Here is a 288,358-nt window from a genome sequence, read left to right on the forward strand (position 1 = left end):
GATTAAAGGCGAGTGCCACCACCCCCTGGCTTGTGATAGGCTTTCAATTGGGCTATAAACTGTGTCTTGAGTAGTCTAGTCAGTCATCTCTGGTAGGCCCCCTATAACAATTTATTTTATTTTGGTGCCCTATGCCCTACTGAATAGACCTGATTAACCAAATAGTTCCAAGTACACTCATGTACTTGTAGGCTAACCATAGTTTTGTTCCTGTTTTCACTGTTTTCCTTCATTTCCCAGCCTCCCTTGAGTGCTTTTTGCTGACTGGAAATAACTAATAGAAACCTGTTGGAGAGCTTCTGGGAAAGTCATTTTATAAATGAAAAGATAAATTTCCTGGAGACATTTCTTTTTATGCCAAGTGTAGGGATCCTGTGATCAGAAGCTTATGGAGCAGAGGACTCTGAAGCAGTAGAGATACTGAAGCAAATTCCCACTAACCAAGGGTGTCAGACACCTTGGTATCTAAGAAAAGCAAAGCCCTGTGCACTGGCAGGCATACTTTTTAGACATGGGACCCAAATCCCTCCTAACTGATACAATGAGGGATATTTGGATTCTTTAGAATTAAAAAAGCTGACCATGGTTATGCATGGTTGTAACCTCCTTGTTCCAGAGGCAGAGGTAATAGCAGGAAGACCAGTTAAAGATTATCATCAGCTACATAGCAAATTCAAGGCCAGCCTGAGTTTACAAGTCTGTGTCTCAAAAAATTTAATTAAAAAATAAAGTAGTGTTTTCCTACGGCTGGGCTTCACTTATTTTTGGTTTTCTGAAGTCAGAGCCCACAGTGTTACAGGCTAAGACACAATCTGGTATTTGGCTGAGGTCAGCCTAGGACTGGGCAAAGCTATAAATGAGCTGTTACAACTCCATACCAGGGACAGATGGGCTAAAGTTCAGTTCCATGACTCATCCAAACAGGACTGTGAATAGTCTCTTCAATATATTTATTGTTTGTTCTATCTTTAAACATGCTCTCTCGCAAAGATTTTAATGCTGTGACATTAAATCATGACCCACAGTGTCAGATTAATGGAATGCAGTATCCATAAAGAGTCCCTAACTGGCTTTTACACACATTCAGCAGGACAGACTGGCATCTTTTGCCAAATATAAGTCAATTTTGTCTAACTTTTCTGCAGTTAGGTGGAGATTCTAAGGGCTAATTAAAGGTTGGCCTCAATGTCAGGATTCATTCTCTTCTACTTGGATATCTTGGTGGCACACACCTTTAATAATTCTTTTGATAATATTCAGAGGAAATAATTTATTTAGCCTTCATAAATAGCAAAGCAAATTTCAAGTTTATAAGACCAGTATGGTGTTTATATCTGTAATCTTTGGACTTGGGACGCAGAAGAAGTAATCCAAATGCAAGGACAGCCTGGGTCACACAATTAAACTTCATTTCAACCTGGACCACAGAGTGAGAACCATCTCAAATCCCAACCCCAACAAAGCAACCTTACGGTTATAATTTCTATTTTCTTCTAGAATAGTGCCTCTCTCTAGGTTTTGTTTAGTTTGGAATTTGATTCATTTCATCTTCTTTAAAATCTGTAGAAAACCAAGAGCTTGGGTATGGAGATTTCATCTGGGAGAGCCAGACTCAAGAGTTCACATACATTCCTTGTAGCGCTCAGGGAATCCCAAGGCTGCATTGGACAGTGCAGACCTGACCTGAGCCCTTTGTCTTCTGCCTTGCTTTGACCCTAATACAAAAGTGACTCATTTAGCCAGGCAGTGTGTAAAGGCCTTTAATCCCAGCACTTGGGAGGCAGAGGCAGGCAGATTTCTGAGTTCCAGGCCACCCTGGTCTAGAGTGAGTTCCAGGACAGTCAGAGCTACATAGAGAAACCCTGTCTTGAAAAACAAAACAAAACAAAAAAGTGACTCGTTTAAATGTCACTGGTTTCCCAACATTTCCCTAAGTCCACAGTCATCCTTTCTTTCCCTTCATCTGGCAGCCTAAGTCATTATTCCCATGCTCCCATTGTGCTGTCTGCATTTCTGTATACCATGTATGTGCCTATGGAGGCTACAAGAGGGTGTTATATCCCCTGGAGCTGAAGTAACAGAGTTGTGAGCCCTCTCTCCCAGGTGCTGTGGACTAAACTTCAGTCCTCTGTAAGAGCAGCCAAGAGCTTTTAACCACGGAGCCATTTCTTTGGAACTAGTCCTATAGGCTTTCCACTGAAAGATATCATTTCAACAGGTTCTTTAGAAAAACAAGTTTCTCAGTCAGCCTGGGAGCAGTAGTCACCCAAAGGTGCTGGCTCTTTCTAGCTGTAGCGATCCCTTGGAAGAGAGGTTATTTTGTTACTAATCTGTTGGCCTTATCTGTGTATCATTCCAGCTTAAAGAATGGCTGGGCAAATTTGTACTTCCTCACTCTGAGCTAATTTACTTTCTCAATCCCTTTTGGCCAAAAGTCATGAAATTCATCCCCCAGAACATTATTTTGTGAGAGCAGAACTGTCCTACTGAAATCCAGTCAATGGAAGGCCATGTAGACAGCTGGCCTGAAGTCAAGCTTTTGTGTTCTTTTCCTTGTGGGAGGAACTGTTTACTTCTGTAACAAAGACTGAACAGTAGCATTTAGGAGTTAAGATAACACATTTGAACACTGCAACACAGACAAATGTAACATGTTTGTTACAAAGTAAGCTTTGTAGTGCACTTTGGAAAGGAGGTCAAATGTATCTAAACTAAACTCAAACTGGCTGTCTTCTCTAGTCTATTTTGAGGCGTCCAGAGACAGATACGTTAAGGGAGTAGTAGGTGTTATCAAGTTTTCTAATTTCCTTATTCCCTATAGAGTATTTGGTGTAAGTGCAATCACCCAGGAAGCTACTTGGTAAACTGGCTGATCTATCGCAAAATGTTTATACTAAAGGAAGTTGGATAGACAGTAAATACAAACTCAATAGTTGCTTTTTTTTCCTCTCCCAAGACAGGGTTTCTCTGTGTAACCCTGGCTGTTCTGAAACTCTCTGTATAGATCAGGCTGGCCTCCAACTCAGAGATCCACCTGCCTCTGCTTCTTGAGTGCTGGGATTAAAACTGCATTCCACCTCCACTGGGCTAAATTGCTTTAGTGAGGCATATTGTTAGAACTAAGAAACAATTAAAGCTGCAAAGGGCAATATTAAAGCTATTGCCACACATATTACCGTTATTGTTTTACAGAGTCTCACTGTGCAGCCCTGGCTGGCCTAGAATTCACTAGGTAGACGAGGCTATCTTAGAACTTACAAAGATCTCGTTGCCTCTTCCTCCCCAGTGCTGCACTTAAAGGCAGGGACCATTATGCCTGGCTACAGTTTTGAAGATCTCAGCTTAATCCTTATCTGGAAAAAAGGAAACATTTCTCCTGTTATGAGTAGATGAAATCTGGCCACATCAGGCTGTGACCCAGTCATCCTATGCTTTATGGACATCATATAACCTTTGAGATACCTGGGTCTAAAGAGCAATAACCTGGAATATTAGTCTTTTGCTAGGTAACAGTACCAGGCAATGGCCTTCTCATTATACCTAGCAAGATGTCTTCCTATAATTTTTCCCTCAGAGGACAAAGTATCTGGTTTTCGATTGTGACGAGGTTTCTTGTCCTCAGCACCACTAACCAACATTTCTCTGATGTAGGAGGACTGATCTATGCACTCCAGGAGCTTCCCAGTGTTGTTTGCTTCTACCACTCCCACATCCCCATACCTGACACAGAAAAGTGCTTCCAGAGCTTGCCAGCTGGTCCGCAGAGAACAGAGGAGATGCTGCCAATGCCACTGCTTCAGACGATGTGCTGAAAAGTCTCCTTGGGCCTGTGAATAAGAACAAAAGTGATTTGGACAGTGAAGAGTTGAGTAAAACGCAATTATCTTTTCTTTTCTTTTCTAAAATTGAGATAAGGTCTTACTACATAGGCCTGGAACTGTATTTAGATCAGGTGGCCTCCAACTTGCAGAGATCTACCTGTTCTGGGATTAAAAGTGTGTATGTAACACTGTGCCTTAATTTCTTAAGACAAGGTCCCCCTTTATAGCCCAGTCTAGCCTGAAACATACATGTACTTGAAGATGATCTACAACTTCTTATCCTCTGGTTTCCATTTCCCATGTATTGAGATTACAGGTATGTACTACCATGCCCAATTGATAGGGATTGAAGATGGGGTTTTGTGCATGTTAGGCAAAAACTCTACCAACTGAGCTCCATGCTCAGACTAAGATGTGGTATCTTCAAAACCATTTACGTGCAGTTATAGAGAAATATCACCATTACTGGAAAGATCAACATTTTTCAAGTGGAAAAATATTAGCAACTTTTTTTGCTATTGTTATAGTTGTGTATGTATGTATATATGTATGTATTATTTATTTAGTTTTACTGCTGCTCAGGACAGATATAGAATGGACAGACATATTTATATGTATAGTTGGGGGCAGTTTCTAGTTCATCTTTACAATTTGGATCAATTCATGATAGAGGTGGGAAAGGCAGGCACACACATGAGGTCGAAAGGGCATCTTTCAACTTTCCCTACAAGTGCTGGTTTTACAAACTTGTGAACTTGCTGAGTGTTGTGGCACACACCTTCAGTCTCAGCACTCAGAAGGCTGAGGCAGGAATATCTCTGGAAGCTGAAGGCAGCCTGGTTGCTATAGTGAGTTTTAGGTCTAACGATGAAATAAAATAACAACAAAAAAAGAAAAAGCTAGTCAATTTCTCTGGGCCTTGATGATGGTCAGCACCAGCAGAACAGAAGCAAGTGGGATCCTCTCTTGGGGTAAAACACAATTTATTTACAAGGACAGAAAAAGTGCTGGGGAGTAGGAACATGTCACAACAGTGGGAACACTGGCAAGCTTCCAGGCTTTTTTCCTTTAAAAAAGAAATGTACTTACCTTCACTCCTACGCCTGCCCCCACTTCGCCCGTGCTGAGCCTGTGTTAAGTGGAGTACATTGGATGCCCTGGAACTGAAGTTACAGGCAGCTGTGAGCCACTTGATGCGCTCATGCTGGGAATTGAACTCTTGTCCTTTAGAAAAGCAGCAGGCCCTCTTAACTACTGAGTCATCTTTCTTGCCTCCAGCTCTTCTTGATTTCTATCTTAGAGAATTCTAGCATTGCCTTTCATTGACAAGGTTACTGAAACTTGGAAAGGAAGCAATTTTGTAGACAACTGTGCTAGCAAGGAACACATTTCATTTCACCTGAAGGTCCGAAATCTCTGACAAGTATTCAAGCTATTTAATTTATATACAAAAGACCTAGGAAGACTAAACTTCTTTGATTGGTTAGTCTCTAGTTTCCTCCTAGCCCCTCCCCACAAAACCTCCAGGCATAAAGATTACTTAAAATACTTTGAGTTAAAAGATGAAAAGGCTGAAGCAAATCAAACTAGTATTTCTATTTAACCAATCTAGTATGCTTTCCTATTTGTTTGTTTATTGTGTTTTCTGAGACAGAGTTTCTCTGTGTAGCTCTGGCTGTTCTGGAACTCCATCTGCAGACTAGGCTGGTCTCGAACTCAGAGATCCACCTACCTCAGTCTCTGTAATTCCTGGAGGCTGAGGCGGGGGATCATTATGAGTTCAAGGCCATCTGAGTGGAGGTGCAGGATGTTGGATAAGGGAAGACAGTGGTTGCTGCTGTCTTACTTTGGGTTTTATTGCTGTGAACAGACACCATGACCACTGCAACTCTTATAAAGGCAAACATTGAATTGGGGCTGGCCTACAGTTTCAGAGGTTTAGTCCATTATCATCATGGTAGGAAACATGGCAGCTTGCAGGCAGACATGATGTTGGAGAAGGGGCCAAGAATTCTACATCTTGATTCACAGGCAGCAAAAAGAGACTATGTGGCACACTTGAACACAGGAGACCTCAAAGCCAATTCTCAGTGTCACACTTCCTCAAACAGTGTCACTTCTTATGGCTAAGCATTCAAACACATGAGTCTATGGGGTCATATCTCTTCAAACCACTACACCGGCTTAGGATAAAAAGACTATGTGACCTTGGGGATAGCAATAACCTAGGTACCTAAGTAAGAAAGGGATATTTCAGTTCCTAGCAGGTGTAAGGAGTTAGGGTGTGTGTAAGTGTGTAGCATTTAAAGTTTTCTTTGTTTCCTAGATCCAGCAATCATAGTATCACAAAACAGCTTGTTTACCTGTGTCTGGTAGCACTTGACATTAGCAATGGGACCCTCTCTCATCCTCATACTCTCCCACGAAAGCAGAAAGTTGGCAGTGGCATGGCTGGACCCAAACTACTTTGTGATACTGCGAAAGCAGGCTAGCACAGCCTTTCAACTGGGAAAATCTCTAAGGGACTATGACAAAAGCAGGAGTGTGATCAGGTGCTTTTCACCTGATCTGCTTCCTCATCTGTGCATCAAGACTGCCTCATTTTATTTGATTGGGAAGAATGAAGGCCTGGAATTGCTGGGGATGTTGCTGGTAGTAGGGTGCTCACCTAGCAACTACAAAAGCCCTGGATCTCATCCACAGCATTTCATAAAAAGAAATACTTAGTATGCTGGTGCAGGCCTGGACTGGGAAGTAAAAGAATGATCAAGTGGATGTTGAAGGTCATGACTCGCCAGGCGGTGGTCGCGCACGCCTGTAATCCCAGCACTCGGAGGCAGAGGCAGGTGGATTTCTGAGTTCGAGGCCAGCCTGGTCTACAGAGTGAGTTCCAGGACAGCCAGGACCACACAGAGAAACCCTGTCTCAAAAAACCACAAAAACCAAAAACCAAAACAAAACAAAAAAGGTCATGATTCTAAGCAATTTATGGAGTTTGAGGCTAGCTTGGGCTATAGGAAAACCTATCTCAAAACAACCAAAAGTGAAACTAAAACCACCACAACAAAGGCAACAAAGTATGGAGCCCCTGGCACTGGATCTCTCACCTGAGGCTCAACTCAACTTGCATAGAGTGGCTCTATGGGACTTGGCCCATTCATGAAGCTTGAGGGCACTGGAATTTGGCCTTCAGCTAAGATGCTAATGATGGTTCTGCTGTTTACAGTGCTGAGATTTATATGGACCCTTTTTGGAGAAAGAGCCTGTAATCTTTTGGAGCTTCCCCAGTCTTGTAAATTTCATGAGTTTCCTGTATATCCTTAGCTTTCTGGTTTTTTTTTTTTTTTGTTTTTTGTTTTTTGTTTGTTTGTTTGTTTGAGACAGGGTTTCTCTGTATAGCCCTGGCTGTTCTGTAACTCATTCTGTAGACCAGGCTGGCCTCAAACTCAGAAATCTGCCTGCCTCTGCCTCCCAAGTGCTGGGATTGAAGGCATGTGCCACCACCGCCGGGCTTAGCTTTCTGATTCTGAGGAATCTTTTACTTCTCTCCAGAACAGAATGTTTCAATTCAGAGGAAATAAATTGAAACAAAACCACAGGTGGGCTGCTCGTTAACAAAGAAAAGAGGCAAGGGAAAATTCATCTCCTAAGGAAGAATAATTAGAGTCTGTCCTTTTTTTTTTTTTTTTTTTTTTTTTGAGACAGGGTTTCTTTGTTTAGCCCAGGCTGGCCTCTAATTCAGAGCTCTGCTTGCCTCTGCTTTATGAATACTGGGATTAAAAGCCTGCACCATTATACCTGGCTAATAATTAGATTCTAAATAAGGACTTCCTTTCCTTCAAAAGTGCCTCTCTTTTTCTTCTTTTTTGTTTGCTCATTAGCAACCATTCATTTATAGGATATTTAATTTAGTATAGCTAGAAAAAACTTAATGTTCTAAGCCTAGGAGTTTTTGAGATAAGACCTCACTATGTCTCCCTAACTAGCCTAGAAATCCCTATGTAGACCATGCTGACCCTAAACTCATAGAGCACTGCCTATCTACATGTCTCATCCTGATACTTTTTTTGTTTTTGTTTTTTTCTCCCCCCCCCCCCAGGGTTTCTCTGTGTAGCCGTGGCTGTCCTGGAGCTCACTCTGTAGACCAGGCTGGCTTTGAACTCAGAAATCTGCCTGCCTCTGCCTCCCAGAGTGCTGGGATTACAGGCATGTGCCATCACTGCCCAGTTCATCCTGATACTTTTGCCCACAAATTGGTGGGACTCTTTCTAGGTAGAACCTTACAACCTAATAAAATACAAAAAGGCAAGGTTTATGACTTGTTTATACAAGAAAACACAATTGAGATCCTATTAACATCATACAGAATTATAAAGTATTAGAGAAGACATTCCATAAGTCCTGACTCTAGAGGACCCTAATACAATCTTCTAAAATGTCCATGAGCAAAAAGGATACAAATGAAGATGGTGAGCAAAAAGAACCCTTATATACTGTTGGTGAGAATTCAAAATCCCTACAGCCATTTTGGAAAATAGCATGAAGGACCTAAAATTACTAAAGAGATTACTAAATGAGCCAGTAATTAAATTTTCTGGGTATACATGAAAAGGAAATGAAATTACTATGCCACATAGATATCTGTACAACTATCTTTTTTTTTCTTTTTGAGACAGTGTTCTCTATGTCGCTTTAGCTGTCCTGGAAGTCACTCTGTACACCAGGCTGGCTTTAAACTCAAGAGATCTGCTTGCCTTTGCCTCCAGAGTGCTGGGATTAAAGGTGTGTGCTATCACTACCAAGCTAATACTTTTTATCTTTGAGACAGGGTCTCATATAATCCACATTAGCCTTGAACTCATTAGGGTATTGAGAGCATCTTTAGCTCCTGGTCTTTCTGCCTTTAATTCGAAAGTGTTTGATTTCAGCAATACACTGGACAAATACAGCATCATTCATAATAGCCAAGATACAGAAATAACCTGTGTTTATCAATGGAGAGAAATCAAATGAATAGAAGAGATGTAGCTGAGTGGTAGAGAATGAAAGGCGTAGCTCTATTGAGGTCCTGTGGTTTGTCCCCAGAATACCCACAAAAAATGTGTCTGTCTCATACAGTGTCCTAGCATTCAGGAGTGAGGCAGGGGGGAATTTAGCTTAAGGTCAGTCTGAGTTATACTGTGAGACTGTAGACACGTGTATTATGTATCATACACAATGAAATGTCACCTGCAACAACATGGATGGATCAAGAGGCCATTATATATTGTCAAATAAGACAGGCACACACACACACACACACACAAAACAGTATCTCTTCTCACTTTAAGTGGAATCTTAACAAGTCCAATCCACTAATGCAACAGTAAATAATTATTACCAGAGGCTGAGGGCAGAGAAAAGGGAAATGTTACTCAAAAGATACCTCAAAAGATACAATGTTTCAGTTAGGCAGCAATGTGTTATGAAGCTAGTAAATATCTTTGATACAGAATAACAGCTCCTATAGAAAGAGATTTTAGTTGGACATGGGTTGCATACCTAGAATCGGAGCTACTTGGGAGACTGAGGCAGGGGATCACAAAGTTGTCAGTCTAATTTACATGGTAAGTCTCAGGTGAGCCTATGCCATTTAAGGAGAACCCAACTGAACAAGAATTAGCTGGGGATATAACGGCAGAATGTTTGCCTACAATAGGCAAGGATTTGGTTGGTTCAATCCTTAGTCCTGCCAAAAGGCTGTGGTGGGGCAGGAGGTGGTGGTATTTTAGCTGTCACCACAAAGAATAAAGTATGAAGGTAATCAAAGTTAATGAGTCAGATTTGTTCATTCGGGAGTGTATTCATGCACTGTATCCCATAAACATATGCAATTTAACACTATCCCATAAATTCATGATTTATCAATCTGAAAAATGGATGAGGTAGTGCAGGAGCTTGTGATCCTAACTACTTTGAGCTCAAGAGCTAAAAAAGCCAGCCCCCGACAACAGTGAGACCAAGGATCAAGAGCACTGCAATCGCACAAGTGGAGAACAAAGAGAATTGTCTAACCTTAGGATCAGCATGAGCATCTGTTACACCTGCGAGAGATGAAGCTGCAAAAACGATGTTTAGGTAGGGTCACAAAAATAGACGCTTTTAACAGTGAATTTCTCCGTGAGTTGTGCGTGAAAATCGCTAGGTTACTAAACAAAAAACAAAAAACGCACACAAAAAAACTCTTGAAGCCCAGATATCACGAAAGACCAATTGCTTCCGAATCTATGGAGGTGGATGGAACCCACAGACATTTGTAAAGGCTCGCAGTTGATTTCAAACGGAAGCCAACATTAGAAAATAGGCAAAAACGTGGATTTTTTGGAGAAAGGCATAGGGAAAGATGAAAACCCAGGCAGGATAGGGTGGCTACTGCGAGGGTAGGGACAAAAGCCAAGAGCATCAGCAAAGGATTTAAGGACTACATGTGTTTCAATGATGGGCTTTGGGTGACAGCACAGGCCTGGCACACAGAAGACTGCATTCAAATGACGTTATTGTGCCATTGCTCTTGTCCCACAATTGACGAAAAAAAAAAAAAAAAGACAGTAACGTTTTCTCCCACGCGTCGCGCCAGTCACCTATGGGCGGAGCGTGCGTTGAACAGTTACAGCGCGCGGCTACTACGGCCGCCTTTTGGGGCCCCAAGAGGGGAGACCAGCGGCTTCACCGCCAACCCTCCTCAGTTCACCGTCCCGCTGCAGTCGCCAAGGCGAGGGGAGGGAAAGGAGCACTTAGAGACTGCTGACGTTACTGTGACGCGGCTGCCGAACTGGCGGCGCGGCTTCCGGCCCCGCGCGGCGCCCTCCTCCCCTTTCCGCTTTCCCGCCCACACACCACCCGGCTCCGCCCCGCTCCCACGCACCCCCTCCTCCTGCCCCCCAGAACGGCTCAGCGCGGGGAACGGTTGCAGGTAGCCTCTAGAAAGGGCCTCCCGCGGGTTCCCCTTCCGTTCTGCCTGGCGACTTCCGCTCTCGGCCGAGCAACATGGACGCTGCAACCCGCCGGCCGGGCGGCCGCTGAACAGTCGCGGAAGCTTCCCCCCCCCCCCCTGAGTGGCGGCCGGCCCGCCTCTCTGCCCTCCCAACCCGCGCTCGCCTCCCTGCGGCCGGCCGGCCCGGCCCTTCATGGGGGCGGGCCTCCGCAGCCTGGGCTCGGCTTCCTGTTCAGAGGCGGCCTGGCGCTAGGCGGCGGCCTCTCTGCCCGCGCCCGCCTCGGTGCGGTCACCGAGCCCGGGAGGAGGCTCCAGGGCCGCATCTCAGGCGGTTGCCCCGAGCCGGGCTGTGCGCCGCCATGGCCCCAGTGCAGCTGGAAAACCACCAGCTGATTCCTCCTGGCGGCGGCGGTGGCAGCGGTGGCGGTGGTGGCAGCAGCAGCGGCTCCGCGTCTGTCCCGGCTCCCCCGCCGCCTGGAGCCGCCGTGGCGGCGGCAGCTGCGGCTGCGGCTAGCCCCGGATACCGGCTGAGCACGCTCATCGAATTTCTGCTGCACCGGGCCTACTCGGAGCTTATGGTGCTGACGGACTTGTAAGTGCTGCGAACCCTTGCCTGCTTCCCGGCTCCCCACTTGCCCTTCCCGCCTTCAATAGAGGCTTACGCCTGCCTGCCCTTTACTGAGGCTGCTGAGCGTAGAATTTTGAAATTCATGGGGTTTAGGTTCTGGGGACAGGGAGGAGGTAGATATTGGGGAATCTGGTTGACGATGAAAGCACTGAGACTGGTTAGTTTCGCGTGTTAACCCTTGCGCTGAAGATTGTGGGATTTTTGTCTTGAGTTCCCAACAGAACTGTATTAATTTTTATGTGGAATCTTTTTAAAAAAATCCTAAATCGAAGAGTAAGCATTGAGGACTGCGTAGAATTCGAACTGAACGGGATTTTCAAAGAAGAGAAATGTTTTACAGCTATTTGACAATATGTTTTAAACGAAGGTTGTAGTTGTTTCTCTTTAATTGTGTAAAGTAATTACATTATGAATTCTGAGTCTTTCTGCAACATTTGAAAACGTGCTAAATCCTAATGGATGTAGTGAAAGTACCATACTGTTTTCTAATGAGCCTCCGGATTTCACCGGGCTAGTTACCCAAATGCCTCGGGGCGTGATTAGGGTGTTAATGCGTTTAGAGTACCAGCATTCTGCGCCGATGGTTCAGTGTGTGGATAAAAGGTATTGGGAAATTTTGGAACTCTTTTGCATCTTCTAGCTGGGGTTCATAAAAGTTTCCACCTTTTACCTTTTGTTAGGCTCCGTCAGGTTTCCAGAGAAATACATTAGTATGCAGACGCTAGGATGTATCTTGAGATACTTTGTTACTGGAGAATTAAGTATTTGTTCATGAGTAAAAGAATTAGGGACGGCTTCACTCTTACTCTTGTACATTGTTCTCTTTCAGTTTTGATGTACTATATTTTATTGAATGAGACAAAGGTTAACATTGTCAAAAGAGGTGGCGGTAAACTATTCTTTCTCATTACTATCGAGACAGGGTTCTTCCTGTATAGTCAGGCTGGCCTCTAACCTTCGGTTCTGGCTCGACCGGCCTCTTTCGTGTTGGGATTACAAGTATGAGCCACTACACCTGGCTGAGATTTTGTTTTTAACACACGATTCCCACATTTACTAGGAGCTAGGATTACAGGTGTGTGTCCCGCTCCCCCCACCCATCAACTGCTTTTGGCTGAGAGAAAATATCAGTCAAGTTTAGCTGTTCTTGTATGTATATTGCATGTGTTCATAAGAATTCCAGAGAAAGTTTAATATATGTCCCATGCATAGCTGTGGTAAAAAGACTGATCGTGGCTCATATGATTATTTTTTTGTAAAGAATTTGTAGAAATGTATTGAATTGTGTTTTATTTTTCTTAGGATTTAGTTTATGGAGAGGGATCTGTTTTATTGATGTAGAATAATATGGTTTTAGTCCCCCAACCCTACCATTTGTAGGATTCCTAAACGTATCTCAAGCCCAGATCTCAGCTGAATTCCACATTCTGTGTCTGGGTCCATACAACACAGTATCTAACCCAGGAGCTGTGTTCAGTGAGATACATGAGATTTGTGGCCTCAAGTGTTTGGGAAGCTAAAGCAAGAGCATCACAAGCTTTCGGCCAGAATTAAACTACAAAGTGAGACTCTATTTTCAAAAAAGATTCCACAGCCAAACATGTTGGTGCATGGCTCTAATCCCCACAGAGGCCCCAAGTACATGCCAGTCTTAAGTTTGAGGCTAGCCTGGTCTATATATAGCCAATTCTAGGACATTGAGGGCTATATATAATAAGACCCTGTCTCAGACCAACCCCCCACCTCTGTCCAGAAAACACACACACACAAACTTAAAAACAATAAAATACACAGAAAAAAAGTTTTTAGAATCACTTCTCTTATTAGAGAGACCATGGGGAAAAAAGGTTATAAATATAGTAGTTTATATCTGTAGCCCTAGCACTTTAGAGGTCAAGGCAGGAGCATCAGAAATTTAAGAACAGCCTGTAGGCAACATAGGAAGTTTGATGTCAGCTTGGGCTGCCTGGTATTATGCTTCAATAATAATAATAATAATATACATTGGGTAGGGAATGTAGCCTAGTGGTAGAGCACTTGCTAGGTCCTGACTCCATCTCTGCAGTGCTACACATTAAAAAAAAAAAAAAAAAAAAAAGAACAGCAAGCCTATACTAGAACTGCTGTATCAACCTGGGCATGGCTATTTTGTTTTTACTTGTAAGGCCCTAAGAACTGTTTAACCTACTTTACCTTTTCAATTCATGTGCTAATAAGTATCATTTTGTTCCCTTTACCCACCCTAACCTTCTAGATGTTTCTTGATAGTTCTTCACACAATTTACAATTGGATAATGCCTTTGTTCTTTATCCAGAAATACTTGCTGTTTTCTTTCTCATTTCCTTTAGGTCTTAGCTCACATATAACATAGATCAAAGACTTTTTCTAATTGCCCATTTAATAGTGTTTACACCCATTCTTCTCCTTTGGTGTTTTTTTTCCTACAGTGCTTACTGCTTGAGACGTTATTAATATATTGCGCCTTTCCCATGGAATAGGAAATCCAGGAGAACAAGGATTTTGATTTGTTTTGTTTTTCCGCAAGACAAGACCAATGTCTGGCATGTACTTGGAGGCATTTATTTTGTACATGAATGAATGAATTTTCAGCCATGTGTCTCTAAACCATTGATAATTACGGGAAAAGCAAGTGTTATTCTTGATACTTAAAACAACACAACCCGACTAAGATGACATGGTTTTGTTTTTGAGACAGTCTTGCTCTTTGGTAGTACAGGTTGGCACAGAACTTTGTGTCTTTTTCTGCCAGCATATTTAGGTGATTTGGTTTAGCACCAAATATCTAGATTTTTTTTTTCTTATAACTGTTCACCTCCAACATGCTGAAACTTTCTGCCTTAACGTTTTAGGGGCATATATTCTATTTTTTTTGTTTTGTTTTTTAACCTCTTTTTTGTTTGTTTGTTTTTGAGACAGGGTTTCTTGGTGTAACCCTACCTGGCTGTCCTGGTTTGTTGACCAGGCTGACTTCCCAACTCCGATCCTGTCTGCCTCTAACAAGGGCTGGGATTAAAGGTGTGGACGCCACACCCGGCTGCTTTTTAACCTCTTAAGATCAGAAAATGGACATAAACTTTTACTGAAGTGGCATAAATATGCTTGCTTTGTGCCTTTTTCCTTTCATCATTTGCATGTAAGAGCTTTTTCTCCATGTGGTAGATTTTCATAAAGGAATTTAAAATAGAAGTGCAAGCATTGGGAGAAAAGGGAGGCAGGCAGCAAGTCCTGTCCTTTGGCTTAGAAGTGCAGACTTTTTGGTGGGAGCTGATCCTTTAGGATCTCTGGGGGCAGTTAGGAGCTGGAAGAAAGGTTTCTGGCTTATTCTATCCCTGAGCGATACTGTGCCCCCATTCCCCAATCCTCGGTTTTTTTCTCTCTTGAGAACAAGGCTTCACTGGGAGTACTGTGAGGGTTTTTTTTTTTTTTTTTCCCCAGGGGCTGCTTTTATTGCAGTCTTTGAGATGGTCGTTTTTATTTCCTTTTTTTGAGACAGGGTTTCTCTGCATAGCTCTGGCTGGCCTGGAACACACTCTGTAGACCAGGCTGGCCTCGAACTCAGAAATCCGCCTGCTTCTGCCTCCCAGAGTGCTGGGATTACAGGCGTGCGCTACCACCGCCCAGCCTGAGATGGTCTTACTTGTATCCTTGGCTGGCCTTGTGGCAGTTCGCTTGTCTCGGCCTCCCAAGTGCTTGTGATCTTAGGTGTATGAGGTACCATATCTAGTTCTTTTTTTGTAGCCTTGTAATAGGCCCTTAATTTCCACTTGGTTTTGTGATATACTAGCCTTTCCAGACTCTACTTAGTTTAAACCTTCCCCTGCCCTGGACCTCTGCTTGTTGTTCATCAGTGTCCTAAACCCCCCCCCCCTTTTCCTCTCAGTATTGAACCCTGGAATGTGCTATGCAGGTGCTTTACCACTGACCTATATATACCCCAGCTCCCTGCCCAGGTTCTTTGTCGTTCTGATCATACCTGTAGCTTCCATCCACCTCCATGTCTTCCCTGAGAATAAGACAGCTTTAGTAGTTTGCCCTCCTTTCCTGCTTGCCACATATTGGGTGGCGCTGTGTGTGTGTGGGGGCGGGGAGAACATTAAAAGCAGCTGGGTGCATTTTTCAGGATCTGATTAAACCATGCTGGGCAGGTTTGACAGGTGCTCAGGCAATTGAGTCTTGGACCATGAGCCAGAAGATACTGGAATGCGGGGGTTCAGAAATCTGACTGGAACCTTCCAAGCATTAATAGAGTAATATAATTTATCAAAGAGAAAGTTAACAGATTGCTAGCCATCAGTACTGGAGAACTAGAAAAAATAAATAAACACTAGTGGAGCTCCTAAAAAATAATATAAGTCCATCTAACTACCATGCAAACTCATAACTGCCATAAAACCTTGATTGCACCCTTAACTTCCAGATTCACCTACTATAACACAACATAATGGGATTACTGCTAAGAGTCAAAGTGTTCACAGGTTCAGAGACGCCGACAACTAATCACTAGTTCTACAACTGTAGCCATTTGCTCTTAAAAGATACTTTTTCTGCCTCTGGCATTTATTTATTGGAGACAGGATCTCTTATGTAGTTCTGGTTGTCTTGGAACTCATTATGTAGATCAGGCTGGTCTTAAATTGAAATAGATCGTCCTGCCTCTGACTCCTGAGTGCTGGGGTCAAAAGGTATGCACCACCTTACACCCCAGGACTTGAGCTTTTCAACTGTTGAAGGTTTACACAGTATCTTCTGAAACATTTTGAATGGGAAGAAATGTTGCTTTTTCAGTTTTTACTTTTCAACCATATTGTTGCTAACTTATCAGTGCAGAGAGTTAGCAGCTACTTGAGCCTGTGGTTACTGTTTCTCAATTTTTCTGAAACATGGAAGATACCAAACATAGTCTGAATAAAGACCATCATCACATTTTGAGAAGGCAAGCATATATTTAATCAACTTTTTTTCTTCCTCTTAGATTACCAAGGAAATCTGATGTGGAAAGGTGAGTATGAAAACACTTAAATCTGTCTCCTTATTGACTTTTTTTTTACTTTGCGCATGAGTATGGTGCTATTTATTGATGATGAAGGAACCTAGGTCCTAAGAAACTTAGGACTGTGTATTTTGTTGGGAGCATCAGGGAATGCATTTTTTGTGTTCTTGGTATTTGGATGTAGACCCTTTCTTTTTTAAACCTTTATTGATGGCTGACCAAGGTAAGTCCTTGGGAGGAATAGGAAAATGTATAACTGTATAGACTATAAAGGAAGTTGAGTTGACTGGCTTTGGGCAACTTGGCTGTTAATTTACCAGTTGCTGTAATGATGCTGTTAGATCCTCTTAGCACATTACTTTAGTCTTCTGTTATTGCTATTTTATAGTTGAAAAATTTTGAATCTATTTAAGCTTAGGCTTAAAATTTAACACTTAGGTTTGCATAGGTCAAAGGAACGAGATTTAAGGAGATTGTGTTATTGGGATTTAAATTGATACTATAATATAAGGCTAAGTTGTAATATTTCTGATCCTACCTATGTGTCTTGGTTTTGGTTTTTAAGACCAAGTTATTGGGGGGGGGTTGTTGTATTCATTAGTGGTTACCTCTCCATTACCAACACCAAATGCCTTATTTATAGACTTATACAGGAATAAAAAAAGAGAGCTGGAAGACACAATTAAAACTTAACCCGGTTTGTGACTTCACTGGTGAGTTTTAAAAGAAGGAAACAAGCTAGGTTTGTTCTGCCTGTTGTGGAGTAAGAATGAACACTGGACTTTTGAAGAACTGACACATGCATGCTATCAGTTGAGACAGTGTGGTATCAGAAAACATTAGAGTAGTTTACAGAGAAAGAGCATCTTTCTGAAAGAGGAGAATATTTAGGGGAAAACTATCAGATAAATCCTGCTGCTTGTGGTAAGAGAGGGACAGCGCTGGGATTCCAAGTCCTGAGGTCGGGGGGTGGCCAGGTGGTACTGTATGTTTTTTTTTTTTTTTTTGGTTTTTTTTTTGGCTTTTTGAGACAGGGTTTCTCTTTGTCACCCTGGCTGTCCTGGAACTCAGAAATCCACCTTCCTCTGCCTCCCAAGTACTGGGATTACAGGCGTGCACCACCACTGCCCCGGGCTGCTGCCTTCTATTCTTGAGCTACAGACCTAGCTCTCTCAGCTCTCAATGTACTTTTAACACCCGTGTCTCAGTCTTGCTTGTTTTCTTCAATAATCCTTGACAGACACTGACAAAGAGCCCTAAGTATGCCCTTGGGTTTTTCCTTTCTGTTTCCAGTAATCATGGTGCTGACTGTTCTTAAGGAAGCCTTTTTTTAGGTTGTGTGTGGTCTTATCACACTCTCAATAGCAGCTTGACTTTGACATATTCAGTCAGCAATAGACTTCAGTGAAAACTTAGGTGGGTGCCTTGCATCATGGTGATCTTATTGGTAAGATGGAGAGATGCTGGTTGGATGTGTAGGCCATTGAAAAGTCACATTAAATTAATAAATAGCTTCAATTGCACTTGGAGGTTAGTATTCTTCTGGGTCTTGTTATTAATTAGTCTTGGCATGTTGAAATTTTTTCCAGTGTCTTAAATCATGAGAGGTATGATTGTCAGTTGTAGTGGTCTTGAAGTAAAGAGGTCTAGCTAATATTTAGAGGGTAGAGAATTTTTTTAATGACATTTTTAAAGCTTTATGAGATGAGAAATATTGGTGATTGCTGGGTGAAAAAAGTATAGAAATGAATACAGTATAAAAATAGGTATGGACAGACGTACCATTCACCAGTCAGTATACTGTCTTTAATTTGGGTAAGGTAGTATATTCAACTTTGTCATTGAAATTCATCTGAGTTGTTTTTGTTTGTTAAGCTTCTGTAAGTTGGGAAATAATCCTTGATTTTATAGAAAGGACATAGTTTCAAGTTGTGGTAAAGAATATGTTTCAACTCCTCTAACCAAAATGGTAACTAATTACCAGTAACTCCAGTTATGCAGTTTATACTTTCTAGCTCCTAACTTTGACTAACATATATGGACTGACCACATATCCATAGGTTTAGTATATTTTAGGAATCATTTATTATAATAAAATAGTTTCATGTTGTAATTCATTGTGAAAAAAATCCTATTGGATTTATTGCTCTGTGGTAAAGGTATGAGAAGAACACAAAAATGAGATACAATTAATATTTATGTGAACATTTTAGGTTAATTTTACTGTACCTATAAACATGCTTTTTTTTTTTTTTAAATTCGGATGAAACAAGTTGTGAAAAATAATGTGCTGGTACAGATGAGAATTGTTTTATTTTATAGGAAAATAGAAATTGTACAGTTTGCTAGCCGGACACGTCAACTCTTCGTTCGATTATTAGCTTTAGTAAAATGGGCCAATGATGCTGGCAAAGTAGAAAAATGTGCGGTGAGTTAAACTTTTGATTTTACTTTGTATAGAATAACTTTGAGAGTTGGACATGATAACATATGCCTATGCTTTTAGCAACCAGGAGTGTGTGTAATGATGGTCCATGAGGTCTAGGTTAGAGACTACATGGCAAGATGCTGTCTCAAAACAAATACATTTAAATGTTATATGCATAATTTAGAAATTTAACTTTAACATCTGTTGATTTCAAAGTTATTACTGATGTCAGTAATTACACTCCTTTATGATAGTACATAATGTGTATCTGTGCAAGGTTAGGAATTGTACATGGACACTTGACCAAAAGGAAGAGGAGGAGATACATAGAAGACTTACATGAGGAGACTTTAGATAGAACACTAGAGGAACTAAAAGAGGAGAAAAGGTTAGCTTAAAAATCCTGATTCTTTAGAGCAGTGGTTCTCAACTTGTGTGTCAAAGACCCCTTTGGCAAATGTTTATCTCCAAAACTATTTACAATTCATAACCAAAAATACAGTTATGGGGTCACCACAACATGAGGAATAGTGTTAAAGGGTGGAAGCATTAGGAAGGTTGAGAAGTACTGCTTTGGGGTTAGGAAGATCCCCCTTTCCCCTTTTTTAAAGTTTTTTTTTTTTTTTTTTTTTTTTTATTTTGGTTTTTGGTTTTGGTTTTTTTCGAGACAGGGTTTCCCTGTGTAGCTCTGGCTGTCCTGGAACTCACTCTGTAGACCAGGCTGGCCTCAAACTCAGAAATCCACCTCCCTCTGCCTCCCAGAGTGCTGGGATTGCAGGTGTGCGCTACCACCGCTTGGCTTGCTTTATTTATTTATTTATTTATTTATTTATTTATTTATTTATTTATTTATTAATATATACAAGTACACTGTAGCTCTCTTCAGACACTCAGCAGAGGATGTCAGTTCCTATTACTGATGGCTGTGAGCCACCATGTGGTTCCTGGGACTTGAACTCAGGACCTCTGGAAGATCAACCAGTGCTCTTAACCACTGAGCCATCTCTCCAGCCCCAGGAAGATTCTCTTAAAGTTGGCTTATTGATTTTTGATGTCCTTATGAGAATGGCAGAGTCTGTATTTTCTGTTTTACAGATGAGATGATTAAGTTTCTAAAAAATATGTGGCTTCTTCAAGGTCACAGAACTGATGACAGCATGTATCAGTTCAGTTTTTTGTTCCTGTTCATTTACTCACGCTCCAAAACTACTGAGTGTGGGCTATAAGGGATAGCAGGAAAAGACTTGAATAAAGCGGATTTTTGCTTTCCCAGAGACTTTTGACTGTTGAATTAACTCTTAATTCAAAGAAGTGACTTCATTGAATTAAGAGTAATAAAGATTAAATCTATCCCTAAAAATGTTTTAGGGAGCTGGGGATGTAGTTCAATTGCTACAGTACTTCTACAGAATGTAGAAAACCCTGGATTCCATCAATTTCCAGCACTGCATAAACCAGGCATAGTTATGTTTGCCCTGTAATCTCAGCACTTGGAGGTGGAAGCAGAAGGATCAGAAGTTTAAGATCATCCTCCGCTATAATCAGTTGAAGCCAGCCTTGGCAACAGATGCTTTTTCCACACAATGATAGTAACAAAAACCAACCAAGTTTTAACTTAAGAATGTGAAGATGATAACCTGTGGCTTTGGGTGAGTTCAGTGTGAGAACTTGGGGAATATGATTTGGTGTTCACCACAGCAGTGAGGAATACTAGCTCTTGTTTTACTTCAATCACTCCTAAAGAGTTCATACTGTAAAGGGCGATTAAGTAGTAAATGGAATCCTGAAATGAATGCAACATGTCCCCACTTTGATTGAGGTTCCCTTTTTAGGCTCAGCTCTACAAGATCAACTATATGTCTAGCTGCTGTCAGTTAAATTTGTACATGGAAAGGAAGTACAGAGATAAATAGCTTGACAATGATTCTCATATTCCTTTTTTGGTTTTCATTCTATTATGTAATGACTTTTTTGTTTTGTTTTGTTTTTTCGAGACGGGGTTTCTCTGTGTAGCCCTGGCTGTTTTTTGGAACTCTGTAGACCAGGCTGGCCTTGAACTCAGAAATCCACCTGCCTCTGTCTCCCGAGTGCTGGGATTAAAGGCCTGCACCACCACTGCCTGGCCCTTAATGACATTTTTTAAAAGGTTCCTAGTTTTCATAAATTAAAGCAGATTAACAAATTGGACCTGGATAGATTAAATTTGAGAGCTTCAAAAGTTCTCTGTAGTTTATCAAGCTTCTTACATAAAAAAATCAGCAGGGCAATGGTGGTGCATACCTTTAATCCCAGCACATGGGAAACAAGCTGGTGAGTTCGAGGCCAGCTTGATCTACAGACTGAGTTCCAGGTCAGTCAGATGTACACAGAGAAACCCTGTCTTGAAAAACCAAAAGAAAGAAAATGAACAGCTACCTGGCTTGATGGTACCATAGTATATTTATTTTAGCACTCTGGTAAATTGAAAACGGAGAATTTTCTATTTGTAAGCTGGTGAGGGTTCTTATTTCACAAAAGTCCTAGTCTACAAAGAAATCTACAGCACAGTTGTATTTCTGACATGATTTCTCTTGACATTTTCACCTCAGTTTTAGCCTGCTTTAGTCTTTATTTAGCCTGTTTCACTAGATTGCCTTATTATTATAACAAAAACTTTTGTGAAAGTTGCCAAACTGAAAGGAGGAAAAAGATCATAAAGTTGGGCTCTGGAAAATTCTCGAATATAGATTTGCTTTTTGAAGCATGTCCTGTTAGTTTCTATTGTCCATTTGATACAAACTCACATAACCTGGGAGGAGAAAAACTCACTCCCCCAGTTGAATAATTGCCTTGATCAGATATGCTTCTGGTCGTATGTTTGGAACATTTTCTTGATTGCTAAGTGATATGGGAAGCTCAGCCCACTGAGGGTAATCTTCCCTGTGTAGTATAAGAAAAGTCTAAGTCCTGCTATATAAGAAAGCTAGCTGAACATAAGCTGTGAGTGAGCCAGCAGGCAGCATGCCTTTGTGTCTTCTGCTTGAGTTATCTGGCCCTCTTTTAATGATGAATTAAGATGTGGAAGTGTGAGCTGTACAAATCCTTTCCTCTAAGTTGCTTTTGATCAGAGGGTTTTGTCACAGTTTCAGAAAGCAAACTAGAACACGGGGGGGGGGGGGGGGGGCCGCGGATAATTTTTTATCGACATTAGTGCATACTTTTAGTTTTGGCAGTTTAGCCCATGACAGCAGTAGGCCAATTTTGTCAGACCTGTTTTTCTGTCTCTGAGTAAGCTAATATACCCTTCTATGTAATATTGACCAAAAGCATATTTGGCTTAGGTTGGCCTTAAACTATCAGTCCTCTTGTCTTAGTTTGAGTGCTGAGATTACAGATATGTACTTACTACCACCACACTCAGTTTTTGGGGGTAGAGTGTTTTTTGTATTATATGTTAAATTTTCCTTAAGGTATGAGGTTGAGCTGGATAGATGGCTCAGTGGTTAAGAGCATTAACTGCTCTTCTGGAGGACCCAGTTTGATTCCAAGCACACACCTGGCAGCTCATAGACATCCGAAACTCCAGTCCCAGGGGATCCAATGCACTCTTCTGGGTTTTTTGTGCAAACTAGAACACATGGTACACAGACATACTTGCAGACAAAACACCTATGCACAAATAAATACATTATTAAGAATTTAAAAAGAAAATCCTTAAGGGAGAAAAGTTTCCATTGTCTATGAATGTGATTGGGAAGTTAAAATTTGCAAACTTTTGTACACCAATAATCAGTGTACTGTGGTTAGTGTATTTTGAGTTTGTGTTTCATTACACCAATGGAATAGTGCAGGCTGGATAAACTGATATCTCAGTTTATCTCTCATCCTCCCAGAAGGAGGTCTCTGATTTTCTTTTCCCTTAACTTGGTCTCAAGAACGTTTTCACCTGAGTGACAAGTTTCTTAAAATGCCTAAATCAGAGTTAAAATGGGTTCAGTTGGGACTGTTTTAGTAGTATCATGGCTATAAATAAGAAGTTAGAATTGGTGACATTGATAGAACATTGCATCAGTAAGGTAACATTTCAAGATACATGCTGGGTCTAAAACTAAGAAGAAAACCCATTTTCTGGTTCTAGCTTCTCTATTATTAAGCTATATTTATTTGGAAAAGTCTTTACCTGTGAATCAATTTTCTCATCTCTAAGGTGATACTAACTACCTGGTTCTTTTTCTAAAGTTGTAGAAATAAAACAATAAAACAACTGTGCAATTGTAACTGTAAAAAAGAACATTGTCTATGTATGATGCCCTATTAAATGAATTCTGGGTGACTGGTTTTAAGTTGGTTCACCAGAAACCTGTTTGAAGGACATAAAAGAAAGGAATGTTAGATATTGATGTAAAACAGAACTAAAGGTTTGAAGGAGGCAGTTTTCAGCCCTGTGATGACTCTATTACTGAACTGACTAGAAAACTGATAGAATTTCTGTGTTGGACAGGTAGTTGGCCTAGATCTCATATTGGGCAATCTGTCCTGTTTCCTGTGTTCTAAGCATGGTTCTGAAGGTTTGGTATATAATACCCTCAGAACAACTTCATTCATTAGCTTGGGAATCATCTCTATTTTACATGAGATATCCATGGGCAGTGGTGGCACACACCTTTAATCCCAGCATTTGGGAGGCAGAGGTCAAGGCAGGCAGATCTCTTGAGTTTGAGGCCAGTCTGCTTTACAGAGTTCAGGACAGCCAGGGCTGCACAGAGAAACTCTTGTCTCAAGAAGAAAATCTTAAGCCAGGCTGTGGTGGCGCATGCCTGTAATCCCAGCACTTTGGGAAACAGAGGCAGATGGATTTCTGAGTTCGAGGCTAGCCTGGTCTACAGAGTGAGTTCCAGGACAGCCAGGACTATACAGAGAAACTCTGTCTCAAAAAAAAACCAAATCCAAAAAACAAACAACAAACGAAGAAGAAGAAGAAGAACAAGAAGAAGAAGCAGCAGCAGAAGAATCATCATCATCATCATCTTAGGCATAGAAAGGTCAACTTTTTTGCCCAAGTGGACATGGCTAGTAAATTACCGAGTTAAAATTTAGGTCAAGGCAGTCTGGAAGACCATGATTTTAACTACTTCATTGCTATCCAACACTAGAAGTCTGTTAGAATAATTTTTACTCTTGGTATTTCATCCAATAAATAATAAATCACCAATATTAATTTTTTAAGTTTGCTTTGGAGTGAGTAAATAATGTATTTACCTTTTGCTTTAAAGATGATCTCAAGTTTTTTAGATCAGCAAGCTATCTTATTTGTGGATACTGCTGACCGCTTGGCCTCCTTAGCTAGAGATGCCCTGGTCCATGCACGCCTGCCTAGTTTTGCTATTCCATATGCTATTGATGTACTGACTACTGGCTCTTATCCACGGCTTCCAACCTGCATCAGGGTAAGTGTTTTGCCCCTTTATTCAGAAAAGTTAAAGGCTTTGAGTTTGGAGAGCGCAGTGTAGGAGAAACCAATTAAAAAAAAAAAAAAGTAGTTCATGTAGTTTCATTTTCTCTACAAGTAAAAGTGTGATAGTTTGAAATAAATTGGGGTCAATTGAACTGGGGAATCTCTTTTTTTCTCCTGTTCTCCTTTTTTCTCCATTTCCTTCCCTTTCCCTGTCCTTGTTGGGAGTGAGTAGTTGTGAACATGACTCCATAGCAGTGGTATTTTGGAAGTGCTTAAAAAATGTATTGTGGTACTTGAATGAGTTGTTCCCATTGTATTCTGTACATTTAGGAAACAGAGGAAGTCATCTAGTGACATTAACTTGGTCTCATAAATGGAGCACCATGAAGAACATGGTTTTAGCAAGGTGACTGAGAATTAGTGACACTCAGATGTATAGTCACTATTTTTGGATGCAAACAACAGAAATGAGTGTTGTGATTGTCTTGAGTACAGTAAGAAGTACTCAGGTGTACAGTCAGGTGCAGGTAAACATTAACATCTTTTGTATATTATTTAAAATATATTGTTCATTGTTTTTTTGTAGGACAAAATTATTCCTCCAGACCCAATTACCAAAATTGAGAAACAAGCTACACTTCATCAGCTTAATCAGATTCTTAGACATAGACTTGTAACGACAGATCTTCCTCCACAGCTAGCAAATCTTACAGTGGGTATGTACCTGAGATTGTTTTTGTAAGACCATTTGAATTTTGTTCAAAGAACAAGTAAATAAAGTTTTGACTTTCGTGGTGGTTGAACCTATGATTTGCAGTCCATAATTGTTGTCTTTTTGGTACCTCAAAATAATGTGGTGGTCTTTGCCCTGGGGGGGAAATGAATTCGATTACTTGAGACTGGAAGAGAAAAGAGGTTCCTGCAGGACATGCTCTTGTGTTTATTCTTAATGTAGGAAGAGTTGCCTTTGCTTTCTTAATGACCTGGACATTGGTGCTCTCTATGTTTGAACCACTGACTTGTTTCAACACTAAGATAAAAGTTAGTCTATTTAAACTGTCTTATAAATGAGACTGAAACTTGGAGGTTAGCCAGAAGCCTATTGTTATAAAGCAATATATACTTTTTCCTCTGCTAAAAGCAAATGGCCGTGTGAAGTTTCGAGTTGAAGGAGAATTTGAAGCAACCTTGACAGTGATGGGTGATGACCCTGAAGTCCCATGGCGTCTTCTCAAGCTAGAAATTCTAGTTGAGGATAAGGAAACAGGAGGTAAGTCATCATAGTAATGGTTTTGGCATTCTTGTATTATTGAAGTATTCCTGTGGAAAAAATATGTGTAGCAATTCTGTAATTTGAAGCAAAATTTTGATAAGCATAACTACCTACTGATGGAAGAATTTCCAGTGTTTAATCCATAGTTTTCTCAAAATAATCTGTTACTCCTTTTTTATTTAAATTTATTCTTAGTGTACACTTTCAGTTAATGCTATAATGCTGACTTTTCTAATTAACTCCCTTCTGTCAATGGAAGATGGACGAGCTTTGGTTCATAGCATGCAAATCAACTTTATCCATCAGCTGGTCCAGTCTAGGCTCTTTGCTGATGAGAAACCTCTTCAGGACATGTACAACTGCCTACGTATCCTTCTGATATTTGAGAATGTACTGTAAGGATTTTGTGTCTCCCTCTTCTACATTTTCTGTTTATCCTTTGTGTCTGGCCTCTCCTTCCCACATCCTACCTTTTTCGGGTATAAATATACAGAGAGCCTGTCATTGTGTGAACATTAATGACATATCTATAAGATTTCAAATTTTACCACTGCTTTGTAGGCAAGTCCTAAAGTGATTTTTGTTTTTTTTTGTTTTTTTTTTTTTTTTATGAGACAGGGTTTTTCTGTATAGCCCTGACTGCCCTGGAACTCACTCTGTAAACCAGGCTGGCCTTGAACTCAGACGCCTGCCTCTGCCTACCAAATGCTGGGATTAAATACGTCCGCCACTGTCACCTGGCTAAGTGATTACTTTTAGAAATAGCACTGTTTGCTTGGCAAGGTAGTACATGCCTGTAATCCCAGCCCCTGAGAGGAGAAGACGCAGGATGTTGACTTTGAGTACATCCTGTACTATGTAGCTAGTTCAATGTCAGTCTGTTGTACATAATGAGAACCTGTCTCAACAAAAGGTACCATTTTGATCCGGAAATGTATTTGCTCAATTTGTATTTTCTAAACAATGATCAATTAAGGAGCAAACCTAGACCATAGTTTTGTTTATTTTTTTTAATATATTTATTTTTTATTTAATGTATGTGAGTACACTGTCGCTGCCTTCAGACACACCAGAAGAGTGCATTGGATCCCATTACAGATGGTTGTGAGCCACCATGTGGTTACTGAGATTTGAACTCAGGACCTCTGGAAGAGCAGTCAGTGATCTTAACCTCTGAGCCATCTCTCCAGCCCCCCATAGTTTTGTTTATTTAGGCCAAAATTATTAGCCCTTTTTCTAAAATTATGCCACATATTCTATTACTACTACTTATGATGAGTCATTTGAGAATATAATTCAGAAAACCACAAATTCTGTCATATTTAGGAGGAATCATTAGACAAAGATGATTCTAGAAAATTTCTTCATAGCCAGCTTTTTTGGGATAGATTCCTTGTTAGATGAAGATTACCTGTGCTTATTAGCTGCTTGAGTAACATTGTATTTTTCTTAACAAGATAAATCAGATTGTTTCTGCTTATCACTTCAATTAGAAGTATTACATTCCCAGACGCTAATGTTGATCCGAGAGCGGTGGGGAGACCTTGTACAGGTGGAAAGATACCATGCTGGAAAGTGCCTCTCCCTCTCAGTTTGGAAGTAAGTAGAATTGGTTCTGGTAGGTCATTGTGATAAGTAAATCCTGTCTTTTTGGTTTCTTTCCCTTGCACAACTGATGTATTACATGTGAATAGCTATGTGCCCATAGTAATGTGCTTTAATTTAGTAAAGTCTCAGTATTATGTAGACTACCTGAGACATCCATTACCTTACTGTGTGCTCATGCCAGATTGTTCAAAAAGTATGAGATAAGATTGGGTTTTGGGTGATGATGGTGATCAATCCAGGGCCTTCTGCATGCAAGGTTAGCACTCTGCCTAGTCCCCAAAGGTTAGAGTGTTAAGTATCACTCTTTAAAACATACTTGCTCATCACAGTTTCCTGCTTTAAATTGTAACTTTGAAAACTCATTTGGAGAAAATTGCTATGAGGCTATTTATCATCTTTAATTCCTGTTTGAAATTGACTATGTTCTGATTTTCTGTGGATAAATCAAAGGCAAATACCTATAAGACAGTTTCTGTTTCCAGGTTTTTTTTTCTTTTTTCTTTTTTGTGAGTGCATGTATTTTATTTTTAAATTCAGTATCTATTTCTAAAATGCAGTAGAAAAACTGCTGAATTGGATTATGGAATGTCTTCTCAGTATTAATGTTTTCCCTACACAAACACTGAGGGCCTGCTATGGTCAAGGTCTGACTCAGTAGCATAATGCATGTTTCTATTTGACTGTAAACGATAAAAAGCTGTGTTTATATGTCATTCTCCCCTGCCCCCTTTCAGTCAACAGGTTCTAGGGAGAAAAACAGGCACAGCATCTGTTCACAAAGTTACAATTAAAATCGATGAGAATGATGTCTCCAAGCCTTTACAGATTTTTCATGATCCTCCTTTGCCAGCTTCTGATTCTAAATTAGTAGAAAGAGCCATGAAGGTAAAGGGTTCTCAGTGTATTTTAATATTGATTTGATTAAATAAATATAATTTAACACATATAAAACTTTTAGCAAAAATTCTTCAAGATAGTAATTTCTAAAACCCTGTGTGAATCTTGTTTTAGGTCAGTGTTAAACTTCTGTATTTGGTTTTGGTCTTTTAAATATCTGCTAATATATGACATAAATTTTACTATCTTCTTTCAGTTTTAGTTCATAAGAGAATGCTGCTGGTTACATCTGAGCATACACTTTTATGCTGAATTATGCCCCAACCCTAGTTTAAGTTTCATAGTTTAAATCAGACTATTTTGTTTATAAGGTCTGGCACCTGAGAACTGTGATTACTGATATGTATATAAACTCTAGATTTACATTTATCAAAACTACTTTGTTGTTTTGAGGCAGGGTCTCACAGTTTAGCCATGGCTCTCCTGGAACTTGCTGTGGAGACCAGGATGGCCTCAACTCATGTAGATAGAGCTGCCTGTCTTTGCGTCCTAAGTATAAGGAAGGACCTCTCATTACCCGGATGGCCTCAATCTTGTCATGTACCTGAGAATGACCTTGAATTTCTAATCCTCCTGCATGTACTTCATGAGTGCTGGGATTATAGTCATGGGCCACCACACAGAGTTTGCAATGTACTGGGGAATCAAATCCATAGCTTCCTGCATTCTGAGCATTCAACCAACTGAACTTCCCTGGTCTCCTACACCTAGCAAAAAAAAATTTGGTTTGGAAGCTTCCAATATAATTAAATAATTAAATATAGTTAAATATAATTAAAATAATTAAAAGCTCAATCATTAAGTTATATTTTTACTTTATCTAAATTTGCCTATACTGGATAATCTCCAATACTGAAAAGAAGTATCTTAAGACATAGTTGTGGTCATTCACACATTTATAATCAAAATATTTTAATTGTACATTGGATTTTATTGTTGCTATTTATGCAGATTGACCACTTATCAATAGAAAAGCTCCTGATTGACAGTGTACACGCAAGAGCCCACCAGAAGCTGCAGGAACTGAAGGCCATTCTTAGAAGCTTCAATGCTAACGAAAACTGTAGGTGTTTCAATTGATTCTTTTATTTAAAGGTTTTTCTCATATGGCTTTCTCCTGATTATGGTTTTATTGAGGATGCTGGACATTTTGTTGCATTTAACCTGAAATCTGCCAAATTTGTCCTAATTTCTCTCTCTCTTATTTAGCTTGTCTTAATTTTTTAACTACTTGCATAATCTCACCTAAAAAATGTATACTTACTGAAATAGAAACATTTTAACATGACTCGTAATTTAGTGTTTCTTTTGACAAAGCACTAATGCAAATACTTTTATAATATATTTATAAAATATGGCTGAGTAATGCAGAATATGTCTTCAGATTTAGAAAAACTGTAAATGCGTTATAGCAGTGTTAAGAAATGCAGATGTCTAGTAAATGCAGATGCAGTTAGTCTAGTACGTCATATAAGACATGTAAGTCTTCCAAGTTTAATTACCAGATAGTCTATTATGAATTTTAGAAAGCAAACTTATTATTTCATGTGCTTCTCTATTTACTATCCTTACCTCCATTCCATCCTTTTTTTTCCTGGACACAGGGTATCACTGTATAACCCAGGCTGGCTTCAAACTTGTGGTCCTGCTACTTCAGTTCCTCATCTCCCAAGATAACAGGCAGGGGCCAGTGTATCCAGATCCTTCAATTGGTTTTAACCATAACTGCTTTGCATTCAAAGTTCATAGAGTAATGAAAGTAGAAACTATTAGTAGGGAAAGTATAGAGCCTAGATCACTCCATTACACTTCCAGAAAAGTGACTTCGTATGTATGTACTAGTAATTGTACATTAAGGTCATTTTGATTAAAAAGATAAAGGTCTGCCTATAGCAAAGATAATTTTAAAAAATGTACAGTATATATTGAAGAATGTTGTGTTCTGTTGAATAACTAGTTAGCTATACTAATAATAATGTACTGTGTATTTTAAAGTAGCTACAAATGAAGTTTTTGATTGCTCTCATCACATAAATACTTAAGGTGATGGATATATTAACCACTGACTTGATCATTGCACAATTTATAAGTTATTGTAATATCACATAATCTATAAATTATTTTGTCAGCAAAATATTCATTCAATGAAAATTAAAGAATAGATGTGAAAAGTAGGACTGACAAGCCACAGTATTAATGCATGAACATATATTAAAAATTTTTTTTAAATTAGTATGCAAAACAATAGGTCTCTTTCTTTTCATCATTACTTTTTTTTAAAGATTTATTTATTTTATGTGTATGGGTGTTTTGCTTTAGAGGCCAGAAGAGAATGTTGAATTCCCTAGAACTGGAGTTTCATACTATTGTTAACTGCCATGTAGGTATTAGGTAATAGTCAGTGCTCTTAACAACTGAGCTATCTCTTTAGCTCCCTCTTTCCCTTCCTTCACTAGCTTTGTAGATGAGACTGGCTGTGAACTTGAAGCAGTCCTGGGTCAGTGCCTTCTCTCCTCAAGTGCTATGATATCATACATGCACCCTTTGGATCCATATGATTTCATTGTGACATTTTCAAATGTGTAAGCTGTGCTTTGCTCAGAGTCACTCCCACTATTACTATCTCTTGTCCTCTTTCCCCCTCTCTGATGGCTTCCCTTCTCAAATAGCCCCCTTCTGCTTTCATGTCTTGTATATATTGTTAAATATCTTCTTTTATGTCTTCTGTATAATAAATTTGGGTTCTTCATATTAAAGAAAAGATACTTGTCTTTCTGAGTCTGGCTTATTTTGGTTAACATGATGTTCTCCAGTTTCATCCATTTTTCTGAGAATGCCATAGTTTTGTTGTTCTTTATAGCTGAATGAAATTCTATTGCATATTCTACATATTAAAATACATTCATCTGATAATGGGCATCTAGGTTGATTTTCAGTCTTGGCATAGTGAATAGTGCTGTAGTAAACATGATGTGTATGTGTGTGTGGCAAGGCAACTTAGGCTCCTACCTAGGACTGATGTAGTTGCTCATGTGATACTTTTAGTTGTTTTTGTTCCTTCTTTTTTACTGGATATATTCTTTATTTACATTTCAAATGTTGTCCCCTTTCTCAGTCCCGTCCCCCCCCTCCCAGATAGCCCCTATCTAATCCTCCCTCTTCCTACTTCTATGAGGGTGTTCCTCCACCCACCCACTTCCCACCTCCCTACTTTTAATTTTTTAAGGGAGCTAAATACTGCATACTGAAGCTAAATACAACATACTGATTTCTCCAGTAGATATACTAATTTCCAGTCCCATCATTGCCAGCATGTTTTGTTTGATTGCTTTGTAGAAGACATTCTGATTATATTGAAATGGAATCTCAGTGTATTTGCATTATTATGAGTCAAGGATATTGAACATTTCACATAATTCATTGACCCTTGCTTCTTTTGAAAACTGTCCAGTTCATTCGCTCATTTATCATTTGGATGTTTTTTCTGTATTTAATTTTTTTTTTTTTTTTTAGATTCTTGATAATAATTTCCTTTCCATATATAGCTGGCAATGGTTTTTTTTTTCTTTTTTCTTTTCTTTTTTTTAACAGTCCAGTCAGTATCCCCTCCAGTCCACCCTCTCACAGGTCCTCATCCCATCCCCCCCCCCTAGTCTCCAAGAGGATGCCCTCTCCACTCCCCAGCAGGCTTCCCTACTCCCTAGAGCCTCATGTTTCTCAAGTCTTAGGCATGCTTTCTCTCAGTGAGGCCAGACCAGGCAGTCCTCTGCTCTATATGTGTTGGGAGCCTCAGATCAGCTATTGTATGCTGCCTGGTTGATGGCTCAGTGTCTGAGAGATTTTATTCTATTGTCTTATCTCGTTATGTGGTGATTGTTTATTGTGTATGGAAGCCTTTTAATTCCACACACAATCCTATTTGTCAATTCTTGCTATTTCTTAATCTACTGGAGTCCTTTGTGTAAGAAAGTATTTTTTTCTGTATTTTATTTTTGCAGTTTCAAAGTTTCATGTCTCTTAAGTTTTAGGTTTTAAAACATTTTGGACTGAAGTCTTTTGAGACCTCATATGGAGATCTAGTTTCATTTTATACACAGATGTTAAATTTTTCCAGCACCATTTTGTTGACGTCCCCCCCCCCCAGTCCTTGTATGTATTTTTGGTTTATTTCGGGGGTTTTTATTTTATTCCATTGGTCTACATACAGGTCTGCTTTGTGACAATACCATGCCTTTTTTTTTAAACTACAGAAATACTACAGTTTAATTGTATGGTTTGAATAAGGCCTTAATGATGCCTCCAACCTTAATTGTATGTTGGGGGTGCAGGCCGTGGGACAGTTTGGCCCTTGTTCTTTAGGAATGCTGTTTTACTGTAGGATTTTGTTGTTTTGTTTTTGTTTTTTTCTTTTAGATAGGGTTTCTGTGTACCCTCCTCTGCTGTCCTGGAACTTGCTCTATGGACCAGGTTAACCTCTAATTCAGAGATCTGCTTGTCTCTGCCTCCCAAGTACTTGGTGTACATCACTACCTTACTTTAGTTATTGAGTCAAGATCTCTCACTGACAGATACAGACTACAGTGAGCCCCAGGGATCTTCCTGCACCCACTACAAATGCCATTACCCCCATACTCATCTTTTGGAAGTCAGACTCTGGTCCTTGTATTTCTAAGATAGGTACTTTACCAACTAAGCCGCCCTTTTCTACTCTCCATCTATTGTGTTTTTGTTTTTTTGTTTTTGTTTTTGTTTTGATACACGGCCTCTGTAATCCTAGTTGGTCGTATTGGCTATGTATTTCAGGCTAGCCTTGAACTTGAAGTTCTTTTCTCTTAGCCTTCTGAGTGCTAGGATCCACAAGCATGTCTGCTTCAACATTGATCTTGCAGTTCAGGATTGATTTGGCTGTTTGTTTGCTTCTGAATAGATTTTATGATTATCATAATTCTGTGAAGAATGATGTTCTAATTTTTAGTGGGATCACATTGAAACTAGATCATTTTCAGTAATATAACCACCTTCCAGAATTAGTCCTACTGATGGTGTATGAGCATTTTATTCCACCTTTTAGTGTGTAGGTTGAGTGATGAGTAGATACAGTTTCTTGCTCTGCAGCACAGACTTTGTTGTAATGTACAATGTATGTGTAGTCTAAGCTGGTCTTGATCTTGTAGCAATCCTCCTGCTTCAGCTTTAAAGTCATAAGGTCTGGGATCACACCCAGGGTTTTATGTGCTAGGTGGCAAACACTACCAATTTAAATATACCTCTTTTCCATGGCTTTTCTTTTGAAGGGATATTGAGCTTTGTTGGCCCGTGTATATCTATTGAAAAGATCATATGATTTCTGTTGCTAGTCTGTACTATATTGAATAATTTGCATTTGTTGAACTGTATTTGCACTTCTGAAATGTGAACAATTTGACTAACTTGAACCGGAGTATTATCTTTTTTTTCTTTTCCTTTTCAAAGTTAACAATCTTTTATTATTGAACTTACACAGGGTTAGTTCATTCAACTGTAAAAACAGCATCTCCCCTGAGACCCAGTCTGGAGGTACAATTCTCAGAAAAGATTTAAAACATGTCTGTCTGCTTAAGGACTGACACTCTCCAGTGTTGTAGAAGAAAATATCTCTATAATTTTAGTCCATAACAAGCAGCTTCATGACTTAGATGATTTAGAAAGATGGATGCTTTAGAAAATGTTGACTCTGCTGTGCAGTGGTGGTATCTACCTTATCTACCTTTTCTCCTGTGCTTGGGAGGCAGAGTTCAAGGTCAGGCTGCTTTACAGAGCAAGTTCCAGAACAGCCAGGGCTATGTAGGGAAAAACCCTGTCTTTGAATAACCAAGTAAATAAACAAATCTCTCCTCATTTCAAAATGAAACAAGATAGTATCATTTCTTCCTCTTGGCTAAACTTCTTCCATTTCTTGGAAGAAAGACCCACGAATGGGATGAAAAACAATTGTTTTTCTGCTCTGAAACCAATTTCGCTGGAAACAGATCCTCAAATTTCTGAGCTGGATTTCTAGTGACTTGTAAACTCCCTTCAAGCTTTCAACAGGGGGCCTGAGGGTTCTTTGAAAGAGGTTTTTTGAAGATAAACATTTTAGATAATCTTATAAACCTGTAGGTCTAACTTAAAATCTTTCAGGTAAAATTAAATAGCCACAGACACTATACTGATCTGGCCAAAAAGGTACAGGATCCTTACCTTTTAACTAATCTCATGTGTCTTGCAAGATGTAGCTAGCTATATTGGGTCAGGCCATCTGTGTTGGTTAGAGCTACCCCCTGTATTGCCTAGAGGGCTCAAGTACACAGTAGGTTGCACAGAGCTGTCATCCTGTAGCCTGATTCCTGGCTGTTTTATAGATGCTTTCTCCATATAGACAGGTATTTCAGAACAGAGACTTCATAACTGAGAAAGGCTTCCTAGTAGCTGCTCAAAACCACTGCCTGAAATAGGCTACTCTGTATACCAGGGGGTTAAACTCCTGTGAGGTGATAGGCTTCTTGTCAAACCTCAGCAGCAGCTCATTTGGCTTTAGCAAGAGGAGGTCTGTCTATAGCTAAAGAATTATCTGTATACCAACTTGGAGAGGAATGAACCATCTGTCAAATGTGGTGACATTTCTTCTTGGTGGCATTGGTAAACATCCTTCCCACCTGCCAGCATTAGAGCTCCAGAGCAGCAGATAAGGTTTTGAAAAAGAAAAAACCCAAAAAACTTAAAAGGTTCTGATTTAAACAGGACAGAACTGTTTGAACTGCATGAATTGTTCCAACTCCTTGCTTTATAGGAATTGACTTGATGAGCCCAGGCAACAAGGGCAGTGTCAAAAAGGAACATGTTCTTTGGCCCAGGAAAACAAATCTCCATGGCTAGGATAAACAAAACCATCTCTTTGTTGACAGCTCCCTATAAAGTTTTCCAAATTCTACTGAGGTGGAACTTGCCTCTGGATGCAAAAGCAGAGCCTGTGGTACTTGAGTATGCTCTTGGTTAGGCCATGAGAGGCACCCTGTTCCAGACTGAGCTTCACATTTCATACATCACACATTTGGGACTTGGTATGGGAGTAGATAAACCTATATCCTTTTATCCATAACAAATCCCTTTAGCTTTATACAATAGGTTTTTCCAAATGTTGTTGAGGTATTTCTTACAGCTTTTACCAAAACCCATGGACATGTTACAGGCCATAAGCCTGGGGAAAGCTGTAGTATTGGTGGGCTTTCAAATTCACACTAGCAAGCTGCTTGAGGCTTGAGGATGGATGATGGTAAGGGAGGTGGTGTTCTGGGTCCTGTTGACAGGACTGGTTACTGCACCTCTATGGCCTTCATCAATGATCACCAAGTTGGTCCCCTTGTTGGGACCTTGGGGGTGTAGGCAGGTCAATTTCTGGTTATACTTGGGGTGAAATAGAGAATCTTATCACTGAAGTTCCTGGAATCATATATAATCTTTTGTGTTGCTGAATTTGCCTCTGTAAGTACTTCATTGAGAATTTTTGTACTCAGACTCATCAGAAAAATTGGTGTGTTCATCCTTGTTTGATCTTGGTATCAGGGTAATACTGATTACATGGAATGAGTCTGGTAATATCCCCCCTATCCTTCTACTTTTATGGAATAGTTTGAAGAGTGTTTGTGTTCTTTTAAAGCTCCAGTACAATTTGGCAGTGATTTATCCATTTGTTCCTGATCTTTTTTAGCTAAGAAACTTTATTCTTGGGTCTCATTGCTCTTTATAGATCTGTTTAAATGTTTTCTATTCTCTTGGTTTTAATTTTATAGTCCATATCTGGGAACTTTCTTCTTGATGGGCCATTTTTTCTTGGTTTTTTGAATATAGGTTTTCAAAGTATTTCCTAATTTGCCTCTGGATTTCACTGGTATTTATTATACTTTCTTTTTTTCCCATATCTAATTTTATTGATTTGCTTCTTTTATTAACAGTATTTGTTTTGAAGAACCAACTATTTGTTTCAATGAGTCTTTATTTCTTTTTTCATTTCCATCTTACTATTTTCTGCCCTGATCTTGATTAGGCTGTTGCAAAAGCATTTGTTGTTTTTGTACTTTTGTTCTGTTGAAATTTGCCATTTAGTACTGGACTATATATTTCTTTTTTTCTATTAAGACCGGTTTCTCTGTGTAATCTTGGCTGTCCTGGAACTATCTCTGTAGACCAGGTAGGTGTAGAATACACAAAGATCTGCCTCCTCCTGCTTCCTGAGTGCTGATATTAAAGGGGGTATGCCACTACTGCCTGGTGGGATATTCTTTTTTTTTTAAAGTTAAATTTTTTTTACTTACTTAGTTTACAACCCCATATCAGCCCTTCCTCTCCTCCCAGTAACTTCTCATGCAAATTCTCCACCCCCATGCCTCCATCCCTCCCATCCCCATCCTCCCACTTCAGAATACACACACACACACACACACACACACTTGGTTTTTATTCATGTGCATGGTGTGGGGAGGCATGAATGACAGCATATTTGTGGAGGTCAAGTGACAACTTAAGTCAGTTTTCTTCTACCCTGTGAGTCCTAGGGATGGAACTCAGGCCCTCAGGTTCGTGGGGAGTGCTCACGTGGGGAGTCATCTCACGAGCCTTGTCATAACATTTCAATGTGCACTTCTTATTTCATGTTTTTGATAATATTGGAATTTGGTATTTACATCTGTCTTATGTGATGAGAATGCTAGATAAAACATACTCTAGTGCTTTTCTTGTCAGAGTTGGTTGTAAAGCATTGGAATGACTTGCAACATTAATAATGCATTTGGAGCTATATGGTAGGGGTTTAAGGGTTACAAAGGAAAGCCTTGAAGTGCTTTCTCCTTCATTCCATGCATTCTTTTTTTGGCTTTTTGTCATGCTGATCTATTTTCTTTGATAACTGATAGAATTTCTTTACCCTTGTCTTCCATCTCTGGTATTGTTTTCTGCTTGATTTAGTCTGTTGTTTTATTTAGTTATCTTTGAGTGTTTCCTGTTCATGTTTACCGCTTGCAGGTGTCAGATGAAGGCATTGGATCCTATCGTGCTGGAGTTAAAGACTAGGTGTAAGCCGCATGTGGGTGTTAGCAATTGAATTGGTTCCTCTATAAAAAGCAACAAGTGCCCTTAACCACTGGGTTCTCTCCAGCTTCTTGATTTCAGTGTATTGCATGAAACTTTCCATCGTTTTTTTCATTTGATTTATTTAGTTTTTCATTACTTGTTCTTCTGTCTCCCCTTCCCCACTATCAAAGTCTCTTTCTTTTTTTTTTTTAAAGATTTATTTATTTATTATATGTAAGTACACTGTAGCTGTCTTCAGACACCCCAGAAGAGGGCATCAGATCTCATTATGGATGGTTGTGAGCCACCATGTGTTTGCTGGGATTTGAACTCAGGACCTTTGGAAGAGCAGTCAGTGCTCTTAACCACTGAGCCATCTCTCCAGCCTCAAAGTCTCTTTCTTTGCAGAACTTCTTATCAGTGTTGCTAATTTCATGTCTATATTTCAGGGCTTTGAAATCTGGATCCATAATTGACTTTCCTACTTAATTCATCAGTTTGTTATTTTTCTGAAACTATTTTTACTGGCAGAAATCCTTTCTCCAGTATTGGAACTACCTTTGTATCTTTGGATTTGTTGATTGAGGAATTAGGATCTTTTGTGTATGCTATGTTGCCATGGTTTTTTTTCATGGTTCTTGATGCACATGTCTAGATGAGATGTCTCTTCCTGTTTAATGGTGGATTTTTTTTATTGCAAAATGTTTTCTTGAGGGGTCAACTTTCACTATCAGAGAGGAGAAAAATGATGTGCTATAACAATAAATCAAACCTGATGTGGTAATATACTTAAAAGCAATCAATGCTAACTTGTATAATTCCTATGACCACAGAACAGAAAATAGCTAAAAAAAGAGCCGAATAAGTTTTCACCTTAAATTTTATTTAGGATAAAAGTAAAAGGAGTAAATGAACAAAGGTCAAAAGAAAGAAGAGCCAAAATGAAAAGGAAGAAAAATAAATGTTAGGAAGACAAAAAAGAACAATAGGGTTAAAGTATTACATATTAAAGAAAAATGCATAAATCAAAATTACATTTAGATAAATGTATGAAGAATTTAAAAAAAGCAGAACAAAAGTTTTCCTGGGAGGGAAAAGCTACCATTTTGTGGCCTTTTAAATCTGTACTATGGCTATTATTTTGTGAATTTTTTTTTCTGTAATGAGAGCAACTAAAATTTACCTGTTTATTGTTTGTTTTATTAAAAAGACTCAGTGTGGCAGTTTATGCTTAAAATGCCAGCACTCTAGAGGCTGAGGCTGGCGGATCTGGAGTTGAAGGTCAGCCTGGACTACATAGTGAGCTCAAGTTTGTCTGAGCTACATAGCAAACCCTGTTTAACCCCCACCCCGCACTAAAGTAAAAATAATACTGAAATTTTAATAAAATGAAATAGGTAGTAAAGAGGCTAAGTGTTAGTACTTTTGTGTACTCTAATATAGTCTTCCATGCAGGAAGGGTACCCAATTGAAGTTGTAGTCTCTTCTTTTTTCCTATCGTTTAGGAGGGCGCTGAGCCTGGACCAGTCAAGTGTCAGATGTCCGACAGAGCTGTCTTCATTTTAGGAGCTTCCCTTCTTTGCATACCAGAAACCTCTGCCGGCCCCTCTTAGATTTGCAGCCTGTGGGCTATGCAGGTAGTCCCATACTCCAGAGACTCCCCAGTTGAATGCATTGGGGGGAGTCAAGAAAGCAGAGCACTGACACCTGTATTGGAAGACTATGTGTCTCAGTGCTTTGAGTACAGCATTAACACCCTTCGGGAGGGAGCAGGCTGCAGAAGTTGAGAGAACTCCACTGGACCTGAGCTTCAGAGTCCTCAGTTCCACCAGCAGAAAACCTTGCAGCTGATAGGTGGCTCCAGAGGTTGGGCTGCCTGCTGACCTTGGGCTCATGGGCTGTCAGACTGCATCTATGCTCAGATGAATGGGGTCTATTCTTATCTTGGACCACCAGGCCCGTCAACGCCCAAGCTTCCTGCTGCCTGAACTGCATGTCCACATCTGTTTCTCCTCCTGTTCACAACTGCCCTTCACTGCAGTCTTCTACCTAGGGGCTGTGGCATGTTATCCTCCCAGGTCCCTTAAGTTATGATTGCTCCAGAATAGTTTGTGCTTTATATAGTAGTCCTTTTTCTCAGTGGCACTCAATAAAGACATAAGTTAGAAAATGGACCTCCATCTCCATTACCGACTTATCACACACATGTAGTCATTCACTTACCAAATCCCCAACTAAAAATGTAATCCTCTGCTGTGGGTAAAATATCCAGTCACTCTTTCAGGGCTTCCTGGCCTAACTTTTTTTTTTTTGGATGAGGCTTCTGTGTTTGGTCTTGTCCCCATCTAGTCTCTCCCCACCAGGGAGTCCTAACATTTCTCAGAACTAGGGAAAGGGAAGCTTAGCAAAAAAATGCAAATGTAGCCTTAGGGAAGAAAGACCAGGCAGTCAAGAACTGGGGTGCATGTATTAGTTAAATGGTTTTTTTTCCTGCTTGTATGTGTGTGTGTGTTGTCAGTGTTCACTAATATTAATTATAAGGAGCTAACCACTTTCATCTTTCAAAATAAAAGTAGGGATTAGAAAGGATAATTGAAACTCATGGGAACTAGAAAAGGCAGTAATTCCCCATCCTTTTTCTTAGCAATATTGTTGAAATATTCAAGTACACTTAGGGGACTTTTAGTATATTTAGAACAGTCCAATTTTAGAATATTTTAGTCATCCCCCAAAGAACCATTATACCTACTAGGGGCCATTCTGTATTTACCTCTAACTCTTGACAATCTACTCATTCACTCTATGTTTATCTGTATAAACATTTCATATAAATGAATCATACAATGAGTGTTCTTTTGCATATTGTTTTTGAGGTCTATCCATGTTATAGCATGTTTTTAATTTATTGTTATAAATGCCATATATTATCAGTTCATTGATAAACATTGTAGTTATTTTTAATTTTCAACTATTGTGAATATAGCTGTGAACATTTGTCCCAAGTTTTCATGTGGACATACACTTGTATATATGCCTATGAATATAATGGCTGGGTGATCCGGCTACTCTTGTTTAACCTTTTCACATACTGAACAGTGCTTCACATCCTCACCAACGGTATGTAAAGGTTCTCCCTTCACCATATTCTTACCAATGCTGGTTATTGTTTATGTTTCTAGCTATCCTAGTAAGTGTGACATTTCATTATAGTTTGTACTATATTGAGCATCTTTTCATATATTTTCGGCAAAATTGTTCAGATCCTTTGTCCATTTTATAATTGCATTTATCTTTTTTTCTTATTATTTAGGAGTTTCTTTTTATATTTTGGATATAAGTCCCTTATATACATTATGATTTGCAAGAATTTTTTCCAATGCTTGTTAACTTTTTTATGGTATTTCTACTACTGATTTTCCTCCTTGCCTCCCTCACTTCCAATAGGGTGTCGTGTGGTTTAGGTTGGCCTCAGACTTGATAAGTAGCTGGGAATGGCTCAAACTCTTGGTTCTCCTACTTCCATTTTCCAAAGTTTCCAACAGGTAGGAGGACTAAAGGTATATAGCACCAGGCCCGACCTTTTTTGAGATAGGCTCTCCATGCCTTGGTTGGCCTGTTAATCTGTATCCATCAGGCAGGCTTTGAACTTGAGGCAGTCCTCCTGCCTCTACTCTCCTAGTTCATACCACTATGCTCAGCTTTTTTTAGTTTAAATGGCATTCAGTGTATACATTTTTTTGTTTATGCTTCTCATGTTGTACTTAGGAATCCATGTCTTAAAAACCTGAGATCCTTAACTCATACACCTATATTTTCTTTAAAGGTTAGTATTTAATTCTGAATCATTATGAGTTAATTTTTGTGTATAGTATCAGATAGGTGTGGAAGAAGACATGCAGCTGTACTAGTAACATTTCTTAAGGAAAACCCTTAAGAATTCTACAATCTACAATCTTTTTTATCCCCATGAAGTCAGGGGTTCACAATGTATCTGGCTGTCTTGGAATTCACTTTGTAGACCAGATTGGCCTGGACAGAGATCTGCCTGCCTTGGCCTCCTGAGTGTTGAGATTAAAGGCATGTGCCACTATACCTGGCCAAGCATTTTGCAATCTTTATTTCTTCTTATTTCTAATTTTACAAAGCAGTACAATCTAAAATTTTGTTGTTGGAGCTGCAGAAAATGAAGATTGTGATGTTTTTATAGGCTTTTGTTTACTCTGGCTTATATCATTGGTAAACAAAGCTTAGGAAGTAAAACTGTCAGAATGATTGCCCAGGGATGATTATTTTCAAATGAGGATGCAGCTCAGTTGGTGAAGTGCTTGTCTAGCATTCCTGAGAACTTGAGTTCAACCTCATCACCTCATTCAGTGTGTTGGCTGTAATCTGGAAGGTAGAGGCTTAGAAGTGGAGGTACTGGATTAGGAATTCATGATTGTCTTCAACTACATTGGTTAGCTTATATCAAACCAAATGTGAGCTCTTATTATTATTTTTGAAGACAGGATCCCCTTATGTAGACCTGGCTGGCCTGAAAAAATCACTGTGTAGTAATTTATGTAATTATTTGAGGATAGCCTCAAACACAGAGTTCTGGCCTGTCTCTGCCTCCAGTTTCGAAGTGTGTACCATCACATTTGTGTAAACTCTAAAACATGTGTTCTGGTAGTGGTAGTTTGGTATACTGATTTAAGTTCTCAGAATTTCTCATACATGCATATTGTAGTGGTATCTCTGAGTAGCCAGAAGATCTCGAGTTCAGCTGCATGCTCTCAAACATTATATACGTGCATTGAGCTCCATTCTCCAACTGTAATTGGAAGCTGTTCTTAGCATATCTTTTTTCTAGATCTCTAGTTCAGTCTAAACAAGTGCTATCTCAGTTTCTTCAAGCCCTTGTTCCTGCTGTCCTAGGTGTTTGAGAATATCTGATAGGGACTATGATTTGGAGATGAGGAAAGAGCTTCTTTGTGAGATTGGTCCCTCACATCCTGTCTTAGCAATTTTCTAGAAGGGAACAGGGTCTGTTTATCTACCATTTTAGGGTATAAATTGTTCTTGTTTTGGTTTGAGGTAGTCTCACTAAATAGCTATGACTACCATGGAACTCAGATGATCATGGAGATCATCTTGGTCCTGCCTCCTAGTCAGTGCTGGGATTAAAGGTGTATGTGTCTAGCCTATAGAACTGTGGCCCATTCTTTGAATCTGTTAGTACTGTTGCTCTTGATCGGTTGCAATTTCTCCAAATTGCCTGAAGTGAGTAATTTAGAGAGTAGAGTATTTTAAGAAAGGCCCAGGAGAAGGCACAGCTGCAGGGATTTGAAATAGCACAGATAGAAGCAAATAGTTTCCCCAGGGAGAAGTTGCCTCAAGGGCAACCAGGTGCAGGGATCAAAATAGTGCAAGGCAGGGAGCTATGATATGGCTACTTCTCAATGATGTCCAGTCCTAGGAGTCTCCATCCACTATGTCTGAATTGGCATTGTCAGGTGGAAGCAGTCTACTGTATATAACTGTTTTTAATAGTGCTTAATTTCATATTTCTCTTCAGTTTTCTCAAAAACCAAAACGAACTAACCAAACAAACCCACCAAAAATAGATATTGGTGGCTGTAGGACATATTCAAATATATGTATCAATGTTATTTTCTTTTGTATGTATATCTTCTGATGCATGTATGTATGAGATCATTCAGTTTTGATAATTAGGCTGAAATTATGATTGTTATCTCTATTGGCAGTTGTATTTTATTGTTATAGTTTAAAAATGATTTTGGTTTAAAGAATGCATTGCTTTGTACCCCATCACAAATTGTATAGAAATGTTTTAAAAATTAGTATCGCCTATCAGGTGATGTGACTCAGTAATTGAGTATGGGCTTAGCATTTTTAAGGCTCTGGGTTCTGTTCCCAAAGCCACATCAACACACAGTCAGCAACCCTGCTTCAAAACTGTAAATACTTTTTATTCTACTGCATAATGTACTATGTTCAAGACACTTGGTTTAATCTCATTTGTTGCACTGTTGTTGAATTATAAAATATTTTATCAAAAATTTTTAGTCTCCTTCAATTTTTTAACCTTAAAAATTGACATTACATTTTGTTTGTAAAGACAATATCAATGCAATCTTCACCCATTTTAAATATTGTAAATTTATAAGTGGTGATTACACCAATGCTGGGATTCATGAATGGCCACTTGTAAAAGTATCTTTTATTTGCCTGGCTCAGTCAGTTGTCTTGGAGGCTTACTGTCTCAATCTGCTACCTTAGTTCTAGTCCTGGAAGCTTCCAGCCTCTATACAATTTAATCCAGGCCTAGAATGTTTTCAGCCTCTGAGATGTACTGCTGAATAAGCTTACCCTTTTTAGCTCTTTCTGAGCTCTGGCTGCCTGGTTCAACTCAGCTGTTCTGACTCCAACCTCCTCCAAGCTGACTGACTCAAACTAACTTCTTTCTGCTTCTTATTGAATTGCTTTGTTTAGCCCAAAACTATTTTTTAGCAATTTTTACTAATCTTCTGGCTCCTTCTCATTCTCAGGCTCGTTATGTCTTTACCTGTTTTTCAGTTGTTCTGTCTGGAACCTTTCCTGGAAACTGAGAGTTACTACCTCTGAATTCCACAAACTGACGGAACAGCACTGACTAGAAAGAACTAAGATCTGCATGCCTATGTCTCTAAAGATGTGTACATGTTTGGACCCAAGCTTTTCTTTACTTGAAACTTGACTCTATACCAGGCTGTCCTTGAACTCAGAGATGTTTGACTCTGTCTCCTGAGATTAAAGGCATATCTATATTGCAGCCACATAGGCCTAGAAGGTTTTTGGGTATGATCTCTTGCTAGAGCAGCCATGTTCTGAATTATAATTAAAATTTCTCTTCAGTGGCTCATGCCTCTCACCCCTTTGCTTGGGAGACTGAAACAGGATGATTGCTAAGATGGAGGCCAGCCAGGTTTCCATAGTGAGTGGCTACACAGTTAGACCCTGTCTTAAAACAAATGTGAATGAAATAATGGGCTTTTCTCACCATGCCATAACCAAGCCAGGCCCTGTTCATTTTGCAAGATGAGTAGGGTGGCCACAGATAACATTTTTTTTCTTGTTTGTGGCCAGAGGACTTTCCCTTTTGTAGGCCCCACAATTCTGAGCCCCAGTATGCTTTTTAGTGTTTTGAGTTCCTAGGTTTCATTTTGCCTACTTGAGGGATTAAAGGACAAGCTGATAGGGCCTGGTGGAAATAACACCAAATTCTTAGATTTATTATTAGCTTTAGAGGTTTGACTATAGCAGTTGTCTACATTTTTATCTCATCTAGCAGTTAGAAATGAGAAGAAAAATTCCCATGGACTAATACTGAAGAGCTTTTAAAAAACATGAGCTCTTGATGTCAGAAAAAAAAAACATGATTTTTTTTTTTAAATAAAAGATTACATTGAAAATCTTATTGGGGTATAAATTTGTATTCTAAAATTTTTTTCCTGATATGTTTCAACTAATTAAGAAAATCTCAGGTGGGCAGTGGGGACTCACTCCTTTAATGCTTAGGAGTCAGAGACAGGCAGATCTCTGTGAGTTCAAGGCCAGCCAGGCTACAGAGTAAAACCCTGTCTGAAACAAAAACCAAATTAAAAAAAAGGGGGGGTGGAGGGAGAAAATTTATAAATGTAGACTTAAACCTGACCTGTTGAATGGAAGGAACTCAGTTAACTGATGGGAGTGGACTTTTACTATATAAAGCATCTCTTTTTTAATGGAATTTCAGATTTTCTTCATCTTTTTCTATCCTTTCTCTCTCTACATATATGTCTTTTGTGTATCAACTAGAAAATGCCATTCTTCCTTTTCAGCTGCTAATTGACATTGTTATCCAGTTCCAAACTTTATAAAATTATGTCTTCTATATTCAGACTTCCCTTTGTTTCTACTCATTGAAAAATAATTTTGAGCAAATATTCAGATAGAAAAATAATTTTTAATTCTCAACTGTTCAGCTTCCATAGAGACTGCACTTCCAGCTCTTATTGTACCCATCTTGGAGCCCTGTGGTAATTCGGAGTGCCTACACATTTTTGTAGATTTGCATTCTGGAATGTTCCAATTGATGCTTTATGGACTTGGTAAGTTACTAAATGTAGTCACTCAATGTAAGTATTTGTGTGTGTGTCTGTGTCTCTGTCTGTCTGTCTTGCCTGAATACATGCATGTACACCATATGAGTGTTTAGTACCACTAGCTCTAATAGGTCAGAAGAGGATATCAGATCTCCTGGAACTGGAATTACAGATGGCTGTGAATCACCATGTCAGCCCTGGGAATTGAACCTGGATGACTCTGCAATGGCAACATGTGCTCATAACCCTAGGCCATCTCTCTGGCTCAAGGAAAGTTTTGTAAGAAAAGCAAAGTGAAACTTATCTACTATAATGTGTAGGAAGGGGTGATGTGTACAGCGTTGAAAGTAAGTATGAAAGGAATAATGAACTGTCTGACATCTCCTCCTTGGAACTCTTTTTTTTTTATCTGATTTCAAATTTTTTGGTATCAGAAGTTAAAACTTTTATGTATAAATAACAGTAATGGCTGGTTTTTTAGATAGTCTGTTCTAGAGTTCAGTTTTTAATTCATCATTAATAAATTGACATAGAAATGACTACTAGGAATTGCTCATATCCTTTGTGACTAGAGAACATATTTATGACAGTATGTCTATGTAATGACTTGGAATATGGAGCCCTAGAGGAATTTTCTCTGGTCTCAATTCAGTAGAAATGAAAGTTTGATTTCTAGGTAAATGAACTGAACTATAGTCCCAGTCCTAAAATTTGGTTTCTTTCAAGGTCAACCTGATCTACACAGAGCTAGTTTCAGGCCATAAGGCTACACAGAGAAACCTTGTCTCAAAAAAAAAGTTTGATTTCTAACTTGTTCTTTTATTGTGTGGGTGTTCTCAAATGATATATATTTACTAGTAATAAAAGTGTTTTCGATGACTGCTCAAATAATATTCTTGAATATGGTGTATATACTCTATTTGAAGTTAATATTAAACAAAAGAAATTCATTAAAATAAGGGATTTTTTGATTCTATTATATAGCTATAAAGGTAAGTTAAATATTATTATTCATTTAAAATTGTTTTTGAGACAGGGTATGTAGCTTTGGCTGTCCTGGAACTTGCTATGGAGCTCAGACAGGCCTTGCCTTCAGAGATATCCCTGTCTATGTTCTCTGAGTTGGGATTAAAGGCATATACCTACTACACTTGGCTAAAAAGGTTGAATTTTGAAACATATTAGCAGCTTATGGAAAATAGGACTTTGAATCACATATTTATGATAGGTAAATGGCATATGACAGTAGTTTGTTTTTCAACAACCCCCCTCATTTAAAATGGAAACATCACTTATTTGTTGCTCAACTATAGACAATCATAAGGAAATACTGAAATTATATCATCTGCTTACTGCTCACACTTTCCCTCATTATCTGCTCTTGAGGGTAGCCATGTCTTAATAGGCTTCAGGAAACTTTCCTTTCTCTTCCCTCATATACTAATTGACAAGGGAAGATTTGGCACACATCACGTTAGACATATGGTCACGTCAGTTCAGGCCCCAGCAGTGATTGTGGGGTTTATCAGGTTACCCAGCGCTCACTACATATTGGCTAGGTCCAGCAGCTGCCTTAGCAGGAGGTTATTAAACATGCTAATCGTGGAGCTAGTGAATAACTAAGCCAAAATAGTTGGCTTTGAGGCAGAAATGACAACACTGACATTTTTGGGAAGCATGTCACTGTGATATAACAAGTATTAAACTGTATTTATCATGCCTTGGGTGACAGTCTTGGCTGGATTAGCAAAATGATGGGCATTTGGGCACAGGAAAATCAATATGGGATAGGGTCCCATGAAATGCCTCCTAAGGAAGGCAGTGATCTGAGGCATAGGTGGCCAGTAACTGTAAGTAAGGTTAGTTTAGTATAGCATTCAACATCAAGGTTTTTTTCATTATGAAGGCACAGAGTACTCCAAGTTGGTATGGGTAATAACTGGAGAGCTAGGTAAGACTTCTTGCTGTGAGTAACCTGGACATTCCATCAGGGCAGTGACAGACAGACATACAGCCAGTCAGTTCCATCATCAAAGCTACTGAAAATCCTGAAGTCCTGTTTATTAGTCAACATATTGGGTACAAATTCCTTACTTTTGTGAGCTGCCAGAGTATAAAAGCCAATATTTACCGCCAACACAAAATTCGTAAATAAGCCTGGGTTATTCAAACACAACTCTGGGTTCATGTCTGCCAGTCCACATCCTACTCTGTACCCACTAAAAGAGGATTACCACAGTGATCCTATCTCTTGTACTTGACCACCTATTAAATACCATATTCTATTAGTAGAACAGGCAATTGCAATTAATCTGGAAACTAGCCTAGCCAATGTGGATGGATATGCCCGCATGTGTGCACACATGTATAACATACATGACTTTTAGGTTTCTATTCCATAAGGCAGGAGAGAAGTGGACTACAAGGAACCTCCACTGAGATACTCCCAAAGAGTCTGAGGGAGTAGAATGGAAGGTCAGCTGGTTCTGAGGGTTCAGTGTATTGCACAGCATCCCCAGCTGGGAGGTTGGACTTTGGTCCATCACCAGCTGCTATCAGCTGGCTGCAGCCCTGCACCACTCACTGATGCTCCACCCCCATCTCCCTATATGTCTTTTGTTTCTCTCAAAGACTTTTCTTTAGCTATTTTGTCAATCATTCCTAGTACACACTCAGGTAAACACATAAAAATGAAAAGGGATTGACAGTAGGTTTTTGTGCATAGAAGTCAAGATGCTATAAGAAGATAAAGAAGAAACGTATTTTCTCACTGTTGTGGGGGCTGCAGAATAATAAGCTAATGTCAGTGGAGTTCGTTTTAGTGTGGGCTTTCCTCCTGACTCCTAGCCTTTCCTGACCATGTCCTTACAAGGGTGTGCGCACTCTCTGTTCCATTCCTATAGAGTAGTGCTTCTCAACCTTCTTAATGCTGTGACCCTTTAATGCATTTCCTCATTTTGTGATTATCCCCACTTTAAAATGATTTTCATTGCTACTTCATAACTGTAATTTTGTTACTGTGAGAACTCTAATGTAGAAATGCGATATGTAGGATATCTGATAGTAATCTCTGTGAAGGGATCATGTAACCACTGCTCTGGGGTGCTCTTCTCTTTAAGACCCTTCTGATCTTAGCCCCTCACAAAGTCTGCCTTTGAACCGTATTACAGTGGAGAGAAGGACTTTATAAGTTTCTGGGAGACAGGGACTGCATTGGCTTTTTTTATACATTTTGATCTAGTTGGTTAAAATCATTTTTTGCCTTCCTTTTTTTTCTTAATGTTCTACTTAGTAATATTTCTGCTGCCATTAAAAATTTGGACTGGCATTAGTAAGCCAGTCATTTTTGACAATGTATGCTTGTGATCATTGTGTGCTGTTGAAAGCATCATCTTAATAGGCAGTGATTTTTTTTATGTTAGTTAAGATTCTAAGTCTAGTATTTTTCTGAGTTTTAAGTACTTCATAAGTTGGAAATGCTATTTAATTCTGCCAATATAGGCAAAGAACTATTTATGCATTTGCTACTTGTTCTTGCTAGTGAAATGTGAAGGAGGAAAAGCAAGTTGATTGACAGCTCCTGGTGGATTTATTTTATTCTCTCACTGACATCATGGTTGTCTGCCTACAAAAAGTTTAAAGTTTGGCTACATAGATAAAGCTTTTGTTTGTGTTTAAGCAGTGGGTGAATGAATTCTTTATTCTGTAGACCAGGCCACTCTGGAGGACATGGAAAAATCTTTGAATGATGACATGAAGCGGATTATCCCTTGGATTCAGCAACTTAAGTAAGCTTACTTAATTTAGCTCAAGACTGAAAAGGGAAACCTAATCAGTCACTGTCCTTAAGTTTGTGACATGAAACCTGAGCACTTTTGGTACCTTGAACTCTAAATTGCCTTGGAATGCGTCCAGGATGTCTGTCCTCTTATCAGATTCCCCTGTAGATCCAATGGTTGTCAGAAGGGCATGACACTAAACTTTCATTATTTTCTCCAGAACAATCACTTCACAAATTCTTAGTGAGTATTTGTATTGTGTCCTCTAATAGAATTCTGATCAGTTGTTGTTCAGAAGCTTCGTGGTATTAATCTCTCAGCAAATACTGTCCAAACTGTTGTTCCACTTTCTCTAACGTTGTCATTTACTTTGCTTTAAAACTACTCTGTTAATAGAACCAGAGACAATTATTTGGGCATTCATTCTCATTCTGGCTCCACTGAAGTAGCAACTCCTACCAAACTATTCTTGTTTATTTCTGTTTTTGAGACAGGGTCTCATACAACTGAAGCTTACCTCAGATTACTATGTATCTGAGATAAGTTTTGAACTCCTGCTCCTCCTTCCTCTTTCTCTCATGTACTGGCCTTGTAGACATGTGCCACCCTGCCCAACTTCGAATCTTTCAAATATTTAATGAGATTTATTAATTTGTAGTTAATTTACAGTTTGACAACTGTCTCAACAATCTAGTTGTACAGTGTTTTTTAAGTACCTTTTTTATTGTCCTTGTACAGTTAATCATCATTGCTAGCCCTGGGTAATCACAGATCTATTTCTCTAAATTTGGGCTTTTCTTTTTGACTTTTCATATAAACAGAAACATAAGCTGTTTGATCTGACGTGCTTCGTCCACTTGTATTAGTCTTGTGTTATAGCATATATCGGTATTTTGTCCTCATGCTTTCATCATATTTTACTGAATGGATAAGGCCATATTTTTTATTCTATAATAAATGGAGTTGTTATTTCTTCTTGGCTGTTGTATGAACTTTCATTTTCATCTCCTGTGGCCAAAACTTGGCAGTGGAATTGTTGAGGTAGAGAGTAAAAATGTTAGACTTTTGAAAGAAATTCTCAAACTTCTCTGCAAAGTAGCTGTGCCATTTTGCCTTTCAATCAACATTTGAGGGTTTCTGTTTGCGCACACATACTCGCTATCGTCTTTGGTATGTGGAGGGATCTCACGGCAATCTTAGAATACTTTTTCCTGGTGGCTAATGATACTGAGCATCTGTTTTATGGGATATTTTTGTTTTATGGAACAAAACCAGATCCTATTTAAAGAAACAGCTGGGCATGGTGGCACATGCCTCTAATCCCAGTACTTGGCAGAGGTAGAAAAATTACTGAATTCAGCCTGGTCTCCATGGTGGCTTTTAGGTCAGCCAGAGGTATATACTTGGGGTTCTGATCCCCAAAATACCAAGCCAAACTAAACAAACCCAAATAAGTCACATATAAAATATAAACTTTAGTATTTAAGTCAATAGACATAAATTTGGATGTATTCCAATAAAGAAAATCAGACAAACATTGCATAGTAAAATAATTAAAGAAGCTGCACAATTTTCATTCAAAATGTTTATAGAAAGTTAGTGTAAATGTCACATAGAAATTTATTTTTGTTCTCAGAATCAAAACAAAAAAGTCAAGGGTGAAATACTAAGCTGGACATGTGGATACAAGCCTCTTGTCCTAGCCCTCAAGCGGTTGAGACACGGGATTGCAAATGGGCTCCATGGGAAGGTTTTGTCCCAGGGACAAAAAGACAGGAGAAAAAGAAATAGTATTTCCACATATATTTAAAAGACTACCTTATATTTTATTTATTTTGTTTGCTTTTCCAAGACAGTTTCTCTGCTTAATCCTGGCTGTCTTTTGTAGAGTTAGCCTGGCTGGCCCTCAAACTCACAGATCTGCTTGTCTCTGCCTCCTGAGTGCTAGGATTAAATGTATATGCCATCACACTTGGCAATATTTAGGATTTTTAATGTAACAATGAGTTTGATTTTGTCTTATACCCTATGTAGGTAGCCTTATATAACTAAGGGGGGCTGTGTATGTTAATTGTTCATCTGCTTTTCCTTTAATAACAGTAGATATAATAGTCTCAAAAAGATACTTGGATTGGAATGAATATTCATTTGCAACTCTTGCCACAAATGAAGCAAAGGATACATTTTTAACATTTTCTTTAGATTTTCCAATTCATTCTTTAAAGGTACGTAATGTTAGATGGGTTTTTAATGATTAAAGCAATGAAAAAACATTTCCAGGAATCTGGAGAGATAGCTCGATCTGTGAGTTTGAGGCTGCCTGATCTACATAGTGAGTTGTAGGCCCAACAGGCTACATGGTCAGAGCATGTCTACCAAAAACCAACCAAACACAAAGGTCCCTACTTCCTAGTTCACTTTTGGGGGAGCTGACCAACTGCTTTTAAGATGTAATGTATTCTGGCACAGTTACAATGTGCATGGCTAAGCATAACATACCACATGTAGTTTGTGTAAGAGTACTTCTTTCCACACTGACCTTGCGATAGTTTGGCACTGCTATGTTGCTGTGGAAGTTCTTGTTTTGTGTACCTTAGCTCACTGAGCCAGTGCTTATCTCTTTTTTCACAGAGTTCCTTATATTTTATCCTAGCCACAAGAACGGTTATATATAAATACTAGGAGGAATACTATAGCAAACTCATCAAAGTAAAATCCCGTGTCTGACCTAAATGAGAGGGAAGAAGGCAGTTAATGCCAGACACTTTACATATATAAAAAGTGGGACTTTTTTATAAAAAGTGGGACTGACTTTTATAGTGAAATAAAGAGAAATAAAGTATTTTAAGCTTGCTTCTTTAGTTGTATGAACACTTTCGATTATTTTTTATTTTTGAGTTTATACTGTGTCCCGCCAAACTCTCCCATTTACCCATCCCTGCTCTTCTTCACATCCCTGGCCTCTTTTTTCACTAATTGTTATTGTATGTACATACGTATATGCATATACATGCCTGTTCCTAAATATAGCTAGTTAAGTCTACATATTGTTTCATGTATGCATGTTTTCAGCACTGCACAGTTGCTGTGCTTTTCTCACTTTATAGTTTTTTTCGTTTGGTTTGTTTGTTTATTTATTTATTTATTTATTGGTTTTTTTGGATTTGGTTTTTTCGAGACAGGGTTTCTCTGTATAGCCCTGGCTGTCCTGGAACTCACTCTGTAGACCAGGCTGGCCTCGAACTCAGAAATCTGCCTGCCTCTGCCTCCCAGGTGCTGGGATTACAGGCGTGCGCCACCACTGCCCAGCGTTTGTTTTTAGTTTAGTTTTAGTTCTCTGTGTGGTCAAGGTTGTCCTGGAACCAGCTCTAGACTAGGCTGGCTTCAAACTCACAGAAATCCCTCTGCCTTTGCCTCCCAAGTGCTGGAATTAAAGGTATGAACTACCAATGTCTGGTTTTTTCATTCATTCTCTAGTGTTCTTTAATTTATTTGTAAGTCAGTGGCATATAGTTAACCATAAACATTACAATTTTATCATGAGGATTGTCTTTTAAATTAAGGTTTTGGCTGGGACAACAGCGTTGCAAACAATCTATAAAACATCTGCCTACAATAACCACTGAAACGTTGCAGCTTGCCAACTATTCAACACATCCCATTGGAAGCCTTTCTAAGAATAAGCTGTTTATTAAACTTACTCGCCTTCCACAGTACTACATTGTAAGTATGCCAAGCATGATTTATCAAATTCAGTAATTTTGGATGTATACAGAAAGCTTTCTTGTCTAATTTCTCCCGCAAATGAATTTCACTTGGTGTCTGACTTTCATATAGCGATTTTCAACCCAGGGTGTACAATTGAAGGAAGAAAAGAAGTAAAGTAAATCTCTGCTGGGGAATGCAAGATAGCCTCTCTCACCCTAGAACCTCTGTCCTAGTGAGGCCTAAGACATCTGCCTACAATAACCACTGAAATATTGCAGCTTGCCAACTATTCAACACACCCCATTGGAAGCCTTTCTAAGAATAAGCTCTGGGAAACTAAAGTTTGGGAGGTTCTGTTTATATTAGAGAAGGAAGGCTTAGTTTCTGATTAGAATGAAGCATCTCTTTGGTTAGATACAATAAAAGTGAGTGAAACTAATTATAACTAGTATGAAGATTTGGAGATGTTTGATATATCAAGATAGACTTTTTCAGTTTTAGTTGAACAAGAATTTGGGAAGATAGAGGCGAACTGAAGTAGTTTTATTTTTCTCCTCTATTGAAGGTGTACTCTGTTTTGCAGATGGCCTTCTTTTAGTGCACAATGAGATTTTTCCTTTTATTTCCATTCTTCCTAGATTGTGAGATACTTGACTTTTCATATCTTTATTTTTCATTTTGGTTTTGAGAGCTTTGAATTGGTTAGAATTTACTATAAATATATTTTCACACTTGAAGTTTCTGTGGACAACAAATATTTTCAACAAAAATCTGTGGTGCTTGAATGGTTTAATTCAAGGTTTCTGGTTGAAAGGTATAGGAATGAAGTTTTAAGATTTTCCACTGTACCTTTTAATTATTCTGTCTTAAAGTGATACCAAGTACCAAATGGTCTATTGTGTTAATAGGTTGTCTATCACTGACATGGATTTTATCAAAATTCATAAAACATGAATTTAAAACACCACATATAGATTTGACATGCAGTGGAGAGCTATGCTTTCAGGTCTGGGTTATATGTGAAGTAATGGTGAATAACCAGCCTATGAACATATGTAGAGCTTTGTGCTCAGTCACACTAAAAATAAAATTGAAGTTTAAGTTTCTGGCTTTATTTAGTGTCAATGAATAGTCAGCTTTCAGTGTCAGTGTCCTGGTAATAAAAGAAAAATTTGTTTCAGTGGTTTAGTTCAAACCTGAGTGTAGGTCATTCTCCTTCCCTTAGATTTGTCTCTACATTCATAAGCAGAATCGTAACTACAACCATAGCCATTAAGCGTAGGATAGGAGCCGGGAGGTGGTAGCATATGCCTTTAATTCCAGCACATGTGTGTGGCAGAGGCAGGCAGATCTCTGGGATCTCTGAGGTCAAGGCCAACTTCATCTACATAGCAAATTTTCAGGACTACACTGAGGAATTTTTTTTTTCTGTCTAGAAAAAAATAAAAGGAATACTACGTAATTGATTGCCTCAGAGTTCCCTTTGTCATTCATGTCTGTTTTATAATTAGATACGGTGAAAAATCTATGCTTTTCAGTCTCCGACACTTATTATTTGGGTGGTACTGGAAATTGAATCCATGATATAATACATGCTGGGCAAACAATTTATCACTGTACCTTTTTTATGGTTTAAGACAAGATTTCATTAACTTGCTGAGTTAGCTTTGAGCACAGCTCTGTAGCAATTCAGGCCTTGAACTCACATATTTGTTTTAGTGTTGATTGTTTCTTTCATGTGTGTATAGACAGAAGATCTGATGTCCTGGGACTGGAGCTGCCACGTGGTGCAGTGAATTTAACCCAGGTCACCTGGAAATGCAACCAGTGCTCCTAACCCCTTAGTCCTTTCTCCATTCCCCAGACCTTAAAATGTTTATGCCCTATCCTCTGAAATACCTGGGATTAGAGGCCTGACCCACTAGGCCTACATCAAACTTTTTTTATTTTTGTACAGTATACATTTTGGTAACTGAATACTGTTGTAACCTTTATCTCAGTAAGGATACAGAATTATCATGCTGCTAAGTGTCCTCATACTCTGGTTTTTAGCAAGATTTGCAAGATGGCATAAACTGTGCCATAGGGCAAAACTAAAGACAAGTTGTAGCCTCTTGTGGCACTCTCAGCAGGCACTTAGAGTGGAGCTCCATTCCAGTGCTGCTGCTTGCTTATGTTTTACACACAGTGACCCCAGTTTTGAGTTCAAAACTCAGGGTTCAGCTGGATGTGTTGGCAACAGGTTTATTCCAGTCTGTGGGAGATGGAGGCAGGAGGAATCAGTTCAAGGTCTGCTTGGGCCACTTGAGACTCTGTCTCAAAAACAAAAATGAGAATGTATTTTCCCTCGTTTCCAAGTGAGAGTTGGGTCAGGCTTCTAATCCCACTTATTTTTTCCTTGGCGACAATAATTGAGGTTTTAGGGTATATTCACAGGTAAGGGAGATAAAAAGGCAATTTAAAATTAAAGAGCAATAAAAAATTAAAATATATAATTTCATAGAAGATCTTGCATATTTTTCAACTCGTGAATATCAAGGATAACTAATAGCAATAATTTAATTATGTCATTTCTTATGTTTACTGTCTATAAACTGCACTTGATGTAACATGGGCACTGTACAATGGTTCTTACTCTACTGGGTCTCACCTCTTTCTCATTTGGGTCATTTTAGGTTGTGGAAATGCTTGAGGTTCCTAATAAGCCCACACAGCTATCGTACAAGTATTACTTTATGTCTGTGAGTCCTACAGATCGTGAGGACGGCCCTGTCATGGCACTGCTGCTTCAGCAATTCAAGGACAACATCCAGGACTTGATGTCCTGTACAAAGACTGGGAAACAGACCAGAACTGGTACCAAGCACAAGGTATGCTTACACAGGAGTTAGCACAGAATTGATCAGTGTTAATGTTTTTGCAACCCCCTTCCCATTTTATTTTATTTTTTTAATTTATTATTACTATTTCCATTTTTTGAGACAATTTGTCTATAGACCAGGCTGACCTTAAATTCCTAGATCCTCCTGCCTCTGCCTCCCAAGCGCTGGGTTTATAGGTGTATGTTAACCATGGCTGGTTTTATTATTTTTAAGTGGGAAGGAGTTAGATAAGGTTTTTAAGGTTCACAGTAGCAATGAGACAGTTATGTACATTTTCTGTAAAGGGCTTCTTCCTCTTTGAGAGTAGGCCAGTGGTGATAGAAGTGGAACCCTGGGTTCTGTACACTGTAGGCAAGCACTCTAACACTGAGGTAATGTCCAGCCCTGGTTTCTTTGTTTTCTAGAGATTTCAAGCCGTTGTCATTGTTACCTTTCTTTGTAGCCCTGGCTAGCTTCAAATATAACATACTTCTGGTTTTGCTTCCTGAGCACTAGAATTACAGATGTGTACTTTACATTTGACCAACGGCTTTTGTTTTGATTAAGATCAATATATCATTTACTACAATGGAACTCGTTAAACACCAAGTATTTGCTTCTTAGATCCTCACGTCTGTTATGATTTGAACTGTAAACATATGTTGAGAGGTCATATTTGTTTGGGTTAGCCCCAAGTTTTGTTGTAGTGCTTCCATTGCCTTAGTGAATCACAACCACATGTAACTTTTTACACTCATAAAAATTATTTTCTAGTTGTCCGATGACCCATGTCCGGTAGAATGCAAGAAAGCCAAACGATCAGGAGAAATGTGTGCCTTCAATAAAGTTCTAGCTCACTTTGTCGCTATGTGTGACACCAACATGCCATTTGTAGGTCTTCGATTGGAGGTAAGTTGGGAATTTTTAGATGCTAACTTAAGATTGCATGGCTCCAGCAGGAGTAGTCTCTGGTCCACACAAACTCTTTTGTCTCCCATGCCACCCACCTCCTGTTAGTCTTCTCCTTAGAAGTTCAATGGAAATTAAATTCTTCCCAGTTACAGAAAGTGGGTAAGTTTTATAGACTAATGTCTTCTACCTCATACATTGTTTAGGTCTTATCAGAGATGACTGCTTAATAAAGCATGGCTTTTTGATGTATTAGTGAAGTAATATGTGTTGTTTGAGCATGAGTTATACTGGACTCCTTTCTGAGAAGTAAATCACAAAAAATATTAAACTAGATACTACTTTGAACTTGTGGAAGAACATCAGTAGGCTGATGCAGAGTTCATGTCTTTCAAGAAGATGGTGTTGTATGGGGCTGGTCTTTCAGAGAACTCAGGTTCAGTACCCAGCATCCACATGGTAGTTAAACAGCATTTTTAACTTCAGCTCCAGGGGATCTGACATCTTCATACAGACATGCACGCAAACAAAATGCATATAAAGTAAAATAAGTCATTAAAATACTATGTTGTTAAATCTTCCACGATCTCTAAATATGAATGTAAAGTAATGTAACAACTCTGTTTTTGTTGCAATTTGTTTTTTGAAAAGAGGTCTTATGTAGCCTAGGCTGTTCTTGAACTTGCTACGTAGCTAAGCATAAACTTAAATACCTTACGTTTTTGTTTCTACTTTCCTATCCTAAGATGATAATTCATATACCATCATGCCTGCTGCAACCTTCCATTTTTCCTCATTATTATTAGTACTTTTTATGTGCATTGGTGTTTTGCCTCCATGCATGTCTGTGTGAGGGTGCCTGCTCCACATTCTTTCTCTCTTGGATCTTATTTCAGTTTCTTAGAGGAGTACCTCTGCATTATTGCCTTGGTGGTGGCAAGAGTAGGCACATGATTTTGGGGTGTGCAAATGCATTCCTGTCCACCTCTCTGTGCACTGGGGAGAATTTAAAGAAAATTTTTGGTTTTTGCAGGTGCACATGGTTCTGATACCTGTACACAGATGCCTTTGTCTTTCTCCTCTGTGATCCATAAATGCTATACACATGGGAACTTCATATAATACTTTATTGAATTCATTCAAGCTTTTAAAAACTCCACTACAATCTCTTCTTCAAGTTGATAGATAATATTAAAATACCAGCTCTTTTTCAGCTTATGACAATGCACCCTGAGCTGTAAATAACTACATGTAATCTTCCTGCAGTGTTTTTCTCTTTATTGATTGCAAGTCATTTTTGGGGCTCTTTTAGACTTTACTTTTTGAATGTGAACTTGTACTGTCTATTTGGTCATCAGCTAGCTTTCTAAACGTCTCTTCTTCCTGACCCTTAAAGTTGGGTTAGACAAAATCTTAAATAATTTGTGGAACAGGGTATGTGAGAATCCAGACATAGGAGACGTGTCATTGTTTGTTGAGGGCAAGGCCTTTTTCACTTCATCACAGGCCCTCTGGCATGCCTTCCTAGCATGGAGCTAGTGCCACCAGAGGCTTTCGGCCCACCCCTACACTTGCCTTCCTTCAGTGTCCTTTTGATCAAACAGTAGAATCACAAATAAAACCACTCTTTGATTTTAGTTACTTCATTTGGAACCACTTGAACTGATTCTGGATTAACTATAGCTTGTAGCAAAACATGTGTTCGTTTCCTGAACTTTGAAGATTTCTGTACTGTGGAGATTTCCTTTTAAGTGGAAGTCTGAAGCACCTTTGGCTTGCACTTGTTTTCTATAGTTTCCAAGGAAGTCTAAAAACAGGAAGACTGCTCATAGTGATAAATCATCACTTTGACAAAGACTGCCCGTAGAACAGATGGGATCAAGATAGATAACATGCAGAAAAAAAAAAAAACCTGATTTCTGTTGGGAATTTAACAGTCTAATACCCCTGTGCTTTTTCTCTTTTTTAGTTGTCCAACCTGGAGATAGCACATCAGGGAGTGCAAGTGGAAGGTGATGGCTTCAACCATGCAATTCGTTTATTAAAGTAAGCTTGTGTTCTGTGTCTAACTTGGTGCCACTCAACTGCAGTCACAGTGGAGAATAGTTTCTGTCCTATGAAACAGCGTAAAGCAGTGCTCACAGTTTGTGTATGCCATGGATTTCTGTGTAGACTTGCAGAGGTCCAGGGGAGTTTCTTTTTTGTCTATATGCTGGCAATCCAGCACTATCTGGCATTAGGACATCATTTGTTAGCCAGATAATCTAGTCAGGGTAACCGTTTCAGGCTTGTTTTTTGTAAGACACTTTGGGTTTGCATAGCAGGGACATGTGGGCTAGTTCAAAGTCTAGGTGGGAATTCCCAAGAAAGTGCCAGTTGAAATTAGCCAGACGAAAAGGAGATGGGGTTAGAATAGAAGGTCCTAACCAGAAGAGGTAACTGCTAATACGAAGGGTTGGAGGTAAGAGAATGCTCAGCATGCTGGACCTGAATAAATATTTATTTGAGCAACAGATAAAGGCAGGAGATAGAGAGAGATAACACAAAGGTGTGAGTTTGAAGGGTTCGAACCCATATAGTTTTTCTGTCATTAAGCAATGTAGACTTACTTTATCCTAATGGTACTAGGAAAGCATCAGAAGCTGGAAACTCTAGTGTACCCCTCACCATATCTTCACAATCATTCAAGAGGCTGATGCTAGAGGATTAAGACTAGTTTTGCCATTAGTGAGGTGCCCATTTTAAGAAACAAAAACAACCCAAAAAAGAAGTCAGTAGATGATTTAAAGTACAAACTGATATCACTAGACAAGTTTTTCTGGAAATTGAGCCTTATGGCAACATGCAGAATAAAGGAGAATGAGATTGCAGTAGACCAGTTGCCGAAGTGGTTCATGTTACAATTGCTCTTAGTTTGTTGTACTGTCTGTTCCTGTAAGGACTTAGAGATGAAACAGTCAAGGGTTGGTGATTAGATCCGATCTCAGAGGTACAGGGGAGGCAGCAAAAGACACTTACTGATTTTATCCTAGGCAAAAGATGGGTGTTGGTTTGAAGGACACCACAGTGTGAAAGAACTTTTCTAAGTTTGAGGGGCCTACAGATCCATTGAGCAGACCCAAATGTGTCTCAAACTCCAGGTAACATTTGGGCAGGTGATAAAGTCACCATCCCATCCCAGTGGTAGTAACTGAGCTGGGGTAGCAAATTAGATGACTAGGAATGTGCAGACAAGTGAAGTTGGGTGCTGGGCCTGGTGGTATACATCCATGATTCCAGCACTTAGGATGGAGGCCGCAGGATTGTCGTGAGTTTGCTTTTAGTCTGAGTTAGATACTGAGATCCTGCCTTAACTTCCCACCCTGTACCCATACACAAGAGGGAAAATCAAATCTGGACATAGGGTTTAACTTTTAAATGGACAGAGGATAAAGAACCAAATAATGCTTATAGGAAGTTATAGGTAGTGGGTGGAAAGGTCAATATGAGAATTAGGTAAAGCTAAGGAAATGTCATAATGAACCTTAGTATTTTGCACATTAAAAATTAGTAACACTTGGAAAAGGGGAGCTGTTAATCTAATTCACTTGATAGCATATTTTATTGATATATATGAGGCCCTGTATCGATCTTCAGCAACTCATAAACCAGGTTTGTTTATGATCCCTATAATCTCTGTACTCAGAAGGTGGAAAAAGGAGGGTCAGTTCAAGGTTTGAATAGCTTTGTATAAAATATAGATTACTAAATCAACAACTTCTATTTGGCCACCACAGATAAGTAGATGATAATAACATTTGTGTTTTATTCTTCTTAGTTTTCACAATCTTTAGAAGCATCTTGTCAACATTTTTCTGAGCTCTTTTCACATTTTGTCTCTGATAGAACCCCAGGGCTTAAGACATGTCAGATGAGCTCCATTCCAGTACCCTTCCTACTTGAACTCAAGCGAACTCTGAAGTGTCCTGCCTAGCAAAGATGCATTTTGTTTTGTTTTGTTTAACTTCATTTTATAACATTTAAGGGAAGTCTTTAACTCTTCCTTTCCTCTCTATATTTACAATGTAAAGGGAAAATAAAAAACATGAGAGATTTAAAGATATAGTTTTCCCATGAATGCCATGATGGTAGGGTGTTTAAAAGGGAGAAGGAAAAATAAATAATATCTTTATCATTTCTTAAATTATAACCTTATACTGATTATTATAAGTGAAATCTTACACTAATTGTTCTAATGCATTTGATTTTGAGAAACTCTTCTTTTAAGCATTTAGTCCTAGGTGAATTAATTTCAAAAGAGAATGAATGGACCTTTTCAAGCTCTAATTTGAACACATGTTTTTCTTTCCTGAAAATATGTTCTGTTCTTATTCCAACTTTAACTCTTTAAAAACCTGTTGAGTGAGCATCTGAAATGAAAATATCAGTTATATCACAGTAACATTCTTCAGATGCTCTGGTTCACTGACATGTTACCTTTTGCTGAATCAAAAGAACCTTGCTCCTTCAGCACAGATGAGATAATGGAAAACGAGCTAAGAAAGTATGCTCATTCTGCTTAGGTTTTGAGCCCTTGGGTAAACTTCAATTTTCACCAGAACTCACACTGTCTCAGGCATGGGTGGTTTTCCCCTATACTTTCAGGAGCTTTTTCTTACCTTTGTATCCTTTTCTTACCTCTGTATCCTTGCTTCTTATAGCTGAGACCTGGCAAATAGGCATGACTCTTTTTACAAGTCCTGGGACTTCTTTTCCTACTGCATGTGCATGTATAGCTTTTAGAAAACCTTTCTCCTTTTTATTCTGCCACATTTGAATGCTAATTTTACTCTAAGCTCCTTCAGTAACATTTCTGCTTGTCACTATAAGGCTCTGACATCTAGTTTGTGATGTTTGTAAACTTTGTTCCGACATACATGTGCCCTAGAGGAGTTTTGTGTAATTTCTCAGGTTGTTCAATACTGGAGAAACATCACCCAGGAGTAGCTGCTTAAATTAAACTTTTAAAAAGGTTTTTTGGAAGTTTTCAAATAAGGTTAATGCTCTTTGTTCTTTTTTTTTGTATTAAGATTTTTTTGCATATGGTTATTTCATGTGCACAAATGTCTGTACTGTGTGTGTGTGTGTGCACAGTGCCCTTAAAGGTCAGAGAAAGCAGTCGGCTGGAATTATAGGCAATTGTGAATTGCCATGTGGGTACTGGGACTTGAAGTGAAGATCTCTGGAAGAGGAGCCAGTGCTCTGGACTACTGAGCCATCTCTCTTGAGGCCCTCCATTCTTCATTCTAGGATATTTACAGTAATATTTTTATCACATTCCTTTAGAGGGATCTGGTTTTATTTCCTGTACTAGTGCAATCATACTGGCATTACCAAAGCTAACCCTGTTTCAAAAGTCTAACACTAGCAACAACAAAATAAAAATGACAAGGGTGACCTTTCAGAGGTCTGCTGTAGTTGAGAACTTAAATTGAATGATGTCTTATACTTCCCTTAGTTCTCATTTTCAAAATAGGTAGGTTCTGTTTTAATTTTCTGTCCAGATGGATGTGATAAAAAATCTACCCAAGGTAAACAGAATGTGTCTCCATTTATATTCTCAAACCCAAGGTGAAATGTGCTTCTGAATTAGCTGCTTTAGAACTTTCCCAAGAATGGCTGTGTTGTGAGGACTAAGGGTAGGCAAGTTGAAGATCATTTATCCAACATTGGTGTGGTGCTTTGAAAGTGGTTGGCCTGTAGAGAGTTGCAGTGGTGGGTTCTCTTCTGAGTAAGATGTAGAACTCTCAGTTCTTCCAATGCCAGGCCTGCCTGGATGCTGCCCTGCCTCCTGTCATGGTGGTAATGGACCAGATCTCAGAATCAGTTAGCCATCCCCAATTAAATGTTGTCCTGTATAAGAGTTGCCTTGGTCATGGTGTCTCTTCACAGCAGTAGAACACTAAGAGTCATGTTGTCAGTTGACTTATACATAAAGTTGGATAGGCAGCTTTTAGAGTTTTCTTTAAACATCAAGCCCTAGTTCCATTATTCTGTGCCAGGCAAGCACTATAACAACTAATGTTTCAAAATAATCAAAAAAGGGGACCAAAGCACTTACATTCAAAATAATTTTTTGGAGAGTTCAGAGAAAATTGATTACTACAGATATAGATATAGATATAATATGGTACACTCAATTTCACTCTCAATTTGTACTATGTAGTCATTATTAATGCCAAAACAGATCACAATTTGCTAAAAGAAACACACTGCTGTCCCTCTTCCCGGCTGTGTATGTTCATTTGTCTCTGTATGTTTGTGCATGTGTCTGAGTATATGTGTATAGGTATCCCCCATCAATCCTTATATTTTAAAATGTAAATATACATCTCCATACAAAGAAAGGGTTTTTTTTTGTTTTTCGGGTGTTTTGTTTTATCAAGACAGGGTTTTTCTATTTAGCCTCAGCTGTCCTGGAACTCACTCTGTAGACCAGGCTGGCCTTGAACTCAGAAATCCACCTGCTTCTGCCTCCCAGAGTGCTGGGATTAAAGGCGTGTATCACCACTGCCAGGCGAGAAAGGTTTTTCTAGGAGGAATTTACAGGAAGTAGTCTGGGATAGGACAGATGGCATAAATCTCTACACATTAAGGTTCTGAACCAAACTCAAGAGATGCCTCACTGGGTAAAGTTATCTACCACCAAGCTTGTCTCTCTTAATTTAATCCCTAAGATCCCCATCATGGAAGGAGAGAACTGACTTGTGCAAGTTGTCCTCTGACCTTGATACATATACCATGGCACATGTAATGCTTTTACTTACAAAATAAATAAAAATTTTAAAAAGAAACTTTTAAAGTGTCCTTTAATTCTATGATAGTGATCTGTTCTTAAAACAATACCAGTAATCGGGTGAAAACAGTAACTACATTCTGTTTTGGAACCAACATTATCCATTCTTTTGTTGTTGTTGTTGTTGTTGTTGTTGTTGTTGTTGTTTTTGGTTTTTGTGGATTTTTTTTTTTGAGACAGGGTTTCTCTGTTTAGCCCTGGCTGTCCTGTCCTGGAACTCACTCTGTAGACCAGGCTGGCCTCAGAAATCTGCCTGCCACTGCCTCCCAGAGTGCTGGGATTACAGACATGTGCCACCACTGCCTGGCTTATCCCTTCATTATAAGCAGTTGGGCATGAGAACCCAGGCAGGGTTAAACATTTTCAGATGGCTTGTCTAACTACCACATGGGGAAATAGCTCATCCACTATGATTGACTGGCTCTGACTGACAGATTGTATTTGGTCTTCATGTGACTTCTAAACAATCCCTGCCTTTTAACATGGATGAAGAGCAACCACTGTGAAACAGAATGTCTATTCATCTACCAAAGCTGTGAATGAAAGACAGATCTATAAAATATTTCCAAATTTTGCCATCTCAGTATGTTTTTGGACTTTGATCATAAAAGCCACACATACCTGGGCCATTTGTCTGTCTCACAAGTTGCTTTCAGTATTGTCATGCATTCTGGGGATTTTGCCCATTTTTCTTTGTTTGAAACAGTGTTTTATGTAGCATTAGCATGGTCTAGTCTTGAACAAAGTAACGAGGTGAATCTCTTGCCTCTTGGTCCCTAGTATAGGAATTGAGTTTCTTTCCTAGTGCTGGCATTTTAAGCACAATATTGAGCCCAACTTTTATAATGCATTTTGGCTGGAACTCTTTCTTTTCAATGTATTTCCCCTACCACTATGCTATATCCTCAGGGTCTATGTGAATTATAGTTCCTCAGGCTGGGCTTGAATTTGAGATCCCTCTGCCTTAAGTAACTGAGATTACATACACACTTGGGCCACCATACCCAGTTACAAGAAGAGTCATGTTATCTAAGGAATAATTGCCTGTCTACTCTAGTGCCTATCAATAGCTAGATATCTTGTACATTTTGATTTTTCTTCCCACCAAACTCTGGAGTTTCATAAGATGTGGCATTAGCCATATACATCTCCACAGATGCTAGAAAGATAATGCACATTTCATTATTTTGTTATAAACTTTTGGCCTTTTCACAAACCCTGTACTAGCTAGTGCATCAGTATCTATCATCTTTCTGCTGCATGCCTCATATGGGTTTCTTGGTAGTGAAGTGGGTTTTTTTTTTCATGACAGTGTTTATTACTGTTTCCTGGAGTCCTCATTCCTCCTGGAGGCCTGAGACCTTCCGGTTCCTCCCACCTACTTTCTTACCTGCCCTCCTCTCTTGAGGTTGCTTATCATTGTCCCTGCCCTCAGCTTAGAACTATCAGTGGGAGCAAGTAGCCTGGTGCCTGGCCCAAGCCCTTGCATTGCTACCAGTTCACTTCTGAGGCCGCCCTGGAGGCCACAGTGGGCACCTGATCGGCTTTGCCCAAGCTCTACCTTTGGAAACCAGCAAAGATGCCCGCCAAGAGCCATGTCTGCCGTGTACTCTCTAGCTCACATGGGCCTCACCCCGACCCTTGTCTTTCTGATATTTTTCCTTTTGGTTAACTTTATTTGGTAATGCTTTGGTTCCCACCAATAATTTCAAAACTCAGTCGGCTTAGGCGTGAGGATTGCTGCAAGTTCCAGGCCTGCCTGGACTATAGAGAAATAAACCAACAAAGCAATGTTGAAGAGATGATGTGTTGAAAGCTTCAATTGAGAACATTGTGAAACTGCATTTTACTGCAATATATTTCACTATTGCTCTACCTATATATTTCTGCTGCATGCAAAAAAATAAGAAAAAGCTCTTTTACTGTTCTTCGATTCTAGGTCAGTAGTTTTCAAAATGGGGGTGGGATAATTTTACCCTTTAAAGAACATTAAGGGCAATGTCTAAAAATACTTTCATCATTACCTAAGAAATAGGGGTTTGGCCAGACAATGGTGGCACATGCCTGCAATCCCAGCACCTGGGAGGCAGAGGCAGGCGGACTTCTGAGTTCGAGGCCAGCCTGGTCTACTGAGTTCTAGGACAGCCAGGGCTACACAGAGAAACCCTGTCTCAAAAACCAAAAAAAAAGGGGGGGGGGGGTTGAAGTGCTATTGGTGTCTAGTAGATTGAGGCCATGGAGGCCCAACATAGCCTCCCACAATAAAGAATTATCTAGTCAAATTTAGCGATATGCCATAACTGAGGAGTCCTGGGTATTTTGAAGAAGAAAATTGAAACAAGTTTTTGTATTTCTAGATATTGCTTGATAGGAATAAATATAAAATCTAAGATCCAGACTATGAGTTGAGAAATACTATATAATAATTAAGTACCACCTGTTATTTCACCTACTACTGAAATACTGGTGAAAATATATTGTTGCATGATGTGATAAATAGTCTCCAAAGCTCTAGAAGGAAAATAGAAACACTGTCTCCGGGGGGTAGGGGGTGGGAATTGAGGGTTGGGGCTTAAAATGAGAGTCCTAATAAAGGTTGATGTGGGTTTAATGTTACCAATTGCTGGAAATTGTTGCTTTGTAGAATGGATCTGGAAGCCATGTTGGACCTAAAGTTCTGTTGTCATACCCTGTCTGTCATTTTTATTTTGTGCTTTATCTTCATGTATAGCATACATCTCATATACTGTCTTTCATTACCAGAATTCCTCCCTGTAAGGGAATAAGTGAGGAAACACAAAAGGCCCTGGACCGGTCTCTTCTTGATTGCACTTTCCGATTACAAGGTAGAAATAACCGCACATGGGTGGCAGAGTTAGTATTTGCTAATTGTCCGCTTAATGGCACTTCTACCAGGGAGCAAGGTGAGATCTTTCAAACTCCTTTTTTGCTTATGTATATATATTTTAAAGTATTGATTACTATTAGTCTTCTCTTTTAAATCCTTTAGGGCCATCCCGACATGTTTACCTGACGTATGAAAATCTGTTGTCTGAACCTGTCGGTGGTAGGAAAGTTGTTGAAATGTTTCTTAATGACTGGAGTAGCATTGCCCGATTATACGAGTGTGTGTTAGAATTTGCACGTTCTCTACCAGGTACGGGTAACAAACAGTCTTCCTTTTAAATTCAAAATTCCTCCTTCATGTAACCAAAAGTAAAACCTAGACATTGTTTTAAACAGAATATAGTCAAAAGTGTATGTAAGGAAACTGGTCACCTTTACTTGAGTATATAGTCTCTTTCTCTGGCAAAAATAACTGTTAAGTTTCTTTTATTTCTAGAAGTTTGGGCATATAGACTTGTTAGTAATATACTTTTGTGTTATAATAGAGTCCTCAACTACTGTGCACAGGCAATCTAATAAACATTGTGTTGTGTCAGCATGGCACCGTGCTAGAGGACCTGAGAGAAAGGAGCCAGTAAATGAGGCCGACTAATGTCTGCAATAGCCAGCTTTATTCAGAGCATCATATAATGTATACTGTGAGGGTTACTATTTCATGATTAAAGTATACAATTACAAGGAAAGTCACATGTGGCAAACATATTTTTCCATGTAGGCACAGAAACAAATAACAATAGTTGTAATGAATAATCTGAAGTAAATTCACTCCTATGTACTACATGTAGGAAGGGCACAAAAGCACATTCCAAGAATGAGTCTGTGTTTTTTGAGGGAATTGAGGTTATAACACTCAGTATTCTTCCAGGGCTCCATTCTTGGATTGTGTCCTAACACTAGCACATTTAAATTGCACACCTACTTAGGAAATAGATATCCTCTATTTTACAGATGACAAAAGCATGTCACAGAGACTTCAAAACTCTGCTCTGTGTGAGAGCTTTTCTTGGCATAAATTGACAACAACAGGGGCCCGGCTAGAGAACGTGCTTTGCTGGATTAGCCGCTGTGCTAGACGTCTTCCATGGCTCTCCTTCTCCGTCCTGGCTTTCCATGCTTTTGATTCATGTGACTGCCTTTTAGAACAATCAAACAAACGGGCATGTCAATGTGGGTCTGTGATCATGACACTTGGCAGATAAAGGCAGGAAGATCCAGGAGTATATCCATCACCCTTAGTACACAGAGACTCTGAGGGAAAATCTGGGGCTAAAGGAGACCTTATCACAACCAAACTAGTCATATGATTTTTGCCAAAATGCCCTCCTTTTCCTACCTGCTTCTTAAAAAGGCCATGTCCTATCAATGCATTTTGTTTGTTTCGACTTAGAAATCCCTGCTCATCTGAATATTTTCTCAGAAGTTCGTGTTTATAATTATCGAAAACTTATCTTGTGTTATGGAACCACCAAAGGAAGCTCGGTAAGTATATGAAGGCAGACATGGCTGCTCTGGGGGCCAGAGAGATGGCTTCATGCTTATGAATGCAGACATGGCTGCTCTGTGGAGCAGAGAGGGGGGTTTCGTGCTTACAAACATGGTCAGTATCTCAGAGGAGCCCGGATTCAATTCCCAGCCCCTGTAGAGCAGCTCAGCAGTTTGTACTCCAAGATCTGACTCCTTCACACAGACATATGTGCAGGCAAAACACCAGTGCACATGAAATAAAATAAAAGTAAATATTGACAATAGAGATTCAATTCCTTATGTATCTTAAAAAAGAACTTAAAACAAATGATAGTGGCCAGGCATTGGGGCTTGGAAAACAAAGGAAAATGAAACTGCCGTAAGTAAAGGCTCAAGTAACATACATTTCAAATGCTCTGCTAAAATAAAGGTGTGATGTATGGTTCATTCTTTAAAACTGAAAAGTAAACTACAGTATCTTTAGAGCGTGCGATCTTGATTTTAAAACACTTTTGATATTTTTTCCTTCAGTGACTTCAAATTAATTGGGATTCATGTCTGACTGTAGATGGCTTTGAGAAATAGAATTTATTTTTGGTTTGATTTATGTCAATATATTCATTCTTTGTATCTTAATCCTACATATACTCCCTGTAATTTATACTTATTTACGTTTCCTTAAAAATCCAATCAGTTGGGAACTAAAGAGAAGACTCAGTGATTGAGAGAATGTACTGGTCTCATAGAGGATCCTGTTTAGGTTCCCAGAAACCATATGTAAATCCAGTTCCAGGGTTTCTTGTGTACCAGCCATGTGCCTGGTGCACACAGGGACTTGTAGAACACTTATACTTGTTTTTCTCTAGACACTTTCATAACTAGTAATATCTGAAATTACTAGTAGTTGAATGAATATTTCTTAGAGTAGCTTCCTTTTCTATTATAACATTGCTTGCTCCTTAATTGGTGGCATTGAGAATATGACTCTGAAGTTTAATAGAAAATGAAACCCTGACGATTAAAGTTTGTATACTAAAAGGGAGCTAATATGCATGCCCATAGGCTGTTTATCTATATGAATATCATATTTGGAGTTTGGGACCAAATTTTACCACATTACTCATTTTTACAAAAAGATCTCATTTTATGTTTGCTTACTTGTCTTTTATCATGTTTTTCATCTTGAATCTGTTACTTTGCTATATCTTTGATCTAGATTAGTATCCAGTGGAATTCCATTCATCAGAAATTTCACATTTCTTTGGGAACAGTTGGCCCAAACTCAGGTTGCAGTAACTGTCACAATACCATTCTCCATCAGCTCCAAGAAATGTTCAACAAAACACCAAACGTGGTTCAGTTATTACAGGTAATTAAATTCTCTTCTCTGTCTTAAGATCCATTACTTGTGTGTTATGGAAAACACCTCTAAAATTATCTGCATTTGTCATTAATCACTAAGATGGATGATTTTTTTTCCCCATATGTTTTAAACACTGTCTGGAGAACTTAATTAAAATGATCTAGGCTGCTTCAAGAGAAAGTTTTTTAGAAAGTTCCAGAATGCTCATTTGTGACAGTGAAACATCAAAAATATTAAGTTTTCTGGAGTTACATGGCAACTGAGTGATCTCTCTGATTTCTTCTAGGTTTTATTTGATACTCAGGCACCGTTAAATGCCATCAACAAACTCCCTACTGTTCCAATGTTGGGCTTGACACAGAGAACTAACACCGCCTACCAGTGCTTCTCCATATTACCGCAGTCATCTACCCACATCAGACTGGCCTTCAGGAACATGTACTGCATTGACATATACTGCCGCAGTCGCGGCGTTGTGGCAATACGGGACGGAGCCTATAGTCTTTTTGATAACAGCAAGTTAGTTGAAGGCTTCTATCCTGCACCAGGATTAAAGGTACACACTTCCTTGTTAGATACTAATAGAATAAATATCTATTCTTGAAAACAGTTCCTCTGAGGGAGAAATGTGGTCCCATTAGAATTTAGCAAGCAGTAGAGTTGATTAATCTTCTCTGCAACTTCATTTTGGAAGAGCTAGGATTTGCATTAATTTCTGTGTCTTTGTACATGAAATGTTGGGAAGCCCCCTTTTTACCCTCATTCTCTGATGAATAAGATGGGGGATATCAAAGAGTCTCACATTTGCTCATTGGGACTTTAAAGGAAGACTTTATTGCTTGAGATCATCATGAAAGATGTTTGTGGAGTCAAATAGTTCTAAAGGCTGCTTGTGAAAACTTTCTCCCTTACCCTATTCCTGGTGTGCTCCTGCTCCTTGGAGAAACCTGTTTTCATTTGTCAGGTAGCTGATACTCTTGTGTTTCTATAGCCATACCTCTGAGTACCACGAACCACTGTCACTTGTTAAATAATTCTCACCCTTAGAAAAAGGAGGTTTACAACTTTGAAAACATGGTCTTATATACTCTTTCTTCCTTCAGGCTGTTTCCAGTACATAAATAAATACAATGGCCATTTTTTTCTGCTTTTACAGTAAGGTTAGGTAGCAATTATGCTTCTTTAGGTTTTTTAGTATTCTTGTTGTTCTGAAGATATTTGATCTTTTGGGCCTCCACATGCAACTACGTACATGAACCCGCACACATGTGCTCCCACAGGTCTACATGCAAACAAACAGAAACCCCTAGTCAAAACAAGTTAGAGGGATTAGTGTGGCTCATGGGAATGTACAATAGCAGGAGCTTGAGGTATGTTGCTCTGGTGTGCTCACAGTCAGGAAGCAGAGCAGGTTGCCTTATCCTTTATTACTTCAGTACCCCAGACCCTGAGCCCATGAAGGATGTTACCCACATTCAGGATGTGTCATCCTAACTCAGTTAAACCTCCCTGGAACCACCCTCAGAAGCCTATTCAGAAGACTCTTCATGCTGACAGATTAACCATTATAGACCCCCTTTCTTTCTGTTAAATTTTGTAGTATGCCTGCTATAGTAGTTACTTGGAAGAAGGTACATAGGAGATTGGGTGCAGTCCATGGAGGTTATTGGAGTCCTTGTATGTTTGACAGTGTGCTTCAGATAACCTTCAATTAAGTGAGCATCCCTAGGTATAGAATTCTAGACTACAATCATTTTTGGTAAAATGTTTGAAGCTCTGCTGCCTTTTTGCTACATTGGATTGTGACTGGCTTGAACCTTGTGTTTCCAAGTGCACTCTTCCCTCTGCTTTGGGAAAGTTCTGTGCATGTTGCTTTGATTCTTCCTTGTTTTCTGTTAGATTTTTCTAATAACTCTGACTTTCAACCTCCTTGACTTGGCCTCTACTTTATTTTGTTTGTGTGGATTTTTTATTGAATGTAGTTGTGCTTGTGTGGAGAACCGAGGCAATGCCAGTATCTTTATCATTCTTTCTTTTTAAACACAGCATATGCCACTGAACCTGGAGCTAGGTGGGCTGGAAGCCTGCAAGCCTTAATAATCGGCTTGTGCTGTTGTTTGCCCTCTCTCCTCATAATACTAGGTTACAAATGTACCTTGACACTCCTTAAGTCAGTGCTGGGGTTCAAGCCCCTTATCCCCTGAGCCATCTGCCCAGCCCAGAAGCATGTTCTCATATGGATATATCACTTTCTCTACCCCTTCTTTTTTTTAAAGACTTATTTATTATATGTGAGTACACTGTAGCTGTCTTCAGACACCCCAGAAGAGGGCATCAGATCCCATTACAAATGGTTGTGAGCCACCATGTAGTTACTGGAATTTGAACTCAGGACCTCCTGAAGAGCAGTCAGTGCTCTTAACCACTGAGCCATCTCTCCAGCTCCCCCTTTCTTCTTTCAACTAAACTCCCATTCTTTGTAGAACTTTGATCTCTTTTATGTTGATGCCTTTTGATTATTAAGTAATTCTTCACTCTCTGCTCTTATTTAAACGTAAGGTTTAAAGATTCCTGTTCATCGCAGGACAATCTGCATGGCTATACTGCCAAAATCAGTAGTTTTAGGTCTTTTGTTGGGCCACTGTGAATTTGCAGAGATGTTGTGCATCTGTTTTCCCCATTTGCAAGAGTTCAAAGGAGAGGAAGAAAAATGTCTCAGCTTTAAATATATGGCCTTTAATACCCAGTTTAAGGGTGGTAACCTTTTCCTGGATTGCTACTGGCATCTTTTTACCCACACAGAGTTTCTCCTTTAGAAACTAGTAATGCACAGAGCTCTGGGAGAGTAGTGGCAATTTTTTAAATTTTTTTATTCTTTGTATAGTTTTTGTTTTGTTTAATATGGATGGATGTTTGGTGTTATAGAAGTTATTTAATCCCAACCCAGGGTTTCTGCCCATCTTTGACCATTTAGTTCCAGGATAAAAGACACACAACCTTTATGTTTACAATAAGTCTTAAACAGTACAAGAGTTGGGCATATACCTACTTGCTATCCTACTAGAATCTACTTTCCTATTGATAACCCCAAATTATCATTTACTACTTATTATATTTCACAGCTCTCAGAGCCATGTTTTTATGGCTTACCTAACTCATGGCAACTTTTTCTTCTTCCTCCTGCACCTTTTTCTTTTCCTCTGACCCCAAGCCTGTGAAACCTAAACCCTAACTATGTCTTTTCTGTCCAGCTATTGGCTGTTGCCATCTTTATTTACCAATGAAAAATAACTTGGGGACAGGGCCACTTGAGCCTACATGCACACTCCAGGTCTTGGGAGCCCCCACTTAGCATTATAGTAAATGCTAAGCATTTATAGTAAGTAAGACCAAACCACAACAATTCCCCCTTTTAGTTCAATAAAAGGCTCATTTTCTCTCAGATATACAAGTAGATACAATAATTAGAAGATTAAAAGGTATATAAAATTATATACATTTATAATGTCCAGTGCATTATATTTTGCATTTTAAAGTATTTTGTCATCTATCCTAACTTAATGAGTTTACAATTCTGTACCTCAGTCATCTTTGATTTTAACTTGTATTATCATCTGAAAACAATCATATAGACCTAGAGCATCTTCTTAAATCCTAAACAACTTAAGTTTCGTTGTGAGATTGGAACTATCTAGTCTTAAACCCTATCAGAGATTTAAGAAGGGAAACATATTTGAGTATGCAGGAATGCATCTCTAAAATTTAGACAATTGACAAAGACAGTGGACAGTTTGGGCAATCTCCAACATTTCTTAAAACATTGGAGCATTTTTCTGCAGCCTTCTACCCCAGAACATCTGATAGAAGAGAAGTAGAACTAAGGAAGGACTAGCTTACCCTGTTTTGGCAGAGCTTAGCAGTTGACCATCCTGAGTCTGTTTATCTTTTTTGGACAGCATACTGTCTGCAGATGAAGTCAGGGCATTTCTTGCCTAGTAGCTAGATGCCACAATTGAAGCAACTCCACATGGAGGTAATGATGCTTAACATTTTCTTTGCCGTGGAATGGGGGGGTATTGTCAGGAACAGATATGGGTCATAGTCAAAAAAATATTTTGAATTCAAAATAATATTTTGAATAATGAAATAACCTTGAATGTCATATTCTATGGTTCTCTGACACCTTGAAGACCATCTATCTATGTACAGCATAATTGAATTGCTAAACAATTTTTTTATCTATTTGCTATTTGAATGACTTTGAGAACATTTTAAAATTTAATATAACTATGAGTTTGACTATCTGGCTATTAATTTGTATTATTTAAGTCTTCTAAACAGTTTGTAATAGCAGCTATTAAAAGGACTGGATCTAATCCTTGTATTTAATAAGTTGCATAGGCACAATGCCTATCTAAGAGTAACAATAGTAATTTTAAGTTTTGTATCAATATACAAAGTCTTATATCAATGAAAACTTTAAATCTATATCGATATACCAAAATCTGTATCATTGTAACAAAATATAACTTCAATTTTGCATTAAAATATAAAGATCTCTACCATTGTAAGATTATGGCTATAAAATACTTTTATTTAAAATTAGATTGAATAATCCATCCTTATTTGTCTAATTTCTTACGTTATTTCTATATCTCCCTATTTCTTTTCAACCCCCTTCCCTTTTTCTGAGAAAGGATAGAGAAGAAATCCCTCAGTGTAAGCCCCCATTCTATTTCTTTTTCCAAGATCATAATTATTTATAAATTATCCCTTAAAGTGACTATATTTTTAATTCATGAAAATCAAAACCATCTACTTCAACTTGAGGGACTGAGTCGACAGTATTTTTAGCAATTCTTTTTATTGCTTTCTGCTGAATTGGGGTGAAGAATTCCTAACCCAAAAGGAAACTGAAAAAATAGTTAAGTCATTATAAAGCTAGCTGGTATTATTTGTTGTCCAGTCTTTATGTATTGAGAAAGTTTAGGGCTTAATTGAAGCCCTGACAGGAACAGTCTGAAAGGCTAGATGAACTGCTTTCATTGTGGATTACCAGTCCTTCCTGAAGCTGTTCTAAAAGCAAGTCTTTGGAAACAGCATCAGTTGAAGCAGGATCAGGGAGAGAGCTGAAACAACAGATCATTTCACGATCCTCAAAGGTGAATAATTGTCATGTATGCACTCTTGGTACTTCATTCTATAATACATTTAACCTTATAACCAATGTTTTGTTCTATAAAGGTATTTTTATGGAATGTGCAAGGTGCATAGATTGGTTAAAGGATGAATTTTTGCTCCTTGTTAAGTTAGTTTGATCGATAATCAGTTGTAATAAGTCTTCATTATGCCATATAAAAGGATGGCGTGAGGAATTTTGAGGCTTCTGTAGCCAACAAGATTTATAGGCTATGCATATCTGAAGTTTTGGCTAGAGTCATTTTTACATCTCAGGCAGTTTCAGGGTTGTTACCATGTAGAGGGATTGACAAATCATATTACCTGTCCTGTTTGGTCTTCTTGATTTTTTTATTTTTCTGTCTGCAACCAAGATCATCAAATCTTATCCTATTACTTCGGAAAGTGTCCCATACCTTTCTTTCTTTCCTATTAACACAAATATAGAATCTCCCAAAATAGCATGTCCTTAGTCCAGCAATCCAAAGTCATCAAAATATAGATTAATTCAATTTAGCAGCCTTAACAATTAGATCTACATATATGTCTTCATACTACTTATGTGTCTGCAACCTGGGAATTAGAGTTTGTGTGCTGTCATGTGGGTGCTTTGAATTTTACTTGTATCCCTCAGGAGATACAAGAGCTCTTAACTGCCAAGATAACTGGCACTGCTACTTCCAAAGTGTCTTGAGAATCTGGATGGAAGTAGTTTTGCTTCTTGACTTTCCCAGTGGCTTCCTTAGAATATGAATCTTCTCTTTGGGTAGTTCAACCATCTGCTTTAGCAGCTTCTAGCAGCTTCCAGCTGGGGTTTTTTTTTTTTTCTTTGAAAGACCATGTTCTTTTAATAATCCTCTAATGATTTTGATGAAATAATGACATGCTTATGGGAAAGGGATATTAAGTGCAGAATCAGAGACTGGAAAGGTGACTCAGTGGATAAGAACACTTGCTATGAAAGAAAGAAAATCTGAGTTCAAATTCCTTGTACCCATATATAAAATAACACGCCAAGCATGGCTGTGTGTGGCTACACCTCCATTGTTGAATGAAGACAGATAGTTTACTGGCATTTATTTACTGGCCAGCAAGCTTTACCTAAATAGAGAGCTTCATGTTCTTTCAGACACACTGTCCCAAAAATAAGAATACAGCACCCAGTGTCCTCCACTGACCTGTACCTGCACATAGAATCCTTGCACATACTGAGAGAGACACATAGAAAGACATTGCTTGAGACATAAACTCTAGTAATATTGCTGAAGTTTTTGATAACCTATATTATTTGAAAAGGCTATCTCACTCTAGATGGTTCAGGATTAAAATTATGCAGTCTAAAACACCAAAAGTTAGCTTTGTGTATGGAGGTGTGTGGGTGGGGAGGTGGTGGGTTACATGTTTGTATTGTAGGAATGAATCCATGTGTGTGGACACCAGAGGCTGATGTCAGCTATTTTAGTTCTTTATTTTGCTTTTTGAGATGAAGCCTTTTACTGATCTTGGAGGTCATTGATTCACAAGACTAGTTAGCCAGCAGACCTTTTCTGTTTGACCTTCCCAGTGCTGGGTTATGTTCCCAGTGCTGGGGCTATGCCCGTACAGTACCACAGCTGGCTTTTTAATAGAAATCCTTTTCTTGTGTAGAAACACTTTACCAATCAACCATCTCCCTTGTGTAGCTCTTATTTTTTTAAATAAGGTCTTGTTTTTTTGGTCCAGGCTAGGCTCTAATCCAACAGTCCTCTTACTCCTGCCTCCTACATGCCGTGGTTATTGGCATGTGTCACCATGCTAAGGTAATTCATTTAATTCGCCTATTTAGTCATATTTTCTAGATTAAAGTGTGAGACCTTGTGCCTGTCATTGTGGCATATGCCTATAATTGTAGCACATCAAGATAGATATCTGTATTCATTGCCAGTCTTGGTCTTTAGAGTCCCAGGTCAGCCAGGACTACATAGTGAGATCCTGCCTCAACAACCCCATCCCCCCAAAAAAGAACAAAGGAACAAGAAATCTTTTGCTAACAAGAAATTCTCTGCTGATGCTTACATATATGGCCTGCATTTCTGGGTCAGAGAATGCCATGGGCTTAGCGCTCTTGGGGTATTCTTATTTTACTTACCTATTTTTGTTGCTTATGGTTTACCTCAATTTGCTCTCTTCCTCGAGAACTCATAGTATCTCATTAGATTGTCATCATTTTCAGGGATACATAATGTGTTTGTATTCCAATATTCTCAATGATCATAGATTTTTTACGTAGATGTCTCAGCAGGTAAAGGCATTTTTCATCATTCCTGACAACGCAAGTCTTGGCCATCGAACCCACTTGGTGGAAAAATAGAACTGATTCTGGCAAGATGTTTTTTAGCTTCCACAGATATGCCATTGAAGATGCACACACACATATACAAACACATGGATACATGGGGGAAAATATTTTGCTAAAGTAATTAAATGTCCTGTGTTTATACCTGTAGACTTTCCTGAACATGTTTGTTGATAGCAATCAAGATGCTCGGAGAAGATCTGTAAATGAGGATGATAACCCTCCTTCTCCTATAGGAGGTGATATGATGGACTCTTTAATATCACAGCTCCAGCCACCCCAGCAACAGGTAAATAGCTCCCTGTGGAACAGCTTCTATAGGCATCAGCATTTCTTTATTAAAAGACAGGATGTCTTTGGAAGGTCCAAGAAGCCCAGGAATCCCCTATTAAAAAATCATGACAGACAACAAGGATGCCTCCATTGCTACTCATTTCTCATTGGGAACAAAAAGTCACTGGCTGGATGCAGGGCAACCTTTTTGTAGCAGCCTCGCTGTGTCCTTGAAAGACAGCTGTTAAAAGTTTGCTGTTGTTCACTAAGGTTTCTCCAAAACCAACGAGAGTTTAATTTCAAGGGTTCTTCTATACACAGCTTCAGCAAGCCATATGATCACAGCTCCAAAGCTTTCAGCTCTCTCCTGACTCCTTCCCATGCCTAGTTGAAAAGGCCACAAGCCAGCCTTTGCTCTCACTGTGTCTCTCTTGAAATAGAAAGTAGTCAGTCCTTGATCTTGTACTCTGAAACCAGTGCCATATGATTCACTAGCATGGAAGAAACTGTGTGTTGGGGTACAAAAGTACCTTGTGGCTAGAGCCTTCAACAGTTTTTAGTTGTTTCTGAATATACAACCTGTTGGCAAGGTTCCAAGGAACATCCTTCAGAGGCAATTTTATGAAGTACCTCATAGGTCCTCATCCAGAATCTTTTTCAGAATATCTCAGTACTATAAATGTCCTTGGGCTTCCTTGCTTCTGGCCTGGCTACTTATTCTTACTAAGTACAATTTGCTGGTGCTGTGTCTTTCATAGAGTACTAGACTCTTAATAGCAGGAGAGTTCATATATTATTCCTGGCAGCTGTTTAGGTTTTTCCCTCCCTTTTATTTGGTTTTCTTCCTTACATTTATAAAAATACAGGGCAGCCCAGTAAGACCCAATCTGAATGCCTCTGTAGCCAGAATGGGGCTGTGACAGATATTGACTTAGATAAGATGAAGATAGTAGACCATCACAATGGAGGAGGACCTTGCCCAGCAGTGCCAGAGGAGTACTGCTGCTGCTTATGATGATGATGATTATCTGTATCTAAATGGTTTCCTATATGCCAACCAACGAAGTAGAAAAGCCTGATATTGGTCTAAAGAGGAAAAACTACACATATATTCTCTGTGGTTTTTTCAGCATACCAACATTAACTTCTCTCTGTTTTTCCCCCAGCCATTTCCAAAGCAGCCAGGGACATCAGGAGCTTACCCTCTTACTTCACCCCCTACATCCTATCACAGCACAGTTAATCAGTCCCCCTCTATGATGCACACACAGTCTCCAGGTAAGATATGACTTATTCTCTCTTCCTGTCCACCTGGAGAGGAAGCATTGCACAGGTGACCTTGGGTGTCACACAGGGTTTTTTTTTCTGCTCTTTGACTCAATAATTGCCTGTATTTGTTGTAGCAGTGCTGCAAAAGATTTGTTTGTTTTAAGTGCCTAAATCCAGACTTGTGACACCATTTCCAAGATAGCTAGTAATCTGATGGTCTGCAGTAGAGGTTGGCAGTCTAGGGCCAAATCTTAACCATTCTGTTCTTAAGTAAACAAACAAATGGAACAAAGCCATGCCAGCTTATATTGTATCCATGGCTGCTCCTTTTCACTCCCTGTTTACATAATTTTTGAGACTGGGCCTGATATTACCCAGGCTGGCCTTAAACTCAGTCTGCAGTCAAAGACTGTCATGATCCTTCTCTGCTTTCTCCGTCCTAGTACTGGGGTTAGGAGTACACCACCATGCCTGACTCCTTGGTGACATCCTACTCCTGCTCCATTTGTGAAGCTTTGGGAGATGTGGCAGTGATTTGTGCTCCAGCTTCTGGAGTTGGGCACATCACACCTTACTTGTCCTGACAAATGGTTTGCTGCGCAGTCCTGTGCACTGCAAAATGTGGGTGGCATGTGAAACGTTGACTTTTGACTGAATAGTTCTGTGGAATCTCTTGAGCCTGAAGTTCAGCAGGAAGCTGGATCCTAGCCCCTGGCTCCCATTTACCATCTAACAAGTGACAGGCATCAGATTTCTTAAGGAAAATAACCTACCTTGCAGTTTCTATACTTCAATACTGTTTTCTTACAAAAGAGGTATTAGGTAAAATTGCATGTGAAATATAAGAAATTAAATACTTTTGCCAGGCCTGGTGATGGAAACGTATAATCCCAGTTACTTTGGAGGCTAGGGCAACAGGATCAAAAGTTTAAGACCACAAAAACAGAAAAGAAAGATGCAGAAAAGTCTGGGGCAGAGTTCAGTGGTTGAGTGCTTGCTTAGCATACATACATGAGGCCCTGTGTTCAATTCTTAGTAGTACAAGAAGAGAAAACCTTTGCCTTAATGCATTAATCAAATAATGGATGCTTTTATCATTAGAAAGATGCTCAGCTTATTAGCTAGGGGTATGTGTACGTGTGTGTGTGTGTGTGTGTGTGTGTGTACACGCACGCATGATACTAAGGATGGAACCCAAAGTCTCACATATGCTAAACAAATGCTTTTCTAGTGACATCTCCAGACCCTAAGATTTTCACATTCTAAAGTAGAATTGGTATTACATGTTTTTCTTTTTTCTTTAAACATTACTTTTTCTAAAATCCCTTAATACAGATATGTATGTATAAGTGTACATACATATTAGAAATGTGCATGTACCCGCAGAACTTGCTAATCCGAGAGATAAAGGGGTCTAGCTTGTTTAACCCACTCATTCCATTTGTAAGTGAGAATAGCATAAAACACTTAAATTGTTGGCTATTCCAGCTGTCACTTCTCAACCAGTCTCATCATGGCAGCCCCTTCCTCTGCTGCATGCCTCTTCCACAGCCACTAAGATTGCTCAAGGTATTTGTTGTTGTTGATTTGAAAGTCGGGTCCTGGGGGAAGAAAGCAGGCAGCCTCATCCTTGTTTTTTAGAAAAATCTTTAAATTTCCTACTTTTTGGAGGCTCTATGTATATGCACCGTTCCTCAGACACACGTGTTGCACCTTACTAAGGAGCCCTTGGGCTTTTGAAAAACTTGTTTGGTATAGGACTGGCCATTTGTGCACTAGAGATGCTTCTTGCCTGCCTCCTTCACCTTGACACGGCTCAAGATGAGACTTAAGAGTGCCTTGGAGAAGGCCAGATGCAAGGACACAGACTATGTGGGTGGTAGTCCAGGCAGACCCGCACACCATGTTTGTGCAACCAGTGGTCCCAGGGTACACTGCCTTGAATGTCCAGAATATGGATATGTGGGCCTCTTCAAGAGTTTGGTCTTTAGTGATCAGCCATCCATATTTGGACTTTACTAGGGCAACAAAGGGGATGATGATGATGATGATTATTATTATTATTATTATACCAGAGAGGAGCTGATTTCAGAACTACAGATTCTTTAAATCTGTCGTTACAAAAGTCCTAGAGATTTTCAAGTCTAAGTGTGCTGTAGACATGTGGCTCTATGGAGTCCTGAAGCTCATTAGAGCTTCTTGGCCATAGGTTGAAGATTTGGAACTTGTCATCCCCATGGTCATTAAAGGCTGAGTGGGTGGGAGAGCTTAGTTCCTATTGAATACCAGACAGGAAGTCACAGCTGGGGAGGAGATAGGCAGAAAGATACCCAGAACTCAGGGGTATGTCCAGGAGAAGCAGGGAATATCGTTTAGGAAAAAGGGGAAACATGCATTTTAAGTGATTATAATAGTAGACAGTTATGCTTGCTATGAATATGCCAAGCCCAATTCTAAGCGCTTTACTCATTTAATCCTCACAGCAAACTTATGGCATAGGTCCCATTATTATTCCCATTTTATGGAGAAAAACCGAGGCATGGAGAAGTTAAGTCACTTGTCAGATCATACAGCTAAATAGGTAAATATAACGCATGAAGGTTAATCAACTTGGTTGACATATTTATTGAGTTCACGATATTGCTTAAGTATTTTAGAACATAAAAGATGAAATTATTATAGTAAAGAGTTTGAAATATGCTAATATTGAATGATAATAAAGCAAGTATTTATATGTTGAGTTTATTCTTAAGTTGTGATAGTCATAGTTTTTTCCCTTTCAAATCCTTTAAAATTAAAAGCATTCCCATGGCTTTAAGTGCCATTTTTAAGTGCCCGTCCATCTCTCAGCTTTTATATGTATTTTAGATCTCACTTTGGAACTCCAGCCTTTTATTTTCTAATTATCTATTCAGTACTTCCACCTAATAGCTAGTGGCTTGCCAAAACTCACCAGGGCTGAAGCTAAATTCCTGGTTTCCCAGTCCTGTGTCCTGATCCTTACATAGACACATTCAGAAAGAGGCAGTCCCTTCTTTTATATTCCCTGGCATGTTCTGCTCATATCAGAGATACGCAGAATATGTTTGCTTATATACCCATGTTGAGTTATTTACCAAATACTATTAACCCTGTCCTTTGTGTTTAAACCCAAAGTGAAGCCCTTTGCAGTCCCCCAGCCAGCCTTCGGTCACCCTAACAGCTTGTAACAGCCACTAGAGTGATCCTTTCTGACAGAAGTTTGTTCATGGCTTCCATTCCAGGCTCCAATGGCCACCCACCATGTGGGACAAACTATATGTCCTTAGAGTGGCCTATAAGTCCACGTGTGGTCTGGAACTTACCTCTAAACTCTGTCATCTCCTCTCAGGCCACCCTTGTTCACTCTATTCCAGCACCCTGGTCCCCTTCCTGTAACACAAACTGTCCCTTCTTTCAGACCTTTGATTGGCTCTTCTGTCTGCCTGGATTATCTTTCTCCCTGTGCTGTGTCCTGCATTTTTCTTCCTGTCTGGTTCACCTGTCAATTTAGAGTCTTTTCCTCTGCCACTATAAGGAATTGCTCTTTTTTCCTTTTCACTGGTTTTCTCCCCAGCACTTCTCATTACCTTATAGGTTCATCATGCTCAATTTACTAGACTACATGCTCCAAGAGAGCAGAAATTGTCTTAATGTTAATTATGTCTTCTGTACCTACAACAGTGCTTGACAGTTAGCTGGTAATCTCACCTATATGTTGGCGAAGTATAGAAGTAAAAAGTGCATTGGTTATTTCTTTGTAGTTAGTGAGTATAAAAGTTACAATATGGATCCATGGATTTGAACTTTCTTGCAATAGAGAGGTCTTTCCAGTTTTCCTTCCTGCTATTTATGTGACCTATTCTATCTCTTTAGTCTCTAGGGAGTTTTTTTTAAAAACTTGTGCTCCTTGGACAGGACATACTATGTGTCCTGCAAGATCATCTGTAATTATTTTCCTTTATTAGGAAATCTGCATGCTGCCAGCTCCCCCAGTGGGGCTTTGAGAGCCCCATCACCTGCGTCATTTGTTCCAACTCCTCCCCCATCCTCGCATGGAATCTCAATAGGACCAGGGGCCAGTTTTGCTAGTCCACATGGTGAGTCCACATATGGAAATCGCTATAGCAGTTAGACCGTGATGGGAAAGTCATTTTTGTTAAATAAAACTTCTTATTGAAAAATTAGTACTTACTTATTGAGAAATAGCAAAAAATATGACTTGAGCAAATAGACAAGACATTTTTTCATAGCTTTCTCACACAGAGGCACTGACTGGGTGTTCTGTGGCTATCTTCCCCTGCTTGTCCTGTTTGTCACCTGCTGCTTGCTTGCTGGTCTTCCTATATCTTTGGGTTTGCTTTCTAATTATTGGCTTGTCTTCGCCTCAGATACCTCCCCCTAACCTGAGTGGGTACCTTCCCACATGAGTGCATTGGAAACTTGAATTTTCAATCTAAAAAAAAAAAAGATTTTCAGTCGATTCAAATAAACATTAGAAGGAGGTAGTCAGTGAAATGTCCCCTTGTGTTTGTTGTCATTTTGGCTTTTGAGACAAGAGCTCGCTGCATAGCCCAGGCTGGCCTCTAAGGTCCAACAGTCCTCTCCAAGTGCTGAGATTACAAGCAGGAGATAGGACACCTGGCTCAGATGTTTCTTTTTATTTCTCCAGCCAGCCACTTTACCTCTCTTCTTAGAGGCATTTGTCTTACTGGTTTCTGGTATATTCTTTATTCGTGTATTACTCTTTATTCTTATATTGCTTAATTTTAGTTTATGTGTGTGAGTGTTTTGTCATGTATGTATGTATGTGGACCATGTGCATTCCTGGGACCCCTGCCTAGAGGTCAGAAAAGGGGATCAGAACTCCTGGAATTGGAATTACAAGTGGTTGTGAGTCACCCTAGGGGGGGGTTGGAAAGCAAACCCTGATAGATCCTTTGTAAGAACAAGTGATCTCAATCACTGAGCCATCTCTCTCCCTGGATTTATATTCTTGCAGATTTGTTTTACACACACACACACACACACACACACACACACACACACACACCCTCTCCTCCCCACCCTACATGGCAGCATATTATATACACCCTCATTTAGACATTGTATACACTGCCACATTAGAACATACAGAACTTGCTCAGTGTTTCAGCTGTGTTCAGCTATGACTTTCTATTAATACTGTTTTTGAACATTTGTCAGTAAATACTCGTTATCATACTACAGCACTTTATAACATCCCTTGTCTGTGTATACCATAACTTAATTATATATCTATTTTGAATGTTCCCCCTTTTTTACAATTAAAAATGCTGCCATATGTTCACATATCCATGATGATCTTACATATGTTCCTAAAAATATCATTAAGGTCATATGACATTTGGGAAATTTGCAGCATTGGGCAAGTTTCTTACCTGAAACTGTACCAGTTTCTTGTAGCATCTGGGGAGAATGCCTGTTATCCTCCAGCATAACCAGCATAGGATATTAGGATTTTCTTAAAGTAGCTGGGCCACATTTCTAGGTTAAAAAAAAAATTGGAATTTTAATATTGGATATGTCTTTCTTGATGATTAATGAACGTTCACTTTTTCTTTAATTACAAATGTAAAACTTTAATAAGTCAAGACCATTTATTCATTAAAATAATGGGAATACTTTCTCAGTGTTTCATTTGAGGACAAAGGGATATAAATAATATATCAAAGGTACCTTTGTGGTGAAATTTAATATATCAAATTAAGGAAGCCACTGCTTTCAAAACTTGATTCTCAGTTCTATTTCTTTGTGTGGCCTTCACTGAATAAAGAAAATATAGTTTCCCTCCCTTGTCCTTCTCTAAGAAGAATGGAAACATAAATTTTCAGAACTTGTCTTTCTTTCAGCAGAGCTTGATGTTTTCTTTAAATGTATGGGACCTTGTCTGAAGGTCTAAATTCTTCCTTTCTTAGTCTCTTCACTTCTCTAACTATGCAACCCTCTTTGAAAGTACAGAAACCCTAGCAGGGCATGGTGGTGTACACCTTTAATTCCAGCACTGTGGAAGCAGAGGTAGATGGATTTCTATGAGTTCAAGGCCAGCCTGGTCTAGATGGTAAGTTTTAGGGCAGCCAGGGTTATGCAAAAAGACTCTATGTCCAAAAAACAACAAAAAAGAAAGTAACAAAACTTCACAAAAGAGAGACATAGGTGTAGTGTGAAAGAGAACAATGAAAATGACTCACTCTTTAAGGCTCTGGCAGTTTTCGCATAGTTTGAAGACATTGAAATATGTGTTTTGAGAATCCTCTGTTTTATTACACTTTTTTTCCAGGAACCCTTGACCCTAGTTCTCCATACACTATGGTGTCACCAAGTGGACGAGCAGGAAACTGGCCTGGGTCTCCTCAAGTGTCTGGACCCTCACCAGCAACCCGCCTGCCTGGAATGTCACCAGCTAACCCATCTCTGCATTCTCCTGTTCCAGATGTTTCTCACTCCCCTCGAGCTGGCACAAGTGAGTGTGATCAGCGCTGTTTCCTGAGAAACACCAATGTATGACTTCAATGTATTACTCCGCCTTCACATTTGAAAGTCACAATGTATTTCTCAAAGGAGAATTTCCAAACCTTAAATATTTTCCCTTTATAAATTAGTCTGCAATATTAATTAGCAATGTCATGAAAAATGTAATAAGAAAAATGGTTCTGTCCTTTAGAAATCTTAAGAAACCTAGTCTCTGCGCCTCTGTCAGTGATTGCTAACTTATCTCTGCCATATTGAACCATATAAGATACCTTAAGTTAACCAGCAAAGGAATAGAAGTTAATATAAGATTTGTACAAGTGTATCTGTTTGCTAATCCTCGAAACTTTCAGTGCTTAAAGCAATAATGCTTTGTTAGCTCACAATTCTTTGCTTTGACAGAATTTGCTGAGGCAGTTCACTCGTGTGTCTGCAATAGGTAGTCTAACCTTAGCCTCAGCTGGCATGGATTCCCTCTGGTCTGTGTGGTCTCACACTCCATCATGGCTTGGCTTGTGTACCCAGTGGGTAGAGCACATGAAAGAGCTCCTGGAAGTCTTGTAACTATCCCAGCATCCCTTGCCAAAGCAGGTCACAGGAACAAGCAGAATTTAGGTTGGGGAGCAGAACCCAATTCCTTGAAGGAGTCCCTACAGGATTACATTGAACCTGAATCCAATTAGAAGATTCATGGGAGCTGATTTTGCTATCTGAGAACTGACCTATGATTGCTTGGTAACAAAGAATAATTACAAGAGTTACATTTAGCTGGCAACTGCGTGATGAAATCAAGGCTGGCACTAATAGCATAGTATGCATTTACAATTGAAGTTACCTGTTTTCCTTCCCAAAAGGTTCCCAGACAATGCCAACCAACATGCCTCCACCTCGAAAACTACCTCAGCGCTCCTGGGCAGCATCCATACCCACCATTCTCACTCATAGTGCCTTGAACATCTTACTGCTACCCTCTCCAACGCCAGGCCTTGTGCCTGGCCTGGCAGGTAGTTACCTTTGTTCCCCACTTGAGAGATTCCTTGGATCTGTCATCATGAGACGACACCTTCAAAGAATTATCCAACAGGAAACGGTATGAGCATTACACAACTTTCTAAGCAGTCATTGTCAAAGGCAGAAGACAATCTTTATGAGGGATACTCTGTAACCTTCCTAACCATCTTGTTAGAATTAGGCTTTAAGTCTTTATCTAGCATTAAAGATGGACCCCATTGTTTTCTGTTCTTGTAGTGTTGTACAGTTTACTGTTCTGTGTTTTTTAGATAATGTGGTTATCCAGGACCTGGAAACAGATTGTCACACTACACAAAACCAGTGCACATAGATTCTGACCTTGCATATACAAATGACTGCTCTCTGTGCTTTTGTACACAGACTGACTTTGAAGTTGAGTCTTCATCAAACCCAAAGTGGTGATTTGATCATAGGCATTAGGGCTTGTTTTGTTTTTGTTTTTTAAAAATTCATGAGTTGAGTAATTAGATTTGTTTCAAATCTTGTAGAAACGGACATCTAACCAATCTTATGGTGATAACATTCTTAATTTATAGTTACTGTCATTACCAGTAGTTATATGTGTTAATGAAGTAACCAAACTATTTATTGTTTGTAACAAATACTATATACACTTGCCTCAAAGTCATTTCATAATCTTATAGTCAGTTATTTTAAAAAGAATGTAAAAAAACCTATTTTAATTTGGATTCTATAACATAGTGATTTTCATTTTATTTTGTCTTTAATGATTAATTTAATTATTGGTTAATTAACTTGGTTATTAAATTGGTAATTGGTTAATTAATTGTTAATGTGTATTAGTGGTTTTGCCCTCATGTCTGTCTACCACATGCACGTAGTGCACATGGAGGCCGGATGAGGCCATCACATCTCCCTGGAACTGGAATCACAGTCGTGAGTCCTAGGCTTCTGGAACTAAGTCCTCTGAAAGAACAGCTCCTACTTTAATGTTTTTCTTTTTTCTTTCTTTTTTTTTAAGAGTTTAATATATATGAGCATACTGAAGACACCCCAGAAGAGAGCATTGAATCCCATTACAGATGGTTGTGAGCCACACTGTGGTTGTTGGGACTTGAACTCAGGACCTCTGGCAGAGTGTTCTTAACCACTGAGCCATCTCTCCAGCCCCAATGTTTTTCATATGTGGACATAAGATACTTGTTCATACTCTCTCCCATTGCCCTCTCTTTTCACTGTACTCTATCCAGTATTAAGACATGTTAACTAAATTGCCATTCAACGTAGAGAGGATGTGTTACAGCCTCTCTTCTGCTACTCTAATTTCTATAGCATTGAGCTTTGGGACTTTCGTCAGCTTTCCTGGAGCAACATGTTTTCCTATTGAGACAATTCCATCAGCTATGTTTGTGTCTTTCCCTGTTGATTTGCTGCATCCTTGTTTTGTAGTTACAGCTGATCAATTCCAATGAACCTGGTGTAATCATGTTCAAGACAGATGCCCTGAAATGCAGAGTAGCCCTTAGTCCCAAGACCAACCAGACCCTTCAGCTAAAAGTGACACCTGAAAATGCAGGACAGTGGAAACCTGATGAGCTTCAAGTTTTGGAGAAATTCTTCGAAACAAGAGTATGTGTTTCCTAATGCATGCTTGTACTTTCGTGAATCTGAGAATTCGAAGTAGAACGAAGAGTAAGGTGATTTCTCTTCCCCACCATAGGTTGCAGGACCACCATTTAAAGCCAACACACTTATAGCCTTCACCAAGCTGTTGGGAGCACCAACACACATCCTCCGGGACTGTGTGCATATAATGAAGTTGGAGCTGGTGAGTTGTTGCAAACACAAGCTTTTCTAATGAGGGCTGTTGGAAGAGGCTGTAGAACAGTGCTCACGGTCTAGCTCACCTACTTTGCATAGCATTCCATTTCTCCTAAAATTTATTTAAGATTATAAATGTTTATCTATTAAATAATAATTACTATTTGGTACTAAAAAAACTAATAGGGACTTACTGTGTATTCTCAGCTATCCTCAAATTTTTGTTTGTGCCTCTAGCCCCTAAATGCTGAGTTAAAGGTTTCAAGAAATACATTCCTTTTTTTAAATGTATTATAATGTTTTATTTTTATTATTTTTTAGGCAATTGACAAAGACATTTTTTACTTTGGGTGGTAAATCCAGATAGGTTACATAAGGTCAGCTTTCCACATTACTCAAAATAAAAACACATTATAATATCATTAAATAACAGTGCTTCAGAAATCTTCTCAGGAGCTAGGGAAATGGGTCCGTGGGCAAAGCGCCTGACATGCAGGCATGAGGACATGCTCCTGCAGAACAGCATATTTGTGCCTCTCTGTGCTGGTGGGGTAGACAGGTGACCCTCTGAGTCTGTGAGCATAGACTTTTTTCTTAAGATTAAGGTGGAGGGCTTAAGATTAAGGTGCTCATTGGGTAAAAGCACTTGCTATGCAAGCCTGAAGACCCGAGTTCAATTTCCCAGTATTCCACACTGAATAGCACATCATCAGTTGACTGAATACACTGACATTAGTATTTGGTCAGCATTCTTCCTCTATTTCTCTTGATTGTTTCCAGGAATTTAAAGAACTTTCTGTCTGTGATGAGGCAGCAGTAACACCAGCATCTTTAAATCCCTGAGGTGTGATCTGAAATGGTGCTGTGGAGTCCTTCTGGCTTTGTGACTTGTACAATGTTGCCAATCTTTGCTTTTGTTCCCAGTGAAAAATTAGCCTCATTGTAGCCGCATGTCCCCGGCTTTCCCCTCATGCAGGAATAAGCAAAGCTTGATCTTCATCAGTTCTTGTTGTCATCTGATAGTAAAATAACAGGGAATCTGAGATCATTCGTGAGGCTGATCATTTCTTGGGCGAGGCCATTTAGTAATCGAGCATGAAGGGACAGGTCTTCAAGGTCAGGGCGAAAGGGAAAAGCAATCCTGTCTGTTATCACTAACTTCACCTTTGGATGATCTGAAAGGAAACCTGGAAGGAGATAGACTTGTGCCAGCAGCTCAGTGTAATCGTGACAACGAAAATAGTAAATATGGGAAAGTATTTTCAAGAGTAAAATCCTTCCAGGCTTTCTTCTTCCATGTGCGTTCCTGCTATGAGATGAAGGTGCTGACTGCATGCCGCTGCCAGGCTTACCGCCCTATCAGCTGGAAATCTTCCCTCTGTATCAGTAAGCATTGCTTCCCCAGCCATTCCAAAACATCCCGGGATGCACATCTACTGCCAATGGCATACACACCTGTGTTTGTGGTATACAACAAACTTATGTCGTTTTCATTGGGGGTATTCCACCCTCGAGAATGTTTTCTGTTGCTGAACAGAAGGTGATTATGAAGCCCCGGGTATGCTCTTGCTCTAGAGGTTCCAGTGCTATGCACTTCTTGTTTGCCACAGATGTACCAGCACATCTTGGTTTAGTTGTGAGACATGCTCTTCTTAGAATTTGGCTTCCTCTTTAGAGATCCTAACTTCTTTGCTGAGCTCAGAGGGCTTCACCTCCAAGAAGTCCTCCGCAGTCTGAAAACCTGCAAGCCACTAGCTTCTCACGTACCGCTGGAAAGAGCAGAAAACCCACCAATTCATTCTTGCTGTATTTTGAAAGCTCAGCACCTACGCATGCAGTGACACAGAGAGAGGCCCAAAAACGCTAGAGACCCAAACCTGTCCACCCGGAAGAATATTTATCTCTACTCTGACTCTCTACCTTTGTCGGGCATACACTTTATGTCCCTTGAATAACCATGAAGTCTCAAGTGTTGAATCACTCAGAGCAGATGCCAAAAGGGCAGCAGGCACCTTTAGCGTTCTAGGTATCTGCTCTTGCTTTTGTTTGAGCCTTTTTCGGATCGCTGCTGTTTTCTGTACAGATTGCTTTTCATTTTTATTGGGTTTCTAGAGCCAGTAAAAGAAATGGTTACTAGCAGAGTGATTTAAAACAGTAGCAGTTTATTCAGCACTCTGGAGAGAAGTCTAAACCAAGGTGTCCTTAAGGACTTGCTCTCTAAAGGCTCCTCAGGGAGATGTTTCTTGTCTCTTCCTTGGTAATACAGCCTTTGCTTGTATACCCATCTCTCTGACCTATGCATCCTCACATATGCCTCTATCTATATCTTTTTTTTCCTCTTATGAAGGATAAACAACCTTGAGGGCTCTACCTGATTATCTCTTCTTAACTTAGTTACATCTCCAAAGACTTTCTTTTCAAGTAAGGTCATACTGAACTGGTTGGTCCTGAGAATAAGGACTTCTTAGCTCATTCTTGCACTCAGTTCAACCCATAACAGCCCCCAGTATTTGCTAGTGTCCGTGAGAGAGACCATTTCCAGAGTGTCCTGCTTGAGCTCTTGTCAGAAATGAAAGCACATCACATTTAGTCCACTGAGGAAAGCTTGCAGATCTTTCCACATTTTAGAGCATAAAATGTTCCCATTTTCAACAAAGCTAATGTTCTTTTAAATAAATGAAGAAAGATGGCTAAACAATCACTCCTCCCTCACCCTCATTCCTGTCCCGCAGTCAAACCCAGGATCCCATGTGCTTTATCATTGTGCTATCCCCAAGCCCCACAGTCCTCCAGTGAGCCTTTTGTTGAATTCTCACACTTAAGGATTTCAAAAGGAAACAACAGAGAACTTTTAAGTAGAGGTGTTTATCTGTAGCATCATTTTCTAGGAAACCAAAGGATATGTAGATGTCATTAGGCAAATTATTCTTATGTTGAGGTTACCTCAGTTTATGATCTCACAAGTACCCCCAGCTGAGTTACTAATCTTTTTTTTTTTCACATTTTTATACCCTTGTTAGTTTTAGCTATTATTAACCTTTGCTATAAATAGGTATTTTATACCTTTGGTAAGTTTAGCTAGTTCCCTCTTTTTATTATTATTTACTTTTTCTTGTTTTTTTCAAATTTACTTATTTTTATGGAATGTTGCCTACATGTATGTCTGTGCAGCACATGTGTGCCTGGTACCCTAGGAGGACAAAAATTGCTGTCAGATTCCTTTTGACTGGTTATAGATGATTGTGAGCCAACGTCAGATCCCCTCAAAGAGGTGTTGGTGCTTTTTATTTCTAGTGTTTGTGTGAGTGTTTGCACTTGCGTGTGCACGTGTGCCACAGTTTGTGCAAGTGAGAACAGTGCCCATGGAAGCCAAAGAGGTCATTGAATCCTCTGGAGCTGGTTGTGAGTTGTGACATGGGTTCTGAGAAATTAACCCCGATCCTCTGCCATCTCTCTAACCCAAGATGTATGCTCATTTTACATTGTATGTGTATATATGTGTATCTGTGTGTGTGCCATATGATCCTGAGTGCTGGCATAGGCCAAAAGAGAGGTGCCTCCTCCTTTTTGCTGCAATTTTAGTATCAGGTTTGGGGAGACGAGGCTTTTTTTTTTCTTTTTTCTGTTTTTCTTCAGTTTTGGTTTTGTTTAGATTTTCATCTGATGGGCTATAATAACTGACATTATATGTCAGGAAGAGCTCTGTGAGATTTTGGAGGAGTAACTGTGTCTTTGAAGCGCCTCTTCAAAACTATTCCCAGGGCTTCACTAGTTTATTTAGGGAAGATGTTAGAAACAGGATTTAGAACCCAAAATGGATCGTCAAGGACCTTAAGTGGCATGTGTTGGTCCTTAACTGTATGAGGGAGCAGCCTATGTCAGTGCCACTGAGCGTTTGTGAGCATGAGTAGTGCCTCAGTCACCATGTGGGTCTAATGATAGGTAGAAGTGTGTATCTGTAGAGGAAGAAGGCACTGGTTGGGATGCAAGGAGGAAGCAGTGAAGCCCTGACCTTTGTTGACTCTAGGAAAACAGTGAAACAAGAGTTAGTTGGTGTCAGAGACTACAGCCACTGGCCTGGGGTGGAATGAATGATACCATAGCACCCAAATTTACCCCAGAGCTTTTAGTCAGTTGTTTTAAGTAAAAGTCTATGCTGTCTGGATGAATAAATATAAGGTAAAATTCTAACTCCTCAGACTCCATAGCAGATGTGATTTTAAATGTTAACAGGTTTTTTTGTCATTTTCCCCCCTTTACAATAGTTCCCAGACCAAGCAACGCAGCTGAAATGGAACGTTCAGTTTTGCCTCACCATCCCTCCCAGCGCACCACCAATTGCACCTCCTGGGACACCAGCTGTGGTCCTGAAATCCAAAATGCTATTTTTTGTAAGTATCATCTGACATGTGTGTACCGAGTTTCTGAGGAAAAAGCCATGTGAGCATTATAGAGCATTTTTTGAGTGAGCTCTTCCTGTTATAACTATATGCCTAGAGGTCTCCACTGTTAGACTGTGGGGTTCTTAGCTCCCTTAGTAACAACAGAGATTTATTCAAGGTGGTAATAGGGAGACAATAATAACAGTCGGGTGGGTCTCACTTTTTCATCATATTTAATTTTCTTGTACTTGCTGTGTCTTATTCTGAAAGTAAATGATAGAACCTCTCACAAATGGAGACAAATATTTGATTTTCTGTTTTTATTCTCTTTGTGTATCTACAGCTTCAACTAACTCAGAAAACATCAGTCCCTCCCCAAGAACCTGTTAGTATAATAGTTCCAATTATTTATGATATGGCTTCAGGTACCACCCAGCAGGCAGACATTCCCAGACAGCAGAACTCTTCTGTTGCTGCGCCAATGATGGTCAGCAACATTCTGAAGAGGTTTGCAGAGATGAACCCTCCACGACAAGGTACATGAGCAGTAGATGGTATTTTGTTGCATATATGTTATAGCACTTCCTTTGAGAGAGACCCCCTCCCGTTCCCTCTCTTATCCCGCCTTCCCTACTCTGCATCCCGATCCTAGTACTAGTACTCTGTTGCCATGGCCCTCTTAGTGTCTGCCTCTTGCTTTCTTTCTTTCTCACTGGTTCTTCAGTTTGGTCCATTTCTCTGCTGCCTGGACTTCATTTTTGTTAGCAAATTACTATTGGGACTGAGCCGGTTGCCAATGCCAGAAGCTTGTATTTATAGCACACGTTGCCACAAAGCCCTAGGTTAGGATGATAGAATTTTCCGTGGCTGTGAAATCCCTGCCTTGCCATCAGTACCTGCCACTCTGTACATCACAAAGTTGGAATGCATGTTGGTTTCTCATACTCCATGGTTCGATCATGAATAGAATACTATTATCAAAAGTTGTGTATCTTCTAAATGTTTTGTGAAGAATAAAAGCTGATACAAATGGCATCACTGCTTTTTGGGCTTCTTATGTAAGTGTCAGGTGGGTGCAAGTGAGCCTTTTCCCTGAGAGCACAGTGAAGCTCTGAGACTGGACATTGCCAAGGAAACCAGAGTGCTTCTTGACAGATAAATGAGGTCCCTTCAACAGTGGCGTAGGCCACATTTAACATGTATGTGACTCCTGGCACTGCCAAATTTGGGGTTCTAAAACATGAAGCTCAGCAAGGAGAACTTGTCTTCAGTTTTGCTCATTTCTAATACCCTGAAAATGTACGTGAATGTTCATTCATGCCTACTGCTAAGGGAGTCCTCTTTATAGCCTTAGAATAGCTCGCAAACAAAATGATGGTAAATGAAGAAAAAAGCTGTTTTCTGAAACATTTTAAAGTATCACAGTGTCAAAAGTTTTAGGACTCCTGAGGGAAAAAGGAATTTTTAAATGCTATCTGTTCCCCCATTCCATACCTAGGTAAGCTCTTCCTTCAGTTTCTAAGGAACACACTGGGCAGTAGAGAACAGTATGCTTCCTTTGTTAGAATACTTCTGACAATTTTCTGCTTTCATTCTTTAACTTTTCTCTTCAGCTGAGACTAGGACCTCAGGAATCAAAAATTAGAGCTACCACAATTCTCAAGTTAGCAGTCCAGTAGAACTCGGGTGGTAAACAGAATTCCTTCATATGGATAACTTTTTAAAGTATCATATCCTCTGGAATTGAACAATTAAAAGGGAAATGTTTTGATCCTACTGCGATCAAGCAAATTTTCTACCTACCACTGAAAGTGTCAAGTGTGTATGCATGTCCCTGTGTGCACAGGCATGCATGCACACACATGTGCTTGCATGTGCGCGTGCACACATACACACCTCAGTTTGTTAAGAATTGGTAAGACATTGTGCGGGTGCTTTCTTTTTTCCCTTTGTTCCTTCTTTGGTTGGACAAGCCTTTGGATTTCCTTTGTCCTTTTGTCTGTACCCTCATTTTCCAGTGCTTGGAGCAAAGGCTGGCTGGCAGTGACTTGCATAGGAACACAGTTTCTTGCCCTTTGACAGTCCATAATTCAGATGAGGATTTGTTTCAGTTTGCCCCCTATGAGCCCTAAGTCGTGTCAAAACATGTTCTAGCAGGAAGGACCCAGTTTTGCTTATACTGAAGGGGGTTAGTTGTGAGGATGAAGTGTGAATCCATACCTCCACAAATCGAGGTTTTAGATCCTTGTCATGAAATATGTCACTTTCCTTGCCCTTTTCTTCGTAATGCAAAAGATTTTAAGGAAAATACTAGCTTGGTTCAGTGGTATTAGACCTGTAATCTCTGCCCATAGAGGCTGAGGCAGGAGAATTGTGAGTTCTAAGCCAGTCTTGGTTACATAATGAGACTATTAGTTGTCTCATAACAACTAAAAAGAAAAGGGGAAAAAGTAACTTTAAGCTTAAGCATTTTCTCCTTTGAAAACAGAAACAAAACCTCCTTTATTTGTATTTAATTGACTTCAGTCTTAATGTGTAACTTTAGAAGTCAAATATTTCCTGGAAAGCAACAATCTCCAGGAGCTGTCATAGACCTTTATTGTCCAGTATAGCTTCCACTAGCTAAATTTAAAATTTAACCTAAATACAATATAAAGTGAAAGTGTTGAATTTCCTAGCCAAAGTATAGTGCTGTGTAGAGCATGCACATTTCTTTTGCTGCAGAACATTCTGTTGGACAGCAGTATATAATGTAGTGGAAGTATTCTTACCTGGTCTTTTGTGCAGCACTGGCTGGAAGGACATCACAGAAGTCATAACCAATGCACAAATATAAATTAGAGCTATCCTCAGATCAAAAATATATTAAGCATTCTAAAGTCAGACTTGTTAAAGTCGTATCCAATGTGGCACTGTTTTATGCGCTGAAAGCATCTCCCTTTCTCTGTTTAAACTTGACACGTGTTCCAGGTTTCTTCCTGAGACAAAAAGAAAGCCCAACCTAAATATAATATGTTATACCACACCAGATTCCAGTGTCTAAAATCTGAATAGTTTAAAATACTTAAAGTCTTTTATTTCAAAATCCTGACTGATTTAACCATCCCTTCCCTCACTGGTGTGTTAACGTCTCTCCTGTACTGCGAATAGCTAATGACCATTTTTCTCTGTTGCAGGTGAATGCACAATATTTGCAGCTGTTCGTGATTTAATGGCTAATCTTACACTGCCCCCTGGTGGGCGTCCATAGACACTATTGTTTTAAAACCAGGAAGGCTGACAAATGAAACAAAACAACACACACACACAAAAAGGCTGAATTCAGCCATCAGTTTTAAAAAGGAAAAGGACTTTTTTTAACCTTAAGAGCTAAATATTCTAAACTGGCAACATTTTCAGGGTGCACTTCATCAAAAAGACCATCATCAATTTTTTTGTATAGTGAACTTGTATAGTGTGTTTAAATGCGACACATTTCAAACTAGGTAACAGATCAGTGTCCTCGTGCCAGTAATAGATTTAACATTATGTTTTATACTATAAAATAATGAAATGCCGAACTTGTTTATTTAATTGTTTTCTTATGTTTTGGGTGTATTAGTCCTTTTTGATTTTTATTTTGTTTTTTTAAGAAGGCAGGTATGTCAGTTTTGAATACTGTAAAACTGTGACAAACTTTATATTGAAGCTGTATTTTAATATGACCGCTTTGAATCCTTACTCAGAAATGGTTTTGGGAGCTGTTAAACACATCCCAAAGAAGCAATATTTAATAAATCTAGGCTATAAAAGAGACACACACTTGTGTATGTATAAGCTCTCTAGAGTTCATCTTTAACCTGGTGGGGCCAGTCAGTTTTTTAATTATTTATGTCTGAAATTTGACCAAAAACATTTTTGTTTTAAGGTTAGTTTCTTCAGACATTCCTAACCTGACTGGTGATAACATTTAGCACCTCAGTTATTTTTCAGTATAGGACTTGGATAAAATGAAAGAGCTTTGTCTTTGAAAAGAGACGGTGATTTATAATGATCAAGGATCCCAAATAATGCAGTTCTCATGTGTGAGAAAATGGGAACCTTTTTTGCTAGGAAAATGTCATTTTTAATGTATACTTGCATACAGCATTAACTAGGAAGCAAAAAAAAAAAAAAAAAAAAGCGTGACTGCTCTAATTTGCATGACGTTTTTCTTTTACCTTATTTAACTTTTTACCTTCCCCAGCCCAATTGGGGTTGTTCTAAACAATCTCAATTTAATCTATTTTCAGCAAAACGATAGGATGTTTTGCTGGATCCAACCTAGTCTAATTGTTTGAGAAGCCCCAGTGCAGGGATTGTCCAGTGTTCAGTGGAGTTTCTGGCACTGGCACATCTCAATAGGATTTTTTAAGAGTACTGTACTGTCTCTTGCAGCCAGTCAGGGACTTTTTAAGCTTTGATGAATTATGGTCTGATTCAAATGTCTTCTGATAACTTGATGTTATTTGGAGCCGCTTTTTTTGTTTTGTGTGTTTTTTTTAAATGATATCATGCTGAGTTATATCTAGACAATGTATTATGATCCTTGAAATTTTAGATGTTTGTCTGATTATAAGTATAACCATGAAATTCTAGTTTTTTAATTATCTTATTGCAACTGTATCATGTGTTCTCAACTTGGCTTGCGTCTCCCTTTGCAGTCAGAGTTGAGGCCTTCTTTGTCTTCTTTGTCTCTTTTCTGCCTTCATCTCCTGCTTTTCACCCAACTCTGCCACTGTTCCAGAGTAGGTGACTAAACTTTTATTCTTCCTTTAGCTTAACCTTTTTCTCCTTCTGTTTTCAGTTCTCTTCGCAGTACTAATCACATGGGTTTGGCAATCTAAGATGTCTTGATCAGGAGTCAATCCTTTTCTATTTGGACCTGAATCCTATCTTTCGTGTAGAAATCTACATGTATATACAAGAAATGTATTTTTATCTGCAGGATGATATTGTTTCAAATAATTTTATTAATAGAATTAACTTTTCAGGTATTTTCTCTTTTAAGTGTGGTTTTAAAAATGTTAAATGCTTTTTTATACATGATGCATTCAATGGCTACTTTTTTCTTAATTATAACTCACCTTTGAATGCATTGTGTAAATCAAGTAAGATAGGATTCAATGAACAGAATTTGATTTTGATGCTTATTAAGAGTAAACCAATGAATTTGAATTTTGATATCATGCTTGGTACTTGGAATTGGTATATACTTTATTAAAGCTTGGAAATACTTAGCATTTGAATCGTAACTTTCATCACGAACCATGTCTTCTGCCTCTTTTGTTAACTAGATTCAATCAAAGAAACTGGATGCCATAGTGATTTTTCTCTAGTAGGTGGTTTGGAACTTGATTTTAAGGTGTTTTCAATGTGATTTTAGTATTTACGGTAATAAATAAAATTTATACAAGTTTCAGAGAACTACCAACTCTCTTTGGTGAAGATGTTTTGGGTTGTAATTTTGGCTTAGTATTAGTTTAACCCTGAAAGAAGACATCAGTCCTGATTCACCCTTTCCCCTTTTACATCTGCAAAAATTTCATTTCAAAATGTATAAAAAGACTTTTCAAGTTAAGAGAAAAGGGATAAAGAACTTCATCAAAAGTATGGCCACTTAGTAATTACATTACAGGAACTGAACATTGTGTTAAAGTTAACTGACTTAAGGGTAGGCATACATGGTTTTTCTGCCATGTTTTTCCCCTCCAAAAGAAATACCAATGAAGTTTCTTTTTCTTTCTTTTTTAAAACAAGACAGGATCTTTCCATGTTGCTCAGGCTTACCTTGAACCTCCTAAGTCTGAGTCATCCACTTCTGAATATTGGGAAAACAGGACTATTCCCCACTCCCCACCCCCACTTTGTTTGTTCTTGATACAAGATTCATACTTACAGAAAATCTTTCAGAGTACTTATGATAAGTCATAAGAAGGAAAAAATCTAATGTAGATTTCATTGGGAGGTTTTTTGGAATTTTTGATTTGGTTCGATGGGAATGGGTATTTCTTTGATTTGCTTTGAATGGGTTTAATGTTGAGGTTAGTCCAGCAAAATTAAAAACCTGCCTGCACTTGTACAGTCTCCAGATCATCACATCTGGTCTCTATTTTTTATAAATTGTCCCCACTTCCAACTGGCCAGTGGTTTGATAAAGTGTCCAATAATGTGAATGGTGGATGAAAGCATATTTGGGTCAATATAAAATAAGACCTAGTGTTTACTTTTAATGTGTGCCAGGCATCCTTCTAAGTGTTCCCATGTGTGTATTAGTGCTCCTCAGCAAACTGTGAGGTAAGTATTAATAACCTCCTCTTCCAGATGAGGCATAGAGGTAACACAATGTCTTATATTAAAATTAGGACCAGCCAAGACCAAAACACAAAACAGTTTGAACCCAGAGCTAGTGGTCCTTAACGCTGCCTTGTGCAGTGTGAACCATGCAGTCTCGGCGAGGTTTCTCTGTTTACAGCGTACCTTCAGGGTCTTGTGATTACATACCACTTCAACATGTTTTCCAAGGTCAAAAATACTCACTAAAAGCATCTAAAACATGACGTTTTCTCACTTGATATTGACAATCTAATGCATTCTGGTCTTGGTCTCATACGACTTCCCTGTGCAGCAGAAATAACCCTTTTCTGGGTTATCCAAATCTCCTTTGCTTCTGCCAGGTGCTCCAATTACAGAGTTTCTGGCCCTGGTATCAGTTTAGCATATATAGTGGGGTTTGGGCGTGGCACACAACACAATAGGTCCCCGGTTGAGGTGAAGGCCGGCAGGTTATTGATGTCCCAAATTTGCTGTTCTGTGGGTTTAGGAATGAGTTAATTTTGTCGAATTGCACAAAGCAAGGAACATAACGTCATTCAAGAAATATGCCTTGAGCATTCCTCCATGTTTACAATAAAAAGGTCAGCACATCAATAGGGGATCAGGTTGGTTAGAGGGTGGCAGGGTATTCAGGGAATGAAAAAGCTTAAAGGACTAGTCTAAAAGCTCCATGTCCACAAACCAAAGCGGTTCCTTTAAGAGGGGTGGAGCTGCCGCTTCCGGGAGCAGAAAGAGTGGCCAGCCTCTAGCCTCTGAAGTGTACACCACTCAGGGACGCTAAAGCCTGGATGTTTTCTGGGTTGGGCTACGCATGCGCTGCGAGTGAGCATCCCAGAGTGCTGCGCGTGCGTACTACCGGCCCCGCCTTCAGGAGTAAGACATGGTGTTGTCGGAGCTAGCAGCCCGCCTCAACTGCGCGGAATACAAAAACTGGGTGAAAGCAGGACACTGCTTGCTGCTGCTACGCACCTCCCTACAGGGGTTCGTAAATCGTGAAGTGCTCTCCTTCCATCGTGAACTGCTGGCTGCAGTCCCTGGCCTTGGTCCCCTCGCCACCTGCCGCGGCGGTTCCCGGTGCAGCCCGCGCGCTCGCCAGGTGAGCTGCCGCCCCTGGACTTGGGCACTTACCCACAGCTTGTCCCCAATTCCGTGTGCTTGCTTTTTCCCTTCGCGGGGCGGAGCTGCTTACCACTCCCAGGGTGTTCCTATTTCCTGCCCCGCCCATACTGGGCGGTCCTCACCTCTGCCCCCTGTAGTTTCAGCCTCAGTGTCAGGTATGCACAGCATGGAAACGCGAGATCTTGAGGCATCACCTCAACAGAAATGGAGACGTGCACTGGGGAAATTGCAGGCCTGGCCTCTGGCCCGTGGACCCTTGGGAGGTAGCCAAGGTAAGCACTTGCAGCCTGGAGAAAAACAGATGAAGTTTCTCCTGGTGTCCCAGTGTGGAGGGTGGGTTTTAAGTACAAGCTGGGACTTCAGAAAATACAGAAGAACCAGAAGATTGGTTGGTTCTCAGGGGTCTAGTGTCTTAGTGGTTAGGGGATGCTAGAGTGGACCCATCAAAGCTCAATAAAACAGAAGCTTCTGTCTCTGCTTCCTGAAGGTACTTGAGCTTTGTTTCTTCTGGAAAGTTATACTAAAGATTCCAGTAAGATGCTTGGAAAAGATTAGCGTGAAGCCAAGTGCAGTGGCTCATGTGTTTTATCCACCACTGGAGACACGGAGGCAGGTTTGCTGCGAGTTTGTGTATTATTGTAAGACCCTGTCTTAAAATAAGAGGCAAAACAATACAGGCTGAGGGGTATGGAAGAACAGTTATGGTGTGCTTTCGAGCCGGCTTACTAAAAGGTTTATTTTTGCTGTGGAGTGCCAAGAAGATGCCGAGCTATATTATACATTTTTAGAAGGTGGAAATGTTAGTTATGAGGTAGGGGTTGTTTGGTCTGTGTTTAGATTTTGTCACTGTGAGTTAAGGCCTAGTCTGATTGGTAATTTGCTTTGATTCCTTCATGTTTCTTGGAAGCTGTATAGTGAGTGGAGGTCAGAAGTGGCTTTGACTTTGGGAGTTAACTGTATGGGCAAGCCCAGGATTGGAAGGTAAAGGGACCACTTCTTGAACTGTATGTTCCGTCTACCTGTGGTTTCTCCCTCTTTTTCTTTCCTTTCCTTTCCCTTCCCTCCTTCCATCCCTCTCTCCCTCCTCCTCCTCTTTTTTCAAGATCAAAAGTATTGGGCTTGGTTTGGTGGTGCTTGCCTGTCATCCAAGCAGACAGCCAGATCTGTTAGGTTTGAGATCACCGTGGTCTACATAGAGAGACCCTGTTTCAGGAAAACAAGAAACTTGTATTATGATTTTGTGTGTGTGTGTGTGTGTGTGTGTGTGTGTGCGTGTTTATGTATGTGTGTGCATGGCATGTGCATGTGCACCACCTTGTGCTCACAGGGGCCTAAAGGGTGTTGGCCGCACTGGCACATCCAGCCTTGTCCAGTGCCACCAGTAATACTGGTTTTTACTGTCACTGTTGTGTTGCCAATTTCTTCTACCTAGAGCCTATGGGGGTATTCGCCTGAGGAAGCAGACTCTCCCGTGATGTAACTGTCTTTGACCTCTTTGGTCTCTGATACAGCATTCCTGGCTTTGGAAGGGCTCCTGCTCTTGCGAGACTTTCCCTTTACTGCTGGCCACTTGCAGACCACGTAGGTGAACCTTACGTATGCATGCTGGTTCTAACTCCATCATCTCAGTTCCTGGGGTCTCTGACGTAGCATCCTAGGCATACTCTACCCTCACATAGCGATGTGTGCCCACACACCATCTCTGGCCACACATTCTTCCCCAAACACTTGACCCTGCCCCCCTGCCTGCCACTGCTTCTCAATCCTGGCTAGTCCCCTCCCTTCTGCTTGGCCTTTGCATCAGCTCCTGCCTCCAGGTTCCTGCCCACAGTGATAATTGCTTAAAACTATCTGACTCAAAACCTCTGACTTACATACTTTAGGAGGGGGTATATTGTAGTTCAGTGAAGAAATACTGAAAAATTTGAACTTGAAAAATACTTAGAAAATAAGTTTGTGGGGAGGGCTTTTCTCTAAATCCATTCCTTCCTACTGTCTCCCCATCTACCAGCCGTCTACACATCGCTTGGCAGAAGTTCCTTAAGAGGACTTGATGCCTGTTACTCCTCAGCTCCCACATAGTCAACTCATGCAACCCTGGCTTCTGTTCGTGCCCCTGCCCTGCCCTGCCTCTGTGACCTCTGTTCTCCAGCCTTCTCCCTCCTCTTCCAAGGCTGGCAATGTAACCCAAGACCTAACACATGCTGGGAAAACACTCTAACACTGAGCTACAGCCCCAACCCTGGGTTTATTGTGTCTCCATGTAGCTCAGGTTGGTTTCTTGGTTCTCCTACCTCTACTTTTCAACTGCTAGGTTCATAAGCATAGCTCCTAGCTATATCGTTTTTACCTGTCGTCATGTACCACTCCCCACTGGCCACTTGGATTTAGACACCCCTGCCTTTGTGACATCTCCTCCTTCTCCTCTAGCCTCTCTAGCAATGACCCTAGCCTTGCCCATGTAATTCAGAGCTACAGATATGCTTATGCAGGTGTTGCCATAACCCCTCTGCTGCATCTCCTCAGTACTTGACATTTAGTTCTACAGTGAGATTTACCCACTGTAATATTTACCCACAAGTAATGTTCTCCTTTTCTTATGCCTATGTATGGTTTTGGCCATACTGAAGAAGGGGATCCAGGACCTTCCTTATACGTGTGATATAAGTACTCTACCACAGGGCTGCATCTCCAACCTCTCCCTAGAATCATTCTAGTTTCATCTTTTGCCCCTGGCTGCCCTTCGGTTCCTACTTGCCTAGGGTTTTTGGAGTGCTTCTTCTGTCCATCTCTCTAGCATACCTTTTCATCTTCTGCCTAGATGCTGGCCTCGGCCACCCACATGGCCCTATCTATGTACCCTTTTTGGCTCCTGGATAGTTCTACACAGTGAGATGGGTAGTCTTTCACATAAGACATTTCATATAAGTTTCTTTCCTTGGAGAATTTGTGTGTGGGGGGGGGGGGGGGATTCTTGGTATCCTTCTAGTAAACTCTTCACTTACTGCAGAGCCAGCGAAGCCCAGCACGGCCTACCTGGGTTCATTTCTCCAGCTCCAGCCTGTGAGTGAAGAGACAGCAGAAGCAGGGGGGCTTTCATAGGTGTTTTCTGCTGTGTTTACGGAGTGGCACAGGTAGGCTTGCAGTGCTGTAAGGAGGCAACAGAGGCTCCCTGTTAGCTTGTGGTTCCAAAAGAAAGGCAGTAATTACCAAAGTAAAACTAATATGGCAAAGACTTTTGTTTGTATCAGCAAGAACATGTTGGGAGACTCTCTACGGGGAAGGCAAGCTAGGCCAGTTTTGAGGCATTAACGGACCATCTGTGTTTTCCCTTCAATAGCAGCTGACCTGGGCTGTTGGTTTTCTTTAGTCTCCTCATATCAATGTTACCTGGTTTAATTAACTTATTTGTTAACTTCTGTAGCATCACTAATAGACAGAAAGATTGTGATGACCCTTCATTAGTTTGAGTACACAAAATTCTTTTGACTTAAGGGAGGCTCAAGGTGTTCTCTTGGCATGACAGCTCAGTAACCTTGACAGTGACTACCTGTGCCTACCCCCAGCCTTTGGAATATCAGTATGAACAGTCCTGTAGAAAGCATCAGAGATGCTTCCTGACTGGACTGTGTTTGCTTTCAAACATTCCTTTTAGAGTTGAGGTTGTGTGAAGCCATCTGGGCCTACACATTGAGCTCCAGGATAGCCAGGACAATAGAGAGAGACCCTGTCTCAAAAAGTCTAAAACAAAAGGGCAAGTAGAAAGCCAGTTTATGAGCTGTATGTAATATTGCCGAGGGATAGTGCAGCCCTGCTTAGCTGTGATAGGACTTTCCCCATTTTGGAGTCACGAGGTTTTAGCTTGAAGCTTTAAGGGATAAGAGACCATTAGTCACCAGTTAGGAAATGGGGAAAGAATTTGCCTCTGTAGCACTCAGAGTGACCTAGTACCTCTCTTACCATAGGCCTTCATGCCCCGAGGACTGTCAGACAAACGAGGACCTGAGGAATGTGATGCCGTTGCTCTTTTAAGTCTCCTTAACTCCTGTGATCACTTTATGGTTGACCGGAAGAAGGTCACAGAGGTAAGAGCTTTCAGACTCAGAACTGCCCACCCATGCAATCTGGTCAACTCTAGGAAAGCTACAATGAACCTTCTCTGCTAATAAGCCAGCCACGCAGGTGTAGCTTAGCTGCACTCTGAACGGCAGTGGTAAAGAAAGTCTTGAGCCCAAAGTTGACATTACTAAGCAGCTCATGGACCTCATTTCATGTGTATTCTGTGTGTCTGAGACTCTGAATGTGAGTGTTACCAAGTGATAACCCTACACTTCTCTAGAATTACTTTCCTGACAGTTTATTACTATGCTTGTCTTAATCATTGTCCTATTGCTGTGAGCAGACACCATGACCAAGACAACTCATATAAAGGACAACATTTAATTGGGGCTGGCTTACAGGTTCAGAGGTTCTGTCCATTATCTTCATGGCAGCATGCAGGCAGACACAGGGCTGAAGAAGGAGCTAAGAGTTCTTCATCTGGATTGGCAGGCAGCAAGAAGAAACTTTGGCCTTTAATGGGCTTTTTGAAATGTTAAAACTCACCCCCAGTGACATACTTCCTCCAAGACCACACCTACTCCAACAGGGCCACACCCCCTAATGCCACAGCCTATGAACCTATAGAGTGCATTTTCATTCAAAACATCACTGCACTGTTGGCCATTTGAGCAGATGGCACTCAGATTTATCTTCTCTTCCATAAACAAATGTAAAGACATTTTCTGTATAAAAGTAGATATGAGGTATTAGGGAGATGGGTCAGTAAAGTGGTTGCTGCGTAAGCATGAAGATCTAAGTTTGGATCCCAAGCACCCATGTAAATGCTGGCTGTGGGAATCCATATCTAGCCCCAGGACTGAGTCAGCTGCAGAGGCAATGGGACCCTGGGTCCTTGCTGGGTAGCTAACAAAATCAGAACACTCCAAGTTTACTGAGAAACCCAATCTCAAAATGTAAGTGTGCGCGTGCATGTGTGTGTGTGTGTGTGTGTAGAACCAATATGCTTGTCAAATGTTTTAAGACATTTGGGAGAAAGATGCAAACTTTTTAAAAACGTTAACAAAAACGTTTCTTAGAGTCTCTATTGCTGTGATGACCAAAAGAGCATGGAGAGGAAAGGCTTTATTTCAGCTTATAGTATTCCAGCATAGTCCATCATTAAACGAAGTCAGGGCAGGACCATAGGGGCATTTGTTCCTCATGCCTTGCGCAGCCTGCTGTTGATACAATGCAGGACTCCTAGCCCAGGGTAGGCCTGCCTACAGTGGGCCTGATCCTCTCATATCAATCATCAATCAAGAAAATGCACCACAGACTCTTCTAATGAGAGCATCTTTTTCCACTGAGGTTCCGTATCCCAAGATGATTCTTGTCACTTTGTGTCAAGTTAACAGGAAACTGGACACACTTTTCAGCTAGGATCTTTCTTTTCTTCTCTATTCCCAAGATGGTACATTAAGATCACAGTATAAAACATTCTAACTTTTAAAAGTTCCACATTCTTTAAAAATTCTAACACTTTGGAAGTTCCAAAGTTTAACTAAAGTACCTTAGGTGCCATAACTGTGGGCTCCTGTAAAATTAGAAATTTAAGTACTCTCTGACTATGAAGAGTAAAGAACCAGGGCACAGGCAAAATCACAATCAAATCAAAGTGAAATTCGGATCTACCAGTGTAAGCCACTCAGGACATGGGGGGCATCTGGGATTTATTCATGCTCTTCTGGGCTCCAAAAGGCCTGCCACAGCACACACAGTGTTTCATTGGCCCAGGCTGGCCCCACTCCCATGGCTGCCGATGCTTTGGAGGTCATTCCATGGTACTGGCATCTCCAGAACACTGGGGTCTGCACTACAGCTGGGCTGTCCTTACTCTTACAGCCTCTCCTGGGCGCTCTTCAGACACATTGATCCAGACAACGTGCCAAGCCTCTGCTTCTCATGAGTCCTTCAGTCCTGGAGGTTCTACTACAACTAATGCTGTACCTTCACTACTCTTGGCCTTTTGTTGGGAACTCTAACCCTACCATATAGTGCCAAGCCTCAGCTGGTTTCCATTATTTCTTCATGCCTTCAAAACTAGTACATTCTAGGTGGCTTGGACACTACCTAGGCTGGCTGCTAGCATAAGATGCAGCCTTCTGGAACACACAGCACCTTTGTGCTTACGCTCTGCCCTCTTCTTAGTCACTGCTGATTTCTCAACTCCAGCTAACCAGCATCCATTTTCCTGTAAAGCAGGAGGTTCCATTTCAATGGTGCTGTTCTCTTGTGACTCATGGTCAATTCTCAGTCTCCACCTCACCAGACACTACAGTGTTTTAATTCAAAATATTAAATGACCCCAATAGAGTTTTTAAGGGACTCCTCAAAATGTCCCTCTAGAACATAACAAGCCAGGCAAGATTTTAGTGTACCCGTCTTCCAAACTCTCATAGAACCTAGTTCCAAAATCCTTCCACAATACTATGAAGGAAAAACATAAAGAAAACGTGGTAGGGTCTATGACCACAAAACCTCTGAACTTGATCTCAATTTCTCCCTCAGTTTCTGTTGCTGTGATCAAAGGTCATAACCAAAAGCAACCTGCAGAGGAAAGGCTTAGAGTTCCACAGCTCAGTCCATCACTGAGGGATTCAGGGCAGGAACCCAGAGCAGAAGCCATGGAGGGATGCTACCTTTTTTTCCAAAAGGCATGGCACCATCCACAGTAACATAGGCCCTCCCATGTCAGTCATGAAAATGTACCATGGGCCATTCTAGTGGAAGAAGTTTTCAACTGAGTTTCTCTCTCCCAAAATGACTCCAACTTATGTCAAATTGACATAACTATAACCTACCCTAAGACATTTTGAGGGGCTGATTTCCAAAGCTAAGGATGAAGGTTTCGTGCATTTCTTGTTTTTTTCTGTTTGAGACAAAGTGTCTCTGTGTGCTCATGATTCTCTTTCCTTAGCCTCCCAAGTGCTGTGATCACAGCTGCATGCCACTATGACTGTCTACCTTCCCTTCTCAGAGCTTTCTTTTGAGTTTAACGTGTATGGTGTGATACCTGTACATTTCTCTGTACATCATGTGCATGCAGTGCCTGTGGAGGCCAGAAGAATGTTGGATCCCCTTGGACTGGAGGAACAGATGTTATCTACCACATAGGAGCTGGTAATCAAACCTGTGTCCTCTAGAAGGGCAGCAAGTGCTTTAAACCATTGAGCATCTCTCTACCCTCTTCTTTGAATTTCTCTACCTTGATTGGCATTTGTGTAGCAATGGGCTAAATAATTCTTTACCCTTGACAATATTCTATAGCCAAAGTTTGGCCTGTTGTCCTGCTTTGTTTGTCCTGGCGGAGTCTACAGGATTATTATATCATTTATTTGTTTATAATTTTTGACATTTGTTATATATGTACAAGTGTTTTGCTTGCACATATGTATGTGCACTCTATGCCTTCTTGGTGCCTGTGGAGGTCTGAAAGCGGCATCAGATGTCATTGGAGCTAGAGTTATAGATGGTTGTGATTAATCACCAAGAACCTTATACTTATTTGTTGTCTGTGTTGTATGCGTCTATGTGTGGATGGGCTCATGTCACTATAAGTGGACAACATTCAAAAGTCAGTTCTCTCAACCTTATTTGTCCCAGGGATTGAACTCAGGTTGCCATCTGTGGGTGGCGATAGCATTTTTACTCACTGAACCATGTCACTAGTTCCTGCCTAGTTATTTCAAAACAATTTTCAATTTACTGGTCATTTAATCTGAATTTCCATCTTCTTTGGGAAAAAAAACAAAAGGCCTGTTGACACTGGGTTCATAAAGCTCCCACACCAAAAGCAATGAGCTGCTGCTTTAGATAGGACATAATGCTCTCCTGGTTGCGCTCAATCCCTTTTTTCTTAATCCTTCTACTTGTATATAAACCAGCTGCCCTAAGGCTAACACCTGAGCCGTTTAGTTGCAGTCCGAAAGGACTTCCCAGCTTGACAGATGTGCTCTGGGCAGGCAGAAAATAAATAAAGGTGTGTCATATGGACTAGCAGGCTCCACTGTCCCCTATGCCATTTTAAGTACATGCTAGACCATGCAGTGGTCTCATGAAAGGTGCAGCCCTGGTCCTCGGATTCTAGACCACACTGGCCAATTTTGTAACTTAGTAAAGTATTTCTGTAATTTCTTTTTAAAGCTTCATGGTCCCAGTTTACCCTATTAACTTACAAGGGTTATTTAAAGTGTTGATTATGTCCAATTTGTTATTATTACATTTACTTACATTATGCACATGTAGAGGTCAAAGGACAACTAGTAGGAGTTGGTTTTCTCCTTCTGTAGGAGTTACTTTTCAATTGCTATAGTCCAAGGCAACTTAGAAAGATTTAATTGGGCTTATAGTTTCAGAGGCTTAAGTCTGATGGTAGAGCAAAGGCTTGGCAGCAGGGGCAGCTGAACATGTACATGAACTCCATGCTGGAGGTAGAGAACATGCAGGGAATAGCATGGCTCTTTTGAAATCCTCAGGCCTGACCCCAGTGCAGCACCTCTTCCCACAGTGCCACATAGCCCCTACTTCTTTGCAGACAACTCCCGACTTTTGAAGAAGCTTATCTTTGTTTTTCCGTAGGTGATTAAGTGTCGAAATGAGATAATGCACTCTTCAGAAATGAAAGTTTCATCTACTTGGCTTCGAGATTTTCAGATAAAGATTCAAAACTTTCTGAACGAATTCAAGAATATCCCAGAGATTGTAGCAGTATATTCCAGAATAGAACAGGTAACAATCCTCATGGATTTATTTGGGGTTTCTCGAGACAAGATCTTATTGTTAGCCCGTCTGTTCTGGAACCTCATATGTAGATTAGGTGTCCGCAAATGCGCCTGCAGCAGTCCGCCTCTGCTGAGTCCTGGGGTCTTAGGCAGGCACCATCTAAAACTGTGTTTAACAGTTCTGGCCTGCAAAACATAATTATTTGAATTATTTGGATGAAACCAGCCATAGTCTTTCATTTAGAATTTGCTGTTAGTGGTGTATGTAAATCCCAGCACTTGAGAGGTGACGCCAGTTTATATTATGCTCTAATTCAGAGCCAGCCTGTATTGTGTACGAAATTTCTGGGCAGTCTGAGCTACATTGTGAGAAGCTCAAATTTGATGATTATTTTAACCAAAATGTATTTCTGTATTATTGACATGCTGCTGCTGCTGCAGGTCCTGGTGAATGCCTGGCAAGCACCCCGCACTCCTAGTCTTTGTTTTATTCTATTGGAGGGTCTACTTGGGGAAGAACCTAGGGCGGGTCTCACACATGGCTTCCTCACTGAACTATAGCCCCCACTCCAAAGCTAAGGTTTATAATGTGAACAAAGGGGAAAAGCTGATATAAGACCAGAAAATAACACAGTTATTAAGTGTTCCTTTAATAACTCTGTGCAGCTAAAATAAATCTGGGCAATGGTATTTCGTTATAAATTCTTTGAATAAAACTCAAGTCCTCGGGCCTGCACTCACATGCAAGCCTTCCAATAATGCAGTGCAAGTGGCTGGGGCTGTCACTGGGTGGTAGATTAGTCATCTATCATAGTTTAGACTCTGAGTTACATTACCAATACTACAAACAGTGACATATCTTAGAATGAGGTTTTCATGTACAGGTGACTCCAAGAGAAGTCATGGGGAATAAAGTGACAAAATGTCAAAGTACATTGTGTGCACATATGAAATTCTCAAGGAACTGATAAAAATAATTGTTTAAAACCTGAACTTGAAAACATTGTTTGTTGATGGATTTTCGTGGTCCCCCCACAGCTGTTGACATCTGACTGGGCTGTTCACATCCCTGAGGAAGATGAACGGGATGGGTGTGAATTGGAAACAGGAAGTTACTTGAGTGCAAGTCAAATCCATGAAATCGAAATCGAATTGCTGAAGGAAAAACTGCAAGAGATGTATCTTCTAGCAGCAGAAGAAAAGATGTTGCCGGAAGAGGTAAAAGGATGAAGTGTGAGGAGGAAAGAGGGGTGGTAACAGCGGCTCGATGTGACACTTTCTGTTGCTGTGATAAACAAACACTATTTGGTGAGGAAAGGGTTGATTTCAAGCTTACAATGCAGTTCACCCTTCATCTCTGAGGGAAGTCAGGGCAGGAGCTTGGAGGCAGGAGCTGATGCAGAGACCATAGTGAGTGCTGCTGACTGGCTTGCTTCCCCTGGCTTGTTCAGCCTTCTTATACAGCTCAGGCTTACCTGGCGTTCCAACATCCATCCTCAGTCAAGAAAATGCCCACTGACCAGTCTGGTTGGAACATTTTGTTAATTGAGGTTCTGTCTTCCAAAATAACTGTAGCTTGTGTTGACATAAAACTCCAGCCTGGACAGACACAGAGAGCTGGTTTCTGATGAAGTCAAAGGTTGTCTAGAAGTACATATTCTTTCAATACTTAGCAAATGCTTGAGGACCTAATATGTGCTCTAATGTGGAAGAGTGGTATAAGAGCCCCAGCAGAGTCTGGAGCAAGATGCTTATAGGATTATATCACGTAAGGGGAGTACTCCCCACAAAAACAGAAAAGTTGTCCTGGAAGGAAGGATGCCCTTAGCAGAGGTGGGAAGTTCGAGTTAGTTTGGGCTCGGCAGTGGCGAGGAAAGCACAGGTGTGATATGGTGAGAGAGGAGTGAGTCAAGGTAGGGTGAAGCTGTTTTGGAAGCTTTTCTAGGCCGCACAAAGCCGTTTGGGTCTTTGTCCCTGAAAGCAGTAGGGAAACAACATATTTAATAGGATCAGAAGTGGGTTTGAAACTAACAGATAACAAGGGTTGAAAACATGCAGCCCTCCGGGTATAGCAGGTCTGCTGCCTCAGAGCCACTGGTAGCAAAGGATTGCTAGCCTTCCTTGCCTGTTTCGGTCAGAAGAAGGGTTAATTAGCCTATCCTTTGGCCACCAAGTCTACATAGATAATGTTTGGAAGAGGCATTTTCTATGCCTTTGTCTTTAGTAGACGACGGGACAGTTCCTATTTCAGATAGTGTGGTCATCGGAGGTGGGATGTGGTAGGGAGTTTGGAGGAGTGAGACTGTTAGCATCCTTCACCAGGAACAATGGGCAAGCACACCATTAACTGACTTGTACAAATTACGCCTTTTTAAGTTAGTGTGTGCTGGATACAATGCTAAACTACTTTTGTTAGATTAATTCTTGAATCCATTCCCCCAAAATCTCCCAGGTCATATTAATATCACCATAATTAATTTGTATGTATAAAAGTGAGCCATAAGCAAGCCTATATAACTCCAATTTTCTAGAACTTTCAGGTTTTCATATTTCCTTCCTCTTCCCTATACACGCAAATGCACAAGTTTCTCATTTCTTCCAATCCATTTTTTAGAGATTATTTATTATATGTAAGTACACTGTCACTGTCTTCAGACACCCCAGAAGAGGGTGTCAGATCTCATTACAGATGGTTGTGAGTCACCATTGGTTGCTGGGATTGAACTCAGGACTTCTGGAAGAGCAGTCAGTCAGTGTTCTTAACTGCTGAGCCATCCCTCCAGCCCCTTTCTACTCTATTTTTAGTTTCTCGTTTTTGGCTTTTTTTTTTTTTCAGAGCATATCCTGTAGCCCAGGCTACACAAACTCATTGTGTGTAGCAAAGGATGATCTTGACCTCCTGATCTTCCTGCCTCCACCTCCCAAGTGCTAGCTTTTCTGGTGTGGGTTTCACACCTAGATCACCATTTATAAGAAATTTAGTCAATTAGATTCCATAATACTGAGGTGAAGACCAGGGTTTCATGTTTGTTTTGAGACAAGTTCTCACTAATGGCACACCAGGGCAAGCCGCCCTTTTTAAATCTGCCTTGTCTTCAAGCTGGAGCAGTCACTCCTGCTGGAGCTAGGAATACCTCTTAAGCACATTTATTATGTTTATTGCTTTGACAAAGGGGAAAGACTGAAACTCTGCTTCTAGTTGGAAATGAAAAGGCAAGTCAATTTGGTACCTGCATTGCAGATAGCCTTATAGTCTGGCCAGAGCACCAGGCACAGTCTAGAAGAGCTCAGGGCTATTAACACGTGCCATGATCAATAACACCACATTGCTCCTCACATTTTTGTGTTTCCAGGAGGGTATCCAAAGCCTGGCATTTTGTAGGTATGCCAACTGAAGGGCATTCTCCTTGTATGTTTTTTAACCAGTCAGCATTCATCTGTCATCTTTAGCATCTAACTGTTCCTTCCTGCTCCACAGTCGCCCTGGTCACAGCCTTACTGTCTTCCCTCCCACATCCCTGGCATCAAGCATTGGGCTATAAGAGTCTTATGTGTGCTGAGATGTCACACTGGTCCTGCTGCAACCCAGTCCCTTTTCTTTCTGCACTCCAAAGCTGATGAGCTGCCTTTCTCCACTGTACTTGTATTTGTCATTAGAGTTTAAATAATCTTGAGTTTGTGTGGTTGGTGGGCCCCTGTCTAATAAACATGCTATATCCTCAAATCAGAATATCTGTTGAAACAGCTCAGTGGTAGGCAAACTCAAGGCCCTGGTGCAGTTCCCCAGCTCCATCAATCTAATAGTAATAGTACCTGGCATTTTTGTAAGACCAGGGACCAATGAAGGTGTTCTGGGATAAGTGCAGACACTACCACTCTTGAGATTCCTCGCTCGGGCTAAAATGATAAGTATGTTGTTGGGAGATTTAAATCAGTATAACCTCTATACATAACATTTTTAGCTAACTACTAAAATTAAGACAGACTCCACTCAATTAGAGTTAAAGCTGCCTTCTGTTTCTATAAACAGAAATGTCATTTATGTGAACCACATATGTGCAAGGGTAAATTCCACATGATTACTTATCCCAACAAAAGGTTCAGAATGTATTGAAAATGGAACTTCCATAATTGGAAACATCAGCCATTAAAAGTTAGGCTTAGGGAACTGGAAATATAGCTCAGCATACTGGCTGCTCCTGCAGAGGACCCAGGTGTGCTTCCTAGCACCCACATGATGACTCATGGCCATTTGTAACTAATTTCAGGAGGAATCTGATGTCCTCTTCTGGTCTCTGCAGGCATCATACACAGACAGACAGACACACACACAGAGAGAAAACACTCATACATATAAAATAATCCAATAAAATAATAAGGCTTGAGGCAAGAGGGTCCTTTGTTTAAGGCAAGTCTGAGGTAAATAATGGGAGCCTTACTCTTTTCTCTTGTTAGAACTGGGTGGTGGCGGCGCACGCCTAGCACTCAGGAGGCAGAGGCAGCTAGATCTCTGAGTTCGAGGCCAAGCCTGGTCTACACAGAACAGCCAAGACTACACAGAGAAACCCTGTATTGAATATAAATGTATAAGAGGTCTTGATCTCTTGGCTACTAGTAGATTCAGTGAGGGAGGAGTCAGTGCCTGTAGTTAATGTAGCCCCTGGTGACCTCAGCAAACTTTTCTGGATAGCTCCAACCTGGTGATCATACAGATGGCCCTGATTAAACTAAATGAGTCCCACAGTAAAGCCAGAAGTCTTCAATCTAGGAAAGGGACAGTTAGGGTAGAGTGAGAGGACAAGACAGGTGAAAAGTGGTGGGGAGAAAGCAAGTTTTGAAGCAAAAAATTAGAGGCAATAAACAAACCTCTATGTGGCTGATGTTTCTGTGGGCATGTTTGCTTTGAGTGGCGGGTGCTTTTTTGTCTCACTTATTGGTATAGGCTTGCAGCTGTGGTCATCTTCCTCCCTCAGGTTTCCAACTGCTGGCTTTAATGGACGGGAAAACCACGTCTGGCTAGGTGTACTGTGTGTGTGTGTGTGTGTGTGTGCTGTGTTTGTTGTGTGGGGGTGGGGGTGTGTGGTGTGCTATGTTTGGGGGGGTAAAGGGGGGTGGTGTGCTATGTTTTGTTTGTTTTGGGACAAGGTCTCTGGTTTGGTTGGCCTGCAACTCACTATGTAGATGAGGCTGGACAGAAAATTCTCAGAGATTCATCTGCCTCTGCCTCCCGAGTGCTGGGACAAAGATTTCAGCCACCATACAGCCTGAATTTGTTTGTAGCTACTTGCTGGCAGTCAGTGTTTCTGTCTTGTAGTAGACTATAGACAGGAGCAGGTGGTTCAGGGGAAGAGTGAAGCCGGAAGCCAGGACCTTGCCCATGCCAAGTGTGCTCCTGCTGCCGAGCCTCACCTGCAACTCTGGGCGCCCATCTTGAATTTACCCTGTTCCATTTTAATTGAATTCTGTTACAGTAATTATCCTAAGCAACATTTCGTACACTTTCCTCTTACAGATCTCAAATCAACTGGATGTGGTGAAAGGGTTTTTGAGAAGCAACACAGATCTTAGAAGTGGCCTTACCGAAGACTTGCAGAAGCTTGACAGCCTCCATCTACAGCATCAAAAACAAACTTCAAAGGATGCGGGGAGACAGACACCTGAAAGGAAGGCTTGAGGTGAGTGCAGGTACTGAATGTTGAAGAGGGACACAATAGCTTCATCCCTTTGGTGTCCAACTTCTCATATGAACCGACAGTCTCATTTGCTCTTCCCTGTGCCCTTACTATTAGAAAGGAAGGTTGGGTATGGTGGTGCACACCTTGAATCTCAGCACCTTCGAGGCAGAGACAGGTTGATCTCTGGGAGTTCAAGGCCAGTATGGTATACAAAGTGATATCCAGGGTATCCAGGACTATATATAGTGATCCTGTCTTGAAACAACATGCAAACCTTTTCAAAAGCAGGCCAAGTGCCCGTTCTATCGTTAGTGGATCACAGACCTGGGAAACCTCAATATTCTGGAGAAAGGTCAGCCACGCATCCCTTAAAGTCAAGGTCTGGTGGTAGGTGAGCCAATATATCATTTGTGACATGGTCAAAAACCATTCTGCTTTCAAATGATGCCAAGGATGCCCAGTTTTTACTGTAGCATTAATTGTGCTTAGTTAGTGTCCCTTGGAAAATTAACATAAATAACCCTGTTGTTTTTATGCCAAATAATAAAAATGAAGATATTCTCTTTGTCCTTTGATAGCATCCAGGCATGTTTTGTGAAAGTTGGCCTGGCTTTGAGGTCAGGCATCCTTCTCTGTGCAGAAAGGAAACATTTCCAAAGCACAAGAGGTTTTGTTGTCCTGGCCTTTCTATAATGCACCAGAGATACTTTTTTCATATTCATCAACTTGGAATTATATGATATAGTCAGTCAAAAATAGGTTCTATGCTGGTTTTTGCTATCACCCAGGAACTTTTTGCTCTGTCTTAGGAGAGTGTCTTTTTCTGGTCCTAAGCTGCAGCTCTTTACATGGTGAGGACTAGGTCTGAGAGGGAGTGTTCTGCCCCTGGCTGTACCCCTGCCTCCACTTGGAAAGTTTATTCTGACTGTACCAAAGAATGGTGTGGGATGTAAGTGTCCAAATAAAATTTTTTAAATTTTTTTTTGCTTATGATAAATGCAAGAGGGAAGTGGTCATTTTCTACTATTTTCTCTGAGTATGGAACTGTTACTATGGGCTTGAGTAGTCAGAGACACTAGGGAAGAGATTATCAGGCTGCTTAATGACACCGAGACAATGACAAGCTGTAGAGAACAGCTTGATTGAGCTTTGTAGGGGAGGCCCCAGACCACTGTCCCAGAAGAGGTGTTTGGGAAAAAGGTCAGTTGTCCCTTTGCTGTGGACAGGGCATAGATGAGAAGTAAACTCCAGCGAAGTAAGAAGGTGTATGCCTGGGACCTCAAGGCTGAGGTGAGAGGATCCCAAGTTCTAGGCCAGCCCCTATTTCAAAATAAAAACAAAGAGGAGGAGGTGTGGCACAGTTCTACAACAGTTTCTTCTTATATCAGACCCTGGTGTCAGTCCTCAGCTCCCTATCCCCAGTGACCAAGCAAACTGCATACACCCAGTGCGAGCACTGTGGCCTCGGGCTCCTGGACTGTTTGTGGAAATGCTAGTTATACTCTTGGAAATTTCATCATTCTTAGCAGTAGTCAAATAAAACATTCTCTTTCAATATGCTTATAAATTCATTCACAACTCCTGTATTCCTTATTTCTATTCCTGAGCGGTGTAGAAGCCTCGTACTATTGTATGCAGTGTTCTGCAGGAGTCAGGCTCACTTCCATTTCTCTCTCCATCTGCTTATTCCCAAGGTCTCTGGCATTAGACTGCTTCATTTCACCTCTGGACATCTGCTGTGTTCCCCGAACTACCTAGAAGAAATGCTCCATGCCAAGGCTCAGCAAAGATGGATTTGCTCCGTCACCTGGCCAGCTGCCTGCCCAACAGGGACCCTGCAGTGAGAGGGTAGCAAGAGAGACTGGATTTGGCATGTATTTTGACTTTATAACCCAAATCAGTGCAAATGTGCTTGCAGCTTGCTTATTTAATCTTCCAGGTTGCTGCTTAGTTTTCAGCCTTATGATTTCTTTCTCCCTTCATTTGTGTCTCAAGTTCCTTGAGAAGACTTGAAGTGTAAAGCAAGATTTTGCATTTATTTTGCAACTTTGTCAAAGGAAAAATCAGTTCCCTTCTAGATCTGAAGTACAAAACAGAGAATCTTGATGCACTAACCCACAAAGACCTGGTTTCTAACTGTAGGAAGTTTGAGATCCAAACCTTTCATTTTACTTCTGTCTAATTAAGTTTGTCCTGATCAATTCAGCACACACCAAGTGTCAACCCTGTGCTAGACACTGAAGTAGATAGAAACAAGTGGTGAATTCGAGTCTTATACCACCTTTGTCTGCCACTCTGACCGTTCAAAGTTATTGTTCAGAGAACTATACTAATAACATTTCATTGAATTGAAACAGAAAAAGGAAGACCCTTGTTTAAAGGGCTCTAAAGCAGATGTGCTGAATACAGAGGTATCAGCTTGTTAGCATCTCTTCCCTGTGCATCTGGGCACAGGGTGCGTCAGAATGGATGTTCCCAAGTAGAGGACCTCCTAAATAAGGTGTAGAACATCTGTGCTATGCCACATAACTGTTGTAAAGAGTGATCCCCTACTGTAGTGCAGTAATGTCAGTTACCTGAAAGGCATCGAAAGGAAAGGTTTGAGAGGGTGGAGTGGTACTCAGTGGGGGGCACTTGCTTAGCATGTGCAGTGCCTTGAGTAGATCGCTGTTCCTCTGCCACAAGCAAAGTGTTTTAATAATGCCTAGCACGCTGCAGTGCTGTTGGTGTTCTGTAATAACTGAGGTCTGGAAAGGTAGTGTTTGCTTTCCAAGTCTTCCTTCTATATTATGTCTCCAAGAGGAATTGGGGCTGTGGGGAGTAGTCGGGAATTTAGCTTTTCTGTTTTGGGTGTTCTTTTTTATGATGAACATGCATCCATGTATTTTGGAAATTACAGTTTTTAATTTCAAAACAGGACACATGAGTAATATATATCAAATAGTAAGCTGTCCGTGTTAGATTACATGGATTTTGCTGTGGCCTTCATTTTGTAGCTCCACCCCCAGGGCCACTTTTGAATCCTAGCACCAAGGGAGGAAAGCCAGGAAGGGCATGCCCTGGCTGTCGTCATCTCCCTGGGGAGTGCCTGGTCTCCATCCAGAAGATGGAGATGGAGATGGAGATGGCTTTACATACAGCCCCTTCCCTGGAACACTGGTGCTTGATAGTTTAAAAGAATTTGTGGAGAAAAATGGCTAAATCTTAGTTGCAAAGATAAGGAAATTATCAGAGATTGCCTCCTTTCCCTTTGCTAGGTTAATTAGAAACTTACCTACTCTGAAAAGCATTCACTCAACAGTGGCCTTTATTAAAATATATTCAAATTATAAAATACACTTTGTGAGGCCTAAATATTAATTTCAACTCATGTGATACTCAGGGGAGTGAAAACCTTTGATGTTTTAATAAAAATCTTCTGATAGTTCACTTGGTGACTTTAAGGACTTGGCTGAGCACTTGATTTCAGAACCTTATAGGGCAGGCCAGCGTCTGCACCCCTAGTGATCCTTGCCTTCTGTATTCCACAGAGCAGCAGAGTTGCTTTGTGAACATAGCAGAAGTGATGATACATCACTTCAGGACCAAACTTCAGCACAGGAAGACTTCTATCTTCCATCCTGGGCAGACACCACATGGGGGGGTGGGGGAGCCATGCTGTGTCATGAGCAGTCTCTGAGACTGCTACAGAAGGACAGGTAGCTGAAGCCTCCCACAAACACCCATAAACCTGGATATAGATCTTCAAGCCACAGCGACCACACAAACTGTGAGACAGTGTTTGTGTTTTAAGCTGTTAAATTATTGAGTGGGTGGCTGGTGATATTGTGGCAGGCAAATAATATCCTGTCCTGTAATTTGTGCCCTCCCCTCCACCCTCATATTCAGAATGTGAAAGGGACTTCCCACAAATAACTCATGCTTGGATGCTGCAGATGACAGTTCCTGCAGCTTTTCCTGGAGTTCCACTGTTGGGCCGATCTTAGCCAAGAGCAGATGGCTTTAGAACCTTTCAGAAGGGGTTTTAATTTCTTTGCATTTGTAAAGTTGATCAGAAGCAGGTTCAGCACTTGTGAATATGTGTATTGGCCCCCAGAAACTGCATGGGATTTCCTGTACTCAGCAAAATCCTAGGCAAGGCATATGTGGCTCAAACCCAGAGGATAGCTTCTCCTAGCTATAATAATCTTACCTCACAACTTTGGTCTTCCCTCTTTATTGATACCCAGAGAATTCCTAGGGGATACTCTGAGCCACTACTGCTGACCAGTGACCCTCACTTCCCCCCCCCCCAATCACTAGCCAATTATCAACCCTGGGGCATGGCTCAGCATCTGCACAAACTCCTGTAATTTTCTACTTTAAAGGGTAATGGGAAAGCATTATAATTTGGGCATATTTACCTATAACTTCCCAAATTGACAGCAACCATCCTGAGCCCAGAAACCATTCTGAGTCCTTTATCCCATCTCCATGGTAACTTCCATTATTGTTCTAGGTAACCAAGAGACACTAGACTCTTAAGTATTTTAAAATGTAAACTAGTATTTCACTTCATTTATTTAAACCCACTTCTAAACATTTCTCTGTATGGACAGCTCCCAACCAGACCCTCTTTGGTGTAGGGATTTGTCACTACCAAATTTTAAGTCACCTGTGGCACCAACCACACTGGGCAGCCAAAAGCCTGTTTCCTAGAGAGGATTTTTAGTTGTTTGTTTTTGTTTTTGTTTTTGTTTTTAAAAAAGCTGCCGGGCTCTGGTGGCTCATGCCTTTAATCCCAGCACTTGGGAGGCAGGGGTGTGGATTTCTGAGTTTGAGACCAGCCTGGTCTACAGAGTGAGTTCCAGGACAGCCAGGGCTACACAGAGAAAGAGAAACCCTGTCTTGAAAAAAAAAAGGAAAGAAGAAAGAAAAGCTATGAGAAGATAGTTTGATTCTCCTCTTGTCTTCCTCCTACATCCAGCGCTGAAGTCTTCTGAAGAGAGAAACCCACCAATCTGCCTCCCTCTTACCTAGGAAACCTTTCCTCTTCCAGTTCACAAAACAGGCAACCGTCAATATCAATTTGGTGCTTTTTTTTTTTTTTTCGTTAATTAACCAAACTGCAGGTTTAAATCGGGTTTGCAAACCAAAGTTTTCCTTGGCTTTTCTTTAGGAGGAATAGAGTCCAGTGTTTGCAAGCTGCAAAGTCTGGTTCAGGCCACCCCTCTCACACACACACCCCACCCCCCAGTCATCAAGCTTATTTGGCCAGAGGGCTGGCGGCTTTGGCCTTGGCTCCTACACTGTAGTGGTGGTTCAGGTATCGGCTTGCCTGGATGCTCTGCGCCAACACGTTGGAGAAATGGCACACCATCAGCAGGTAGTTTTGAGGCTGGATATGGTAGGCAAAGCGCATGAAAGCCATAGAATAGAAGATGAGGGCCGTCGTCATGAGGCCACTGATTATGTCGGGAGGCGCCTTCATATCCTTAAAGGCGGCCAGCGGAAGGCCCCAGTTGGCCAGAGGACCCCAGAAGTGGGTGCTGGTTATATAATCCCAAAACTCCTTGATCTTAATATCTACCGCTTTCCACATTAGCATTACAGTCACCGCCATGGTCGCTTCAGTCGGAGAAGTGCCAACTGCCAAAATGCCAGCTAACAATTGAGCACGGAATGCGGACCTCCCACAAGACCCTGATGCAGCAATGGCCTGCAGCTTTGTGCTTTTGCGCCTCTGCCTTAAAGCACAGCAGTTCACGTGCTGTTGACGTGCTCAGCTGATGTGAGGCTTTTGGCAAGGGAAGAAGTTTACTGGGGAGGTGCCTAGGCTTGTGCACATGCGCCCTTCTGTATGATCGCTGTGGAAGGAGGGGTTTTGTGTAGCCTGTTGCTCTTCCTACACCCAGACCAAAGGCAAGGAATGGAGGCCTCAACAAGCAACCAACCCAGCCCACGGATGACCAGGCTGGCTGGCTTCTCTTCAGTTACTTGTTTCATCTGGCCTATAACTCCATGGCCATACAGTTTCTCGAACATGCAGAAACTTAGTCTGTGTTAATTTGAGGACTTAGTGTGCCACTTCACCCCTAAATATTTTAGTATCTGTCTCTTAGGAACAATAGCCACAATACCATCAGCCACTCATAACTCTTCAGGTCTATTATATCACTGTTAGCTGATGTCCATTACATATTTAAATGTTAGAGATTGATGACTATCTTTGTGTTTTCTTCTATCTCATTATAGAGGACAAACTCAAAATCAGTCAAAACTCATATTTGCTTTACTCTTGGGGTTGATCTTCTTTAGGATAGTTTCCCAGGCCCCTCCCTCTGTTTTTTTTTTTCTGTTTGTTTGGGCTTTTTGTTTGTTTGTTTGTTTGTTTTTTGTTTGTTTGTTTTTTGTTTTGGCTTGGTGGGGTTTTTTTTTTTTGTTTTTTGGGGGTTTGTTTGGGTTTTTTGGCTTTGTTTTATTTTGTTTGTTTGTTTTTTGTTTGTTTGTTTGTTTGTTTTTTGTTGTTCTTCCATAACGTAGATCTTTTGAAAAGTCCAGCCCTTAATTTAGATTTGTGGATTTTTTGTTTTTTGTTTTTTTTTGTTTTTTGTTTTGTTGTTGTTTTGGCGTTTGTTTGGGTTTTTTTGAGATAGTTTCTATGTGTCACCGTGGCTGTAACTCAGTTATGGAAAAAAAAAAAACTTATATTTGTAAAATAAGGGAAGCAACACCAAGTTATATTGTGTCTTTAAGGCATCACCAGGGAGGTACTTGGTGTGGCTTTGCTCCATCATTGGTGGGAAGCTGGATACTTTTTGCCTCTTCATGGCTCAGATAATCTTAGACATTTTGATAGTATATGGGCACCCTACTCTGCAACAGCTTTCTGTAACACTTTTTCTAACATAATTTTTGTATTGGTTTGGTTTGGTTTGGTTTTTTGAGACAGGGTTTCTCTGCATAGCTCTGGCTGTCCTGGAACTCACTCTGTAGACCAGGCTGGCCTCAAACTCAGAAATCCACCTGCCTCTGCCTCCCAAGTGCTGGGATTAAAGGCGTGCGCCACCACCGCACAGCTCTAACATATTTTTGTTGCTTATTTGGGAATTTCCCACAATGTACCTGGTCAAACACTTGTTTCCCATTCCTCCCAGGTCTGCCTTCCACCCAAAAATGAAAAATCTATACACCAAGTCCAGTTTGTGTTGCCCACATACTCACTGGTGCATAGTCAAACTCCCGAGGGGGGCCAGCCTCTTAAAGAAAACTGGGTCCAAGACACAATTCACTTATCAAATGATGCCCAAGAAGAAGGAAGGAAAGGGCCCTGGTCCTGGAAAGGCTTGATGCAGCAATGTAGGGGAGTACCAAGACAGAGAAGTGGGAAGGGGTGATTGGGGAATAAGGGGAGGGAAAAGGGCTTATGGGACTTACGGGGAGGGGGGAACCAGGAAAGGGGAAATCACTTGGAATGTAAATAAAGAATATATTGAATTTAAAAAAGGAAAAAGAAAGAAAACTGGGTCCTTCATCACCAGTAACCCTACCCCCAGCCACCAGAAACCATCAACTGGAGAGCTACACTTCAGCCTCCCTATCACAATTTTTAAGAATCCTCTTCAATGGCTTCCTGTCTAGACTTTTTTTTTTTTTGCAAAGGGAGGGGTAGAGAGGAGTCACGAATATTTCTATGCCTTTCATTCTCAGCTATGAGTCTACAGTTATTGTTACCACTGCAAAAGAAGCTTCCTTGTCCTTCACAGCCAGCAGCGACAGGGACCATTGACACCAGCATGGCCTCTGATGACAGCTGGACCATGGACACTAGCTTGGCTCCTGGCTGTAGCATGGAGCACAGACACCAATATGGCCTCCAGCAGCAGCAGCAGCACAGACCATGAAAGTTTCTAGGAGGTCACCACCCTGTCAGCCCTACTTAGAACAACATGTTCCTGTGCTGCTGCTGCACTTCCAGACCTCACATATCTCTTGACTACACACATCTTGGCCATCTTCCAGTTTCATGAATCCAGTTTCTAAAAGCATCTTCCCATAAGACCCACCTTTTTTAGTTGTTCTGGTGATACTGTGGGCTCGGCAGACTCAGCCTTCAAGATGCCCTAGGAGCTCCCCGGAGCTGCTCTGCAGTTCCTCCGGTACCAGTGGCCACTGCCATCTTAAACCAAATCTCCATTAAAATTTTTTGACATCTGTTAATAAAAATTCTTTTCTCTGAAGACTTATTGTATGTGCGTGTATATATGTGTGTACATGTGCCTATTGTGTACTGGGCCTACAGAGCCCAGTAAAGGGTGTCTGATCACTGGAGTTGAATTATAGGTGGTTGTCACCCACTAGACATGGGTGTTTGGGAACTGAACTCAGGACCTCTGGAAGAGTGACAAGCACTCTTAACCACTAAGCCACCTCCCAGACCCACTGAAAATGACAAACTTAAAGCTTATTTTCCTAGTAATTGTACTTTAATAAAAATAGCATTGGCAGGCTGGAGAGATAGCTCAGTGGTTTAGCGCACCAACTGCTCTTCCAGAGGTCCTAAGTTCAATTTCCAGCAACCACATGGTAGCTCACAAACATTTGTAATAGGATATGATGCCTTCTTCTGGTGTGTCTAAAGAAAACAATGGTGTACTCATTCATAAAATAAATCTTTAAAAAATTGCATTTACTAGGCTAGAAAGATGGCTCCGTGTTTAGGAGCACTTGCTCGTGCCAGGGTTCATTTTCCAGCATCATCCTAGCTGCTTACAACCATCTGAGACTCCAATTCCAGGGGATCTGAAGTCCTCTTGTGACCTTCAATGACAAGGTATAAACATTTTGCATCTATATACATGTAAGCAAAATACTCATGCACATAAAATACATCTTTAAAAATAGCTATTGTTAGCCGGGCAGTGGTGGCGCACGCCTTTAATCCCAGCACTTGGGGGGGGGGCGCCGGGGGGGGGGGGGGGCAGAGGCAGGCGGATTTCTGAGTTCGAGGCCAGCCTGGTCTACAGAGTGAGTTCCAGGACAGCCAGGGCTACACAGAGAAACCCTGTCTGGGGGGAAAAAAACCAAAAAGCTATTGTTGAAAAGTAGTCAGATGTACATTAAATTACCACTATCTTCTGTTGTGACTTGCAATCAACCTTTAAAATTAATGTTATTTGTATATTGTTGAGAGCACAAAGGTCCTTGTGCCCACAGATCTCCAGGGAAACTAGCAATATTAGGCACCCAGGATTGTCCTTTCAAAGGGAAAAAAATAAGCTGTTTTTCCAGAAGTCTGGGAGTTGGAGATAAATAGTCTGATCTGCTTTATCTGTTGGGCTAGGACATATCACATTCCTACAGTCAGGACCAGAGGTAGCTAGTAATCTAAATGACCCTTAACACATTCATTACCTGTACAGCCAAGGGCTCCCCCAAGCTCACACAACTAGGACCAGAGGTGGCTAATAGCCCAAATGACTTCTGTACTATCTGTAGGACTGAGACTAGGCCAGATCCTACCTCAAGCTAGTACAGGTAGTGTATTTCCAGAACTCATCTTGGAAAAAAAATGGCACACATTTTGAGTTAAGTTTCAATGTAATTATACCCCCTTATACACTGCAGATTGTATTACACCAGCAAACTTTTCCCCAAATTATATTGTGTTTAAATATGCTGGCAATAAACTGCCTGGTGTCAAACTAGGAATTTGACAAGTCAGCCTGAGTTTTCATCCTCACCTCTTCATGCTTCATTTCCCTGCTTACTGTGACACCAGCAGGGAACCCCCCCCCCCAGTGTATGTTTACATCTCAGCTAGTTCATAAATACAGCTTAAATACATAGTAAAGCTAACAGTTGATACATACCTGCATTTGAAAGGTTTCAGTGTATTAGTCGGAGTTCTAAAGGAACAGAACTGATATGAATATATATAAAGGGGCTTTATAGGATGTGATCTGAATAGTCCAGTATTGGTTGTCTCATGATAGGCTGAGAAACTAGTAGCAGTTGTTCAGTCCATTGGGTTGGGTGTCTCAGTCTGGAAGATTCCTAGAGAGCTGCTGGGCTTGAGTCTACATGAGAATCCTCAAGAAATCGCATTTACATCAGCAGCAACAGGAGAGCCAAGCTTATCAGCGCGAGTGAGAGCAAACACTCCATGTCCTCCTTTCATGTCCTTTTCTGTGCGTTCCCACCAGAAGGTGGCCTGTCATGGGACTCAACTGAACACCAACATGAACATGACTAATGAGCTCACTATCACCCTTCGAGAGACAGTGATGGGAGAAGACACGCCAATGCAAAGAAAAAAGAAAGGTTCCTAGCATTGTCTTGAGGAATATACCATCATACATTCTTCTGAAGTCCTTGGTCACAGGGCCTATAGAATTTTACTTGAATGACTACAAGCCAACACAATTTTCTGGTGAATCCCAGTGCATTAGGTTTTTTTTTTTTTTTTTTCTTTACATGAAACCTGGACTACTCTCACGAGAAAGTTGGACTATTTACATTCTCAAAAAAGCAAAAGATACTCCCCTCCTTCCCTCATATACCCTTTACTTAAATTCACAGCAACCTCCCCCTGCCCCCCCCCAACACTATGTGACTGAGGATGGCCTTGAACTGCTGATCCTTCTGCTTTCACCTCTTGAGAGGTGATAGTACACACCTGGCTCTATTTCTTTTTAACTTCTTAATGATTCTTTGTGAATTTCACATCAGGCACCCCAATCCTACTCATCCCCACTTCCCTTTGTATCTACCTTCCACCCTTATAGCCTGTACCCAAGGAAATAAAACACTAAAACAACAACAACAATCTTGTCATGGAAGCTGTAGTGTGTCACTGTGTGCTCCAGTTTACTCTTGTCCACACAACATTACTCACAAATATTCATTGCAGTGAGTCACTGGTGTGATCTGAGGCCTCTGGCTTCTGCTCCACTATCAATATTGGATCCTCACGGAGACTCCTCTCAGATATCCTGTGGTTGCCCTGTGTCATGGAGATCCTGCAGCTTTGGGTCAGCAGGACCTGACCTTTCATGTGCTCCAACAGTTCATCTATAGGGTAGATGTTGGGGCAAGCCAACTCAAAGGCCAGGATCTGGCTTGGCTGGTAGCTGAATTTGTCTGTTGATTGTGATCTTGAAGATTCAGTTGAAGATTGCAGTTTAATGGAATGTCCCTCAGTTTCCTCAATGCCTACCTCTATAGTCTGAATAGGTTCATATTCTTGAAAAGTTCACGCCTTGAGTCTGATATGGTGGGATACATCTTTAATCCCAGTACTTGAGAGGTAGAGGCAGGTGGAGCACTGAGTCTGAGGTCAACCAGGAATATACAGTGAGACTCTCTAAACTTCATACCTTGGAACTTAACTCCCAAGGTGACAGTTACATATGGGGCCACTAGACCTGGTAGTGCATGCCATAATCTAGCCCTTGGGAGGTAGAAGCAGGAGGATTGGCTATTTAAAGCTCATCTCCCCGGATAGTATATTAATCAGGATTCTCTGAAGCAGTCCCATTCAGGTCTGAATGATATCTGGAGAGTAGCTGGTCTTAATGTTAGAAGGCTGAAATAACTGGCTTCTGCTATCACTGACAGATGGTGGCAGTGTGGCAGTGGTGTCAGCAGCAGTCCTCAACACAAAAAGGCAAGCAGGCAAAAAAGCCAAAGATTTCCTCTCAGAGCTCTTTATGTCAGGGCCACTGGAAGGTACTGCCTGCATTCAGGGCGGGTCTTTTCCACTTCAGTTAACCTAATCAAAGTCGCTCACAGGCCTGCCAGAGGCTTTATCTCACGGGTGATTCATAGAAGCACAGAAACCCATCCAGTGCTGAATTTCCCAAATGCCTAAAGTTTGGACCGCCCAGCTTCCAGAACTGTGTGGACTTATTTCCGTTATTTATAAATTACCCAGTCTAAGTCATTTCGTTATAGAATCTCAAACTGACTATGACAGCTATCTTGAAGGTACTCATTTTTGGCAGGCACACAATGGAAGAGATGTTGTACCTCTAGGATATCAGGAAGCACGTGGTCTCTCTGGGGCTCTTTATGATGCTATGGTTGCAGTTGCTAGCTTTCTCCTCTGTAAAGTTAGGATTTCCCCCTCCCTTGGCAGTTAACAAGGAATTTGTGGGAAGATACTTTGAGACCATGTAAATGTCTCATTAACTATTTACCCCTCAACTGTTAACATCCATTGATGATTCTTACGAGAGTCAAGCATTAATGATAATGTTTTACTTCTTATGAGTTTCCGTCTCCTAATTTAAAACACTAAACATCAAAAATGAGTTTCATTACATTTGCCCTGGAATACTGGCCGATGTTGTTGCTTTGTTTGTTTGTTTTTTGTTTTTAATATAACTGTTTCTGAATTATGGCTCTATAGAAAAAAATGGGACATTTAGGAGTTGAGTAATTAGGAAGCATTTCTTTTCTGCTATCTCTGGTGCTGATTTCCTTGGACTATTTGCTCATCATTTCTACCAAAGGGAATAAATAGCACTGTGCCTCATGAGGCTGGATGAATAAAACAATAGGCCGTTATATTGGCTCTGTTATTTTCAGTCACTGCTGAAAGCAATTTTCGAGCCATCTGTGGCCCTGATGCTAATCTCCTCATTCTTTGCTGTTTCTCTCATGTGTGTACAGTGGCCAAAGGCTGTGTGCCAGTCTCACATACACCAGGAGCTACAAAGATGAGGAAGTTAGTCTGGCATGTTGTGCCTCTGTTTTCCCAGTGGTCCCTTGTATGCTCACCTAGTCAGGGTCCCTCAGTGCAATGAAATGGCAGAAGGGAATCGGTTGTGCTTGGTCCCTGTGGAAGCCAACGTTTCACACACACTGCTTTTGTCTTTTTGCATAGGTACACAGCCATCTGGTCCTCCCGTCAACTGTGAGCCCAGCAGAAGCTCCAGTTTTCCTCCACACCCTTTCTGCCTTGGGCCCACTTTGGAGACCCTATTACAGGGGAGGCAGAATTTTCTTTCTGTGCACCAAATAGAGTCCCAGCTGGACCTAAGACTGAAGTTGACCTGAGAGACTAACAGGAGAAAAGCATACAAATGTAATGAGAGTGACATGACCTACAAGGAGTTGGCAGGACCAGCATGCTTTTTGTATCAGGTTGAACAAAGACAGGCAATTGTAGAAAAGTCAGTTGGAGGGAGGACAAAGGAAGGTGATGGTTATTTTAACAAGGTCTATGTGCACAGGATTCTCTCCACTAAAAATTGTCTCTCTTGCTACACAGATGGTATCTTTATGTGGGAGAGTTCACCTGTATTTTGAAAGAAAAAAAAAGAATCTGCTGTGTGTCAGGTACCTTTAAGTGAAAGTAATCCCTTGGTGTAAGTGGCACATTTTGAGATGGCATATGACTGCCACAGCAGTTGGTTAGTGCTCGCTCCTACTACCTACTCTTTGCACCAGAAATAAAAATAAAAACTTAACCTTTCTTTTTTTGGCTTTTCTAAGACAGGGTTTCTCTGTGTATCCCTGGCTGTTCTGGAACTCATTCTGTAGACCAGGCTGGCCTTGAACTCAGAAATCCGCCTGCCTCTGCCTCCCAAGTGCTGGGATTAAAGGCGTGCACCACCACCACCCGGCAAAACTTAACCTTTCAGTGAGACAATCAACTACTATTTTACATCTTGGGAAGACGTATAAACAAAAACAGGGTTTGGGGGCTGGAGAGATGGCTCAGCAGTTAAAGCACTGACTGCTGCTCTTCCAGAGGTCCTGAGTTTAATTCCCAGCAACCACAGGGTGACTCATAACCAACTGTAATGGGATCTGATACCCTCTTCTGGTGTATCTGAAGACAGCTACAGTGTACTCATATATAATCTTAAAAACAAAATCTTAAAAACAAACAAACACCCACAGAATTTTGCCTTTAAAATCTTTTCATGGGCACTGGGGATGGAACCAAAGCCTTGCACTTTCAGCACTAAAACTTTTTCCCTAAAAAAGATTCTATGCCTATTGGCTAGGAAAATAGCCCAGTTATTAAAGTACTTGGCTTGCAAGGATGGGGACCTGAGTGAGAGTCCCAGAACCCACATTGAAAAGCAATGCACCCCAGTGTTTAAGAGAATGTTCTCCAGCTGCTGTGGCTGTGCACACCCCTAATCCCAGCACCCAGGAGGCAGAAACAGGTGGATCTCTGTGAGTTCAAGGTCAGCCTGAGCAACATAGCAAGTTCCAGTACAGCCAGGGCTATGTAGAGAGAGATTTTCTCAAAAGAAAGAAAAAGAAAAAAGAAAATGACTAATCTTGAAAAGGACCAGTCAGATGGCAACTTACAGGAGTCAGCTCATTCTTTCTACAGTATGGTTCCAGGAATCAAATTGGCAACAAGTGCTTTTTACCCACTGAACCAGCTCACCAACCCTAGAAGGCACTTTTGATCACCCAGTCAGGAACTGTCCAGCAGCTAGATACTTTCAAACTGGAAGCATTCTGCTCCTTACCATAGGGTTAGCATTCATCAGTAACCTTGTCCAAATCAATGCTCTCATGAACTGCCTTTCAATTCAACCAACACCTCCATATGCAAACCAGCCAGAATTTATTAACTGTAAGGCAGACTCTGTCTTCTCTTCCTCTTTGGTTACCTATTTATCATCAGTATAGAATCTCAGTTTATCCACTGGGCTATGATCTTGCACTAGCCTCCTAATTTTAAAGCACAAACTGGCCCAGCATTGATTGGACAGTATATCCCCCTGAGATCATCTACTCTCAAAGTGCAATTCCTCCCCTTATTTACTCTATTCTGTCTGCTTTCACACCTTATAGGAACTAACTTGGGTATTTCAGTTCTGTTTTCTGCTTTTTATTTTCTGGTTTGTTTGGGGGATTTTGCTCTTTTACCCCCTTCCCCTAACACACACACACTTTTTTTTTTTGCACAAGATCTCATAGAGCATGTCTTTAATCCTAGAACTTGGGAAGCAGAGGTAAATGGATCTCTGTGAATTAGAGGCTAGCTTAGTCTACATTGTGAGTTCTAGACCAGTCAGGGCTGCATAGTAAAATTCCATCTCAAAAGGAGGAAGAAAAGGAAGAGGAGGAGGAAGAGAAGAAGGAGGGGGGAGGAGGAGGTAGGGGGGAGGAGGAGGTAGAGGAGGGGAGGAGGAAGAAGGGGAAGAGGAAGAGGGGGAGGAGGAGGGGGGGAGGAGGGGGAGAGGAGGAGGAGGAGGAGGAGAAGGAGAAGGAGAAGAAGAAGAAGAAGAAGAAGAAGGAGAAGGAGAAGGAGAAGGAGAAGGAGAAGGAGAAGGAGAAGGAGAAGAAGAAAAAGAAAAAGAAGAAGAAGAAGAAAGGTGATGCACACCTTTAATCCCAGAATTTAAGAGGCAGAAGCAGGCACATCTCCGAGTTTGAGGGCAGCCTGATCTATGAAGCAAGCTCTAGGACAGCCAGGGCTATACAGAGAAACCCTTTCTCAAAAGCAAACAAAGAAAGAAGAGGCAGGGATTGGACCCAGAATGTCTTTTGAAACCTTAGAGCCCACTCCTAATAACATACCATCTCCAACAATGGCACACCTACTCCAACTGGGCCACACCTAATCATTCAGTTTATCAACTAGAGATTAAGCCTTTAGGGGCCATTGTCCTTCAAACTGTCACAGAGACAGAGTTACATGTAGCTCAAACTCTTTGAATTAGTTTCTTTTCTGATGTTGTTATAAGCACAATGACCAAAAGTGACTTATAGAAGGAAGAGTGTATTTGGGCTTATAGTTTCAAGTGCATAGGAGTCGATCATTGTGGGAGGCATGGCAACAGGCAGGCATGGCAGCCAGAGCAAGAAACCAAGAAATCGCATCCTCAACTGAAAGCATGAAGCAGAGATAGTCAACCAGAAGTGAGGTGAAGCCATGTAATCTCAAAATCTACCCAAAGGCCATACCACCTAAACCTCCCCAAACAGTGCCACTAACTGAGGACCAAGGATTCACATGCCTGAGCCCATGAGGTATTTCATTCAAACATGACATTCTACTCCTTGGAGCATATAGGCTTGCCACACAATGAGGCAAAATGCATTTAGTTCAACTGCAAAAGTCCCCATAAGTTTTCACAGTCTCAATACTGTTTAAAAGTCCATGGTCACTTTTGGAACTCAAGGCAATCTCTTAACTATAGCAAATTACATACTTCAAACATAAATGGCAGAGACAATATCATTCCAAAAGAGAGGAATTGGTGAATGGCATTGTGAGGAAACACTGAACCAAAATAAGACTGGAACCCAGCAAAGCAAACAGCAAATCCTATAGCCCCATGTCAAGTAGCAAAGGACATAAATGACTTCACCCCTCCAGCTTTGTTGCCTACAGAGTACATCTCTCTATTGAGCTGGTTCCACTTCCTATATGCAGCTCTCCTTGGCAGAAGTCTCATAGCTCTTGCTTCTCCAGCATGTTGGATCTCTATTACAATCCAGATGTAGGCACATAATTTTTACAGCCTACTTTAATGAGGGTTCAACCTCACCTCTAGCCCACCACCCACCAGAGTAGTGGAATAGAAAGGTTATTAGGATACAGGGGCATGGACCTGTTTAGAAATAGTTCTTTAGGGTGACTCCAATTTTTGTTATTCTCAGTCCAGTCCAGTAGCAAACATGAAACACAAATCAGCAGTTGCATCCCAGTCTACTCAGCAGACACCACACACAACTCAGCAAGGGTAATTCAATCTAGAAGAAACCAAGAGGCTCCCCCACTGGCACATCCTGGGAAGCACAAGAAACTGCGGGAACAGAGGAGAAGTCACCACAATGCAATGTGAAGCTCACAATGCAATGTAAGGGAAACAATACATGAATGTCATCAGCGAAGACCAGCAAGGGGGAGAAAAGCAAACCAATGCTTGAGCCACCACTGTCTGTGAGATCATATTTATATTCTTTCTAAACATCACACATCCTTTCCGATGTTTGCTATAGCAAAAATCCTTCCACCCATGTCTGCTTCAGGAAAACATTCTTTCATGTGTCTGCTTTAGCAAGACATCATCTAACATAACTGACTTTCCAAAGAAACTGGGTTTCTCCTTTACCCATATTTCACTTTCATAGCTTCATTCAATGGTCTCTCAGGGCCTCCCTACCCATGGCTTCAATGACCCTCTGAAACTAAAGGGGAAGAACACATGGCCCCTACACTCTTGCATTCCTCATGACTCCAAAGTCAGCAGCTTAGGTGGACCCTGATCCCCTGAGATTACATGAGCAGCACCCCCTTTTTTAATTCTGTTGGCTTCCACGAAGTGAAAGCTTAGCTGGGGGAGTAATTGCCCTGAAGGCACTCTGGCCCCTTTCCAGGGCAAAGCTGGAGGTGCCTCTTTAACTGTGCGGATGCCCTTAACATTTAGAGCCTTCTCTTCCAGCACTTGCTTTGGTTTTAGCATTAAACTTCCTAGTGTTTTTTTCCCTCTCTCCAATTTATACATTTTGTATTTCTTTCTGCCCCATTTGTTCCTTTTCATTGTAGACCAGCAGAAGTGTTATCAGTAACAACCACATCACATATTCAATGTTAGGATGTCTTGAAATTCCTCCACCAAAGAAATTAGTCCATTAGCCTTAGGCAGGTTCTTAAGATAAGGGCAAAAGGTCGCTAGATTATTTGCTAAACTATCTCTAGTCTAATAGTTGTTAAAGTACTTATTTGTACTGTCTTCTAGGCACTCAGTTATATGCATAGTGACATATTTTCTGAAAATATCTTGTCTTCAGAGACTGAACTTTTTCCAGACCTTGCAGCTAAGTTAATAATATGCCTTGAGATCATTTAAGACTATGCACTTAACCTGCTCTCCTGTATACTTAGCCTATTTAAGTGTAACCTGCCTTTAAAAACAATGTGACCAACCTGACTATACCTTGGATTTCCCATACAATCAGCTTTTACAACCTAAGCTAAATGCATAGCTTTCATTTTAAATTATGTAATTTTATGCCCCTGATCCAGAATACTATTTCTGTGTGCTTGAATGTTGTAGTAATTGTTTTCTGAAAGCAACCTTAAACAAAAACAATATTCTCTATAAATTTTGGAAGCAATATATGGATAGAGGTTAATTACATCTATGTGGTTTGGCATGTTATTCTGGGTCAGGTACAGTCAGTAAAATGACTTCTTCCATTGTAAAGTTGTTACAGATATCTGCACAGAATCCTTCATTCCTTTCCAAACTTGTGTTTTCCACACTGTTCCATAAAGACGGAGCAAAAACCTATGTTAAAGACACACACAGGCTCAATAGACACATAGGCACAACACACAGATCAGACAGACAACAGGGACAGACAGACCAAGACATACACAATAGACACAGTGTAGACAGGCCAGTAACCACCAACTACAGACAGACAAAAGACACGGGGAGAGAAGTAGAAAATTCAAATTTGGCATCACCCTAGGTTTAAGCAGATCAAAAGGTAGTTGCCTTTTGGAAAAAATTCCTTAATGTAACATTGACACATTTTGGTGTCCCCTCTGGGACTTCTTTAATACATTAACTAAAGCAAGGATGGCTCTCTAAGTTCTGCTTACAGCCTTCACCTCTTTTTAGAGATTAGAATTCCGAAGTCTTCCATATAAAAAACATCCTGAAGAAAATGGACATATTTTCCTGCATTTGTGAGTTTCATGTCCCTCCAAAAGGTAAGTTGAAGTTACATCAATGTAACTTCTTTTTGGGCACTGTGTCACTGTGGTGTAATTCACCAAGACAAAGTCATTCTTGACTATTATGTGACAGGAGGAATTTCTTTTCTGGTCCAATCTGTTTGGAGTTGTGAAGGCTTCTTGTTTGTTCATGGGTATCTCTTTAGGTTAGGGATTTTTTTTTCCTGTACTTTTGTTGAAGATATTTACTGGCCTTTTAAGTTGGGAATCTTTGCTCTCTTCTATACCTATAATCCTTAGGTTTGGTCTTCTCATTGTGTCCTGGATTTCCTGGATGTTTTGGGGGTCAGGAGCTCTTTGCCTTTTGCATTTTCTTTGACTGTTGTGCCAATGTTTTCTATGTTATCTTCTGCACCTGAGATTCTCTCTTCTATCTCTTGCAGTCTGTTGGTGACTTGCATCTATGATTCCTGATCTCTTTCCTAGATTTCTATCTCCAGGGTTATCTCCCTTTGTGATTTCTTTATTGTTTCTGCTTCCATTTTTAGATCCTGGATGGTTTTGTTCATTTCCTTTGCCTGTTTATGTTTTCCTGTATTTCTTTAAGGGATTTTTGTGTTTCCTCTTTAAGGACTTGTACCTGTTTATCTGTGTTCTCCTGTATTTCTTTACGGGAATTAATTTATGTCCTTCTTAAAGTCCTCTATCATCATCATGAGATGTGATTTTAAATCAGAGTCTTGCTTTTCTGGTGTGTTGGGGTATCCAGGGCTTGCTGTGGTGGGAGAACTGGGTTCTGATGATGTCAAGTAGCCTTGCTTTCTGTTGCTCTTGCCTTTTGACATCTGGTACCTTTGGTGTTAGCTGGTCTTGCTGTCTCTGACTGTGGCTTGTCCCTCTTGCAAGCCTGTGTGTCAGCATTCCTGGGAGAACAGTTCTCTTCGGGAGGAATTTGGGTATGGGAAGTTGTGGCACAGGGTCAGCTCCAGGGCTTGGACTGAAATGGGAAGGAGCCTGTCCCTGGTTGTTCCTTGGTTCCTGTGGCCTGATGGCTCTGGGCAGGTCCCTCTTTGGCCAGAAATTTGAGCAGCAGTGGTGGTCTTACGTGTGCTCTCAGGTCTGTCAGCACTCCTGGGAGGCCAGCTCTCTCCTGGTGGGACACAGATATAGAGAGCTGTGGCACAGGGTCAGCTCCAGGTGCAGATGGAAACCAGAAGCAATAAAGTCATTAAGAACTGTAAATTGTTCAAAGAAAATGTGTGGGTGTGTAAAATCCTGAGTTTTAGAGAATTTTTTTCATATGCTCAAGGCTGTTCTTTCTTTCTTTCTTTCTTTCTTTCTTTCTTTCTTTCTTTCTTTCTTTCTTTCTTTCTTTCTATGTATCTATCTATGTATCTATCTATGTATCTATCTATCTATCATCTATCTATCTATCTATCTATCTATCTATCTATCTATCTATCTGTCTCTATCTATAATGCTGTGGCTCAGACTCACAGTCTTGAACATGCTGTGGAACTACTCTACCACTGAACGACATCTTTTCATTGTAAGAGTGTTTCAGTTCAGTGGTTTAAAACGCTTGCTGCTCTTGTAGAGGGGCCCCTATAATTCCCAGCATCCATGTGGCAGTTCATACTCATCTGTAACTTTAGTTCCAAGGGGGAATCCCACATCCTCTTCTGGCCTCTGTGGCCGCTGCACAAATGTGGTATATAGACACACATTCAGGCAAAACACCCATACACAAATAATAATAATAATAATAATAATAATAATTACCACCCAAAAGAACATTTCAATTGAAATCTTTTTCATACACATTAGCTAGGCTGGTCATAAAATTCTTGGCTTGCCTTTTTCCTGGCATCCCTTGATAATACGGTTCTACTCTTCCAATCTAAGTCCCCAGCCAGCTGGATTTGCTTATTTTTGAAAATAATCTGACCATTTGTCTGGATTTGTGTGTGTGCTAGGATGAAATGGGCCTCACTCATGCTAAGGAGACCATCTGCCAGCAAACCACACTGCTAACTCCTGCCTGGAGTTTGTCTTTAAGTCTAAATTTTGGGATGTGAATGGACTTGCCAGGCAAGCCTGACAACTTGAGTTAGATCCCAGGACCTGATGGTAGAAGCACTGCACCTACTTCGAAAGGTTGCCCCCAGTTCCAGGACAGAATAAACAGAGAAACCCTGCCTCTAACAATAATAATATTAAGTGTAAGTATAATGATAAGTATAAATAATAAGTATAAAATGAAGAAAAAAGTGTATCAAAGTATGTCTCACAGTTAATTGATACAGGTCAGTTCTCCAGGTCCCTAAAGTGCCCTTTTGAGATGTAATTCTCTTATTTCTAGAAACTTGTCTTGAATTAGTCACTGGAAATTAGCTCTCTCCTGTTATTCCTCTTCAAGGACTCCAATGATACATACGTTGGTGATTTTGCGCAGTTTTCATTTCCATCATGTTTTCCTCGGATCCTCTTTACGTCTCTGTGTCTAGTTTCTTCTCTAATTCCCACTCTATTCAAAGTTCTTTCTTAAATGTCATTAAAATCTCTTCTTAGTGAATGGCTTGTGATTTATTCATTGTGGAGGTAGTTGTTCGTTACTTTCTTTCCTGAGTTCAGCCAAACTCTCATGCAGTTCATCCCACCCACCCCTCCCCCCTTTGCCCATTTCTATTCTCAGCTTTTAATTTGCAATTTAAGGGCCTGGAGAGATGGCTCAGTGGTTAAGAGTGCTGACTGCTCTTCCAGAGGTTTTGAGTTCAATTCCCAGCAACCACATGGTGGCTCAGAACCATCTGTAATGAGATCTGACGCGTTCTTCTGGTGTGTCTGAAGACAACTACAGTGTAATATTATATATATATATATATATATATATATATATATATATATATATATAACTTAAAAAAACATTAAAAAGTAATTTGCAATTTAAAATTTTTTTAAAAGGCCAAGCATAGTCTAGCATGCCTTTAATCTAAGCACTTGGGAGGTAGAGGTAGGCGGATCTCTATGAGTCTGAGGCCACCTTGGTGTACACAATGAGTTCCAGGCTAACCAATAAACTGTCTCACATAGTAAGACATTGTTTTTCAGGGTTTTTTTTTTTGAGATTTTTTAAATATTTTATCTGTATTTGTGCATCTTTGTGCCATGTGAGTGTGGGCGCTCTTACAGGCCAGCAGAGGGTGTTGGATCCCCAGGACTGTTTTTCCAGCCTGTTGTGAACTGCAATGTAGGTGCTCAGATCTGAACCTGTACTGCCTGGAAGGGCTGCCCAGCCCTTCCAATATGGATGAACTGAACTCAGGTCTTTTGGAAGGACAGCAAACACATTTAACCGCTGGGACATCTCTCCACAAATTGTGTGTGTGTGTGTGTGTGTGTCCTCAGAGACTAGAAGAGGGAATTAGGTCTCCTGAAGATGAATTTACAATTTCAAGCTACTTGATATGGGTGTTGGGAACCAAACCCTCTGAAATAGTAGCAAGCCCTAACTGATGAGCGATCTCTCCAGCCTTCTCAGATTTTTTTAATATTAAAAAAATCTAGAGTGTATTTAATTTAGTTTAAGTTTTTGTTAGTTTTCTGCCTTATGGTTGACTTTTATGAAAATAATTCTCAGATACTTCTTTATTGTTTGTCCTTGCTTAGGGTTTGTTTGTTTGTTTGTTTTGTGACAGGCTCTCACTGTGTAACTCTGGCTGGCCTGGAATACAAAACACAGACTAGACCTGACTTTGCATGTGTAGGAATCCTGCCTTTGCCTTCCAAGTGCTAGCGTTACAGATGTGCACCATTGTACCAGACATGTTCTCCTTTTTCATCATTTCTTACTAGTCTGTGGCTAGGGTGAAGGGGGGTAGGTTCCCCCAGGCATGCTCCAGCCATGAGCGAGGAGGTCAGAGGACAACTTACGCAGTAAGTTTCCCCTTTCTACCTTTACATGCACCCCAGGGATTGAACTCAGGCCACACGGTTTCCCCACTTTCTGCACTGACCCATCTTGACAGCCCTTCTGCTTTCCTTCCTAATGTAGTATTACATGGGTTTTGCTGCCCTGAGTCTCTTGCCTTCTGTGACCCTCTTCTAGTTGAGTAGGTTGCACTTACTTCTCCTTAAGGAGACAGACTTCAGTGAGATGAGGTGACAGGGGAATAGGACACACTGGGGATCAACTGGGGCAGTCCTTAGACACTCTCTGGTAAAAGACCAGCAGTTTTTTAATTTAAATTTCATTTTGTGTATATGGGTGTTTTGCGTGTATATATATCTATATACCACATGTGTGCCCAGTGCCCATGGAGGTTAGAAGAGCCAGTGCTCCCCCAACCCTCCCCCCCAGACAGGGTTTCTCTGCATAGTCCTGGCTGTCCTAGAACTCACTCTGTAGACCAGGCTGGCCTTGAACTCAGAAATCCGCCTGCCTCTGCCTCCCAGAGTGCTGGGTACAGGCCTGCGCCACCACCGCCCGGTAGAGCCAGTGCTCCTAACTGCTGAGTCATCTCTCTAGCCCCAAGGACCCATTGTTTTATTTTTAACTTCAAATCCAAGGTGGACCAATATTTTGGTAAAATACAATAAAATTGATCACTTTGCTGAAATTCTATTTATTTATTTATTATGTAGCTGTCTTCAGACACACCAGAAGAGGGTGCCAGATCTCATTACAGATGGTTGTGAGCCACCATGTGGTTGCTGGGATTTGAACTCAGGACTTCTGGAAGAGCAGTCAGTGCTCTTAACCACTGAGCCATCTCTTCAGGCCCCTGCCCTTTGCTGAAATTTTAAAAATGACATAAAACATAAGCTCAATTATTTTCTTATACTTAAAGAGATATAAGAAAATATCCCAGGCTGTAGATCCCAGGCTGGTCTCAAACAGCAGTAGTCCTGTCTTAGCCTCCCAAGGCTGGGATTACATATGTGCACTACCAACTTCCAGCTGGAACTAATTTTATAGCTAACAGCAATGAAAAAAGAGATATTTTAATGTAATCCATCCTGCTAAGTATACTCATTTGAAATACAAGATACAATTTCTTTCCCTTGTCTTCAAATATATATCCAGTAATTTATGATGTTGGAGTTAAAAAACAAATTGGGAACTCTTCTTCTTCCTTCTTCCCCTTCTTTATAGTGTCTAAGACTGTCATGGAGAAATAGAAACAAAAAAACCAATTAAGATACACTGTGGAAAGTTCTAAATAAAAAAAATAGAAAAACTTTTACATGAAAGACTGTCTCTGGGCCATTTGCACCAGGGAACCACACAACTCCACAGCCTTCAGTGCACAGCCCGCCAGGAGAGAGTGATCTCCCAGCAGTGCTTTCACTTCTGAGGACGGAGGTGAGATCTCCACAGTCTCTCTGGAGGGGAACAGCTAGGAGTGCATGGGACAGGAGTCTTCCCACCGTCATTGGCAACAGGGAGCCAGGCGGCTCCACAGCCTTCTGTACACAGACCCTGCCAAAAGAGAGTTGGTTTCCCAGGAGTACTGACACAGGCTTACAGGCCCACAGGAGGGACAAGCTCCAGTCAGAGACAGCAAGACCAACTAACACCAGAGATAACCAGATGGTGAAAGGCAAGCACAAGAACCCTACCAACAGAAACCAAGGCTACTTGGCAACATCAGAACCCAGTTCTCGCACCACAGCAAGTCCTGGATACCCCAACACACTGGAAAAGCAAGAGTTGGATTTTAAATCGTATCTCATGATGCTGATAGAGGACTTCAAGAAGTACTTAAATAACTACCTTAAAGACATACAGGAGAACATGGGTCAACAGGTAAAAGCCCTTAAGGAGGAAATACAAAAATCTCTTAAAGAATTACAGGAAAACACAAACGAAAAAGTGAAGGAGCTGAACAAAACCATCCAGGATCTAAAAACAGAAGTAGAAACAATGAAGAAATCACAAAGGGACACAACTCTGGAGATAGAAAACCTTGGAAAGAAATCAGGAGTCATAGATGCAAGTATCAACAACAGAATACAAGAAATAGAAGAAAGAATCTTGGATGCTAAAGATTCCATAGAAAACATTGACTCAACAAAGAAAATGCAAAGTGCAAAAAGCTTGTAACCCAAAACATCCAGGAACTCCAGGACACAATTAGAAGACCAAACCTAAGGATTATAGGCATAGATGAGAGTGAAGATTTACAACTTAAAGGGCCAGCAAATATCTTCAACAAAATTATGGAAGAAAACTTCCCTAACCTAAAGAGAGAGATGCCCATGAACATACAGGAAGCTTACAGAACTCCAAACAGACTGGACCAGAAAAGAAATTCCTCCCGGCACATAATAATCAAAACACCAAATTCACTAAACAAAGAAAGAATATTAAAAGCAGTAAGGGAAAAAGGGCAAGTAACATATAAAGGCAGGCCTATCAGAATTACACCAGACTTCTCACCAGAGACAATGAAAGCTAGAAGATCCTGGGCAGATGTCAGACAGACTCTAAGAGAACACAAATGCCAGCTCAGACTACTATACCCAGGAAAACTCTCAATTACCATAGATGAAGAAACCAAGATATTCCATGAGAAAACCAAATTTACACAATATCTTTCCACAAATCCAGCCCTACAAAGGATCATAGATGGAAAATGCCAACACAAGGAGGGAAACTACACCCTAGAAAAAGCAAGAAAGTAATCTTCTTCCAACAAACCCAAAAGAAAGTAGCCACACAAACATAAAAATAACACCAAAAATAATAGGAAGCAATAAGCACTATTCCTTAATATCTCTTAACAACAATGGACTCATTTCCCCAATAAAAAGGCATAGACTAACAGAAGTATTTTTTATATAAATCTTCAATTTTATCAAAAAAGATTTGTAATTCCTCTTCCAATTAATTTAGTAATGTTTTTATGTCTACCATTTTATCTGTATTATTTTCCATGATAATCTTGAATTTTAACATGTTTTTCTATATATTTCAATTTTATCAGAAATATTTTCCCACATAAATCTTCAATTTTTTCAGAAAATATTTTAATTCCACTTTCAATCGACTTAGAAATATTTTTATGCCTACCATTTTATCTGTATAATTTTGCCATGATACTCTTCAATTTTAACATGTTCAATATTTTTCTACAATTTTTTGGAAATATTTTCCATGCAAATCTTCAATTCTATCATAAAATGTTTCTACTCCCTTTTTCAATTAATTTAGCAATGTTCTTTATGTCTACCATTTTACTCTTTAATTTTCCATGAAAATGACAATTAAATGTGTTTTTCTTTGTATTTTTTCAATTTTGTCAGAAGTATTTTCCATGTAAATCTTCAATTCTATCTATCACAAAATGTTTTTACTTCCTTTTTCTATTTTTTTTTTTTTTTTTTTTTTTTTTTTTTTTTTTTTTTGGTTTTTGGGATTTGGTTTTTTCAAGACAGGGTTTCTCTGTGTAGTCCTGGCTGTCCTGGAACTCTCACTGTAGACCAGGCTGGCCCCGAACTCAGAAATCCGCTTGCCTCTGCCTCCCAGAGTGCTAGGATCAAAGGTGTGTGCCACCACCACACAGCTGACCAAGACAACTCTTGTAAGGACAACATTGTAAGGGCTGGCTTACAGGTTCAGAGGTTCAACCCCATTGTCAGTAAGGTGGGAGCATGGCAGCATCCAGGCAGGCATGGTGCAAGAGGAGCTGAGCGTTCTAAGGCTTCATCTGAAGGCTGCTAAGAGAGTCCCTTGCATATTGGGTGGAGCTTGAGCAGTAGGAGTACTTAAAATTCACCTACACAGTGACCCACTTCCTCCAACAGAGCCTCGCCCATTCCAAGGCCACACCTCCTAATAGTGCCAATTCCCATGGGACAAGCATATGGAAACACATGAGTCTATGGGGGGGAGCAAACCTATTTAAACCACCCCACCCAGTAAAATACATAATCATATATTCTTGAGCACATATATGCATTCTCTCTTTCTCTCTCTCTCTCTCTCTCTGTCTCTCTCTCTTTCCATCCCCCCCACAGTTGGAGTTAAACAAATTGCCGTGGCACACAACTGTAATAAGCATTTAGAAGATGATGGTGGAAGGGTCATAGATTTGAAACTAGCTTCGGCTAAAAGGTGAGTTTCAAGACAGCCTAGACTATATACAGACCCTGCTTCAAAGGATGTAAGTAGTATGTGCCTTTAATCCCAACATTCAGAAGGCAGAGGCAGAAGGAACAATCTCTGTGAGTCCAAGGCCAGACTGATCTACAAAGCAAGGTCCATGACAGCCAGCACTACTTAGAGAATATAAATTCTGGATTTTATGCAATTGCAATTGTGGGAATAGCTGGCAAACTGCCTTTAACTTAACTCATTTGCCTTTATAACACGGTTTCATTGTGTGTGACTAGGTTATATAAGGTCACTCTGTATATGAATCATTGTACAAGCTTTACCACAACCAAACCCGTTCAACAAGTCTATTATTTTGCTTGGCAATCATAGAATGTCAAAATGTCAAACTTTCATAGCACAAGTGGTGGCACATGCCTGCAATCCTGGTACTAGGAGCTTGACACAGGAGACCGAACAGTTTGTAGACAGCCTAGATTACCCAGCAAGTTTCAGACCAGCATGGGCTATATCATGAGACACTGTCTCAAACAAACTTCTCCCATCTGAGTACTAACTAGGTCCAAACCTGCTTAGATTCACAGATCAGAGATCAGGGATATTCAGAGTGGTGTATACATACACAATTTCTCAACACTTACTCCATTTCTTTCTTTCTTTTTTTTTTTTACTTACCCGCTGTGCCAGTCCATTTTGAATAGGCTCCTAGTCTAGAAGCTGCCTTCTGTTTCCAGGGATAGAGACGTGTCAGTGGCAAGAGATCTATCAGAAGTGTCAATTGAGTTTAAAGAGAACATGAAGCAGACAAAAAAGCTGTAAAACAGAAATGTGACCTTGTCTTTTAAAGCAACACGAATGTGCCTCCCTATCTCATTTCATGTGTAAGGTTCATTTCCAACTGATAGCACTTTTGCTTTTTTAGCCCTTCCCCTCACCCCCAAGACTTTCTCCCCAAGATATGCCTAGGGTTAACTTGGAAATTCAGTCCATACCCAAAAAGAATAGAAACCAAAAACTCATACTGAGAAAAATACAGTATCTTTAACAATTGGTGCTAGGCAAACTGGATGTCTGCATATAGGTGAATGCAAATAGATCCATACTTATCTCCTGCACAAAACTCAAGTACAGATGGATCAAAGGCCTCAACCTAAATCCAGGTACACTGAACCTAATGCAAGAGAAAGTGGGGATAGCCTTGAACTCATTGGTACAGGAGACAATTTCCTGAACAGATTACTGATAGTGCAGGCACCTAGATCAACAGCTAACAAATGGAACCTCATGAAACTGAAAAGCTTCTGCATGGCAAAAAAACAAAAACAAAAACAAAAACAAAAAACAACAACAACAACAACAACAACAAAAAACAACCCACCATCATTCTAAGTGGCAGGCTATAGAATGGGAAAATGTAGCAGTCCAGCAGCCATGGATGAACTAGGTATCAGAAAGGGAGGCTGGAAATGGAAAAAGGATGGGGTGCTAGAAAAGGATGAAGCCAAGACAAAAGTGTCTGATCAAGGCTCAAAGTTTAACAGTCAGCACTGTGTTTATATAGGGAAAGCCCACAGACCCCATCCTTTGTTTCAGCTGGATTATGCTGCAAAGGAAGCTCAGCAGGCAGTCTGCTCCTGTAGGAAATTGCAGCAGGTACTGCAAGGCAGAAGACTCTATCTGGGTCTTTAAGGTACAACTGTGGCAAGAAATTAAGGTCTATTTAGCCTGCTCAAGGCTGGGGGAAGGGCACTGGCAAAGACCTCTACTAATTATACAGTCAGTAGAGGGTTAGTATCAAAAACATATAAAGAATGAAAAAACATACTGAACATCAAGAATACACTAACCCAATGAAATAGTGAGGTACAGACCTGAGCAGTGGGTTTTCAAAAGAGGAAACTCAAATGGTTGAGAAACGAAGAAATATTCAACATCCTTAGCCATCAGGGAAATATCAATACAACTTTGAGATTCTATCTTACACCTTACAGAATGGCCACAAGCTCATGATGCTAGGGAGAATATGGAGTAAGGGAACACTCATCCACTGCTGGTGGAAGTACACACTTGAACAGACACTGTGGAAATCAGTGTGGTGGTTCCCCAGAAAGATGGGAGTTGATCTACCTCAAAGATCTAGTCATACCACTCGGGCATATGTCAAGGCTCTACATCCTACTAGAGACACTTGCTCATCCGTGTTCATTGCTGCCCTACTCATAATAGGCAGAAACTGGAAACAACCTAGATGTCCATGAATGGATAACTGGATAATGAAAATGCAGTACATTTATACAATGGAATACTATTCAGCTATTTTTAAAATTATGAAATTTTTCAGGTAAATAGATGGAACTAGAAAAATCCATTTTGAGTAAGGTAACCCAGATCCAAAAGGGACAAATGCTGTATGTTTTCCCTTATATGTGGATGTTAGTTCTTACGCCTTCAAAATGCATGCTACAATCCATGTAAGGTACAGAGTAAGGGATTCAGGGAGGTAGGCTCTCCCAAAGAGTGGGAAATAAAATATATAGTTATGGAGAGATGGGGGAGACTAGCATGGGAGGATCTGAGACAAAAAGTCTACACAAATACCATTGCTTGTTTTGTGTTGGCCATCTACTGCTGAGCATTGGGCCAATCTTTAAGTGTGGTTAATATATCCAGTATGTTATGATTTCTGACTTTGTGTTTTTATGGGCTTTGCTTTCAGGTATGTGCCTGTATGCTCCGTGTGTGTGTGTGTGTGTGTGTGTGTGTGTGTGTGTGTGTGTGTTTGCCTAATTCTTTTCCGAAGAGAACTGTGATTAGAATACAGTATATGAAAAAAAAATTTCAATAAAAGATTCAGACCATAAAATATGTAATACCAGAGAGTAAAATGCTTAAAATATGATGAACAGAAGGACTCAAGGGCCATTAAAGGGGCCCTGGTGGTCTATAATCTTAGATAAATGAATAAAAAAATGTGTTGGAAATAACTCCAATGAAGAGACTAAAACAGATTTCCTGAGATCATACCATTATGAAGACTGAAATTAGCTAACAGAGAAGGGAAGGTTGTTTTCTATACAATTAAAATGAATATATGGAAAATGGTGGAAACTTGGAAGACATCATAAAAGTGTTAGGCAAAAATCAGTGATGGGGGCTGGAGAGATGCCTCAGTAGTTAAAAGCACTGACTGCTCTCCCAAAGGTCCTGAGTTCAAATCCCAGTAACCACATGGTGGCTCACAACCATCTGTACAGCTACAGTTGGTTGGTATAGTTGGTACATATACATTAAATAAATAAATAAATAAATAAATCTTTTTAAAAAACCAATGATGAATGCAAATCTTCCAGTGATGGGCTGAAGGTATGATTATTTATTTATTTATTTATTTATTTATCTATCTGTCATTTCAAGTATTATCCCCTTACCACAGTTCCCCCTCCCAGAAACCCCCTATCCCATGCCCCCTCCTCTGCTTCTATGAGGGTGTTCCCCCACCCAGCCCCACCTCCCCACCCTCAATTCCCCTAGTCTGGGGCATCTATCAAACCTTCATAGGACCAAGGACCTCTCCTCCCACTGAGGCCTGACAAGGCAGTCCTCTGTAACATATGCAGCCATAGCCATGTGTACTCCTTGGTCGATGGCTTAGTCCCTGGGACACAGCACTATCCTCCAAGCAAACAGCCATCACCTTTATAAGACCAACTATGTCTGCCTGTAAAGGATCGTCACAGCTAGGGTGCTGGCTGCACACACTCACTCATAGAGAGAGGTGGAGCAGCTCTAGTCACCATCACTTGAGCATCCAGCCACACCCCTGTCAGTTATATGCAAGGCTTTCTAATTGCATTGTGGGCTTGGGGTTCTAGAGAAGTGCTAGAGTACATAGGCTGAGGAAGGCTCAGTGAAGGGGGCGTCATGTAAGCAGCTTTGGGGAAGCCATCTTCTGCCTCCACACTGGCTGAAGACTTTCCATTGGGAATACTTTTGGGGTCATCCATGCTCCTGTAGGTAATCCCTTGCCTGTGTTTTGTAAATAAGTCCAATAGACTCGTTGGTTCCCAAGGGTGAACTTTGGTGGAATCACACTTAGCGTTGTTGTTGGGACCTCATAAGGGGGGTATACGCTGTTCACACCCTCCACCCCCAACAAGGAGAAAATTTTTGAATTGGGAGAGAAAGCTAAACATTAGTCTTTTTTTTTTTTTTACATTCTTTAAAATTTGTGTATGGATGTGGGTGTGCAAGCTATGGACATGAATGGCAGTCAGATGTCAGGCTTGGCATTGTTGTCTATTGTTATGCTAAGTGTGGCCCCAAGACTTGGAGTGTGCATGTAGATTCAAGTGACCCTGCCCCCAAGTTATTTCTGATTGGTAAATAAAGATGCCAACAGCCAATAGCTGGGCAGAAGAGACATAGGTGGGGCTTAGGTTTCCTGGGCTTTGGGGTCAGAGAACCCCAAGGAGACTAAGGTGAAGGAGGAGGAAGAGAAGTCATAGGTGAGGATTAGGCAAGCCATAAAAAGCATGGCCCTAAGCCTGGCGGTGGCACACACCTGTAATCCCAGCACTCTGGGAGGCAGAGGCAGGCAGATTTCTCAGTTCAAGGGCAGCCTGGTCTACAGAGTGAGTTCCAGGACAGCCAGGGCTACACAGAGAAACCCTGTCTCAGAAAACCAACAAAACAAAACAAAATACAAAGAAAAAAAGTGACCCTGAGGGCTGACCAACTGGAGTTAAGAGCAGCCCAGATGAAATATAGTAATAACTTGGGGTTATTGATAAAAAAGTAGATTCGAACAGCATAGATGGCAGGTATCTACCCAGCTCTTGTGCTGCTTAAGGCTTATATAAATATAAAACTTGCGTGTATCTTTTATCCAGGAATTAAATGGTCAAAGGCAGGGTGGATACTGGCCCCACTGAGCCCCAGGTTGGGATTAAATAATTTCTACAACAGTTAGAGGACAACCTATAGGAGTCAGTTCCCACTTATCACAATATGGATCACATGACTGCACTCAGGGCTTGGCAGCATGCACCCTTCCCATTTCTCCAGCCCCATGACTTCCATTTAACCACGAACAAACATCAAACCCAAACTGAAAGCATTCTAGAAAATAAGTGGCCAATTTTCAAAAACAGTCATGTGTCCCAGATTAAAGATGACTAAGTAAACATGACAACTAAATAGGACATGTGCTCCTGTCCTGGACCCCAATCTAATAGAAGAACATTAGGATAGCCAACATAGCTGGAGGGTAGTTTGTACCTCTGCTTTAAAGCAAGACATCATCAATGGCACAGTGGGGAGCCAAAGTTCCTGAAATTCACTGCTGTTAGTTTCTTTATATCTATTAAGTACCCACACATCTTATAATGTACTCTCCAACTATTGCCAGTTACCACAAACCTGGGGTCTAGCCACCTATATTACACAGATTAAAAACTGATTCCGAGACTCTGGGATTTGCTCCAAATTGGTCAGCTAGTAAGTGAAGCCACAAATTACATCTGTGTGACTGCAATACATTTCATCATGGTACTGCTAATGGCCTACCTGAATTAAGGGTCTCAAAAGAAACCAATATAGGTCCAAGCATTCTGTTACAAAATGGCTGGAAAAAAATAACTTAGCAAATTGTAAGGCTACAGGCCTGTTGCCAGGACATAGGCATTTGGCCATGGGAACTGCTAGAGTTTTGTTTTGTTCCTGGTTTTTGACAGATATTTGCTATGTAAGCCTGCCCAATTCAAACTTACGATTCTCCTGCCATAGCTCCCTGAGCACTGGGTGTAGGTAAGAGGGAAAAAACAGGAAACAGCCACCCAGGCTGGTCAGCAACTTAAGTGAATGGTAATGTTAGCACACATCTCCTGTGACTTCCTTCCTTCCCCACCATCCCAGCCCCTTTGGCCCTGCTGCACAGTAATGTAAAATACCCAGTCAGAATGGAGGTTATCCCATATGGGAGACAAAGAAGCCAAAACTGTATAAAAACTCTACTCCACTGTATTGGGGCTGTCTTTGAGAGTGGGAACCCCCTCCCCCCAGAGCCTGGGCTAACCTGTAATAAACTGCTTTCTGAAAAAGAGCCTTTTGCCAATACTACTAGGCATAGCCCATGAAATTGTTCACTTAACAACCCATTAGAAAGTTTAGAGACTCAAGATAAAGCTCAACTGATGAAGTACTTGCCCAGAAGGTCAGACCCTCACACAATATGAAGTGGGAGACTTCAACACCCCACTCTCACCAATAGACAGGTTATTGAAACAGGCACTAAACAGCGACACAGTGAAATTAATAAAAGTTATGAACCAAATGGATTTAACAGATATTTACTGAACATTTCATCCTAAAACAAAAGAATATACGTTCTTCTTGGCATCTCATGGTACCTTCTCCAAAATTAACCATATAAGAGGACACAAAACAGACCTCAACAGATACAAGAAGATTGAAATAATTCTATGTATTTTATCAGATTTCCATGGTGGTCTTCAATAACAGCAAAAACATCAGAAAGCCCACATCCACATGGAAGCTGAACAGCCTACTCAATGAGACCTTGGTCAGGGAAGAAATAAAGAAATTTAAGAGTTCCTGGAATTTAATGAAAGTGTTGACACATCATACCAAAACTTATAGGACACAATGAAAGCAGTGCTAAGAGGAAAGCTCATAGCACTAAGTGCCCTGGTAAAGAAGCTGGAGAGAGATTACACTAACAACTTAACAGCACCTCTGAGAGCTCTAGGACAAAAAGAAGCAAACTCACCCAAAAGGGGTAGAGGGCAGGAAACAGTCAAACTCAGGGCAGAAGTCAACCAGGTAGAAACAAAGAGAAGATACAAAGTCTCAACAAAACTGAAAGCTTGTTCCTTAAGAAAAGAAAACAAGATAAATAAAGCCCAAGCCAAATTAACTGGAGCGCAGAGACAGTATCTGAATTAACAAAACCAGGAATGAAAAGGGAGATATAACAGAAACTGAGGAAATCCATAAAATCATCAGATCCTACTACAAAAACCTATATTCAATAAAACTGGAAAATCTAGATGAAAACAAAAATCCCAGCACAATTCTTCCAAGACATCAAAAGAGCAATTCTCAAATTCATATGGAAAAACAAATAAACCCAGGATATCCAAAACAATCCTTAACAATAAAAGAACTTCTGGGGGAAATCACCATCCCTGACCTCAAGTTTTACTACAGAGCAATAGTGATAAAAACTGCATAGTGTTGGTACAGAGACAGACACGTTGATCAATGGAATAGAGTTGAAGACCCAGAAATAAAACCACACACTTGATCTTTGACAAAGAAGCCAAAAGTATACAATGTTAAAAAGAAAGCATCTTCAATAAATAGTGTTGGTCTAACCGGCTGGCTGTATGTAGAAAAATGAAAACAGAGCCATATTTGTCACCTTGCACAAAGCTTGAGTCCAAGTGGATCAAGGACCTCAACATAAAACCAGATACACTGAATCTAATAGAAGAGAAAGTGGGAAAGAGCCTTGAACTCATTGGCCAGCGGGGAAATTTCCTAAACAGAACTCCAGTAGCTCAGGCTCTAAGATCAAGAATTGATAAATTGGACCTCATAAAACTGAAAAGCTTCTGTAAGGCAAAGGACACAGTTAATAGGACAAATCGGCAACCTACAGATTGGTGGAAAAATCTTCACTAAGCCCATATCTGACAGAGAGGGCTAATATCCAAAATATATATAAAGAACTCAAGAAGCTAACCTCTGAAAAAACCCAAACAACCCAATCAAAAAAAAATGGGGTACAAAGCTAAACAGAGAATTCACAATGAGGAATCTCGAATGGCTGAGAAGCACTTAAAGAAATGTTCAGGGGCTGGCGAGATGGCTCAGCGGTTAAGAGCACTGACCAGTTTTCCAAAGGTCCTGAGTTTAAATCCCAGCAACCACATGGTGGCTCACAACCATCTGTAATGAGATCTAACTCCCTCTTCTGGTGTGTCTGAAGACAGTGACAGTGTACTTACATATAATAATAAATAAATCTTTGGGTCAGGGCTGGAGTAAGCAGAGATTCTGAGTTCAATTCCCAGCAACCACATGATGGCTCACAACCATCTGTACAGCTACAGTGTACTCATATACATAAAATAAAAAAATAAATCTTAAAAAAAGGGGGAAAAAAGGAAACGTTCAAAATCCTTAGTCATTAGGGAAATGTAAATCAAAATAATCCTGAGATTCCACCTCCCACCTCTTAGAATGGCTAAGATCAAAACCTCAGGTGACAACATATGTTCACAAGGATTTGGAGAAAGGAACATTCCTCCATTGGCTGGTGGGATTGCAAACAGTTAAAATCACTCTGGAAATCAATCTGTAGGTTCCTCAGAAAATTGGAAATAGATCTACTTGATACCCTTCTATACCACTCTTGGGAATATACACAAAAAAATGCCCCACCATGCCACAGGGGCACGTGTTTCACTATGTTCATAGCGGCCTTATTTATAATAGCCAGAAGCTGGAAACAACCCAGATGTCCCACAACAGAAGAATGGATACAGAAAATGTGGTTCATTTACACAATGGAACACTACTCAGCTATTTAAAATGAGGACATCATGAGGTTTCTAGGCAAATGGATGGAACTAGAAAATATCATCCTGAGTGAGGTTACTCAGTCACAAAATGACATGCATGGTATGTACTCACTAATAAGTGGATATTAGCAAAAAAAAAAAAAAAGTACAGAATACTCAAGATACAGTCCACAGAAGTCAAGGTTATCAGGTTGCAGGGCCCAAGTGAGGATGCTTCAATACCATTTGGGAGGGAGAAGAAAGCAATCACAGCAGGCAGAGGAAGGAAGGGGCCTAGGTGGGAGAGTGGGGGGGGGGAAGGAGAACAAGATTAGGTGTGTGTGTGTGTGGGGGGGAGATACAGCAGTGAAGCCCTGAGGCACAGCAGAATGAATGAAAATATGCAACCTGTGGGTGGGGTTGGAAGGTGGGGGGACCCTCTAGAATGTACCAGAGACCTGGGAGGTGAGAGACTCTCAGGACTCAAAGGGAGGGACCTTAGATGAAATGCCCAACAGTGGGGAGAAGGACTTTGTAGAGTCCCTCAGTCAAAAAACTCTGACCTCGAATTGTTCTTGTCTAAAAGAACTTCAGGGACAAAAATGGAGAAGAGACTGAGGGAAAGGTGGTTCAGTGACAGGCCCAAGTGGGGATCCATCTTAAGGGGAGGCTCCAAGGCCTGACACTATTACTGATGCTATGGTGTGCTTACAGACAGGAGCCCTACCAGCAGCTGACTGAGACAGAGGCAGATACTTACACTCAACCATTGAACTGAAGTCTGAAACCCCTGTGGTTGAATTAGGGAAAGGCTGGAAGAAGCTGAGGAGGAGGGTGACTCCATAGGAAGACCAGCAGTCTCAACAAACCTGGACCCCTGAGATCTCTCAGACACTGAGCCACCAACCAGGTAGCATACATTAGCTGGTCTGAGGCCCCAGACACATGCAGCACAGGACTGCCTGGACTAGGCTCAGTGAGAGAAGGTGGGCCTAACCATCAGGAGACTTGAGGCCCCAAGGAGTGAGGAGGTCTGGTGGGGGTGGGGGTGGGTGGAGGTGTTGGGGACATCTTCTTGGAGACAGACAGGAGGAGGAATGGGATGAGGAACAGTGGGAGGAACTGTAAAAAAAATAAAAGTAATTAAAATGCCAGCACCTGGGAGTTAGCGGCTGGAACATCATGAGTTTAAGGTTAGCTTCTGCTACTTATAGGAAGTTTAAAGCCAGCTTGAATGAAGTACATGACTGTCTCAAAACAAAAAGGCTCATGAACTGGTCATGGTGGTAGCACTGACTTTTAATTCCAGTACTCAGGAAGCTACGGCAGGAGGATCACCCTGGATCACATAATCTAGCAGATATCACATACTGAGACCGTGCCTTTAATTCCAGCACTTGGGAGTTCGAGGCCAGCCTGGTCTACAGAGTAAGTTCCAGGACAGTGAGGGCTATAAAGAGAAACCCTGCCTCGGAAAAAGCAGGAAAAGAAAAAAGAAAGGAAGGAAGGAAGGAAGGAAGGAAGGAAGGAAGGAAGGAAGGAAGGAAGGAAAAAAGAAAAATACATGACTAGAGAAAATAAAAATCGATTCTGTTAGCCCTTGGGGGTGGGCCAACAATATTTACCACACGTAGAAACTCAAACATTTTATAAAGGTGGGATACTTCATCAACACTAGAAGTGACCCAACAGTCTGCCACGAGTCTGCCTTGCGTCTCACAGTCTCCACACTGTGACTTATGTTCCTGAACAAATTAGACATTTCAGAGCAAATGGACAGCAACAGGTACAATAATCTTGGCAGAACACTTACTGTAATTAATTGCTTTCTACCTAATGCAGACAGACAGATGCTGGTGCCGTCTACCCTGTAAGGATCAGCGCTGTCAAGGAACTCATTTTTCTTTCCCTAGAACTTAAGTTTCATCAGTTTTCAATTCCAAAGACACAGTTTTATTGTTCTACTTTGTATTTAATCCTAACAGTCTAACTTTCATGGCAACGTTTACGCCAGATACTTGTGGGGAAAAATGAATTCTAAGATCCTTGCTGCTGTCCACAGGTCTGGTCAGGTACCCAAGAGTCAGAGTGGGAACAGCGCCCATCCCCATAGACCTGTGGAGGGGGAGCATGCAGGACACTTGTGTGGCTTTGGGACGGTGTCCACTTTCTCCTTCACTCTGGCTTAACTTCGATAAGATGCAAAAAGAAAAAGATTTACTTCACTGAGTGGAAATTTAACGTGTCAAAAGTAAGCTGCCGTCACTTTTGCAAGCTGCCATGTTCAATGTTATCTAGAAATGAGCTGATGAGTGTTTCTGAAGAGGTGGACTCAGCTGCAAGTCACCTCAGGACCGTTTCCGGTGGGTGGGGCTGCCGTGCTGCATAATACAGGTGGGAAATTAAAATTTCAAATACATGTGTTTTAAGAAATAAATTGTAACCATAATTCCTCTCCTTAGAAAGCCCCTTTATTTTCTAACCAAGGGTTTGCTCATCTTTTAAAAGGCTACAGGAAAATTTAAACCTTTCCTTCAGAGTCAAGTGTAAATTTATCATGTATGCTGCACAAGTTCAGTAACAGGAATAGCAAGTAAAATACCTTCCTTTCATTGGTACAAACTCTCAGGAGGCAATGAGAATAAGCAGAAATAAAAAAAAAAAACTATGAATTCACTCTTTGTATAATAAAACAGCCAGTCCTAGTGAAATAACACCCTGTTTAATTAGGTTTTTATAATAGAAATTCAGAACTGCAGCAACACAGATTTTGAATCATTATCTTTATTTGTCACTCTATATAGATATTGGTCCATTTCCACATGAACAGAAGCAATCATCCACTTCCATTTAATAGTCTACAGATTGAAGCTGTACCACATACAAACCAGAGTAACTTCACAGGGGGATAGTTACAGAAATAAAAAGAGTTTATATTCATGCTTCAAGATATCCCCCACAGATGTTTTTATATATCTAATTACAAGCATCTATATTCCACAAAGCTAGTCTCTTCTGAAATCAACATAGTATTTTTAATATTTTTAATATCTGTACTAAACCACACGGATCACCAAACTTGTAAAAGAGATTAAAAACAGTTAGCTTGCCAGTCATATACACTTCCAGAACTAAGCGATTGTATAAGCATATCCAGTATTTTTGGGCTGCTCTTAGTTAACATATTTCCTCCTGTCTCAGAAATATTTACATCAGATCAAGACATTTACAAATAGTTCATAGTAAATAACAGCTGGACTAGGTAGCCTGTGCAAGGAACTCAAGCATTTGAAAGCTTCTCTAAGAAACCCAGTGCATTCTCCAACATGAATAACACAACTATTCTAAGTGGTTTACATTTCTTTCAGTGCATAATTCCACATGTATTAAATGGAATGAAATTATATTATTAAATATGTCAACAATATTTGAGCATATTATGGAATCTATATCACAATACAACTTGTCAACACTACAAATCTCTAAAGAAACAATAGGCACACACAAAATAGAGAACGAAATCTACAGTTTCTTTTTAATAAATTTAAGGTATACTTTCTACTTTAAACAACACTAAAAGATATACTTTAACAAAACAGCCAATTACCAATCCTGTTGTCTAAGTCTAGCATAAGGAAAATTCAATCCATTCGAATCTTCTGGTTTGTCATCCTATAGATGATACTATCATATCCAGGATCCATATTCCAAATGTTGTAAGAGGTGATTATCACAGCCAAGGCCAAGCCGATCATAATCCACAGTATCATGTTGAAAACCACTGAATATTCCAAATTATACTTATATGCAAGGTTATAGGGACTTTGGGTGTTCTACAAATGAAGAAAGGAAAAAAATCAATAGGAAAGAACTTTAAGATTAAAACATCATTCTGATTAAATGTCTATGATTTGCTAATAGCTGCCTATCTACCTGTGGAGGAGCCAGGAACTGGCAGCTTCCTGGAGAAGACACTGGTACTAAAAGAAGAAAGACCAACCTTGTGAGAATTTTCTATGGTAACCAATGCAATTGAAGGTTTGTAGATACTGTGACACACAAGCCTGGCCCAAACAAAATCATCTCTATGTGAAACAAGAGGTGTGCACAAGAATATCTTTAACACAGTGGACAGCTGGGGCCTGTTCAGACAGTAGGACAGACACAGAGCAGGAAGATGACTCAGCACCACTGATATCTATTTGTTTGGGTTTTTGAGACAGGGTTTTTCTGTGTATCCCCTGGCTGTGCTGGAACTCACTCTGTAGACCAGGCTATAGACCAGGCTTGCCTCTGCTCCCCAAGTGGTGGGATTAAAGATGTGCACCATTATTGCCTGGCTTTCAGTGATATTTTTTAAAAACAACACTGAGCAAAGAACATCTAAACATGCATGCAGTATGGCTCCATTTATACAGAATTTAAACCTGGGAAAAATGTAAGACTTTATAGGCCCAGCACAGTAGTGTACATCTTTAATCCAAGCACTCAGGAAGCAGAGGCAGGAGGATCTCTGTGAGTTTGAGGCCAGCCTGGTCTACAACAATGAGTTCCAGGCCAGCCAGGACTATATAGAGAGACCTTGAGAGACGAGAGAGAGAGAGAGAGAGAGAGAGAGAGAGAGAGAGAGAGAGAGAGAGAGAGAGAGAGAGAATATGAATGAATAAAATATATATACAGTCCAATTATAAAGGAAGGAAGGACATGCTTCACAGGACACTAGGGACAGTGGCTAAGAGGCTCAGGGCTAGAATGTCTGGTTTTGGTGGTTTTTTTGTTTGTTTGTTTGGTTGGTTTTTCGAGACAGGGTTTCTCTGTGTAGCCCTGGCTGTCCTAGAACACACTCTGTAAACCAGGCTGGCCTTGAACTCAGAAATCCACCTGCCTCTGCCTCCCAGAGTGCTGGGATTACAAGCGTGTGCCACCGCCGCCTGGCCTAGAATGTCTGGTTTCATCTCCAGCATCATTTTTATTTTAAAAAAGGGTCAAATGCAAGAGAAAAATTACAGAAGGATAAGAGGACCTGCCAAGAAAAAGCATCCTCTCTCGATACAGTATTCTATTCACCTTCAGTTATATTACAAATTAGCTACTTGGTGTGGAGAATGTGATGTTGTAGCTGTCTTTTCCATGTTGAAGTGGTACACTTCAGACCTGGGGGCGGAGATCAATTCCTTGTGGATGCTGTCTGAAAAGCTAAATTTATTCTTGGGAAAGACATCATATGGGACACGTCTGAGACGGGCACAGCACTCCCTCTCATTAACTTCTGGTGGCTCCTTAGCATTAACGATCTTGAACAGCACTCAAAGGTTTACTTTCCCTCCTAGCTGAACATTTCCTGGGTTTCTTCTGTAGGGATTATTGAAATAGGGTCTCATCTAGGCCAGTCTGACCTCCAAGTCATTACGTAGTCAAGCCTGATCTTCGATTCCTGGGCCTCCTGTCTTTCCCTCCCACATGCTAGGATTACAGGCCTACCCCATCACCCACAGCTTCAAGATTTCGAATTTCTTAATTACATTTTATTTACTTTGTATGTATATGTATGCAAGTGTGTGGGTCTGGAGGTCAGAGGACAACAAGATTCCCTTTGTCTCCTTCTCCCATGTGGGCCCTGAGACTTGAACTCAGATTGACAGGCTTATAGCAAGTATGTTTACTCACTGAGCCATTCTAGCCATTCTGATAACAGCCTAGGCTTTTATTCCCACCCCCCCCCCCCAGACATGGTTTCTCTGTATAGTCCTGGCTGTCCTGGGACTCACTCTGTAGACCAGGCTGGCCTCGAACTCAGAAATCTGCCTGCCTCTGCCTCCCAGAGTGCTGGGATTATAGGCGTGCACCACCACTGCCCGGCGGCTTTTATTCTTTAAAGTAAGGTAATTTCATGCTTTAAAGCAGGATGCAGAAACTTACTCACCTCTTGTTTTGTCTCAAGGATCGTCCTTGACTTCCTCACAAGGGATGTGTCAAATGATTTGACAGTCACTAACTCTACCACTGCATTCCCACCATAGAGACTGTACATATCATCTGCAAACTATAAGTAAGTTATTAACATTATGACTAATGGCAAAATACATACATTTTGTTTATATTTGTATCTTTGGTTAACAAAAATTTTATAAAACTGTCCCTTGGTATTCACCGAGAACTGGTTCTAGAACTTTCTATAGATTCTGAGCTATATGCTCTTAAGTGAAATGGCATAGTATTTGCATAGAACCTATGCTCAGCATCCTGTAGATCCTAAATCATCTCTAGAATATATATATATATATATATATATATATATATATATATATATATATACACACACATACACTTAACATTATTGAAGTGCTATATGGACAGTTGTTATACTATATTGATTAGGGACCAAAGACAAGAATTATGGATATAAATGTCATATACACAGTATTACTTCAAAAAATATATACATCGTGGAATGGATAAATTAGCAAATTAATACATCACCTTACATACTGATTATTTTTGTGTCTGGACAAATAGATACTTGCTAAAAATTATTTATAGCTTTACAAATAATTATATATTATGCAATATTAATACATATTAGTACAAATACGTTTAAGCTTTAATATACAGTGTCTCAGATAGGAAAAAGCCTTAGAGGGTTGCTTATGTTAAAATATTCAGTAAAGAGTTAAGCATTAATATACATTCACGCATTTAAATAAAATCAGGGACCGAACTTGATGGCATAAAAAGCTGGGGTGGAGAACAGAAAGGAGAAATGAAGAAATCTGCCTAAGTGCTCTCTGCTAATCATGGGCCTCACAGAGGTTTATCAATGAAGCCTCAGTGAAGAGCTTTGATTTTCACTTATCAGTAAGCTCCCATTTATTACACATCAACTGCTTGAAGGCTACTGCACTAGTGTGCTTGATGTGAGTTTCCAATGGGATGATGAAAACACTCTGCAGATGGACAGTAGAGATAGTTTTGCAGCAAGTATAAATATGTGTAACACCACTGAGGCAGGCTTAGAAATGGTTCAAATGGTATGCTTTAGGTTGTACATATTGTTTGAATCTACACAGTGTTGCCACTGCTAGCATTGGAAAGATTCCAAACACATACTTTTTTAAAATTGAGGATTGGTTGATGTTGGTTTAGAAATGGTTAAATTGAGGATTGGTTGATGTTGGTCTTTTGAGATGGGGTCTTACCATGCAGTCCAGATAGGTCTCAAACTTGTGATCCTCCTTCTTTCCCCTTCCAAGTGCCAGGATTAGAGACATATGCCACCATACTTCCCCAAATCCCCCTCTGACCCTACAGCATTCTTTGTTATGGTGGTGTTACTGGGAATTGAACTTAGGGACTCACACATGCTAGGTAAGCACTCTTGACACTGAGCTATATCCCCAAGCCTACCCCGACACTATTCTTAGACCTAAGAATTAGAGAACCTTCAAAGAATCGAGTAATCTTTCAGTTGGAGTGAGCTGGCTCAGTGCTACACTGACTGCTTGCCTAGCATGTGGGAGACGCAGAGCTCCACGCTGGCACAGAGGGGAAAAGAAAAGACTTCTTCACCAAGAGACTAAAACAGTCACATGCCACCCTCTCTTACCAGTCACATTGCTATTTACCTTTTGGAGAGCATCAACAAGGATCCTAGAAGCATCCCTGAATTGTTCAGAATCTTCCCCATAACGCTTCCCAAGTTCATCCAAACCTGCCAGCTCCAGTGAATACAAGTCGGGAGAATGATCCTTGGCTAGATGCTTATGACGAGACAACTTCGAACAAACAAATAGAACAAATGAGACATCAAATGCAACCAAGTGAAGTTTTACACCTGAGTACGTTAGCTGACCACAGAACCACACCAGTGCACCGCAACACTAAAACAGTTTTCATGGCGGCAAACAGATCTCCCTTAAATGAGTTTCTGATAAATTCAACACAAATCTCCCTGCTTAGCTTTTAAAACTTAGGTGTGAGACAAGGTATGAAGCAATAACTGATTGGACTGATATAGTGCAAGAATTCCTGAACCATCAGTGTCTTCCTCCCCAGACCCTCCCAGACCACCGCCCTAGCCCCCAGCACTGAGGTTTCAAACTCCTGGAACCAACCCCTGAAAAAAAGGTTTGGCAAAGAACTTCAGAAGCTAGCAGACAAGTAAGATCTATTTCAGTCATGAGGATGATTTTAAAAACCACTTACTAGAAGATAACTTGCAGATAGATTTTTTTCCTTTTTGGTTTGGTTAATGCAATTAATCGTCTATACCAATCTTCCTATTTTTTACTCACAGCAATGGATACCAGAATTAAGTCCTAATGTCTGACAAGGAATGGATGGCCAAATTACAACTACGGCCAGGGTAGTTTTATTCCCAGGCCTACCTTCTTTGACGATTTATGGCCTCTCCCAAGGGAAGAAATGCAGAAGAAATGGCTACTAACAGTAGACAGAAGTCAGCATTCCCTCTACCACCAACAGTTTCTCAGTGTTCACAGGATCATAAATCTGGGGCATACTTAAGCTTTTCAACCGGCCTCATTTTATTTAAAAATTTCTAGGAACCAAACCAGATAGGACTTGAAAGTCCAAGCAGCCTACTTACCAAACTTGAAATATCATGTAGCACTTGGAGTTCAGAAAGAAAGAGCAGGTCAACCTTCAGAGACCAAAGAGTGGACATTGCTTTAAATACACATCAGAGATCTGCACTTTCATTTGTCAAGTACAACACAGTATGAATACCAACCAAGTAAATGCATATTATTTTCCCCCCTTTGTGGGTTTACTGTAATTGAAATGAGGCAGCTCAGTGGTAGAGAAATGCTTAATATCTGCAAGTCTCAGGGCCCAGTATCAGGAAAGCATGCACGTAAAACATTATTTCCTGCCAAAAATGTGATGGTCACTGTCTAGTACTAGTCTAGTGATTACCACTTGATAGCTCTACTTCTAACGAAGCTTTGCCTGAGCACTGACCCCACAGTGGTTTTCGCTTGGGGAAACCATCTTAAGATCCTACCAGTGGACCAGTTTACTTACTTGCCTTGAATGCTTGCCAAAGCAGAGAATTAAGAATGATAGTTCCTAGCCTCCCACAATAGCTGTATAGGACAAGAGCCAAAAGCAGGGATGGCAGGCAGACATGGTGGAGCAAGTCTCTAACCCCAGTACCCAAGAAAGGGAGGCAGGTACATCTCTGGGAGTCTGAGGTCAGCCTCATCTACACAGTCCCAGGCCAGCTTGTACTAAATAGTAAGCGTATCTCCGATAAACAAACAAACAACAACACCCCCAAATGAACAAAGCAAGAGTGTATCTCTCTACTGCAGCATCCTGAGAACATGCAAAAACTGTGAGTCCATATTAGCAACAGCTGTGAATAATGACATCGAGTCACCAGATCTTCATAGTTCAACCAACCTCCAAGAAGACTGGTTTGTGACCTGTCTGGATTAACTGGCAACACTGGTAGGAGAATGAAGAGTATTTACTAAGTGGCAATTCAGAAAAGGTGTGTTTATTCACGAATACTGTGCCAACAGAAGGAAGAACAAACTCCAGCCATAAATGAGCCAAGTTCATTCGCTGCAATTTCTGTCTTGCTAAGGTTTCAAGTAGCATATGGACTGGGAATTTCATAATGACATTTATTTGATTCACTCAACAACTGAATCACTTACTTCATTATTCCTATTCAGAGAATTGAGGGGAAGGGAGTTGAGAACAGAGTTTTCTTGAAACAGGCGATTACGGAGCTGCCGCAATGTGACTGAAAGGTCTTCAAACACAGAGTTTGCCTTCCCCACCATATACACTCTCTACAAGAAGAATCCAGAATGCTAGGTTAGCTGCCTTCTATTGATTCATTCCAACATACAGACACAGTAGCTAGCATTTTTCAGACAATCACTTAAAAACTGTCATTAAATAACACTTCTTTATATGGATCTTAAATCAAAACTTTGTTACTTACCTCCTCACTGGGAGCCAACTGCAAAACTACAGGTGTTTCCTCTGAGAATAAGGAGTGAATGGAATTTGCAACACTGTCGAGACTAAAAGGAACCGCCTGAAATACAAGAGCAAGATTGCAATTATGTTTTGAAACAAAGTGGAAAGAAAAATGACCCCGCTAGTACAAGTCAGCCGCCTGGGGAAGGCGCATAGGAGGACAAGACTTTCCATCATTCCTGGTATGTACTAACTGTGCACACTAAAGGGCTCACTATGATGTCCAGGCTGCTATGTGCTTCGACCAAGAGGGCCTCTTCACTTAACGTTACCGCTTCTTGTTCTGTTCATTTTCCCCCTGCAAATAACATAATTTTTCAACCTTCTTTATGGTTCCACATAACATTTACCAGGATTTTTTTGTGGTATTTTTTTCATACAATATCCTACCCAACTTTGTTTTTTTTTTTCTCTCCCTTTCAAAAAACAAACAAACAAAACAAACAAAAACCTCCACACAAACCAAAAATCACATCAGCACTTTTGATGGAAACTTAGAAGACTCAAACCTTTTCCAAACACATGAGTTCCTTTGAAGACACAGGAGATTCAAGAACTCCTCGGCGGGCTAAGTGTATCTCCCAGAACCTAAATGAGAAAGACTTTGCAAACATAAAAAGCAGGACTCTAGTAAACCCAAACTAGTTTTGGTGTTTATTTGTGTACTTTTGGAGTGAGGATTTTTTTTGTTTTTATTTCTTCTTTGTTTTTTGCTTCATTAAGACAGGGCCTCCTACAGCCCAAATTGGTCCTGAACTCAGTATGTAACTGAGAATGATCCTGAACTTCTGATCCTTCTGCCTCTCCTTGCAAATTCTAGGATTACAGGTATGTACCAATATGCTCAGCTTTGTGTATTTTACACAGCAATAAATTTGTGTTGTAACATCAATTGAACATATATGCCACTATAATTTTATCTGCTTGCATTAAAGAGATAGTTTGAGGAAATCTGAGATACTGAATTTCACCAAAAGAGAAGTAGGCCTCATACAATGTTCTAAGAATATTTACTGGTAATCTTCAGATAGAGGTAAGTCCCTTAGATAAGGTACGATGTATATGCCATCTCTGTGTCTGTGTACCATTTATTTATATGCCTGGTTCTGGAGGCCAGAAGAGGGTGTTGGGTCTAGATTACAGAATGCTTGTGAGCTGGCTGCCATGTGGGTGCTAGGAATCAAAGCCAGGCCCTTTGCAAAAGCAGTCAAAGCTCTTAACTGCTGGGCCATTTCTCTATCCCCTGAATTTATTAAAGTGCAACACATACAGACAATGCAGTACACAAACCCTGCAGTAAGGAGACTTAACTACATTTACAAATGGGTGCACTCTCATAACCCAACTAGATTAGGACAAGAATACCAGCAGTGCCCCCAAAGCTGTCCATCCACCTCAGTCCTCAGGGGTGACCAAAATTTGCACTTCTATGCTATGTTGAGTTTTTGTTCTATACTATTTTAAAAAATAGATTACAAAAATTTTCTCTCAAAAAATTATTGTAGTTCTGATATTACAGTATCAAGAGGCTAGAAGTGCACGAGGCTAGAAATAAAGCACTGTCTGCTCTTTCAAACAGCGGACTCAGGTTTGGTTCCCAGAACCTACACAATGGCTTAAAATCATCTATAACTCAAGTTCCAGCGGATCTGACGCCCACCATGGACCTCCACAGGCACCAGGCATGCACACAATACAGACATTCATGCAGACATACATGCAGACAATACGCACAAACACAAAGGTGGTTTTTTTTAATTAATTTATTTATTTTGGTTTTTGGAGACAGGGTTTCTCTGTGTAACAACTGTGGCTGTCCTGAAACTCACCCTGTAGCCCAGGCTGCCCTCGAACTCACAGAGATCTGCTGGCCTCTGCCTACTGAGCACTGGGATTAAAGGTGTGCACTACCATCACCTGGATACAAAAGAATTTTTAAAGCAGTAGTATTTTTTTTCAAGTAAGCAGTAGCTCAGACTACCAGCAAAGTTATTATGCACCTTCATTCTGGACTCGAACTTGTTAACTCCTGGCCTCTACTTCACACTGGTCTGAATCACGTTCTTCCCACTGTGGTGGTGTTTGACTGGAGATTTCTTGGTGACTTTTCATCCAGTACTTCCATTACTACAGAAAGGCCACTGTCAAAAAGCAGCAAATGAATACCACTGTGGCACAGGGAGAAATGAAGGTAGGTATAAAATCCTTACTGACAGAATGCCAGTGTTCAAATGCAGCTGATCAATTTCAGGATTTTATGACTGGATCAGACATGATGCTGTTCTCTTACTCAAGATGCATATTAACTATTCCTAAACTTCCAAAATGAGGTCACCAGAACGAGGGGGAAGAGCAATTACGCTCGAGAAAACTTGTTGTGAGCAGCGTCTGCAGTGCCTGCTTTCTGTGGCCGCGCCTCAGGCTCAGGTGGAAACACTGATGATGCTAACTTGCCTCCTCCTCACTGAGTGGGGCAGCACCTGGCTCAGCAAAGTTGGAGGCCGAGGGTACAGCCCTAGTAATCAACCTGGAGAAGCTAACGAAGGAGTTAAATACCAGATTTGGGAGGAAAAGAAATAATTATATAGTCTATCTAGGAATTATATAGACTCCTAAGCTCAAAGGGGAAAAAATGCCTGGGTGATTGGAACATAGTAACTTTTCCTATGCTGTTTTAGAGAGCTTTGCATGTTTGTCCAAGAATGCCTTCATCAGGATCACTTGCAACTACAACAGTTAGCTGACAAAAGGAAACTTGCCAAGTAGAATTCAAAGGTCAGTTCCACCTTTAGAGAGTGTGTGTATTGTTCCCTGGGCCTTCTATCTCTTTCCCCATTTTCTTCCAAGATAATCAGAAGCAGCCAATCAAAGTCAATCAATAAAGTGAGCTCTTGTCACAGCTTCTTCTCATGTGAAGTGAGGCTATTTTACTTCAAAATGTTTAGTCTGGACAAGGCTCAGTGAAGTTGTTATACCTGAAGCCCTGGGTTCGATTCCTAGCACCACACAAATTGGTGGTGCCTGCCTTGGGACACAGAGCTCAAGGCTAACCTGGGCTACATAAGACTCTGTCTCAAAAATCAAATTTGGGGTTTTATGCTAATAAACTTTAAATGGTACTCTAGATTTTATATATTTGTGCATAAATGAAATAGATATGCATTAATGAAATACATGGTGATTTTCACAGTAATCACATAATAAATTACAAAAATTGTCCTGGTGAATCTGCCTTTTTATCATCATCTCTCTAAATAAAACATTTTCACAATTATGTCTTGATTTTTCTAGCATAGGCACCATCTATTACCAAAAATGAAGAGTTAGCTTTCCTCTATCATGGACCCCAGCCTGTTCTCTGCCCCCTCCACCCACCTCCAACAGGTAGATGAGAATTTGGAGATGACAGCAAACCAGTGACCATTCACTCTTAGCACTGTGATTCATTTCTGCTGCCTAGCTTTATGCTATACAATCATACTTTATACTTCTGTTCTTGCTCTTCTGCCTTACAAGAGAAATGATGAGATTTCTGTTTTGTATGGTGAAAATATTTAAAATCTAACAGACAATGTTAAAATATACATATATTTCTGCTGGTTAGTGTTCTGCCAATTTGATGCAAGCTGCGTCATCTGGGAAGAGAACTTCAATTGAGGAAAAAAAAAGCCACCATCAGATTGGCCTATAGGCATGTGTATGTGGGGTGTGTGTGTCATTTTCTTGATTAATGATTTCTGTGAGAGGCCAGGCCCAGCCCACTGCAATAGCACCCCGGGCAGGTGAGCTTGGGTTGTATAAAAACCAAGCTGAACCGCCACAGAGATGCAGCCAGTAAGCGGTGCTCCTCCACGGTCTCTGCTTCAGTTCCTGCCTTGAGGTTTCTTCCCTGAGTTCCTGCCCAGATCTCACTTCATGAAGGACTGTGAGCAACAAGCTGACACAAACCTGCTCCTCTCCAAGTTGCTTTTGGTCATGGTGTTTATCATAGCAACAGGAAAGAAACCAAGGCAGTCTGATTATTATAATCACCATCATTCTGTGCATTACTAAAGCAGGCTCCAGCAGTGCTTACTTCTAGGGATATAGCTAAAGGTTTATTATTTTGTTAAAATTGTATGCAGCTGTGTGTATGTACATGTAACATGTGTGCCTGACAAAGCCAGAAGAGGGCACAGGATCATCTGGAACTGGAGTTATAGGCTGTTGTGAGGGGCGTGCGACAAGAGCTGGGAGAACTGAGCCCACCTGTCTGCAGGAGCAGCAACTGCTCTTAGCTGCAAACCAGCTCTCTGGCCCATTGGGTGCATATAGAGATGGAGAAGAAATCAGTATGCTGAAGAAATCTACTATGCCCCCATATGTGTTCATTGCAGCACTAATCACAATAGCAAAGATATGAAAGCAAGCAAAGTATCTTTTTAAAAAAATGGATAAAGAAAAATGTCATAGGGTTGGGATATAGGTCGATGGTACAGTACTTGCTTGGTATACAAGCCATCCTAGGTTCTATCCCAGTACCAGAAAAAAAAAAGAAAATGTAACATATATACATAGTAAAAATACCATTTAGCCTTCAAAGGGCCACAGGGCAGGATGGGGGTGCAGGTGTGGAGACATCTTTTTGACAACATGGGTGAGAATATCATGCTAACTGAAATAATCCTGGTGCTGAACAAATAACATGATCTCACTGATGTGTAGGAACTAAGGAAGTTGATTTCATAGAAGTCAGGAGTCGGATGATGTGTTGTCAGGTCTGGGAACTGGACAGGGAAAGGGTATGACCCAAATCCATGGGTCTCGGATGTCTTCGGGACAGGGTCTTATGCCACCCACGCTGCCTCAAACTCACTACATAGCCCAGGCCAGCCTCAAATTTGCAGTTCTCCTGCCATAGCTTCCCAAGTGCTAGGATTACATAGACACTGCTTCTTTATTGTGTTCAGACTTGCCTTGTGGTCTAGATCATGGCCGTGTGTGTGTGTGTGTGTGTGTGTGTGTAGCTGGAAATTAAACCCAGGGCTTCATGCAAGCTAGGTAAGTATTCCACCACTGAGCTATGAATGGATTTCCAGCCCACATAGTGTGTTTCTGTAAGCATGCCACATGTACTTGTAAATAGGATCACAGCAGAGTCTGAAAAAAATTTTTCCCAAAGTGAGCATCAACACAGATCAGTCTTACAACATAATGCAATTAGAAATCAAAACAGTAATTATTGAAAAAGAGCTTATACATTTGGCAATAAAACATATTTGTAAATAATAAATGAGTTAAAATTAAAATATAAACAAAAATACCACCCATCAAAAATGTCTTGTAATCTTTCCTTTAGTTCCAGTTTTGATGCATGTTTCGTTGTTGACATTTCTGCAGTGCTTGGGATGGGACGTAGGGCCTTGCTTCCTACCTGGCTTACCTCGTGTTCCACTACATCTCCGATCTTAATGCATTTACAAGCTTCTTTGGGATTGGCCTGTTAACTGGGGTCCAGGGAAACCAACAGCTTACTGCACCTGTTTTCTGATTCAAGTTGCAAATTCACCTCATTCTCATTTTTCTTTTCTTTCTTTTTTTGAGACAGGGTTTCTCTTATGTAGCCCTGGCTGTCCTGGAACTCACTCTGTAGACCAGGCTGGCCTCGAACTCCGAGATCTGTCTGCCTCTGCTCTGCCTACTCTGTGCTGGGATTAAAGGCGTGCACCACCATGCTCAGCTCACCTTCACTTTTCAATCAAAGGAGCCCTGGTTGTGGAAATGCCTCCCAAAGTGTAGATTATCCGAATTTGGAAGGAACCTCTTTATAACTGTAATTCTGATGTTTTCAGGTGATTCTTGGGGCCTCATAACTCTGAATGACAGACCAGATCTCCCATGGCAGCTGGAGTTTTTTTTTTTTTTTTATTAGTCTTCTTCCGAAGAACAAACGGAAGCATTTAACTGTCCCTAGCCTCCCACAGAAAAAGAAATTTCCGTGTCAACTCCTGCTCACAGTACTTTCCTCTTTGGCACCCTGTTGACAGTAGTGTGCCACTGGAGTGGCCTTGTGGGTGTAGATCTGTGCCCTTCTGAGCTTGTTCCTCTTGCCCTCAGCGTCCTGCTCAGCCGCCATCCCCCCACCCCACCATCATGACTATCATCCCTCTGGAGCCATAAGCCCCAAAGCCCTTCTATAAGTTGCCTTGGTCATAGCAGACCATAACAGCAATAGAAAAGGAACAGGAGGCAGTATCTCTTACCTTACAGCTCTCCTCCAAAGAGCATGTCCACCTTCTAGTAAACTTACAACCACCATGTAATTTTTTTGTCAAAAGAACTACTTTCAAAAGAATTTTAAAGGAAATTGTGTTTTAGAGAAGTTGCACTCAAAAAAGAGATGAGTTTAGACTATAATTCACTTTTTAAATGAGAAAACAAGCAAGATAATAAAGACAGTGCAAAGAAAGATACAGAGATTGAAATTACATATGCAGACACAAACACACGCAAATTCAATGAAGTTACTATAATAAGGTTGCATAGGTTAATACTGAGCTGACATTTAGTAGAATAATAGTAATCTTGGGTGCTGTTTATACTGTTACGTAGAAATATCATTTGTATTCACGTCAATTGACAGAGAAAGTTTCCAGTGTTTATGTAAGAAATACTTACATTCTCCAAAGGGTAGGAGATGACGCTGCCTGTGGGGAGAGCCAGTTTATCCACCCCCTTCACCATCACCATAATGGTTGCCCGTGGCCGGTGGAATAGGTTACCCACAGCAAGCCCTGGCCAAGACAGGTCCTAAAGATCGAAATGCACACAACAGTTCTTAATTCTCAAATATGGAAACTATCTTCCCAGTAACACCTAATAACCAGAGTGACGGGGTCCAGGGATGACACTGGCTGGGACGCTCAAAGGCAACACAGGCATCTTACTGAAAGAATCAACGGCTCCAACCTCCGAAGGTGGGTCATAGACGCCTGCCTTCTTTATGTTCTTAAAACTGTACTCAGCAGAAAGTTCACTCACAACTTTTGTGTAGAAAGCAATCGAGTAAACAAAACCCATGTGCTTTGCATTTTTCTAGGTGGTGAACTGTTATTTTCTGCCCCTGAATTATTTTTCCTTTCTGCACAGCATTGCTTTTACCTTGCAGAAACAGCAAGAACTGTTAAAATGCTCTCTCCACTAAGCTCTTTATACATAAAATGCCTTTAACAGTGACTCATGTTGCTTTACTAATAATTATTTCCGAAGCTTACTGGAACAGCCATTTATAGTCAAATTCAAGCTTGCAGAGAACCAGGTACAAATCTCTTCCTTCAGTGTAAACAACTGAGTCCGCTCACTCAGGCTGTCCAAAGAAACCAGAGCCTGTGGGCGGTACCCTTAGCCCAACTGCCAAATAGTGCCCAAGCAGGGCTGGCGGTTTGAGGTTGCTTGGAGCCCAGAAGTGACTGATGATGTCAGCAGTCAACTTATAAAGTGGCAAGAGGCTGCAAAAACAAGAGAGAACAAGTTCTGAACTTCCGGCCTCTTGGACTGAGTGAGTCCAGGCTTCTCTACTACAGTTCTGTCAGTAGCCAGGATCACAGGTCACAGCTTCATTTTAGGAAACACAGCCAGCCGGGCGGTGGTGGCGCATGCCTTTAATCCCAGCACTTGGGAGGCAGAAGCAGGAGGATTTCTAAGTTTGAGGCCAGCCTGGTCTACTGAGTAAGTTCCAGAACAGCCAGGGCTATACAGAGAAACCCAGTCTTGAAAAAAACAAAACAAAACAAAAAAGAAAAGAAAAACAAAAAGCAAAAAAGGAAAACACAGCCACTGGCTACATCATCTAACTTCAGATGAGATGTGTAAACATGTTAGCATTTGTGCCAAATTAACTGCACTGCAAATAAAAAAAAAAAACCAACCTATTAATAGCAGCACACCTGTAATATGTAAATTACAAGTCAATTCAAGATAAAAATATACTTAAATTACTAGATAGATTCATCTACACACATAAAGAAAGATTGTCATGATGATGAACAGGTTACTGATAATGATGTATGAAGAAGACTTGGTTTCAGAAGCACTTATTTAAGATCACCCCAAATACTGGTGAGCCTTTAATGTTTTGTAATCTGTAGCAAATGTACCTGTGTTTGTCTGTTGCTCTTTTTGACTATAGGAAGGAAATCAATAAAAAAAAAGTTTTAAAAGCAGTTCTTACTACTTATTTTTAAGTACACATACTTCCTTTACAGAGAAGCCCATGGACAGCGCAGCTACGTCTGGGATCCGATCCCCTGGTATAGGCCAATTTCCATTTCGGAAAACAACAGACCCTGGCGATCTTAATATGCTAAATTCATTCCCTAAAGCACCTAAAGAGAAAACAGATTGGTAAATGAATGATCATCATTATATATCTTTTGCACCCACCTCGAAGTTTCTTAAACATAATGCATTTCCCCATTCTTCCCTGGCTGAACATGCTAAATTATATTTGAACAAAATACAGAATCATAAATATGGAGAACTCTTCGGTGGGATTCTAGGGATGGCACGCAAGTCTTCATAGTATAGGTGCACGTGCTACTGCAGATTTCCAACAGCCTAATCCCAGAATGGAGCTATGCTCTGGGACTCATCAATTTACCCCCCAAAGCATCAGCTAAAAGGTACATATATTGTGCTGTAACAGGGTACATGTGTAACTATGCCAGGGAATATTCTTTTTAAAAAATGAGATTAGCAAACATTAACTATGCATAATGAGTTTCATTATGGTATTTTTTATAGAACTCTAATGAATTTTTACCATATTCACCCATTATCCACTCCCACGGATCCCCCTCGTTCCTCTTCCTAACTAACCCTCTATTTTCACGTCTTTTGGAGGGGGGGTAGTGAACCCGAGTTTAATAAGGCCTGGACACCGGAGCATGGGTAAAGGATTATTTGCAGGAGTATGGGTTCCTTACCAGTGGCTATACCAAGAAAACCCGCCCACCCCCTGCAACCATTCATTGCCTATAGCTCTTCAGGGATGGGTGGGGCCTCTTAAGACTCCCTCCCCCAGCTACTTCTAAGTGCCCATAAATCCTCAGGGAAGGGTGAGGCTTCATGAGCCCTTCACAGTATATGGCAAGGTACTGATGGGCCCAATCTTGTGCACCTAATTACAACAGTGCCAGACATGCCTGGAAGAGTGTCCACAGCAGCCTTTCTTCAGGCTCTTACACTTATCTTTATGTCTTTATTTTTTTTTCTTTTTTTTTTATTCGATATAATTTATTTACATTTCAAATGATTTCCCCTTTTCTAGCCCCCCCACTCCCCGATAGTCCCGTAAGCCCCCTTCTCTTCCCCTGTCCTCCCTCCCACCCCTTCCCCTTCCCACTCCCCCGTTCTGGTTTTGCTGAATACTGTTTCACTGAGTCTTTCCAGAACCAGGGGCCACTCCTCCTTTCTTCTTGTATCTCATTTGATGTGTGGATTATGTTTTGGGTATTCCAGTTTTCTTGGTTAATAACCACTTATTAGTGAGTGCATACCATGATTCACCTTTTGAGTCTGGGTTACCTCACTTAGTATGATGTTCTCTAGCTCCATCCATTTGCCTAAGAATTTCATGAATTCATTGTTTCTAATGGCTGAATAGTACTCCATTGTGTAGATATACCACATTTTTTGCACTTTATGTCTTTATTTTACCTGTAAGATCATTTGCCTGCATGCATGTTTGCGCACCATGTGTGTGCCTGGTGCCCTAAAGACCAATAGAGGGTATTGGATACCCCAGATCTGGAGTTTCAGACGGCTGTGAGCCACCCATGGGTGCTGGGAACTGAGCACAGGTCCTCTGGGAGAGCACAAGTACTCTTAACTGCGGAGCTTCTTTCTCTCCAGGCCCAAGCTCTTACATGCTTTCTGTCTTTCCCATGTTCCCTGTGCCTTGGAGGACTGAAAGAGGGTCCTTCTAATGCTGTAGATACCTGCCTACAGATGGTCCTTAGCAGGGGAACATGGCAGTTTAGCAAGAACTAGACATCAGTGGAAGTTCTCTGGACTTTAAAAAAAAAAAGCAAAAACATTTTTTTTCTTTCTTTCTGGTGCTAAAAAGGAAGAAAACTTGAAATCTTTGCATTATTTTGCTTCCATAGCTGTCCTCTATAACATGCAAATTTATGACATTCCTATTACTAGGCTGGTGCATCCTTACAGGTTAATGTGCATCTCCGGATACAGGGTGTTTGTGTTTCCTTATGCTCCCACATAAGCACCGTAGTGAGGTGAGGATTGTCATGGATGCGTGTGTCCATGTGTGCACAGCTGAGTTACCAGGTGGGATAGAAAACACGTCAGTCTTCAGAAGTGGCAGTCCACGAATAGTGTTTTCAGTGGACACACCAAGATGGTGAGACAATGTACCCTATAATCACTAACCAAAGCCTTTGGCATCTACAGCTAAAAGGGGAAGGGCGAGGAGCAAAGGGACTGATTTAAAGACCTCCCCCTAAGAATGGACTACCGGACCTGTTCACTCATGTTCCAAGAGCTCTGTTTCCTCTTCCTGGTGCTGGGAATGGTCGCCAAGGCTTGAAGCATGCTACAGCAAGCGCCTCACCCCTGAGCCACACCCCCAGAATGACAAGTAGCTAATAGCAACTCTTGGGATCCTGTGAAAAAAAATAGTTCCAAGTCTAAAACCAAGCTTGGCCAGTCCTTCTATGGGAGAATGAAGCCTTGGTAAAATATCAGTGTTGTTCCCTCTACCTCAAGAGAGAAATGCTTAAGCCTATGCTATGTGAATGACGCAGAAAGCAATAGTCAATGTTTAAGTTTGGCAGTATTGACAGTAAATAAAAGGCCTCAGGCTGGTACAAATACAGGACCAGTTAGTAACTAGTTTCAATTCAGCCCAGGGCCAGAGCAACAATTTCTAAACTTTTAGCTGAAGGCAAATTAAAAAAAAAATTTACCAGAATGGAATGGTCACCTGTAGACAACAGAAATCTTGGTTTATTACCCAGTAGAGACAGAGCCTCCAGGGCAAAATTCAAAATGTAATACTTCAGGCATCATGACAGCCTTACTTTGTGAAGGCTGGGGAAAACACACAAGGGGCCTATACTTTTCAAGGACACACATTTCAGGGGACTCTCTGGACAGTTCTGAGATGCGGTCCCATACTTTCAGCTGCCACATGACAAGGCATGACGTCACTGCTTCTCCACCTCTGTGGTTACCTTCGAGCGCAGCTGCCCAACACTCCTTCAGCAGGCCACTGCTCAGAGAAACCCTGTCAGGGCCAGAGGAAGGGTGGCTTGACTAAGCTTCTGCACATTACGGGGCACTACGCCTTGGGGATGCCTGGCAGAAGGCCAGCTGTCCCTTACTCAAATGCTAGCAGTGATGGGCGAGTGCCACCTCAATTTACAAACACTCTCTGCCAGAGATCAGCTCCACTGCCCCAGCACGCTAGTTCTTAGAAAATCTTTTCCTTGTCCTGAACTGAAATAGGCTTCCTACCCTCCAGTCAGTCTCCAGATAACCTGTCCCCAGCTTCACAGATTAGATTCTAGGTCGCACACTTGCTGCCCTCGCCTAAAGGCCCCAGCCGCAGCTCTTCAACCTCTAGTCACAAGAATACCTTGTCTAACACAATCTTCTGTTTGGATTTCTTAAAGACTTTCATTCATCCGTCTAAGGAATTATTCACTTACCACTTATTGATCTAGTTTTGAGATAGATGACACAGCAAGAGTTAATGACTTATATGGAGGTAGGTAGAGATTTCCGTGTGTCTCGTTCATACATTCCTAGAGCTGAGAACAGCACCTGACACCCAGCTGCCCGGCAGATGTTTGCTGGTTAATAAGCAAGTGAAGTCCCATCTGGAACTGCCAATCTCCCTCTGTCATCAGCAAAAAACCAAGTCCTGTGTGCTGCCTAAACTCAGAACCACTAAAACCCCCTACAAGTGCCTTGTCAAAAACAAAAGCCGTCTCTAAATGCTTCCTTTCCGGGAAGAACCCTGGAACTGTTCAGTGTTCGCTTTTTTACTTCATCTTGTGCTGCCTGCTTTGGCCCCCAGTCTCTGCCTACACCCTCAAACAGCACGCCAAGCCCTGAGACACAAGTCTCCTCCCTTAATTGCCTCACTTCCCCACACATGTGACACTCAGTCCCTCTTTGAAATCCCACTTTGGCCTTCATGAGGACAAGGCGCCTCCCTGGTTTTCTTTCCGATTCCTATGACTGCGGCTGTGCTCTCCTGTTCTACCCTTTAAAGCTATGGTGCTGGGCTTCAGACAGCAGCTCTGTCTACCTGTCTTTATACTACATATGATATACGTGAGTGCCCAAGCATTGATTATAAATCTATACTGTATTACAAAGCACACACAAAACATTTTAACCTCTACAGTGTAATGTCATCATGATATAAACCCAAGTTTAAAATATCTGACCATTCCTATCAAATCAAAGGCTTACAAGAACCTCATGTACAGGAAATTCTTGTGTATACTCCCAGCACTCAACTGAACCATGCAGCATACTGTCTATTTGAAAGCTCAGAGGACTCAATTCTACATCATGTTCCCTGACTGAGCCCACCTACTCCTAAAGGGGTAAACACCCAACACACAGGCCGCTCCCAGGTTCTTTTTTTTTTTTTTTTTTTTTTTTTTTTTTTTTGGTTTTTCAAGACAGGGTTTCTCTGTGTAGCCCTGGCTGTCCTGAAACTCACTCTGTAGACCAGGCTGTCCTTAAATTCAGAAATCCGCCTGCCTCTGCCTCCCAAGTGCTGGGATTACAGGCATGTGCTGTTGCTGCCGCTGCCACCGCCGCCACCGCCGCCGCCACCACCACCACCGACTCGCTCCCAGGTTCTTATACCAGGCTAGCTCTCCCCTAGTCTTAGGCCTACACACTCAGCACTGACACTTCCTTGTAAGTCTCACTGCCCCCTCAAACTCCACAGTTGGTTTGAATCTGGAATCCCTAGCTTTGCCGAGACCTCTGCAGTCTCTCTTCCATTTAGCTGCTTGAATACTTTCTCTTTAAGCCCTTCTGCCACACCACAACCAATCACCTGCTGGTTTCAGCTGCTCTTTTCCTTATTATTTCCCACCCCCACCCCCCACCCCACCCCACCCCACCCCCATGACCATCCCTCTCCAGGTTTGCTGCAGTTGGCTGCCTATGACCCTGTCATATTGCCCTCAGCTCCAGTTTTCTCTTCATATTTCCAAAATACAAGTGTGTTTATTCACCCCTCAGCTCAAATGCCTGTGCTCACTGCCTAGAGTCTTTCAGGGAAAACCAAAATGTCCCCTGGTCACCTGAGCAAGCTGACTTCTGAGATTTCAACAAGGCCCCTGCTCTTCAGTTCTCATTACCCTGTGATCACATGCACATACTGTTTCGCTTGAATTCTTTCCCACACCTCAGCCTTCCCTATAATCTTCTTGAGAGACACACGTCCCTTGGGGAACATTCCTTGAGCCTCTCTAGTCTGTGTCTGAGAGGGAGCTAGTATCCCTTCCTTGGAGACTCCACTGTCTTGTGCAGTGAACTTCTATGAATGATGGAATGGAATCAATTAACTTAAGAAAGGGATAGGAGCTACTTCTGTCCACCAGGACACCAGAGACCAAAATCAACTCCTCCTTTACATACATCTACACAGAGACCATGTGTTAGCTCTGACTCTTTTTTTCTCCAGGCAAAATATCTGAATTTTTTCATAGCCCAGGTTCCCTAGTTCTTTCTAGTTCCCTACCACTGTTTCAAAGCAAACAGTGAAATCTGAGCTCTTAAAGATGTTTTCCACTAAATCACACTTAGTCATTGTGGAAACTAACACTGTACCCTCACCTGACAAGAGCCAGCAGCTCAGAAGCTCGGGCTATTATATGAACTAAACCATTTTAGCAAGGATAGCATGTCCAGACCACGTAGAGAAATAATTATTTTACCTTAGACAAAAACCAAACCAAAACCCAAAATCTTGCTGACTCAAAATGTCATAGAACTGAACACAGTGGTACTCTGGAAGGCAGAGACAGGTAGCTCTCTCTGAGCCCAGGGCCAGCTAGATCTTCATAAGATGTCAGGCATGGTACAGATGTCCAGGTAAACTACACCGTCCAGGTAAACTACACTGCCAATGGAAAGGTTTTGTTTTTTAACTTTTAAACCGAATTAAAACAATCCTCCCAGAGAGAGAGAGAGAGAGAGAGAGAGAGAGAGAGAGAGAGAGCGCACATACTCAGGGGTGCATGTGCAAGAGTGTGGATTCTGAGGTCAACCTCCAGTATCTTTCCCTGGGAACTGTCCACCCTGTCTCTCACTGGGATGTGACGCTCATTCACTAGGCTACAATGGCCAGCAAGGAACTTGTAGGGATCCACCCATCTCCACCTCCCCAGCCCTGAGATTATAAGCACACACCACACCGCTATACCCAGTTAGTTATATGGGTGCTGGGGTTAAAACTCATGTTCTCATGCTTTTGTGGCAAGCACTTACCAAGTACCTTGAAAAATGCCCCAAAGTTTCTTGATTAAATCCGAATGGCCTTTCCAGAGCCAACAACAACAATGAAAAAGGCCCCAACACTTTAGAGGCCTGAAAATATATGTTAACTTTAACACAGAGGGCTAGGCACCTCCAGGGCGGAGAAGAGCTTTGGTGTTCAAAACCATCACCAGATCTTTTTCACTTCAACTTCCATTCCAAAAGTAGAACTTCCCAGCACCTCACACGGCACAGGCACGAGGTATCTCTGACACAAAACACCCATTCCTCCTCAAGCTGTTCTCCACTTGAATTTATTTTTTGAGACAGGGTTTCTCTGTGTAGCCCTGGGTGTCCTAGAACTCTGTAGACCAGGCTGGTCTCAAACTCAGAGATCCACCTGCCTCTGCCTCCAGAGTGCTGGGATCAAAGGTGTTCACCACCATGCCTGGCTTCACGTGACTTCTTGTATCCTATTTTCTGCAACTCCAGTGTCTGTGCCGCTACTCCCACAACATTCCCTGTGCCATACACATATCGTGGAAACACAACCCCTACATGGAAGTCATCTAATCTGTCTTCACATCCAGCTATGATACATATTACCCTAATCATGCCCGGCTTGATCTATACTCTGCAAAATAAGGACACTTTCTTCTAAGAATTACTGTAAACGAAAGGCATAATACTCAAGCCGGAGGCCAAATATTAGCTAATTTCCATTCCTCTTATCCCATGTTAGCGAACCTAGATTCCACTAAGAAAGCTACCATTTATTTGACATGTGACCCTAAAAGCATGACTCATACCCTACTCTCCAAATCCTTAAAATTAGGAACTGAAATCAATACTAAGAAATTGTCTGTGATCGTCTTAAGAAATAGCCGTTATTAAAAACAAAAAAACAAAAACAAAAAAAAAAACACGAAGATTCAACTTCGCATCCTGATATGTATATGTATATATATATACAAGGGAGGTAAGGCTTCATCCGTTGTTAATAACAACCAATGAAGGTGGAAAAAAGACAGCAGCCGGCGGCAGCTAAATCGTTAGCCAGCCTTCCCTTCTTGGTTGTGGTTCACGGGTGTATTGAGAAACGCAAACCCATCCTCCAAAGGGCCTCGAACAGGGAAGGAGTGATCGGGCAAATGGGAGGATAGGGGAGGATAGGGTCCCAACCGGCTGCGAGCCTTTCCGCCCCCCGCCCCCAACGGCTGATGCCCGCTCCGGAGTCCCCCCAGGTGGCCCTGCTCGGCTCCAGAGACCACAAGGCCGCTCCGCTCGAGCCAGATCAAGGTCCAGAACCCCGAAGAGGGCCGCTGAGCCCAGACCGCCCCCACTGCGGCCCCCGCCAGCAGCCGCGCCCGCCCAGGGTCCCCGCGCCCCCTAGCCTCCATAGTGCTTCTCAGCTACTTACCCGCCACCAAAAAGGACAGGAGAACGACGACCACAGCCATAGTGCCACGGTTGCTGAAACAGCGATGAGTCGCACGAAAAGGGACGCCGGGACTCGAGCGAGCACCGCAGCCCGACCGAGTGACGCGCTCCCGAAGGTTCCGATCCCTAAGCCCCTCCCCTTTAGCCTCGCCAAGACAGGTCTCGGCCAATCGCCAACTACGCCGCTACACGAGAGAGACGTAGCCAGGGTGACGTTAGTAATTGGGGCAGGGACTAACGTGATGAACAGAATGCTCTGCCAATAGGAGTCAATAGTTTTAAGAGCAGGGCGGTTCTGTCCCGCCAGCTCACAATGACCAGTCACGAGATGAAGGGTAGGGCCCGCGGTTAGAGCAGGTGGCCCCACCGGTTGCAGGTTCTCGAAAGCCCACAGCTAGGTTTACTCCCGGGTGTGGACCCTTTGCCCAACCTCCGGTGACTATTTTCAACACGGGCACCGGTCTTTCTCGATCTTGTACCTCGCGCCCGTGACTGACTGATGTGGAAAGCGCTGGGCTAGCTCAGGTTTTGCTCTCCGGAGTACACAGGCAGACGTTGTACTCTGAGAGAAGGAAACCTGGCGCCTGGGGGAACTCTGCCCGCCTAGTAGAGGTGCTACTTAAAATATAGGACTCCTGCTTGAATCTGAGTTGTAAAGAGTGATTTTTAGTGTGTCTGAAATATTATTTTATTTTTATATATACGAAGTATCCATTGTCTGAAAGTCAAATATAACTGGGTATCCTGTTTTTTTTCTTTTTTTTATTCGATATAATTTATTTACATTTCAAATGATTTCCCCTTTTCTAGCCCCCCACTCCCCGAAAGTCCCGTAAGGCCCCTTCTCTCCCCATGTCCTCCCACCCACCCCTTCCCACTTCCCGTTCTGGTTTTGCCAAATACTGTTTCACTGAGTCTTTCCAGAACCAGGGGCCACTCCTTTCTTCTTGTACCTCATTTGATGTGTGGATTATGTTTTGGGTATTCCAGTTTTCTAGGTTAATAACCACTGCTGGTGGGGTTGCAAATTGGTACAACCACTCTGGAAATCAGTCTGGCGGTTCCTCCGAAAACTGGGCACCTCACTTCCAGAAGATCCTGCTATACCACTCCTGGGCATATACCCAGAGGATTCCCCACCATGTAATAAGGATACATGCTCTACTATGTTCATAGCAGCCCTATTTATAATTGCCAGATGCTGGAAAGAACCCAGATATCCCTCAACAGAAGAGTGGATGCAAAAAATGTGGTATATCTACACAATGGAGTACTATTCAGCCATTAGAAACAATGAATTCATGAAATTCTTAGGCAAATGGATGGAGCTAGAGAACATCATACTAAGTGAGGTAACCCAGACTTAAAAGGTGAATCATGGTATGCACTCACTAATAAGTGGGTATCCTGTTTTTTGATTTACTGTATCGAACTATTCTGCCTCCAAACACTGCATACACAAGGAATGACCCGATAGAATATTATTTCATTCGGTCCTCCTTTGGTTTCTAATCTGAACAAGGTGTTCAGGGAGGCTATGTTACGGCTAGACACACTAATTAGACCAAAATCATCCCTTAGTTCATAGCCTATTACCTATGATGTAAGGCAAGAAGTGACATTGCCCATAATCTGTGGTTAGAAAACAACTCCCCAGCTGATGACCTTGAAAGATGAATATGATTTTAATATGTAAGTGGAGGATGTGAAAAGGTCCAGGTAAAGAAAAAGTATAGCTTATATGGTAGGGAAATGCCTTTTCTAGTGAACTTTTAACTGTTTAGTTTGACAAAAGAGATTTTATAGGGTAGAAGGACAGCAAAAGTTTTAGGCTAAAATTTTGGTTTGTTCCTTCTTTCTCATTTGGGGATGTAACCCTAGTGCTCTACCAGTGAGCCATACCTCAACTAGGAAAATAATTTCTTTTAAAAGATCTTGACTTGTACACAGAAGAACTTCAATTCATTTCGTACAAGTGGAGGAACCATGGGAGGTGGTTGGACATTGTTCAGTGCACAAATATAAGGTAGATGTGGTTGACCGACTCAGGGTTTTTTTTTTTAAGATTTATTTATTATATGTGAGTACACTGTAGCTCTCTTCAGACACTCAGGAAGAGAGCTTCAGATCTCATTACAGATGGTTGTGAGCCACCATGTGGTTGCTGGGATTTGAACTCAGGACCTCTTGAAGAGCAGTCAGTGCTCTTAACCGCTGAGCCATCTCTCCAGGCACCCCCCCCCCCCCCCGCCTCTCAGTTTACAGTCTGTTTTATCCTTGGAATTGACTAAGGGAGACCAAAAGGGTTGCAGCAGCCCCAGGAGTTCTCCAGGTGAAACTTAGCCAGCCCAAGAACTGGAATCAACATCCCCCAAACCCTTACTCAGAATGCAGTTTCTAGAAATCACTGTTTACCAAGCCACTCTCAATTTATAATGCCTTCTGGACTTCCTCACTCAACCTCAGAAAGCTCTTAACTCTCAATTTTGTGTTTTTGTCCAACAGAGAATTTGCACACATGTGCCTTTAAAGGACTATGAGGGGGTGTCTTTTGATTAGGAATGTAAAATTATTATATTAGAACCAAAATGTCTAAAACAGCTAATTTCAAAAGCATAAGCTGCGCCACGACTACCACAAACATTTAAAAATAATAATTTAAAAATTAATTTTCAAGGGCCAAGGACTTGGCTTAACAGGTGAAGGCACTAGCTGTGTAATACTGAAAATTCAAGTTAGATCCCTGAACCAATTTGGATCTGGTGGTGTGCATCCCAGCACTCCTGTGGGAGGCTAGACCTAACCCCTGGAAGTTATCATCTATCACACACACACACACACACACACACACACACCATGAGTAGATAAATAAAAGAGAATTTAGCATAAAGTCACTTCTGGGCACACCAACTAAAATTCCATTCTGCTCCATCTTGCTGCATGTTGGAGAACAGGTTTGAACCAGTATCTCTGCAAGAATGTGTCTAAATGAATCTCGTTTAGGGATATAGTCAGGTAAAGTGGAACTGAGCTCCCACAAATTCAAGGGGGAAGAAACATACAGCCTTTTCTGCTTTTAAAAGAATCGTAGGATATCCTGATTTATTTTAATTTGAGAAATAAATAAAATATTTTAATTAAAAATTTTTAATTTGAGAAATATAGCAAAAACACTATAAGCAGATTAAAATATAAAATAACACTCTCATATGTCAACTTCATGCATGTTCTGTCTTGAGAAATAGCTTTTGTTTTTGACTTGTGAGTCTTTTACATCAAAGGCTTCTTTTCAGCTGAGGTATCAAACAGGCATTAGCACTCAGCAGGATAAACACTGTTCTAGGAAGCCTCCTTTTTGTGACATAGATGGAGATGCTGAAACCTAGGGGAGGGCAAATGTCCTCAAGAGAAAGAGATTCATCAGCATTTCCACTTTATGAACACAGTCCTCCAGGTCAGTCTTTAGTGAAGAACCCGCAATGTTCAGTTAACTCTTCCATGGAAACATTTACAGGTGGAGATGTGGCAGGGCAATGTGTGCAGCGAGGATCAAAGAATTATCTTACAAGAAACCTTCCACCTCATCAGTAGCAACACAAGCCCTCAGCTAAGGCCAGGGAGAGCATAGACTTCAGGCCCCCACTGCCCTAAGGGGAGACAGGAGACAAAGATGCTTGCAGCAGGCTCTAGGGCTAAAGAGGTGGATTAGCAGTTAAGAGAGCTTGCCAAGGATGAAACATAGGCTTGGTTCCTAACAGCCACATTAGACTCCAGGGTTTCCGATGCCCTCTTTTAGCCTCCAAGGACACCACCGCACACATGTGAATTACCTGTAAACACATGAATACCCACTCACATGTGAATACTGTGGCACCTGTGAATACTGCACACATAACGTGGGCCTTTAAAAGTGTTAATCCATGCCCCGTTCAGACCCATGGACTCTGCCTCAGTCAGCTGTCTTGGTTGGTGCTGGTACTGCTGGTCCCCACCACAATGGTCTGAGATAGCTCAGAAACTGGGATCCCAAATCAAGTTTTGCTCCTGTAGGTTGTTTCTATTAGGTATTTGGTCAGTATTACACAAATGTGACTAACATACTCAGTCCAATCCACAGGGAAAACATGGAACACAGTCTAAGAGACGGGCTCTAAAATGCCAGTCCACTCCTCCCTGAAAAATGTCAAGACACCAAAAAATAAGTTACTCAAATGAGTACGTGTCACAGTCAAAAGGAGCCTAAGGAGACATGATAACTAAATGTAGTGAGGTGTCCTGGATGGGATCATGCAGCAGGGAAGGGCACTCTGAATACAGTGGGGCCTTTGGATAATGATAATGTATCCATACTGGATCATTAACTGTGACAAATGGGCCATATTAATGCAAATAACAGGAAAGACTGGCTGTGAGGTATATAAGGGATCTCTGTACTGTCCTGTCAAATTTTCTGTGAATGCCAGAATGTTCTTTTAGCAAAAAAAGGGGGACATTGTAAGGTTAGTAAAAACCACAAGCCAAAAAAGTGGAAAAGAGAAGCAGTTTCCAGATTACACGGCTTACTCAGTCAGCAAAGCTGTTAGAAAACCAAGCAGCAGACTTGCAGAAAGAAGCGAGCGCTTTATAAAAGAGGAAATTCAAAGGCCAGTTAGATGTAATTTACAAGCTGCTCAACCTTGGTATTAGTTAGGGAAAAGCAAGTTTGAAGCCCTCAGATGCCACATCACATTACCAGATTGGCAAAAAATAGTGGGTCTAATCTCACTATGTGTAGGCAATTCTCTCTCTCTCTCTCTCTCTCTCTCTCTCTGTGTGTGTGTGTGTGTGTGTGTGTATGTGGGTGTGTGTATCAGTCTGTCTGTTGTGTCTATGAGGGTCTGCTCACACATGCACGCATGTGTAGAGGTTTATGTCTAGTGTCTTCATGTGCTCAGCTTATTTTTTGAACCTGGAGTTTGCCGTATTGACTAGCTGGCTAGTGAACTCCAGAGGACTCTCTTGTCTCTGCTTTCTCAGTGCTGGGATTGCAGTGGGCGCTTCTATGCCCAAATTTTATGTGGGTGCTGGGGATGTAATCAGGTCTTTATGCAAGTACTTTTTTTACTCCACTGAGCCCAGTTCCTTGTTAATACTTGTATCTAACAACAGCAAAATTATGATGGCTCAAAAGCCACTTGATGCCTTCAAGATGCATATGTAGCTGCTGACTTATCTAAGACGGGTCATGCACATAAATTAGAACTTACAAGGTGTGCCAGAAACTCATTATCCATTTCTATTCCCCCCCCCCCACACACACACCTATTTTTCCTCTGATATTTCAGGCTGGAAGGCTGGAAAGCTAAAGACTACACTACCCAGATTCCTTTTCACTGGAGGTTTCCAGGTATGGTTTGGATTTCAGTGTTGAGATGTGGTTTTGTGATATTTTGAAAAGCAAATGCAAGGCAGAAGCTAGGAGGATGAAGCAAAGGCTGCAGATACCATTCTCAGGTCCCAAAGAAACCTGGGACAAGGCTCACTCAGTGCTGGGACAAGGGTCACTCAGTGCCTCTGCTCTTCCCTGCACATCTCATCCTGCTACTCTCTATTCTAAACCTCTCCAGCCCAAGGGCTGGGCTTCCCTTCCCCCAGCTTCTCTTTCTGATAGAAACCTGCCATTTTGGCCATGCGCTCTCTTGCTCACTTTTGGCCTCTTGGCTCCCATGGCCCCTTGGTCCTTTTGGCCCTCTCCCCTCTCCCTCCTCCTCTCTCCCTCCCCCCTCCCTCTTTCCCTTTCCTTCCCCTCTCCCCTCTTCCTCTCCCTCTCTCCCCCCTCCCTCTCATTCCCCTCCCCTCTCTCCTTCCTCTCTCCTCTTTCCCTCTCCCTCCCTCTCCCCTCTCCCTCCCTCTCCCTCCCCCTCTCTGTCTTTCCCCTTCTCCCCCCTCTCTCTTTCACTTAGGTATCTTGAAGACTGAACCCGGGCCTCCCCCATCCTAGGCAAGTGTGCTACCAATGAGCTGTATCTCCCTAACTCCGGGGCCAGGCTTGCTCCTGCAGGAGCTCCCAGGAGCCTCGAGAGGACAATGCCTGTTTCTGCTGGAAGCTTATTGCTACTTTAACTTTCCCATTTCTCTCCCCCTTCAACAGTCTGATTTCCTTTCCTTCCAGGCCTTCTGGAAGCGTGTGGCTGTCTGCCAGCGTTCCTGCAACCTTTTGCTGATTGTGGAACTGCTGCTGTCCCTGCACTCAGCTGCCTTCTGCCTCCTCACCTGCTCACCACTTCCTCCATTTCTCCCCACTTTCTGCACTTATTTAAAGCTTTCAACAAATGTCTTTCAGCTCCTACGGTCCTTCTTTAATTAATTAATTAACAAGTTGAGACAGGCTCTCAGTCTGTAGTTGTTATAACAGCCCAGGCTGGCCTTGAACTTGTAAGCAATCCCGGTTTCAACTTCCTGATTGCTTAATAGCAGGAGCCACCATGCCTAGCCTTCCTGTCTTGGGAGAGCACACTGCTACAACTAGCTAGCTGCTGTGTATCTACACTGTTGGACAAAAGAGGAAAGCCCCTGTCAGACATGTACATCCTGTGTCCCCTGAGCCCCAGGACAACGATGAATGCAAGCCAACACAAAATTGTTAACTTACCAAAATGAGATTTTTGGGAGTGTAATTTCTTTTCTGGTAACTTGATTGTGTAACTCTGGAGTACGTCATCTACACATTTGTTGATGACAATCTTGCCTCTTAATGTTAAAAGTTTGGACACAGCCAGGCGGTAGTGGCACACCCCTGTAATCCCAGCCCTCTGGGAGGCAGAGGCAGGCAGATTTCTTGAGTTCGAGGTCTACAGAGTTCCAGGACAGCCAGGGCTACACAGAGAAACCCTGCCTTGAAAAAACAAAACAAAACAAAAACCCACAAAACAAAAAGCAAAAACAAAAACAAATGAAAACAAAACAAAAACCTGTGGTCCGTTCTTTGCTCATAACCTCTATATGATCATAATAAAAAAAATTAAAAAACAAAAAACAAATTTAAACCTCTCTGACTTCCACACCATGCCCTTATCATCTGAGGGGGCCAGAGGGCCACACCCGGAGCCCCGCTCTTCAGCTTGTGCGAATAGCTTACAGCAGCTTCCCTCAGACATTGCGGAGGACTGAACGGAATCCTGAAGCTTGTCACGTGTTGTCCAAGGTTTGTTCCCTCTGCACAGACCATGGGTTGCAGGGAGAACTAGGAGTGACAACAGGAGAGGGGATACAAGGGGGAGGTGTGTGTGTGTGTGTGTGTGAGAGAGAGAGAGAGAGAGAGAGAGAGAGAGACAGAGACAGAGACAGAGACAGAGGTGCATGCAGGTCTCCACAGAGGTCAGAGAAGGGCACAAGATCTGCATGCCTCTGCCTCTGCCTCTGCCTTCCAAATGCGAAGACTAAAACTTTTTATAGAACATCATCAAAGTGCTATTTCCCCCCCCCTCTCTCTCCTCCCCCACTGGGTGTAGGACCCAGGGCTTTGTGCATACTTGGTAAGTACTCTACCAGCGAACTCCCTAGACCTTCAAGTGTTTATTTTAGAATTCTATATGACCCCCCCGCCCCCCCGCAAGGCAATGGTGGCACCCTCCTTTAATTCCAGCACTCAGGAGGTAGAGGAAGATGGATCTCTGAGTTTGAGGCCAGCCTGGTCTACAGAGTGAGTTCCAGGGCAGCCAGGGCTACACAGAAAAACTGTCTCAAAAAAAAAAAAAATTGGTAAGATCAAAGTAATACACATGGATAAAAGCGTGGCTCTCCTTTCTTCCCTTGTTAACCGCTCTCTAAAAGTAACCCTCTAGACGTTTTCTATCTAGATTTCATACTATACTTGCTCAACTATATAGATTCTACTTTTAGTAAAATTAAAATGGACTATATATTCCTTTTTATTTTACTTTAAAATAAGTTATTGTGCCATAGCAAGAAGTAGAGATATATCTTATTCTTTTGTATGTGTGTCTTGCCTGTGTGTATGTTCATGCCTGGTGCCCAAGGAGTTCAGAAGAGGGTGTTGGATCCCCTGGAACTGGTATTGCAGATGGCTGTGTGCCACTGTGTCAGTGCTGGGTACTGAACCCAGATTTTCTTTAAGAGCATCAAGTGCTCTTAACCACTGAGCCAGCTCTCCAGCTTATTCTTTTTATAATTAATTACATAGTATCCCATTTTCTGAGTCCAGGTGGTTCCTGTAATTTGCTATTTTCAATCTAACCAATTTTATCAGAACCAAATGATTACACAGTAAAATCTTATATGCATGCCCACATGTGCACATGCAGACATACAGTCTTTGCAACCTTACTGGGCCTTATAGAAAGCAAACAGCTGAGCATATTCTTCTGCAGAGCTTCTGCAGCTGTAACTGTAACTAAAGAGGTTAGTCTTTTTGTTTTGTGACTTTCACCTTTTTAAAAATGATAGCATCACTCTTCTACTGGGGAGAAAGTTTGTCTGCATCATTGCTTTCTTCGGAGTATCTGGTTTTCCATCCTTCAGGCATCTAGACACTATGTTGGGATGCAGGTGTGGGCTAAACATTGTTTTTCATGCATCTGCTGTTTTTTGTCTAATTCTCAACGAAGCCATCTTTTTGCCCTGGTCCATTTCACTATGTTCCTTGTCCTCTTTGCTAACCACAGTTCCATTAACCACTGTGCTGCATAGCATCCTGGATAAGTGTCTTCTGGTGTCTTCCACCCAGCTTTATGAGCAAATGTTTTATTGATGTACTTGAGCTCCCAGGCAGAAGCAGATCCTTTGTCAACAGCCAGGGGCTTACCATCCACATTTGATTTCTCAGAGCAGCTGTAGCTCCTCATTTCCTTCTTTGCCTGGCTGTCTGGTCCTTGTTCCTTCTCTTAGACCCAGCTTCCGAACCTCTTCCTGGGATGTTCTGGTTTCTGGTATCTCTCTGGTTCTTCGTAATGAGGTATCTTGGTAGAAGAAGGTACATATTTCCTACTGTATTCAAGAATGCCCCTATTGGCTTTTGGAGATCTCTTTTCTCCAAGGTTCTCTTTAGCCTTTGCTTAGGTCTCTCTATCTTACATATGAAGGGACCTGTATGAGCTTGCTGATGACAATGTCATTTTGAGTCAGTACAGTCTGGATCTTCACTGCCCAGACAGTCATTCTTGCTATGGATAATATTGATGGGGATACTGCTGTTAGCATCTTCATCCTCATTGAGATTTACAACAGGTCATTTGGCTTATGTGCTTTATTCTCAAAATGTACTTAGTAAATATTGAGGCCTAGACATGTTTTAAATTTCTTCTTATTTCCAGAAATCCCATCTTTCTGTGTTTCCTCCTGGGTCCTTTTCCTCATTAGCTCCTCCTCTTATTCTTTGATGACAATCTCTTCTTGTACTTTTTGAAGGAAAGCAAAATCCAAGGCTTTTACCCTTTGGGTATGTTGGATGTTACCAATTTGGACTCAGAGGCTAATTGGTTTCTTTGCTTTGTAAGAAATTGTTTTGGCCCTGGCAGAAACCCCATAAATATAGCTCCAAATAGCCTGGCTTCTTGGTCATGCCGGCTCAGGCCCTCTCTCCATTCGTTGGCTTGGTATTGATACCCTCTGCTTCTCAGCATCTCTTTTCCTCCCTCAACTCCTTCTTGAGAGAGCTTGACATAATAACTTCTTTTTTCCTCTTTTTCTTGGCTAGGTCTTTCTTCTTAGTATATGCCCCCTTGATGCCTCATGCTGAGGAGACTTAGATTCATTCATGATTTGGCTGGTAGAAGAAATGAGGAACAACTGCCTTGCCTTAAGGTGGGGTGAAAGGGAAGGAAGATGACTTAGAAGCTCATTCCAACATTTCTCAATGGCCCTTCTGATACCCCAAGGATAAGATCAAGCTTCCTTCCTAAGCTTCTCCTAATACCACAATTTTTCTCCCAACCACATTCAATGCTTTGACAATGATCAATCTGCAGAATGACTACTAGAAATTATCCCTTCTTAGGTTGGGAGTGTTCCTCAGTGGTAGAGTACATTCTTAGGTGTTCATTGCCCCAGGCTCTGTTTTCACCACCACAAACAAACAGCTTTTTGTTAAATTCATCTGAAGGCTGCTAGTAGAAGACTGACTTCCAGGCAGCTAGGATGAGGGTCTTAAAGCCCACGCCCACAGTGACACACCTACTCCAAGATGACCTACACATACTCAAAAAAGGCTATACCTCCAAATAGTGCTACTCCCTGGGCCTAGCATGTACAAACCATCACATTCCACTCCCTGGCCCCCATAGGCTTGTTCAAACATATGAGTCTGGGGGGGGCATACCTAAACACAGCATAATGCAAAATACATTTAGTCCAACTTCAAAGGTCCCCATTGTCTATAGCAGTCTCACCAATTTAAAAGTCCAAAGTTCAAAGTCTCTTCTGAGATTCATCTAAGCACTGAACTCTAATTCCCAAAGCAAGACAGGAAACCAGCTGGGCAAACTCCAAACTCTGCATCTCCATGGCTGATGTCAAAGCAGTCTTCAGATCTTCAACTCCTTTTTCATATTTGTTGACTGCAGCAGACTTCTTTCTCCTGGGCTGGTTCCACTCCCTGTCAGCAGTTTTCCTCAGCAGATAGCCCACGGCTCTGGCATCTCAAACATCTTGGTGTCTCCAAGGAAACTTCAGTGCTATGGCTTCTTGTTCCAGTGCCTAGGATCCACACATGATATTTTGGAATCCTCGAAAGGGCTGGCCTCACTTCTCCAGCTCTGCCCTCTGTAGCGCAATCTAAGATCAAGTTGATCCACTCCCCTGCCACTGCTGTTCTCAATGATCATCCCATGGTACTGGCATCTCCAATATTCTGGTCTTCCACTGCAACTAGGCATCACCAATAGCCTCTCTCATAGGCTCTCTTCATGGTTCCAAGCCTCAATTCCTTTGCATGATCCCTTCAGTCCTGGGCCATCAACTGCACCTTCACCAATGGCCTTCTATGGTCTCTCACAGTGCCAAAACTCAGCTGCTCTTCATGACCCCTTCAATACTTATAAACCGAGTACCCCCTGGGTGACTCTTACACATTACCACTGTGTGACTCTTATACATTAACAAGTATAGCAGCAGCCTGAGGTACAACCTGGGCTATCTCTGGAACACAGCTTCTTTGTGCTCTCAGAAAACACTTCCCAGAAGATTTCACCTCAGTGATGCTGGTCTCTTCTTAATCACCGTTAATTTCTTAGCTCCAGCTAACCAGCATCAATTGTCCCAGTGGTCCCTTCTACTTTTCACACTAAAGCTAGAGCCACATGGCTGAAGCTGCTGAGTTCTGCTGCTTGCTGGGACTGGAACATGCCACCTCCCCCCCCCCCCCCCCCGCGCGCCTTCTATTACCAGCTTTCTGTTTTCCGACTCCCTGCTCTGTAGATTGACCTTGAAATGAGAGATCTTCATAGCTCTGTCTCTTGGAATTAAAGGTGTGTACCATCATGCCTGGATCTAAATTTAGCTGGGTAGAGCCGGGCAGTGGTGGCGCACACCTGTAATCCCAGCACTCTGGGAGGCAGGGGCAGGCAGATTTCTGAGTTCGAGGCCAGCCTGGTCTACAGAGTGAGTTCCAGGACAGCCAGGGCTACACAGAGAAACCCTGTCTCAAAAAAAACCAAACCCCAAAATCCAAAAAAAAAAATTTAGCTGGGTAGGATCTTGCCCTCAAATCCCTTAATCTGTTATCTCCTAGAACACACGATTCAGTTCCATTTCACTTCCTGGTGCCCCTTTAATACTTGAACCATATATTTTATATTTTTCCTTTCTCAGCTTCCTATGCTTGTTCAAAACATTTTACATGAGACTTAACCAGAGAACAAGGTCTCTGATGGGCATTTCTGACACTTCCTTTGTCAATGCAATTAATCCGAGTCTCTTCACCTTAGTCTCAAGCAGACTCTTCAGACAAGGGCAAAAATAGCCACATTCTTCACCAAAATACCTCAAAAACATTTCTAAAATCTGATTTTGCAGTATGACTAATTTATTTTGGAGTTCCTGATAACTTACATTGCTAGTCAAGCAGTCCATGTTCTATATAATGTCATCTTAACACTAGAACATTTAATTGAAGTAGTAACTCACCTCCATGAACCACATATTGTTCAGTGTAACTTAACTTCTTTTATTCTGTGTGGAGAATCTAACCCAAGGCGTGGAACAGTCAAGGCAAATATTCTCCTGCTCAACTGCATTCAAGTCCAAAATGTAACTTATTTTTTTTTCCTAAATGAATCCTGTGATTTTTTTCCTCCTCCATATCCCATTTCAACACAGCTCTTCTTCCCTGCCGCCCCAGCCAACTGAAAGTGAATTCTGACTTTTCTGGTCCTTCAGAATAATTTATCTTTATCTTAAATTTATTTATATATAGCCCAGGATGGTTTCAAACTCTCTATCCTCTTGGGATGGCGGGCGAGATGGCTCAGTTGGTAAAGTGGTTGACACACAAGTGTGATGACCTCGATTTGATCCTCAGAACCCAAAGAAAAAGCCAGATGTGATGGCGTGGACTTGTAAGACAAACACATGTGGATCACTGGGACTCATTAGCCAGGTAGCTGAGTTGAACTAATGAGCTCTAAGCCAGTAAGACACCATGTCTCAAAAAGTAAAGTGGATGGCACCTGAGGAATGCCATCTGAGGTTGACCTCTGGTTTTCATACATACCTCCATTCTTCTGCCTCAGGCCCCTGAATGCTGGGATTTTGGATGTGCAACACTACTTTATCATTCCTTCCTTAAACAGCAGGATACTTTTCCTGTTTAGAACTTCAACTGGTATCTGAGCAAAAGCAGTTGCTCGTTCAAAGTTTCCTGGGTTCTGTGTTGTAAGTGTATTCAGCACAACATCAGTAGCAGTTGGATAGCACATCCCCTGAAAGTACACGGATGAAGGACTTCCAGTTAAATAACTTAGTGACTGCACCTCTGCTGTTTGTGGGAGTTTGGTTTCAGAACCTTCATGAATAGCCAAGTGTCCTTGGGTGCTCGAGCCTCTTTTATAAAGTATTTGCTTCTATAATAGTGTTTGCATAGACTCTACAGATACCCTCCTGTAAACTTAAAATGACCTGTAGATCATTTATCATTTCTAAGACAATATAAATGCTAAGTAGCTATACTGTGTTGTTTAGGGAAGAGAAGCTAACAAAAAGAGTTGGTACATGTTCAGGAAAGACAGGTTTTTTTTCTGTAAGAGTTTAGACCTGGAGTTGGTTAAATCTTTATACTTGGAGCCTATACCTACACAGGCTGGGCCAAGTGTGCATTCACACTTTGGAATGTTGTACAGTTGCAGTAAAACCAGAAAGGTTTAGGGCTTGCTTGTTAAGATATAGTGTTGAGTGAAAAAGTTAGGGAACTGAATGCCACTATTTATATAAAAGGAGCAGATGATGGATCGACAGAAATGCATATTTGCTTGTCCAGATATAAAACATCTCTGAATAAATCATAAGCAACTGGTAAAATTGCTTACTTTTGAGGGGAAGGAGCAAGGCGGCTGAGGGAGGGGTGGGAGAAGCACTGTCTGTTCAGTCATCCTATCATCAGGATTGAGAAACACCGTTCAATGTTGCCAGCTAAGCAGCCTCAAGAATTCTCTTTGCAGCCATAGGGACATCTATCCAACACCAACATGGTCTAAAGTTTGACTTCCATCATGAAGAATTTCAGGATGAATCAGAGAGAAGCACAGTTAGAATATGTACTAACCAAGAAAGGCAAGGCTCACTTGAAGAGAGCTGAGTGACGCTGCCTGTATACCTTAGTGGCAGCTATGCGAGTGATTTGTGGCTCTGGGGTTACTTAATCTTCAACTAAGGTTAGGTCTTAGCCACAGAATCTGTCCTTGAGGGGAGACTTTTAAAGCACACTGTTCAGGCTTGCAGGTGGAGAAGGGAGTGCCAGCAAAGACAAGGCCATTGATCAAAGGGACCCTTTCTTATCCATAGGTCATGAGGAGGTTGGATTTAAGGCATGCTTCGTTAGCCATCTTGACAGGGTCATTTGGGATGTTTCCCAGAGCGCTCTTGTGCAGGTGGTCTAGTAAATGATGTCAAAATTCCTGGGTACCGGCTAGAATGAGACATAAATCCGAACTGGGAGAGGAGTGGAAGGAAGTCCTTTTCTTTATCATGTCCTCTCTATTTCGTAACTAACTCCCCTGCTTCAGGACCTTAGTATCCTTCGGGGATTGGATTCATACTCTCTCACTTCTAAAGATATCAGAATCTGTGGCTTTTCTATATCCTTTGTATGGAATGGTGCAGTTTTGATTTTTTTTTTTTTCGAGACAGGGTTTCTCTGTGTAGCCCTGGCTGTCTTAGAACTCACTCTGTAGACCAGGCTGGCCTCGAACTCAGAAATCTGCCTGCCTCTGCCTCCCAAGTGCTGGGATTACAGGCATGCACCACTACTGCCTGGCTTGGAATGGTGCAGTGTTTACATTTGATCTTTGTGCACCCTCCTAGCATCTTTATACCATCTTTAAGTTTCTTGTAGTGCCTAGTATGATATAAATGCTCTGTAAATGGCTGTTATATTGTTGTGTAGGAAACAATGACAAGAAAAAGTCTGGAGATAGTCAATAAAGGCACAATTTGGACTGTGTTTTTCTATGGCAGGGTGAATCCACAGATGATGTGCTCATAGATATGGAGAGTCAACTATACATCTTTTGTTATCTTATATTTTTAAAGGTCTTTTTTATGTGTATGTGTTTGTGCATAATTATATATACGTGCACCACATGCATGCATGTGTCTGTGGAGCCCAGAAGAGTTACTGGAGTTATAGATGAGCCACCCAGTGTGGTTGCTGAGATCCAAACTTAGATGCTCTGCAAGAACAAGTGCTCTTACCCACTGAGATATCTCCCCAGCCCATTACTTTGAAGTTTAAACAGTGAAAATACAAGACCTGCACAAAGATTAAACAAAATAACAATGAAACAACCAGAATCGGAAGGCAAACGACTAAGAGGAAGGTGTTAGTTAATCCTCTTGTTACTGCAACAAAATATGTGGTGAAAAAAAGCCAAGGGCAGAAGGTCTTCCCAATTGAAGAGCTTATGGTGCACCGTGGAGGGGGCAGAGTGGCAGGAGCAGGACACAGGGGGAGCAGATAGAGAGGGAAGACAGCTCCTCATTTCACTTTCACTTTCTCTGTTTGATTTGGTCTGGGATCTCAGCCAATGGAATGCTGCCACCCGCCTTCAGAGCAGAATGGGTCTCCCTGCCTCAGCGAATCTATTCTAGAAGCTCCCCCAACAGATATGCCCCCAAAAGTGCGTCTTCTAGGTAATTCTGGATCCCCTGACGGTGACAATCAAGGTTAACTGTCACCAAGTGGAAGCAGGCTACCTTTGGGAACTCTTTGACTCTCTTGCCTTACCCCTACAAACTCTATGAGAGGCCATTGTTGAAGAAGGGCTGTGACCTTTCTTGTGGCCTGACTGAACTGCCTTGCTCAGAAGGGGGAGAACTCTTGGTGCTAGGTGACCATCCCAGTGCAAATAGATGGGAAAGTCAAGGAGATCCCTGGGAACTGAGGGACCAGAGACTTGGCTCTTCAAGTTTGCAAAATTAATCTTCTCTGGTGGCTTGAGACAGTCAGTTGCCATAGAAGGGACAAGGGAACCTTTGAGAAAGTCACCAAATAAGAATAAGCTGAACTTAGCTCAACATGGTGACATAGACTGGGAAAGCCAGCTTTCTCTGTGATGACACTGCGCTTGTATTACCATGCCCACTTCCTTACCCTTTTATCCCCAGAGCATTTCCCAAGTGCTGGGGAAAGGTTAAATGAATGAGTCTAGTGTTGAGGCTTGCCTAATGGACCCTAATGAGCCTTATAGGTCTGCAGCACTCACACCCTGGGAGTCCTCCCATCCTGACTCTAAGCCAGGTAGCGGCACCAAGTCAGTTCAGCTCACAACCTAGCAGGCAGAAGCAATCACTCGGCCCTGCATAATGGCAAGATGGGGGAGGGGTGGGGCAGGAGAGTAGGCCACAAGTTCTCTAAAGCAGATTTGGCTAAAATACTGACATCTCCTCCTCGCTGGTTCCCCAGTTCCTAGACTTTTGTCTTTCTAATAATGACAAATATTTGGCTTAGGATTCTCTTCCATGCAAAATGGGGGGTTTTCAGAGGGGAAACCAGGAAAGGGGATAACATTTGAAATGTAAATAAAGAAAATATTTAAATAAATAAATAAATAAATGAAAGAAAGAAAGAAAGAAAGAAAGAAAGAAAGAAAGAAAGAAAAAGAGGCCATGAATTTGAAAGAGAGAATGGGCTAATGCTTGGAAGTGTTTAGAGGAAGGAGAGAAGGGGGAAATGGTGTAATTATAATACAATTTCAATATATAGAGAGAATTTAAAATTAAGATTATTTATAATCCTGGGTAACTCATAAGAGTCATCAATTAATACTCTGTAATGTACTGTGTTATGAAGCATGTATATAAATATTTGGGGTTTTTTGAGACAAGATTTCTCTGTGTAGCCCTGGCTGTCCTGGGACTCACTCTGTAGACCAGGCCGCCCTCGAACTCAGAAATCCACCTGCCTCCTCCTCCCAAGTGCTGGGATTACAGGTGTGCACCACCACTGTCTGACTTGCTCAGCCTGCCTTCTTATAGAACCCAGGATATAGTTCCCAGGGATGGCACCACCCACAATGGGCTGGGCCCTCCCTCATTATCACTAATCGGAAAGTGGCTTACAGATCTGCCTACGATTGGATCTGATGGCGGCATTTTCTTAATTAAGATTCCTTCCTCTCAGCCGACTTCAGTCTGTGTCAAGTTGATATAGAACTATCCAACACAGTTATGCAAATAGAAGTTCATGAATTGGGTGGTCCCCAGCAGAAGTCATCCAGGAGCTCTACCTGGAGATGTAGAGGGGACGGTTCTCACAGGCTGGACAGGGACAGAGAACAAAGGAAACTGACCACAGTGACACAGCTACCTTCTTTAATCTATCCCATCGGAAAAAGCCTGTTATGGAAGTCTATGTCTGGTGGCTTGAGTTTCAGAGGCCAAACCTACTCCATCTTGGGACTGGCCTCCATCTTAAAGAAAAGGAGAAAAGCCTGAGAACTCGATCTGCAGCAGAACCCAAGCTATACCCATGTACTAGGAAAGACACTATGGCTTGTCCTTGGCCAGAGTTACTCCCTAGCTACTTCCTAGCAACAGTTACTCAAAGATGAGTCTGATTGATTCAGATGTACTTTCAGGCTGTTTGTGATTGTATATGGTCTTGTTTAGAGCAGCTGCCTGTCAGCGTATAGTCATTCTATTAGCGGCCTGCCAGGATGGGCACCCCCTCCCTCACGCCCTCCCTTGTTCTTATTTTCCTATAAAACCTTGTCCTGCTGAGGGTTCCAGGCTGCTGTGCCTTCCCTTCCTGTCTTGCGTTGTCAGGGTTGGGTTGGAGGAGAGAGCTCAAGTCCGAGCTTGTAATAGACCCTAATGCTATTACATTGGAGAAGGCCCCTTGGTAGTCTTTTGGGGTTCACAAATGCTTCCTGGCACAAGAAGCCATGTGTTTTTCTCTACTATGAAGAATTACAAAAACCATGTGATAACTCAGTGAGGAAAGTGGTGCCAATATTGTAGGGTTTTTTTTAAAAAGATTATTTTATTTATATGACACTGTACGATGTAGCTGTCTTCAGACATACCTGAAGAAGGCATCAGATCTCATTACAGATGGTTGTGAGCCACCATGTGGTTGCTGGGAATTGAACTCAGGACCTCTGGAAGAGCACTCAGTGCTCCTAACCGCTGAGCTATCTCTTCAGCCCCAATGTTGTGTTTTATAAAAAGATAAGGAGGAAGGAATATGTTTGGTGGAAGGCACAGTATGGTGTGGGGGAAGAGAGTGCCTATGCGGGCCCATACTATAGTATATGATGGTACAGTATAGATTAGAGTTTATTCAGGGCATGGGGAGGGGAGGAGAGAGAGAGAGAGAGAGAGAGAGAGAGAGAGAGAGAGAGAGAGATGGAGGGAGGGAGGGAGGGAGAGGGAGGGAGGAAGAAGAGGAAGGAGGAGGAGGAGAAGGAGGAGGAGGAGAAGGAGGAAAAGGAGAGGAGTGGAAGGCTGGCATGAGCATATGGGGGGGTAAGGAAGTGGGGGGAGAGCAGGTAAGAAGTGGGAACAAGAGCAAGAGAGAGGGGAGGGGCAAGCAGTCCCCTTTTATAGTGAGACAGGCATACCTGGCTGTTGCCAGGTAACTGTGAGGCAGAGCCTAGACTAAATGCCAACAGAATGTTTGCTATACAAACATGACGACCTCAGTCTGGACTCTTAGCACTCAGATAAAAGCTGGGTGCAATAGTACATGGCTATAACCCCAGCACCAGGGAAACAGGGACAGGTGGGTTTTTGACATTGACCTCTGGTCTCTTACACACACACACACACACACACACACACATACACACACCAGCTGACAGAAATTATAATGTGCCTGTAAAGTTGATGTGCTAGAAATTTAATCTTCAGTGCATCTATGAACCAAGGAGTGCAAAATATTGCTGAAAACTACCAGAAGTCAAGGGACAGGGGACCTTCTAGAGAGCCCTTCTGAATGTATTCAGGGAGTGGGACCTAGACAAAAGTGATGAGTTTGGCCCCTTCTCTTTCTTTGCCATGCCGCTGTGAGGCAGTGGAGCAAGAGCTTCTCCCCAGATGTGGCTCCCCAGTCAGGCGTGGCACGCCTTCAGAAGCTTCAAGTGTTTTGTAATATCCTGGGAGATACACTAAGGCACAACTCAAGCTACATTTCAATTCTGTCTGCACATGAAGCTGAAGTCATTTGTGAGCCTTAACTGACTGTCTGCTCACGGATGATTCTTCGGGCTCTTGTCTCCATTTGAATTGAATTTAACAAGCTGAGAACAGTGGTATTTGTCTGTCACCTCAGCATTCAGGATGCTGAGGTAGGTGGCTAAAGCAAGTAAGGCCAGCTTGGTTTACACAGTGAGACCTTGTCTAACATTTTTTTTTTTAATTACTCAACGTATGTTGGTGTACCATCCACAATTTCAGTGTTTGGAAAGCAGAGGAAGAGGAAGCAGGAGTTCAAGGCCAGCTTCGGCTACATTCTCAATTCAAGGTCAGCCTGGACTACAAGAAAATCTTTTTCAAAATAGAACTTACTAATTTAGTCTTAACAAAAGGCCCTGAGGTAAACATTATTGTTGCCATCATATTTTTATCTCTAAGAAAACTAAGACCCAGGCTCGGCATGCTGACTTGTGTCTGTACTCCTAGCAGAGACTGGGGCAGAAGAATCACTGTGGGTACCTACGACGAACAGACAGGCCTCAGCAGAAGGAACCTCAGTACCCCTGGCTCCCCAATCCATGTTTTAAAAGTATTTCCATATTATAAAATGCAGAGAAAGACAGAGGGAGACCGACCAGCCAACTTGAGTTATATGCCTATACCTATATAGCAAGACTGTAAAAAGTAACTTTTATTTTCTCAGGTGTAATTGTTGTCTCAGGGGCTTAGTGCTGAATAAGGTCACCCTTCCTAGCTCTTTCTGAACTCTAGTTGGCTGGTTCAACTCAGCTGTACTGGCTCAAACTCCTCTCCAAACTAACTGATTGAATCTAGCGTCTCTCGGCTTCTCGCTGAATTGCTCTGCTTGGTCTCATACTAACTCCTTCAACCTGTTCTAATCTTCTGGCTCCTTCTTATTGCCTGGCTTCAGCTGCCTCTGCTGACCTGCACTGAACTGCATGCACTCAGGAACAAACTCAACTCCACTGCACTACACTCACTGCGCTGATTCCCACCTCACTGACAAACTGACTAAACTCTCTCCCTCCCCCTCCCTCTCTGTCTCTCTGTCTCTGTCTCTCTGTCTCTCTCTCTTTCTCTCTCTCTGCTGGTCATAAAATAACTTTTCTCCTGAGAGTTGGCCGTATCCTATCTCTTATTCATTCTGTCAAGTCAAATCTTTCTCTGATTAGTCATGTTGTCTGCTACCCAGAGGGGTTAAAGGTGTGTACTAAGGGCGTGTCAGCATTCCAGCCAGATCACACAGACCCAGCAGGTCTCTGGATGTGATCTGAGCAGCTAACTTGCTCTATTAAAATTCCTCTACATAAAAGAATGGGGTATGCTGTGGAAGCCATATTAAAAGGAGGACCCAGTCTCAAGGATGTGGGGGGTGGGTGTTATCTTACCAGAAGAAGACAGATAGGCCTGCTGAGCTGACAAAAGTCAGAATTCTTGCTACATTTGGAATAAGAAGTGCTATGGCACTTCTACAAACAAGGAATCCCAGCATAGCACCAGGAGCTAGGGGACAGGCATGGACAAGCTGCCCCCTTACAGGTCTCAAGAGCAGCCAAACCTTCTTACACCGTGGTCTTAGATCTTAGCCTCCAGAGGAATGAACTGATGTCTGTCTGTTGTTTATGCCACCAAGTGTGTGGTTTGTCCTGTTTCTAGTAGGCTGAAATATTTGGCTGGACAGTATGGGACTCTGACAAAAGGATGCTGTTAGTTCCTCTCTGTCTCTGACTCACCTTGATTTCCTTTGCTCTTCAATTCCCCTATCACTGTTGGTTTTCAACCCACCCATGACTGTCCAGCCTCCAGCCAGAAACGCTGCTCTCCTGAAGCCCCAGTTGTGCTATCTTGAGTCTCAGAACTATGCTCTTGCCAAATAAAAGAATGGCCTTTCCTCCTGAGGAGGGATAAAGTGTGGTTATGTCTGGGCCTTACCTGTGTGGCTTGTCATCTGTGTCACTTACTCCAGACAGGGTGCAGAACTGGGTGGCTCATGAGGCTGGGAAGAGCATAAAACCTACAGACCTGGGGAGGAGAATCTCCAAGATTTCAACTCAGCATAGCCAGCTGCTTGGTTAACCTGTAGTGAGAATTCTCCTTTATAAGTGTACGGAGGGTCACCATGTGCTTCCAGTGTTTTTGAGCTTCTCCACTGAGGATTTCTTTAGGGTTTGGTAAAGTTCCTTTAACTCAATGCATGCTGTTTTATTCATTTATTTTAAGAACATTTTTCAAGGCTTTACTACATTTAGTGTGTGTGTGTGTGTGTGTGTGTGTGTGTGATATAGCATGCATGATAGCGCACAAGTCAAAATCAGAGAACAACTTTCAGAAGTTGGTTCTCCTTCCTAGCATGTGATTTCTGGGAACAGAACTCTGGTCATCAGATGCTGGCTCTCTGCAGGCAGGTCTAGGCTGAGAGGAGAGAACCTGGTCCAGCTGAGTCTCTCCGGGGCTGAGCGGGAGAGGCTTGGATCTACTGCCTCCAAACCGAACTGGGCGTCTGTCAAAGCAGGAACTCCTTTAATTGTACAGTCTTTTGTTTATATAGGGCTGAGAGAGGAGGTGGATTTTTTTTTTTTTTTTTGGTGAGGGGAGATGATGTAGGGGGTGGGGGAGGGTATGGGGTGAATGACAGGGCCAATAAAGTTATTCTATATCAGTGTTCGGTAGGCAAAGTCAGACTTAAGCAGGTCATGTTGAGTCACTCCAGTACGGATGTGACCGAGACAGGTCTCTAAACTTGAGCAAAGGCTCAGGCTCCCTCACTAGGCCTCAGTATCTGGCTGAATAAGGCCTAACAATCAGATTTGGCAGCAAGCACCTTTAATTTCCTGTTGCTGTGATAAAATACTATGACCAATACAGCTAATAGGAATTTATTTTTGCTTATGGTTCCAGAGGGAGAAAGCACCATGGTGAGGAAGTTTGGTAGTATATGGTAGGCACAGCCAAAGGAACAGGATGCTGAGAGGCCAGATCCTTTACTTCAAGCACAAGGGAGAGACAGAGAAACTAGAAATGGTGAGGGGATTTTTAATCTCAAAGCCCATCCCCAGTGACATTTCTTCCTGAAATGCAGCACGACCTAAACTTTCCCCAAACAGTGCCCCAGCTGGGGACCAAGTGTTCAAATATCCAAGACTGTTGGAGACATTTTTTTCATTTAAACCACTATACCTGCTGAGTTACCTTGGCCCCATGTACTGTTTTAAAGCACTAAAGTATGTAGTAGAATTGAAGGTGGGGGCAGATGCTATGGAAGTGACATGGCTCAGGTCACAGCAGGAACAGCAAGTTATCTAGACTCCAAAAGAGCTCATTCTCTTATAGAAAGTCTGAAAGTGAGGATTCCTAGCCTAGGTGGAAGGACCAGAGCTGCTAGAAAAATTGAAGCCTACAAGAGGCAGTTAAGCTGTTGTAGATCAGAAACAACAAATTGCTTGCTCTCGAACTGGAGCCTATGCTATTGATTAGCTGGGTGGCCTAGGTGTGATGGGCACAATGGTCTCCCTCAAGGGAGGGTGTGTTGCTTTGGCTACTATTAGCAGAGTTACTAGCAGAGCTGTTAGCAGATAGCTTTCAGCTGTGGGTACCTTTGGGGTCTGCCTCAGCTTCAGAGAGCACTTTATCTAGATTGTAGCCTTTGTGGGGGATGGTCTACATTCTTTGACCAATGGTTCCTAGAGCACAGAAGTACAGATATCTTGTGACAGCTGTGAAGGACCATTCTCTTTCCATAGTTACCTGTGGGGATGGCAAATGCTGACCCTGGCTTTGCATCATGGCTGTCTGACCTCCCTTTCCTCTTCCTTCTCCTTTTTGAAAGGATATTTCATCAGCCTCCTGTGCTGCAGAGGCTTGAATGTGTCTCCTAAAAGCTCTTGTGTTGGTTGAGTTCAGTAGACACAGATACACATGCCTATAATCTTAGCACTGAGGAAACTGAGGCAGAAGGACAAAGCATTTGAGGCTAGCCCATGCTATATATTAAGTCACTGTCTCAAACAAACAACAATTTAAACACCCACCCCCAACTCAAAACAAAACATGTTCTTGTGTTAGGAACTTGTTTCTCAAATCCTGTGTCCATGGTATTTGGAGGTAAGGCCTTTGGAAAGAAATATTAAATGAGATCATGAGGATAGGGCATCCTTGGTGGCTTTATAACAAGAGAGACTTCACCTAGTAGGTCTGTTCTAGGTGATGTCCTGTGTCATGCTCTAATGCACCATGGTGCCCTTCATCAGATGCAAAGACTATGCTCTTAGACTTTCCAGACTCCAGAACTGTGAAGCACATTAGCCTCTACTCTTTGTAAATTACCACCCTCTGGACTTTTATTATAGTAACTGAAAATGGACAAAGACATACATACTCATCTCTGCCCCAGGGTTTTCTTCTCAGGGAACTCAACCAAGTAGTCCTGCATGGCTGAGCAAGGGATGATGTGTCAGGATGGTTCCCTGGAGCAGAGTCAGTAGGGCCTGGGCTTCTGCCAGTGTTGACAGTTGCTAGGTGTGAGGCTTGTTTGTATAATAATGTACATAATTCGATTTATGTTCCTTCTTTGGGAAACATTATCCCTGCCAAGGTTAATGAGTCCTTGATAATTAGAAGTAGTAAGTGCAAGAGGCAAGGTGTGTCTAATGTCCCTCAGCAAAATGCTAAATGCTGTGACCTCCAGGACAGTCCTTAAGGCTGTGGGAAAGACATCTAAAAACAGGAGTTCAAAAATACATAAGCAGGATTTCTCAAAGATGCAAAATATAAGTACACAATATGAATTATATGAAGGGCTTCATGGACAATAAAAAACAAAACAAAACAAAACAACAGAGGCAGCTGCGCTAAGAGCCAGGCTGTCAGAAAGATATTAAAGAAGGAGATAAAAAGATTTGGGGAATGGTAATAACAGGGCAAGATCCCAACTAGCTGTGCTTACAAAGGCAGGTAATTTCTGAATTCATTTGCCCTCTTTAAAAAAATGTACTTGATGTTGTTTTTCTAAGACTCAAAGGGCTAAGGTCATAAAATGTGGCTTCATGGGATAATCAAAAGGGAACCTGTGTGGACAATTGAATTGATATGTAAATAAAAGACTGGGATTTGGTCTGCAAAGAGTTGAGTTGTTTGGAGATCTCTAGAGAGATTTCTCCAGCAGAACATGAGGCTGTCACCTTGTATTCACAATTGACTTTAACTGAGACATTACATAGGCACAGTCCTGTTCCCAGCAAGCTATGTGGTCATTACTGGGGCAGGGTTTACCAGCATGCCTATGTGTTAGGGCTCAGTGACTGGAAACACGACATCTCACTGAGTGTTCTCAAGCTATGCATACATTTAGAAAGGTGTTTGATGTGTACTAGAGTCCCTTCTGCTGTGCAAGGCTGCTAGTTCAACTAGGCCAGTTGCATGGGACAGTAATCCAGAGCCCTGAATGCAGGGATGGACAGGCCTAAGTCCCTGGTGGCAAGAAAGCTCCTCTGCAGAAGACACTTAATTTTTTGAGCTCCAGGAGGTAGTGACAGGGTAACTGTTCTCCTCTGGAAAGGCACAGCAGAACCCTGACCTCTATACGAGCCAGTACCATTCCTACTGCCCCCAAGGGCATGTAGTGTAACCAGAATACATCCAAGCTTGAAGCAAAGAGCCCAATTTCCTCTTGTCAGGAGGCCCTAAAGGGGTCAGAGACAAATGTAATACTTTTCAAGTTGGGCATGTTGCCATATGCCTGTAAGCCCAGCACTTGGGAGGCAGAGCTCAGGCAGGAGGATGGCAAGTTGGAGGCCAGTCTAGACTGATCTGAAAATAACTTTAAAAGGTGATTTTTATTTTTATTTATTTATTTATTTATTTATTTATTTATTTATTTATTTTGAGACAGGGTTTCTCTGTGTAGCCCTGGCTGTCATGGAACTCACTCTGTAGACCAGGCTGGCCTCAAACTCAGAAATCCGCCTGCCTCAGGCTCCCAAGTGCTGGGATTACAGGCATGCGCCACCACCGCCCAGCTATTTTTGGTTTTTCAAGACAGGGTTTCTCTGTGTAGCCCTGGCTGTCCTGGAAGTCACTCTATAGACCAGGCTGGCCTCAAACTCAGAAATCCACCTGCCTCTGCCTCCCAAGTGCTGGGATTAAAGGCGTACGCCACCACGCCTGGCTATGATTTTTTAATTTTTAACATTATATGTACATATGTGCATGTAGATTCCCACAGGGTCCAGCAGAGGGCGCTGAAGCCCTGGAGCTGGAATTGCTGGTGGTTGTGAGCTGCCAGACATGGGTACTGAGAATCCAACTTAGGTCTTCTGCAAGAACAGAACAGGTACCTAACTGCTGAGCCATCTCTTCACCTCCACCACAAAATTAAAAAAAAAAAAAAAGTAGCTTTCAAGCTACCATTGGGAGTACATAAATGTATACTCATGAAAAGGAACAAAAAATGCTTGTATGGTTATGTGCCCCTGTAGAGATAAAGGCAAAACATTTGGGGTGGGTGCCCAAATACTTTATCCTTTGTAAATCCACCATCAATAGGAGTGTGCTTATGTCATAGGCATGGCTAAAATGTCAGTTGAACCAAATGCACTTTAGAAAGTGAGGGAAAGTGTTTGTACAGTGTAGGCCATTCTGTCCACAAGTGCCAAGATGTCAGCCAGAGTTTCCATTTCTGCAATTACTATCAATTCTATTGTATCTCTCCAGTCTTGCTAGTGACACTAGGGTCTGGGCTACCTCTTCCACACAGTATGGTCCTTATGCTGTGGCAAAGTAGTTCATCAGGGATGCCCCTGAGAAATAGCAAGAGGGCTTAGCCCAGGTCTCCAATTGTTCTGTTTCTTTTCTTTTTCTTCTTCTCTTTTCTTTCTTTGTTTCTTTGTTTCTTTCTTTGTTTCTTTCTTTGTTTGTTTCTTTCTTTCTTTCTTTCTTTCTTTCTTTGTTTGTTTCCTTCCTGTCTTTTGGCTAGGAGCTGAAGCATCCTGAGTGCTGGGAACTCACTTGACACTACAACTCCCTAACTCCCTCTTTCTTTCTTTCTTTCTTTCTTTCTTTCTTTCTTTCTTTCTTTCTTTCTTTCTTTCTTTCTTTCTTTCTTCTTTCTTTCTTTCTTTCTTAAAAGATTTACTTATTTCATGTATGTAAGTACACTGTAGCTGTCTTCAGACACACCGGAAGAGGGCATCAGATCCCATTACAGATAGTTATGAGCCACCATGTGGGTGCTGGGAATTGAACTCAGGACCTCTGGAAGAGCAGTCAGTGCTCTTAACCAGCGAGCCAGCTCTCCAGCCCCAACTCCTACATTTTCAATAGTAGTTGGTTTTAGATTTTTTTTGAGACATGTTTTTTGTGTAGCCCTGGCTGTCGTGGAGCTTGCTCTGTAGATCAGGCTGGCTTTTGGGTATTGGTGATTTCCTCTAATTGCCTATCTTTAGAAGCTATGTCCTCCAGAGGATGCAGTTTAATTGCACATCTGTTTGCAAGGCTTCTGGTGATTTCACTACTCCAGTAAGGACTCTGTACGGAGCTGAGGTGGATATTCTAAACCACAACATACCATATGTGTTTAGTCAAGGTCTTTCTTTATTAGTGGAGTGGTATGAATTCTCCCAGCATAGTGGCACCAGCCTGAGGTCCCATTAGCAGCACAATACTGGGTATGGCCACCCAAAACTAATCTGGGTGTTTTAGTTTGTTTTTATTTTTATTTATTTTTTTTGAGACAGGGTCTTGTATAGCTTTGAACTCACTCTAACAGAGGATAACTTTGAACTTCTGATCCTTCTGCCTTTCTCTTCTGTATGATGTGATTATAGACAGACACCACCATGACTAGTTTTGTCAGGATGGGGGCTTGAACCCGGAGCTTTGTGCACGTCAGGCAAGCACTTTCGATCCTCAGTCCAGGATGCTTTTTTTTCATTATTAATTTCTTTTGTTTGCTTGTTTTAATATGCACTTGATTATGCTGCTGGTTTTGTTTATTTGTTTTTCATCGTATCTGTCCACAAATTAGAATCACCCGAGTAAGGAGCCACATCTAAAGAAGGATTAGCCTGATTGACTTGGAAGACCCACCGCCTACTGTGACTGGCACCTTCTGGTAGCATCCCAGATGAAAAGGGGATTTCAGAAGGAAGCTCATCTCATCTTTTGCTGCCCTGCCCTCCTCACCACTGGATTTGCCTGGTTGCTGCTGGTTAAAAGGAAGATGTCCAAGCTGGGCGGTGGTGGCGCATGCCTGTAATCCCAGCACTCTGGGAAACAGAGGCAAGCAGATTTCTGAGTTCGAGGCCAGCCTGGTCTACAGAGTGAGTTCCAGGACAGCCGGAGCTACACAGAGAAACCCTGTCTCGAAGAACCAAAAAAGAAAAAAAAAAACAAACCAAAAAACCCTACTAGCATGTGGCTACTGAGCACTTGAAACCGTGGCTGTTCTAAACTGCAATGGAAAATACATGGCAGATTTCAAAGCGCACAAAACCCCAATACAGACTGTCTTATGGTTCACATGGGTCACAGGTTGAAATGATAAGATTTTGGATCTATTGGGTTAAGTAAACATTAATTTTACTTGGTTTTGAATTTTGACAAAATATGGTTATTTTGCCATTTTGATTCGGGCAGTGGGCTGTGTGACAACTGTACCGGCCAGAGTGATTGAACTTCCCTCTCGCCCTCATTTATTTAAATCCTGACATCTGAGACACAGCCCAGCAGTGCCCCCAGCCCAGGCTGTCTTTTGCACATTGCTGGGTGCTGCTGGGAAGGCTTGCTGCTCAAGCCTGAACCTCTGCACACCCGGTCTTAGCCAGGGATCAGTGGATCCTAGTGCCAGGGAAGCTGCCCTGTGATATTTCAGCTAGGTCACCAAGGCCATCTGTCCCCCTTCAAACTGGAACTTCAGGGCCTGCCTTAGTGTGTGGATTTATTTCATTTTTGTCATCTGTGTACATGTATACTACACATTGTGAGCATATTCTTCAACCACCACAAGAGCCTTTAAGAACCAAAAGGCAACCATCGAACCTTTAGGAGTTCGGCCTGATAGGCAGAAGAAGGTCACTAGGTAGGGGCAGGCCTCTCTCTGTGTGTGTGTGTGTGTGTGTGTGTGTGTGTGTGTAGAAGCAGGCAGGTTTTGTCATGCTGCACATGGGGAGATCAGAGTACAACTTTTTGCACTTCCATAATATGGATGCCAGACACTGGACTCAGGCCATCAGGCTCTATGGCAAGTAGTACTTCTGCCTATTGAGTCACCTTGTCAGCCCAAGGAGAGAGAAGTTTTGGTTGCTTTTCTCTTCGTTTTAATACCAGGGGGAGAAAAAGAAAGAGAAGAAAAGGAAGACAGTAAAGCCATTTGGTTCCGGGTGCTAAGCTCCCAGAGAGCAGAATGAACAAGGGTTCCGCTAGTCATGGCTGCTTCGGTTGCTGCGGCTGCTGCGGCTGCGCTACCATAGAGCATCGTCATGGGGAAGGCCGATGAGGAAAGAGCCTTTGAAACCATCTGATTCTGCAAGAAGCCCAGGTGCTACCCTGACAGATGGGGCAGCAGCACTAGCTTGGCACAGAGCCAGCTAGTTCTTGGCCCAATGGCAGAGAGGTGTGTCTCTCCGTAGTTTGTGCGACTACCACCCAAACCTGGCCAAGGTGTGTCCACAAGGGGCATGGGACTTATGTCATTGGCATTCTGCTTTCTGAGGCAGAGTTCAGGGCTGGGGGCTCTGCCTTCTGTGAAGGTGACTGTCAGGAAGTGGGCAGAAGTGCCATGCTTTGCCCACTCTTGGAAACTGCCTGTTACTACAAAGTTAAACATTTCCCATAACATTTGTCTATAGCCCATACTAATGTAAGGTTAACCCTCTAAACAACAGGGTTACCAGGAACTCCTAAAGCCTTTTTTGATGCTGCGGCCCTTTAATACAGTTCCTCATGTTGTGGTGACCTCCAACCATAACATTATTTTAGGTGCTTCTTGGTAACTGTAGTTTTGCTGTTGTGAATTGTAAGGTAAATATCTGTGTCTTCCAATGGTCTTAGGTGACCCCTACGAAAGGGTTGTTTCACCTAAAGGAGTCTCAACCCACAGGTTGCTACACTAATGGATTTCCCAGACTGTAGATAGTACCCAATCTTATCTGCACAACATTTTTCCTGTACTGACGGATAACAACATATCTATGATTTTTATCACCAAAGATGACTCAACGTGTCTGATCCTCTTGTGTTTAACTTCTGAGCTCTGGGATTCTAGGCACTTGGTGTATGCAGGGACTGAAGTCAGGGCTTATTGGAGGCTGGGCAAGCATGCTAGCAACTGAGCTGCACATCCAGCCAGTTAAATCTTTTAATGTTAGTTTTTGGGGTAGAGAGACAGTACTGAGGATTGCATTCAGTATCTTGTCCATGGTAAGCTCTACCTCCAGCCTCCCGTGCACCTTACGATAACTTGATTTCCTTTAATGTGAAACCTCCTTTATCAGGCCGTGAAGTCCATCAAATATAATTTAGGGTTGCTTTTCTCTGTCAATACTGTCACCAGTATAGATGAACAAATAAATATACATGCATTTTATTTTGAACACACCAAAATATTATTTCAAATGCTTCCTGACTGTTTTAGCACAAGTCTAAAGAAGACTTTCTGTGTGGCCAATGTTGACATTTTCATGAATACAAAATATAAAATATAATTTACAAGACAAGCCTTTGACCCCAAAGTCTTCCTTTGAACTCTATTGTCCCCTCACTGGTAGGTGACTTTGGGCAAGCCAGAACTTTGGATCTACATTCATAAGGTGATGCCATTCTAACCTTTTCTGGGTTCTGTGTTCTTGGACGAAAGTCTATAAGGTCTCCTTCATCTATAACATCCCTCCACAACTCAGAAGTCCTGTAAGATGACAGTTACCATGGAGTCAGTGAAGTGAGTCACCTTTAAAACAGTATGTATGCCTGTCGTAAGAAACCTTTGACTGAAGCAGGTTAATATAAAGTGACCAATTAAGTAAATAAAGACCAAATACCACACTCTATGTTCTAGCCTATTGTACCGAGTCTTTGGGAAGAATTCTTTTTAAGGGGACATTTCTAAGTCTGAGGCAATGTATTTGTTAGTGTCTAAATCAACAAGATGCAACTACTAATTTAAAAGTAGGAGGGTCTTGCCACCACCACCCTGGCCCCGCCCCCAGAGTGCATCTGCATGTTTGTGCATGTTAGAGGGTGTATTTGAACCCAGGACCGTATACATGTTAGGCAAACACTGCGCCACTGAGCTGTTTCTCCAAGAGTGTAGTTTGTGTGTATGTGTGTTTGCATGCATGCCTATGTTTGAGCCTAAGTGCTTTTGCCTATGTGTGTGCATGTGCAGGCCAGAAATTGACTTCTCCACTTTATTTTTAGAGCTTGTGGCTTTGACTACCGTGACTATCCAGAAAGCCCCCTGCAACGGCTTCTTCTGCTAGCCCTGAGGTTGCAGGCATTCACTGACACACGCAGGTTTTAAGTGGATGTCAGGATCTGTCATGCTGTCACGGAAAGTGTCTTGCCCACTGAAACATCTTCCAACCCACAAGAGTGCCTTCTTTAATCTAAGTGTATTTGAGTAAAAATAAATAAATAAATAAATAAATATATATATACATGTAAGATATATAAAAATATATATATATATATATATATATATATATATATATATATATACACATATATATAAACATATACCTTTCCCGGGTTCAGGTAATTCAAATTCAAATATAATCTAGCTCTAACATTTTGTCAGGAGGAGCACACTTGTTTCCAAAGGCATCTATAAGGTAGCGTTTGTTACACAGGAGCTGAGGTGATCAAGTTGCATTAAAAAATACTTTTTAAAAACATGTATTAGGCCAGGTGGTGGTGGCGCACGCCTTTAATCCCAGCACTTGGGAGGCACAGGCAGGCGGATTTTTGAGTTCGAGGCCAGCCTGGTCTACAGTGAGTTCCAGGACAGCCAAGGCTACACAGAGAAACCCTGTCTCGAAAAAAACCAAAAACCAAACCAAACCAAACCAAGCCAAAACATGTACTAGTTTGTGTGTGTGTGTGTGTGTGTGTGTATGTGTATATGTGGGGGGTACATATGTGTGTGCACATGTATGTGGGTGGGTGAGTGCATGTGTGTCTGTGGGTCTGTGTGCGGGCACATGTGTATGTGTGCATGTGAGTGTGTGGGTCCATATGTATGTGTGGGTACATGTGTGTGCGGGTGCATATGTGAATGTGTGGGTGCATATGTGTGTGGCGCATGTGTGGGGGTGGATGCAGTAGGTGGGTACATGTGTGTGGGTGTGGGTTAGGGGTGTGCCTGTGTGTGGGTCGGTGCCTGTGTGTGTATGGGTATTTGTGTAGGTGGGTGCCTGTCTTAGAGTTTTATTGCACCATGATCAAGGCAACTTATATAAAGGACAACATTTAACTGGGGCTGGCTCACCGTTTCAGAGGTCCAGTCCATTATCATGGTGGGAAGCATCATGGCAGCACGCATGCAGGCATGGAGCTCTAGAAGGAGCTGAGAGTTCTACATCTTGAACCAAAAGTAACCAGGAGAGACTGTCTGCTTCAGGCAACCAGGAGGAGGGTCTCTTCTGGGTAGGGCTTAAGCATAGGACCTCAAAGCCCACCCCTACAATGACTCACTTCCTCCAACAAAGCCACATTATTCCAACAAGTCCACTCCTCCTAATTGTGTTACTGCTCATGGGCCAAGCATATTTAAACGATCACAGTGTAGGTGTATGTGTGCATGGGAATAGGTGGGGACATATGCATGTGTGTGTGTGTGTGTGCATGTGTGTGAGTGTGTGCATGTGTGTATGTGTGCATGTGTGTGTGAGTGCATGTGTGTGGTTGTGCCTGGTCAATGGTGCATATATGAAGGTCAAAAAGCAACTAGCAGGAGTTGCTTCTCTGGGTTCCAGGGATTGAACTCAAGACATCAGACTTGGAGGCAAGCATCTTTAGCCGCTGGGCCATCTCACCTGCTCCTGTCTACTTTTGAATGTCTCACTGAGGTGGTAGAATGGTCAATCCCTGGAACTCTCAGGTAGGCAGCACAGGTCTGTTGCTAGGGTTTTTTTTTGTTGTTGTTGTTGTTTTTGTTTTTTTGTCCTTTTCTACAAAAATGGCTGGGCCCTTACTCTTTGTCCTCTATTGTGACGTTTACTTCGGTTGGGAAATGCTAATGTAGTCCCAGTCACAATTGCCTGCTCAATGACATTTGTCCTCTTAAGTCCCAACTTGGAACTGAAAGCTTTAGTGTGTTGCCAAAGCTACATGAAATCTAATAGTAGGAATGTTAGCAATGACTTCTCCAACTATAAAGCACTCTGAGTTTTCCAGCTTTGTTTAATCCTTACATTAAAGCCTCCATTTCCTGGCTTCCAAAGAGTGTGGGAAAAAGTACTTTTGGGAAAAAACAAAAATAACAACAACAATAGCAACAAGCCCTAATACCTCCTCGAAAACCCTTCACCCTGATGAAGTACTTGTCCATCCTCAGCCATTCTCAGAGATAGGCCCATGCCTGGCTGGCAGTGACTCCTTTTGGAGCTGTGGTACTACAGCTTGCAGCAATTTTCCATGTCGCACTCCTGGGGGTGGAGTGAGCTGGAAGTGAGTGGCCACTGTGGCTGCACACTATGATTAGTGGCACTAATGTAAGTGTAAATGTATTTATTTTTGAGTCAAGGTCTCACTCAAACTCAAGGCAATCCTCCTGCCTCAGTTTTCCAAGTACTGGGATTATAGTCATGGACCACCACATATTTATAGGGTTTTGCTATGTAGCCCAGACTGGCTCATGGTCCTCCTGCTTCAGTGTTAGGTTTAACATAAAAATTAGTAACATCAAACATAGGAACAGTACAATAATACACTGAGCAGAAGCTATTTGGGAGAGCTAGAAGATGGTGCATATCAATAATCCCAGGAACTTGGGGATCTTGCTTGAGCATGCGTTTGAGATCCAATCAGGCAATATAGAAACTATTGCAAGGAAGCAAACCTATTTACAACTTAGGAATTGTTTATTTTTATAATTTCTATTCAATATTAGCAAGCTTTGGTTGACTACAGGAAACTGAAGCTGGATAAAACCATCATAGCAAAGAGAACATTGCTACGGTGTTTGTGTTTGTGTGTGTGTGTGTTGTGTAGAGATGCTTCAGTGATTAAGAACATCCACTGCAGCTGGGCGGTGGTGGTACACACCTTTAGTCCCAGCACTTGGGAGGCAGAGGCAGGCAGATTTCTGAGTTTGAGGCCAGCCTGGTCTACAAAGTGAATTCCAGGACAGCCAGGGCTACACAGAGAAACCCTGTCTCGAAAAAAACCCAAACAAACAAAAACAAAAACAAAAACAACAAAAAAAAAACAACAACAAAAAAAAAGAAAGAACATCCACTGCTCTTGCAAAGGACCACACCAGGCAATACACAACAGCTAGTAACTTCAGCTCTGAGGAATTTAACACCCTCTACTGGCCTCTGTGGGTATTTGTACTCATGTGCACATACCCACATATAGATATATAGCTACATAGCTTAAAAGAAAAAAAAGCATGATGGGTGTAGTTGTATATTTTTCATAGTCTACTTTAGTAAGGATTCAACCTTCCCTCTAGCCCACCACCCACCAGAGGTACTAAAAAAGAAAGATTATTAGGATACAGGGGATGTGGACCTGTTTAGAGATAGTTCTTTGGGTCAATTCTAATCTTCCTTCTTCTCAGTCCAGTCCACTAGCAAACACCAAACACAAACCAGCAGCTGTAGTCCAGTCCACTTGACAGATACCACACAGGAATAAGCAAGGGCAGTTTAATCCAGAAGCAACTACAAGGCTTGCCAATCGCCCCAAATCCCAGAAGCTGCAAGAAGCTACAGGAACTTGATAAGAAGTCCTTTGGCAGGTTTCTCTCTATGAAATCACCACAAACCCAGCAACACAATGTAAGGCAAACAATACATGGATGTCATCAGTGAAGACTAGTGAGGTGGAGCAAGGCTCTACCTCCCACTCTCTATGGGGTCATATTTATATTCTTTCTAAACGTCACATGTCCTTTCATGTGTTTGCTGTAGGAAAACATCTTTTTACCCGTGCCTGCTTCAGGAAATCACATGTCTGCTTTAGCAAAACATCCTTTCATCCATGTGCTCCAGCAAAACATTATTTGACATAACTAACTTTTCTTTTTTTTATTCGATATAATTTCTTTATTTACATTTCAAATGATTTCCCCTTTTCTAGCCCCCCACTCCCTGAAAGTCCCATCAGCCCCCTTCTCTTCCCCTGTCCTCCCACCCACCCCTTCCCCCTTCCCCGTTCTGGTTTTGCTGAATACTGCTTCACTGAGTCTTTCCAGAACAAGGGGCCACTCCTCCATTCTTCTTGTACCTCATTTGATGTGTAGGTTATGTTTTCTGTATTCCAGTTTTCTAGGTTAATATCCATTTATTAGTGAGTGCATACCATGAGAGACTAGAAGTTTCCACTTTAGATGGGATTTTATGCAGTAAATAAAAGTTGCTGGGAGGTCTGGAGAGATGTCTCAGAGGTTAAGAGCACTGACTGCTCTTCCAGAGGTCCTGAGTTCAAATACCAGCAACCACATGGTGGCTCACAACCATCTGTAATGGGATCTGCTGCCCTCTTCTGGTGTGTCTGAAGAGAGCTACAGTGTGCTCACATACATAAAATAAATAAATAAATCTTTAAAAAAATTCTTCTTTGCTAATATAAAATTATAAAACTGTTAAAAAAAAGTTGCCAGGAATATTGTAATAAATGACCCAGTACACACAAGAAGGAGCTATGTGAGGTGACAGACAGGAATGTATACCTATGTTGTGGGACTATATTGTGGTGCTGCGTTGTGGTGGTTTGACTGTGCTTGGCTCAGGGAGTGGTACTATTAAGAGGTGTGGCCTTATTGAAGTGGGTGTGGCTTTGTTGGAGGAAGTGTGTCACTTTGTGAATGGGCTTTGAGACTCTTCTAGCTGCCTGGAAGCTAGTCTTCTGCTTGCCTTTGGAACAAGATCAACTCCTCCTGCACCATGCCTGCCTGGATGATGCCATGCTTCTGCCTCGATGATAATGGACTGAATCTGTGGTCCTGTAAGCCAGGCCTAATTAAATGTTATCCTTTGTAAGAATTGCCATTGGGTCTCAGCATTTAAGATCACTGGCCGCTCTTCCAGAAGTCATGAGCTCAATTCCCAGCAACAACATGGTGGCTCACAACCATCTGTAATGGAATCTGATGCCCTCTTCTGGGGTGTCTCAAGACAGTGACTTTGGTGTGTTTGAAGACAGTGATGGTGTACTTATGTACATAAAATGAATAAATAAATCTTAAAAAAAAAGAATTGCCTTGGTCATGGTGTCTCTTCACAACAATGGAAACCCTAAATAAGATGGCAGTTGGTACCAGAGACTGGGGAATTGCAGTGATGGCTTGATTACATTTTTTGTTAGAAGAATGTGGATTTGGGGACATTGGAATTGGAAAGCAGGCAGAATGCTTTAAGTGGGGCTTAATGGGCCATCTTAATAGAGTATGGAAAACTTTGTTGCTGAGGGTGATTTGAAGTGTGGACACCTGGCTGTAGAGGTTTCAGGGGAGAAGAAGTTGAATACGTGGCTGAGAGACTAGACTATTCTGATATTTTGGTGAAACTGTGTGGTTGCTTTTTGCCCTTGTCCAAAGAGTCTGCCTGAGGCTAGGGTGAAGACAGTCAAGTTAATTGCTTTGATAAAAGAAGTCTTCAAGCAATCCAGTCTCTCTGGATCCAGCCCACACTCTGGGCTGTGGTTTAGTCTCATGAAGATTGTTTCGATGGAGCATAGCAAGTTTAGAAAGGAAAAGTATAAAATGTATGGTTCAAAGAACAAAGGGCACCGGGAAGTAGAGTGGAGTAGAGACTTGCCAGGAGATGAACGGGGATTAAGGGAGTGGTGACCTCCAGGCAAGATCCCACACTGCTAAGCTTATTTTTTTTATGCTTTTGCTGTTGAACAAGAGACTTGGTTATTGTTTTCATTTGGACTTTTCATCTGGAATGAGCTACAGTCCAGAAATAAAGAGCCCAACTCTGATCCAGGTCTTGAGGCTGGAAGGCACAGGCTATTTATTTATTTATTTATTCTTTTAAAAATTTATTTATTTTATATATGTGAGTACACTGTAGCTGTTTTCAGACACCCCAGAAGAGGGCATTGGATGCCATTACAGATGGTTGTGAACTACCATGTGGTTGCTGGGATTTAAACTCAGGACCTCTGGAAGAGCAGTCAGTGTTCTAACCGCTGAGCCATCTCTCCAGCCCAGACAGAGGCTTTAGATCCGGATAGGAGGAAATAGGAGCCGCGAAAAGCCTAGGCTCAGACATAGTGGTGCATGCCATTAATCCCAGATCTCAGGGCCCAGAGCCATGCAGATCTCTGAGTTCAAGGTCAGTCTACAGAGGCAGCTTCATGACAACCAAACTTAGGCAGTGAAGGAGTTGGAAAACAGAAAGCTGGTTTGGTAATGTAGTAGAACAAGGGGGCCATGTTGCAGCTCCAGCAAGCAGCAGAACTCAGCAGCTTCAGCCATGTGGCTCTGGCTTTAGAGTGAGAACTAGAAGGGACTACTGGGACAACTGATGCTGGTTTGCTGGAGCTAAGAAATGAGTGGTGATTAAGAAGAGACCAGCATCACTGTGGTGAAATCTTCTGGGAAGTGTTTTCTAAGAGCACAGAGGCTGTGTTCCAGAGATAGCCAAGGTTGTACCTCCCGCTGCAGCTGGACTTGGTAATGTGTACGAATCACCCAGGTGGTCCTGGTTTTGAAGGCATGAAGAGGTCATGGAGAGCAGCTGAGGCTCAGCACTGTAAGAGGCCAGGGAAGGTCATTGGTGAAGGTGCAGCCTCAGTTGCAGTTGACAGCACAGGAGGGAAGGGGTCATGCAAAGGAGTTGAGACTTGCAACCATGAAGGGCACTTATGAGAGACTATTATTGTGAAGCGTCAGTGCAGAGGAAGACCCCAGTGTATTGGGGATGCCAGTACCATGGGATGATCACTGGAGTGGAGTCAACCCGAGCCTAGAGTGATACAGAGAGCAGAGCTGGAGAAGTGATGCCAGCCCTTTGGAGGAGCCCAGAAGACCATGTGTAGATCCCAGACATTGAAACAAGAAGCTGTAATATTGGAGTTGCCTTGGAGACTCAAAGATGTGCAAGATGCCAGAGCTGTGGGATACTTGTTGAGGACAGCTGCTGACAGGGAGTGGACCCAGCCCACGAGAAAGAAGTTTTTGCAGTCGACAAAGATGAAAAAGGAGCTGGAGATCTGAAGACTGCTTTGACATCAGCCATGGGGATGCTGAGTTTGGAGTTCACTCAGCTGTATTTTGGTCTTGCTTTGGTCCAGTATTTCCTCACCATGACATTTTGGAGTGATAATGTATATCCTTCATGATGTTGGAGGTATGTGATCTTCTTTTTGATTTTGGTTTTTTAAGGGATTGCAGTTAAGGGATTGCATGAATCTCAGAAAAGACTTTGAATTTTGGACTATTAATATTAATATTGTTGGGACTGTTATACACTGTGGGATTTTTGAAATTGATTAAATGTATTTTGCTTTATGCTAGAGCTAGGTATCCCCCTCCATAGACTCATGTGGTTGTACAAGCGTATGGAGGCCAGGGAGCGGAATGTGGTGATTTGTATGTGCTTAGCCCAGGGAGTAGTGTGATTAGGAGGTGTGGCCTTGTTGGAGGAAGTGTGGTTTTGAGAACATTCTCTTAGCTGCCTGGAAGCCAGTCTTGTTCGGCTTTGGAAAAAGATGTAGAACTCTCAGTTCCTCCAGCTGAACTCTAGTGCCATGTCTGCCTGGATGCTGCCATGCTTCCTGCCATGATGATAATGGACTGAATCTCTGAACCTGTAAGCCAGCCCCCCGTTAAATGTTGCCCTTATAAGAGTTGCCTTGGTCATGGTGTCTGTTCACAGCAGTAAAACCCTAACCAAGACATATGTCAAAGCTTCATGTTTGTCTGTCAAACATACTTCAGCAAAGCTGGGGAAACATTTCTCCAAGGGTTTTGGCCTCGGAACTATTCTACAAGGCAAGGGTTGGCTGGCCTCACTTAACTTGGTGTTGTGTATAATGTAGTAATATGACCTTAGAAATCCTTTTGGAAAAATATTCAAAAGTCACCTGTAGGTTAAAAGCTCCAAACATTTAACTAGAGAAAGCTAATACTTGTTCTGGAAACTTCCTTATTCCCTTTCCTGTTTTCTCAGTCAAAATGAATGCATGCATTGATAACATTTGGTTTCGCTTTTCTCTTTGTTTCCAAGAAAATCCATCCGTGCTTGTGGTAGCTTACAGTCTCACCCTCCTTCCATCCGTGCACTTGTCATGGGATTCTACAGAGCCTTCTCGAAGCAGGCCTCCACTTCTGGATGTTAGCTTAGTCACATGACTTGCTTTAGGTACTGGACTGCTAACAGAAGCTCAAATCGGCTCATTTATCATGGCTTCGCACATCTCTATGATTGTATGTCCTGGCTAGCTTGCTGGATGGGGGGGGGGGCATAGGAGGCAAAACCGAGTTGAGATCAGGAATCAGCCAGATAGCCACAAATAGCTGAGGCCACTTGAATGTATCAGCACTTATCGTTGCATGTCTCTGGCCTCAAACATGTCAGGAGGCCTGATAATAGAAGCTACTTGACACCTCCAAAGACCGAAGAGCCCACACTTGCCTTTGCTACACATGAGAAGGACAAATGGGATTTTCTAATGTCCCCCACTGGTTCCATTGGTGGAGAAATTGGTGCCCCATATGTGTCCAACTACAGCAGGCCCGCCAGAATCCTCAGAAGTCTACAAATTAAGCCACGCTGCAAGTAACTCTGATTTAGTAATATGACTGTCTGTTAGACCTTCAAAGCCCCTTTAGAAAAATCTTCAAAGTCATATGATGGCCAAAAGTACTATATGTGTAACTAGGGCTAGCTAATGTTCCTTCTGGAAACTTCCTCATTTCCTGGCTTGCAAAAGCTCTGACTTGTAGACTCAGCAAGGTCATATCATTGGCATCCACATTGAGGGCCTAGGTTCCTAATTAGCATCTCCTGCATCCACATGAAGGGCATTTCATAGGTTCTCGTGGCTGGGCCATAATTCTTAAATAGTTAAATACTATGCATGCTGTCTCTCCTGATGAATGAAATCCCTTCTCATCTCACTGTTAACAAACTTAGATTCTTCCATGTGACTAGAGAGCACGTTGCAGGCTTGAAGTTCTATCAAAACCTCTAAGTAATAGCAACAAGAAAAGCTTATTAGCCATTCTGGGCTCTGAATCAAGACTTTCCATCCTTGGTATCTAATTAAATGGTTTGCATTCCTAAGGAACATGTAACGTTACATCTTTCTTCCCTTCCCAGTTGGGAATAGACTGCTGGTCAAGACTTTGTAAGAGACACACAAATATGCATCTAAATAACAATTTCTTTGGAATTGCTTTCCAACACCACCAGCGCTGGTTCCCTGGGTGTGTGTTGGGGGTAATGTTAGTAAAAAAGTTATTGTTTGTCGGTGACTCACATATGCCAGTTGTTTTAGGGATTAATAATTTATTATTATTATTATCATCATCATCATCAATGTATATTTTATGTGTGTGATGTAATGGTGTGTGTGGGTGGGTGGGTGAGTGTGTGTGCACACGTACACGTACATGAGTGTGGAGGTCAGAGAGCAACTTTGTGCAGTCAGTTTTCTTCCACATTTCTGTGAGGTTTGCGGATTGAACTCAGGTCACTAAGATTCCATGGCAAGAATTTTTACCTGCAGAACCATATCACCAGTTCCTAGGGATATTTTCCTTATGCTCACTGGTACTATAAGGGTGTTACAAAGTTGCCCCTAAATTAGGAGGGTAAATGGGACTTCTGGGGCACTGAAAAGCTGACTTCAGCTTAAAACTGAAATGCTTAGCTTCAAGACCCCAGACTCTCATAAGACCTGTTCTGCCACCCTTGTGGCTGATTAATCTATGTCTGTTTGGTCCAAAAGAGTGGTATATAGGACCAGTCCAAGCCAAACTGTGCTCCATATAGACTGGACCTCCAAAAGAATGGAAGGTACTCTGTCTTCATAAAGATTGCCAGTTGAAGCGATGCTGTTTGGGATATATTGAATTAAATATAGGCCAGTCTGCCAATCAATGTTAATTGATTTTCATCATTAAAAACATTTTTTGGTCTCCTTTGTAGCCTTGGCCAGCCTAGAACTTGCACGTTGACCAGGTTGGCCTTGAACTCATAGATCTTTGTTTCTCTCTGCCTTCTGCGCCCTGGGATTAAAGTGCATGCTACTGTGACTAGGTTTCTCTTCACATTTGTGTGTGTGTGTGTGTGTGTGTGTGTGTGTGTAGGAAAACTATCTTGTATGTAGCTTAACATTCACATTCATTTGTATGGGAACAGGAAGAAGAAAGGGAGGACGGATCAGCACTGGCATAAGGTGGCCTGGAGGATGACCCAGTCACTTGTTTCCAGGTTGGAAGGAGTGAGTAAGGCATTAGGACTGGAGAGATGGTTTAGCTGGAGGACCAATGCAAGCATGAAGATCTGGGTTAGAATCCCAGCAGCTGTATAAAAAGCTGTATTCAGAAGTGCACTTCAGCAATCCCATTGCTGTTAGTGAGGGGCAGAGACGGGCAGTTCTCAGGAGTGTGTGGCCAGCCAGGTTCAATGAGAGAGACTGTCTTAGAAGAGAGTGACTGAAGAAGATGGACCTCTGGCACCCCTACACCCCTTGTCCCCACTAATTGGCAAGCTGGCTTGGAAACACAGTACAGCCATGTAGTGCATAGTGGATTTTTTTAAATGAACAATAGGCTACATAGATGGTGGTGGTCCTATAAAATTATATGAACTGAAAAATTCCCACTGCCTAGTGACATCATAGCTATCTTAGTCTGTGAAAATGCATGCTGCAATGTTGGCATTGTGATAGTTTGTATATGCTCCGCCCAGGGAGTGGCACTATTAGAGGTGTGGCCCTGTTGGAGTAGGTGTGTCACTGTGGGTGTGGACTTTAAGACCCTTATCCTAGCTGCCTGGGGGCCAGTTTTCTGCTAGAAGCCTTCAGATGAAAATGTAGAACTCTCAGCTCCTCCTGCACCATGCCTGCCTGGATGCTGCCATGTTCCAGCCTTGATGGTAATGGACTGAACCTCTGAATCTGTAAGCCAGGCCCAATTAAATGTTGTCCTTATAAGAGTTGCCTTGGTCATTGTGTCTGCTCACAGACGAAGACAGCATGAATGACAAAATCAACTAATGATGATTAGGTCTCAAAACTGGTCCCTGTCATTAAGTGACACCAACTATATAGCAGCACTCTGGTTTGAGTCAGGGTTGCTGTGTAGCTCAGGCTACCCTGAATTTGCAATCTGCTTTCTGCAGTCTCCTGAGTAGCTGGGTTCATGGGCACAAAGTACTATGATCAGCTCAGCAGCCCACCGTGAACCAAATTAGAGAGCTGAAGTGTTCCCAACACTGTCCCCTACCCTGCTGCAGCAAGCAGCCATTTCACTGTGGACATATTATTGTGACTGGATTTGGGGGGTGTTGAGATCATTTGGTGGGCCTTGTTAAGAGATGGTAAATTCTTCAGTAGATAGCTATGAGAATGGGTACCAAAGGGCACCTAGGGCTGGCATCCACTTTTGGATGACCACTGTACTGGCTAGATTTGTGTATCAACATGACATAGGCTGAAGTTATCACAGAGAAAGGAGCTTCAGTTGGGGAAGTGCCTCCATGAGATCCAGCTGTGGGGCATTTTCTCAATTAGTGATCAATGGGGGAAGGGCCCCTTGTGGGTGGTACCATCCCTGGGCTGGTAGTCCTGGGTTCTATAAGAGAGCAGGCTGAGTAAGCCAGGGGAAGCAAGCCAGTAAGAAACATCCCTCCATGGCCTCTGCATCAGCTCCTGCTTCCTGACCTGCTTGAGTTCCAGTCCTGACCTCCTTTGGTGATGAACAGCAATGTGGAAGTGTAAGCTGAATAAACCCTTTGCTCCCCAACTTGCTTCTTGGTCATGATGTTTGTGCAGGAATAGAAACCCTGACTAAGACAATCACCTACCACAGTTCAGAAAGGGTAACCCTTTACCTTTCTCAAAGTCACTATCACATACTGGGTCCCCCAGTGCAAAATTTTTATTAGTGAGAGTCCACAGAATCCACACTTGAGGAAGGGGAGAAAGCAGAAGCAGAAGTGGGAAGAAGTTACATCATGATGCAGTTATTAGGGAAGTCATAAGCCTGGGGCAAGTCAGAAAGATAGAAGTAAGATCCTTTAGATCCTTGAAACCAGTCCAAAGAGGAGCCAGTTGGTGACCTTTTAGCACTTCTTTGTCTATTAGTGAGGTGGTTTGAATATGCTTGGTACTTGGGAAGTGGTTCTATTAGTTGGAATAGGTATGGCCTTGGAGGAAGTGTGTCGCTGGGGGTGGGCTTTGCGGGATCCTAGTGTTCAAGCTCCGCCCACTGCGGAAGAGAGTCTCCTCCTGACTGTTCAGATGAAGAGCTCTCAGCTCCTTCTCCAGTACCAAGTCTTCCTGGATGCTGCCATGCTTCCTGCCTTGGTGATAATGGACTGAACCTCTGAACCTGTAAGCCAGCCCCAATGAAATGTTGTCCTTCATAAGTGTTGCCTTGGTCATGGTGTCTCTTTACAGCAATAAAACCCTAACTAAGGGAGTTAGTCACTGGATGTGGGATCCCCGGAAGAAAATGGGGACCTTGGTCTAAGGTGCCTCTAAGGACTGGGGAGCCAAGGGCAGATGTCTGTTGAAGGGCTCCCTTGTAGATGGGAAAATTCTTGTAAAGCAGTCACAGAGCTGACTAGGTCCCGCGTTTAACTCTGATTCTCTTCTTCTGCCCAACCAGTGGGCCCAAGCTGCTGACTGGAGCAGGACACTCCACAGGCAAAGCAGAACGATTAGGATTCGAATCCAGAACTGCACTGTGCTGAGGAAGCACAGTCTTGGCTGTGACATTTCACTCTGACAAAACACTAACATTTGCACTGCTCATGGAGTAGTCAGAGACTGAGGGAAAGGTTGCAAGGGTGTGTGTGTGTGTGTATGGTCTGTAGGCTAGGGATCTTTTCTTTGTCAACTCTACCTCAGCTAATGGCTTTATGGCCTCAGAACACCTTAAACACCAGCATGAGCACTGCGCCTGCGTGAGAGGCCAGAGCTTCTGTGTTTGTACACTCAGAAGATCATTGTGATAGTTCATGGGGCTTGCCTTTTGCCTTTTGATTCTTTGTGTGGTTGACTACCAAGAGTGTCCCTCCCCAATCCATTTGCCAAGTTCATGTCCCAGCTAATGGCCTGCTGCATGGCAAAACTGTCCCAAGAGGTCAAGTAGGTGGTCAGTTTTATGGGATGTGTTCTGAGCCAGTGATGTTGGCTGAAATGCTCAGGTCAGCGATGGAAGTGAGGGTTGAGGAGGTGGTAGTAATCCCAGCACTTGAGAGGCAGGCAGATTTCTGAGTTTGAGACCAGCCAAAAAAACCAAAAAAAAAAAAAAAAAAAAAAAAAAAAAAAAAAAAAAAAGAAAGAAAGAAAGAAAGAAAGAAAGAAAGAAAGAAAAAAAGCAAGCAAGCAGGCTGGGCAAGATCCAGCGAGCAAGCCAGTAAGCAGCACTCCTGCATGGCCTCTGCCTCAGCTCTTGCCTCCAGGCTTCTGCCCTGACTTCTTTCATGGTGGCCTGTGGCAGACATGGACAGCCAAATACATCCTTTTCTTCCTAAGTGATTTTGGACATTATTTTATCATAGCAATAGAAGCAAAGTAAGACATGTAATATATGTTTGTTTGTTTGTTTTAAGATCAACTTGAATAAGAAAGACAGTGGTAGAAAGGGAAGAGCCTGCCTTCCAGACCTAATCATCCATTTTCCATGTTGCTATTGATATTAACATTATTGCATAGTATATTGTAGGCCAGGTATATACATATATGTGTGTGTGTGTGTGTGTGTGTGTATGTATAGTGTTTGTGGTCAGTGGTTAAGAGCACTGCTCTTCCAAAAGTCCTGAGTTCAATTCCCAGAAAACACATGGTGGCTCACAACCATCTATAATGAGATCCAATGCCCCAATGCCCTCTTCTGGTGTGTCTGAAGACAGCTACAGTATACTCATATAAATAAAATAAATCAGGGCTGGAGAGATGGCTTAGCGGTTAAGAGCACTGACTGCTCTTCCAAAGGTCCTGAGTTCAAATCCCAGCAACCACAGGTTGGCTCACAACCATATGTCATGGGGTCTGACACTCTCTTCTGGGGTGTCTGAAGAAGACAGCTACAGTGTACTTACATAATAATAAATCTTCGGGCTGGAGCGAGCCAGAACTGAGCGAGCAAGGTTAACCAGAGCAAGCAGGCTGACTGGAGTGAGCGGGGTTGATCAGAGCGAGCACAGGTCCTAAATTCAATTCCAGCAACCACATGAAGGCTCACAACCATCTGTACAGCTACAGTGTGTTCATATACATAAAATACATGAATGTCTTTATTATTATTATTTGGGGGGGAGGGGGCGTGTTTCGAGACAGGGTTTCTCTGTGTAGCCCTGGCTGTCCTGGAACTCACTCTGTAGACTAGGCTGGCCTTGAACTCAGAAATCCACCTGCCTCTACCTCCCAAGCACTGGGATTACAGGCGTGTGCCACCACTGCCTGGCTAAATAAGTCTTAAAACCTGAAGAACACATTGCACTTATGTATTGTGGAAGGGGCACGGGTTGGGAGAGGAGGTGTACCACTGCCCACATATCTGGAGCTCAGAGGACATATCTGGAAGTTTGCTCTCCTCTTGCACCACCGCGTGGGTCCTGGGGATGAAAGTCAGGTCATTAAGCTTGGTGACAGTAAGTGCCATTATCCATTGAGCCATCTTACTGGCCTAAGTTGCTCAGTGTGTGTGTGTGTCTAATATAGGAGTAATGTGGTCTTCACTAGGGCCCCAGTAACATCAGATGGGACCATATCTCTCTTAGCCAGGTTGCGCGGGGAGGCTTTTTTTTTTTTTTTTTTGAGATAAAGCTCTATACAGAACCTTGACTGAGAGCACGGAGAAATGTACATGAAACACAAGCTGAGAGCAATTAATCAAACGAATATGAAAGTAAAACTATAAGAACATAATCCGCAACTACAAGGAGCAGGGAAAGTTGTCCAGAAGACTAACTGTGGGCCACAGTCGACTTAGCAAACAAAACCGATTTGTGACGACTTTAGCTGAAAGAGAATGGAACAATAGGAAGGGCACTGAGGCTTGGCAAGGGGGAAAAGGCAGGAGGTGGGAACATGAAAAACCAGCTTCGCTTTTGATTAGCTCTTAATGAGTTTTTGTCTGAAGTGACCGACCACGCTTTCAGCGCCATCGTGTGGCTAAATACAAAACTGCAGTCCGCTTAGGCGGGTCCGCTCAGCTTTTCCTTTCTCCTGGGCCAACCAGTCCCTAAAGTAGGAGCCAGCTGATTGAATTAGCCCTGTCATTTCACCACTGTGGATCCCAAGCCCCAAGGTTCTTACATGAGAGAATGGTAGCCTTTTAGACTTGGCTCTTTCTTCCATCTCTCAAAACATAGATTTCCAAGCATGATCCACTCTGAAAATGGCATGAACTGTATGGTAGGTAGGCAGTATGCACCACAAGAGGTCAAACAGCAGACGCTAATACAGGCTTTGTGCAGAGAAAGAGGTTATGAAATTTGGGGGGGGGGGTAAAGTAAGAGAACAGAAGATTCTAGGGACCGATTAAAGTATTTGAGAGAGTGCAAGAATTCTGGATTTAAAAGTCTAGACAAATTCTGGGGCAAAGTGCTTGGCGAGTAAAGGTGCTTGCTACACACACTTGGAAACTTGGGTTCAAACCCCAGGAAAGACACAGAGACCATCAGGAGAGAACCAGGTCCACAAAGCTGTCTCCTGGCTGCCACATGTGTGCTGTGGCCCATGCACAACACACAGTATATACACAACACCACACTAATACTTAAAATAACAGTTTTTAAAAAGAATGTAAAAATCCTTCCATTCTCACACTGGAATATGATTTTTTTTTTAATCAACTCACTACCTCTTACGTCTCTAAGATACTTTCTGTCCTATCATTTGGCCTGCAGATTGGTTGGTTAATTTTTGGTTGAATCTATAATTCTGTGAAAAATAAAAGGTTCATTTGAGATGAGCGAACAACTTCTACATTGTACCGAGCTACAGAATGATATGACTGAATTACCCCTGTGGAATGACAACAGAGCTATTGCTAAACATGTATCTTTTTGTTGTGTTGGTGGCAATTTTGCCTGTCATTTCATCCGGGATAGACAGATTCCAGTAGGACATCAGGCATCAGGTACTCAAAGACATGGTCTAAGTTACTGTGTAGATAAAACATGCCGTGTACAGACCTGTCCACTGTTTCCGCCTGCAAACCAGGAATTCTGATTGATTCTGTTTCTCCAGAATTCTATCAAAGAAAAAGTGGGACCAAGGAGATGGCTCAGCACATGAAGGCCTGTCACCAACACCACCTGATGACTTGTGTTCCATCCCCAAAACTCACAGGATGAAATGGAAGAAGGCCACAGGGAAGGGGTGATCTCTGTGACCCTGTGTGACAGGTGAATGAGAGAGAAAGAACCCACTCTCAGGGACCTTTTTATTTTTTATTTTTTTAAAAAAGGTATATATATATATATATATATATATATATATATATATATATATATATATATATATATATATATATACTTCTGCTTGCATGTATGCCTATAGGCCAGAAGAGGGCATCAGATCTCATTACAGATGGTTGTGAGCCACCATGTGGTTGTTGGGATTTGAACTCAGGACCTTTGGAAGAGTGGTCAGTACTCTTTTTTTTTTTTTTTTTTTTTTGCATACAGAAATAGTAGAGTGAAGTCTAGTTTCACCCATTTTCTATTCTATTTCTTTTTTCCCAGGTATTTTTTATTGAATATTGTCTTCATTTGCATTGACAACAGTAAAACCTTTCCAGATTTCCCCCCTCCCCAAAGACCCGCAACCCTTCCTCCCACCCCCTGCCTCTACGTATATGCCCCTCCACCCAACACACTCCCACCTCCCCCCCTCCGTTCCCTTTGTTGGGGCCTCTATTGAGCCTTCACCTGGCTAAGGACCATTCCTTCCACTGATGCCCAACAGGGCCTTCCTCTGCCATATTTTTGGCTGGAACCATGTGCGCCCCTTGGTTGATGGTTCAGTCCCTGGGAGTCCTGGGGCATCTGGGTGGCTGAAATCATTGTTCTTCCCATGGGGCTATAAACCCCTTCAGCTCCTCCAGACCACCCTCCAGCTCCTCCATTGGGGACCCCACGCCCAGTCCAATGGTTCGCTGCTAGTTTCTGCCTCTGTATTTGTAAGGCTCCGGGAGGGCCCCGCTGGAGACAGCCATGGCATGCTCCTTTTGGTACACACTTCTTGTCACAATGTCGGGGTTTGCTGACTGTTTATAGGATGAATCCCCAGGTATGGCACTTGCCGGGTGGCCTTTACTTCAGTCTCTGCTCAACACATTGTCTCCCTTATTGTTCCTGTATTTTGTTCCCTTTCTCAGAGGAACCAAAGCACCCTCACTTAAGTCCTCCTTCTTCTTGAAGCTTCCTGTGCTGGGTGAATTGTAACTTGTTTATTTTGAGCTTTACTCAAAATTACTAGCATCCACTTATTAGTGACTGCATACCATGTGCGTTCTTTTGTGACTGGGTTACCTCACTCAGGATGACACTTTTCTAGTTCCATCCATTTGCCTAAAAATTTCATGAACTCATTGTTTTTAATAGCTGAGTAGTACTCCATTGTGTATATATACCACATTTTCTGTATCCATTCCTCTGTTGAGGGACATCTGGGTTCTGTCCAGCTTCTGGCTATTATAAATAAGGCTGCTATGAACATAGTGGAGCATGTGTCCTTATTACATGTTGGAGCATCTTCTGGGTATATGCCCAGGAGTGGTATAGCTGAGTCTGCAGGTAGTACTATGTCTAATTATCTGAGGAATCACCAAACTGATTTCCAGAGTGGTTTTACCGCTTGCAATCCCACCAACAATGGAGAAGTGTTCCTTTTCCCCCACATCCTCTCCAGCATCTGCTGTCCCCTGAGTTTTTCATCTTAGCCATTCTGACTGGTGTTAGGTGGAATAGCTCTCTCTATTCTCTTTTTGGAGGCACACAGAGCTATGGGTTTTCCTCTTAGCACTGCTTTCATTGTGTCCCATAAATTTTGGTATGATGTGTCTTAATTTTCATTAAATTCTAAAAAGTCTTTAATTTCTTTCTTTGTTTCTTCTTGACCAAACTATTGTTGAGAAGAGCATTGTTCAAAGCCCATGTGTTTGTGTTTTCCATTGCTTTTGTTTGAGCTTAAGACCAGCCTTAGGCTGTGGTGATCTGATAAGATACATGGAATAATTTCAATATTTCTATATCTGTTGAGGCCCGTTTTGTGACCAATTATATGGTCAGTTTTGGAGAAGGTACCACGAGGTGCTGAGAAGAAGGTATATTCTTTTGCTTTAGGGTGGAATGTTCTATAAATATCTTTTAGATCCATTTGGTCCATAACTTCAGTTAGTTTCATTGTATCTGTGTTTAGTTTCTGATTCCATGATTTGTCCATTTTTGACAGTACGGTGTTGAAGTCTCCCACTATTATTGTATGGGGTGCAATGTGTGCTTTGAGCTTTATTAAAGTTTATTTTATGAATTTGGGTGCCCTTGTGTTTGGAGCATAGATATTCAGATTTGAGAGTTCATCTTGGTAGACTTTTCCTTTTAGAAGTATGAAGTGTCCCTCCTTATCTTTTTTGACAACTTTTGGTTGAAAGTCAATTTTATCCGATATAAGAATGACCACTCCAGCTTGTTTCTTGGGATCATTTGCTTGGAAAATTGTTTTCCAATCTTTGACTCTTAAATAGTGACTGTCTTTGTCACTGAGGTGGGTTTCTTGTATGCAGCAAAATGTTGGGTCCTGTTTACATATCCAGTCTGTTAGTCTATGTCTTTTTATAGGGGAATTGAGACCATTGATATTAAGAGATATTAAGGAAAGGTGATTGTTGCTTACTGTTATCTTCTTAGTTAAAGGTGAAATTCTGGTTGTGTAGCTATCTTCTATTGGGTTTGTTGAAAGATTACTTTATTGATTTTTCTATGGTGTGGTTTGCTGCCTTGTGTTGGTATTTTCCACCCATTATCCTTTGCAGAGCTGGATTTGTGGAAAGATATTGTGTAAATTTGCTTTTGTCATAGAATGTCTTGCTTTCTCTGTCTATGATAATTGAAAGTTTTGCTGGGTATAGTAGTCTGGGCTGGCATTTATGTTCTTTTAGGGTCTGTATGAGGTCTGCCCATGATCTCCTAGCTTTCATAGTCTCTGGTAAGAAGTCTGGTATAATTTTGATAGGTCTGCCTTTATAAATTACTTGCTCTTTTTCCTTTACTGCTTTTAATATTCTTTGTTTATTGCATTTGTTGTTTTGATTATTATGTGACGGGAGGAATTTCTGCTCTGGTTCAATCTGTTTGGAGTTCTGAAGGCTTCCTGTATGTTCATGGGCATCTCTCTCTTTAGGTTAGGGAAGTTTACTTCTATAATTTTGTTGAAGATATTTACTGGGCCTTTAAGATGTAAATCCTCGCTTTCTTCTATACCTATAATCCTTAGGTTTGGTCTTCTTATTGTGTCCTGGAATTCCTGGATGTTTTGGGTTACAAGCTTTTAGCATTTTTCATTTTCTTTGACTGTTGCGTCAATGTTTTCTATGGAATCTTCAGCACCTGAGATTCTTTCTTCTATCTCTTGTATTCTGTTGTTGATGCTTGCATCTATGACTCCTGATTTCTTTCCAAGGTTTTCTATCTTCAGAGATGTCTCACTTTCCGATTTCTTTATTGATTCTATTTCCAGGTTTAGATCCTGGATAGTTTGTTCAGTTTCTTCACTTGTTTGTTTTTTCCTGAAATTCTTTAAGGAATTTTTGTGTTTCCACTTTAAGGGCTTCTACCTGTTGACCCATGTTCTCCTGTGTTTCTTTTAGGGATTTTTGTGATTCCTCTTTAAGGGCTTCTGCATGTTGACCCATGTTCTCCCATACTTCCCTAAGGGATTTTTGTATTGCCCTTTTAAGGGCTTCATCTGGTTGACCCATGTTCTCCTGTATTTCTTTAAGAGATTTTTGTGTTTCCTCTTTAAGAGCTTCTACCTTTTGATCCATATTCTCTTGTCTTTCTTTAAGGGGTTTTTGTGCTTCTACCTGTTGACCCATGTTCTCTTGTATTTCTTTAAGGGAGTTATTTATGTCCTTCTTGAAGTCCTCCATCAGCGATATGAGATATGATTTTAAATCTAGTTTTTGCTTTTCTGACGTGATGGAGTGTGCAGGATTTGCTGTTGTGGGAGAACTGGGTTCTGATGGTGCCATGTTGCCTTGGTTTCTGTTGGTAATGATCTTGCATTTGCCTTTGGCCATTTCATTATCTCTGGTATTAGCTGGTCTTGCTGTCTCTGTCTTCTCTGTCCTGCAGGCCTGTGTTTCTGTACTCCCGGGATTCTCTTTCTGTCCAATGCCCTGCAAACAGCTGATTCTCCAGGAAGTATCAGGTGATGGGGTCTCCCCTGTGGCAGACTTGGCAAGAGTTGAATGCCCTGCAGGCTGCTAGTTCTCAAACCATTTGCTGCTAACGGATCTCGAATACCCAGCTTCTACCTGTTCGAATGCCCTGCTGCTGCCAGTTCTCAAATGCCCTTCTCCTGCCAATTCTCAAATACCCTGCTCCTGTTGGTTTTCTAGAGAGTATCAGGAAGTAGGACCCTCTCCGTGCCAGATGTGGTGCAGGTCTACCACATCCGATGGAAAGGGGCTGTGATGGGGGAAGAGGGAGGGGTAGAAGGGGTGGAAGGGGAGTGGTGATCTGGAGGCTGCTGGGTAGTGAGAGCAGCTCTGGGACTCTAGGTGGTGGGCGGTGATTCTTACCTAATACCTTGCTCCTGTGGGTTCTCTAGAGAGTATCAGGAAGTAGCGTCCTCTCAGTGCCAGATGTGGTGCAGGTCTACCACATCCGACCCAGTCAGTGCTCTTAACTGCTGAGCCATCTAGAACCTTTTTAAAAGGTTCCAGGGTCTGGAATGGATTAAAATGGTATTAATCCCTGGGTGAAGGCTGAGCTCCTTCACAAAGGCGCCACCTCCCAATACTTTGGTATCAAGCTTGAAGATTCCAATACTCAGCTCATAGCATGACACTCAGTGACAGTTAGCTCTATATTATTGCTTTTGTTGTTTTCCATGACCCTTTGTGTGTGTGTGTGTGTGTGTGTGTGTGCGCGCGCACACACACACACACACACACACACACACACACACACATGTATACTGATGCATGTAAAGATCAGAGACCAACCTTGCGTGTCATTCTTCTGTCCACTTTTTAAAATTTCAAGACAGGAGTTCTCATAGGCAGGAAACTCACCATATAGGGTAGACTGGCTATTTGGCAAGCTCTGGGAATCTGCCTGTTTCTGCTTCCCAGTACTGGGATTAAGAGTGTACAATAACACAATGGGCTTTAAAACATCATCATCATCATCATCAACAACAACAACAGCAACAACACAGCACAGCAACCATGGCTCTGGGGATCCAGTTCAGGTCCTCACGCTTTCATGGCTAGCTCTTTCCTTACTTCCCAGGACCCTCCCTCTCTTGAGCCTATTTAATTTAATTTAATTAATTTAATTTTATTTTATTTTATTTTTAAACAGGATCTGTCACATAGCCTTGGATCTTCTGGAACTCACTCTGTAGACCAGGCTGACCTTGAGCTCAGGGAGATCTACCTGCTTCTGCCTCCTGGGACCCTGAGATTAAAGGTGTGTGCAGCTATGCCCTGGCATCTCTTTTGCCCCTTCTTATAGGCACTCTCTTTCCTTCCTTCCTTCCTTCCTTCCTTCCTTCCTTCCTTCCTTCCTTCCTTCCTTCCTTCCTTCCTTTTTCTTTCTTTCTTTCTTTCTTTCTTTCTTTCTTTCTTTCTTTCTTTCTTTCTTTCTTTCTTTCTTTCTTTCTTTCTTTCTTTCTTTCTTTTTTTGGTTTTTTTGAGACAGGGTTTCTCTGTGTAGCCCTGGATGTCCTGGAGCTCACTCTGTAGACCAGGCTGTCCTCGAACTCAGAAATCCGCCTGCCTCTGCCTCCCAGAGTGCTGGGATTACAGGCGTGCACCACCACTGTCCGGCCAGGCAGTCTCTTTTCATCACATACTGCAGTTGTGCTCACATCATCTTTAGAAGCCATTGGGCCCTGCACGATCCCTGAAGGTAGGAGGTTACTTGCTCATCTGTCTGTCCATCTATCCGTGGCCACTGTCTCCATCTTCCAGGTATTCAAACTTTCTCAGAGAATAGGTAAGACTGGGGTACCTCGGGGAAATATGCTTTATTTTTCTTGTTTTTTTGTGAGCCACAGTGTGGTGCTGGGAACTGAACGTGGGCCCTCTCCAAGAGCAGTGAATGTTCTTTACCACTGAATCATTTCTCCAGGACTGTGGATTCTGGTCTAGCAGCACAAAATGGATGGAGACTCTTCATTTGAGTATTTGATACCTATATTACCCCTGAAGCCTAACAGTAACTCGATAGAGTAGATGCTATTATTTTTAGCTTGTTTTCACTTTTATCTCTCAGGTGCTTAGATTACAAACATGTACCACCATGTCTGGTTTATGTTATACCAAGGATTAAACCCAGAGTTCAGTGCAAGCTAAGCAAGGAATTTAGCACAAAGCCACATCCCCAGAAGTGGCTATCACTATTAACAGCCCATTTTCAGATGTCTGTCATGCTTCTTAGCTTCCATGCCTCTCAAAGGCCCATGTGCTAAAGGCAGTATTGGAAGGCACCTAATGGGAAGGTTTAGGCTATTGGGAATATGCCCTCAAAGGAGACGGGGAATCCAAACTGCTATTTCTTTCTCTCTTCATGCCTTGTCTATGTGGTCAATGGTCTGCTCCTGCACACTGTCCTCCCTGTAATGGATGTCCTTGTCACAGGCCCAAAGCAACAGGGACAGTTGGTCACAAACTGAAACCTCCAAAGTCTGTGAGCCAAAATGTCCATTTTTTTCTTTTTGTTAGTGTTCATTTTTGTTTGGTTTTGTTGTTGAGATAGGACTTTATGTAAATGAGGTGAGCCTCGAATTTGAATTCCTCCTGATCCCTCTGGGTCCATCTCTAAGTACTGGATTATAGACATGCAGTAGCATTTCTTCTTTATAATTTCATTATCTTAGGTATTGTATTATGGTTCTCACAGAACTTATGGGATGAATCTATATTTACATCTGTCTGTCTGTCTATCTATCTATCTATCTATCTATCTACCTACCAGCAATTTATTGGAATGACTTACAGTCTGTAGTACAACTAACCCTACAATGGGTGGCCGTGAATGGAAAGTCCAAGAATCTAATAGTTGCTCAGTTCCACGACGCTAGGTGTCTCTGCTGGTCTTCACTATAAGATGGAATCTGGAAATAGGCTCCAATGCCAGTGAAAGAATGGATGTGCTGACAAAGGGAGGGCAAGCAGGACGAACTCTTCCTTCTTCCATTGTCCTTATGTAGGCCTTCAGCAGAAAGTGTGGCCCAGATTCAAGGTGTGCCTCAAGACTTAGGTCCAAAGCCTGTGCCATCCCACCTCAAGATCTGGATCATAGGTGTGCCCTTCATTTCTGGATTGTAGTTCATTCCAGATAGAGTCAAGTTTACAACAAGGAAGAGCCAGCACAGGTATTTTGAGGGGGATTTTTTTTTATTGTGTGTGATGTATGCACATGCATATGTGAGTGTGTGTGTGTGTGTGTATGTGTGTGTGTGTGTGTATGAGTGTGTGTGTAGTTGCCTGCGTATGAAATTGTTTTGTTTTGGTTTTTTTTTTTGGATTTGGTTTTCTTGAGACAAGGTTTCTATGTATAGCCCTGTCCTGGATCTCACTCTGTAGACCAGGCTGGCCTCGAACTCAGAGATCCGCCTGCCTCTGCCTCCCAAGTGCTGGGATTACAGGCATGCACCACCACCGCCCAGCATATGAAGTCGTAAAGACCAGAGGTTGACACTGGGTGTCCTCCCCTACTGCTCTCTACGATTTTTTGAGGCAGAGTCTCTCACTGAACCTGGAGCTTTCTGCTTCGGGCTTGCTGGCCTGTAAGTCTTTGGGATCCACCTCTTTCCCTCAATGCTGGAGATACAGACACACTTCACCATACATGGCTTCTCTGTGGGCTCAGGGATCTGAACTTGGGTTCTCATGCTTGTGTAGCAAGCACTTGATCCACTGACCACCCCCAGCCCTGTGGAAGTATTTGGTTATTGTGACAAAAGCTGATTTCTAGCATGAACTATCTACGGGAAGATGCCTGGGCCAATCAGAACCGTTCTGTGAAAGTTTCCCACTGGAACCACACAAAGTAGGATGAACCTTCTTTGGAGGCAGCAGCTGCTCACAGAAGGTTCTGGAGCAGTGCAAAATCACTTGGTGGGAAGAAGGCTTGCACGTCAAAGAGTGGAGGGAAAAAATCTGGGGATGCTGTTCTAGGTCCCTTCCCTTTGAGCCTCCCCCTCCTTTCTTCCCCCAACGCTGGAAGCTCAGAAGCTCCCAGCCTCCTGACCATCGTGAAGCTCAGTTGCTAGGAGAGACAAGGCTCCGTGGGACGGAGGCAAAGCTGAGCAAACTGATGACTTCTAAAGAGCTCACCTTGAAGAGCAGAGAGCAAGCTCACAGCCACCGGATAGGAATGCAGCATCCAGTAAGGGTTTGTATTTTATGTTATTTTCTTAAGATGGGGAAGACTTAAGCATGTTTATGTGCTGAGGGTAAAGAGCCAGTAAAAGCAGCATCAATCATAACAAGAGTGCACTCAAACGAGGTTCAAATGCTGAGCCATAAAGCTTTAAAGACCAAGAAAATAAGGAGAAGCAGGAAGAAAGTAACCCTTTGCAGGGGAGAGCAGTTGCCAAATGCTCGCTAGAGGGGCAGAGGCTGGGCCAAGCCCCAGATTCTTCTTGCTTTGTTCCTCTCTGGGATGCTGGTCTGGGCCACTGGGAAGGAAAGTATTAGAACCATTTATTTAGCTAGTCGCATTTATTATCCCCATTCAGTCTAGTAGCACTGAGTGCTGATGCAACTACACACAGGAGTCAGAGTCCCGGAAGCCCAGCACCTAGGAAGCTGAAGCATTGAATATGTGAAGCTCAGTGGTAGAATGCTTGCCTAGCCGTCGCAAGGCCCTGGCTTCAGTCTCCAGCACTGTCAACAAATCTAAAATAAGCAGAGTGACAGCCACAGCAAAAAAACAAACAAAACCAAACCTGTGACACGTACAACAGGAGACTTTGGGTCAGGAGATGCCAGATAGAAAGGTGCTAGTCGCAGGGCTGGGTGTGCAGTGCACAGGGCAGAGGTTAGCTTCAGATCTGATAGAGGCCTTGGCTGTGCGGCAGAAAGGGAGGGGGAGGAATGTTTGTGTGTTGATGTGGTAGCCAGAAAGAAGAGTTCACTTTTCCTGACAAGTCGACAGCAAGGAACAGTTATGGGGAATATGTTAAATGTATTCATTGGGGGAAGATTCATGACTTTACGTAGTCAAACCCCCAATAAACAGCACCTTAAACCGTAAGAGCCTCTACTTAGCCAGCCAGAAGTCTGGACTACGTAGCTCCAGACATCGTCCCCTTGCTTACTGATACTTTTAAGGACTCAGCTCTCGTGGTGAGCTGCTCTGCTGTGTGATCCATGGCTATTGATGTGTTCTCTTTGTACTCCCCTCCTCTCAGGGTCACGATGGTTGCTTCTGCCCCAGACATCAAGGGCTTTTTAAGAAGACAAAGTCGTGGACAATAGCAGTCTGCTAATCCTGGGGTTTGGAATTAGAACAGAGGGGAAAAGATTTCAAGCAGCAGTGAAAAGGGAAAGGAGAGAAATAGAATATTATCCAATGTGGACATGGGCTGAGATGTAGCTCAGTTGTAGAGCTCTGGATCAGCATACATACACAAAGCCATGGGTTCCATTCCCAGCGCTAGGCCTAGGAGACTAAGTGAGGTGGTGCGCTCCTGTAATACCAGCACTTGGGAGGTTGACTCGGGGGATGCAGTGGAACCTGGGTTCCTCTCAGCAAGAGAACATTGACCAATAGCAAGAGGATCCAACTGGGGTATATGACCTTTAGGCAGGGGACAGGCAAGCCCTGAGAAAAATCAGTGTCTGCTGGTTGCCACCAAGACCGCATGAGGGCCATTGAACTCCAAACAAGGTTCTATGGCTTAGTCACGATTTAAATCAACACTCAGGGGCCAGTGTTTTATTTTCTTTTGATTCTATACGTATGGGTGTTTCACCTGCATGTTTTTATGTATGTCACATGCATGTAAATACCAGTAGAGGCCAGAAGAGGTCAGCTACCTTGAGACTGGAAGACTGAGATGGTTGTGAGCCACCATGTGAGTGCTGGGAATGCAGCCCAGGTCATCTGGAAGAGCAACTAGAGCTTTTAACCATGGGGCCATCTCTCCAGACCCTCATTTGATTTGTTTTTTTTTTTAAAGATTTATTTATTTATTATAAATGAGTCCACTGTAACTATCTTCAGACACACCAAAAAAGGGGGTCAGATCTCATTACAGATGATTGTGAGCCAGCATGTGGTTGCTGGGATTTGAACTCAGGACCTTCGTTCCGAAGAGCAGTCAGTGCTCTTAACCGCTGAGCCGTCTCTCCAGGCCCAGACCCTCATTTGAGATGTTTTAAAAAACAGACAGGAATTTAATTTAGGGTGCTGTGTCTAAGTCCATTCAGACTGCTATAAGAAAATACCATAAATGAGATAGCTTATTTTTAAAAAGCAGGTTTGGCCAGGCAGTGATGGTACATACACTTCTTTAATCCCAGCACTTGGGAGGCAGAGTTTGAGACCAAGCTGGTCTACAGAGTGAGTCCCAGGACAGCTATGGCTACACAGAGAAACCCTGTCTCAAACAAAACAAAACAAAACAAAACAAAAACAAGAACAAGCAAGGAAATAAACAAACAAAACCTACCAAACAAAATCTCAGACAGGTTTGTTCCTTTCAGGGCCAAAGCCTAGGACATGGAAGACGAAGGTTCTGGAATATTTGATGAGTGGCGAGGGTGGGCTTCCTGAACCATAGAGACTGTTGTTCCTTCACTATCTTTGAATCTCAGAAAGGATAGGATGCTCCTGGGGCCATCCGTTCTGTGGTACTGGAAACTGAGCCCAGCGCCCAAGCATGTGCTCTATCACTGAACCATAACCCGTCTCTGGAGTCTCAGAAGGATACGGATTCTATTGATAAGGATTCTGCCTTTAAGGCCTTCACCTTCCAGGACCCCTGTTCCCCACACTGGCCATCTAAAGACCAAGATTTCAATATAGGAGCTTTGTTCCGTTATTATTAACTGTGTGTGTGTGTGTGTGTGTGTGTGTGTGTGTGGAGGCTTTCACAGGGATTGAATTGAAGCCGTCAGGCTTGGCGGTGGACACCTTCACGCGGTGACTCAGCATATACATTTTGGAGAGGCATATTTGAAATAGCTGCTTTACTCAACAATGAGACAAACTTCCTGATGAAGGAACTTTACTGGGGGGGGGGGCAGCGACGACTTTACGGGGGTTTCTTCTGGCTCAGTGTGAGGAACATAGTCTGGCGTGGTAGTGGAGCTTGAAGAGGCTGCTAAGCCTGTAACTCAGAAAGCAGAGACCTGTAAATCATCTGCTTGCTCTGTTTTATTCGGCCCACAGACTGGTACCACCCCCATTTACAGTGGAACTCCTCCACCCCCCCACCCCCCACCCCCGCCCATTCAATTCACCCAGTCTAGGAGCCAGACCCTCAACTGTAGCGATCTTAAGAGGCAGAGCCTAGTGGGAGGTGTTGATGTCACTGGGGGCATGCTGCCAGAAGGGATGAAGGGCCTTGGTCTGAGACTCGAGTCACTTCTCACGAACCAGTTCTTGTGAAGAGGCAAACCTGCTCTTCTGCTCGCTTCTGTCACTTGATGTCATCTCTCACACCTTTAGACCCTCCCACCACTGGAATGCTCTGGTGGTTTGAATGGGTTTGGCCTCCATAGACTCCTGTGCTTGAATGCTTGCCCCAAGGGGAGTGGCATATTAGGAGGTGTGGCCTTGTTGGAGGAGGTGTGTCACTGTGGGGGTGGGCTTTGAGGATTCCCATGCGCAAGCTATGCCTAGTGTGGACTGCAGTCTCTCCTGCCTGCCTTCAGATCAAGATGGAGAACGCTCAGCTCCTCCAGCCCCACGTCTGTCTGCACGCTGTCATGCTTCCTGCTATGATGAGAATGGACTGAACCTCTGAAGCTGTAAGCCAGCCCCAATGAGATGTTTACCGTTGTAAGAGTTGCCGTGGTCTTGTGTCTCTTCACAGCAATGAAAACCAAACTAAGACAAATGCTATGCACTGTGAGGTTAGAACTGTGAGATAAAGAAACCTCTTTTCTTTTTAAAGTTACCCAGGTTCAGGTCTTTATATGACAGGAATACCAAATGGACTGTAAAAAGCTTCCACAGCCAATGGAAAACAATAACTCATTTGATGCTCGCAGGATCACTGTTTCAGTCAAATTAGTTGATGTACGCAAAGTTATAAAGTGCCTTATAAATGATAGGTTTATTACTGTCATATTAAAAATGAACCTTAGAGCTGGATAGATGGGTCAATGGTTGCTGTTTATGAAGAGGGTCTGAGTTCCAGTCCCCATACCAGGTGGCTCCAAGCACCTCCTGGCCTCTTCTGGCCTCTGAGAGAACCTGCACTTATGCACACACACACACACACACACACACACACACACACACACGGGCACACACATATGTATAATTAAAAGTGAAATAAACCTTTAAAGATAAACCTCCAACTTGGACCACAGAAAATGGGTAGTTGGTTTCTATCCAACCAGCCCAGGCTTAGGACCCATTTTGTTTCAGGTCGTCAGTCAGAGACACATGGGGACACTTTCAGAATGGGAGCTGGTGAACTTGGGACACAAACGACAGCAAGCACAGTCCTTCTAGGGACTGCCACCTGAATGCCATTCCATCTCTGGCACAGCCTGGACACAGGTAGGTCCTTTCAAGTGTGTTCACTACTATTTTATTTTTACCTCCTCTTTATTATTATTATTATTAATTATATTTTTACCTCCTCAAAGCAAATTTTTCACCTGGTTAAAAAAAAAAGAATGCTTATGAACTTATGAATCTCTCCATCTGTCATGGAGAGACTCTACTGGCCATATGCATCTGTGATCCCCAGGTCTATGGTTGCTGTTGTCTGAAAATGGCTTATTACTGCTGTGTGTGTGTGTGTGTGTGTGTGTGTGTGTGTGTGTTCTGAATAAAGTCTTGGATGAACTAAAATGTCTTTTACTTGTATTGGTTAAATTAGGGAATCCTTGTTTTGTTTTTGGTTTTTGTTTTTTTTTGTTTTTTGTTTTTTGTTGTTGTTGTTTTTATTTTTTATTTTTTGGTTTTCCGAGACAGGGTTTCTCTGTGTAGTCCTGGCTGTCCTGGAACTCACTCTGTAGACCAGACTGGCCTCCAACTCAAAAATCCACCTGCCTCTGCCTCCCAAGTGCTGGGATTAAAGGCATGTGCCACCACAGCCTGGCTATACTTGTTTTTTTTTATGTGTATTTGTATACAATGTGTGTGTGTGTGTGTGTCACAGCATTCATGTATGCACGTGAAGGTGTGATGACAGCCTTAGGTATCAATCCTTACATTTGTCTTGCTTCAGGAAGGCTATGTATGTTGCTTTTCTGCTGTGTGTCCAGGCCGCCTGGCCCCAAGGCTTCTGGGGATTGTCTTGTGTCCCTGTAAAGTGCTGGCTTTACAGCTGTTTGAACTCCCTGTCTGGCTTTTTTACATGGGTTCTGGAGATTTGACTCCGGTCCTTACACTTCTGTGGGAAGTGCTTTTACTTGCTGAGCTATCCTGAGCCTTACAGCATCATTACTCGCTTTCCTTTGGATTTCAGTTTGTTGAGTCAAGTCCACACTATAGCATCAGCTAGCCTCTTACTTGCTGCATAGTCCAGGCTGGCCTTTAACTCATGGCTTCCTTTTGCCTCTGCTTTTTTTTTTCCCTTCTTACTGTTTTGAGTGTTTTTCCTATGTGTGTGTCTGTGTACCGTGTGTACACCTGGTGCCTATTGATGCTAAAAGAGGATGTTGGATCCCCTGGAACTGGGATCCAACCCATTGTGAGCTACTATGTAGGTGATGGGAGTCAAACCCAGGTCCGTTGGAAGATCAGCCATAACTGCTGAACATCTCTCCAGCTGCTGAGTTTATAGACAAGGTCACTATGCCCAACTTAAAGCGCACTTCTTGACTTATCTGTTAACTTTAAATGGCTTTCTATTTCTCCTACCTGCCCCATTTCTCCTAGGATAGTTATATTGCACTTTTCAATGAATCCCTATTCAGCATTTATCTTAGTATTTAAATACTTCATTTACTTTTTTTTTTTTTTTTTTTTTTTTGGAAACAGAATCTCAATCTGTAGTCTATCTGGCCTTGAATTTGTGATCCTCCTGCCTCAGCCTCTCAAGTGACATGATTACATATGCATGCTACCATCCCCAGCTTGCTTAAGAACTATTTTTTTTTTTTTGAGACAGGGTTTCTCTGTACAGCCCTGGCTGTCCTGGAACTTACTCTGTAGAGTACGCTGGCCTCAAACTCAGAAATCTGCCTGCCTCTGCCTCCCAAGTGCTGGGATTAAAGGTGTGCACCACCACCACTGCCTGTCGACTTTTTTTTTTTTTTTAACTTCTGAGGATCTGAAATTAGGCCATCAGGTTTCTACAGTGGGGGCGGCATTGCCATCTGGCTGGACTCTGTTTAATTGTGTGTAACTGTTGTATTTTGCTGACCCATCAGAGGTGCCTCTTTGTTCCACTGCCACAGATAGCCATCACCCCAGTTTCCTAGACACTCACCAGTAATACAACAGTGAGCAATACCAGTGTCTAAGTGGCCACACAAGACACTTGGATATGGCAAATGTTCTTTCAATTTTATCTCATAGGAAGCTCTGTCAAATAGCCCAGGGATTTCTGATCTAATCCAACCTGGACCATGGCCCTCCAGGCTTAGAATAACACAACTTTGAAAGGTTTACATTGAGCCCTTCCTTATTCTGGATGTGATATTTGCCTCTCACAGCTACTTTGTGAGGACCATAGTTGAAAGATGGTTAAAATGCAGAAGTTCCAGGATTTCAGCCCATAATCCTTTAACTTCTCAATGCTGTCCTTATGTATAATTTCCACATGTTGGGGCTATTGAGATGGCTCATTGGGTACAGGAATTTGCTGCCAAGTCTGGCAACTCAAGTTCAATCCCCAGACCCACATGAAAGAGAGAACTCCTAAAAGTTGTTCCATGCAGTGAAGAACATAGGTTTTTGTTTTCTATGTATGTGTGTATATATATGTATATCTGTGTATGTATGTATATATGTGTCTATCATCTGTCTATCATCTATCTGTATGTCTGTCTGTCTGTCTATCTATCTATCTATCTATCTATCTATCTATCTATCTGCATCAGCAGTGGACCCAAGGGTCTTACACATACTAACCATGTACTCTACCACTGAGCTCTGCTCCTAGCCTCAGATCACAGGTTATGTTTTCTATATGTGAATACTCCAGTTACCACCATTCAAGTCAACATATAGACTCTCCTTTTCACTCCCAGAATGTTCTTTTCCAGTCAATGCTCTCCCATCTGCCACCTCCCAGCCGTAGGCATCGTTATTGACACTCCTACTACTGTGGCCTCAACTTTGCCTCATTTTAGACACCATCTAATTAGAAGCATGCAGTATTCACTCACTCTGTGTGTGTGTGTGTGTAGATCAGTACCTCATGTGCTGTTCTTTGGGTGCCATCCATCTTGTTTTGTGAGACAGTCTGTCAGTGTTCTAGAAAAGCCCACCAAGTAGGCTAGGCTGCCTGGCCAGTGATCCCAGGGACCCTCTGGCCCTACCTCTCCAGTGGTGGTATGGCAAGCATGTGCCACCATGCCCAGATTTTTAACATGGGTTCTAGGAATCATACCCAGGCCCCCACACTTTTGCCATAGCCCTTTACGGATGTAACTACCACCCCAGCCCCCGCACTTACCTTTCTGTGCTTGGCATGTTTACGTGGTAGACTGGATGTGGGATCTACCTACTGAGGTCATGTGTTTATTCTCTCCACACCATGAATGCCCATTCTAGGATTAGACCAGGGGTCGGATAACCTGGTAGGTAGCCACTCAGCTGAATGAGAAGAAACTGATTTCCTGCTGGTTGGTTTTGAGTTAATCTTGTTTTCTCCAAGACCCAGGGTCTTGCTAGAGGGTAGTCCATATCACAGACTAGGTCAGGGTACCCAGGACTTCTCAGGGTTCATGATCTTGGTTATACTGTCATGGGCAAACTTCTAGAGACCATTGCCCGCCTGAAATGAGATCAGGCTAGATCAGAGGAATAAGGTGGTAGACCACCCGGCATTTGTTTGGGAGGCAGTCTCCCCCTTGGGCATCGCTACGCTAGACCAGAGTTTTTGCTCTGTAATGAATTGTTTTGAAATCTCCATGGAAACGGAGTTCCTTCATCCATGTACTTCTCCACAGCCCCTAAACTCTCAGCTCTCATAGATCATACATTCAGGATTACAAGGGGGGCAGTTTGGCCTCAAAAGCCATTTGTAAAGCTAACAAACAGATCATGAGGCAATTTGAGGCCAGGCTGTTTTAGGTCAAATCCAGCAACAGTTTGGCTGTGGGCTAAAGAGTTGGCCAGGCTGGGCGTGGGCCTGGCTGTCCATGCACAAAGCCTGCGGAAGTTTTATGGGCCCTTGGTGGGCTCTCACTCCTGTTACAAGGAACATGTCCAACAAAGGAGCCTTCAAAGACCACAAGTTTTATGGTCTTCAACAGCAAGCTGGGACCTGTTCTCAGGCTCTGGCTCCTGGGAGGAGCCAAGAGCAAGTGTGATTTATAGTTGCCAGACACCTCCCGCCTATGAACTTCTCTGGCTACAGCCCACATCTGGTGGTCTTGGTGAGCAGCTGGGGGTGGCATTTTACAACCTTGAAGATGATTGAAAGCCTGAAAAACAGGCCTGAAGGGCAAGCTTTAAAAGACCAGGACTGCTGAGCTTGGAGAAGTTAAGATGAACACCTGTGTTCAAGTATACAAGGGCCTTAACCCAAAGCCAATGTTCTCATCAAGGCCTGTGTCTCAGAAAAAAAAAAAATGAGGGTGCAGTGGGGGTGGGGCCCGGGGGTAGAGTCACAGGTAAGGAAGTAGGTTTTAAATTTTAGCAGAAAAGACTGGGGGTTGAAAGTAAAAAACCAAGTTCAAATGGAAGCAGGTGGAACCAACTCTGCAGGGGTGTGTGGCAGTGGGAACTGAGTGCAGGGGTGTGTGGCTGGGGGAACTGACTCTGCAGGGGTGTGTGGTTGGGGGAACCGACTCTGCAGGGGTGTGTGGCTGGGGGAACCGACTCTGCAGGGGTGTGTGGCTGGGGGAACCGACTCTGCAGGGGTGTGTGACTAGCCAGTCCTCTGGAGCTTCAGAGGCTAACTGCCTGCTGTTCAGGACAACCTGAGGTGACTTCTCAGTTTGCATTCATACCTTGGTGTAGGAGCACCCAGAAGCAGATTCCCCAAAGCAAGGGTTATGTGCTTGCTTGGGAAGGGAAATCCCCAGAAACACAGGGATGGCTTGGGGAAGTGACACAGGGCTGGCAAGGATGGCAGTAAAGGGCAGGCTAAGGCGTAGGCTAGTCCTGTGGGTGAATGGAACCCGATTCCACTGGGGCCTTCTGTGGGAGATGGTGTGAACTAAGCGCAGTTGTTCTCGCAGATGAGCAAGGAACCGGCAGTATGGGTGTCGCTGGGGACGACCTCACAATGCCTGTGGATATCAAACTCTGCAAGTGCTGGAGTCTCCTGAGTAAAAAGGTGTGGTATTTGCAAAGAACTTCTGCACACCCTCTGGTGCCCTTTGGTTTGGTTCTAGCTGACTCATGGAACAGAACACACTGTAAATGTCATGCAAGCAATCACAATACTGTACCATGGGAGATACTGACAAGAAAAAAGTTGTCCATGTTCATTGCTAACACTGTGTGTGAGTGTGTGTGTGTTATATGTGTGTGTTTTCATGTGTCTACACACATATATGGGTGTTCTATTTTCATCTCTGTTGCTGTGATAAAACTCTCTGACCAAAAGCAGCTTAGGGGAGGAAAGGGTTTATTTGGCTTACATTTCTAGGTCATAGTCCCATTATTGAGAGAAGACAGGGCAGGAACTCAAGCAGGGATTTAGGGGCAGAAACTATGGAGGAATGCTGCTTGCTGGTTTGTTTACAGAGCCATGCCCAGCTAGCCTTACACAGCTCAGGATTGCCTATCTGTGGGAAGGTACTGCTCACCACGGGCAGCAAATGGGTCCTTCTACATCAATTAACAATTAAGGCATCACCTCTCAGAAGGTTCAAAGGCCAGACTGATCTGAGCAGCCCCTCAATTGAGACCCCCTTCTTACCTGACTCTAGGTTGTGTCAAGGCAATGGTTACATTAGGACACTGGGTTTGCAATGTGTGTGTGGCATTCATGTTGAGGGGAGGGATTGACATCAGCTGTCTTCCTCTATTGCTTGCCACTTTATTTATTTATTTGCTTGCTTGTTTGTTAGGTCACATCACTGAAAGTAGAGCTCACCAATTTAGCTAGACTGACTGGCCAGCAAACTCTCAGAATTCTCTCTGACTTGTTTCTTAGCACTGGCTATACAGATGTGTTACTGCATTTGACTTTGTGTGTATGTGTGTGTGTGTGTGTGTGTGTGTGTGTGTGTGTGTGTTTGTACATGTGTGCACATGTATACATGTATACAGCCATATATAAACACATACATGTATATCTAACTTGAACTAAAAATAAATCTTTGAAAAATATTTTCAATAGGCCATTGGTTGCATCCATGTTTGTGGAATCCACAGGTAAGGAGGGACAGTTGTCTTTGTCCATCAATTGGTACCTTTATAGACTGAGACTTATTCTGCCCCAAAGAGACCTATTAAGGAGCAACATTAGAAAGGAGACTCCCACACATGTCAAGGCTTGGTGTCAATCTTCATATCAAGGCTACAATACTGACCTGGGGGGGTCTCCTGTGAGAATGGGAAGTACACAAGTAATTCAGGGAGTCCTGGCTCAGTTCTGACTGAGAGTCCCTCTGCTGGGTCCACAAACCTACCCACAGTTTGTGTCAATGGTCCCTAAAGATCTAATTGGAATGGCTATACATCATCATTAGCAGTCCCATTCATCCTGGTTCCTTGGCCTATGGAGTAAGAATGAGCATGCTGAAAAAGACCAAGTAGACACCTCTAAAAAAAACCCCTCACATACCAAGCTGAGACAGGGCTGACCTTTAGCAGAGCAACCTGAGGGGGTGGCAGAGGTCAGGTCTATGAGATGAAGAGTGTAGGGTTTGTGGCTTCTCGCTTCTACTTTATTAACCAATATTGTTCCTAGAAGCTCTGAGTGGGTCCCAAGGAATGATAATGGTCCACTGAATCAAGGATCTCCTTAATTACAGCCTCTTTGAATGGTGTGCCATCTCTGCTCTCTAGCACATGGCCTTGGACATGTATATTAGTTATTTGTTTCACTGCTGCAATAAAATATCTGAAGAAAACAACTTAAAGAAGGGAGGGTGAAGTGGAAGCTTCTAGTTTCTTTGGAAGATTAGTTATGTCAAATAATGGTTTGCTGGGGCACACAGGTGAAAGGATGTCTTGCTAAAACAAATATATGAAAGACTGTTTTCCTGAAGCAGACACGGGTGAAAGGATGTTTGGATATAACACGTGAAAGGACTCTTGGTGGAGAAGTATAAATATGACCCCACAGACAGTGGGAGAAGAGCACTGAGCCTTGGTTTGGTTTGCTCCACCTCGCTATTCTTTGCTAAAGACACACATGTATTGTCTTGCCTTACATAGTGTTGTTGAACTCAACATGTGATAACTCTGCCATTGAGGGAAACTCGCCCAAAAACTGCTCATGAGGTTCCTGCAGCAGCTTGTTGCTTCTGTGGCTTCACCTTAGGCTGGTTGTCAAGCCTGGCAGCTTCTTCAGGATTGAACTACAGTTGCCAGTTTGTGCCTGATGCCTTCTTTTTGAAAGGAATAAGTAGCTGCTGGTTCGTGCCTGGTGTCTGCCTGCCTAGAGGACTGGTCTGTAGCTGCTGAATTGTATTTGGTGTTTGCTACGGGACTGAACTGCTGCCCAAGAAGATGGAACTCACCCTCAAAGAGCTATTGCTAAATAGGTCCACTTCCCCCATATCCTAATAACTTTTCTCTTCCATTGCCTCTGCTGGGTGGTGGGCTAGAGGAGAAGTTGAACCCTGATTAAAAGTAAGTTGGAAAAAATTTATGCCTACAAAAGGGTTTGCTGAAGGTGGTAGCACATGCCTTTAATCCTGCACCCAGACACATTTTCTGCATTGTTGATACCTTGGGCTATGTTATCAAGCTTCATAGAGTACTTGACATCTAGGATATTATGGGATGACACCAATAGGGTTAATCAAGAACAAGAATGACAGTTAAGACTCAGGGTGGCCACAGTTAGAACACTATGAAATAAACATTTTAGGTTATTTAAAGATGACAGTGCCCTGCCACAATGTCATGAGGTTAGACACACCATAGTCTCCATAGTCCAGAGCCCTTCAAATTTTGTTAGTAATAAAAGGAGGAATGCTAACAGTCTCTGGACAAGATTACCCATGTCTACCATTGTTTCTCCTGCCTGAATGTAATATCCTTGTCGCATGCACAGTGTGGTGATTGATCTTGATTGTCAACGTGATTGGATATAGAATCACTGTGGATACAAACTTCTTGTCATGCTTGTGAAGGATTGACTGGATTATATTAATTGAGGTAGGAAGACCCTCTTCAAATCCACAGTCACACATATGTTCACACAGATATAAATAAATACATGAATACACAAATGAACAAATACCCATCTTAACTGGGTAGCACCAGGCCCTGGTCTGCTCTGAGTCTGCATAAAAAGGAGAAAGCAAGTTGAACATGAGCATCTCTCTCTCTCTCTCTCTCTCTCTCTCTCTCTCTCTCTCTCTCTCTCTCTCTCTCTCCTTCCAGCCATTTCCTGCTCCTGCTCCTACTGCCATGCCTGCCCTGAGGACATGAAGTGTATGCCCTGGAACTATAAGTCAAAATAAACTTGCTCCCTAAATAAACTTTCTTCAAAGGGCTGGAGAGATGGCTCCGCAGTTAAGAGCACTTAAGTTAAGATCTTGCAGAGAACCCTAGTTCAGTTCCCTTGTGTTACTCCAGCTTCAGGGATTCTTATGTCTTCTTCTGGCCTCCATGAACAACACCCTTACGAACATGCATGGGCACACACATGCACACGAGTCTGTGTGTGTGCATTCACATAAAAATAAAAAATTCTTAAAAGAAACCTTTCTTCCTTCAGCTTATCTGGGAAGCCAATATAAAAGTCTACTTGTGAAGACAGATGTTAAGGGAGATGTCAGACCCAAGAAGTTCCTCTCTCTGCTTTCATTAAAGTTTACTTCCTTGGAGCTAGAGAGATTGTTCAGCAGTTAAGAGTTCTTGGTCCAGCTGGGTGGTGGTGGCACACGCCTTATAATCCCAGCACTTGGGAGGCAGAGGCAGGCGGATTTCTGAGTTCGAGGCCAGCCTGGTCTACAGAGTGAGTTCCAGGGCAGCCAGGGCTACACAGAGAAACCCTGTCTCAGAAAAAACAACAACAAAAAACCAAAACAAAAAACAAAACAACAACAAAAGAGTACTTGGTCCACAGCCACAAGGACTAGCATTGGAATCAGAGCAGTATATAACAAGCTGGGTGTCCCCATAAATGCCAGCTCCAAGTGGGGAGAAACAGGAAGATCCCTGGGATTTGTTGGTTTCCAGTCTAGCTGAGAATGCACACTCCAGGTTCCGGGAGAGAGCCTGCCTCAGAGGGCTAGGTAGAGAATGGTAGAGGATCCTCTTCTGGCCTCCACACGGACAGCCACAGTCATACACATGCCACGTGCTCACACAGATACAAATAAATTCATACATGATTTTGAAACATTTACTTCTTACAGTGAGAGAGGATAAAGAATTAGACCAGAGGATAGCACAAATGAACGAAAATGTCATAGTGAAGCCCAGTGCTTTGTATGCTAACCTAAAACATTAAGTTTAAAAAAAGAAATGTGCTTCTCTCTCTCTCTCTCTCTCTCTCTTTTTTTTTTTTTTTTTTTTTTGATTTGGTCTTTTCAAGACAGGGTTTCTCTTGTGTGTAGCCCTGGCTGTCCTGGAACTCACTCTGTAGACCAGGCAGGCCTCGAACTCAGAAATCTACCTGCCTCTGCCTCCCAAGTGCTAGGATTACAGGTGTGCACCACCACAGCCTGGCTGAAATGTGCTTTGCATTATTGCTTGTGCCAATCATGGGGAGCAAAGTCAGAGGGCCTGCTGTAGCTGGATTAAGGAGAGATGGAGTCAGCATGAGGCCTGTAGGTTATAAGCTGTCTCAGGGTTTCTAGAGCTATGATGAAACCCAATGATCAAAAGTAACTTGGGGGCGGGGGTGGGGGGAGGTGTTTATTTCACTTACATTTTCAGATAACAGTTCATCATTGTGAAGTCAGAACAGGAACTTGAACAGGGCAGGAACCTGGAGGCAGAAGCTGTGGAGGAGTGCTGCTTACTGGCTTGCTCCCTATGGCTTGCTCAGCCTGCTTTCTCTTAGGTCCAGGACTATCAGCTCATGGGTGGCACAACCCACAATGGACTGGACCCTCCCTCACCAATCACTAGTTGAAAAATATGCTCTATGGGCTTGCTTGCAGCCTGATCTTATGTTGGCATTGTCTCAATCAAGGTTCCCTCTTTCCAGCTGGGCAGTGGTGGTGCACACGTCTTTAATCCCAGCACTTGGGAGGCAGAGGCAGGTGGATTTCTGAGTTCTAGGCCAGCCTGATCTACAGAGTGAGTTCCAGGACAGTCAGGACTATACAGAGAAACCCTGTCTGGGGGGCGGGAGAGGTTCCCTCTTTCCTCATGACTCTAGCTTGTGTCAAGTAGCCAGGACACAGGCCTAACCTATGTGCCCTGGAAATCTTGGTGAGTAAACTTTGCCAGCAGGGCCACCTACATAACTGATGGGACCCAGTACAAAATGAAGATGTGGGGGTCTTTTGGCCATGAAGCAAGAAAAAAGTGCTACTAAAGGGACGGAACTATAAAGCCTTTTTCTTTAAAACACACACACACACACACACACACACACACACACACACACACAATGACAACAACAACAACAACAACAACAGAGGTGACAGTGTCACTCGAATTACAGCATGGAGCTATAAATTGCATAACAATGGTATTTTGGTATCACGATTTTATGTAATGTGATAAATAATACTTCATTAATATGATCTCATGATTGATCGTAACATTTGTCTGGCTCACTTTTCTGCAAATTCATTTATTAGGTCATCAAACTTTATCCTTTGAGCAACTTCATTTTCCATCTATATAAACTGAAAACGACATCAGTCACTTTGGGCAAATGTGAGTCTGCAGGGAAACTGGTCATTTTTAATTTTGAAAAGGCTCTTTCTGCTGACGCAACTGCAAGCGGAGCTGTTAGCAGTATTTTTATAGGCTGTGTGACACTAGGGTAAGTTTCTGATAAATTATTTCAAAATATAGATTCCAATACATCTAGAGATGATGATTCTCATGTAGTAATTTTTCTATTAGAAAAATAAAAAGAAAGATTAACTTTTTATAATCAGTTTCGGGTAGGTCTAAACTTAATTTTAAATGCAAATTTGTACAGTGGCATTTTAATATTTTCTCTACCAGTTCCTGTAACTTGTGGCTGTCGTAGAAGAGATCGAAAGTGGCTGTATGATTTATCCATAACCTAAAGTGCCTGTTTATGCTCTCTATTACTCCGAGCTCAATTATAAGGAAAGTTATTTTTGAAATGATCGTCTTTGTTAATAATTGATTTTGCTGATGCTTAGTAAGAAAATCATGTTCTTTCCTTTCAAAGTTGGTGACCATTAAATTTAATTCCTGCTTCTAAGCCTATGTGTATATTTGTCAGGCAATATTGCAGTGGTCTTCAAAACCCAAGATTCCAAACACTGGTGTGCATGTGTGGGGGGTGTATTTGTGTGAGTGTGGGCATACCACCAGACTCCGTGCCTGTCTTTTTAAATGTGGGTTCTGGGAATTGAAGACAGGGCCTCATGCTTTCAAGGTAAGAACTTATCAAATGGACTATCCCCAAGTTTTGAACTCTTTTACAAACCTGTCTGAGATGCATTTTTGCATCAACTGTACATATGCGTTGATTGGTTAGTAAATTTCAGACAGTGCTTCTGGGGAACTGCTGGCTGGCCCTGTCTTGATATTAACTCTTCTATTGGAAGATTAGTATTTGGACAGATGCTTCAGGGATGAGGTCTGGGCCTGACTGTCAAGCTAGTTTCTTGCTGCAGGACCCAGCATTTCTCCCTGCCAGTTCTGTCCTCTCTCCTGCTACCTACTGAAGTAATGGCTTCTGTCATTACCACCAACATTATAAGCCTGCGACTTCTCTTATGCCCTAGACTAGCAAGGTGACATCTGTGCTTCACAGTTCTGAGCCATTAGCTTTCTATCATTGAGAGAGTCTGGCCTGATGGTACAGGCTCATAACCTCAGTTACCTGGGAGGCTGAGGCAGAAGGATTGCAAGTTCAAGACCTTTGTTGAGCTAACTACGAAAGAGGAAAGTGTTTCACAGGTTTCAAGCCATGGTTACTTGGTCATTTGTTTTGGGCCTTGGCAGCTCAGCACACCATGGTGGGCGCACACGCTGCAGGAGCTTGTTGATTGGTTAGGAGTGGGAAGTACACTCCCATGGGAAGTAGATTAGAGAAAGAGAGGACTGGCCTGGGGTCCCATTGTTCCCTTCTAGGGCAGACTCCACAATGACCTGATTTCCTCCAGCTTGGCCTTGCTGCTAAAGTTTCCACTAACTCCCCATTAGTGACACAGGCTGCTGAGCAAGCCTTTTACACATGATCCTTGTGGGAAACAGATCCAAGGAATACCTCTCCCCAGTGCAGCTACTAGTGCTGTGCCCTGCCCTGCACTTGCTGTTCCCCTATACAGCTCACACACAGACTCCATGGTCCCATCAGATACCACTTAGGCAACCCAATGCCCTAGTTTCATTCTGTTGCTGTGATAAAATACATTGAGAGAAAGCATCTTAGCAGAGGAAGGGGATTATTTCAGCTGTAATTCCACGTTATAGTCCCTCGCTATAGGGAAATCAAGGTAGAAACTTCAAATAGCTGCTCACATTATACCCACAGTCAGGAGCAGAAAGAAATGCAAACTCGCTCACTGGCCTGCTGTGTTTGGCTCAGTCCACTCTGCAGTTCAGAACCTTCTGCCTAGGGAATGGTGTGGCCCACAGTGGACTGGCCTTTTCACGTCAATTGACCTGAGATAGTAGACATGCCTGAAAGCCAACCTGGTCTAGGCACCTCCTCGAGTTAGGCTTCATTCAGGTTCCATCTAGATGGCATGCAAAGCTAGCCAGCACTCTTTGACTTAGAGAAAGTGCATTCAACAATTCCCAGCTTGAGACAGCAGACCATGAAATCAAGTGTGGGGCTCTTGTGACATCAGGCACTATGGCATGCTCTTGGGGCTCACCCTATGGGCGGTTCACAGTTGTCCTTCCCAACAAGGTCACTGCTGAGTTGGGGCAGAGCTACCTGTGCCCAGTACAGGCTTTCCGACAAGGCTTCTGATCAGTACTCAGCAGGTGAGACCAAGAAACCCAGAGAAGAGGTGGGGAAGTGATGGCGGAAGCGGTGAAGTCAATGCAGGCTTGTAAATGAGTGTGTTATCCCTGTAAAACTCCCTGCAAATCAGGGTGTAATTCTGCAGTCTCCTCAACAGACACTTGAAGGACGCTCTCCAGAATCAGAATTGTAGCTTCACTCAGAGGCCAGGCAGCCAGGGTCATTATCCTATGTGGAGTCCTTGTCCTTCAGGGAGACACCTGCAGATGATATCTGGTGCGGTGCTTGTTGAGCTGGCTGGATCTCCATTGGCTCCAGGATTTGGGAGGGGCCACCACCTTCGTGCCTCTTGTCTCACCTCTCCCACCCACTCACACTGTGTGGGCTTTCCATTCATCCTGCGCTCTGTAATTACTGCTTAATTTCCTCCTTTCATTAGTATTGAAAATGCCTCCAACAACTTGATTCTCTCGCTTTATTTATACGACAGAAAAGACGCTTAGAAGCAAATTATGCTTGTCTCTATATATCTCTACCTGTTTATCTCAGTGTTTATGGAGTGCCTGCCATGGAGGTATCTGGGCACTTAGACAACCCCATTAGATCAAATCCATGACAGAAGAGAGACTACCACTGAAGCCACTACCATCACCACCACCACCACCACCACCCTCTCCTCCTCCTCTTCCTCTTCCTTCTCCTCCTCCTCCTCCTCCTCCTCCTCCTCCTCCTCCTCCTCCTCCTCCTCCATATAAGCCTCTTGGGTATCACACAGAGGGTCAGGGGAAGCAAGAACTGCCAGCCTTTTGTTCTCCAGTCCTGAGAGAGAGGAATGATTTTTAGTAAAGATGCACATCTCTTCCTGGGGGGAGGCATGGGGAGCTTGCAAACTAATTTGGAAGATCTATCAGAGGGTGGGTTTCAATATGTTGGGCATTTAACATTTGAAATTATTTCAGTTGCATTGCTCTCCAAATAGCAAATTGAGCCCATTTTTCACAAGTGTGGCTTCACGCACTGAGCGGCTTCTACCAGAAGATTCTGGGTACTCACTCCATCTTTCTCGGTTTGGAGCTACCGAGGACTCCAAGTTCAAATACTGCTGAGCATCTCTTTGTGGTCCTGCCTACAAGGCTGCTTAAGACCCCAGTTCCCTGGGGCCTGACTACAGTAAGCAAGATCTCTAGCCTCTTCTTGGTGCTCTCCACCATTTCACCCTGCCCTGTCTCTTCCTTGCAGTTCCGGATATTGAACCCAGGGCTTACAAGGGAGATGCTCTACCTCAGAGCTATATTCCAACATGCTTTTTACTTTATTATTATTTTGAGACAGGGTTTCTCTGTACAGCCCTGGCTGTCCTGGAACTCACTCTGTAGACCAGGCTGGCCTTGAACTCAGAAATCTGCTTGCCTCTGCCTCCCAAGTGCTGGGATTAAAGGTGTGCACCACCACTGCCTGGCTATTTTACGGTCTTAATAAACTACCTAGGCCACTAATGGACTTGCAATCCTTCTGCTTCAGCCTGAGATGACAGGCCTGAGCCTCCACACTTGGCTGTAAGGTCTTGATTGGTCCCAGCCCCTGTCATCCATTTTCTGGAACCTCTCTTATGTTTGTGACTAAGTCTTGCCTCTCAGACACTTGTGACTGCGGAACATCCCGCCCTTAACTTCAGTTGGGACTCTGTCCTGCACACACAGAACCCTGGCTCTCAGGATCCCTTCATTGGGGGTTTTATTTCTTCTGAAGGAGAATCCAGGAACTGTAGCAGGTGAGGAAATACAAGGAAGGAGTCCCTCACCTTGGAAAATTATAAAGACATTAGGTTTGATTATATTAGTTATTGAGTGTGTGTATGTGTGATTGGACTGAACACAGTCTTTGCATTTACATGTTCTACTACTGAACTACATCTTCATCCCTGTGGGGAAAAAAGTTAAGCCAGGGGAAGCATCATCCTTCCATGGCCTCTGCATCAGCTCCTGCTTCCTGACCTGGTTGAGTCCCAGTCCTGACTTCCTTTGGTGATCAACAGCAATGTGGAAGTGTAAGCTCAACAAACCCTTTCCTCCCTAACTTGCTTCTTGGTCATGATGTTTGTGCAGGAATAGAAACCCTGACTAAGACAAATTGGTACCAGCATAGTGGGGTATTCCTGTGACAACCTGACCATGTTTTGGGGAGGACTGAGGAAGGACTTTGGAACTTTGGGCTAGAAGAGCCATTCGGTGTTAAGAGCTCTGTGGAATGTTCTGTAGGAGCTTGGAAGATAATGTTGAGAACAGCGTAGAAGATGGAGGCCTGGCTTGAGAAATTTCAGAGGGAAGATTAAAGACTCTTATCAGGGCTGTTGCTATTTTGATTGAGGATTCTGTAGTTTTGGTTAGCTGGGGACTGAGGAATCAGCTGTGATTAACAGGATACCAGAACCACTAAATCAAAAACTTTGCATTACTGGGACAATTGATTCTGGTTAGCAGGAGCTAAGAAATTAGCGGTGATTAAGAAGAGACCAGCGTCATTGAGGTGAAATCTTCTGTGAAGTGTTTTCTAAGAATACAGAGGCTGTGTTCCAGAGATAGCCAAGGTTGTACCTTGTGCTGTGTCTGGACTTGGTACTGTGTAAGAGTCACCCAGGTGTTACTGGTTTTGAAGGCATGAAGGGGTTATGAGGAGCCAGTTGAGGCCATTGGTGAAGGTGCAGTCTCAGTTGCAATTGATGGCCCAGGACTTCAGGGGTCATGCAAAGGAGTTGAGACTTGGCACCATGAAGAGAGCCTATGAGAAGCTATTGGTGAAGCCTAGTTACAGCGGAAGACAGCAGTGTTTTGTAGATGACAGTGCCATGAGGTGACCACCAAGAACAGCAGCAGCAGTGGAGTACAGGCAGCTGGAGCCTAGAAGACAAGGTGTGTGCTACAAAGGGCAGAGCTGGAGAAGTGACCCAAGCCCGTGGAGGAGCTCAGAAGATCATGAGTGGATCCCAGACTTTGGATGGCTGGAGTTTGATTTTGCTTTTGATTGTAACTGTGCCCTGATATTTTTTTCCCTCTTGAAGTAAGAAGGTATTTTAGTGGAGCCCACAGTTAAGAGACTTCAAATTTTTAAAAGACTTTGAATTTTAAAAGATATTGGATATTTTAAAAGGATTGAACTTTTAATATGTAAAGACTGTGGGGCTTTTAAAGTTATTTAGATCTTGGGGATGGATAAAAAAAGGGTTGAGCCTTAAAAGTGATGTGTTTGTGTGTCAAGTTGGCAGGGGGTTAGTTGTACTGGCTGGTTTTCTTGACATAGGCTGGAGTTATCACAGAGAAAGGAGCTTCAGCTGGGGAAGTGCCTCCATGAGATCCAGCTGTGGGGCATTTTCTCAATTAGTGATCAATGGGGGAAGGGCCCCTTGTGGGTGGTACCATCCCTGGGCTGGTAGTCCTGGGTTCTATAAGAGAGCAGGCTGAGCAAGCTAGGGGAAGCAAGCCAATAAGGAACATCCCTCCATGGTCTCTGCATCAGCCCCTGCTTCCTGACCTGCTTGAGTTCCAGTCCTGACTTCCTTTGATGATGAACAGGAATGTGGAAGTGTAATCTGAATAAACCCTTTCCTCCCCAACTTGCTTCATGGTCATGATGTTTGTGCAGGAATAGAAGCCCTGACTAAGACAACCCCTATTCTTTTGAAGTGAAAGGATAACCCCTGGCTGGGGACTGTAACCTAGAACTGTGAGCTGAAATAAACTCTTCTCCACTTAAGTTGCTCTTGTCAGAGTATTTCATCTCAGCAACAAGAAACATGTACCTCCAGTACATAGGAACTTCAAGGCCAGTTTTGGTGGAATTTTTTTCCAACTTGGCATAGACTAGAGTCATCTTGTAAGAGGAAACATGACTTGAGGAATTGCCTTCACCAAATTGGCCCCTGGGCAAATCTGTTGGGGGCATTTTCTTGATGGATGATTGATGTGGGAGGGCCCGGCTGACTGTGGGCAGTGCCACTCCTGGGCTGGTGGTCTGGGTTGTATAAGAAAGGTAGTTGACTAGGCCGGGAAGAGCAAGTTGGTAAGCACTGTTCCTCCAGAGCTTCTTCAGTCCCTGCCACCAGGCGCAAGCTCCCTCAGTGACAGACTGTGATGGGGACATGTAAGCTAAATAAATCCTTTCTTCCCCAAGTTGCTTTTGGTCATGGTATTTATCACAGCAATAGGAAGCTAGGACATCAGTGTATATTAAAAGAGACCTTGTCTAACCAGACCAGACCAGACCACCACCAAACATCAACCAAGAAAACTCCAACAACCTGCAGGCTAATTGGAGGCTTCTTCGCCTTCCCCTTCCTCCTCTTCTTCCTCTTCTTCTTGGCGCTTATCTCTGCCACCAGACAGCCTATATGGCTGTCCCTTCAAGAGGCTCCTGTGAAGCCAGGATTTTGAGAGTGTGAGGCCAGAATTGAGCGTGAGCCTCCAAGGGGTCCCCATTAGTCAGACATATGAAGTTTACATGGGCCTGTTCCTTCCCAAGCTTTTTGAGTCCCTTCCTGTCTTTATCTCTGCGAGTTATTTCCCACAATCCCTTTCTGTCATTCCTGCAGGTCCCCAGTGGTAGGTAGTACTACTTCCTTCACATAGCCCTTGCTGATTCTAGAGAGATGGGTCTGGCCTGTATGTAGCTTTGAGCTCCTTTCTGAGGAGACATTGTGGCTGTTATCTTATTCCTGCTTCTAGGCTCCTCCTTTTGTCTAATATTTATTCATGTGTATGCATGCATATATATATATATATATATATATATATATATATATGGCATAGCTCTCGTGAGGGTCTGCTGTGTGAGTCTAGGGGACAGAACTCAGATTGTCAGGCTTGGTGGCAAGTGGCTACCAGTTTGAGTCATCTCAAAGATTCTGAGATCTAAAGATAAGAGTTGAGTTTCATTTATCAAAGGCAAGCACCTCTGTGTGGTTTCTGAATCCCATAATTTCTAGGGGCCAGATCTGAGACCCAGTCAGTATCAGGGATGTGAGCGTCTAACCAGAAAAGGAGGTGGGGAAGAAAAGGAATCATTGTGTAGTACTTCTAGAACATTCTAGTCCTCCATGAATGCAGACTGGACTTATTCCAGCTGAGACAGGATTTCTAGGGCTCTAGGGCTCTAGACTTTGGTTTCTGTTCCAAGTGAGTCTAGGCCAAGGAGGGGGATTTCTGACATGGGAAGTGGAGCATGCACCAGGGCATGGCAAGTCAGAGCTGTGAAAATAGCAACTATTACTACTGCTGCTGCTGCCATGGCGACGCATGCTCACCGTACTACTTAGCCTTCACACCAGGGAAAGTGTGGAGATACTTCAGTTCCCAGGGCCTAAGAACCATGACACCAAGAACCACCTTGATTCCATTCTGGGTAGTAGTTCAAGAATCTCCATTTGACTATCATTTGGCTGTTGTTTTAGGATTCTAGAGGAACAGAACCTATAGAATGGATATCATAGTAAAAGAGGATTTATTGCGTTGGCTTTCACAATACAGCCTGGCTTAGGCAACAGTGGTTCTTCGTACACTGGAGAGCCTGATGGTAGAGTCTGGAAGCCTGGACTTGTCCTGATTCAGTACTGAAGGGCTGCAGGATTCCTGGAGAGTTCCTGATCTTCAGTGCACACTGGAAAGCCAAAGAAGCTGGGTCCTGATGTTAGTGAAGGATAGTAGTGGCAGTAAGAGCAACAAAGTAGACAAACTCGCTAGTAAGATGTGGCTATCAAGCAGGCCTAAAGCAAAAGCTTTTCCTCAGACCTCCTCATATCTGGAGCCCTCCTCATATCTGGAGACTTCCTTATATCTGGCCCACCATCAGAAACTGTTACCCACATTTAGGGTGAGTCTTTTTACTTGAATTAACCTTATCAAGAAAACCCTTCACAATCGCACCCAAAGGATGTGTCCTAGCTACTATCAGTCAGGTTAAAAACTAAGATTAGGAGGCAGAGGCAGCCTGATTTCTGAGTTCGAGGCCAGCCTGGTCTACAGAGTGAGTTCCAGGACAGCCAGGGCTACACAGAGAAACCCTGTCTTGAAAAAATGAAACAAAACAAAACAACCAAAAAAAAAAAAAAACAACCAAAAAACAAAAAAGAAAACTAAGATTAAATATCACAACTGTCCATGTTACTGAGAGCTCTCTAAGGACCAGCATTCTCTTGACCATAGAATTAGGGTTGGGAGGTTGAAAATATAGTAAGACATTGTCTTAAAAGAAAAACTGGGCATCCAAACACTAAGTTGCATCACGATTGACCTTCTGTTCCAACAGGTGGAGCACAGAGACTAGCTTATAGCAAATACTCAGCCAGAGGCTTGCCTGTGCCTACTCACCCGATGCTGATGCTGCTTCTTCCTGTCCACACGAGCACCATAGCAACCATCACTGCCCTGGTTTAACAAAGTGAGGAGCTGGGGCCAAGGGAAGCAAGGGCCTTGCCCAAAGGTCCTCAGCCATTACCTAGCTGAATGTTCAGAACCCGGGCTTCCTGCTGCTACTGTAACAAATTGACTATACACAGCACAGATTTCTTCTCTTCCAGCTCTGAAGGTCAGGCCTCTGTGGCTGCAATCAGGATGGTGGCAGAGCTAGCCCCTTCTGGATGCTCCGGAGGAATCCAGTCATTTCTTCTAGCTCCTGCAGGCTGCTGCTATTGCTTTCTTCAGGCTATGCCATCCCAGCTTCTACCTCTGCAGATCTCTGATCTTCCCTGCCTCTGCCTCCCTGCCGCCCTCTCATAAGGACTTTTGAAATGACACACAGGGTCCATTCCACTAAGCTAGGATCTTCTTCTCTCAAGGTCTTCATCACAACTCAAATCTCTTTTTGCCATTTAAGGTCAGCATTCATGGTTGCTGAGAGTTGGGGCATGGGGCAGGTGTATTGGTGTGTGCCTATGATACCAGCACTTGGGAAGCAGAGCCAGGTGGATCACAAGTGACAGGCCAACCTGGGCTACAGTTTGAAATCCTATCTCTAAACAGAACAACAACAACAACAACAACAAAAAACCCTTAGGATGTGAATATATTAAAGGCCCATTGTTTACAATACTTCGGCCTCTCTGAAGGTGATGTGGAGGTATGCCTTTAGACTATGTTCTCTCAAAACCAGATAAGGACTTGGATGCCTGTGTTGCCAGAAAACCCCAGTAGGGTATTGGGGATACGCGGCAGGGAAGGGAGAAAAAAATCTTTCAAGGGTGCACCAAAATGCCAGGTATTCCTGCCACACTGGGCTTCTCTCGTTCCACATCAGGAGAATTGCTCACCCATGGGATGCTGCGTTAGCATCCAGGGCTGCTGGAATGATGTCACCAGCTGGGTGCCTCACAGTCCTGGAGGACAGAAGCCTAAAGTTAGGATGCTGGCAGGGCTCTGAGGGGAGATTTGTTCTACTCACCTCTCCCTGTTTCTGGTGAGCAGCAGAAGTGCTAGGAGTTTCTTGTGCTCTAGATGTGTCCTTCCCATCTCTGCCTCTGTTTTGGTGTCCCATTCTCTGTGGAACTTTTCCCATCCCCTTTGTTTCTGAGATATGTTCTCACTATGTAGTCCAGGCTGAACTCAAAACTCACAAACTTCCAGCCTCAACGTCCTGAGGGCCTGGATTACAGGTGTGTGTCACCATGGCCTAGTTGTCTACCCCTCTTAAAAGCACATTTGCTTTTAGATTTGGGGCCAACTTGAGTAATTCTAGGAGATTTCAGCTTAAGGTCCTGGTTCATGTCTGTAAAGTGTGTGTGTGTGTGTGTGTGGTGTACAGGTGCACCTGTGAGTGATGTGTACCAGCCAGAAGACAACCCTGTGTGTCTTTCACCAGGAGCGTCCTACCTTGTTCTCTGAGGTAAGTTCTCTTACTGGGACCTTTGGCTCACCGATTAGGCTGTGCCATCTGGCCGGTGAGCTCCAAGGATTCATCTGTCTCTGCCTCCTCATTGCTGGGATTGAAAATGCTTGCCAGCACACTCAGATATTGTTTTCACATGGGGCCCGAGAATCACAATCAGTCTCTCAGGCTTGCACATTAAGTACTTAACCATCTGAGACATCTCCCCAACCCCGGCCAAGACCCCTTTTCTCAATAAGGTAGCCTTCACAAGCTCTGGACCGACCCTAAGGAGTCTGCAGATGCAAAATTCAGATGTCCAGTCTTCAAAGGGGGCCAGCCCTTAGCTGGGGAACTGCACTGCAGTCACAAAGTGATGCAAGGCTAAAGCGCAGGCACCAGCCATCCTCCACAGAAGCGTAGGATCCGCCTTAGAGAGCTGGGTGACAGGGAGTCTTCCTGCACAGCAAGATTTCCATCCCCTCAAAGGCTCCTGGCCTTTCCTCAGTGCCGGAATAGATGAATCAGCAGGAAAAAGGCTTGTCATTGCGGGAAGCTGGAGAAATATGGAGGGACTCACGATTTGTTGCGGCTCCTCCACCAACCCATCAGGAGTTTGGCTTCAAAAGAGCTTGGTGATGAGGCTGTCCATCTTTCTGAGCAGGCCAGGTGGAAAGATGGGTGGGAGTGCAGCTGGGGGTGTGGGGAGAAGTAATTAGTTTGATGAATCTTCTTTTTAAGTTGTTCTCTACATGGGTTTTCCGTGGTGTTATAGACTCAGCCATGCATTCCCTGAATTTTATGAATCCTTAAACATGGACCATTTGTCAAAATAGAGAAATGAGCGCAAGCAACTGCATTCACAAGCCCTAGGTGTTCCTGGTGTAGGACAAGGACACCCAATGATGCCCCTAGGTCACAGAGGAGTCTGGGGAGTCATGATGAGGCTCAAGTCTTCTCTCTGCCTGCTTCACAGAGATGGCATGCTGGGACGCTTTGTCATATTCAATACATGCCTTCAAAAAGGCGTGCAGTGTGCCTGCTGGGTCCTTGGATCCAGGGCTGGGAGTGTTCTGCACTCATGCAAAGATGTAGCTTGAAGCTTGTCTTCCCTCTGGGAAGACTGTGTCAGCAGGTCCTCTCTTCGAAGGGCAGGATGACCGCACTGAAAAGATGGAGCAGCTGATGATGTGCTTGCTGCACAAGGGTGAGGATGGAGTGTGGACCCCCAGCGCCCACCTGAAGATATGAATAAGCAGGCGCAGACCTGCCTGCAATTCCACAGCTCGGAAGGAGTAGTGAGGAGGAGTCTTAGGTGCTCCTGACCCGGCAGCCTAGTCACCCAGTCAGTCTCAAGTTCAATTGAGAGATACTGCTGTAAAACTAGAAGAACTTCTGGCCTGGGTATGTATGCACACATATGACCTCTATATGCATATACACCCCCTGATATCACACACACACACACACACACACACATACACACGCATACTCGTGCTCGTTCTCTCTCTTTCCCTTCCTATCGCCGCCTCTCATACACACACATACACACACACACACACACACAGAGAGAGAGAGAGAGAGAGAGAGAGAGAGAGAGAGAGAGAGAGGGAGAGGGAGAGGGAGAGGGAGAGGGAGAGGGAGAGGGAGAGGGAGGGAGAGAGAAAGTTTATACATCAGTATTTGTCTGCTTGCTGTTCTTGGAACTTTGCAGGAGCCAAGCTGAGGCCCATTAGCACTATCACTACAGCCAAAAATCAACAGAAGAGCCTTCTGGATGGCCATGGGCTAGGGGCTGGGAACGGGCAATTGTATGGCTTGGATCCAGTTTGTCCTCAGGTTCATGTGCTGGAAGCTTAGGCTTCGGCACGACAGGGCTGAGGTGGTAGAACTTCTAAGAGGTGGACCCTCTTAAAATGTCGGTCTTAGGGCATTGCCCTTAGATGGGATTAATGCTGGTCTCTTGGTGTGAGTTCATTCTCATGAGGGCAGTCTATTGAGAAGGAAGACCACTGTTTTCCAGGCTGGGGCAACTCATGCCATTGATCCGTTGTGCCTAAAATAAACCCCACTTTCTGTTCTCATTGTGCTGTTATTTGTTTATTTTGATGGGACTAATGAAAGGGGCTCACGATACTCTGATCTTCTTCTTTGTGACTGGAGGTCAGTCTCCAGAGTGCCACTCATTTTGATGGATGGAAGTCCTGTAAGGGGGCTGAGTTGAATGCAACATGTAGAACAGACTCTCTGCCTTGGAGATTGGATCAGTGCCCAGACTGAGCTGATGAGTCTATCCCTCAGGTGGCCTGGCTTGGCACATTCTAGATTCCCTCTCCTCACAGCCACCTGGAAAACACAGGGGTTCCCCATTGCAGTAGATAGTCCAGTAGATGTAATGCTGTGACAGTTGGGTCAGGCCAACACAGCCTATTCCATTCCTATATAATGTGAAATGCCAGGATTCATGGTCCTAAAACCAATGGTGTTCTCTCTCTCTCTCCTCTCTCATGTATGTACACATATGTGTGTGGATATATGTATGCAGAGGCTACACGAAGATGAGTGTCTCCTATTGTTCTTTGCCTTATTCCCTTGAGATAGGGTCTCTCACTGAAGCTGCTTCCTCAGCCAGGCTAGCAACCCCCAAGCTCCAGCCATCTCCACGCACCACCCTTTCCTTCTTTCCCCTCAGGGATCGTACAGTCACTCCCAGTTCTTTATTAATTTGAAACCTTGATTTACTCTTGAGGCTCGAATGTGTGTGTGTGAGAGCATGCATGGAGGCCAGAGGACAACAGCATTGCAAAGTCCTCCCCTTCCAGGGAGCTCAGACATCAGGCTTTCACACCGAGCACCTTTACCCACTGAACCATCTCCCACTCACGCTCCAAGCTCTTATGTGAGTGCTGTGGATGTACACGAAAGTCCTCAAGCTTGTATGACAAGCTGCCCCCCCCCCCCAGCGCAGCAATGGCTCTATTGGTACCATTCAACTCAATGAAAGCCTGTCTTCTCTCTCTGACCCTTGGCTGTCCAAGGAATTCCTAGGACCCAGAATATCCATTTCTTGGCTAAAGTCAAATCAGAAATAAGGGGAAGCAGCTCAGAGAAAATCCGAGCTACCCATTGGCTGAAGCGCTGCACTTGCCCAGTAGCATTTATCTGGAGTAAAGTCACAGCTAGGGTCCAGGCACAGGGGAAGAGCATTGCTTTTGACCATGTCTGCAGGGCAGACACGTTCATCTCCTAGTGCTCCACATGAAGCACTGAGTCCAGTTTGATGAACCAAGGAATACAACTGTGGTTCCTCACAGGGCCAAGGGTAGTTTAGGGATATGTGCCACAGAAAAGTCTCCCCTTAACCACCTTAGGGAAAGGTGTGTCCTTGTGAATCTCTGAAGCTCTCCCCTCCTTCCATAAAGGGATGTTAGTAGATCAGATGTCCTAATTGTCTCCCAGGGGAAATCACACGTGCTCTCTGGTCTCAACGTACCTATGGTCACATCATGCACAGAGGACAGATTTGCACAACGTCACTCACTATAGGCTGAAAATATCCTGACTGAAAAAAATACACAACTCTCCTAGCCCACCACACAGCCCAACATAATGACATGGAGCACTGTAGACACCAGTTGTTCCCCCATCATGGGGTTGTGGGGTACCACGGCCACTAGTCACTGTCACTGCCTAGACCCAGATCATATACAGCCATCACAGGAAAAGAACCAAATTCAAACTTCAAAGTTTGGTGCCCACCTTGTGGGCATCATTTGGCCCCGTCACAGAAATTGAATAGTTCTAAATCAAACTATACTAACTTGGAGAATATACTGGCTGGTGTTGTGTATCCACTTGACACAGGCTGGAGTTATCACAAAGAAAGGAGCTTCAGTTGGGGAAGTGCCTCTATGAGATCCAGCTGTGGGGCATTTTCTCAATTAGTGATCAAGGGGGGAGGTCCCCTTGTGGGTGGTGCCATCCCTGGGCTGGTAGTCTTGGGTTCTATAAGAGAGCAGGCTGAGTAAGCCAGGGGAAGCAAGCCAGTAAGAAACATCCCCCCATGGCCTCTGCATCAGCTCCTGCTTCCTGACCTGCTTGAGTTCCAGTCCTGACTTCCTTTAGTGATGAACTGCAACGTGGAAGTGTAAGCTCAATAAACTCTTTCCTCCCCAACTTGCTTCTTGGTCATCATGTGCAGGAACAGAAACCCTGATTAAGACAGAGAATATATGTATAATATACAGAGGGGGTGTGTGTGTGTGTGTGTGTGTGTGTTTCAGTGAGAGAGACAGACAGAGTAAGAGAAAGAGCCCATCCATGCAGGCTAGGTGTTTTTGGACTCTAGTCCAAAGCCTAGAACTAGATGGAAATTCAGAGTATGCACCCTGGAGTTATTGAGGCTCTCAAGTTTCTCTCCAGTTGCTAGCAGTGTCCTTCTCCATCCTCTCCCCCTTCCCCCTTCCTACCCTCATTTTTTGCCTTGCTAATGACCAGGAAAGAGAGGCTGTCTTAGTTACAGTTTCTGTTACTGTGATAAAACACCACGGCCTCTGCTCCCCATGGTTTGCTCAGCCTGCTTTCTTTCTTTTTTTGTTTTGTTTTGTTTTGTTTTTTTTCCGAGACAGGGTTTCTCTGTGTAGCCCTGGCTGTCCTGGAATTCACTCCTTAGACCAGGCTGGCCTCGAACTCAGAAATCTGCCTGCCTCTGCCTCCCAAGTGCTGGGATTAAAGGTGTGCGCCACCACCACCTGGCCAGCCTGCTTTCTTGTAACATCCAGAACTACCAGCCCAGGGCTAGCACAGTCCACTGTGGGCTGGGTCCTCCCCCATCAATCATCAGTCTGGATGAAGGCATTTTCTCAATTGAAGTTCCTCTTCCTAAATAATTTTTAGCTTATATTAAGTTGACAAAAATCTAACCAGCACAAAGGTCAGTGTCAACATCTCTCGGAACATTAATCAAACATCAAGGTGTGGGGTGACCGAATGGTCACCTTCAGGGAGGGATATGCCACACTTGCCTGAGTTAAGGAGTCAGACTACTTTACAGTTTCCCCTGGCTCTGGAGCCTGTAGACTTCCCTAGGAAAGCAGTGGAGTGCTGTCCCACAAGAGCAGTCATCAATCAAGTTAGGGACTAATGACTTGGATGCTGTACCCCTTGAGGGAGAGGACTTCTAAAAAAAAAGGTTTTGGGCTCTTTATGAATGCCACAGTATACACCCCAATCCCACTCATCACCTTTTCTCCTCATATTTCCCACCCCCCCATCCTTGCAACCTTCCCCCCAACAGAGGAAAAATCATTTCATGGAAGCTGTTGTGTATCACAGTGTGTCCCACAGTTTACCATTTTGTCCATACAACTTTACTTGCAAATGTTTGTTGCAATGAGTCGTTGGTCTGGTCTGAGGCCTCTGGCTTCTGCACCATTATCAATACTGCATCCTCACAGGGACTCCTCTTAGCTATCCTGTGGTTGCCCTGTGCCACTGAGATCCTATAGTTTTGGGTCTGTTCATTGATGGGATAGATGTTGGGGTGGGGCCAATTCACAGCCCTGGATCTGGGCCTGAGATGTATCAGAGAGGCTCAGCGTGGCAGCTCTTGCTCTGGCTGGTCCATCCAATGCTACCACCAGCAAGGGGCAGAGTCAACTCTTCTGTTCTCATGTCACCATGGCCAGCTCTGCTGTGCTGCCTAGGCAAGATGCAGGGCTTGCTTCCCTGAGTACTACAGCAGGTGAGGGACAGGGCCAGTCCTACTCTCATGACCCTGGAGCCAGCTCTCCAGCCTGCCATAGTACTGAGGGACAAGGGAAGGAAGGAGGGCATCTTTCCCTCATCAGCGCCATTACACAGCAGACAAGAGACAGGGCCAGCTCTCCACTGTCAGGGCCAGCTCACCCACAATCCACACATCCAGGGCCAGCTCTACTGTGTTATCCAGGTGAGGTGCAGGGCCCGTCTCCTGAGTGCTGCCACAGGTGAGGGGCAGGGCCAGCTCTCCGGCCCAGTGTAGGCAGCAAGGGGCAAGGGCTGAGAAGGACATCTCTCCCTCACCTCTGTTACCACATGACAGACAAGTGGCAGGGCCAGCTCTCCCACGCTCACACCCTCGGGGCTGACTCACCAGTGTCTCTACCACCAAGGTCAGCTCTACCTAGCTGCCCAGGTGCGGTGCTAGGTCCAGGCTGAGGTGTGAAGTCTTCCATGACTCTCAGACTTGGCCAGCAGACAGCCTCAGCTGTCATCCTCAGTCATGGTGGTTTACCGTGGATTTTGAGACAGTCTCTCACTGGCCTGAAGCTCACCAAGTAGGCTGAGCTGGCTGACCAGGCAGTCACCTCTCTCTGTCTTCCAGCACTGGGATTACAAGTATATGCCATGACTCCTGGCTTTTTAAAAGTGTGGGTTCTAGGGGATCAAATGCAGTTCCTTATGCTCATAGGCTAAGCACTTTACTATTAGAACTTTTACCCCAGCCAGTAACCGTTCCTTTATTGACTGATTCCCCATGCCCTGTCTTTCCTTCTGTACCTTAATTTATCTCCTAGGACCCCCTTCCAAATACTGTTTGTGTGCTTTTCATGTTCTTATTTCTGGGGCTACTTTGGGTAAGGATATGGGGGAACTCAGGTATTCAGAACACCTCTTATGTAACAGATGAGTCAGGACATAGAAGGCCCAGGGGATTGCCTCCATCCCCATGTCTTGCCCCCCTCCCCCAGGACTTTCCCTCAGGAGGCAGCTGGCCCAGTAAAAGCATATTTCAGTTCCAAGAGAATTTTTGTTCTGCCTGGGGCTGAATGGCTAAGATCAATACTGGATGAGTGTCAGCAAGACACTTGTAGTGACAGATCCCAAGCCACATCCACCAATATAGCTTTCTGTGTAATAAAGGACATTTTGAGTTCCAACTTTCAGACATCTATGTCAGTTCCTCAATTGCTTGGAGAGGGGATGAAAGGAGTGTTATTTATTGACTCTCCTAAAACCCCTGATGTTTATCAGTATATCCCCAGAACCTAAATGTGCCAGGGACAGTAATAGGGGTTCATTCATATTTGTTAAATGGAGGGAAACGTGACAGCAAAATTCAAACCCATGTCTGTCTTCCTCCCAGGCCATAGAATTGGGCCAGGGCTGTTCCAGGAGATGTATAAGGCCCTTGGGTGGCTGGCTTTGCTCCCCTTCTGCAAAGAGAATGCTTTGTCTGTTGAGTCTGGGAACAAGGTAAAGGTCAGAGAGTTCTGCCCTGGGGAGGCTGGAGCTGTGCAGATCTACCTGCGCTCTACTGCAGGCCTCACCTAACCACAGCACTATGTGTTTTGACTGAGCAGCTCTACCTGCCTCTTGGGAAGATTAATACCAGTTTAGCAAATTACAGCTTCCTTACCACCTCCTACTCCTGGGAGAGAAGGAGCCGGGGGGAAAACGGAAAATACAAACAAACTCAAGCTCAGTGTCCGGGCTTGGCCAGAGCATGGACAGCTGGGCTCAATGCCATGACATGTGGAAGCTCTGCAAGGCAAGGGGCCACCAGAGAGAAGGCAAACGCTCACAGGAAGAATGGGGTAGGACAGGAATGTTCTGGAAAGATAGTGAGGAGCAGCTATGGCATGGGCATGTTCCCTAAAAGCTGGAGGTAGAAAAAAAAAAGAGGTGTATCGTCCTCCATAAAAGCCTGGCCCTCTCCCAGGCTGTTCCTGCTGTCCTCCTGGTCCCCGTTCAGGCCAGGAATGTGCTCAGCTGCTGATGTGTGGGTAACGAGCCAAAAGGGGAGGTTGAAGGACAGGTCCGGAGTGAAAGAAAGTGCAGGGACACACACATTGTCTTGCACACATGCCTTCCGGGCTCCTTGTTCTAGTGTGTACCAGCAAAGTCAGCTACTGTCATCTGGGGGACATCCACATGAGGGCTCTTTGTCACCTGAGGGGCCTCTGTCAGAGGCAGACAGGGCCTCGAAGATGGCTCTGCTGTATCCAATACTCTGAAGTGCAAGGCTGTGTGGCTCACTCTGCAGTCTGTGCCCAGTAGGGCTGAGCTCTGGTAGTGCCCAGTGGAGTGACCTTGCTCTAGCTCCACTTGGCCTTCCTTTCTCTCTCTCTCTCTCTCTCTCTCTCTCTCTCTCTCTCTCTCTCTCTCTCTCTCTCTTCTCCTTCACCCGACTTCAGTTCCCTCCAATCAGTCTAAACTGGTCCCTGGGGCTACTTCTGACAGAGCTTAAACTAGGTCAGAACCGGAAGGAAAGGGAGAGCGTGGAAAATGCCTGGAGCAAAGTTTGGAACCAGCCTCCTGGCTAAGCTGGCTGAAGAGAAAGGCAGGCGGAGGAAAAAGAGGAGGAGAAAGAAGAGGGAGAAGGAGAAAGGAAGAAAAGGAGGGGAAAGAAGGGAGGATGAATTCTCCCTTGGGTCTACCAAACCTCCATCTAAACTCCACCCTCTCTCCCTAATGACCCCTGTCTGTTTTACCAGAACAGCAACAATGTGCTAACAGAACCTGTTTGCGAAGAGAGTAAAGATTTCCCCGATGACAGGCTTCTGGGAGGGGTCCAGCTAAGTCTTGGCAGCCCAGCCTCTGGTTTCCTGGTGCTAACAGCCCTGGGTTAGACTGGAGATGGGGAGGGTATCCATGGGCTGGAGACAGCCTTCCTTCGGGGTCAGGCCCTCTCTTGTGCCTTCCCCTCCTACCCCATAGACAAGATTTGAGATCCGGAATCCTTAAGATTCCTCATGCAAGTGAGGCTTATCCAGGATGTGTGGCCCTGTGAAGTCTTGGGAACATGTTTCAAAGGGATCACTGACAAAGCAGGCTATGGTTGGTTCAGAGGACTTCACTTCCTGATCTAGTCTCACGTGACAGTTCTGTGCCCTGGCTCCCTGGGGAAAGAATGGAAAATTCTGCTGAAGACTATGGCAAAAAGAAATATTTCGTGCTTTCTCTTGCTCTCTTGCTCTAATTCTCTTGCTCTCAAGTTTTTATTAGCAGATATTTAATATACATAATCATGAGTTTATTAAGCCATCATCATACATGTATATAATCTATTTTGATCATATTAATCCTCTAATTCCTCTCTCATGTCCCCATCCCCTTCCCACTCATTCCTTTCCTTGTCCTACTATTCCATTTTACTTTCATGCCTTTTTCCCCCGAGTGACCCGTGGAGCTTCACTAGGATTACTGACAGAAACATGGATGAGGGGTTGCTCATAGGACCATGGGTGAGGGGTGCTTTATAGGAACATGGGCACCTTACCAATGGCTACACCATTGAAGAAAGAGTATCTCTCCAATCCCTCCCCCAGCAACTGTTCAGATCCTCAGAGAGGGGGTGTGACATTTTAAGCCCAGGGGACACATAGTGGACAGAGCCCTCCCCTGTTAATAGGCCCCTCCCCATTCTATGATAGACTGTTGACAGGCCCAGTCTTGTGCAGGTCTTGCACGGGTAGTCATAGCTGCTTAGAGTACAAGAGCTCAACAGCCATCTCATGGCTGGGAAAGAGGGTTCTGTGACACCCCACCTCTTCTTCTGGCTCTGACATTCTTCCACCTTCTCTACGTATGACTCTTTTCTTTCTCCGCACCCCCCACCAATATGTATGGACATTTTTGCCTGCATGCACAGATATGCACCACTTGCATGTTTGGTGCCATGGGTCCCCTGTTAACTGACGTTACAGACAGTTTTGAGCTACCATGTGGGTACTGGGAATTGAACCCAGATCCTCTAGGAGCAGCCACTGCCCTTATCCACTGAGCCATCTTATGACTCTTAAAATTCAGTGGCATTCTGGGAGAACCAGACCGTGATGGAGGGAACAAAGAGAAGCCCATACAGCTGAGAGGAGGATGGTTGGAACGCTAGGCTTCATTCACAGTATTCTAGAGAGTTCTTTCTTAGTCTTTGGACCAAAGCCCAGGACATGAGAAATACAGAGAGATAGAACCCAAGAAGGAACATGTTGACTGGAGTCCTTCTTAATAGAACAATACAGCTTCCTGTTTTTCACCTGAGAGCCAGGGCTAGCCAGCACCTGGAGACAGCCTGGGGTGGAGCACTAGTCTGCTGAGCTGCCTGACCTACAAATTCCTAAATTAAACAGGTGACCCACCCAGCTGCCTAAGCAGTGGAGCCAAGAACTGGCAGACCACTTCCCCAAAACTCACCCTGGAATTGGGGGGGGAGGGGCTCGCCCAAACTCTTAAATTGTCAGACCTCCATTAAACTAGGGCCTTGATCAGCAGTTGGGTTGTCCTGGCCTCCATTCTTTTCGCCCTCTCCCCCCATCTATCCCTAACTTCTCTTCCAGGAACCCAGTTCACAGTAATTACTGACAGCTACAGTGAGACAAGCAGAATAGACATAAATCAGGAGGGAGAGTAGGCATGGAGTGCCAGTGGCTGTTGAATGTTTGCAAGTCTTCTCAGGAATACATGTTACCTGAGGAAACTGAATCATTTCAGCAGGGTTGGGAGATGAAGAAGCTGGGCCTACACTCTGGGTCTTTTGGCTTCTGAGTCATTCCTGGATTTTGGCCTAACAGCTCCACTCAGCCCTTCTAGTTGTTCTCCTTAAAGCATGGGGCAAGGCCTTTGCTATTTGGCTGGTGGAAAAGGTTCTGAAAGGTTTGCTCATACATCTAGAGGCCAGGTAGGGATCACAGCTGACAAGCCAGGTTTGTCCACCACCATCTTCCAGAATGGCCTTTCTAGCATCCAGACTTAGAGGAGTGCGGTTTGAATAGCAAGTGCCCCAACAGCAGGAAGAAGCTGTCTGACCTTGCATGAGTCAGCTTTAGATGGAAGCAAAGAGGCACTTCAGTCATTCTTATGGGACCAAAGCAGTCACAAACCCGCTTCCTTGATTTAAGAGGAATGGACCAAGACCCCACCGGTTACCAGAAGGAATGTCAAAGCACTGAGGTGAGAGCTTGAGTTGATACAATGCTCATCATGTGAGCATGAGGACCTCATTTTGATCTCCATCACCCACATAAAAAGGTGAGAATGGAGTTGCAGGGTGTATAATCCTAGTACGAGGGAGGCAGAGAAAGGCAGATCCCCAGAGTTCTCTATTGGCTAGTTAACCTTGCCTCACCAGCGATCCTCTAGCCCGGTGAGAGACCCTGCCTTCAAAAATAAGGTGATTCCTGGGGGGTGCTACCCGAGGGTGACTTCACACACTCATGCACACACATCTCTAAGTGTACTCATGCATGGACACAAATGCATGCACACACAATAACACACACACACACACATACACACACACACACATGCACACACGAGACTTGTTTCCAAAGCATCAGAACTAGGTGGGGAGAGGAAGATGTAGCTCTGTGGTGGAGCACATGCCTTACATATGCAAAGCCCTAGGCTCATGCCCCAAGCCCACATCAGTGAATAAAAGACATTTGTAGTAATGGCCCAGCTGTCCGAGTTTGCTCCCACCCGGTCCTGCCAGTCTCCTTCTTCTCTGTGGCCATCAATGCTCCCACCAGAAAGCCAATGTTCACTTTCTGTCTGGAATTAGACCAGAAACACTCACTTATAAAAACTATCAGGTCTTCCCATGTTACTCCTCTGGGATATTTTCACTTAAAAAAAAAAAAAGGCAACCTTAGAATGGTGACATTAATAAAGGAATGTGTCACTTATGGTGGAATCCAGGCATTGACCACTGGCCAGTCAGTGAGGTACTTTTCCTGCCAAGGAACTTTTCTGCTGTAGACAGCTAAGGGTTCCAGTTTCCCTAAACCCATAAACACTGAACTGTGGCTGCTGGGGCCTAAAAGCATCTTAGATAACAGGCTGTGTACACTTCCCCTCCCCCAGCTGACATCATTGAAAATCAGTCCCTACAAAGTGCAGCAAATGGGGGGGGGTGCATTTCTAGGTTGTATTGGTGACAACCTAAGAGAGCTATGGAGAATTACTGCTGGGCCATCTATGGGAGAGATGAAAAAGAGCGTATTCACAAAATTCACGTTTGTTTGAAATTTAAAATACTGATGTAGTATTGGCTCCCTTGAAGCGCTCTGGGGTTTCCTCCTCGTTATTTTATTTCTGGGCACTCATAAAAACCAGTCTGTTAGAAACAGAGAACAGGGGAGAACTGGGACATCCGCCTGTTCTAGAGTGATGCTCATTTCCAGCAAGAGGAAAGAAACCTACAAGCCTGTCTCACACTCCGAGCCAGCACTTGATTGCCTTGCAAGCTGGTTTGCAGGATGGAGTGGGGAGAGGGCAGGTAGGAAGCCTGTATCTTAAGATTTGTTTATTTTAGGCACATGAAGTTTTTGCCTGCATGTATGTGAGGCCAGAAGAGGATGTCCAGTCCTCTGGGACTGGAATTATGAATGGTCGTGAGCCACTACACAGATGATGGGAACCAAATTTGGATCCTCTACAAAAGCAGCAAGTACTCTTAACCACTGAGCCATTGCTCTATATTTTAGTTTTGTGGATATATGCTAGAAGTTTTCATATATATTCCTTTTAATATGCCTTTCATTTCTGACGCCGACCTTCCCTTCCCTTATCTCCTTCTTCTTGTTTTGATAGGTTTTTCCCCAAGGAACACAGGATGGCCTCCAACTCTTTTTTTCTTTTCTTTTTGAGGTCATAATATAATAACTTCATTTTCCCTTCACTGTCCTCTCTAAATCCTCTAACATATCACTCATTGATCTCTTTGAAATTCATTGGCCTGGAATTCTTGATCCTCCTGCCTCCACTTCCCAAGTACCAGGATTACAGATAGGTCCATTTGTCGCTCTGATAGTTTTAAAACAAAATTTGTGGTATGTAGTTTCAGGGAGCCTTGTGGAGAGACACCTGGAAAGTTCTGAAGGGAGACAACTGAAAGTGACTTTAAGAACATGCCTGTCTCTGTACGATGCTAAGCATCTGTCATATATTGGCTCCATTCAAGTGGACAGCCACTGCTGACAAATGAGGAATCTGAAGGGTGGAGAGATTAGGCAAAGAGCCCAAGGGTCCAGTGCCTATCAGTCTGCTAATGCCTGTTTGTGACCTGTCCATGCTTTTAGTCCACAGTTCCAGGATAAATTCACATCAAATTCAGACCCAGGCCACTGTCACATAGGGAAGGGACCTTGTTTTAGTTTTTAATTGAATTGTCTTCTGCACGCTGGCACTTTTGGATGCTTCGTCTCTAGCTGGTGGCTATGTTTGGGGAGAATGTGGAATTTTTAGGAGATGGGACATGGCTGTCAGAGGTAGGTCACTGGGAATGAGCCATTGGGGGTCACTATCCTGGCCTCAGTTTTGGATTCTATCTCTGTTTCCTTAGACCACTGTTTTGTGAACTTTCCCAGCTACTTATCAAGTTCAAGGTCAGAGTGGGTGTGATGGTTTGTATGTGATCAGCCCAGGGAGTGGCACTATTAGGTGTGGCCCTGTTGGAGTAGGTGTGTCACTGTGTGTGTGGGCTTTAAGAACCTCATCCTAGCTGCCTGGAAGCCAGTCTTCTGCTAGCAGCCTTCAGATGAAGATGTAGAACTCTCAGCTCTGCCTGCACCATGTTCCCTGTAAGTCAGCTCCAATTAAATGTTGTCCTTATAAGAGTTGCATTGGTCATGGTGTCTGTTCATGACAGTGAAACCCTAAGACAGTGGGCTACTTCAGACTTGTCTTAATCCCAGCAGTAGGGAGGCAGAGGCAGGGGGATTTCTGAGTTCAAGGCCAGCCTGGCCTACAGAGTGAGTTCCAGGAAAGCCAGGGCTACACAGAGAAACCCTGTCTCAAAAAAACCCAAAAAGGAAAGAAAAAGCAATAAAAGCAACCTCTCCCCCAAATCCTTCCACACAAAGTAATCTTGCTGCCGGTGAGCTGTCGAGGAAGGAGGAGGAAAAGAAGGAAGCTTGGAGAGTCTGAGTCAAGTTTCACAGAGAAACAGAGATGAAAGGCCTGTTGGAAAATTGGTCTCAACAGAACACTGCAGTGAGCCCTTTCCTATGTCCGGGACATCTGGACTCGGGATCTCCAGTCCCCCCTCCTAGGACACCAAATGCTTCTAGGAATGTCTGTAACCGCCCCCAAGCCACTGCTTCCCTCCACCTGTTTTCACTGAGGACACTGCTGGTGTTTAGCTGAGAGGGATTTCCTGCCTTTTGCACAGAACCCAAGGAGTGGGAAAGCTGAGACCTGCCTGGGCTGTGCTGCAGTGAGCCATGGCATCTCACCCCCCCCCCCCCACACACACACACATACACATACACACATGCGCACGCACACACACACACACACACACACACACACAAGTGCACATACACACACACACACACACGCGCGCGCACACACACTCACGTGCACACACACATACACATACACACATGCGCACGCACACACACACAAGTGCACATACACACACACACACACACACACACACACACGCACATGCATGCACACACACTCACGTGCACACACACACACACACACACACACACACACTCCCATGGCTTTCTGCCTGTTTATCTATGAGCTAGAGATTTAGATTATTTCATCTAGGTCCTACGGCACTGACAACTCAGGACTTGTGAAGCAGAAAGGTGAGTCAGCAAAAGCTCTGAAACCCAGAGATTAAAAGCTTTGGAGCATAGGACCGTGGGCGGAAGCGACCAGCCTAGCCAAACCATTTGAAAACAGGACAGGGAGATGGCATGGGCTTTTCAGTCTGCCAGAAGCACTGCACCTCCCACCGTACCCCTGACCTGCTGGACTGTGCGTTAAGACTCTTTTAACGGAGACACATCTCCCATTGCACACTAATTTCTACCCAGAGACATTTGGATGCAACTCTCCTTATGCCAGAGAATTATCTCATGGACTTAAAGTCACAGTAACATGTAAAGAACTGACATGAGATTGGGTTCATGGATATGGGCCTAAGCAAGAAGCATGAAGACAGAGGCTGTGGAAAGTCTAACACGCTTTTGCTGTTTCTGGAAGGGGTCCACATGGGTGAGGTTTCTGGTTTTGAAGCCTGTCAAGCTGAGGGGTTGGGGAAACACCCCAAGCATTGGATCTTCTACATCCTCTGTGCACCAGATAAGCAGCCAGAAAGACAAGGCTGTTGTCTCAAGAGTTGGGGAGAATTCATATGCTCATGTGGCCTTCTGAGTCCTTGTGGACTAAGAAGGACTTGTAGAAGGAGCCACGGCCTCTGAGCTGGCAGGCTCTGTGTCATCGTCACATGTGACGATGACACAGAGCCCTGTAGACACCTTGTGCCTCCAGTGTCCTCCCCTTGATGGGAAACCATAGCTCGTGTTCTTACCCACTGTCCCTGCATGCGACACTTCACATGATTTACTCAAGAAGGCTGGGGACATTTGTTTTTTGATTTATGATAATGCTGTGGTTATCATGAGCACATCACTGGGATGGATGGAAGATACATCAGCCCAGAGGCTTTGGGGACACTGACTCTGATTGCTATTATGTGGGGCTCTGAGCCACAAGTACTAGTTCTGGGAGGACAGTAATCCAGCTAAGGGTTGGGGAGGCACAGGTTGCTACCGCTGGTCTGTCAGTCCAGCCAGGGTTTGGGAACCAGTGGGTGGTCTGGGGAGTCTGCAACCATGTCCAGTTAGCAATATGTGCACCAAAAACCTGTGGCTGGTCCACTTGAGCATCAACCTGCAAGCCTTCACCTAGGCAAGTCACCGAAACTGCCCTTTCTGCTTTCTGACTATGAAGGTAGACGCTCTCCCTGCTGCTGTGAGCCCTGCTGCTACCACATGATGTGAGCACAGAGCTGAATGCTTGCAGCAGGGGGCCTCTCTGCTTCAGGCTTGCTGGCTGAGCATCAACGCTCCAGTTGTTTCCACAGGCCCTGCCTGTCTCCCTCTCCCCTTCCTCTCTGTCTCCCACTCATGTCCTTTGCAACACTGATTATCCTTTTGCGACGCTGGCTTGGTCCAGGCTTACCCAGCCCGGGTCAGTGGAGACTAGTTTCCAGGCAACCTGACCCTGGCAGGAACACTTTATCTGCTGGGCAAGGATCTGAAGAGTCAGAGGCAGGCAGTGGATGGGAGCCTTCAGCCAGACTCTGTCAGAACTAGGCTAGGGGATACACAGGCTAGAGGTGAGCTCCCAAGCCCCCAAGCATCCAGTGAGAACAGGCGACTGAGGCCTAATGCTGCCTGACCAGCGGGAAGAACGTGCCCCCGGTTATGAGAACGGGAAGAGAGGTGTAGTGATCCAGGCATGACAGAGGCTAAGGCTCCGAAGGTCTGTATCCAATGACCTTCCTGTCCCCCTAGAATTGGATAGGGAATAAAGCCACCAGCACAAATGCAGGGACACCTTCAAAAACTTGTTCCCAAGATGGAGGGCTTGTCCTGAAGACCATGAGAGGGCATTTCCTGTGACCTGGGCTCAAGGTAGAAGGGACCTGACCTGGCCTGACCTACCAGTAGCTTTTTGGTCTGCATCTGCCAGTTCCTTCTAGGAGATGTCATGCCTGTGAGGGCCATCAGGCGGGCCTGCAAAAGGAACAAGTGACATTTTGTAGCCAGGTGGCAGAAGAACACCACAAAGGCACTATTAATGTAGGTGTACATAGAATAAAAGCCCAGTTTAGGGCAGTAAAGCAGGGAAGGGCCTTCAGGGCAGAAAGTTGATACTACCCCTAGGCTGAAGACATGCACAGAGAAGCTGACTTCTGCCGTTAAGAGGAAGCACAGGGCAGGAAGGACTGCTCAGGAACAGCAGCCTTCAGAAGCACCACAGAGGTGATGCAGAGTGGCAGGTACAGAGCGAGTGGAAGGTTAACCTTCTGTCCCAGATCCCCTGAGGTGAGAAGACAGGATGGTGCATCCAGGTAACCTCCTGTCACTGCTTCCGGGATCCCGAGGGGGCACAGATGCAGAAAGCCGATCCAGAGAGGCCAAGAACTGCGCCTGAAGCAGAGCATCCCAGCCTACACCCGGGTAACAGAGGGTGGAGGGGCAAGCATAGGAGAGAGGGACAAACTATGGCCTCTTTGCTCGAATGTGGCATCGCATGGCTCATGACAGGGGGGTTCTGCTCCAATTAAGCCAGGTTGCTCTCTCCTTCCCGAATAGAATGGCTACTGCCGGAGCCTGGGAAAAGCTGAGCTTCTTTCCTGGATCCTGTTAAGCTATTGTACTGGCTGGTTTTGTGAGCCAACTTGACTCAGGCTGGAGTTATCACAGAGAAAGGAGCTTCAGTTGGGGAAGTGCCTCCATGAGATCCAGCTGTGGGGCGTTTTCTCAATTAGTGATCAAGGGGGGAGGGCTCCTTGTGGGTGGTGCCATCCCTGGGCTGGTGTTCTTGGGTTCTATAAGAGAGCAGGCTGAGCAAGCCAGGGGAAGCAAGCCAGTAAGAAACATCCCTCCATGGCCTCTGCATCAGCTCCTGCTTCCTGACCTGCTTGAGTTCCAGTCCTGACTTCCTTTAGTGATGAACAGTAATGTGGAAGTGTAAGCTCAATAAACCCTTTGCTCGCCAACTTGCTTCTTAGTCATGATGTTTGTGCAGGAATAGAAACCCTGACTAAGACAGCTATTATTGTTCTAGATAATTCCAACTTATCCCTCAGACCCCTTCTGGGATCTGACTCTATTCCCTCCTCCATGGTTGGAATAAGCGCTCTCTCGTTTTTTGCTTCTTAAGTGCTCCAGTCCCATGTGTGTCTGTATCATTTATTGTGTTGATGGCACCATATGAGACCAACAAGAGATCCTTGAGGGCCCAGCTGGGCCAGAGCTGGACCCTGGATGGGCTTTGTAGGCACAATGAACCCTTTACAGAAATCATGGAAGAAGTGTTGTCTGGAGTTTGATCTTCCATCCTCGACAGGGCGGTGGAAGTTTTGAGGTTCAGTCCAGATGAAAAGCACCGTGGCTCCGGAACCGCACACTTGAAGCAGGTAGCACCCAAGTTTCCATGAAGCAGAATCTCCTAGCCCAGTCTAAGTGGCTCTGCTCCGCTGAAGGAATGAGCAATTCCTCCCTGGAAATATAATGTCAACGACACAGTGAGTGGTAAGAGCAGCAAGAGGCGACCTCCAGCCTCCTATTTATGAAAACAATAACTCAAGTTTATGGTATTAGCAGTAACCACAGCCACTTCCCTTCCCTTCCTGCCACCTTCTCACCACATTCATTTGCGTGTACGAGTACACACACACACACACACACATAGAGGCACGCATACACAAATGCATGCATTCGAGAAACATGCAGGCACATCACTACTACTGCCACAGCCTACACATAAACTTATGGCAACGCATACAGGAAAGTGCACACTGAAACAGACACGTGAGCTCTGAGACACCTGTGTACACACACGTTCATGGACGTGTGTGAGCTTCTGCACACACCTGCATCTCCATGACTACACAGGGCCTGCTTTGAATAAAGGATAGAGACTAAAGACAAGCTGCCCTCTGGGAAGTGATCTCACTGGTACTGGAAGGAAACCACTCAATCACATTCCAGCTCCTTCCAGCCCTTTATTGGACTCCACAGGGTAATGAGAGTGGCAGAGGCCCTGCCTGGCTCTATGCTCCTGGGCTGACAAGGTGGCAGGGCTCTTTGGCAGAAGTGAGCTGGGATGCTGGCCATGGAATAATTTAAAGTAAAAATAAACGCTTGGTTTCATGGCAGCAATAATAAAGGTTTCCTGTAAACCTGGAGAACGGTGTCTGCCTGTGAGACTCAGATCCCAGCTGCAGCTTTGGCCCCAGGACTCACAAGCTATGTCCTGGCTGCCTTTACCCTCCTATTAACCTATGGAAAAGGAGTCATGCACAGAGTTCACCCCCCACCCCTGATAGTTCAAGTTGGAAGGGATCAAATCCCTCAGAAAGCTGGTGCTTTCTGAGCTGTGAGAAGGTGTACTAGTCTCCCAAGTCTTTAAGTGACCATGCACCAGGCAACTTAAAACAAGGGCAATCAATTCTGTCATGGTGCTACAGGCAGACGCCCACATGCAAGGGCCAGCAGGCCATGCTTCCTCTGGAGGCTCTAGGAGGAAGTCCTTCTGTCTTAGTTTCATTACTTTGGCTGTGATTAAATGCCCTGACAGAAAGTAACTCAGGGAGGAAATGTAAAGGAAGCTCACAATTCCAGGTTGCAGTCCACCATAGTGGAGAAGTCAAGGCAGAACCTGAGTTAGCTAGTCACATGACACCCACAGTCAAGAGCAGAGCCCCTATCACTCAGCTCACTTTCTTTACTTTTATGAAGCCCAAACCCAGGCAATGGCTGTGGGCGAGGTCTTTCCACATCAATTAACATAATTAAGAAGACTCCTTGTCTTCTTTTAGCTTCTGGTGGCTGTCACCTTGCCTGTGGCCACATGACTCTAGAACCTGCATATCTTCTCTCCGTGTTTGCCTCTTTGGTTGCATGGACTTGGGAAGTGTGTATCAGTCAGACTCTTGCAATTGCAGCCACCAAACACCTGAGTCAACATCCTAGGGGAGGAGCAAGGTTTCAGAGGGTCCAGTCCATCATGGTAAGGAAGGTGAGGCGGAGCAGTGTAGGTCACATTGTGGCAAGAGAGAAGGGATGCCAGCCCTGGGCTGTTTTGTGGAATGCTATCCTCTAGACATGATATGACAATTGCACTTTTGAACTCTAAGCAGTCATGATTACCATTATGAGACTTGCATAAGATTGAGCAATGTTAATACATTTCATCATGGAACTAATGAGAGCTACATGAGAGTTGCCCCTCTCTGAGTGTGTGTGTGTGTTTGTGTGTGTGTGTGTGTGTACATATAACCAATTAATAGTTGCTTGGGGAGGGAGACTTTTCTGTGTCTCCCCAGGACAAGTTTTGCAGCAGCTGACTCTTGTATCTTCTTTTATTCTATCCTGGCCTCCAGCCTAGGGGATGGTGTCACCCACACTCAGGATAAAACTTTCCACTCAATATCTTCTCAGGAAATACTCTGATAGAAGCAGACCTATGGCTTGTCCTGGGGAGACAGGAGCAAAGCCTATTCATCCTAGATAGATAACCAATAGCGAACCAAAGAAATTACTCCAACCAAGTCTAGCTAGCTGAATTTAGTTGGAGTTACTCACAGAAGCATGGGTAAGGGATTATGTGCAGGACCTTACACAGGTGGCTATACCATGGATAGAAGTCTTTCTCTCCCCCCCCCCCCCCAGCAACTATTAACTGGTTATGCATACTCAGAGAGGGGCAGACCCAGAGCTGTGCATTACTAATCACCCAGGTGCTTCTCCATCCAATAAAGCTGATAACTAAAGCCAGCCATCACAGGGCTGGAGAAATGGCTCAGTGGTTAAAAGTGCTTCATGCATCTCCAGAGGTCGAGTTCAGTTATCAGAATCTACCTAGGGTGAGCTTCCCATAACACCAACTCCAGGGGAATCTGATGCCCTCTTCTGGTATACTCACATACTGCTTACACACACACACACACACACACACACACACACACACAGCACAACTGAACAATTTGAGGTGTTCTCCATTTAATATCTTTAACTTGATTACATAGACTTAAAGAAAGTTCAAGTCAACTGCTTTGAGTCAAGGCTCCTTAGCTCTGAGAATATTTTGCAGAAGCTGTTGTGAACTCATTGGTGGAGAAAAACACACTTAACAAGTAACTTTCTGACATAGTTTATTGAAGACACTGTGGTCTTGAGAAATTCCTTGCACAGTTTCTTTACATATCATATAGACACATGTGAGTGAAGAGACTTTCCTTCATAGCCACCTTGTTCTGCTTTATTAGAGCTTAACATGAGTGATTACATTTTGATATGAGTATCTTTCACCTCATATGTCACATTTTGCTTATCTATTCATTTACCAGTGGATATCTGTGTGGCTTCTATCTCTTAGCTATTCCAAATGGCAATGGGCATGGGTGTGCAAATACATCTTTGAGATCCTTTTTTCAGTTTCTTCAGGTAGACATTCAAAACAGGATTGCTAGATCATTACTCATTATCATCATTATTATATGCTCACGGGTACATGGTGTGTGTATATACACTTTTGCCATGGTATATATAAGGGCACCACTTGAAGTGGTGGTTTGAATAAGAATGGCTCCTATAGGCTCATGTATTTGGAGCTTAGTCACTGGGAATGGTACTATTTGAAAGGATTAAGAGACTTAAGAGGTTTTGGGTAATATAATCCACACATCAAATGAGGTACAAGAAGAAAGGAGGAGTGGCCCCTTGTTCTGGAAAGACTCAGTGAAGCAGTATTCGGCAAAACCAGAACGGGGAAGTGGGAAGGGGTGGGTGGGAGAACAGGGGGAGGGAAGGGGCTTATGGGACTTTCGGGGAGTGGGGGGCTAGAAAAGGGGAAATCACTTGAAATGTAAATAAAAAATATATCGAATAAAAAAAAGAGACTTAAGAGGTGTGAGCTTCTTGGGGGTGGGCTTTGAGGTTTCAAAAGTCCATGCCAGCCAGGGGCCCAGTCTCTGTCTCTCTCTCTCTCTCTCTCTCTCTCTCTGCTTACAGATCAGGATGTAGTTCTCAGTTATTTCTCCAGTGCCTGCCTGCCTGCAAACATGCTCCCTGACAATGAGGATGATGATTTCTAAACCTGTAAGCCAGCCTCAATTAAAAGTTTTCCCTTAGAGGAGTTGCCATGGCCATGGTGTCTCTTTACAGCAATAGAACAATGACAGAAGTTAGTTTCAGGAGTGGAATATTGCTATGACAGGCCTGACCATGCTTTTTAATATAGGATTGCAGAAGACTTTGGGACTTTGACTAGAAAAGTGGTTGAATGCTTTAACTGGAGTTTACTGAGCCATCTTAGTAAGAACATAATCAGGGATGCTGAGAGCAATGTAAATTATGGCATGCCGGATCAAGAGATTCAGAGGAGGAGAATATTATCAAGTGGCCTAAAGACTGTTCTTGTGATATTTGGGAAAGAATGTAACTGATTTTTGCACATCCAAAAAATCTGCCTGAGGCTAAATGAAAGACTTTTGAGTTGATGGCATTAGCTAAGGAGATTTCAAGACAGCCTAGTATAGACTCCATCCTGTAGTTATTAGTATTCACTCCTATGCATATCTATATGAAAAGGAGCAAGCTGAGCAAGGGAAAATTCAAACTGTATAGGTAGAGGAGAAAAGGAGTGCCAGGAAGTGTAATGGAGCCAAAGTCCAGTGCTCAAGGAGACAAACACATAAAGGAAAAACATGGAATAAAGGGAGTGGTGACCTTGGGGAAAGACTCTACCCAGCTAAGCTTCCAACTTATGAAAAGGAATTAAAAGAAGCTTAAGCAGCAAGGAAACCATCAACAACAGAAAGCTGATGCACATGTGATTGAAAGAGGGAGCTATGTTTTAGACCCCGCAAACAAGGGGATTTCGCACCTTTGGCCATATGGTTCTCAGTTTAGTGTCAAAGGTACAAGAAAAGGTTTGTGGAATCTCCCTCTATGGCTAAGTAAAGCACCGAGGCCAGTTGTGTGCCAGGTCTTTCCTTGCGTGGAGGCCTAGAGAGGCCATTTCATCAAACTGTGAACTTAATACCTAGATTGTATTGGAGACTCCAAGATGTTGGGTCATGTGATACCCACCAAAGAGAGCTGCTGACTGGATATAGAACGAATCCTAGAGAGAGACTTTGAACTTTGGACTTTTAAACTGGGTTGAGACTGATTGATTATAGGGACTTTTGAAATTGGACTAAATGTATTTTGGATTATATGGTTATAATACTATGGGGGGCCAAGAAGTCGAATGTGGTATTTTGAATAGGTTTGGCCCCAATAGGCTTATGTATTTGAATGCGTAGTCATCAGGGAGTGAAACTATTTGAGAAGGATTAGGAGTGTGGCCTTGTTGGAGTAAGTATGGCCTTATTGGAGGAAATATGTCACTGGGACTGGGTTTTGGGGTTTCAAAAGCCCATGCTAAGCCAAGTCTTTCACTTTCTCCTCTTCTCTCTGCCTATAGTTCTGGATACAAAACTCTCAGCTACTTCTCCAATACCCTGTCTGACTGTGTGCTGCCATGCTCCTTGCCATGATGATAATGGATTAAACCTCTGAAACTATATGCAAGCCCCAATTAAATGCTTTCTTTCATAAGAGTTGCATTGGTCATGGTGTCTCTTCATAGCACTAGAGCACTGACTGACACGTGAGCTTGTTTGATGAGCCTATCCTGGTGTGGGGTGAGTACTCACTTTGTTGGGGCCCTCTTTCTCCAATCACTTTGACCATATTCCTCCATGGAACAGCACAAGCTTTTGCAAGAAAATCAGATTTGGGGTAACTGGCTTGTTGAGGTCACTGAGAGGAGCAGCTTTCTTTCCTCAGGTAGCTTTCCAGCATGGTGGGTGGGCCTGGGCCCTCCAATTTTGAAGATATGGTATGAGGTCTGTATAAATATGAGGGGATGGGGGACGGGGAGTGTCTGGTACCTGAATTTTACCTGCACAGAAACAAAAAGTCAGGAAAATACTCATTCATTAGAATGCTCACCAATTTTTCCTTCCAGTGTGTGGGCTTTCTGGCACTGATGCCCATCCTTGATGACAAAGAGAAGAAAACAAGTCATGAAGAGATTACAGCACACAGATGGGTGGGAAGACTCAGAAGGAAGAATTCCCTCTCTATTCTCTGTGAATGAAACTGACTTTCTGAGGACTTGCTACCATCACTATTTCAAGTCTACAAGAACAACATTTGGGGTACTTTTCTCTGCACTTTGAGGTAAGATTTAGTAGACAGCTAGTAGGTAGCATATGGCCTGGAAAGGAGAACAAAGAAGTGTTTTTGATGCTTTTAAATTTTGTTTTCTAAGCAGGCTGCTGATTGGGTAAACAACATAAGAGCTTGTGAGTGGGCAGGAATACCAAATCACAGAAGCCATTCTCTGGGCCTTCCATGGGTCTGCTCCCAGCCTCCTCCACATCTCCTCCTACCCCAAAATTGATTTCTTCCCCCCAATCAGACCAAAGGAAGAGCCTAAAGATCTCAGTAGTGCATGCTCTCAAAACAAGTTGTTTTTCATAGGAAAATTGAGGATTTTTGCTTGAAAAACAACTCTCCGGGGGCACAGAAGTGGCAGGGAAGTGGGCACACGTGGAGTGATGTGTGAGGGAGCTCTTCTGGAAGCCAGCATCCCTGGGGCAAGGTTCTGCAGCTGCGGTAGATGGGTTTGAGCACACAGGAGAGCCCTTCACAGATGAATAAGAGTCTTTGGTGACAGCCCCATATCAATGGCCCTCTTCAGGTATACCAGCTCCTTACTGTAATCAGTATCCCACAGCTTGAATAATTTACCAAGGCTGGCTTTTTAGTCTGTTCTGGTCACCTCCAAATGGAACCCTTCAACTTTGCTGTTACAATTAGAGCTGTTCCCTCGAGCTTTTAATTTTTAAGAATTATTTTTATTTTATTTATTTGTTTATTTTTGAGCCAGGATCTGGTTATGTACCCAAGCAGATTTTGAACTCTCAGTCCTCCTATGTTGGGTCTCCCAAATGCTGGAATTAAAAGTGTGTGTCACTTCTCCCTGCTTGATACTGCCCTGCTTAACTTTAACTGTCAACTGGACATAGCCTGGAATCACCTGACAAGGGAGTTTTAACTGAGGGATTGCCCAGACCGGACAGGATTGTCTCAGCTGGTCTTCAGTATACACCAAATCCCGAAGATATGGGCTCTAATGTCAGTGAAGAAGTGGACTTGCCAGCAAGAGTAAAGGCAAGCAGGCAAACAGCAAAAGCTTCCTTCTTCTTGTCTTTTATATAGGCTGCCATAAAAAGCCTGTGAGAGTAATCAAGCACTATCTGATCTGGCTTAAGGCCCACTCCATAAGATGGAACCCATACCTGATACTTCTTGGGTGACCGAGAACCTGAGACTAGATAACCTAGGGACTTAGAGTAAAAATCAAATACTACTGGTTCATTAAGAGAATGTAGCAATAAAACGACTACTAATGATATTCTGCTCTGCTCATAGATTAGCGCCTTATTCAGTCATCATCAGAGAAACTTCCCCCTGTAGCAAATAAGAACAAATACAAAGACCCACAGTCCGACTTTGAAACACTCAGCCCTAAATGGGATCCTTCCATAAAAATCCCTCCCCTCAGGGCTCCCGTAACCCTTCTAAAGAGGAGACAGGCTGGGCAGTGGCAGCGCACGCCTGTAATCCCAGCACTCTGGGAGGCAGAGGCAGGTGGATTTCTGAGTTGAGACCTGCGTGGTCTACAGAGTGAGTTCCAGGACAGCCAGGGCTACACAGAGAAACCCTGTCTCAAAAAACCAAATCCAAAAAACCAAAAGAGGAGACAGAAAGAATGTAGATCCAGAGGAAATGGAAGACATTAAGCAACCAATTCCTTCTAGACACAAAGGGTTGATGGAGATATGAACTCACAGAAACTGAGGCAGCATGCGCAGGGTTGCACGGGTCTGTGCCAGACGGGGTCCAAGAGCTGAAAGGAGAAATAAACACATGGCCCATACCTTGTCCAGAAGCTATCTCTAACTGATAATGACTTTCAACAAAAAATTCAGTTTCCTCCAAGGGAGGCTCACTGGGGCAACAAACATACTGTTAAGGAAAAGCTGCGGGCCCAGTAGTATGTGGCCAGCAAGAAATGAATTCAGTGACATCTTTGGAAGTTCCTTGTCTCGTGATGTTGTGTCAGGATTTTTGTTTTGAATCTTATTTTTTGTTTTTATTTATTTTCTTTTACTTAGATACATTTTATCTCTTTTTACCCTACAGGTTCTTTGGGTATATATTATGGCTTCCAGTTTAGTGTTTTTATGGGATTTCTGAGTGTGAGATTGAATCTCTGCTTCTTGTGACTTTTCTTGGGCTCTTTTTCTTTTGCTTGTTTTGTCCTGTTCTGATGTTAGTTTTCGATATCTCTTATTATATATTTTTATTATTATCCCTTAAAAGCCTGTTAGTTTTCTAATGAGACAGAAAGGGGGCGGATCTGAACGGGAGGGGGATGTGTGGGGAGGGACTCGGAGGAGAGCTGCAATCAGGATATATTGTGTGAGGAAAAAAAATCTATTTTTAATAAAAGGGAAAATTAAAAAGTAGGTCTTCCCACTTCAAATGATTTAATTAAGAAAAAAAAATCCCTCACAGGAGTGCCCAGCCACTTGGGTTTTAGTTAATTCCAGATGTAGTCAGGCTGACAAGAATAGCCAAAGCATTCATCACAGGCCTGGTGACCTGAGTTTGCTCTTTGGAACCCACGTAAAGGTGGAAGGAGAGAACAGACTCCACAAAGTTGTCCTCTGACCTCCACACTCATGCTGTGCCATACATATATTTCCCACCCCCCTCTCAAAAGCACTGACAGCCACAATAATACTAAAAGTAATAGCAGATTATAAGGCAGCTAGGGCAGAGGAAGCCATCCAGTACTAACCTCCACCTTCCATATACAGATGCATATGTTGTGGAGTTCCAGGCCATGAAGAAAAGACCCCCCCCAGACTCAATTCAGATTATAATTAGCCAAATTTATTAGAACTGCTAGCAGGGTTATAGCTCTATCAGATATGTTCCACCAAGAGGCAGGTGAAGAAAGGATTTTTAAAGGCCAAACCCACAAGAAGCCTTTAGCAAGCTACACAAACTAAAAAGGAAACCAAACCAAACCAAACCAAACAAACAAATAGGAGTAAGTCATATCATAACAGAGCAGATGATTACAGATGCACATTTCAGGGATAGGTGGGTTCAGGGTTGCTGGGAACTTAATCTTTTAGGGAGTTGAATCAGAGACAAATGATTATTTGGTACCAAGATGGATGCCTAGCACAAATGGAATTCCTTTAATCACAACACATGCTCTCTCTCTCTCTCTCTCTCTCTCTCTCTCTCTCTCTCTCTCTCTCTCTCAGCATGCATGAGTGACGCAGCCCAGGTTGTATTTTCAGCACCACAAAGCAAAAAGCAAAGCAGTATGTAGATATGATCAATATGTTTGGGAAAGTCCTAGGGACATGGGCCGACAGGACTTCGGCAGAGTGTGGAGGAAATGTGTGTTTCACTGTGAACCCTTCTGCCTTATTTGCACTGGAAAAAAATACTGTATCTCTAGTCCAGCATGTGCATACCTGTAATCCCAGTACTTGGATGACTGAGTCAAGAGAATTATTGAAAGGCCAGTCTGGTCTACATAGTGAATACCTGACTAGTTGAGGCTATATAGGGAGACCCTACCAAAACCAATAAAAAGAAAATGCACATTCCTGTGTGATGGAAATAATTTTTAGAAAGTTGGTTTATCATCTTAAGTCTATTCTGCCTATAGTCATGAAGGCGCCAGCTTATAGCCTCTGCCCTTTGCCATGTGCTATGAAATCAGCATCACAAGAGCTGGGGCCCTGGGTGGCCTCAGAATGGTTCCTGCACCTGTGCTTCTGCAGCTCCTCCTTCCTCATTCTTCGAAGTGGAGGGTGGGAGCAGATGGGCTTTAATCTTCTTCCGGCCACCTGCAACTCCACTTCCTGCATAGAAGCAGGCAGAGTCTGCTTTATAAGCAGCTGCTCACTCCAGCAAATGTGTTCAGACATAGTGGGTGAGCAGAGCATAAAAGGTGGAATAGTTTTCCTTGTCCCCACTGCCCCCGAATCTGTGCCCAACTCTAAACTCCTAGTACATCAAAAAGTGACTTTATTTGAAGATAGGATCTTTATGGAAATCATCAAGCTAACATAAGGCTAGTAGGGGCCAATGAAGCTGGGGTCCTTGTTTGAGGTTTGCTCTTTTGATGTGTATTGCAATGCTAAATACTGGCCTATAAAATTTAGTGGCCTCAGGGATGAAGGAATTTTACATACACCAAGTAATGCTATGTAACCTTGTGCCTAAATTTAAAACTATTGGTTGAATAAAGATGGCTATATAGCCTATAGCTGGGCAGAAACGAGGTAGGTAAAGTTCTGGTTCCCAGGCTTGGGGTTTGAGGCAGGGCCACAAAGGGGAAAAGGGAGAAGGTGGAGAGAGGAGAAGATGCTGTGGGGTAAGGGTTCATGAGACCTGGCTATGAGGGCAGCCCAGGCACAACGTGTATCTTAATAGTGTCACTCCCTGGGCCAAGTGTATTCAAATCACCACAATATGGCAAGTCATATCATAGGGTTATTGGCAAGGAAGTAGACATAATAGCATAGAAGATATATATCTGCCCAGCTCTGGTGCTGATTAAGGCTTATTATAAATATAAAAATTTTGTGTCTTTTATCTGGGAACTGAATGATCAAAGGCGGGGTAGAAACTCCCCATTGATGTTAAATGTTTAGCACAACATTCTTGTAGAAAGGGACCATTTGTCTACAGAGACAGACTTGTGTGAGAGATCATGAAGATGAGAGAAAGGAGATGTAGCTACAAGCCAGTGGATACTAGAGATGGTCAGAAAAATGAGCAGAAACTGGTAGAAGGCGGGGAACAGAATCTTGTCCCTCAAAAGGAACCCACTCTGTTGCACCTTCAAGACCAGGAGGCCCAGACAGTCGGTGGTGGGAAAAAAAAAAAAAGCAGTCAGTCAGTAAGCCACCATTTTTTTCTAGTTTCTGCCATCACAGATTATTTGAGTCTGGCCTTAAACAGCATCCCAAGTACTTCTGTGCTTATCCTTTTTTCCTCCATATTAACATTTGTGGAATATTCATACTATTGTATTTAAAGTCAGTCTGTCCTTTGTGTGTGTATGTGTGTATATATGTGTGCGTACATGTCCTTACAAATGCGCTTATAGAGGCCAGAGGTTGACATTGGGTGTCTTCTTCAATTATTCTCCACCTTATTTGGGAACATGGTCTCATTTGGGAACATGGTCTCTCATAGAATCTGGGCCTCATCAATTTGGCTTGATTTGTTGGGTAGTGAATCTGAGATCTCCTCCTCCTCCTCCTCCTCCTCCTCCTCCTCCTCCTCCTCAGTCCTAGGCTCACACTACTGTGCATATACTTTTTTTCCACAGGTGGTGGGATTAGAACACATATCTTCATGCTTAGTGGAAAGCACCTTACCTACCCAGCTATCTCAAGTCAGTCTGTCTTTTTTTGTGTCTGTGTGTAGCAAAATCACAGCACAACTCACTTACGTATTCTGTTATGATCGTGAGATGTTTATATCAAATTTGGGTTAATGTGCATAGGTCTGTGCTTGTTTTTGAGACCAAGTCTCACCCTATACCCTTGGCTGGCCTTTAACTTGTAGTAACCCTTCTGTCTCAGCCTCCTGAGTGTTGGGTTTACAGATGTGGACTAATATGCTCTGTTGTGAGTAGTGCCATAAAGGAGAGCATTTCTCCTGTTGGGGGAGGAACACACATGCACTCAGCTATGGGTATTTTTATCTAAGAGTGGGATTCCTTGAGTGGGTCACAGAACCAGCCTCTGCTCTGGCTCAGTTGTTACTGCATCACCCATACATCCATCAGTGGCTTGGGCAGTTCCACTTACTTCAAAAACTGATTAGAACTTAGTGTCCTCATTTGCACCTTATTGCACCTCAGGAAGGGCAGTGCTACCCACAATGCACTAGCTGGATGCCCGGTTGCTGAGCAACCTTTCCTATGCGTTCAGACATCTTTGGATTGCATTCATTTCCTTCCTCCCTTCTCTTGCCTTTTCCCCTTAAAGACCTTGCTATTCTTCTTCTTTAAAAGCCAGTGGTCCAAATACCCAGGCAGAGCGGCCTCCCTGGAAGCCAGCATCCCCCTTGCCTGTGCTCTTATCATCTGGAAGGGCCGTGAATGTCACCAGCAGAACACAGATGGGCCCCAGCAGGGTGGCTGCAGGTGTGTAAGGAATGCAGTTTCTGTGCAGTGGCCTTGCCCAGTGTGCCTGCCTTGCAGAATTCTTTTCCATTACATAAGACTGCATAAAATGCAAACTAACAAAAGCATTGAGAGTAAGTAATGGGGAAAATCCATCATGCCCTTGTCACTGGAAGATGCCTGTATCTGATAGCTGCTGGCAGACCAATCCAGGTAGAAAAGGCAAGATCTGCAGGCTATACACAGCTTCCTGGCCCCCAGCCTGGCCACATAGTCAATAATTGGCCTATCAATTAAGCTGGGGGTGGGGTGGGGTAATGAATAAGAAGGAGGGAGAGACACACGCAGTAGAGCACTAACGGCTTGTCTTGTCACTAGCTCTCCTCCATTAACCTTCTCCTAGGCTCATTTCAAAAACACTTAGTGTGTCCATCCATGAAATGGGCCTAACTGAAGCGAAGGGCACTCATTTCATACTTTGCAGAAATGATGAAGATAAATTTCCTCAAAAGCCACAATGCTTACTGCTGACACAGAAAGAAGAGTGCAAAACCCAGCAGCCTCAGGCAGAGTTAGCAGCGATCTGAGTCAAGCATGAAGAAACCTGAGATTTTGTAGGGGTTGAGGAAGGGGGGGAAGAGAGATGGAGTCCCCATCCCCTAGCCTGCTAAAAAAAACAAAACCCAAATCTAGTTCACAACAGCCTTAAGAGATGTGGCCTCATCCCTGGCTCAGAGGCAAGTATTTCCATTTAAGAAAACTATATTAGCAACTTTTCTCATTGCTCTGATCAAATATCCCACAAGAAGCAACTTTAGGAAAGAGAGTTTGTTTGGCTTGTAGTTTGAGGGGATCCAGTCCATCACTGTGGGGAAGGCATGGCACCAGGAACACAATGGTGTTGGTTACACTGAACCCACAATCAGGAAGCAAAGAGCGAACCAGCTGTGGAGATGGACTACAAAGATTCAAGATCTATTCCCAGGGACCCACATCTTCCAACAATGCTCTGCTTCCTAAAGATTCCAGAACCCTCCAAAGCAATGCCACCAGCTGGAAACCAATTGTTCAAACACAGAACATTACAAGAGACACCATCAAAAAATTGTTTCAGGGAAGGAGGTAGCATCTTGTGATCCAGTGTGGACCAATGAGCTAAGTCCAATAGAGGGGCTTCATGACACTTAATGAAAGCAATCTTGGAAACATCCATGATATTCAGCATGTATGCTTGGCTGTGTGGCAACTCCCAAGTGTAAAGGGAGGCTCATGGCTTCAGAGGCCTTGGGGGATGGCAATGCATCATGGGTAGGTGGTTGTGCTGCAGAAGCTGCTCACGTCACTGCAGCCAGATAGCTAAGAGAGAAAGAGGAAGGGCTTAGAGGTCTAATATTCCAATGACCTAGCTCCTTTCATCTATAGGTCCTATTATTTCCTCATGCTTGGTGACCAACTATTAGCATTGGCCTTTAGGGATTACTTAAGATTCAAAATCTCAAGGGCAGGCCTGATAATGTGTAGCTGGAGGGTTTTCTTATTGGTTGTCTCTCTGCTGTACCTGTTGGTGAATGTTTTGAGTACCACTTGGGGTTGGAAGGGACTGTTCTTTAACAGGGAGGTTTGGATCTGCATATGATGTCTGGAACTGCAGCAGCTTTTTGGGAACAGGTAGAGGTGAAACAAATACAACCAATATAACCAATGGGATCACAGGGGTGGAGCCTGGGGGTTGGGGTTTCTAGTTATATAATAGAAAACCCTTAGCATTTGAACACAGGGGTTTCAGTTACTTGTAGCCAAAAGTGTCATGTTACCACCTAGGGGTTTGGAGCAGGTTCATTTTCTCAGCCAGAAAATTCAAAGACCCAAAAAAGTCTTGTGCCAAATATGTAGCAGCAGGGAAAGTCTCAGACAGGGCAGATAGACTCAGCTGCTGAGGAAACACACGCAGCAAGTCACACACAAGATGCCCCAGGGAGCCCAAGCGGGACTCAGGAGTGGATCATCCAGAGCTGGTGGTTTTAAGGGTATTTGAAGGGATCTTCTTTGTTTAATTTAGACTTGGCCAGTTTAACAGACAGGGAAGCTAATAGGTCCAGAACTTTGGAGTAAAGCTGTCCCAATTCAGTCTTGAATTTGTTGGATGGTTCATGAGCAAAGAGGCCTTACTATTGGGAGAAAAAAAGCCTGCCAGGTCTTTGTTGTCTCAGGTTAGGAGGGTGAGGAAGAACTCTCTTGGAAGTTTGCTCTTTTATTATCTAACTGTGGCCTTTCTTCTTATCTTTCTGCCTATCAAGATCTATCTGACCCCCTAGTCCATCAAGGAAGCCATCTACAGAGGAGTGGAGTACCAGAATAGTTGAAGACCCGTAGGCAGAGACCAGCTAGACCATTAAGGCCAGGCTATCTCAGCATATGGAAGCCCATAGGAGAGCTCAAGTACATGAGACCGCGGCCATGGATTGCAGAGTCTCAGGCTGTATTTACTCCTAGCCTGAGACATCTTGGGGTACATGGGTAAAACTAAGGATCTGTCAAGAAGGGAGCGCTGAGTTGGGCCCGGTAGTGCAGGCCCATGGTCCCAGCTGCTTGGGATGCTGAAGCAGGAGGACCACAAGTGGAAGGTCTGCCTAAGATGTAGAATGAGTTCAAGGATAACCTGGGCAAATTAGTGAGACTCTCAAAAGAAAATGTTAAAGGAAAGCTGGAGGCAGGTTAAGCTCAGGAGATAGAATATCGGGTTAGAAGCACAAGGCCCTGGCCTTACCCCACAGCACGAGTGGTCGCTGGACTGATGGGCCTCTGTGTGTGCAGTACGAAGAAGAATCCCTCCATTCTCTCACATTAATGTCTCCTTCTCCGTGAAGCACATGAGCCTAGAGTTGGGCAGAGCCTCTTCTGCAGGGGAACGCATGTGCAGGAAGTGAGCCGGGCTGTTGGGCACATGGGTAGGGAAGAGCAGGGAAGGAGCTCAGATCTGGAGTACAGGCCTCCTCCTCGGTGCTCTTTCTGCGGCCCCCCAAAGCTTGGGAGCCAATGTGGACAATCCAACTTCCAGAGGGGCTGCTTGGCATAACAGCCCCGGTGCAGAGGGAGGGGACATGCAGTCCTGTGGCCAAGGAACTCCTGTGTTTCTTAAGCTTCAGAAGATATCAGAGGGAATCTCTTAGACTCATCTCTTGTTTCAAAAGGGCTTCCTTTCTTTTATTCTCAGGGGTGGCAAACCTCACCCAGCCCCAGTTACGTGATCAGCAGCTTCTACCATCATCTTTTTTTCTTTTTCTTTTTCTTGAATATAATCTTCATTTACATTTTAAATGCTAAAACCTTTCCCTGTTTCTCTCCTCCCAGAAAACCCCCAACCCTCCTCCCACTCCCTCTCCCATCATCTTATTCCCACCCTCCATAATCTCCTGAGAGTAACCTCACCCTGATGATTTCTATCTTCCAGCCCCACTGACACCCACCCCATTAGAATGGCAAACAGTTGTCCTCATG

The 288,358-nt window shown here is 42.6% G+C and overlaps 4 protein-coding genes and 1 pseudogene across 7 annotated transcripts; 2 read left to right on the plus strand and 3 right to left on the minus strand.

Moving 5' to 3' along the window:
* Positions 1-10,750: 10,750 nt before the first annotated feature.
* On the plus strand, positions 10,751-97,335 carry Med14 (mediator complex subunit 14). Of its 3 annotated transcripts, XM_052171851.1 has the most exons (32): positions 10,751-11,386; positions 16,417-16,443; positions 18,757-18,862; positions 24,115-24,288; positions 24,883-25,012; positions 25,438-25,566; positions 25,829-25,936; positions 27,036-27,168; positions 27,912-28,062; positions 29,026-29,137; positions 45,165-45,290; positions 48,994-49,072; positions 52,627-52,786; positions 55,447-55,641; positions 56,407-56,541; positions 58,511-58,587; positions 66,140-66,300; positions 66,387-66,533; positions 67,671-67,762; positions 68,964-69,116; positions 69,397-69,666; positions 76,775-76,912; positions 78,063-78,174; positions 79,654-79,734; positions 82,152-82,283; positions 84,503-84,685; positions 85,548-85,783; positions 87,136-87,315; positions 87,407-87,514; positions 91,773-91,898; positions 92,233-92,425; positions 95,066-97,335. In XM_052171851.1, the coding sequence occupies exons 1-32, from the start codon at positions 11,154-11,156 to the stop codon at positions 95,137-95,139; spliced, it is 4,461 nt and encodes a 1,486-aa protein (XP_052027811.1). In that variant the 5' UTR covers positions 10,751-11,153; the 3' UTR covers positions 95,140-97,335. The 3 variants fall into 3 exon arrangements, with proteins under 3 accessions (XP_052027811.1, XP_052027812.1, XP_052027814.1); XM_052171852.1 differs by lacking the exon at positions 79,654-79,734; XM_052171854.1 differs by lacking the exons at positions 79,654-79,734; positions 82,152-82,283 and having other exon boundaries at positions 10,752-11,386.
* Positions 87,834-89,440, minus strand: LOC127674850 (DNA repair protein RAD51 homolog 3-like; annotated as a pseudogene).
* A 762-nt stretch (positions 97,336-98,097) lies between the features above and the next one.
* On the plus strand, positions 98,098-117,302 carry CXHXorf38 (chromosome X CXorf38 homolog). Of its 2 annotated transcripts, XM_052171856.1 has the most exons (7): positions 98,098-99,339; positions 99,500-99,634; positions 103,328-103,447; positions 108,042-108,191; positions 109,223-109,402; positions 113,697-113,859; positions 115,554-117,302. In XM_052171856.1, the coding sequence occupies exons 1-6, from the start codon at positions 99,124-99,126 to the stop codon at positions 113,856-113,858; spliced, it is 963 nt and encodes a 320-aa protein (XP_052027816.1). In that variant the 5' UTR covers positions 98,098-99,123; the 3' UTR covers position 113,859; positions 115,554-117,302. The 2 variants fall into 2 exon arrangements, with proteins under 2 accessions (XP_052027816.1, XP_052027817.1); XM_052171857.1 differs by lacking the exons at positions 98,098-99,339; positions 99,500-99,634 and adding an exon at positions 102,355-102,496.
* A 1,802-nt stretch (positions 117,303-119,104) lies between these two features.
* Positions 119,105-119,461, minus strand: Mpc1l (mitochondrial pyruvate carrier 1 like). The gene has a single exon (XM_052171594.1). It carries the CDS (start codon positions 119,459-119,461, stop codon positions 119,105-119,107), a length of 357 nt encoding a protein of 118 aa, XP_052027554.1.
* Positions 119,462-151,978: 32,517 nt separating this feature from the next.
* Positions 151,979-175,314, minus strand: Atp6ap2 (ATPase H+ transporting accessory protein 2). The gene is made up of 9 exons (XM_052170832.1): positions 175,155-175,314; positions 167,459-167,589; positions 165,884-166,015; positions 159,189-159,284; positions 158,896-159,033; positions 157,818-157,871; positions 156,835-156,984; positions 155,136-155,255; positions 151,979-153,045 (listed from the first exon to the last, which is right to left on the minus strand). Exons 1-9 carry the CDS (start codon positions 175,192-175,194, stop codon positions 152,854-152,856), a joined length of 1,053 nt encoding a protein of 350 aa, XP_052026792.1. The 5' UTR covers positions 175,195-175,314; the 3' UTR covers positions 151,979-152,853.
* Positions 175,315-288,358: the final 113,044 nt, after the last annotated feature.

The sequence above is a fragment of the Apodemus sylvaticus genome, chromosome X, assembly GCF_947179515.1.
Source record: "Apodemus sylvaticus chromosome X, mApoSyl1.1, whole genome shotgun sequence".
NCBI classification, from domain to species: domain Eukaryota; kingdom Metazoa; phylum Chordata; class Mammalia; order Rodentia; family Muridae; genus Apodemus; species Apodemus sylvaticus.

Coding starts and splice junctions, on each gene's coding strand:
- Med14 (XM_052171851.1), top strand. CDS start 11,154: ATGGCCCCAGTGCAGCTGGAAAACCACCAGCTGATTCCTCCTGGCGGC. Junction 66,301..66,386: donor CACTTCTACCAGGGAGCAAG/GTGAGATCTTTC, acceptor TAAATCCTTTAG/GGCCATCCCGACATGTTTAC. Junction 67,763..68,963: donor GAACCACCAAAGGAAGCTCG/GTAAGTATATGA, acceptor TCTTTGATCTAG/ATTAGTATCCAGTGGAATTC.
- CXHXorf38 (XM_052171856.1), top strand. CDS start 99,124: ATGGTGTTGTCGGAGCTAGCAGCCCGCCTCAACTGCGCGGAATACAAA. Junction 103,448..108,041: donor ACCGGAAGAAGGTCACAGAG/GTAAGAGCTTTC, acceptor GTTTTTCCGTAG/GTGATTAAGTGTCGAAATGA. Junction 108,192..109,222: donor TATATTCCAGAATAGAACAG/GTAACAATCCTC, acceptor GTCCCCCCACAG/CTGTTGACATCTGACTGGGC.
- Mpc1l (XM_052171594.1), bottom strand. CDS start 119,461: ATGGCGGTGACTGTAATGCTAATGTGGAAAGCGGTAGATATTAAGATC.
- Atp6ap2 (XM_052170832.1), bottom strand. CDS start 175,194: ATGGCTGTGGTCGTCGTTCTCCTGTCCTTTTTGGTGGCGG. Junction 166,016..167,458: donor TGGGCTTCTCTGTAAAGGAA/GTATGTGTACTT, acceptor TTCGATCTTTAG/GACCTGTCTTGGCCAGGGCT. Junction 157,872..158,895: donor CTCTGAATAGGAATAATGAA/GTAAGTGATTCA, acceptor TGGTCTCTGAAG/GTTGACCTGCTCTTTCTTTC.